The 232,544-nt window shown below is 45.1% G+C and overlaps 1 protein-coding gene across 1 annotated transcript; it reads left to right on the top strand.

Annotated features, from left to right (window-relative positions):
* The first annotated feature begins 2,029 nt into the window (after window positions 1-2,029).
* LOC141052980 (uncharacterized) lies at window positions 2,030-179,766 on the top strand. The gene is given in 25 exon segments (XM_073550308.1): window positions 2,030-2,056; window positions 20,728-20,877; window positions 21,007-21,186; window positions 21,270-21,393; window positions 21,477-21,574; window positions 21,770-21,860; window positions 27,861-28,603; window positions 62,142-62,375; window positions 62,917-62,988; window positions 68,740-68,889; window positions 69,019-69,198; window positions 69,281-69,404; window positions 69,488-69,585; window positions 69,778-69,868; window positions 74,526-75,266; window positions 124,508-125,032; window positions 136,147-136,202; window positions 136,284-136,355; window positions 136,525-136,720; window positions 148,478-148,569; window positions 149,127-149,303; window positions 149,387-149,510; window positions 149,594-149,691; window positions 152,363-152,453; window positions 178,346-179,766. Coding segments are annotated over 25 exon segments (5,694 nt in total). The 3' UTR covers window positions 179,506-179,766.
* The last annotated feature ends 52,778 nt before the right edge of the window (window positions 179,767-232,544 follow it).

The raw sequence follows: 232,544 nt of genomic DNA, 5'->3' as shown, positions 1-232,544 counted from the left end.
ACGCACGGCTCCGCTCCGTACACCTCGTACACGCACGGCTCCGCTCCGTACACCTCGTACACGCACGGCTCCGCTCCGTACACCTCGTACACACACGGCTCCGCTCCGTACACCTCGTACACACACGGCTCCGCTCCGTACACCTCGTACACACACGGCTCCGCTCCGTACACCTCGTACACACACGGCTCCGCTCCGTACACCTCGTACACACGCGGCTCCGCTCCGTACACCTCGTACACACGCGGCTCCGCTCCGTACACCAGAGTCTCTGGGTCCCAAACGGACACCCAGCTTCAGAGGGACTATAAGTGAACTACACAGCTCAGTAGAAAGGAGGCCACACCCTATTTGTACTGAATACAAAAATGCTGAAGAAAAAACAAAAAAACTGAACTGGAGTAGACTTGAATGACATGCATGATGTAAAAGCATGTTCACACTGGCCATAAGAGCAAGCAAAACCAAAGGAAAAACAATGTATGTATATACCCTAATGAAAATCAATAAGTAAAAAAGCAAGTGCATTAAATAACATAGGGTACTTGGTAAACACTATTTTGATCAAAAAAGTATAAAGCTGTCCCACCACGCTTCGTACACCTCGTACACACGCGGCTCCGCTCCGTACACCTCGTACACACGCGGCTCCGCTCCGTACACCTCGTACACACGCGGCTCCGCTCCGTACACCTCGTACACACGCGGCTCCGCTCCGTACACCTCGTACACACGCGGCTCCGCTCCGTACACCTCGTACACACGCGGCTCCACTCTGTACACCTGTACATGCGCCGTACACCTCGTACACACACGGCTCCGCTCCGTACACCTCGTACACACGCGGCTCCGCTCCGTACACCTCGTACACACGCGGCTCCGCTCCGTACACCTCGTACACACGCGGCTCCGCTCCGTACACCTCGTACACACGCGGCTCCGCTCCGTACACCTCGTACACACACGGCTCCGCTCCGTACACCTCGTACACAGACGGCTCCGCTCCGTACACCTCGTACACACGCGGCTCTGCTCCGTACACCTCGTACACACGCGGCTCCGCTCCGTACACCTCGTACACACGCGGCTCCGCTCCGTACACCTGTACACGCTCCGTACACCTCGTACACACACGGCTCCGCTCCGTACACCTGTACACGCTCCGTACACCTCGTACACACACGGCTCCGCTCCGTACACCTCGTACACACATGGCTCCGCTCCGTACACCTCGTACACACACGGCTCCGCTCCGTACACCTCGTACACACGCGGCTCCGCTCCGTACACCTCGTACACACGCGGCTCCGCTCCGTACACCTCGTACACACGCGGCTCCGCTCCGTACACCTCGTACACACGCGGCTCCGCTCCGTACACCTCGTACACACGCGGCTCCGCTCCGTACACCTCGTACACACGCGGCTCCGCTCCGTACACCTGGACACGCTCCGTACACCTCGTACACACACGGCTCCGCTCCGTACACCTGTACACGCTCCGTACACCTCGTACACACACGGCTCCGCTCCGTACACCTCGTACACACACGGCTCCGCTCCGTACACCTCGTACACACACGGCTCCGCTCCGTACACCTCGTACACACACGGCTCCGCTCCGTACACCTCGTACACACACGGCTCCGCTCCGTACACCTCGTACACACACGGCTCCGCTCCGTACACCTCGTACACACACGGCTCCGCTCCGTACACCTCGTACACACACGGCTCCGCTCCGTACACCTCGTACACACACGGCTCCGCTCCGTACACCTCGTACACACGCGGCTCCGCTCCGTACACCTCGTACACACGCGGCTCCGCTCCATACACCTCGTACACACACCTCTGCTACATCCCCCCTGTAATCCCTTCCTGACCCCACACAGAAACTTCCCCTCATCCAGCACCATGACAACCAGCACAGCAGAGTCCTGCATACACTGAGGCCCCTGATCATGTGACCCTGACTCCTCCCCTCCTGTGACCTCATCCCAGGTCCTGTGCGCACAGAGCAGCCATATATGTGGTGTGCGGCTCTGCAGGTGGAGGTAGGTGCTGGAGATTCCCCATTACTGGGCACAGGGGGCAGTAACCCCTTCAGTGCTGACACTACTGGGCCCTCTGCCTCCCTTATCTCTGGTGCTGGGACCTTTCTCTTTCCTCCCAGGTCTCTGGATTTTGTCGCCATTTTCGGCTCCATATAATGTAACTGATCGGCTTCTATTCATATATTTTTGAGGAACGGAAAAAGGTGGCAATGACATTATTTAAGCATTTTTCATGTACAATGACAGATACCCTGAGCACGCATAAGCACTACGAATACTGGCTGGTGACTAGCTCATACAGCCTTTATCTATCCCCCACTCCCTCAGCATGACCGGACCAGCATTATAAATAAGCCCCTGTACTTTGTGTGTCCCTCACCTCATTGTAGAGTGTAAGCTCTTACGAGCAGGGGCGTCATTATTTTCGCTTTAACTATTGGATTACCTTTACCTTTGTTACTTGTTGTACATCAGACCTGGGCAAAGTACGGCTTGCGGGCCACATCCGCCCCTCTGGCTGCCTCAGCCTGGCCCGCGGACCGAGACAGCCGTGGGACTGGAAATCAGAGCTCTACGGGCCGCACGATGCCCGCCTGGCCACTCGCTGTTTCCATGTGTGCCGCGGCTCTGGGCGGCGCTGCTGACTCCTTTGGTGGAGAGGTCTCCGGCCACTCCTCCACCAATCAGCGTGTGAAACAGCCGGTGTGATGAAATGACGTCATCGTGTCAGCTCTTTACTCCGGAGAGTCAGCGCTCCGGTGGCAGGGAGAGAAGCAGAGTGTCGGGGAACCGGACGAGGGGAGTATGTGGTGTTTTTTTTTTTTTATTTCCTTATGTGTATGGGCTATTTGAGTGGGCATGGGGAGGCTATGGGGGTGACAACATGGTGCTGCACATGGGGAGGTGACATGTTGCAGGACATGGGGGTGACATGCTGCACATGTTGCATATGGGGGCGACATTCTGCACATGGGGAGGCTATGGGGGCAACATGCAGTGTATATAGGGAGGCTGTGTGGGGCTCATGCTGCATATGAGGAGGCTGTGTGGGGCTCATGCAGTATATAGGGGGGAGGCTGTGTGGGGCTCATGCCACATATGGAGGAGGCTGTGTGGGGCTCATGCAGTGTATAGGGGGAGGCTGTGTGGGGCTCATGCTGCATATGAGGAGGCTGTGTGGGGCTCATGCAATGTGATATAGGGGGCTGTATGGGGTTCATGCCATATATGGGGGAGGCTGTATGGGGCTCATGCAGTGTATAGGGAGGCTGTGTGGTTCTCATGCAGTATAAAGAGAGGCTGTGTGGGGCTCATGCAGTGTATATAGGGAGGCTGTGTGGGGCTCATGCAGTGTATATAGGGAGGCTGTGTGGGGCTCATGCAGTGTATATGGGGAGGCTGTGTGGGGCTCATGCAGTGTACATAGAGATGCTGTGTGGGGCTCATGCAGTATATAGGGAGGCTGTGTGGGACTCATGCAGTGTATATGGGGAGGCTGTGTGGGACTCATGCAGTGTATATAGGGAGGCTGTGTGTGGCTCATGCAGTGTATATAGGGAGGCTGTGTGGGGCTCATGCAGTATAAAGAGAGGCTGTGTGGGGTTCATGCAGTATATAGGGAGGCTGTGTGGGGCTCATGCAGTATAAAGAGAGGCTGTGTGAGGCTCATGCAATATAAAGGGAGGCTGTGTGGAGCTCATGCAGTGTATATAGAGATGCTGTGTGGGGCTCATGCAGTGTATATGGGGAGGCTGTGTGGGGCTCATGCAGTGTATATAGAGATGCTGTGTGGGGCTCATGCAGTGTATATGGGGAGGCTGTGTGTGGCTCATGCAGTGTATATGGGAAGGCTGTGTGGGGCTCATGCAGTGTATATGGGAAGGCTGTGTGTGGCTCATGCAGTGTATATGGGGAGGCTGTGTGGAGCTCATGCAGTGTATATGGGGAGGCTGTGTGTGGCTCATGCAGTGTATATGGGAAGGCAGTGTGGGGCTCATGCAGTGTATATGGGAAGGCTGTGTGGGGCTCATGCAGTGTATATGGGGAGGCTGTGTGGAGCTCATGCAGTGTATATGGGGAGGCTGTGTGGGGTTCATGCAGTGTATATAGGGAGGCTGTGTGGGGCTCATGCAGTGCATATAGGGAGGCTGTGTGGGGCTCATGCAGTATAAAGAGAGGCTGTGTGGGGTTCATGCAGTATATAGGGAGGCTGTGTGGGGCTCATGCAGTGTATAGAGATGCTGTGTGGGGCTCATGCAGTGTATATACGGAGGCTGTGTGAGGCTCATGCAGTATAAAGAGAGGCTGTGTGAGGCTCATGCAATATAAAGGGAGGCTGTGTGGAGCTCATGCAGTGTATATGGGGAGGCTGTGTGGGGTTCATGCAGTATAAAGAGAGGCTGTGTGGGGTTCATGCAGTATATAGGGAGGCTGTGTGGGGCTCATGCAGTATATAGAGATGCTGTGTGGAGCTCATGCAGTGTATATAGGGAGGCTGTGTGAGGCTCATGCAGTATAAAGAGAGGCTGTGTGGGGTTCATGCAGTATATAGGGAGGCTGTGTGGGGCTCATGCAGTGTATATAGAGATGCTGTGTGGGGCTCATGCAGTGTATATAGAGATGCTGTGTGGGGCTCATGCAGTGTATAGGGAGGCTGTGTGGGGCTCATGCAGTGTATATGGGGAGGCTGTGTGGGGCTCATGCAGTGCAGTGTATATAGGGAGGCTGTGTGGGGCTCATACGATATACACAAGGGGCTGCGCTCGGGTTCAAACGATATAGGGGGATGTCAGCATACTTAATTCTGCTCAATATACAATTCTGATCCAATTAAAATTATCAGTAATATAATAAAATATTGATATTAATATTGAGCAGTATTAATTTTGGCTTATTGGATCTGCCCTCCACAACAGTCACGGACTTTCATGTGGCCCCTCGGGAAAATTAATTGCCCATCCCTGTTGTACATGAACCTCTGAATTGTAAAGCGTTGTGGAATATGTTATCGCTATATAAATAAAAAGTGATGTTTGAGTGCTCAGTACTCAAATCGAACAGTTCGGACACACGGACGGGCTTGACTCAAATATCGATTATAAAGGAAGTCGATGGAAAACTCAAGAATTTTTCCAGAGGAACCTAACAGGAGGGCTGAGGGGCAGGAAAATCACTGAAATGGAAGGGTAACAGCATACGCTGTGGACAATGTAAGAACTGCCAAAAATAAGAAGGGAGAGGGACTCTGATACACCTGGTATTAGACATAAAGGACCTTATACATTTTCTGTTCAAATTATTCAGTAGTGGGACTAATAAAGCCAATGCACTTAGTGCAAGGGTGTCCAAAAATTAGGAGGAACTGCAGTACACCTTGGAAGACATCAATTTTGAACGAGTGCCTCCTGATGTCCCTCTAAAAATGTGGAGAGAGTGAAGCATAATGGCCCTCTAGCAATTTGTCGAGAGTGACGCGTAATGGCTACCTAACAATTTGAAGTAAGGACTGCATGATAACCCAACATTTAAATTGGCTTTATGTTCCCCTTTTGTCATCAGGGTTCAGAAGTCTGGGCCAATGCAGCTCTTGTTCATTTTGATAAGAGTTTGCCTGTCAGCATTTTCAGTTGACAGTCGGATACACCTATCAGTTGTTATTCCCACTGCAGAAATAAAAACCCGCTCTGCCAAAACGTTAGCGGCAGGCCAGGCCAGCACCTCTAAAGCACAGAAAGACAGTTCATGCCACGTGTCCAGCTTGGATATCCAATAGTAGTATGGGACAGAGTAATCATAGAGGATGTGGGTACGGTCAGGTACTCTTTCACCATCTTCCAAAACTTTTTCCCCCTTGTGAGACTACCAAGCACAGCAGGGCCTGGATGCTGAAAAGGTCTGATGAACTTTGATAGTTGTCACGGCCTCTCACCTCTCGGCGCCCTCCACCCGGCGCGCTCCTGCTCTGCAGCGCGTCCCCGCGCCCGGCCTCCGGCTCCCGCGGCGTCGGGCACCCGCTCACAGCCTTACTCCTGGCACACAGCCCCCTGGGTAGCGTGACGCGCTGGCCCCGCCGCCAACATGCTTGGCCTTCCACGAGCCTACTTTAGACTGGCATAGCGGTAACGTCTTGCGCTGGGGGGAGTCGTGTCAGACTCGGTGTCTGCTGTCGGTGCACTCCATACGTACCCCTCGTTCTCCCCTTGTTCCCCATGGATTGCCATCAGTGTACCATGATTTTTTGGATATTTTTGATAAAGAGGCTGAGACTCTTCCTCCGCACTGTCCCTACGACTGCCCCATTGAGCTCGTCCCTGGTACCACTCCGCCTCGTGGAAGAATTTATCCTCTCTCCTCGGCAGAGACCCAAGCGATGTCTGAATACATCCAAGACAACTTGGCCAGAGGCTTCATTTGGAAATCTTCGTCCCCTGCAGGAGCAGGCTTCTTTTTTGTAAAGAGGAAAGATGGATCCCTGCGCCCGTGCATCGATTATCGTGGCTTGAATCAAATCACGGTGAAGAATAAGTATCCACTGCCTCTCATCTCCGAGCTTTTTGATCGTTTGAAGGGGGCACATGTGTTTACTAAAGTTGATCTACGAAGGGCCTATAATCTAGTTCGCATACGCTTCGGGGACGAGTGGAAGACTTCGTTTAACACGCGAGATGGACACTATGAGTATTTGGTTATGCCCTTTGGGCTCTGCAATGCACCTGCAGTATTTCAAGAACTCGTTAATGATGTTTTTCGAGATCTCCTCTACTCTTGTGTCGTAGTCTACCTAGACGACATCTTGGTCTTCTCCTCCAATCTGACCACACATCGTCGAGACGTTCGCCAAGTCCTCCAACGTCTCAGAGAGAACCACCTTTTTGCCAAGTTGGAGAAATGCCTCTTTGAGCAAACTTCATTGCCCTTTCTTGGTTACATCGTCTCGAGCTCGGGATTAGAGATGGTTCCTGAAAAAGTCTCGGCAGTTCTCAAGTGGCCTCGTCCTCTCAGAGTCAAGGCCATTCAACGGTTTTTGGGTTTTGCCAATTATTATAGGCAATTTGTCCCTCATTTTTCTTCCTTGACTAAACCCATCTCAGCTCTTGTCCGCAAAGGAGCCGATCCCATTCATTGGCCCTCTGATGCAGAGGCTGCCTTTGAGGCCCTGAAGCAAGAATTCGCTAAGTCTCCTGTACTCCATCGCCCGGACGCTGGTAGGCCATTCATCCTCGAAGTCGACGCATCTTCGGTAGGAGCAGTCCTTCTGCAAAAGTCCTCCTTGGGTCGCACTCTCACCTGCGGGTTCATTTCCAAAGCTTTTTCCGCTCCTGAACGTAATTATGCCGTGGGAGATAGACAACTCTTGGCCATAAAAATGGCTCTTGAAGAATGGCGCCATCTTCTCGAGAGGGCCCTCCATCCGTTCATCATTTTTACGGATCATAAAAATTTGGCCTACCTTCGGTCCGCCCAAAGGCTCAACCCACGGCAAGCCAGATGATCACTCTTTTTTGAAAGATTTGACTTCAAACTCCACTTCCGACCTGGGGAGAAGAACATCAAGGCGGTGGCCCTTTCACGGTCATTCCTGTCTGTCGACAAGGAGGAGGGTCCAATCCATCTCATCGACCCAGCCAAGATCCTTACCGTGGCCCCATTAAGCCTGGTCTCCCCACCATCTGGTAAGACCTTCGGAGTGGAGATAGATCAAAGGTTCTCCGCTGGAGCTGGATCGATTTTCCAAGATGGCCCACTTCAGCGCTCTGCCAGGTTTGCCTACCGCTCTCGAGCTGGCGAAGATCTTTCTGCGTCACGTTTTTCGCCTCCATGGCTTCCCTCAGCATATTGTCTCAGATCGAGGGGTTCAGTTTACCTCCCGTTTTTGGCGAGCTCTCTGCGGGTTGCTGAAGATAACCTTGGATTTCTCCTCAGCCTATCACCCCCATTCGAATGGCCAAGTCGAGCGAGTCAACCAAGCGCTAACATCTTATCTTCGGCATTTTTCCAATGCTCATCAAGACGACTGGGCCTCTCTTCTTCCTTGGGCGGAATTCGCCTACAACAATCATCCAAGTGAAGCTTCTACCAAATCTCCCTTTTTTGTGGTTTTTGGTCAACACCCCGGCATTCCTCTTCCCGCATCCCCTACCTCGGGTGTACCGGCAGCGGATTCCTTGTCTGTGGACTTCTCTCAGATTTGGAGGGAGACAAGGTAGCTCTTGGGAGGGCCAGCCTCAGAATGAAGCGGTATGCCGACAAGAGACGGCTGGACGCTCCTCCGTACCGCTCTGGGGATAAGGTTTGGTTAGCTTCCCGGCATATCATGTTGAAAATCCCCTCCTACAAGTTAGGTCCACGTTACATTGGTCCTTTTGAGGTCTTAAGTCGCATCAACGACGTGGCCTACAAGTTGAGATTACCCGCCTCACTAAAGATTCCCAACTATTTCCATGTATCTCTCCTTAAACCGGCAGTGTTTAATCACTTCCACTCTGCACCCTCCCAAACCTCCCAACCATGTAGCTCTGATAACACCTTTGAGGTACGGGATATTTTGGCTATGAAGACTGTTAGAGGAAAGAATCTGTTTTTGATTGATTGGAAGGGTTTTGGTCCCAAGGAGAGATCATGGGAGCCCCAGGAGAATATTGATGCTCCGCGCATCCAATGTTAGGAGGAGGGGCGTAAAGGGGGGGTACTGTCACAGCCTCTTACCTCTCGGCGTGCTCCACCCGGCGCGCTCCTGCTCTGCAGCGCGTCCCCGCGCCCGGCCTCCGGCTCCCGCGGCGTCGGGCACCTGCTCACAGCCTTACTCCTGGCGCACAGCCCCCTGGGTAGTGTGACGCACTGGCCCCGCCCCCAACATGGCGGCGCCCACCGCTACATATGCTTGGCGTCGGGACAGGTAAGACGCCTGATTATCAAATACGGTGACTCTGCCTCGTGCAGTGTTCGCTGTGTCCTCAGGCCCCTTTCCCTGTGAGTCTGTCTGCTCTGTGTTCACCTCCGTGTACCTCGCAGCTGTCCTCCCTGCGCAGCCTCTGTCCTTGTCCTCTGTGCTCTGGGTTCCTTGCCTCCCGTACTTTGTGAACTCCTCTGTCCGTTTCCACCTCCATCTAGTTCCTCTCCGCACCTCCCTGTTGTTTCCTTCCCTCTCGCCTTATACTTCTTTCTTGCCATCATAATTGATTCCGCAAAATTTTGGAGAACCTCACAGATGTCAGACATCCATTACTAGCTGTTTGCTTTTATGTGCAGAGGCAGACCAGAATACCAATGCACATGTTGTAGTTGTTATTCAGCTATTGCCTCCTGCGGCTCAAAAAGCATTGCAAACGTATGTAATGATGAGTTCCAGCACGTAGTCATGCCACACACCAGTCAGTGAACTGGCACTTGCAAGCGCTGTTGCAGCATTGCCAGACCAGCTGTAGCTGACTTGCAGAAATGGGTTCATATGCGGTGTAACTTCAGAAATAGCTCAGGCAAATCTGGATAGGTTTTCAGAGTCAGCTGAATCATTAAGTTGAGCACATGGGCCAGGCATTGTATGTGAAAGAGCTTGCCAAGCTTCAGAGCCACCACCAGGTTACTGCCATTATCATACACGACCTTGCTTGTTTGCAGGTTCAGTGGCAAGAGCCACAGATCTGTCTGGCCTGTTATACCTTTCAATGACTCTATGGTGGTATGCTGTTTGTCACCTAAACAAAAAATTATCAGCAGAGCCTGTTGCCACTTCATTGAGGCATTGCTGCAGTGCTTCTATCTTGCTATTTATATGGATGGCAATTCTGAGTAGGAGGAGGCGGGGGGTGGTCAAGAACTGATGTAGGAAGTGGAGGAATCCCTGATGGAACTATGGCTTGCAATCCTCGGTGTTATGAATGCGTCACCGAGGAGGAGAGCGCAATAGGCTATGCCACCAGAACACCAGAGAGGTTGGTCGCTCAGCGGATTGCAGACCCCTGATCTTAACAACACAACTAACAGTAGCCGAGGAGCATTCCTACGTTGCCCTAGATGCTTCGTCACAGCCGGAGGACTAACTAATCCTAAAGACAGGTGAAATCTAAACTGCCCTGGAGCAGATCCCCAAAGGAATAGACAGCCCCCAAACATACAGTGGGGCAAAAAAGTATTTAGTCAGTCAGCAATAGTGCAAGTTCCACCACTTAAAAAGATGAGAGGCGTCTGTAATTTACATCATAGGTAGACCTCAACTATGGGAGACAAACTGAGAAAAAAAAAATCCAGAAAATCACATTGTCTGGTTTTTTTTTTCATTTTATTTGCATATTATGGTGGAAAATAAGTATTTGGTCAGAAACAAAATTTCATCTCAATACTTTGTGATATATCCTTTGTTGGCAATGACAGAGGTCAAACGTTTTCTGTAAGTCTTCACAAGGTTACCACACACTGTTGTTGGTATGTTGGCCCATTCCTCCATGCAGATCTCCTCTAGAGCAGTGATGTTTTTGGCTTTTCGCTTGGCAACACGGACTTTCAACTCCCTCCAAAGGTTTTCTATAGGGTTGAGATCTGGAGACTGGCTAGGCCACTCCAGGACCTTGAAATGCTTCTTACGAAGCCACTCCTTCGTTGCCCTGGCGGTGTGCTTTGGATCATTGTCATGTTGAAAGACCCAGCCACGTTTCATCTTCAATGCCCTTGCTGATGGAAGGATGTTTGCACTCAAAATCTCACGATACATGGCCCCATTCATTCTTTCATGTACCCGGATCAGTCGTCCTGGCCCCTTTGCAGAGAAACAGCCCCAAAGCATGATGTTTCCACCACCATGCTTTACAGTAGGTATGGTGTTTGATGGATGCAACTCAGTATTCTTTTGCCTCCAAACACGACAAGTTGTGTTTCTACCAAACAGTTCCAGTTTGGTTTCATCAGACCATAGGACATTCTCCCAAAACTGCTCTGGATCATCCAAATGCTCTCTAGCAAACTTCAGACGGGCCCGGACATGTACAGGCTTAAGCAGTGGGACATGTCTGGCACTGCAGGATCTGAGTCCATGGTGGCGTAGTGTGTTACTTATGGTAGGCCTTGTTACATTGGTCCCAGCTCTCTGCAGTTCATTCACTAGGTCCCCCCGCGTGTTCTGGGATTTTTGCTCACCGTTCTTGTGATCATTCTGACCCCACGGGGTGGGATTTTGTGTGGAGCACCAGATCGAGGGAGATTATTAGTGGTCTTGTATGTCTTCCATTTTCTAATTATTGCTCCCACAGTTGATTTCTTCACTCCAAGCTGGTTGGCTATTGCAGATTCAGTCTTCCCAGCCTGGTGCAGGGCTACAATTTTGTTTCTGGTGTCCTTTGACAGCTCTTTGGTCTTCACCATAGTGGAGTTTGGAGTCACTGTTTGAGGGTGTGCACAGGTGTCTTTTTATACTGATAACAAGTTTAAACAGGTGCCATTACTACAGGTAATGAGTGGAGGAAAGAGGAGACTCTTAAAGAAGAAGTTACAGGTCTGTGAGAGCCAGAAATCTTGATTGCTTGTTTCTGACCAAATACTTATTTTCCACCATAATATGCAAATAAAATGAAAAAAAAAACAGACAATGTGATTTTCTGGATTTTTTTTTCTCAGTTTGTCTCCCATAGTTGAGGTCTACCTATGATGTAAATTACAGACGCCTCTCATCTTTTTAAGTGGTGGAACTTGCACTATTGCTGACTGACTAAATACTTTTTTGCCCCACTGTATATTGTCGGTGAGACAAGATGAAGCACAAACACAGACAGAAAATAGACTGAGCAAATGATGGGGCCCACACTGACTAGATAGGACAGGAAAGGCACTGTCTGCAATCACGCAAAAACCCTAACAATTCCAACACGACTGATGTACAAAAATACTGAGGTTTGCACTAACCCCACTATATCAGCACTCAGGTTTGAACTGGCAGCTAGCAACAGGCTAATACAGCAGGGGACTGAGCAAACAAACGCAAGATACAAAAATACAGGGCAGGAGCCAGCAAGCTGACCCCTGACAGCAAGGCAAAATCAGATGCAAAGGGTTTAGCAAATGACACTTAACTGAAAAATGCAGGATCAGGCAGGAGACAGAAATCCTCAATAAGCAAAGAAATTAGTATCACCGGCAGCCACTGAGAGAAGTGTGCTCGCTTATGTAGTCCCAGTCACTACCCCCACTCCTCCAATTATCTTCTGCAGCTATTGGGTTAACATCATGTTGACCAGCTCCACTACCAGCAGTATCCAACAGAGGGAGCCTTGCCTCAAAAGTCGGATTAAGAGAGTTCACAACAGTACCCCCCCTTGCACCACCAGGCCGATCAGGATGGGCCCGATGAAAAGCACAATCCAATCTCGGCATGAATATCGGAGGCAGAGACCCAAGAATTATCCTCCTGGCCATAACCTTTCCACTTGACCAAGTACTGGAGTCTCCGTCTAGCCAGACGAGAGTCAAATATTTTCTCTACCTCATACTCCAAATTACCCTCAACCAATACAGGGTCAGGGTCCGCCGCCACAGGAACTACTGGCTCCACAAACCTTTTCAACAATGATTTGTGAAAAACATTATGAATCTTGAACGTACCTGGAAGAGCCAAAGGGAAAGAAACAGGGTTAAGGATTTCCAAAATCTTATAAGGTCCAATGAACCTTGGCTTGAATTTTGGAGACGCAACCTTCATCGGAATATTTTTTGAGGACAACCAAACCATATCACCCACTTTGAACCGGGGACCAAAGGTCCTATGCCGGTTGGAAAACCGTTTGGCCTTTTCCTGAGAGTGGGACAACTTGTCCACTACTTGGTCCCAAATCTGCTGCATTCTGTCCACCACAGAATCCACACTTGGGCAAGCAGAAGCCTCCACCTGCCTCGAAGAAAATCGAGGATGAAAACCAAAATAACTGAAAAATGGAGACATCAAAGTGGCGGAACTAGCTCTATTGTTTAGAGCAAATTCGGCCAATGGCAGAAATGAGGCTCAGTCATCCTGATCAGCAGATATGAAACATCTCAAATTGGATTCCAAAGTCTGGTTTGTTCTCTGTTTGTCCATTGGTCTGAGGATGAAATGCAGTGGAGAAAGATAACTGAATTCCCAGTTTAGAACAAAAGGCCCTCCAATACCTGGAAACAAACTGGACTCCTCTTTCTGACACATTGTTCTCAGGAATCCCGTGCAAACGAACCACCTGTTGTAAAAACAGAGGCACCAACTCAGAAGAAGATGGCAACTTCGGGAGTGGTACAAGATGGACCATCTTGGAAAATCTATCACAAATCACGCAGATCACAGTCATTCTCTGAGAGACAGGGAGATCAGAAATCCATTGAAATATGGGTCCATGGCCTGCTGGGCACCAGCAGGGGCATCAACAAACCACTAGAACGAGAACAGGACTTGGACCTGGAACAAGTCCCACAGGACTGCACAAAATTCCTGACATCACGAGATAAGGCAGGCCACCATAAAGACCGACTCACCAAATCTCTGGTACCAAAAATACCCGGATGACCAGCCAGCGTGGAGCAATGAATTTCAGCCATCACTCTTTTTCTCCACTGGTCATTGACATACAATTTCCCCACAGGGCATCGTTCAGGTTTGTCCTCCTGAAATTCCTCCAGGGCAAGTCTCAAATCGAGTGAAATGGCAGAAAGAACCACATCCTCACCTAGAATGGTAGTAGGCTCAGTCACATCAAGAGAATCCGCAAAGAAACTCCTAGAAAGGGCGTCCGCCTTAACATTCTTAGTGCCAGGAAGGAAGGTGACCACAAAATTAAAACACATGAAAAACCAGGCCCACCTAGCTTGTCTAGGATTCAAACGCTTGGCTGATTCAAGATAAATCAAATTCTTGTGGTTGGTAAGGACCACAACTTGATGTCTAGCTCCCTCCAACCAATGTCTCCACTCTTCAAATGCCCACTTCATGGCCAACAACTCCCGATTCCCCACATCATAGTTATGTTCAGATGGAGAAAATTTTCGAGAAAAGAAGGCACAGGGATTCATCTTAGAGGTTACTGGATCCCTTTGAGACAAAACGGCTCCTGAACCAATCTCAGAAGCATCTACCTCCACCTGAAATGGGAGTGAAACATCAGGTTGCCGCAGAACCGGAGCAGAAGTGAATCTCCGCTTAAGCTCCTGAAATGCCGAGACTGCCTCTGGAGGCCAATTCACCACATCAGCGCCTTTTTGGTCAAAACCGTCAGTGGTTTAACAATACCAGAAAAATTACTTATAAATTTACGATAGAAATTAGAAAAACCCAAAAACTTCTGAACAGCCTTCATAGAAGTGGGCTGAACCCAATCATAGATGGCCTGTACCTTGGCCGGGTCCATTTCAATAGCCGACGGGGACAAAATGAATCCCAAAAACGAAATCCTCTGTACACCAAAGAGAGATTTCGATCCCTTAACATACAGAGTATTTTCTCTCAAGATCCGGAACACAGTCTGAACATGTTCCACATGAGAATCCCAATCACTGGAAAAAAATCAGAATATCATCCAGATAAATGATCAAAAACTTATCCACAAAGTCCCGGAAAATATCGTTCATAATAGACTGAAAGACGGAAGGGGCATTAGTGAGCCCAAAAGGCATCACCAAGTACTCAAAATGTCACTCCGGAGTATTAAGCCATCTTCCATTCATCCCTGTGCTTGATGCGAACAAGATTATACACCCCCCTAAGGTCAAGTTTGGTAAACCAACAAGCACTTTTGACCCTGGAAAATAAATCAGATATCAAGGGCAACGGGTACTGATATTTAACAGTGATCTTATTAAGGGACCGATAGTCAATACATGGCATTAATGAGCCATCTTTCTTGGCCACAAAAAAAACCCCAGCACCTAAAGGTGAAGAGGATGGTCTAATATGACCCTTCTCTAATGACTCCTTGATATAAGATTGCATAGCATCATGTTCAGGTACCGATAAGTTGAAAAGCCGACCTTTGGGAAATTTACACCCGGGCATCAACTCAATTGCACAATCATAACTCCTATGACGAGGCAAAGACGCAGACTTACTCTCACTAAATACATCAGAAAAATCATCGAAATAGTCAGGAACATCTTGAGACTGGGGAGAGGTGGAGAAAACAGGAGTGTCACCAAGAGCACATTGACAACCCCAACTCACCACAGACACAGATTTCCAATCCAACACAGGATTATGGGTCTGCAACCCCAGAAAACCTGGTACAATAATATCATGTAAATTGCGCAACACCAAAAATTTACAATTCTCTTGGTGGTCCGGGGCAACCCGCATAATCACCTGGGTCCAAAACTGGGGTTTATTCTCCGCCAAAGGGGTAGCATCAATACCCCTCAAAGGAATAGGGGTCCGCAGGGGTACCATAGGAAAACCACAACGCTTAGCGAAGTCAAAATCCATCAGATTCAAAGCTGCTCCTGAATACACAAATGCCTTAGTGGAAAATGTGGACAAGGAGCAGATCAAGGTAACAGCCAAAAGGAACTCAGGCTGCACACTGCTCATCGTAAATGAGTGCGCAAAACGTTTCTCTCGTTTAGGGCAGGCTGAAATAGCATGAGAAGCATCTCCACAAAAGAAGCATAACTTATTACGCCTTCTAAACTCATGACGTTGCGCGCTAGACAAAACCCTATCACATTGCATGAGTTCAGAGGTTTGTTCGAAAGGCGGCACCGCCTCTCGCGTAGTTTTACGTTCTCGTAAACGTCGATCAACTTGAATGGCCAACGACATAGTCGTCAAGACCAGAAGGGACAGGGAATCCCACCATAACATCCTTTACGGATTCTGCCAGACCTTTCCGAAAGAGAGCTGCTAGGGCATCATCATTCCATTTAGTAAGGACCGCCCACTTTCAGAATTTTTGACAATATAACTCAGCAGCATCTTGACCCTGTTTTAATGCCAATAAGGTGTTCTCAGCTTGATCAATAGCATTAGGCTCATCATACAATAACCCCAGGGCTTGAAAAAACGCATCTACATTAGCCAGAATAGGATCTCCAGGTGTCAGAGAAAAGGCCCAGTCCTGGGGATCGCCGCGCAGCAGGGAAATTACAATTTTAACCTGCTGCACCGAGCTCCCCGAGGAGTTAGGCTTCAACGCAAGAAAGAGTTTACAATTATTCTTAAAGTTCAGAAATTTAGACCGATCCCCAGAAAACACATCAGGAGTAGGGATCTTTGGTTCTACAACAGATGATTGGGCGAGATAAGCAGAAATTCTCCGCACTTCAGCAGCGAGCTGCTCCACACGATCGGACAATTGCTTAGTCTCCATTAAGGAAAAAATTCTCCTACGGCCCCAGAGAAAAAAGAGGAAAAATATCTAAAAAATTCTGACACTTTTTTTTTTTTTGCAATTCTTTCCTTCTTTTGAGTATCCTAGAATCTACAGTTTGGCCGGTGATTCTGTTATGAATGGGTCACCGAGGAGGAGAACACAATAGGCTATGCCACCAGAACACAAGAGAGATTGGTCGCTCAGCGGATTGCAGACCCCTGATCTTAACAACCCAACTAGCAGTAGCCGTGGAGCGTTCCTACGTTGCCCTAGACACTTCGTCACAGCCGGAGGACTAACTAAGCCTAAAGACAGAAAGGTGAAATCAAAAACTGCCCCGGAGCAGATCCCCAAAGGAATAGCCCCCAAACATACAGTTGTGGCCAAAAGTATTGACACCCCTGCAGTTCTGTTAGATAATACTCAGTTTCTTCCTGAAAATGATTGCAAACACAAATTCTTTGGTATTATTATCTTCATTTAATTTGTCTTAAATGACAAAACACAAAAGAGAATGAAGCAAAAAGCAAAACATTGATCATTTCACACAATACTCCAAAAATGGGCTAAACAAAAGTATTGGCACCCTCAGCCTAATACTTGGTTGCACAACCTTTAGCCAAAATAACTGCGACCAGCCGCTTCCGGTAACCATCAATGAGTTTCTTACAATGCTCTGCTGGAATTTTAGACCATTTTTCTTTGGCAAACTACTCCAGGTCCCTGATATTTGAAGGGTGCCTTCTCCAAACTGCCATTTTTAGATCTCTCCACAGGTGTTCTATGGGATTCAGGTCTGGACTCATTGCTGGCCACCTTAGAAGTCTCCAGTGCTTTATCTCAAACCATTTTCTAGTGCTTTTTGAAGTGTGTTTTGGGTCATTGTCCTGCTGGAAGACCCATGACCTCTGAGGGAGACCCAGCTTTCTCACACTGGGCCCTACATTATGCTGCAAAATATGTTGGTAGTCTTCTGACTTCTTAATGCCATCATGCACACGGTCAAGCAGTCCAGTGCCAGAGGCAGCAAAGCAACCCCAAAACCTCAGGGAACCTCCACCATGTTTGACTGTAGGGACCGTGTTCTTTTCTTTGAATGCCTTTTTTTTTTCTCCTGTAAACTCTTATGTTGATGCCTTTGCCCAAAAAGCTCTACTTTTGTCTCATCTGACCAGAGAACATTCTTCCAAAACGTTTTAGGCTTTTTCAGGTAAGTTTTGGCAAACTCCAGCCTGGCTTTTTTTTGTCTCGGGGTAAGAAGTGGGGTCTTCCTGGATCTCCTACCATACAGTCCCTTTTCATTCAGACGCCGACGGATAGTACGGGTTGACACTGTTGTACCCTCGGACTGCAGGGCAGCTTGAACTTGTTTGGATGTTAGTCGAGGTTCTTTATCCAACATCCGCACAATCTTGCGTTGAAATCTCTTGTCAATTTTTCTTTTCCGTCCACATCTAGGGAGGATAGCCACAGTGCCATGGGCTTTAAACTTCTTGATGACACTGCACATGGTAGACACAGGAACATTCAGGTCTTTGGAGATGGACTTGTAGCCTTGAGATTGCTCATGCTTCCTCACAATTTGGTTTCTCAAGTCCTCAGACAGTTCTTTGTTCTTCTTTCTTTTCTCCATGCTCAATGTGGTACACACAAGGACACAGGACAGAGGTTGAGTCAACTTTAATCCATGTCAACTGGCTGCAAGTGTGATTTAGTCATTGCCAACACCTGTTAGGTGCCACAGGTAAGTTACAGGTGCTGTTAATTACACAAATTAGAGAAGCATCACATGATTTTTCGAACAGTGCCAATACTTTTGTCCACCCTCTTTTTTATGTTTGGTTTGGAATTATATCCTATTTGGCTTTAGGACAATTCTTTTTGTGTTTTTTCATTTAAGACAAATTAAATGAAGATAATAATACCAAAGAATTTATGTTTGAAATCATTTTCAGGAAGAAACTGAGTATTATCTGACAGAATTTCAGGGGTGGCAATACTTTTGGCCACAACTGTATATTGTCGGTGAGACAAGATGAAGCACAAACACAGGCAGAAAATAGACTGAGCAAATGATGGGGACCACACTGACTAGACAGGACAGAAATGGCACTGTCTGCAGTCACGCAAAAACCCTGACAATTCCAACACGACTGATGTACAAAAATACTGGGGTTTGCACAAACCTCGCCCCCACTATATCAGCACTCAGGTGTGAACTGGCGGCTAGCAACAGACTAATACAGCAGGGGACTGAGCAAACAAACACAAGATACAAAAATACAGGGCAGGAGCCTGCAGCCCCTGGGGGAGCATGCTGACCCCTGACAGCAAGGCAAAATCAGATGCAAAGGGTTTAGCAAATGACACTTAGCTGAAAAATGCAGGATCAGGCAGGAGACAGAAATCCTCAATAAGCAAAGAAAGGAGTATCACCGGCAGCCACTGAGAGAAGTCTGCTCGCTTATGTAGTCCCAGTCACTACCCCCACTCCTCCAATTATCTTCTGCAGCTGTTGGGTTAACATCATGTTGACCAGCTCCACTACCAGCAGTATCCACCAGAGGGAGCCTTGCCTCAAAAGTCGGATTAAGAGAGTTCACAACACCTCGGCATCAGTAGCACATGTGCCGTCCTAGGGTTCGACTCGGTCCTGACCTCCACTACGTTCACCCAATGTGCCGCTAGGGAAATATAGCATCCCTTCCCTCAAGTGCTTGTATAAGTGTCGGACATTAAGTCGACTTTCCCAATAACTGCGTTGGTCAGGGCTCAAGTGATATTATGGGACATGTGTTGGGATGGCACACCAGGAAAAATAGGGGTGGTTGGGGACCAAGTACTGAGGGAATGCTGCCATTATGAGATTGTGAAAAGCCTTTGTGTCCACAAGCTTAAATGGCAACATTTTCATTGCAAGCAGTCTGGAAATGTGACCGTTCTTGCGTTCCAAGGCCTAGGAACAAGGAATTGGACATGGTTGCTGATGGTGCTGGCGAATGTGCAAGGACAGGTGCAGGGCAGGAGGCATCCTTGCCTGCGTCATAAACAGGGGAAAAGGCAGTGGTGTCATCCACAGACGCTGGTTGTGGACCCATGCGTTCAGCCCACCTAGTCGGGGGCTTTGATGACGTGCTTAAGTATGCTGGTATTGGTCACGCCACTGCTGATCTTGGTGCAACACAGGTTGCAAATGACCATTCATTTATCGTTCGCACCTTCTTTAAATAAGTGTCAAACTGGGGAACACCTAACGCTTGACATGGGAACTTGATGCCACCCCACTGCCTCTTCCTGCCTATTGTGGTACTGTGGATCCCTCCCCTTCTGTGCTCTGCATGGCACCTTCCCGTGTTGGGTCAGTGAAATTTCATGTCTTAGCTTACACTTCTACGGGTCCACTCACCCATGGACCCATGGAACCTCAGTTAAGACGCGAAATGGCAGTAGTCCGTTGTTTCTCCTCTCTCCTGATTTAACACTTGTTTTTACCTGCTCGCCTTGAAGAATGATGTCCATGTGTGTGGAATAAAGGACTTTTAATTCAAAGGATATGGGTGACTGCTGCATTTCTATTCCTTATTTTCATATAAATGTTATTTTTTCTGGCAGTAGTGCCTTCATGTACCATGATGCTGATAGTCTATGTAACTACGTAGATTATACAGTGACTGTTGACCACAGCAGCTAAGGGTACGTGCCCATAGTCAGGAACTGCTGCGGGTTTGACATTGCGTATTTGTGCAGCATCAAACTTGCAGTGGCCAGATGTTACAGCATAGTGGATGGGATTTCTAGAAATCCCATGTCCACTATGAGGCTCACCCGTGGACACTGACATGGGGCGCGTCTTTCAAGACCGCAGCATGTCAATTTCTCTTGTGGAGACGCTAGTCTCGGCAACAGAAATCTCACCAATAGAATGTATTGAATGTGGTAAGTCCGCATGGTTCAGTGGACACATGTGGATTTACCTGCGTGCAATAGACTGCAGCGCTTTGGACGCAGTGTCCAAAGCGTTGCTTATTCCGGATCATGGACACATAGCGCAAGGAGTTAAGGAGCCATATGCAATCAGTGTGATTTAACCTGATGATGTACAAACTACCTCCGCTCAGCAACATGATGCACAAAGAGATGTTCCCATCTTTCAGTAGCTGAGAATTGATAACTAGAATTGATAACTGGATCTGTTCCCCAGAATCAAGCAAACAGTCTGTACAAAGCGAGAATACAACATCTATATGTTACATTTTATTACTTTCATATTATTATATGTTCCCCTTAATATTTCCAGTAATTGCATTATTTTTCAGGATTCCTTATGATGTTACATATGGTATTCCTCTTCTCCCCATTCAGGTCCCTACAATATCAGATCCTCTCAGTGGAGATCTTCTATAGAATAGAAATTTTCTAATTGACCCATCAAGGATGGATAGGGACAGGGACAAGATGGCGGAGAGGATATTGCACATCACCCTAGAGATCCTTTTCCAGATTACTGGAGAGGTGAGAGATTCTGATGACGTCACATTACATCATTCTTATCTACAGGAAGAACAGATGGACAGAACTGGAGAGGTGAGGACTCTGGAAATGTCTGTAGTGAGATTTATTTATGTGTCTCTCCATAACCAGGATTACACAGTAGTGAAGAAGACGACTAGTGAGCTCTGTCAGGACCCTGTGTCTGAGGAATGGAGACAACTCCCAAGCCCAATCACAGGGCCTCCACCTCACCCCCTGATACATGAGTACATCAATGACCAGAAGATCCTAGAACTCACCTACAAGATGATTGAGCTGCTGACTGGAGAGGTGACACTGCTGGGAATGCTGGGACATTATACAGTAATGCTATGAAGGGATCTGGGGGATGACATTATCATTGTATGTGTCAGGTTTCTATAAGGTGTCAGGATGTCACTGTCTATTTCTCCATGGATGAGTGGGAGTATTTAGAAGAACACCAATATATGTACAAGGATGTCATGATGGAGGTTCCCCGGCCCCTCGCATCACCAGGTAATAGACAGGACTAAATACACACGGCCTATAATTATCTGTATGTAGAGAATGAATTCAGTCCCTGTATGTGTTTCCTCCAGTTATATCCAGTAAGATGACAACACCAGAGAGATGTCTCCATCCTCTTCTTCCACAGGACTTTAAACAAGAAAATCCCAATGTTCCTCAGGATCATCAGGTAGATGGAGAGAAGGTGTCATGAGATCTCCCCTATGATGTGTAGACGGCTGTGAAGGTCTTGTGCTCAGTCTTGTTTTATCCACCAGTATTATATGTTTTATACTTGTGTAATGAGAACGGTGGAGTTGGCAGGATTAGAGCTGATCATAGATGTGACTTCATCTGTCTGTGACTTTCACAATATTTATTTCAGGGTGAAGATCTGACCCATAATAATACTACAGAGACATATGTGATTGGTGATGAGTGGTGTAAAGAGGAGATTTCTACAGATAACTTCCCAGGTGAGTAATAACCATGAAATTACAGAGAAATCAGATTCATCTCATTTTCTTTGGTGAAATTTTACACTCTCTGTTTTTTTGTTGTATATTTTCCCTCCTTCAACGAAAATATAAATTAAATCTGGATATAATTATAGTTAATTACTATAATATAATTCTATATGGGTATTTATAATATTAAATGTAGACATGATATATTCCTATGAGAACAAGATCCACTGATACATACTAAGAATTGATCAAAATGGCCATATGCCTTTCTTAAGGACCAAATTCAGTATATAAGGGCACTCCAAAAATCATAAATCCTACAAAAACTCACGGAGTCATTGTCCAAAAAGTTATAATAAAAATATAACAAATTTTATTAAAGAATAAATTGCAAAATATTACACATATAGTAATGGACAGCTACAAAGGCACATAGAGGGGGGAGGGTATACTGACCAAAGCTGAATAAACTACACCTCAAGAAAGTTTTTTTGTTCACAGTATATTCAGTATATTCCTAGTCAAAGAAAGACTATACAGCAAAAGTAAGGATACACAGACAAGTGCTAGTTTCCAAATATCTCAGACCCAGGGCAAATAATACCATAGGAGATGCTCAGCTTACCCATGTTACTGCTTGCCAACGTTTGTCCGGTGCAGCCCCGACGCGCGTTTCGTGTTTCTTATGTAGAGATGAGTGAGCACTAAAATGACCCGGATGCTCGATACTTGAACCAAGCAATTTCTAATGCTCAGGTGCTTGTTTCAAGTAACAAGTATAATGGGAGTCAATGGGAAATCTGAGCATTTTTCCGGCAGACCCTACAAGGAAGTCTGGGGGCAGTGAAAATGTTGAAATGGATGTAAAAAGTGCTAAATAGAAGGAGAACACCATGGGGAAGACCCCTGGAAGGGTCTCTGACTCCCAAATCGCTGCTGAAAATAATGGTGCTTACTCCACTTTAATGACTGACAATAGAATATACAAAATCGATGAGAAATTGGAGTTTACAGGAGAGAAATTTTTAATATTTTACTGTGTAATGGCTTGTGTGTAAGACAAAATTTAAAATGGATTAAAAAATATTTTTTTATTAAATACTTGGAATTTTCAGTGTAATTTATGAAGGAAGCAAGAAGTGCCAAAAATTAGGGACTCGGAGATATCCTGTGTTATACTTAAAGGAGGGCCTCATACACATTCTGCTCAAATTGTAATGTAGTGGTACTCCTAGACTCATAAAGGTAAGTGAAAATCCAGCCAAAAATTACAGTCAGGTGTCATCCACACGCCCTTGAAGGCACCAACTGTAGTACTTCACTCAAATATTGTGAACAAAGTGTAGTTGTGTTACTCCTACACTCATAAAAGCCCTGAATACAGTGCGAAGCCTGCTAATATTTATGAGCAGGTTCATCCATACAGCCTTGAAGGCACCAACTGGAGTGCCTCTTAATTTTTTTTTTTTTTTTTTTTTTTTTTAAGAAAGTGTAATTTGGGTACATTTACACTCAAAAAAGCTTTGCACAAAGTTCAAAGCCAGGAAAAATGTATAAGTAGGGTCATCCATAGACCCTAGAAGGCAACAGCTGGCAGGCTTCATTCAAATATTGAACATTAAAAACAATTTATGTGCTCCTGTCATTTGGTGGTGTGGAAAAGAGAGGGGCTAATCCAGACTTTTTTCATTATTATCAGAGTGAGCACTTTCTGTTGACAGCCGAACACGCCAGTCTGTAATGATCCCCCAGGTGGCACTAAAAACCTGCTCAGACAAAACAATAGTGGCAGGACAGCACAACACCTCCAAAGCATAGAGGGACATCTTATGCCAGGTGTCCAACTTATGCCAGGTGACCCAATAGCTGAACGTTGCAGAGGAATTAGGGAGTACGCTGGTTTTGTTGGCCATGTATTGCTTGACCATCTTTAAAAACTTTTCCCTCCTTGTTAAAAATACCTGGTCATCAGGGCATGGACACTGGCAGGTTGTCATGAAATTGTCCCAGGCCTTTGACAGTGCAGCCCTGTATATAAAATGGAAAGAGGGGGGAAATCAAAACAAGAATATAATGCTGTTTGCAAGACAACCGTTAGAAGAGCTAAAGCCAGTGATGAAGCGATGCAGTGCGTCTTTCAAAGGAGACCAAAAGGAATAAAAAAAGGATTTTGGGGGTATGTTAAAAGCAAAAGAAAAGTCAAAGATGCTATAGGATTTTTACAAGATGAAAAGGGTGAAGTGGTTAAAAATCATGTTGAGAAGGCTAAACTTTTAAATTTCTATTTTGCACCTGTTTTCTCTATGAAAGCAATTGATCTTCACCGTGCTGTCTTAGGAATAACAGTGTGGGTGATCAATGAGTGGAACAGGATGCCAAGAAAAGTAGTGAGTTCTCATTCATTGGAAGTCTTCAAACAGAGGCTGGACAGATATCTGTCTGAGATGGTTTAGTGAATCCTGCATTGAGCAGGGGGTTGGACATGATGACCCTACCGCAAGGGTTGTCTGATGGGAATTTTTTCAATATATCTTCCACAATAGCCTTCCGGTATAGCACCATTTTTGAAGACCTCTCTGCCTCAGGAAATAGAGATGCAAGGTTCTCCTTGTAGTGTGGGTCAAGCAGGGTCAACAACCAGTACTCCTTTTTTTTTTTTTTGGCCAAGATGATTATAACATGAGGGTGAGGGGAAAGGCAGCTTTACATAAAGTCTGCCATATGTGCCAAGGTCCCTACAGCCAACACTTCCCTGTCTCTAACATAATGAATACTCTCCATCTCCTCCATCTCTTCCTCCTAATTCCCCTCTTCAGCCCATCCACGTAGGGGAGACGGGATGAAGGTTGTGTGTGTAACTAGCCTCTTTTGCGTTATCAGCCAGCTCCTGTTCCTCTTCCTCAGCCTCCACCTCCTCATTGTTACCCAATCTGCTCTGAGCAAAGGACTTCAGGCTGGGCTGGATGGTGTCGCCCTGTCTCATGTCTTCCTCCATCTCCACCTTGTCCTCCTGCAAAGCTTTATGTTGAATTGTCAGCAGCGACTGTTTAAGAAGACGCAGAAGCGTGATCATTGATCTGATGATGGTATCATCGCTGCTCACCATCTTTGTGGTGTCATCAAAGTCTTGGAGAACGACACTACTGTCAGACATCCATGCCCACTCTTCAGTTGTTATGTGTGGAGGCTGGCCAGAATATCGATGGGTATGTTGGAACTGGTAATCCACAACTGGCCTCTGCTGATTACAACTCCTTGCCAGCATGTGCAGTGTGGAGTTTCATAAGCTCTGCCAAATCTGGGTAGGTTTTTAGAGACCGTTGCACTAACAAGTTGAGCACATAGGCCAAGCATGGTATGTGTGTGAGCTTGCCAGGCTTCATAGCTGCCACCAGTTACGAACATGCCTGGTTGGTGGTTCAGCGGCAAAAGCCACAGATCTGTCTGATCTATTATTCTTTGCAATAACTGTGCTGGAGTGTGCGGTTTGTCTCCTAGGCAAATTATCTTCAGCAGAGCCTGTTGCCGTTTAGCTGAGGCAGTGCTGCAGAGCTTTCTTGTTATGTGGATGATGTGCTCTGAGATAGCACATTGAAGATTGAGGATGTGGAGGAACAGGAGGGGATGTAGGAACTGATGTAGAAGGTGGAGGAAACCCTGATAGATGTAGGGCCAGCAATCCTCGGCGTCCATATCACATCTGCTGTACCAAGGTGAGACTTGGATCAGGCCTACACGATGTTCACCCAGTGTGCTGTCAGGAAAAATAGTATCTCTGGCCAGAAGCGCTTGTCCATGTGTCTGTCGTTAAGTGGAAAATCCCAGTTGCTGCGTTGGTAATGGTAAGGACACGGGTTATGTTCCTGCACACATGCTGGTACACCACAAATGGAGAGATGGTGGCCGCTGGGGACTGGGTACAGAAGGACCAAATTTGTACATCTGTAGCAGGACAATTTTTGTCTTTTCTTTCAGACCAATGAAATTTCACACAAAACAGGTTCTACAGTATATATGACACAATCAATTTTTGGGATAAAAATGTTTTGTGAACTGACAAGGCCAAGCACTTTTTAAAAATTTTAACCCACCGTGTTTTTATACGAAGCACCTTAAAATGTATGAATGACTAATAGTGATGAGCGAGTATACTCGCTACTCGAGATTTCTCGAGCATGCTCAGGTGATCTCCGAGTATTTGAATGTGCTTGGACATTTAGTTTCTGTTGCCGTAGCGGCATGATTTGTGGCGGCTAGCCAGTCTTAATACATTTGGGGATTGCCTGTTTGTTAGGAAATCCCCACATGTATTCAGGCTGTCTAGCAGCTGAAAATCATGCAGCTATGGAGACAGAAACTAAATCTCCGACCACATCCAAATACTCGGAGATCACCCGAGCATGCTTGGGAAATCTTGAGTAATGAGTATACTCGCTCATCCCTAATGACTAATTGAATCCACAAATTTTTTTTGAACATATATATTTTGAAAGTGTAGTTTATGTACTCCTACACTCAAACAATTTTCAGAAAGTGCAAAGCCAGGAAAAAATAGCAGCGTAATACAGTAATCCTCTTCAGATGTCTGCTTCTTCTCCTTCCTCGGTAGGCTGGGGGAAATACCTTCACCTGCTTCCTAGAGCCTGATTCACTGGGCTGCAAGTGACCTTGATTCGGGTAATGAAGGAGCCCCCGACATGTAGAAATTGGGGACAGGTCCCTGTGTCACCTGCACCATCGCCTGCTTCCGCATAGGAGGTGGGGAACTCCAAGGACAGTACAGTCTCTAAGGGCTTGTAGCTCCCTTTCAAGCTGCCTTGAGGATCCTCTCCCAGGCCTGTTAATTTCTCAAGAAGGGTTCATCCTTCTCCCTTCCTTCTTGGATCACACCCACCGCATACAAGTGATGTTGACCCTCCAATTTGAGGAACGTCACCTTGGTTCCAGCCGTCAGCTCTTGCAGCCTTCAAGGCAAGTATTCCGTCTTTACGGCCCACTGGTTGAACGAGAAGTGATAACGGGTCCCAAACTCTTCAATGGACCCACATCTCTGCTGCCGGTCGTACATAATAGCCTACCCCCAGGTTACCGCGGCTATCGGGCCCGCTAGCACATCTCCAGCCCTGGTCTTGGATCTCCTCGTTTTCTCCAGCCAGCCTAGACACCACAGTCCGCATACCAGTTCCAGCGGCGAAAGCTGCGGCCTGGGTTCGGGCCTTGGTTCTAGGAAAGTGGTTGGATCCGGACCAGGCTTCTGCCACCTTCGCTGTCACTCCACTTCCTCTGGCTCCAATATTTCTCCTGTCATTCCCTCGGGAGTCTCACGTGATTCTGCCATTCTTGTCGCCCACTAACCACTTTACACTGTATGAATGACTAATTAAATATATAAAATAATTTTAACGCTTTCTGGAGTGTTATATTTCACAGATATTTACGTAATACTCTATGCATGGGTACGTGAATACAGAAAAATGTCCCAACTCTTTTTTTTTTTTTTTTTTAGAGTGTTATATACCACAGAAATGTACGACAGAGCACGTAATACTATATGGATCACAATATATTCAATTTTTTCACACACAAAAAATGGTCAACTACCAGCAATGGGTAACTCAGTAATGAGTAACCAATGATGTAGAACTTAGATTGTATGGTGACATAAAATAATTAACTCTGTGTTGAAGGAATGATGAAGCAGAGATGGGTTACACAACGATATGAGGTACGCATCACAGTATGAAAAATAACAAAACTTGGTTTTTAACAGAATCAGAGGCAGCATGGCATAGTTAGCTATCAATGTAGCTGTTCTTAAGTAATATTTAATATGTACATATTAATATAATTTGGTAGCGTAATGTTATGGTGCTGTGGTTCGTTCACTGAGGTCAACTGTAGAATTGTGATCTGTTTTGCATTTTCTATGGACATTTTATAGAGAAATGTTATAAAAATAAAAATGTTAAGGTTATTTTATTAAAAAATAATTGGTTTTATGCTTCGCAGATGACTGTAGCAGAACAGAAGGACATCTGATAGCTTCAATTTTTAATTCAGATGACCCTGATATCAAGCAAGATACATTTGATGAGTATGTCATTGTCCCAGCTGCAGCATCAGCCCTTCACTGCAAAGATCTATCAACTGATCCTTTTGAAAAGTACCTAACTTCTAATTCATCACAGAGTGTTAAGAAAAATAAAAGACGGAAAAAGGGCCGTAAAAATCAAAGTGCCATGGAAGTAAAGAGGCCATCTTCAAGTTCAGAACTGGGCAGGGGTTTTTCCCTCAAAACATATTTTGTTACACACAAAAAATATCACAGAGGGGAAAAGCTATTTTCATGTTCGGAGTGCGAGAAAACTTTCAACAGAAAATCTGTTCTTCTTAGACACGAGAGAGTTCACATAAGGAAGAAACCATTTTTATGTTTAGATTGTGGAAATTGTTTTAACCGGAAATCAAGTCTTGTTAGACATCAGAGAATTCACACAGGGGAGAAGCCATTTTTATGTCCAGAGTGTGGGAAATATTTTAGACAGAAATCATATCTTCTTGATCACGTGAGAACTCACACAGGGGAAAAGCCATTTTCATGTCCAGAGTGTGGAAAATGTTTTAACCGGAAATCAATTCTTGTTATACATCAGAGAAGTCACACTGGGGAGAAGCCATACTTATGTTCGAAATGTGGAAAATGTTTTAGCCAGAAATCAAATCTTGTTACACATCAAAAAACTCACCCAGGGTAGAAACATTATATATAGTGAAGAGCAAAAGGGTAATGATGTTTTGAACTTTTGACTTTCAGGCTCCATATCTCATTATCCACAAATGCTTTGAACTTGAGACTGCTGTCATTTGATAGGCAATCATCTTGGATATGTCATAATTAAATTTGACTTGCAACTATTTAGCATATGATTAGTTATGCAGATTCTTGTCATGTCACTACATTGTTACTGTTTTGCTACTAAAGATCGAAATTTTCATTTATATTATTGTGTTAGTATTTTGTTACTCCACCTTTTGGCTTTCAACACTGCCTGAATGTTTCTGGGTATGCTCTCGATCAGATTCAAACATGTGTTGACCGAAAATAGATCTCAGGTCTCTTCTACACGTTTCCAAAGTTGGTGCATGCTGGTCGACTCACTTGGATATGTGTGGAGTTTTTTCTTTAATTCTACCCATAAGTGTTTGATTGGGTTGAGGGTTACAGTGTTTTGAACGTTGGACTTTCAGGCTCCATATCTCACCATCCACTGTGGCTTTGAATGTGAGACTCCATTAATTTATAGACAATAATCTTGGCTATCTCATACATAAATTTGACTTACAACTATTTAGCGCATGACTAATTATGCAGATTCATGTCATGTCCCTGCATTGTTACCGTTTTGATTCTGAAAAGCAAAATTTTTATTATTTTGTCATATTTTCAATCCACCTTTGGATTTCACCACTGCCTGAATCCTTCTGGGCATGCTCTGAATCAGATTCACACATGACTCGATCGAAATCTGATCCCAGGTCTCTTCTACACATTCTAAAAATTGGTGCAAAATGGTCGACTCATTTGGGTATGTATACAGTTTTTTCTTAAACTCTACCCACAAGTGTTGGATTGCGTTTAGGTCTGGGGACAGTAGGGGACATTCCAGCACTTCTGCTTCATTGTCATTGAACCATTTCTTCTGGACGTACGCTTTGTGTTGTTGTCCTGTTGGAACACTGTGTCATCCTTTTCCTATCCATAGTACTTGTGTGTATGAAGTAACTCATCTTGTAGGATACTCACATATAGCTCAGCACCACCATCGATCCTGGTCAAGTATCCAATGTCTTTGGCTGTGAAACAACCTTATATCATCAGGCTTCCACCACGGATTTCAACATTTTCTTCAATTTCTCCATCCGGTAGACTTTTTCCCTGGTTTCTTTCAGACTCATTTGCACCTATCAGAGCCTAGTCTATTAGCTTCGTGTCATTGCTCCAAATCACTCGTTTCAAATCTTCTACTGTCCACTTTTCGTACTTGTTTGCAAACGTAAACTGACGCTTCTTATGACAATATTGAATTTGACGCTTCTTCACCTTTTTTCAGGCCATCATTCCCGACTTGTTTAATGTGCGTCACATGGGACTTACATCAACATCTGTGATCTCACTATTATGAAGCATATGAACCACCTGCACTACTGTGTTTCTCATGCCAGAACTGATAGGCCTTGGGATGAGCTGTCTTGTTAGCGCCAATATTTTGTCTGGATGTCCACCTTTTGGCTTCTGAATTGATGGACAGACTTTATTTTGTTTTCTTCCAACTGCCATGGCACTCACATGATGCAGTTTGGCAATTTTCTTGGCCATCAGACCACTATCAAATTTACGTATGAGATAGCCAAGATGATTGTCTATAAAAGGATTTTATTCTCACGATCAAAGCAGTAGTGGAAGGTGAGATATAGAGCCCGAAAGTCAAAAGTTCATTACGTTGTTACCATTTTGCTCTTCACTGTATGTTCAGACTGAGAAAAATATATTGTTCTCTTAAATCACATCTTGATAAACCACAGAGGAGTCACAGAGTGTAGAATGTAGAAGCCATTTTATGTATTGTTTGTGGAAAATTGTGAAGCCAGAATGGAATTCTAATTACACATAAAAAAAATCACATGGGAGACGTCCAGAGTGTAAGAAATGTTTTACTCACAAATCAGTACATGTTACTCATAAATCTTGAATGTCAAAGAAATCACACAGTGTAGTAGACTTTTTATTCTGTGAAAAATTGTACAAGGAAGCATACAACTACAGTCAAAGTTCTGTATATTTCCCTTGCTACAAGAATGAATTCCAAATCGAATTTCCCAGTAAAATCCAGTGGATTTGGCGAATTCAAATTTCATCAGATTTTCACATCTCTAATAGCTATGCTATAATTCAATGTTTAGCAAAGAAAGGAGAGGTTAGTGGATGATTTCTGCACTTGCTGATCATTGATGAGATGTATATCCCAGATTGTCAAATGGATAGTGATTTATTCTACGCGTTTCAAAGTACAAAAGACTTTTTCATCAGGAAAGACTATTGGCAAAGAATATTTTACAATAACATATTCATACTTTACTGTACATCTATACCTTGGAGAGATTTCTGGCAATTCCTCTCCTCAATCGGACATTTATGGTCCTCCACCCTGAATCAATTTAGTGACGGATTTAATTCCCTGGAATGTAAAATGTGACCAATCCACCAAGTGCAACTTTCTGACAACCAAGAGAAATTCTAATAGTGTTTTTTTTTTTTCCCCCTCTAATGCAGAGACTCTGTGAATTATTTGTAGACTGGTCAACACATTGTAATTAAAACATCTATGGACCAGATAAATCATTTGATCATTCTTGTGCGTTTTGTTTACTTCAACTAAACTTGGTGAAAAACCTGTGCCTATTGTTGCAGCCATTTCGGAAACAAATCTCACCTCACCCACATTAATTTTTGGAATGAAAAAACCCCTTTACTAGAGATGAGCGAACACTACAATGTTTGTTACTCGAACCGAGTAATTTCCAATGCTACTGTAGTTTCGAGTAATGAGTATAATAGGAGTCAATGGGAGATCCGAGCATTTTTCTGGCAGACCCTACAAGGAGGTCTGGGGGCAATGAAAATGATGAAATGGATAGGAAAAGTGCTGAATGGAAGAAGAACAGCATGGTGATTGACCCCTGGAAGTATCTCTGACTCCCAGATCGCTGCTGAGAACTTGGTTTTGCGACACTTTAACTCCACTTTAAGGACTGACAATAAAACATTCCAAATCGACAAGAAATTGCATTTTACAGGAAAAAATATTAAGAAATATTTTTTCCTGTATGACTTGTATTTAAGGCAAAATGTAAAAAAATATATAATTTAGATAAAGCAAAATTAAATTTTTTTATTAAAAAATAGGAAATTTCAGTGAAATTAATGAAGGAAGCAAGTGCTGCCAAAAATGATGGACTCAGGGGGATTCGGATACACCCAGTATTAGACCTCATGAAGGGCCTCATATACATTCTGTTCAAATTGTCATGCATTGGTACTCCTAGACTCATAAAGGCTATTCACTAAGTGCAAATCCTGCCAAAAATTACAAGCAGGGTCACCCATACACTCTTGATGGCATCAACTGTATTGCCTCATACAAATATTTTGAAAAAAGTGTACGTGTGGTACTCCTATACTCATAAAGGCTTTGCACAAAGTGAAAGCTATGATAAACTAGCATGTCTATTATGACCCTCCTGTGGTGCTAAAAAATCAGCTCAGACAAGACACTAGCGTTAGGGCAGCATAACACCTCCAAGGCATAGAAGGTCTGCTTATGCCAGGTGTCCAGCTATCAGACTCAATAGTTGAAGGTCAAAGAGAAATTAAGGAGTACGCTGGTTTGGTCGGCCAGGTATTGCTTGTTTCATATGTATGACTTTCTAGGGAAAAAAACTGGTTGTTATATAATTCTTTTTTGTCTGTGATAGTAGAATCGGTATGTTCTTTTCTCTTTCTGTTAATAATGATTGACATGCATAAATACCTCAATTAACTTGATTTATACAAAAATAACCAGTCGTGAGGGCATGGACACTGGGAGGGTGTCGTGATTTGCCAAGACCCTTGACAGTGCACCCCTTCCTCTGCTGTACCTAGTGTGTGTCTCCCTCACCTCTCCTTGCTTGGGCAATGAATGAGCTTGCCCCCTGCTGTTAGCATTGCCTGATGGGTATATTTTTCAACACATTTTCCACAATGGCCTTCTGTTATAGCACTATTTTAGATCTTTCTGCTTCAGGAAGAAGAGATGCAAAGTTTTCTTTGTGTCATGGGTCTACCACGGTGAACAACCAGTAGTTTTTTCTCTAATCCCCTCCACGACAGCACCACAGGAGGTTTCCTCCCAATCCTAATTAGGGGCATGAAACACGAGAAATTTAAATGGCCCTCCCCCTCCCTCCATCCTCAATGTTTTACCGGTCCCTATGGATGAAGAGGTTTTCCTGGAGTGCTGTGGGCGGCAAGCAGTCACTCTATACTCTTACCTGTCTAAACTGCATCATTCTGTTATGCCTTGGCAATGCTGGGTGGTGAGGTGCTGGGGGCCTCCCATAGTTTCCCAGCCCTGCACAACATAGTCTCCGGTGTGCTAGAGTGAGCATTGAAAGTGAGACACACAACCAGGCTTAGAGGCGCAACGTCATTTCCAGAAGAGAGGAGATCTCATCCTATTGGATGAAAAGTGCCACGGTATTTGTGACTGCGTTTCTAGTGATGGAGTGTGTGTCTTCCCTTAGAGTTGCATCTGCATATCCCAGCGCAAACCCTGGCCCATTGAGTATATCTGGTAAGGGTTTGGTGCAGGATCTGTCCTTATGGCATCCCACTTTTTCTTTTAGGAAGACAAGGATCCATGCCAAAGTTCAAAGAGCAAACAACAAATCACAAAAGTGCCATTGGTAATAAAAAGCTTCCATCTACCCACAAAAAAGCTCTATGCCAACCGTGCACATAGAAAATAAACAGAGATGAACAATCCCCTTTGATGGAATATGTTAGCGGAATGATGCATCAGGAGATCCAATCATCCTTAGCCACCTTCTCCCAAAACTATACAGGGGGGTCCCACAGTCCCACAGGGTCAAAAAGAGGAAATGTGCCTCGGAGGACAGTTCAGACTCACATGTGGAAATATCGGTGCCCAAGGAATGGTTAGAGAAAGGTGAAGTTACTTCGAATTATAGTGCTGAACAGTATAATCAATTTTTTTCCTTTTCTTTTGAAGACATAGAGGAGTTGTTACTTGCTGTTAGGCTGGAGTCACATTTAACACATAAAAAATCGTTCCGATTTTGATGGCCGAGAATCACACAAATGTTTCTTGAACCGTATGTAATCCGTTTGCAATGTGAGGATGTGATTTCCTCGCATCTAATTATCTGTGTGACATCCATATGGCATCCGTATGGTGTGATTTTCTCACAGCCTTGCAAAATGGACATTAAACTGATCCATGGCCTCAAATATTCGTCCAAACATATACAGTATATACACTGCTCAAGAAAATAGGCAACACTAAAATACCACAACCTAGATATCACTGAATGGAATATTACAGTTGCAAATCTGTATTCATTACATAGTGGAATGCGTTGAGAAAAATAAATCATAAAAATGATCAATGTTAATCCAAATTAATATCCCATGAAGGTCTGGATTTGGAATGATACTCAAAGTGGAATGTCACAGATTCAGCTTCAGTGGAAATGCCTCAAGACAAGGAAATTATGCTCAATTGTGTTTGTGGCCTCTCAATGTGCCTGTATGACCTCTCTACAATGCCTGGGCATGGTCCTGATGAGGCAGCAGATGTTCTCCTGAGGGATCTCTTCCAAGACCTGGACTATAGCATCCACCAACTCCTGGACAGTCTGTGGTGCAATGTGACATTGGTGGATGGAGCGAGACATGATCTCCCAGATGTGGTCAATCAGATTCAGGTCTGGGGAATGGGCAGGCCAGTCTATAGCTTCAATGCCTTCATCTTGCAGGAGGTTAGTGTTAGGCCTTGGGTTCCTGCAGCAGTTCAACAGGAATCCAGAGCCCCACATTCTGTGGTCTCCCATTGTCTTTTGACCGCAGATGAGATTGCTCAACAATCCCGGCTTCCCAGACGCTCTGCCCAGACCTGCTCTGTGGGACTGGCTATTGCTGCCACCTTTGGGTCAGCAATGACTGCCACCTTTGGGTCAGCAATGGCAATGCAGGCTGCTCAGCAGCAAATCGCTCCAGAGGCTAAGTCCTTCTGTCGCTCCACTAAGCATGCTCATGTGAGGATCTCCCATTGGAGATCGGGAGCCACATGTCCAGGTCCTTCTCCAGACCTGATTGGTCCATCTCAGGGATCTGGAAGCTTCCGGAAGGTCCTGGCTATAAAAGGTTCGCATGGCCACTCGGCTATGCGCTAGTATAGTCTCTAGTTGCTACTGTGTGAATGGTGATGGATGTGTGAATGGTGATGGATGCATGAACCTGCGAATGACTCATTAAGATCCCCTCCCTCTGATATTACGAGTGTGTGTAGGGACTTAACTATAGAGTCAGCGCCAGCCAGTGGCAAGCTACAAGCCACTACAGCATCCTCCAAAGTGCTAGCGTCCGACAGTGCGCCTGCTTCCAGGCATTGTCGACTAGCGGCAGTGTCTGTCGCCGCGCTGCAGTCTGCAGCTCCTCTTGGCGTCCGCAGTTGCGACATCGCACGCACAGTAGGTCTATATGGATGCAGACCCTCTGCCTAGGGCCCAGCTCCTGTGACCATATACCGTGCGTGCACTTCTCTGAGACCTGTGATGCTAACAGGCTCAGCCTTTTTGTGTTTTTCACTAAAGGCATCTCTGTGAGTAAACAGATCGCTCGGCTCACCTGGGTAACACCTTCTGCACGGTGGACCCCGGGCGGCGAACGCACTTTGTTATTTTATATTTAGTGCGTTCCGCCGTCCCTAACATTATACTAGCGCCAGGGTCTGGCTAATAATGGCGGACCAGCAGCAGCTATTGCAGTACATTCGCCAGCTGGAGGGAAGGTTGGCGACTCTCAAGAGTTCCGCCTCAGCTGCGAAGGTCACTGAGGCTGCTGCGCAGGCAGTCGCAGAGGCTGTCTCGCGTGTGTCCACGTCCACGCCTGCGCCGACAGTATCCCGCCTCCCGTTGCCCGATAAATTTTCTGGTGACAGCACCTCCTGTAGGGGTTTCATGAGTCAGTGCTCTATCCAGCTTGAGTTATTGGTCGCGCAATTCCCTACAGAGCGGGCTAAGGTGAGGTGTATCGTTTCCCTTCTGTCAGTCAGGGCGTTGGAGTGGGCCATGCCACTGTGGGAGCGTGGTGACCCTGTTGTTCGGACCGCTGCTCAGTTCCTAATATCTCTGAAGCGGGTCTTTTTGGGGCCACGAGTCACTCACGACACCTCTCTCCAGCTACTAGCATTAACAGGGATTCCTCTCGGTCAGCCAGCACGACGTCCGTTTCCGGACACTGGCTTCCGAGCTGGAATGGCCTGATAAATCCCTCATTCCTGTGTTCTGGAGAGGTTTGGCGGAGCATGTTAAGGATGCTCTATCAGGGAGGTTACCGTAAGTCTGGAGGAGCTGATTGCCATTTCCACCTGCATCGATCTCCGTTTTTCGGAGTGCGAGCTGGAGCGTGCTCAATCCAGGCGGAAGGTTAGTTTGGCTCCCAACCTCTTTGAACCTCTAGAACCACCCGAGCCAGAGAGATTACCTCCAGAGTCCATGGAGGTGTCCCACGCGTCCGGCACAAAGCTCCACACGCTGTTACCAGTGTCAACAGTCTGGTCACCTGGCTAACAGGTGTCCGCAGCAGTTGAAAAAACGATCGCGTCCACTGGTAATTGGAGGGGGTCTATTCGCTATAGAGACCTCTCCCAAACCAAGGGATAATAGATAGCGGTGCTTCCTCCTGGGAGGTACAGGTCACGGTGGACTCCGGGGCAGAAGGGAACTTTATGTCTTCGTCCTTCGCCCAACAGCACGCTATCCCGTTGGTACCACTTCCTCACCCAGTGCCCATCAGGATGGTCAACGTGGCGACCTTATCATTCCAGATTACCCACCAAAGAGCACCCCTTAGGCTCTCAATTTCACCGTCTCACCAGGAGACGCTTTCCCTGCTCATTATGCCAGAGGGCATCGATCAGGTGCTCTTCTGGGTTCCCTGGCTCCGTTGCCATTCCGCTCATAAAGAGTGGTCCTCTGGGAGAATACTGGAATGGAGCAAAGACTGTGTGGGAAGGTGCATGTGGGGAGGCATCCAAGTAGCCTCTGCAGAGGTGCCTGCGGATCTTTCCGCGCCCCAATGTTAGGAACAGCGGAACCCACTAAATAAAAATAAATAATAAAGTGCGTTCGCCGCTCGGGGTCCACCATGCAGTAGGTGATATAACCGCTGCTAAGTGGTGGCAGGAGCAATATGGCGGAAATGCGCACAGGGTTAAACTTCACCCAGGTGCGCAGAGCAATCTTAGTTAATTCAGAGATGCCAAATAAGCGCAAACACAAAAGACTGAGCCTGTTGAGGTCACAGTACTCAGTAAAAATGCACACACGGTATCGGGTCACAGGAGTAGCCCAAGACGGCGGCAATACGTCCGTCGACCTACAGTGTGCGGACACTGCCGCTAAACGACAAGGCTAAGATGCAAGCGCAATGTCGGACGCTAGCAGCTGTGGATGTTGCAGCAGAGGAGCGCTGGCGCTGATTCTAACTCAGTCCCTAACCACATACGTAATATAAGAGGGAAGGGGTTTTATAATGAGTCATTCACCAGAATCATACATCCATCCTCATACACACAGCAGCAAGTAAGTCTATACTAGCGCATGGCGGAACAGCCATGCGCGCCTTTTATAGCAGCCGGGACCTTCCGCAAGCTTCCAGATCTCTGAGATGGACCAATGAGATCTGGAGCGGGACCTGAGCACATGACTCCCGATCTCCAATGGGGGATCATCCCATGAGCATGCTCAGTAGGAGGACAGATGGACTTAGCCTCTGCAGAGATTTGCTGCAAGGCAATCTCTGCAATCTCCTCTGCAGAAGATAAACAACAGGAGACTGCAGAATTTGAGGGGCTGGATCCCTGCGGAGTAAATGCAGAAATCCAACGCCTAACACCCCTACTGGGAATCTGAAGACTGTGGCTCCGGTCGTCCTCGAGTCAGTGCCGCCAGGCAAGACCTTTGTCCCGCCTCACCTGTGGTCCAAGGTTCTCACATGGGCACACGCGTCCAGGATGGATGGTCACTTTGGCTACAAGCAGACCACAAAACTCCTGGCAAGCTCTTATTGGTGGCTGCACAGGGCTCGGGACACTAAAAAATACATTCAGGCATGTGCCTCTTGTGCTCGGAGCAGCTCCTCTAAACAGAGGCCGGCTGGGGTACTGTATCCCTTGCCGGTGGCAATGGAGGTTCACGACAGTCTGGGTCGCACCCCGCATGTCACTTTATCCTCTAAAGTGAGAGTGAAGATGCCCGCCGACACACTTTGGCGCCCTGCTCCAACTTCTGCTCCTGGCGACTTAGCCATCCCTGTTGCCTTCCACGTGTCCCTTCTCAAACCTGTTCACATGTCCCGGTTTTCCAAGTCATCTGCCGGGACATCAGACATGTCTTCAGATGAGCCTGAGGCCTATGCCTCTGTGGGACACAAGGTGGTATGTGGCAAAAAGCTTTATTTGGTGGATTGGAAGGCTCAGGAGGGAGGGGGCCCTAAGAGGGGTAATGTTAGGCCTCGGGTTCCTGCAGCAGTTCAACAGGAATCCAGAGCCTCACATTCTGCGGTCTCCCATTGTCTTTAGACCGCAGAGGAGATTGCTCAACAATCCCGGCCTCCCAGATGCGCTGCCCAGACCTGCTCTGTGGGACTAGCTATTGCTGCCACCTTTGGGTCAGCAATGGCAATGCAGGCTGCTCAGCAGCAAATCGCTCCAGAGGCTAAGTCCTTTTGTCGCTCCACTGAGCATGCTCACGAGACGATCTCCCATTGGAAATCGGGAGCCACATCTCCAGGTCCTTCTCCAGATCTGATTGGTCCATCTCAGGGATGTGGAAGCTTCCAGAAGGTCCTGGCCTTTAAAGGTTCGCATGGCCGCTTGGCCATGCGCTAGTATAGTCTCAGGTTGCTACTGTGTGAATGGTGATAGATGCATGAACCTCCGAATGACTCATTAAGATCCCCTCCCTCTGATATTGCGAGTGTGTATAGGTTCTTAGCTATAGCGTCAGCGCCAGCCAGTGGCAAGCTACAAGCCACTACAGCATCCTCCACAGTGCTAGCGTCCGACAGTGCGCCTGCTTCCGGGCATTGTCGACTAGCGGCAGTGTCTGTCGCCGCGCTGCAGTCTGCAGCTCCTCTTGGCGTCCGCAGTTGCGACATCGCATGCACAGTAGGTCTAGACAGATGCAGACCCTCTGCCTAGGGCCCAGCTCCTGTGACCATATACCATGCATGCACTTCTCTGAGACCTGTGATGCTAACAGGCTCAGCCTTTTTGTGTTTTTCACTTAAGGCATCTCAGTGAGTAAACAGAGATCGCTCAGTGCACCTGGGTGACGTTCAACCAGCATGCGTAATACCGCCATATTGTATGTCCACCATTAGCTAGCAGCAGTGTTAACACCTTCTGCACGGTGGATCCCGGGTGGCGAATGCACTTTACATTATTTTATATTTAGTGCGTTCCGCCATCCCTAACAGTTAGAAACCGACTCCATGAGGATGGTCTGAGGGCCCGACATCCACAGATGGGGGTTGTGCTCAGAGCTCAACACCGTGCAGGATGCTTGGCATTTGCCACAGAACACCAGGATTGATAAATTTGCCACTGGTGCCCTGTGCTCTTCACAGATGAAAGCAGGTTCACACTGAGGACATGTGACAGACGTGACAGATTCTGGAGTCGCCGTGGTGAGCGATCTGCTGCCTGCAGCAGCCTTCAGCATGACCGGTTTGGCAGTGGGTCAGTAATGGTGTGGAGTGGCATTTCTTTGGAGGGCCACACAGCCCTCCATGTGCGCGCCAGAGGTAGCAAGACTGCCATTAGGTACCGAGATGAGATCCTCAGACCCCTTGTGAGACCATATGCTGGTGCGGATGGCCCTGGGTTCCTCCTAATGCAGGACAATGCCAGACCTCCTGGCTGGAGTGTGTCAGCAGTTCCTGCAAGATGAATGCATGGAAGCTATGGACTGGCCCGCCCGTTCCCCAGACCTGAATCTGATTGAGCACGTCTGGGACATCATGTCTCCCTCTGTCCACCAACGTCACGCTGCACCACAGACTGTCCAGGAGTTGGCGGATGCTTTAGTCCAGGTCTGGGAAGAGATCCCTCAGGAGACTCTCCGCCGCCTCATCAGAATCATGCCCAGGCATTGTACAGTAGAGAGGTCATACAGGCATGTGGACGCCACACACAATACTGAGCATCTTTTCCTTGTCATGAGGCATTTCCACTGAGGTTGGATCAGGCTGTAATTTGATTTTCCACTTTGATTTTGAGTATCATTCCAAATCCAGACCTCCATGGGATATTCATTTTGATTTACATTGATAATTGTTATGTTTTACTGTTCTGAACACATTCCACTATGCAATTAATAAAAATTTACAACTGGAATATTTCATTCAGAGATATCTAGGATGTGGTATTTTAGTGTTCCCTTTATTTTTTGAGCAGTATATTTATATATATATATATATATATATCATATATAAATACACCTATTCTATGTGTATACTGTACATGTATTGAATCTTTTCTATTATAACATGTCAATGTGACTTTACTGTAAAGCCGCATATGAATTGCCGGCTTTTCAAAAGACACCGGTGCGTATTTCCCGCAAGTCACACTGATGGTCCGTGTGGTATCCGTTATTTTCTCACACCCATAGACTTGCATTGGCGAGTCTTGGCCGATATACGGTGCAAATTGCAGCATGCATATATAATATGACCGACAAAATAATGTATGATGGAAGCTGCCCCATAGATTAATAGTGGTCCGAGTGCTATGTGATTTTTTTTTTGTCTCATAGCATTCGTCCGTATTCCTCTCTAGTGTGACTCCGGCCTTAGGAATACAGTACAATGGGAGTAGAAGAGGAGAAAATGTCCCACACATCCAGGATGAGATATTTGAGGGTTTCAGATCAAGAAGGAAGATGGTGTTCCCTATTCATGACAATGCACAGAATTTAATTCTGGATGAATGGGAGTTCTCCAGAAAGACGACTGTCTGTCCCAGAAGATCCAAAGAACGCTTCCATTTGGATGAGGACATAGCCAAATACTGGACAGAAATTCATCCAGAAATCCAGAAAGTGGATATCCAGGTGGCCAGGGTAGCTAAGAAAACTATCTTACCCTTTGAAGATTTCTCCCAACTTAAGGATCTCCTAGACCTAGCCTGTTGAGGAAGTCTTGGTAGACATCTGTGGCCGCTTTCAGAACAAATGTCGCATCCATCTGCATTGATGAGATGGAGGATCATAACAGCTGTGGCACCACTAGAGAAGATCTACTGGGCTTGTTACCCGTCTTACATTAAGTAACAGGATTCCTAGCAGACACCTCTGCAGAGTCCGTCCAGATAGCAGCAAGGGCTTCGATTTTCTCAAACACCACAAGAATGGCTCTTTGGCTAAAAATATTTAGTGGGTACGTTCTATCCAAGTCAAAATTATGATCTACAGCTCTGGCAAAAATTAAGAGACCACCACATCAAAACCCTGTCATGGGCAGCCCATTCTCCAGACCTGAAACCCATTGAAAACCTCTGGAATATAATCAAGAGGAAGATGGATACTCTCAAGCGATCAAACAAAGAAGAACTTCTTAAATGTTTGTGCCAGAAGCAGTGTGAAAGACTGGTGGCAAGCATGCCAAGATGCATCAAAGCTGTTTTTAAAAATCATGGTTATTCCACAAAATATTGATTTCGGAACTCTTCCTGAGTTAAAACTTTAGTACTGTTGCTTCTAAATGATTATGAACTTGTTTTCTTTGCATTATTTGAGGTCTGAAAACACGGATTTGTTTTGTTTTTAATTTTGATCATTTCTTCTTTTCAGAAAAAAAAATAAAGAATGATTGCTTGGAAATTCAGAGATATGTTGTCAGAAATTTGTAGACTAAAAGAACAATTTACATTTTGCTCAAAAATATACCTATAAAGAGAAAAATCAGACAAACTGAACATTTGTAAGTGGTCTCTTAATTTTTGCCAGAGCTGTATACCCTACAGAGAGGAGTACGTGTTTGGTCCAGCTCTGGACAATCTATTAGTGAAAGAAGCAGATAAAAATAAATCTCTTCCCGAGCCTAAAACCTTCTAAAGAAGATCATTTCGTCCTCCACAAATACCAAAACTCTCAGTACAGAGGTAAAGGTAAAACAGGACATTGGAGCTACCGCACAGGAGGAAGGGGAAAGTGTATTTTTCAGAACCAACGTTCTGAAAGATAATGGTGCCAAACAGGTAGGGGGTAGAATTTCAAGGTTCTTCTCCCAGTGGTAGAAAACAACATTGGATTGAAAAATTCTGGACTCAGTTAGGATGGGAATAAAAATTGAGTTCTCTTCCTTTCCTCCACAGAGGCTGGAAGTAACATCTCTTCCATTGGTGAAATTACAAAAGATCTCAGGAACAGAAATCATCACAGTGACCAAGCAGATACATGTAAGATCCAAGATTTGTATCCTAAGGAACCAAAAGAGGGTATCCATAAGTTTTGCAATGTCGATCCTTTGGTCAGTAGCAGTATGCATTTAAACATTTCCATGGGCCCAGGGTCATACAAGGTTTCTCCAGAGTTCTATTCTTTCTCATTGGGACAAAACTCCATTCATACTCAGCACGAGAATCTCCCTTCCTCACTACATAAAAATATCTCTCAACTTGTGGCTCAACGAAGAAAATCTGGTAACTGGAATATCTCGGGGTCAACATGCTCTCTCCAGTGACAACAGATACCAGAAAAAAAAGTTGGGGAGCATTTACAGTACATCTCAGATAGTCTTCCAGGGAGTATGGTCGAAAGGAATGGATGGCCAGTCCTCAAATGTCAGGGAATTAATTTCCATGGAGGAAGTCAACAGAGCAGCAAGATCTGTACTTCAGGGGACTCATGTCAAAATTTATTCAGACAATTTGACCACAGTGGTCCATATATGTCATCAGAGCCACACAAAGTACACGAACCTGTGAGAAGTCTTGGCAATTATTTTCTGTTGGGCAGAATGTTATCTGTTGTCTTTGTCAGCCCTTCACCTACAAGTGATTCAACAATATCAAAGCAGGCTTTCTGAGCAGAACAGATTAGAGATGGGCGAACCCGAACAGTAAAGTTCAGCATCCCTACCGAACACCTACTGTTCCGGGACAGACACCGAACACGGGCTTCACCAGGAAGTCCGTGTTACTGTTTGGGTTCAGCTGAACGAACCCCATGTGTTTGTCATGCTGTAATCACAATCATCCCCGCCAGTCAGAGAGCCACGGTTCCCATGCTGTCAAAAGATAACGGGAGCGCTCAGCTGTGATCGGGGGTATAAACTTTACCTTCAGTCAATAGTGTCAGCTGATGGGACTACAACTCCCATCATCTGACACCTGCTACCGCTAATTACAGTGAGAGCAGGAGCGTCGGATGGGAGTTTTCAGTCACGGTGCTGGTGAGAATGTCACCAAGGTTATGGAGGTAACCTCTATGATGTCACCCCTGGTTACTGAGGCTGTGCTCGCAGCATCTCATTCACCAGTGGTTTTCAGCCAGGATGGTCTCATCTTGGCACCATCCAGGTTTGAAAACTGTTTATCCCCCAGACAAGGATTATGTCGTGGGACAGAACGATGGACAGGTATGGTATATTGTTGTTTTTTTATTTTAATTTTATTACAGGAGATCGATGGCTTCACTTGGATTAGGCGTTTAAATAAAAATGGAAAACTATGTTTAGTCTTATTTGAAATAAAGGTATTTTTTCTGGCTGTGTCTTTATTTACAACTATAGGATTAGTAATGGATAGGTTTCTTATAGGCGCCTCTCCATTACTAAGCTGTGGGCTTGATGTCACCTGACAATACAAAGGTGACATCAACCCCACAAATATGAACCTACACTTTTCCTTTTATCTTACCTGCCTCCCCAGGTCATGAGGTTGGTCCGGCTCCTCATTTCTTCCTGCAGGCAACATGGGATGCAGCCTCAACAGTTCTGGACCCGGCTCAGCTTCCTCCTTAAACTCCCCCTCTCCTTTAACTCGCCATTCCATTGGCGAGAGTTCTTGCAGTAGCTGTTGCCACTCCTCCATCTCTTGAATGATCTGTTGCCAAAAAAATTGGTCTTATTCATAACGATTGGGAGGTTTTCCAGCTGTCTCCCGTTCAGTGCAACGTAAATCAGGATGGGTGGTCAAGTCAGGTTGGGCAGCTGTGAACGGGGACGTGTCCGGGTTCAATGGAACAGCCATCTCGGGAGTTTCAGGTTCTCGCCCTTCCCTTGGACTAGTGGGTAGTGGGTATCCGGTTGTACTGTGCATTTGGTTATTGAACACCCAGACCAGCCCAGCTACATACTCGACCCAATGGAATTTCCTATCTTCCATCAACATTCTCAACATCTGAATCAGCGTTCGGTTGAAACGTTCGCAGGCCACATTTCCCTGCGAGTTGTAAGGTGTTGTCCTGGACTTCTCAATTCGATACAGACGGTGGAGCATCCCCATCACTCACCTTGAAAGCAAACAGCTTGGTCAGAATGGATCCTTTTGGGGCATCCATACACCTGGATGAAATCTCGACAGATGGCCTGCGCAGCTGACTCAGCCATCTGATCACGGGTCAGAGTCACCACAGCAAACTCAGTCATCACAAGACCATGTTATTATCCGAGATGAGTGGGACCCACGGTCAAGTAGTAGATTATTAGCAGCTCCAGGAGAGCACAGGTCACAATTGTCTGCGTAGGGGCTCTGTTATGAGTTCATTTTCTTCTTCACCTCTGATGTCTGATGAACTCCCTCTGCTGGTGAAAGGAGGTAGTGGAATTGATCTGGATGGGAAGAACCTGTCATCTGAACAGGTGGAGTGTGATTGAGCATCAGGAATTTCTGAGTGGATATAAGGCAGCCGACGCCCTGCAGGGTTGCTGGTGATCCTTTCTGCTCTGAGCTCTGGCATCCAGTTTAGTTCCTGTCTACTAAAAGCTAAGTTTTTGCTCTGCTATTTTTCCATGAGATTTTGTCTGTTTACTTAGTGTTTGTGTTCAGCCTGCCCTGGTTGGGACGGGCTGAACTCCATTTTTGTCTCTGATCAGTTGATCTCTTTGCTCTGTCTTCAGAATATACCTGAGTGCTGATATAGTGATTTTGAAGTCTAGTGACTTCAGGGCCTTTTCTATCAGACGTGTTGGACATTATTTTTGGCAGGGTTTTTTGCGTGATTGCAGCCAGCATCTTTTCTGTCCTTTCCTATCTAGTTAGTTGGGCCCCATCATTTGCTCAGCCTGTCTTTCTGTCTGTGTTTGTGTTTTCATCTGTTTTTCACCGACAATACATGTTGGGGGCTGTCTATTGCTTTGGTGTCTGCTCTGGGGCAGTTTAGATTTCCCCTTTATTTCTTTAGGCTTATTTAGCTCTCCGGCTGTGACGAGGGGTCTAGGGCACCGTAGGAACCCCCCACAGCTACTGTTAGTTGTGGTGAATAGGATCAGGGGTCTGCAATCCGCTAGCTACCAACCTCTCTGGTTTTCTGGACTTAGCTTGTGTTTTTGTTTTTTCCTCCTCCGTGACTCATTCATAACAGAATCACCAGCCATACCGCAGATTCTAGGGTACTCAATAATAGGAGAGAATTGTAAAAAAAAAAAAAAGTGTCAGAATTTTTTTGTGTATATTTTTTCCTCTATTTCTCTGAGGCCGTAGGGGGAATTTTTTCTCAATGGAGATTAAGCAATTGTCTGATCGTGTGGAGCAGCTCACTGCTGAAGTGTGGGGAATTTCCGCCTATCTTGCTCATTCACATACTGCTGAACCAAAGATCCCTACTCCTGATGTGTTTTTTGGGGATCGGTCTAAATTTTTGAATTTTAAGAATAATTGTAAATTATTTTTCGCCTTGAAGCCTAACTCATCGGGGAGCTCCGCACAGCAGGTTAAAATTATCATCTCTTTGCTGCGCGGCGATCCCCAGGATTGGGCGTTTTCTTTAAAACCTGATGATCCTATTCTAACTAATGTGAACGCATTCTTTCAAGCCTTGGAGTTGTTGTATGATGAACCTAATGCTATTGATCAGGCTGAAAAGGCCCTGTTGGCATTGAGCCAGGGTCAGGATTCTGCAGAGTTGTACTGTCAAAAATTCCGAAAGTGGGCGGTCCTTACTACCTGGAATGATGGTGCCTTGGCAGCTCTCTTTCGGAAGGGTTTGTCAGAAACTGTAAAGGATACTATGGTGGGATTTCCTGTTCCCTCTGGTCTTGACGATTCTATGTCATTAGCCATTCAGGTTGATCGGCGTTTGCATGAACGCAAAACTGCACGAGAGGTGTTGCCACCTGTTGAACAAATGTCTGAACCTATGCAATGTGATAGATTTTTGTCTAGGGTGCAACGTCAGGAGTTCAAAAGGCGTAATAAGCTGTGTTTTTTTTGTGGAGATGCCTCTCATATTATTTCTGTCTGCCCTAAACGAGAGAAACGTTTTGCACACACATTTGCTCTGGGTGGTGTTCAACCTAAGTTTCTTCTGGCAATTACTCTGATCTGCTCCCTGTCCACATTTTCTGCTAAGGCTTTTGTGGATTCGGGAGCAGCTCTGAACCTGATGGACTTGGATTTTGCTAAACGTTGTGGGTTTCCTATGACACCTCTGCGGACACCTATCGCTTTGAGGGGTATTGATGCTACTCCTTTGGTGAAGAATAAACCTCAGTTTTGGACCCAGGTGGTAATGCGGGTCGACCCAGACCATCAAGAAAATTGCAGATTTTTGGTGTTGCATAATTTGCATGATACCATTGTTCTGGGGTTTCCTTGGTTGCAAATCCATAATCCAGTTTTGGATTGGAAATCTTTGTCTGTGGTGAGTTGGGGTTGTCGGTGTGCCCTTAGTTACGCTCCTGTTTTCTCCACCTCTCCCCAGTCGCATGATGTTCCTGACTATTTGGCTGATTTTTATGATGTATTTAGTGAGAATGAGTCTGCATCTTTGCCTCCTCATAGGAGTTATGACTGTGCAATTGAGCTGAGCCCTGGGTGTAAATTTCCCAAGGGTCGACTTTTCAATTTATCTGTACCCGAGCACGAGGCTATGCGATCCTATATTAAGGAGTCTTTGGAGAAGGGTCATATTAGACCATCCTCTTCACCCTTAGGTGCTGGGTTTTTTTTCGTGGCCAAGAAAGATGGTTCATTAAGGCCTTGTATTGACTATCGTTCCCTCAACAAAATTACTGTTAAATATCAGTATCCGTTACCCCTGATTTCTGATCTATTCTCCAGAGTTAAAGGTGCTTGCTGGTTTACCAAGCTTGACCTCAGGGGGCGTATAATCTTATTCGCATTAAGCATGGGGATGAATGGAAGATGGCGTTTAATACTCCGGAGGGACATTTTGAGTACCTGGTGATGCCTTTTGGGCTCACTAATGCCCCTTCTGTGCTTCATGAATGATATTTTCCGAGACTTTGTAGATACATTTTTGATCATCTATCTGGATGATATTTTGATCTTTTCCAAGGATTGGGACTCTCATGTGGAACATGTTCGGACTGTGTTCCGGATTTTGAGGAAGAATTCCCTGTATGTCAAGGGATAGAAATGCCTTTTTGGGGTACACAGGATTTCAGTTTTGGGATTTATTTTGTCTCCGTCAACTATTGAAATGGACCCGGCCAAGGTACAGGCCATTTATGATTGGGTTCAGCCCACTTCTTTGAAGGCCCTCCAGAAGTTTTTGGGTTTTGCTAATTTTTATCGTAAATTTATAGCTAATTTTTCTGGTATTGCCAAACCATTGACTGATTTGACTAAGAAGGTTGCTGATGTGCTGAATTGGTCTCCGGAGGCTGTTTCTTCCTTTCAGGAGCTGAAGCAAAGGTTCACTTCTGCTCCGGTCTTGCGGCAACCTGATGTCTCACTCCCGTTTCAGGTAGAGGTGGACGCTTCTGAGATTGGTGCAGGAGCTGTTTTTTCCCAAAAAGATCCTGTAACATCTAAAATGAATCCCTGTGCTTTCTTTTCCTGAAAGTTCTCCCCATCCGAACGTAACTATGATGTGGGGAATCGGGAACTGTTAGCCATGAAATGGGCATTTGAGGAGTGGAGACATTGGTTGGAGGGAGCTAAACATCAAGTCGTGGTCCTTACTGACCACAAGAATTTGATTTACCTGGAGTCGGCCAAATGCTTGAATCCTAGACAGGCTAGGTGGGCCTTGTTTTTCATACGTTTTGATTTTGTGGTCTCTTTTCTTCCGGGCACTAAGAATGTCAAGGCAGACACCCTCTCTAGGAGTTTCTTTGCTGATTCTCCTATTGTGACCAAGCCTGCTACCATCTTAGGTGAGGGGGTAGTTCTTTCTGCCATCTCGCCCAATTTGAGACGTGCTCTGGAAGAGTTTCAGGAGGACAAACCTGAGTGTTGTCCCATTGGAAAATTGTATGTTCCTGACCAGTGGAGGAAAAGAGTAATGTCTGAAGTTCATTGCTCCGCATTGGCTGGTCATCCAGGTATTTTTGGTACTAGAGATTTGGTGAGTCGGTCTTTTTGGTGGCCCGCCTTGTCTCGTGATGTCAGGAATTTTGTGCAGTCCTGTGGGACTTGCTCCCGGTCTAAACCTTGTTCTCGCTCTAGTGGGTTGTTGATGCCTTTGCCAGTGCCCAGGAGGCCATGGACCCATATTTCAATGGATTTTATCTCTGATATGCCTGTCTCTCAGAGAATGACTGTTATTTGGGTGATTTGTGATAGATTCTCTAAGATGGTCCATCTTGTACGACTCCCTAAGTTGCCATCTTCCTCAGAGTTCGTGCCCTTGTTTTTGCAACAGGTGGTTCGCTTGCACGGGATTCCTGAGAACAATGTATCTGACAGAGGAGTTCAGTTTGTTTCTAGATTTTGGAGGACTTTCTGTTCCAAGCTGGGAATTCAGTTGTCCTTCTCCTCTGCGTTTCACCCTCAGACCAATGGGCAGACGGAGAGAACAAACCAGACTTTGGAGTCGTATTTGAGATGTTTTATTTCTGCTGATCAGGATGATTGGGTTTAATTTTTGCCCTTGGCCGAATTTGCTTTAAATAATAGAGCTAGTTCTCCCACTTTGATGTCACTTTTTTTTGTAACTTTGGGTTTTATCCTCGATTCTCTTCAGGGCAGGTGGAGTCTTCTGCCTGCCCAGGTGTTGACACGGTGGTGGAGAGAATGCACCAGATCTGGGACCAAGTGGTGGATAAGTTGTCTCTCTCCCAGGAAAAGGCCCAGCGGTTTTCCAACCGGCATAGGACCATTGGTCCCCGGTTTAAGGTGGGTGATATGGTTTGGTTGTCATCAAAGAATATCTCTATGAAGGTGGCTTCTCCAAAGTTTAAACCTAGATTTATTGAACCTTACAAGATTTTGGAGATTCTTAATCCAGTCTCGTTTCGATTGGCTCTTCCTGTTACATTCAAGATCCATAACGTGTTTCATAAGTCTCTGTTAAAGAGGTTTGTTGAGCCAGTAGTTCCTGTGGTGGCACCTCCTGACCCTGTGTTGATTGAAGGTAATGTGGAATATGAGGTTGAGAAGATACTGGACTCTCGTCTGGCTAGACGGAGACTCCAGTATTTGATTAAATGGAAGGGTTATGGCCAGGAGGATAATTCTTGGGTCTCTGCATCCGATATTCATGCCGAAAGATTGGTTCGTGCTTTTCATTGGGCCCATCCTGATCGCCCTGGTGGCATGGATGAGGGTTCGGTGACCCCTCCTCAAGGGGGAGGTACTGTTATGAGTTCATTTTCTCCTTCACCTCTGATGTCTGATGAACTCCCTCTGCTGGTGAAAGGAGGTAGTGAAATTGATCTGGATGGGAAGAACCTGTCATCTGAACAGGTGGAGTGTGATTGAACATCCGGAATTTCTGAGTGGATATAAGGCAGCCGACGCCCTGCAGGGTTGCTGATGATCCTTTCTGCTCTGAGCTCTGGCATCCAGTTTAGTTCCTGTATACTAAAAGCTAAGTTTTTGCTCTGCTATTTTTCCATGAGATTTTGTATGTTTACTTAAAATAATGGGATGCATTAAAAGAGGCATAGATGCTCAGGAGGAGAACATAATTTTACCTCTATATAAGTCACTAGTGCGACCACACTTAGAATACTGTGTACAGTTCTGGTCTCCGGTGTATAAGAAAGACATAGCTGAACTGGAGCGGGTGCAGAGAAGAGCGACCAAGGTTATTAGGGAACTGGGGGGTCTGCAATACCAAGACAGGTTATTACACTTGGGGTTATTTAGTTTGGAGAATCGAAGGCTTAGGGGTGATCTTATTACAATGTATAAATATATGCGGGGACAATACCAAGACCTTTCTAATGATCTTTTTACTCTTAGACCTGTGACGGGGACAAGGGGGCATCATCTACGTCTGGAGGAAAGAAGGTTTAAGCATACTCACAGATGCGGATTCTTTACTGTAAGAGCAGTGAGACTATGGAACTCTCTGCCATATGATGTTGTAATGAGTGATTCCCTACTAAAATTTAAGAGGGGACTGGATGCCTTTCTTGAAAAGTATAATATTACAGGGTATATACACTAGCTTCCTTAGTGTTGCGTCGATCCAGGGAGCTAGTCTGATTGCCGTATGTGGAGTCGGGAAGGAATTTTTTTCCCCAATGTGAAGCTTACTGTTTGCCACATGGGTTTTTTTTGCCTTCCTCTGGATCAACATGTTAGGGCAAGTTAGGAAAGGATATGGGTTGAACTAGATGGACTTAAAGTCTCCCTTCAACCTTAATTACTATGTTACTATGTTACTTAGTGTTTGTGTTCAGCCTGCCCTGGTTGGGATGGGCTGAACTCCATTTTTGACTCTGATCAGTTGATCTCTTTGCTGTCTTCAGAATATACCTGAGTGCTGATATAGTGATTTTGAAGTCTAGTGACTTCAGGGCCTTTTCTATCAGACATGTTGGACATTATTTTTGGCAGGGTTTTTTGCATGATTGCAGCCAGCATCTTTTCTGTCCTTTCCTATCTAGTTAGTTGGGCCCCATCATTTGCTCAGCCTGTCTTTCTGTCTGTGTTTGTGTTTTCATCTGTTTTTCACCAACAATACATGTTGGGGGCTGTCTATTGCTTTGGGGTCTGCTGGGGCAGCTTAGATTTCCCCTTTCTTTCTTTAGGCTTATTTAGCTCTCCGGCTGTGACGAGGGGTCATGGGCACCATAGGAACCCCCCACGGCTACTGTTAGTTGTGGTGAATAGGATCAGGGGTCTGCAATCCGCTAGCTACCAACCTCTCCGGTTTTCTGGACTTAGCTTGTGTTTTGTTTTTTTTTTTTCCTCCTCCGGTGACTCATTCATAACATGGCTCTCTGCTCAGGAGGTTTAGCCAATTCACAGCTTTGGCATTGTTGACAGGCCTCTACCACTGCGGCCTTCAGTCGGGGATGATAGACCAGCTTCTGCAACCACTGGAATGTCTTCCGAACCAAAGTGACCTCCTCTTACATGAGCTTCCGTGGTTACCTCACTGATCACCTTTTCGGGGAGTAAAAACTTGCCAGGTGACTCCCAATTCTCGTACCAACTGCACCTTCTGATACAAGCGTCTTCCAGTTGAAACCTTTCCCATTGTCGGAGAATCTGCAGCATTCCTGGGGACAAGGTGTCTCTATTGCTCTGGCTGAGGAGTTGTTTCAGGACCACCCATTGTCTCAGCTGAGCGAGTTCTCTGTCTTTCTGCTGAAGCTGCACCCAGTCGTTTTGAGGTCTTCCCAACACATTTTTTTCCCTATGCCTCTTCAACCTGTTCTGTCGTCGTAGTGTCCTGGCGAGGTTCTGGAACCACGGGATCTCTTCCGCCTCCAACTCTTCATCTCAGTCACTGCCAGGTCGCTCGTGGGTCACTCTGGACAGGGCATCGGCATGTGTATTCTGAGCTCCTTTTCGATATGCGATCTTGTATCTTGTATCAATATTTTGCTATACGAGCCACCCATCTTTGCTCCAGGGCTCCCAGTTTCGCATTTTCCAGGTGGGCTTGGGGATTGTTGTCCGTACATACCAAAACTTCAGGTCCCGACAGGTATTCGGCAAACTTCTCAGTCATCGCCCACACAAACGCCAGTAACTCCAACTTAAAGGAACTATAGTTGTCTGGGTTTCGTTCCGAGTCAGGGAGAGATCGGCTTGCGTAGGCAATTACTTTCCGTCCTGTACCTGTGACAGTACAGCCCCTAATCCCTGGAGACTTCCATCGGTGTGAAGGATGAAAGGTAGAGAGAAGACTGCATAGGCCAGTATGGGTGCTTCAGTTAGGGCCATCTTCAGGGCTCGAAAAGCTTCTTCCTGGCTATTCACCCACTGGATGGTCCGATTCTTTGCACCAGACTGCACTCCTTTCAATAACTCCAACAGTGGATTAACAATGCAAGTGAAATCCTTCACAAACCGTCGATAGTACCCAGTAAGTCCCAGAAAGGCCCGCACGTACTTCACTGTCTGCGAAGTAGGCCAGTTCTGTACTGCTGCTGCCTTCTCATGCACAGGACTCACTCCTTCAGTGGATACAATATGTCCAATGTATTCAATTGGCTTGCGGAAGAGGTGGCATTTCTGAGGTTTCACTTACATTCCGTGTTTCTGCAGCCGACCCAACACCTGCTCCAGCCGCTGGAGATGCTCCTCAAAAGTAGCTGCATAGACAATGATGTCCAGATAGATAAGGGTAACTTCAAAGTTCAAGTCTCCTAAACACCACTCCATGAGGCGCTGAAAGGTTCCAGGCGCATTGGTAAGACCGAAGGGCATCTGGTTGAATTTGAACAACCGATGCCCTTCGAAAAAAATACAAGTACAGCATTTTGTGGCAAGCGCCTATCATCACCAAACCAACGGACTCTGTGAGCGTCTTAACGGAAAATTAAAACAGATGCTCAAAATTTTGGTGGAGACTGAATTAAGAGACTGGGAACGGTACCTCCCTCATCTGTTGTTTGCGTACAGAGAGGTACCCCAGGCATCTACAGGATTCTCCCCCTTTGAACTGGTTTATGGGAGGAGGGTCAGGGGGCCACTTGATTTGATTAAGGACTGTTGGGAGGGCGACCCCAAAACTACGGGTGTCTCGGTGGTTGAATATGTACTGCGGCTCAGAGAAAGAATGCAAAACCTAAGCAACCTGGTCCATGAGAATGTGACCCAGGCCCAAATCAACCAGAAGGTCTGGTATGACCGTAATGCCAGACAGAGGGCCTACGTGAAGGGGCAGAAGGTTTGGGTGTTGGTCCCTATGTTACAAAATAAATTACAGGCCGCATGGGAGGGACCATACACTGTACACAAGCGGCTAAATGATGTTAATTATGTGGTGACCCTAGATGAGCATGCAAAGCATCAGAAAGTATTCCATGTAAATATGTTGATGGCTCATCATGACAGAGAGGCCTGTGTGTTACCTGTCTGTAGCCTGCCTGAAGAGGGGGAGGCTGATCTGTTACTAGATTTGGGGGCTGGGACTCAGTATATGGAGTCCCTGGAGTCAGCAGAGTTTAACCCTGCACTGTCCCACAGCCAGAGGTCTGAGCTGATGAGGCGGCTCAACCAGTTCACAATTCAACATAAGAAAGGAGCCGATCATGGCAATGCTGATGGCTTGTCTCGCCAAGGTGGGGTGGAACCAGATACGCACTCGGAAGTTGACCTGCACATTCATAAGGAGGGAGGTGTAGTGAAATATGTATATGTATGGATGTATGACCAGCAGTAAATTAACATCTGTCCTTAGACTGCAGCTCTCCACACAGGTCATGACCTATGTTATCCTGAGAAGGCAGTCTCCTGTCTCCAATCTCACCAGGGGGCTTTACTGAGGACCACAAAGTGGAAACATTTCACACTTTCCAGCTCTTTTGAAGAGAGATGCCAATTGAAGAATGACACTATCTATGAGAAAGGTTACACAAAGAGTTTCAGAGAAAAATAATGTATTCATTGGTAAAATAACCATGGTCCAGTCACAAACTAACAATCAGAATATTAACATGAGAGGCTGGTCTAGAAACCTGATCCCTGAGTAAATCTATAAATTAGGCCTACACACAAAGAAAAAGGGTTCACATGTGAGGGCATCATGGACAGCTGATATGCTCCATTTCATATTTCCCCCTCCCTCAGGGACAGAGAACCAAACTGAAAAGTTCGATATTTCTGTAAGTTATCTCCCTTTTATCAGTTTTTGCATATTTGTATGTCACTTTTTATTTTCATTTTTATATCCTTTTTATTGTAAGCACTGTACCTTTTATATAAAAGCTTAAAACTTTAATAAGTCTGAACCTTGTTGCTCTAAAGAATCCATAGCCTTAGAGTGTATGCACCTGGTGATTGGCACATAGTAGTAGTACTTCCGGGACTCATCGCCCATGTGTTCGGTGAGTGGTGGCAGCATGTATGAGACTGGTGTGTGGTCTGTGTCGGAATATGATTTATGCTCCCACTGCAGCATAGAACAGAGGTTGAATGCTGGTCTGAGTGAGAGGAGATAAATTAACCCTTGCAGGCACAATTCCAAGTCACGTGCTGAGAAGCGGGTACGTGACAAATTGGTGGCAGCAGTGGGATATACTAATATATCCTCCCTGGTAATTTGTGACAGATTTTATTAACATTTATGTGACACTTTTTATCTATATGTTACATAATGGCTGCACATCCAGTTGGAAGAATGTCTCCAGTGGGGTACCACAGGGCTCTGTCCTGGGCCCTGTATTGTTCAACATCTTTATCAACGATTTAGATTAAGGAATTGAGGGTAAACTGATTAAATTTGCTGATGACACAAAGCTAGGAGGGATAGCTAATACTAGAGAAGAGAGAGAGGATTCAAAAAGATATAAATAAACTGGAGCAGTGGGCAGCAACTAACAGAATTGTTTTTAACAGGGAAAAATGCAAAGAACTACATCTGGGCAATAAAAATGAAAAAAGCATATACAGAATGGGAGGAATAGGACTAAGCAACAGCACATGTGAAAAAGACTTGGGTATACTAATAGATCACAGACTGAATATGAGTCAACAGTGTGATGCAGCAGCAAAAAAGGCAAATGCTATTCTAGGATGTATTAACAGAAGCATACAGTCTAGATCACGTGAAGTCATTATTTCCCTCTACTCCTCTTTGGTCAGACCTCATCTGGAATATTGTGTCCAGTTTTGGGTACCACATTTTAAAAAAGACATCAACAAACTGGAGCAAGTTCAGAAAAGAGCGACCAGAATGGTGACCGGTTTGCAAACCCTGTCTTATGAGGAAAGGTTGCAGGATTTAGGAATGTTTAGTTTGCAAAAGAGAAGACTGAGAGGAGACTTAATAGCTGTCTACAAATATCTAAAGGGCTGTCACATTGTAGAAGGATCATCTTTATTCTCATTTGCACAAGGAAAGACTAGAAGCAATGGGATGAAACTGAATGGGAGGAGACACAGATTAGATATTAGAAAAAACTTTTTGACAGTTAGAGTGATCAATGAGTGGAACAGGCTGCCACGAGAAGTGGTGAGTTCTCATTCAATGGAAGTCTTCAAACAGAGGCTGGACAGACATCTGACTGGGATGATTTAGCGAATCCTGCTTTGAGCAGGAATTTGGACCAGATCGCCCAGGAGGTCCCTTCCAACTCTACGATTCTATGATTCTATAATTGTGACATGATCTATATGATATATCAGCGTGTGGAATATTGCCCAATCATTGTATGAGAAAAATGGGCCTGGGTATTGTGCTTACTGCTTTGAACTTGAGGCTACATTCACTTTATTGAAAAACATATTGACTATCTCATACATATACAGTTAGGTCCATATATATTTGGACAGAGACAGCATTTTTCTAATTTTGGTTCTAGCCATTACCACAATGAATTTTAAACAAAACAATTCAGATGCAGTTGAAGTTCAGACTTTCAGCTTTCCTTTGAGGGTATCCACATTAAAATTGGATGAAGGGTTTAGGAGTTTCAGCTCCTTATCATGTGCCACCCTGTTTTTAAAGGGACCAAAAGTAATTGGACAATTGACTCCAAGGCTATTTCATGGACAGGTGTGGGCAATCCCTTCATTATGTAATTCTCAATTAAGCAGATAAAAGGCCTGGAGTTGATTTGAGGTGTGGTGCTTGCATTTGGAAGGTTTTGCTGTGAAGGAAACATGCGGTCAAAGGAGCTCTCCATGCAGGTGAAACAAGCCATCCTTAAGCTGCAAAAACAGAAAAAACCCATCAGAGAAATTGCTACAACATTAGGAGTGGCACAATCTACAGTTTGGTACATCCTGAGAAAGAAAGCATTGGTGAACTCATCAATGCAAAAAGACCTGGGCGCCCACGGAAGACAACAGTGGTGGATGATCGCAGAATAGTCTCCATGGTGAAGAGAAACCCCTTCACAACAGCCAACCAAGTGAACAACACTCTCCAGGAGGTAGGTGTATCAATATCCAAATCTACCATAAAGAGAAGACTGCATGAAAGTAAATACAGAGGGTTCACTGCACGGTGCAAGCCACTCATAAGCATCAAGAATCAAAAGGCTAGACTGGACTTTGCTAAAAAAAAATCTAAAAAAGCCAGCACAGTTCTGGAAGAACATTCTTTGGACAGATGAAACCAAGATCAACCTCTACCAGAATGATGGAAAGAGAAAAGTATGGCGAAGGCATGGTAAAGCTCATGATCCAAAGCATACCACATCATCTGTAAAACACGGCGGAGGCCGTGTGATGGCTTGGGCATGCATGGCTGCCAGTGGCACTGGGTCACTAGTGTTTATTGATGATGTGACACAGGACAGAAGCAGCCGAATGAATTCTGAGGTATTCAGAGCCATACTGTGTGCTCAGATTCAGCCAAATGCAGCCAAACTGTTAGGCGTCGGATTTCTGCGTTTACTCCACAGGGATCCAGACCCTCACAGAGATCTGAAGGCTTGCAGAAGGTCCCAGCTGCTATAAAAGACGCGCATGGCTGTTCCGCCATGCGCTAGTATAGACTTACTTGCTGCTGTGTGTATGAGGACGGATGTATGGTTCTGGTGAATGACTCATTATAAAACCCCTTCCCTCTGATATTACGTATGTGGTCAGGGATTGAGTTAGAATCAGCGCCAGCGCTCCTCTGCTGCAACATCCACAGTTGCTAGCGTCCGACATTGCGCTTGCGCCATAGCTTTGTCGTTTAGCGGCAGTGTCCACGCCGCGCTGCAGTAGCAGCTCTCCTTAGCGTCCGCAGCTGCGATGCCGCACACACAGTAGGTCTAGACGGACGTATTGCCGCCATCTTGGGCTACTCCTGTGACCGGATACCATGTGTGTATTTATACTGAGTACTGTGACCTCAACAACCTCTGTCTTTTGTATTTATGTTTATTTGGCATCTCTGTGACTTAACAGAGATTGCTCCTCGCACCTGGGTGACGTTTAACCCTGTGTGCATTACCGCCATATTGCTCCTGCCACCACTTAGCAGCGGTTATATCACCTACTGCACGGTGGACCCCGAGCGGCGAACGCACTTTATTATTACCTTTATTTAGTGCGTTCCGCCGTTCCTAACACAAACTGATTGGTCGTCATTTCATACTACAGATGGACAATGACCCAAAACATAAAGCCAAAGCAACCCAGGAGTTTACTAAAGCAAAGAAGTGGAATATTCTTGAATGGCCAAGTCAGTCACCTGATCTCAACCCAATTGAGCATGCATTTCACTTGTTAAAGACTAAACTTCAGACAGAAAGGCCCACAAACAAACAGCAACTGAAAACCACCGCAGTGAAGGCCTGGCAGAGCATCAAAAAGGAGGAAACAGCGTCTGGTGATGTCCATGAGTTCAAGACTTCAGGGAGTCATTGCCAACAAAGGGTTTTCAACCAAGTTCTAGAAATGAACATTCTATTTACAATTATTTAATCTGTCCAATTACGTTTGGTCCCTTTATAAACAGAGTGGCACATGTTAAGGAGCTGAAACTCCTAAACCCTTCATCCAATTTTAATGTGGATACCCTCAAATGAAAGCTGAAAGTCTGAACTTCAACTGCATCTGAATTGTTTTGTTTAAAATTCATTGTGGTAATGTCTAGAACCAAAATTAGAAAAATGTTGTCTCTGTCCAAATATATATGGACCTAACTGTATTTGACTTGCAACTATTTAGCATATGATTAGTTATGCAGTTATTCTTGTCATGTCGCTGCATTGTTACTGTTTTGTTCCTGCTGGTGGAAAAATCTTTTTCATCGTCTATAAATTACAATCTTTTCGCACAGACCCAGTCAGTCAACATCAGAGACGCTCTCACAAATCACTTAACCATCTGCTCACTCTTTCTATCCTCCTTCTCCTAGTCGCAGGAGACATTGCTCCCAACCCTGGTCCCCCATGTTATAGAAAGTCAAACCCCCCGACTTCTACACTCAGAAACCCCTCTAATTTTATTAATATTCCCTGCATGCCATCTGTCTCTCTTAATTGTGCACTTTGGAATTCTCGCTCAGTGTGTAACAAACTCTCCTTCATCCATGACTTCTTCCTTTCTAATTCTCTTAACCTCCTGGCTCTTACTGAAACCTGGATCCAGCAGTCAGACACTACCGCTGCTGCTGCTCTTTCATTTGGGGGGCTACACTTCTCTCATACCCCAAGATCAGACAATAGAGCAGGTGGAGGCGTTGGTCTGCTCCTATCACCAAAATGTACCTTTCAGGTTATCCCTCAACTACCCTCACTAGTCTTCCCTTCTTTTGAGTTCCATGCCGTCAGACTTTACACCCCCTTCTCCATGCGAGTGGCGGTGGTATATCGTCCTCCCGGCCCCTCCCATCAGTTCCTGGATCATTTTGCCACTTGGCTTCCACATTTTCTCTCCTGTGACATCCCTACCCTCATCATGGGAGATTTCAACATCCCCATTGCTCTTCCCCTCTCACCATCTGCTACTCACCTTTTATCTCTAACCTCCTCATTTGGCCTTTCGCAGCTTACTAATTCTCCAACGCATGAAGACGGAAACTCCCTCGACTTGGTCTTCTCTCGGCTTTGTGCAGTGGATGATTTTGCAAACTCCCCTCTCCCGCTCTCTGACCACAATCTTCTTTCATTCTCTATCAAGAACTGCCAGGCTGCTCAGGTCACCCCCACTGTCCAGACTTATAGAAACATACAGGCCATTAACACCCAGAAACTTATGAAGAACTTGCAGTCTTCATTGGCCCCTATCTCCTCCCTCTCCTGCCCTGATTCTGCATTGAAGCATTACAATGAAACACTTCAAAGTGCCCTGGATGAAGTTGCACCCCCTATAAATAGAACACCACAACGCAGACGGCGACAACCCTGGCACACGGTGCAAGCACGTTTCCTGCAGCGGTGCTCCAGGTGCGCCGTACATCTGTGGAGAAAATCCAATCTACACGAAGATTTCATCCATTTTAGGTTTATGCTTAGAACATACAACACTGCCCTTCACCTCTCCAAACAAGCCTATTTCAACACCCTCATCACCTCACTGTCCAATAACCCGAAACGTCTCTTTGACACTTTTCATTCTCTACTCAATCCATGAGTACAGGCCCCAACCACAGAGCTCCAAGCTGATGATCTGGCCAATTACTTCAAAGAAAAAATTGACCAGATTCGACAGGAAATTATCTCCCCAATCACCTCATACCATGCACTGTCCTCCCTCCCCCACTGCATCTAGCTCACTCTCTGATTTTGAACCAGTCACAGAAGAAGTAAGCAGGCTCCTTGCATCTTCTCACCCAACCACTTGCACCAGTGACCCATTTCCGTCACATCTCCTCCAGTCCCTTTCCCCTGCTGTGACCCCTCACCTAACTAAAATATTTAACCTCTCTCGCTCTTCTGGTATTTTTCCCTCCTCATTTAAGCATGCCATCATACATCCACTACTTAAAAAACCATCCCTCGACCAAAACTGTGCCGCTAACTATAGACCTGACTCTAATCTTCCCTTCAGCTCTAAACTCCTGGAACACCTGGTCCATTCCCGTCTTATCCGCTATCTCTCAGAAAACTCTGTTCTCGACCCTCTCCAATCCGGTTTCCGCTCTTTACACTCCACTGAAACTGCCCTCACTAAAGTCTCTAATGCTCTGCTAACAGCTAAATCAAATGGTCATTACTCCATGCTAATTCTCTTGGATCTCTCTGCAGCATTCGACACTGTGGATCATCAGCTCCTCCTCACTATGCTCCGTTCCATTGGCCTCAAGGACACCGTTCTCTCATGGTTCTCCTCCTATCTCTCCTTTACTGTATCTTTTGCCAGTTCCTCCTCCTCTCACCTTCCCCTTACTGTTGGGGTCCCTCAAGGATCGGTTCTAGGCCCCCTCCTCTTCTCCTTGTACACTGCCCCTATTGGTCAAACAATCAGTAGATTTGGTTTCCAGTACCATCTCTATGCTGATGACACCCAATTATACGCTTCTTCTCCTGACATCACGCCAGCCTTTCTAGAAAACACCGGCAATTGTCTAAACGCTGTGTCTAATATCATGTCCTCACTATATCTGAAACTGAACCTGTCAAAGACTGAACTCCTTGTGTTTCCTCCCGCTACTAATGTACCTATACCCGACATTGCAATTTCTGTGTGTGGTTCCACTATTACTCCCCAGCAACAGGCCCGCTGTCTTGGGGTCATACTTGATACCGAGCTTTCTTTTGCCCCCAACATTTGATCACTGGCTCGCTCTTGTCATCAGTACCTCAAAAACATTTCTAGAATTCGACCTTTTCTTACTTTTGACTCTGCAAAAATTCTTACTGTTTCTCTTATTCATTCTCGTCTCAACTATTGTAACTTTCTTCTAATCGGTCTCCCTCTTACCAAACTCTCCCCTCTCCAATCTGTCTTGAATGCTGCAGCCAGGATCATATTCCTCACCAATCGTTACACCGATGCCTCTACCTTGTGCCAGTCATTACACTGGCTACCCATCCACTCCAGAATTCAGTATAAACTTATTACCATCACCCACAAAGCCCTCCATAGCTCAGCACCACCCTACATCTCCTCCCTTGTTTCAGTATACCACCCTACCCGCGCCCTCCGTTCTGCTGATGACCTGAGGTTAGCATCCTCAATAGTCAGAACCTCCCACTCCTGTCTCCAAGACTTTACACGTGCCACGCCAATTCTTTGGAATGCACTTCCCAGGTCAATACGATTAGTCCCCAGTCCCCACAATTTTAAGCGTGCCCTGAAAACGCATTTATTCAGACTGGCCTATCGCCTCAACACATTAACCTAATCTATCCCTGTGTGGCACAGCCAAAAGTTTTACCATAACCAGATTTCCCGCATCATGTTCCCACATGCTTTATGCATCCATTAGCCCTCTGTGTTTGTGCTGTTACACACTTAACATTATTGCTGGTCCATACAATCAGGGCAACTGTTACCACCCACCTTTCGTGTCTACCTCTTTCCTCATAGACTGTAAGCTTGCGAGCAGGGCCCTCTTTCCTCTTGGTATTTGTTATAATCTACTCTATGTGATTATTATTATGCTGTAATGTCTATTGTCTGTACAAATCCCCTCTGAAATGTAAAGTGCTGCGGAATATGTCGGCAATATAAAAATAAAATGTATTATTATTATATTCTGTAATAATTCAGTGTATTATTAGGTTGTTTCCTAAGCAAAAGGTCACTGGTTCGAATCAGCCGTGAAGAAGATTTCCCAAGAAAAGAGAAAACACATCATCCAGCTCATTGATAGCGGTCTCTTGGCCAAGAAAATTGCCAAACTACATCATGTTAGTGCCATGACAATTGGAAGAATATGAAATTAAGTCAGTCCATTCAATCAGAAGCCAAGAGGTGGACATCCAGACAAAATATCTGAGTCAGCAAGTTGGCTTATCACAAGGTCTATCAGTTCTGGCATAAGAAACTTGGCAGTGGAGGCAGCTCGTATGGTTCATAATAGTGAGTTCCCAGACGTCCATGCAAGCACCGTGAGATACACACTACAAAAGCCTGGAATAGTGGCCCGAAAAAAGGTGAAGGAGCCTCGACTTCAATTTCATCATAAGAAGTGTTGGCTCGAGTTTGCAAAAAGGTACAAAAAGTGGACATTTAAAGATTTGAAATGGGTGCTTTGGAGCTGTGACACGAAAGTCAGTAGAATAGGCTCTCATGGGTGCAAATGGGTGTGAAAGAATCAATGGAAAAAGGGGCTAACAGATTGAGAAATTGAAGGAACTGTCAGGTTCTGTGGAGGAAGCCTGACTATATGGGGTTGTTTCATAGCCAAAGGCGTTGGTTAATTGTTCAGGATCGATGGAGGTCTCAATGTTGAGGTCTATATGAGTATCGTACACTCGAGTACTATGGGTTTGAAAAGAACGACATAGTGTTCCATCAGGGCATCGACCAGAAGCATGACGACATAGTGTTCCATCAGGGCATCGACCAGAAGCATGACGACATAGTATTCCATCAGGGCATCGACCAGAAGCATGACGACATAGTGTTCCATCAGGACATCGACCAGAAGCATATGTCAAGGTTGGAAAAGCAATGGTTCGATGACACTGAAGTAGAGGTGCTGGATTGGCCCCCACAGTCTCCAGTCCTAAATGCAATCGAACACTTGTGGGTAGAGTTTAAGAAAAAACTCTACAGACCCAAGTGAGTCGACCAGTTTGCACCCACATTTGGAACGTGTAGAAGAGACCTGAGATAATTTTTGAATCTGATCAAGAGCATGCCCAGAAGGATTTAGGCAGTGGTGAAAGCCAAAGGTGGATTGAAAATATGACAAAATAATAAAAATGAGCAAAACAGTAACAAGAATCCGCATAATTAGTCTGTATAATTAATGTATGAGATCTCCAAGATGATAGTCTATAAAATAATGGATTCTCACATTGAAAGCAGAAGAGGATGGTGAGATATGAAGCCTGAAAATTAAAAGTTCAACACATTGTTACACTTAATCCTGGGATTTCCAAAATTCCACAACTTTTCCTCTGTGGTGTTGCAATTTCAATATTTCAGATTGTAGATGTTTAAGTACACCCGACCTGAATACAGTCACATTACACATACACAACTGCTCATCCAGCACCATGACAACCAGCACAGCAGAGTCCTGCATAGACTGAGGCCCCTGATCATGTGACCCCTGACTCCTCCCCTCCTGTGACCTCATCCCAGGTCCTGTGCGCACAGAGCAGCCATATATGTGGAGTGCGGCTCTGCAGGTGGAGGTAGGTGCTGGAGATTCCCCATTACTGGGCACAGGGGGCAGTAACCCCTTCAGTGCTGACACTACTGGGCCCTCTGCCTCCCTTATCTCTGGTGCTGGGACCTTTCTCTTTCCTCCCATTTCTCTGTATTTTGTCATCATTTTCGGCTCCATATAATGTAACTGATCGGCTTGAATTCCCACATGTTTTGGGAATGGAAAAATGACGATGATTACGTTATTATTTTGGCATTTTTCATGTACAATGACTGTGTAACCCTGGGGGATATTTGTTCTTAGTGATGATCGAGTACTAAAATGCTCAGTACTCGATTCCAGCAGACTGGACGCTTGGACGGACTCGATTGGAGTACCGAGTATAATGGAAGACAATGGGAAACGCAAGCATTTCTTCAGAAAACTCCAATAAGAGGGATGAAGGCAAGAAATTGCTGAAATGGATGCAAACAGCTCAATGGAATGGGAACAGCGTGGAGAAGACGTGTGTACACATCTCTGACTCCCAGGTCGCTGATGGGAACAATGTTGTCATAGTATTACGCCACTTTTACAGACTGACAAAACATATAAAACTGAAGATGAAATGGATTATACAGGGAAGAATGTTAGGAAACATTCTTTTGTGTATAAGGCAAAATTAAAAAGAAAAAAAGCACATCCTCCACCCCTTGATAGTCGGATCATTTCTCACCATATTTCCCCGTCGCCTATGACTACAGTAGATGACATAGTAGAGGGAGAATAAAACTACACCCACCGGTAGTCACCAGTAAATGTAATTTTAACATTTTGCTACCTTATCTGGGCACGTGGTGTGTGTGACATGGTCAGACGCATCCTGTTTAATTTATGAAGAAGGGACTTTGAAACTTGCAAAGCTTTTGCGGACAATGCAAGAACTGCCAAAAATTAGGAGGAAGAGGAACTCCGATACTCCCTGTATACCCTCTGTAGCACAGGCAACCATCTCCTGTTCCTCACCCTCCTCCTCATTATCACCCAATCCGCTCTGAGAAGATGAGGCTGGGCTGGGTAGCATCACCCTGTGTATGTTTATCCACCATCTCTACCTAGACCACATATAAATCTTCCTTTTTAATTGTGAGAAGCGAGCATTTGAGTAAACACAAAAACACAGAAGCAGCATGGTGGCTCAGTGGTTAGCACTGCAGCCTTGCAGCACTGGAATCCTGGGTTTGAATCCCACCAAGGACAACATCAGCAGGGAGTTTATATGTTCTCCCCGTATTTGCGTGTGTTTCCTCCGGGTACTCCGGTTTCCTTCCACATTTCAAAGACTTACTGATAGGGTATCTAGATTGTGAGCCCCATCGGGGACAGCGATGATAATGTGTGCAAACTGTAAAGCGCTGCGGAATATGTTAGCGCTATATGAAAATAAAGATTATTATTATTAATAAGCAGGATGGTTAGGCTGATTATGGCATCATTCCCGCTCACCATCTTAGTTAATAATAATAATCTTTATTTGAGTTCATTTCTCAAAGTTTTGGGGAACCTCACAGATGTCGGACATCCATATCCACTCATCGGTTGTTATGTGTGGCGACTGACCGGAGTACCGACGGTATGTTGTAGCTGATATGCAAATACTATCTCTGCTCACAAAGCCTTGCAAACATATGTAATGTGGAGTTTCAGCATGTGGTCACGTCGCTTACTAGTCGGTCAGCTAGCATTTGCAAGTGCTGCTGCAGCACCGCCAGATCAGCGGCAGCTTTACTGGGCGTACCTTTACAAGTAGCTCAGGCAAATCTGGGTAGGTTTTTAGAAACTGCTGAACCACTATGTTGAGCATTTGGGCCAGGTATGGTACATGTGCGAGCTTGCCAAGCTTCACAGCCGCCACCAGGTTACGGCCATTATCACACACAACCATTCCTTGTAGGTTCAGTGTCGACAGCCACAGATCTGTCTGGTCTGTTATACCTTTCAACAAGCATGCTGTTTGTCACCTAAACATATTAGTGTGAGCTGAGCCTGTTGGTGCTTCAATCGAGGCAGTGCTTCCAGCTTGCTACTGATATGGATGACAAATCTGAGATGGATTAGGAGGGGGTGCAGGAACTGGTGTAACTAGGGTCTGCAATCCTCAGTGTCAGTAGCACGTGTGCCGTCCCAGGGTGCAACTCTTTTCAGGACTCCACTAGGTTCATAGTTACACCCAGTGTGTCGTTAGGGAAATGTAGCATCCCTGGCCATAAGCACTTGCCGGTCATTAATTGGACCTTCTTAGCAACTGCATTGGTCAAGGCACGGGTGATGTTATAGGACACATGCTGGTGTAAGGCGGGGATGGCACACTGGTAAAAATAGTGGTGGCTGGGTACAAAGTACCGAGAGACGTCTGCCGCCATGAAGTTGCAGAAGGTCTCCGTGTCCAGTCCACAAGCCTTAATGGCAACATATGGAAATGAAAATGTGGCTGTTTAGTGTTTGAGTGTCTGGGTATTTACACTCTACATGGCACCGTCCCATGTTGGGTCAGTAACTTCATCGTTCATCACCCAATCTTCAACTCCATCTTCGTCTTCCTCCTGACTTGTTGATTTAACACAACATCACTTGTTGGCAACTGTGTCTCATCCTTTAGCTTTTGAGACACTAATTGCCATTCCCTACTGTCATCTTCTTTTGACCGTGGTTGCGCAAATATTTGGGCATCACTACCCATCAACTCCTCATGTTCCTCTTAAAACGTACAGGGCAAGAGGACAGAATCAATAAATGGAAATGTAAAGAGCTCCTCGGAGTGTCCGAGTGGGGGATCACTTGTCCCTTGGGACTCACCATGGTGGGAGTAAGGAGGCTCATGGTGAGAATTATGTCATCCAGACTCTTGGTTAGTGAGACTAGACCGTTTGGAAGACAGGGCATTGTTAGAAAACATATTGGAATCATTATCTGCTATCCAACCGACCACCTGTTCACACTGTTCTGGCTTCAGTAGTGGTGTCCTGCACCCTCCGACAGTGGGACAGGAAGCTAGGTCTCATGGATGATTTATTGTGCTCCTGCAGAAGGCACAGTCTCACCTGACCCATGGTAATGGCCTCTGCATGCACCATCAGCAGTACTTCTAATTCCTCGTCCCTTTCCACATACCTTTCACTTTTTAAATTAGGTGTATATGTCTGCAAACTTTCCGATATTAATGCAGAAAGAAGAAAATATTTATTCCTGACAAGGACTGTTATTTTAACGGTGCAGCAGCAGCCGTAAATAACTACTGCAATATCAATATTAAACTATGCCTAGGTGCCTCTAATCCTAAACTTTCCCTCCATTGGATGCAGGTAACAACGGTTTTACAACAGAAAGGCGAATACAGTGGGTATGGAAAGTATTCATACCCCTTTAAATTTTTCACTCTTTGTTTCATTGCAGCCATTTATCAAATTTTCTCATTAATGTACACTCTGCACCTCATCTTCACAGAAAAAAAAAGAAATGTAGAATTTTTTGCAAATTTATTAAAAAAGAAAAACTGAAATATCATATGGCCCCATAAGTATTCAGACCCTTTCCTCAGACACTCATATTTAAGTCACATGCTGTCCATTTCCTTGTGATCCTCCTTGAGATGGTTCTACTCCTTCATTGGAGTCCAGCTGTGTTTAATTAAACTGATAGGACTTGATTTGGAAAGGCATACACCTGTCTATATAAGACCTCACAGCTCACAGTGCATGTCAGACCAAATGAGAATCATGAGGTCAAAGGAACTGGCCAAGGACCTCAGAGAGAATTGTGGCAAGGCACACATCTGGTCAAGGTTACTAAGAGCACAGTGGCCTCCATAATTCTTAAATGGAAGAAGTTTGGGACCACCAGAAGTCTTCCTAGACCTGGCCGTCCAGCCAAACTGATCAATCGTGGGAGAAGAGCCTTGGTGAGAGAGGTAAAGAAGAACCCCAAGATCACTGTGGCTGAGCTCCACAGATGCAGTAGGGAGATGGGAGAAAGCTTTCACTGCAGCCCTCCACCAGTCGGGCATTTATGGCAGAGTGGCCCGATGGAAGCCTCTCCTCAGTGCAAGACATATGAAAGCCCGCATAGAGTTTGCTAAAAAAACACATGAAGGACTCCCAGACTATGAGAAATAAGATTCTCTGGTCTGATGAGATGAAGATAGACCTTTTTGGTGATAATTATAAGTGGTTTGTGTGGAGAACACCAGGCACTACTCATCACCTGCCCAATACAATCCCAACAGTGAAAGATGGTGGTGGCAGCATCATGCTATGGGAGTGTTTTTCAGCTGCAGGGACAGGATGGCTGGTTGCCATTAAAGGAAACATGAATGCGGCCAAGTACAGAGATATCCTGGATGAAAACCTCTTTCAGACTGCTCTGGACCTCAGACTTGGCCAAGGGTTCACCTTCCAACAAGGCAATGACCCTAAGCACACAGCTTAACTAACAAAGGAGTGGCTTCAGAACAACTCTGTGACCATTCTTGACTGGCCCAGCCAGAGTCCTGACCTAAACCCAATTGAGCATCTCTGAAGAGACCTGAAAATGGCTGTCCACCGACGTTCACCATCCAACCTGACGGAACTGGAGAGGATCTGCAAGGAAGAATGGCAGAGGATCCCCAAATCCAGGTGTGAAAAACTTGTTGCATCATTCCCAAGAAGACTCATGGCTGTACTAGCTCAAAAGGGTGCTTCTACACAATACAGAGCAAAGGGTCTGAATACTTATGACCATGTGATATTTCAGTTTTTCTTTTTTAATTTGCAAAAATTTTTACATTTCTGTTTTTTTTTTCCATCAAGATGGGGTGCAGAATGTACATTAATGAGAAAAAAATGAACTTTTTTGAATTTACCAAATGGCTGCAATGAAACAGAGTAAAAAATGTAAAGGAGTCTGAATACTTTCCGTACCCACTGTATGTAGCCGTGATAAGGACTGTTGTTTTAGTGCTGCAGGAACAGAATACAAGTGCTGCATTAGCAATATTATTAAACTATGACTTTATCTCTGCTCTAAACCATGCTCTCCCTCCAACACCTCTCCCTGCTTCTTGAACACAGTGTGCCAAGCTTCACGTCACCGAGTCTTAAATAAGACCACATGACTTGATGCTGCTGGCCAATCAAAGTAATGCCAGTATGCAACATGGCTACAGCATTACCATGTATGGTGGGCAAACCCTGCATGTTCATTGGCTGTCTAACAGGTGCCAAACTTCGAAGGCAGGGACTTGAGTATGGCGCTCGAGCACCCGCAATACTCAATCGAGCACCGAGCCTGCCCGAGCACCCCAATGCTCACTCATCACTATTTGTTATATGATTTTTCCACAATAAAAAAAAAACATTACACAAGAATATTTTTCTTGGAAAAGTACATAGCCTTTATGTATCCATTTCATATAAATGTTATTTTTTCTTGCAATAGTGCCTTCATGTAACATCATGCTGATGAGCTGTTTAACTGGGTAGATTAGACCGTCACTATTGACCACAGCATCCAAGGAGAACTGTTTCCATACGGCAAGGTTCATAGAGGGATTTTCCATCAATTCGGTAGCTGAGAAATGATAACTGGATCTGTTCCCCAGACTTGAGCAAACAGTCTGTACAAAGCGAGAATACAACATCTACATGTTACATTTGTTTAAATTCATATTATTATATGTTCCCCGTATTATCTCCAGTAATTGTATTATCACTTAGGATTCTTTATGATGTTACAACTGCCTCATCGTCTTCTCTTTCAGGTGCCTACAATATCAGATCCTCTTAGTAGAGATCTGCTATATAAGAGAATTTTCCTCATTGACCCATCAAGGATGGATAGGGACAGGGACAAGATGGCGGAGAGGATATTACACCTCACCCTAGAGATCCTCTTCCGGCTTACTGGAGAGGTGAGAGATTCTGATGACGTCACATTACATTATTCTTATCTATGGGAATAACAGATGGACAGAACTGGAGAGGTGAGGACTCTGGATATGTCTGTAGTGAGATTTATTAATGTGTCTCTCCATAACCAGGATTACACAGTAGTGAAGAAGACCTCTAGTGAGCGCTGTCAGGCCCCTGTGTCTGAGGAATGGGGAAAACCCCTGAGCCCCATCATGAGGCCTCCACCTCATCCCCTGATACATGAGAAAATCATTGACCAGAAGATCCTAGAACTCACCTACAAGATGATTGAGGTGCTGACTGGAGAGGTGACACTGCTGGGAATGCTGGGAGATTATACAGTAACACTATGAAGGGATCGGGGGATGACAGTATCATTGTATATGTCAGGTTCCTATAAGGTGTCAGGATGTCATCATCTTTTTCTCCATGGAGGAGTGGGAGTATTTAAAAGGACACAAAGATCTGTACAAGGACGTCATGATGGAGGTTCCCCAGCCCCTCACATCACCAGGTAATAGACAGAACTAAATAGACATGGCCTATAATTATCTGTATGTAGAGAATGAATTCAGTCCCTGTATGTGTTTCCTCCAGTTCTATGCAGCAAGAGGACAACACCAGAGAGATGTCCCCGTCCTCTTCTTCCACAGGACTGTAAACAAGAAGATCCCAATGTTCCTCAGGATCATCAGGTAGATGGAGAGAAGGTGACATGAGATCTCCCCTATGATGTGTAGACGGCTGTGAAGGTCTTGTGCTCAGTCTTGTTTTATCCACCAGTATTATATGTTTTATACTTGTGTAATGGTGGAGATGGCAGGATTAGAGCTGATCATAGATGTGACTTCTCCATCTGTCTGTGACTTTTACAATTTTTGTTTCAGGGTGACGATCTGACCCATATTAATACTACAGAGACATGTGTGAGGGGTGATGAGCGGTGTAAAGAGGAGATTCCTACAGATAACCGCCCAGGTGAGTAGTAAGCACTAAATGCAGACAGGTCACAGATTCTTCTCAGTCACCAGCTGTAATAATTGTGTGCTGATATTTTAGGCACTGTCATTTCTCAGGTATTAGTTGTATTTTTTCCCTCCTTCAACCAAAATATAAATTAAATTTGGATGTAATTACCATTGATATCACATGCTGGGTATTTATAATATTGATTATAGACATGCTATATTCCTATGTTAATATGTCTTATGTCTTCATCGTGTGCTGTCTCAATTTTGGAATTTAGGAAATTGAGGAAGGCTGGTTGTGGCCGAAACGTTTTTCTTGACTACTTTGACCACTTTAAATTACAAAAAACTTCATCATAAGTTGAGTGCCAAGTTCATTTTCTCTCTGTATATGGTGTGGGAACCTACTTGAGCACCTGCTCATTAGTAGTGCATACGGTGTTTTCTCTATACTGATCGATTTTGGAATTTAGACTTATTAGCGTTGTATCAAATTACTGTTTTTTAACAAAGTATAGATGTTAGAGACATGCACTGAATGGCCACCTTATTATAGACCCCCTTTCCCTGTGACAACGCTTGGGACCTTCTTTGGCCTTAGAATTTCATTAATGCGTTATGGCTCACATTTCAGTAGATGTGGAAATCCTTGTATAGAGAAATCGGACAATTTAGAGTGACTCATTTAATGAAGATACTGACATGCTCTGAACAGCCTGTCCTACTTCATCCTATATTTGCTCCATAGCATTAATATCAGAGGACTGAAATGAGAAGGATATACTTTGCCAAAGCTATTTCAACTACAGATGTGCAGGATTTAAAACGGAATTAAGGTAAAGTATTTTCTTCTACTTTTTGCCTTCAATGGACATATCATATAAAGAGAGTAATCATTGGAGAAGGACATCATGGTTGGACGAATAAAGGGAACAAAGCAAAGAGGAAAACCAGCAGCCCAATGGCTTGATACAATCATGACAATAGTGGAGAAGATCCTAGTGGACCTATCTAGGCTTGCACAAGATCGATCTTCCTACAGATCATTTATCCATCAAGTCGCCATGGCTCGAGATCGAACTAAAGGCTGTTAAATAAAATAAATTACATTTTCTTCTACTACATAATATATTCAAATTTAAAGAAAAAAATCTGATTTACAGATAAGATTGAACTAAAGGATTTTTGATGTACAAAATGATCTCTTTGGTTTAAAATTTCCATTCTTTAGTTCAATCTTCAGAAATACACTAGATATAAAATATTGCTCAACTTAGGTGGACATTCAACAGCCATGGACATCGCTCTGGTGGTGCAGTCTATGAGACTGTGGTTCTGTCTATATATATATATATAAACGCCTTATCGTGTCTGTCTGTAACCAAAATCGCAGGCCGCCGACTGGTCGCGGCCGCCAGGCCCCCGCCAGGCCGTAACCATTCAGCGACAGGCACAGGCCTTAATCTGTAAAAAAGAGAACTAAAATAAAAAAAAGTTATTCTCACCTTCCGACGGCCTCCTGTCTTCTTTCCACGCGCCCGGCCTCGCGTTCCCAGTAATGCTTTGCAGCTTAGACCGCTGATGATGTCACTCTCGCGAGAGCGAGAAAGAAGACCGACGTCATCAGCGGTCTAAGACGCAAAGCATTACTGGGAACGCGAGTCCGGGCGCGTGGAAAGAAGACAGGAGGCCGTGGGAAGGTGAGAATAACTTTTTTTTATTTTTTAATATTATTTTTTACAGGGCCGCTGCAGTGATTGGTCGGGACTACAGGGCCGTGTTGCTGATTGGTCGCGGACAGAGGGCCGCGACGCTGATTGGTCGCGGCTACACGGAAAGGGGGAGAGGGGACCATGCATACCAGGAAAGGGGGGTGAGGGAACCATGCATACCAGGATTGGGGGGTGAGGGGACCATGCTTACCAGGATTGGGGGGTGAGGGGACCATGCATACCAGGATTGGGGGTGAGGGGACCATGCATACCAGGATTGGGGGGTGAGAGGACCATGCATACCAGGACTGGGGGGTGAGGGGACCATGCATACCCCAAAAGGGGGGTAAGAGGACCATGCATACCAGGATTGGGGGGTGAGGGGACCATGCATATCAGGAAAAGGGGGTGAGGGGACCATGCATACCAGGAAAGGGGGGTGAGGATACCATGCCTACCAGGATTGGGGGGTGAGGGTACCATGCATACCAGGAAAGGGGGGTGACGGTGATCATACATACCAGGATTGGGGTGTGAGAGGACCATGCATACCAAGAAAGGGGGGTGAGGGGACCATGCATACCAGGATTATAGAGTGAGAGGACCATGCATACCAGGACTGGGGGGTGAGAGGACCATGCATTCCAGGATTGAGGGGTCAGTGGACCATGCATACCAGGATAGGGGGTTGAGGGGTAGCATGCATTTCAGGATTGGGGGTGAGAGAACCATACATATCAGGATTGGGGGTGAGAGAACCATACATATCAGGATTGGGGGGTGCATTATTGCATTATTATTAAATCTTCAAAAATAAACTGCATATATATTCTAGAATACCCGATGCGTTAGAATCGGGCCACCATCTAGTTGGATATAATCTAACTGAAAATTTCAACTTAATTTCTGTACTATTTCACTTTGGCTAAGACCATCTTTATCACAAGAGTATAATTGATACATGTTGAAGCCAGGATCTTTTGCTGACGTGGGCTTTCCTGGGGCTATCGTTCCGCTGGAGCAATGCCCAATCTTTAGTTGAATTCCTTGTTTTTATCCAGGGATTGAGGTCTTAGATTATCCCATCCTACTTTATTATGTCTGCTTGATTTAAGGTGTAGTCCTTCCATATCACAATAAAGAGAACACAATTCTGTCGTTAGGCCACTGCATCCTCTTTCACCAAAAACTGTCCGCTTAACTTTTGTCATCAAAACCCATCTATTGCAATGTTATCTGCTCTGGCTTGATATGAAACCTTAAATGATATTCCCAACACCCTTGGACTTAGAAGATGCTGACCCTTATTTCCCCAGATTTCTGAACTACATACCAAAGGACACCAGACAACTTAAAAAAATATTTGAAGAAAAATATTATCCATATCAGTGAGTTGCAGATGAAACACTGGTAAAACAGCAAAAGGAAGAGCAAATAGTAACTACAGGATCCATTGAAGTAAGTTGAAATTATGGACACAGGTAGAACAGAATTGAAATCCACAAGAAGGCATAGGAAATTCAGTAATGAGTAGAGGTGAGCGAATCTTTCAAGGTTCGATTTGGTTTGAATTCACCGAACATACCGACGTTCGACAAATGTATCTGAACCTCATTAGATTCAATTGGGGGCAAAACCAAACGCATAGTCAACACCTTAAGGGGTGACAAAAAAGTTCCCAAACAGCTAAAATTAGGGGCAGACACCATGAAAAGTGGCATCAATTGATCCACAGGAGTACCTGTTATAATAGCCCAGACGCAATCTGCCATGGGCCATGCATGAGGTATCAGGGCCTGGACCAGCATTTACGGCTTGGAATTGAAGTTTCAATAAGGACCTGATGGTTAAGGGAACGGGGTAAGCCTTCTTAGGTGGGAGACCTCATAGACCTCTTACCGCATGCAACACCTCCAATTTTTTTTTTTATTCCAGTCATACTCAGATGGGACAAACATCAGTTTCATACATTAATATTGGTAGAAAAATATAAGGAAAGTAACATAGGTAGTTGAATTTCCAGGGGGAAAAGCATCTGGCTAAATTTACTCTTGTACCAGGATCTAACAGAGTGGCAACCCAGTAGTCAGCACTATCTCTAACCCTATGAATATGGGCATCGTGTTGAAGATAGTGCAGCAAGAAGGCGCTCATGTCTCTGGCACTTCTATGAGGTCCACACCTAACCCGACCAAGCCTGTTCCCTCTTCCACCATGACCTCACTTTTTACCACTCATTTTGTAAGTAGCCTTCCCTACTTACATGAAGTGTGAATAGCGTAATGGCTTTTGAAATTTAGGAAAAACACATGAGATGCTTAGCACAAAATTTGGCCAAAACTTCATGTATTTCACATTGATGTGCCCTAATGCAATTGAGTGCAACCATTTTATCATTTTGATATGTAAGCTGTTTTTTGGTATGCACCTGTTCAGACTAACTAGTTCTTGATGTGCCGTCAGTTTTCTGTTATTTGGCACAAGGTAGAGGCATCAGTGTAATGATTGGTGAGGAATATGATCCTGGCTGCAGCATTCAGGATGGATCGGAGAGGGGAGAGTTTGGTAAGAGGGAGACCGATTATTAGAGAGATACAATAGTCCAGACGAGAATGAATAAGAGAAACAGTCAGAGTCTTTTGCAGAGTTGAAAGTAAGAAAAGGTAGAATTCTAGAAATGTTTTTGAGGTACAGATAACAAGAGTGAGCCAGTGATCGGATGTGGGGGACAAAGGAAAGCTCGGAATCAAGTATGACCCCAAGACAGTGGGCATGTTGCTGGGGAGTAATGGTGGAACTACATGTTATGGTCCTGTGTTCGTGTACTTAGGTGCACTGAGGTCTACTGCAGAATTGTGATTTTTTTTTTGTATTTTCTATGAACATTTTACATAGAAATGTTATAAAAATGTTAAGGTTTTGTTATTCAAAAATAATTGTTTTTATGCTTGGCAGATGACTGTAGCAGAACAGAGGGACATCTGACAGTTTCAATTTTTAAATCAGATGACCTTGATATCAAGCAAGATACATTTGATGAGTATGTCATTGTCTCAGCTGCACCATCAACCCTTCACAGCAAAGATCTATCATCTGATCCTTTTAAAAAGTACCTATCTTCTAATTCATCACAGACTATTAAGAAAAATAAAAGACACAAAAGGGGCCGTACAAATCAAAGTGCCGTGGAAGTAAAGAGGCCATCTTCAAGTTCAGAATTGGGCAGAAGTTTTTCCCACAAAACAAATTTTTTTACACATAAAAAAATTCACAAAGGAGAAAAGCCATTTTCATGTTCAGAGTGCAAGAAAAGTTTCAACACAAAATCATTTCTTCTTAGACATGAAAGAGTTCACATAAGGAAGAAACCATTTTTATGTTTAGATTGTGGAAATTCTTTTAACCGGAAATCAAGTCTTGTTAGACATCAGAGAATTCACACAGGGGAGAAGCCATTTTTATGTCCTGAGTGCGGGAAATATTTTAGGCACAAATCATATCTTCTTGATCACGTGAGAACTCACACAGGGGAAAAGCCATTTTCATGTCCAGAATGTGGAAAATGTTTTAACCGGAAATCAATTCTTGTTATACATCAGAGAAGTCACACTGGGGAGAAGCCATACTTGTGTTCGAAATGTGGAAAATGTTTTAGCCAGAAATCAAATCTTGTTACACATCAGAAAACTCACGCAGGTTAGAACCGTTATGTATAATATGGCTACAAGAAAAACACCAAAGGCTAGTATGGTATAACATAATGAAACATCATGTTAAAGATATCATATATAGTTGATATTTATATAAAAAATACCACTAGCCTGTATATCAGCACAATATAGAACACACTGTATGTCAGAACAAAAAACACCACAGGAAAAACACAATGATAAAGTCCAAGATTATAATATATATTTTGCAAAAGTTTATTGTACAAAAGCAGATCATAAAACAGATAACAGGGCTAAAAAGTGACAGGCAAAAGCCACATCAGCCAGGGCAGTGTAGACACCATTGGAATCCCAGTAAATAATCTTCCTCAGGGATGTGCCATACAGAGTGACATAAGTTATTTAACTTATGTCACTCTGTATGGCACGCCCCTTGAGGAAGGAGAACCTCCGAAACGTGCGTTGGGGTAGGCAGCAGACAGCGTGTATACCCGGTATGATTACAGCTTTCTCTCTGGTGGCACTTTGCATGTACACTCACTGGCCACTTTATTAGGTACACCTGTCCAACTGTGTGTTAAGACTTAATTTCTAATCAGCCAATCACATGGCGGCAACTCAGTGCATTTAGGCATGTAGACATGGTCAAGACAATCTCCTGCAGTTCAAACCGAGCATCAGTATGGGGAAGAAAGGTGATTTGAGTGCCTTTGAACGTGGCATGATTGTTGGTGTCAGAAGGGCTGGTCTGAGAATTTCAGAAACTGCTGATCTACTGGGATTTTCACGCACAACCATCTCTAGGGTTTACAGAGAATGGTCCGAAAAAGAAAAAAAAACCAGTGAGCGGCAGTTCTGTGGCCGGAAATGCCTTGTTGATGCCAGAGGTCAGAGGAGAATGGGCAGACTGGTTCGAGCTGATAGAAAGGCAACAGTGACTCAAATTGCCACCCGTTACAACCAAGGTAGGCAGAAGAGCATCTCTGAACGCACAGTGCGTCGAACTTTGAGGCAGATGGGCTACAGCAGCAGAAGACCACACTGGGTACCACTCCTCTCAGCTAAGAACAGGAAACTGAGGCTACAATTTGCACAAGCTCATCGAAATTGGACAGTAAAAGATTGGAAAAACGTTGCCTGGTCTGATGAGTCTCGATTTCTGCTGCGACATTCGGATGGTAGGGTCAGAATTTGGCATAAACAACATGAAAGCATGGATCCATCCTGCCTTGTATCAACGGTTCAGGCTGGTGGTGGTGGTGTCATGGTGTGGGGAATTTTTTCTTGGCACTCTTTGGGCCCCTTGGTACCAATTGAGCATCGTTGCAACGCCACAGCCTACCTGAGTATTGTTGCTGACCATGTCCATCCCTTTATGACCACAATGTACCCAACATCTGATGGCTACTTTCAGCAGGATAATGCGCCATGTCATAAAGCTCGAATCATCTCAGATTGGTTTCTTGAACATGACAATGAGTTCACTGTACTCAAATGGCCTCTTCAGTCACCAGATCTCAATCCAATAGAGCATCTTTGGGATGAGGTGGAACGGGAGATTCGCATCAGGGATGTGCAGCCGACAAATCTGCGCCAACTGTGTGATGCCATCATGTCAATATGGTGCAAAATCTCTGAGGAATGCTTCCAGCACCTTGTTGAATCTCTGCCACGAAGAATTGAGGCAGTTCTGAAGGCAAAAGGGGGTCCAACCCCTTACTAGCATGGTGTACCTAATAAAGTGGCCAGTGAGTGTATATTTAACATTTTGTATGCTTGCTCTATGTGGGGTATGTAATCAATGATTTGATGTAGTGATTTCACTTTACCATGCACTGGCATTCACCTCACATGAGCTTTTGCTCTTAAATGCCTATGTATCTATGTGACCTTTGATTATTTACTGGGATTCCCATGGTGTCTATACCGCCCTGGCTGATGAGATTTTTGCCTGTCACTTTTTATCCCTGTTATCTGTTTTAAGATCTGCTTTTGTACAATAAACTTTTGCAAAACATATATTAAAGTTTTGGACTTTATCACTGTGTTTTTCCTGTGGTGTTTTCTATTATGTATAGTGAAGAGCAAAAGGGTAACAATGTTTTGAACTTTTGACTTTCAGGCTCCATATCTCATTTTCCACTTCTGCTTTGAACTTGAGACTGCCGTCATTTGATAGGCAATCATCGTGGATATCTCATACATAAATTTGACTTGCAACTATTTAGCATATGATTAGTTATGCAGATTCTTGTCATGTCACTACATTGTTACTGTTTTACTCCTAAAGATCTGCATTTTAATTTTTTTGTTAGCATTTCATAAATCCACCTTTGGTTTTCAACACTACCTGAATCCTTTTGGGCATGCTCTCAATCAGATTAAAGCTTGTGTTGACCGAAAATTGATCTCGTGTCTCTTTTACACATTTCCAAAGTTGGTGCATACTGGTTGACTCACTTGGGTATGTATACAGTATTTTCTTCAATTCTACCCACAAGTGTTTGATTGCGTTTAGGTCTGCGGATTGTAGTGGCCAATCCAGCACCTCTACTTCATTGTCATTGAATCATTTCTTCGCCATATGGCAATGCATGCTTCATGTTGTCCTGTTGGAACACTATGTCGTCCTTTTCATACCCATAGTACTTGAGTAATAAAGGGGTATTCCTAAAGCACATATTCATTAAAGGGTAAGGGACTAAAGTCTAGTATCCACCCATAGAGTAAAAATATGGCATCAGGTGGTGGAGTATTCCAAAAGGCATGCATATAAGAGGAAAAAATGGAATAACCATAAACTTGTGTTAAAACAAGAATGTTTATTTGGAAAAAAATCATAGTTACATAGGTTGAAAAAGACCTAGGTCCATCAAGTTCAACCTTCCTCCACAAATTGTACATTTTGTCACCATTTTAACTATAATTCATTAAAAGATAAATAACAAGTAATACAATAATATATAAAAAAAATAAGAAGGATTTACACACAGAGATCTGCGGAGTCAGTCCAGCAAAATAAGCAATGTATAATATATACAAAACGTGTCCACCCCAGTCACCATGTAAAATGAAAGTCCAAGGAAGTCAGAATGAAGCAAAAAGTAGGTTCACAGTTTGTAATGCTGACCCATAGTGAGGGGAGGCGTATATATTATGCATAGCTTATTTTGCTGGACTGACTCAGCGGATCTCTGTGTATTAATCCTCCTTATTTTTTATTTATTGCTGTATTACATGTTATTTATCGTTTAGTGAATTTTTTTTCAAATATACATCCTTGTTTTAACATTATTTGTGGTTTACGGTTACTCCACTTTTTCATCTCTTATATCCATAGTACTTGAGTGTACGAAGTAACTCTTCTTGTAGGATACTCACATATAGTTCAGCATTGAGACCACCATCGATCCTGGTCAAGTATCCAATGCCTTCGGCTGTGAAACAACCCCATACCATCAGGCTTCCTCCACCAAACTCGAGATTTCGTTCAATTTCTCAAGCCGTTAGCCACTTTTTCCTTTATTTCTTTCAGACCTATTTGCACCCATCACAGCCTAGTCTATTGACTTCTGTGTCATCACTCCAAATCTCCCGTTTCAAATCTTTAAATGTCCCCTTTTTGTACTTGTTTGCAAATTCGAACTATCGCTTCTTATGACAATATTGAAGTTGAGGCTTGTTCACCTTTTTTTGTGTATTGTGAGTCACATGTTGCTTGCATTGACATCTGTGATCTCATTATTATGAAGCATATGAGCCACCTCCACTGCCATGTTTGTCGTTCCAGAACTGATAGACCTTGAGATGAGCTGTTTTGTCAACTTTGATATTTTTCCTGCATGTCCACCTTTGGGCTTGTGAATGGATGGACAGACTTCATTTCGTATTCTTCCGACTGTCATGGCACTCACATGATGCAGTTTGGCAATTTTCTTGGCCAAGGGATGGCTATCGATTAGCTGGATTATGCTGTTTCTGTTAGGCATTGGGTTCCTGTCGCTGCACAGCAGGAATCCCGAGCCTTGCATTCGGCAGTCTCCCATTCCTCTCTGGCCGCAGAGGAGGCTGCCCAGCAGACTCGTCGATCCAGGCGCTCTGCTCAGACCAGCTCTGTGGGTTTGGTTACTGCTGCCACCTCTGGTCCAGCTATAGCAACGCATGCTGGTCAGCATTGAGCTACTCCAGGGACTAGGTCTTCCTTTCGGTCCAGTGAGCATGCCCGTGGGACGATCTCTCGTTGGAGATCGGAGGTCACATGCTCAGGTCCTTTTCCAGCTCGGATTGGACCATCAGGAGGGTCAGGAAGGTCCCGGAAGGACGCTACTATAAAAGAGCCACATGGCCGCACGGCCATGCGCTAGTATAGACTCAAATTGTTATGGAGTGTATGATGATGGATGCATGTATCTGGTGACTGACTCATTATAACACCCCAACCCTTGGTTGTGTTTGTTGTTAGGGTTCAGCGGTTAGAATTAGCGCCTGTCAGTGGCTACTGTATATGCCACAGTGCAGTCCAGCCTTCTGCACACTAGCGTCCGATGGTGTCGCCCACTGCAGGGCACTATCGTACCATGGCAAGTGACAGCCACGCCTGTGCAACGCCTTGCGCAACCTGCGTTTATCTGGCCCAATCCGGGGAGATTAGTGGCGGCCGCCTGAGCGGCACTGTGCACACTTGCACATGTTATACTTAGCTGGCACCGCAGGTGCGGTGCCGAGCACTAGCATGTCTAGAGGGACTCTAACCCAGTGTCTCGGGCAGAGTCCTGTGACTATACGCTAGCGCTCACACTGCCGAGCTCTGTGAGTACAAACAGGCTATGGCATTTATTATTTGGCGGTTGTGCGGCTCTGTGAGGTAACAGAGTCCGCCTCTGTACACACTGGGTGAGGTTAACCTCATGTGTCCCTTTATTATACCGCCATATCACGTCCGCAATTACTGAGCAGCAGTTAACACCTCTGCATGGTGGACCCCAGGCTGCGAACGCACCTAAATACCATCTTTATTATTTGGTGCATTCCGCCAGCCCCTAACATTATACTAGCGCCAGGGTCTGGCTAGTAATGGCGGACGAACAGCGACTGCTGCAGTACATCGGCCAGCTGCAGGGCATGTTGGTGGCTCTCGAGCCTTCAGCCTCAGCTGCGGATGTTACTGCGGTCGCTGTTCAGGCAGCCACGGAGGCTGTCTTCCGTGTGACCACTGCCATCCCTGCCCCGACTTTGTCCCGCCTCCCACTGCCCGAGAAGTTCTCGGGCAATAGTGCTTCTTGTAGGGGTTTCGTGATCCAGTGCTCTATACAGCTGGAGCTGCTGGCAGCACGATTCCTGTTGTGAGTTCATTCTCTGGTTCAGTTCCAGTTGTGAGTTCTCCTTCCAGACTCCCTCTGGTGGTAATAGGAGGTAGAGAGGCTGATTTGATCGGTGGAGATCTGCCACCTGAGAATGAGGATGACGATTGGATCTCAGGAGTCTCAGATTGAATTTAAGACAGCCGACGCCCTATTCAGTTGCTGGTGATTCCTTCTGGCTTGTCAGCTCTTAGCTTTAGATGACTGGAACAGAGCTGAAAACCAAGTTTTTCTGCTAATGTTCACACTTGATTTTGTTGGTCTATTCAGTTTTTTGGTGTGGTCAGCCAGCCCCTGCTGGGGGCTGTGCTGAATTTCCACTCTTATTTATCAGTTTTTTGCCAATTGGCTTTTTGTCCCTTACTAGTTCGGTCTCTTTTTGCTCTGTCTCAGAATATTTCAGAGTGCTGATGAAGTCTAGTGACTTCAGGGTTAATTTTCCTATCAGAAGTGTTGGTCATGATTTTTGTAGAGTTTTTTGCAGGTTGCAGACAGTGTCTTTCTTTTCCTTTCCTGTCTAGTTAGTTTGGGCCCCATCATTTGCTCAGCCTATTTTCCTGCCTGTGTTTGTGCCTTCATCTTGTTTCACCATCAATACATGTGTGGGGGCTATCTATTCCTTTGGGGTCTGCTCTGGGGCAGTTAGTTTTCTCTTTTCTTGCTTTAGGCTTATTTAGTCCTCTGGCCGTGACGAGGCGTCTAGGAACATCATAGGCACGCTCCACAGCTACTGCTAGTTGTGTGGTAAGATCAGGGATCTGCAATCTGCATAGTTACCAACCTCTCTGGTTTTCTGTGACTTAGTTTGTTTTGCTTTTTTCTCCTCGGTGACCCATTCATAACAGATTCCCCTCCGAGTGGGCTAAGGTGGGATTTATTATTTCCCTCTTGTCGGGCAGGGCTTTGGAGTGGGCCACACCGCTGTGGGAGTGTGGTGATCATGTGGTGCAGAGTGCCTCGCAGTTCTTGGGCACTCTGAAGCAGGTCTTCCTGCAACCGTGAGTCACCCATGACACCACGCTCTGACTGCTGGCATTGTCACAGGGCTCGTCCATGGTCAGCCAATTTGCATTACATTACATTTGCATTACAATTACATTTCTGCTTTTGTTTCAGTCAAGCTGGGGTGCAGAGTGTACATTAATGAGAAAAAAATGGAACTTTTTTGAATTTACCAAATGGCTGCAATGAAACAAAGAGTGAAAATTTAAAGGGGTCTGAATACTTTCCGTATCCACTGTAAAAAGCTTCCATCTACCCACAAAAAAGCTCTATGCCAAAGATGCATGTAGAAAATCATCAGAGATGAACAACCCTCTTTGATGGAAGAGGTTAGATAAATGGTGGGTTATGAGATCCAATCATCCTTAGCCACCTTCTCCCAAACCTAGACAGGAGGTCCCACAGGGTCATAAAAGAGGAAATACGCCCCAAAGGACAGCTCAGACACACATGTGGAAATATAGATTCCCGAGGAATGGTTGGAGGAAGGTGAAGTTACTCTGAATTATAATGCTGAACAGGATGATAAAAGTTTTTTTTCTTTTATTCTGAAGACATGGAGGAGCTGTTACTTGCTGTTAGGAATACAATGGGAGTAGAAGAGGAGAAAACATCCCGTACAGTCCAGGATGAGATGTTTGGGAGTTAAAGATCAAGAAGGAAGATGGTGTTCCCCATCCATGACAATGTACTGTTCTGTCCCCACATGAGGCGAATGGAGGTGTAGTTGAGTGGGGCTGGGAGAGATTCCTACCTTCCGTTTCCTCAGTGCAGAGCAGACAGGACCATTGTTGCTGTTTTGCTGTTCATACGTCCGGAGAGATGATACACACCAGATATTGTGAAGTCCAGACTTGTTTATTGGAAATCTGGACATACAGCGTATGATTGGTAATGCAGTACTTCTCCAGAAATGCAGGTGTAACAACCCAGGTGGTACAGCAAGATGTGTGCAGCAGGTATGCAGCAAGATGATTCAGCAAATTTAGCAAATTGTGTGTGTGGTCAAAAAACTGATGCCTTCCACAGCCTGGTAAGCGTGTCTCTCCCAGGTGAAAAAGAAACTAGTAATGGCCACCGGCAGGAAGAGAAGGAGTCACTGACCTGGAAGTGGGAGGCATGTACTAGAATTAATTAGCTGCCGTCTGCTATACAGAAAAGGACAGCAGGTGGCAGCAGAGCAAATGCAAAACTGAATACAAAGAAAGGTAACATAACACATTTATATAAGCATACAATCATAACCTTAGATGGAACAGCACATGTACAGAATTTAATTTTGGATGAATGAGAGTTCCCAGAAAGCCGACTGAACATCCCAGGAGATCTGAAATTCTGTGTTATGGACTGAACAGAGTTGGATTAGTGATATTACAACCATTAGGTGCAGCACCAGCAGGTATCATAGTCAGGGAATCACCAGAGGTTGGTACACAGGGCAGCAGTGTAGTTGGGAGGATAAGCAGGGATCATAGGAAATAGCCAGAGGTCGGTACACGGTAGCAGTAGTACAATCATCGAGGATAAGCAGCAGGTGGAAAGAAGCTAGACTAAAAAGGCTGAGAGCTCAATAATCTCACAAAGAAGGAAGTGCAGTTCCAGGTTTAAGTAGTGTGTTCAATCAGGAGATCAAAGGGTTGAGCCAATCAGGAACTCGGGGTGGAGACAATCCTGAACAACACAGGTACTAGTAACTGATTTAGCAAGGAACTATCCATTGAGCTTAATAGCTCAGAGGGAAGAGCTGCTGCCTGGTGCACAAGAGCTGCTGGGTTTGAGTCTGGACATTCCACTTCCCTCTGAATGAGGACATATCCAAATTCTGGATGGAAATTTCTAAAGTGGATATGCATGTGGCCATGGTAGCTAAGAAGACTACCTTACCCTGCAGAATAAGGTAGTCCTCTGGAGAGTAGCAAGGGCTTCGGTTCTCTCAAACATCACAAGAATAGCTCTTTCGTTAGTGAGGACATTCTATCCAAGTCAAAATTATTCTCTATACCCTTCAGAGGAGAGTATGTGTTTGGTCCAGCTCTGGACGATCTATTAGAGAAAGAAGCATATAAAAAGAAATCTCTTTCCGAGACTAAAACCTTCTAAAGAAGACCATTCCATCCTCCACAGACGCAAAAACTCTCAGTACAGAGGGAAAGGTAAAACAGGACGTTTGAGCTACCCAAAATGGGGAAGAGGAAATGAAAAACAGGTAGGGGGCAGAATTTTAAGGTTCTTCTCCCAGTGGCAGTAGATAACATTGGATCAAAAAATTCTGGTCTCGGTCAGAATGGGAATAAAAATCGAGTGCTCTTCCTTGGTCCCACAGAGGCTGGAAGTAACATCTTTTTCATCTTTGAACTTACAAAAGATCCTTGAGTTAGAAGTCTATGCTAACGGGAGGAGTGATCTCACCTGTTCCGGAGACAAAACAGGGCAGGGGACATTATTTCCAATTGTTCCTTGTGTAAAAAGCAAACAAGTCCTACTGAGTCATTATAAAACTCAAAAAACTGAATCAGCACATTATATACAGAAGAATCAAAATTGAGTAAAATCTACAGTCCCATTAATCGGCAAGCACTTCCCCATGTCTACTATAGATCTTCGAGATGCATACTACCATGTGCCCACTCATCCAGATTATCCGAGATACCTAAGATTTGGGGTCATCCTAGATCAAGAAGTATGCCATTTTCAGTTCAGGGTCCTTCCCTTCAGGATTTTCTCAGCTCCCCGAACCTTCACAAAAATCATGGCAGAGGCGATAGCGTTTATCAGGAAGGAAAATATTTGCATTATCCCTTACCTGGATGAGTTCCTCATCATGGCTCCCTTGGTTCCCTGTCTCAGAGACCATCTCCAGTAAGCTCTCCACACTCTAACATCCTTAGGTTGGATCATACATCAGGAGAAATTGGATCTGACTCCTTTGACCAAGAAGGTGTTTTTGGGGATTCTCCTGAATTCTCAAGACCATATATCCTCACTTCTAATGACCAAGTGGATACATGTAAGATCCAAGATTCGTATCCTAACGACCCAAAAGAGGATATCCACAAGATTCGCAATGTCAGTCCGCCAGAATTTAATTCATTCTCGCTGGGACAAAACTTCAGACTTATTCAGCATGAGAATCTCTATCCCTCACTATATAAAAATATCTCTCGACTGGTGTTTCAACCAATAAAATCTGGCAAAGGGAATATCTTGGATTCAACATCCTCTCTCTCTTTATTGACATCAGATGCCAGTAAAAGACTTTGGGGAGCGATTACATCTCAAGGCAGTCTTCCAGAGTGTCTGGCAGAAAGGCTTCGAGCTGCCAGTCCTCAAATTTAGGAAAATTAAGAGCCGCAGAGGAAGCCCACAGAGCAGCGGGATCTGTACTTCAGGGAACTCATGTCAGAATTTATTCAGACAATATGACCTCAGGGAAACAAAAAGATAGAGGCGGATGCCTAGTATCGTTGTTTTCCTGGGGGTGGAGATAATTGTGAACTGGTTCCTATACTACAAAAAGGGGTGGCTATTGCATCTATATGCTCCAATCTTGTTGACGCTCAAGGGGACGCCAATGCTGTCTGTCCATTGGGTAAACTGCTCCTGTGAATCTCCGTCTGATACTTCTTAGTGAACATCATGATTCGGTATTGGCTGTACATCATGGTAATAAAGCCACCACAGATCTTCTTACTCAGCATTTTTAGTGGTCAAGGGTACATCAGGATGCTCGGGAGTATTTGACCACCTGCAGTGTCGCATTCTAAAACCTCTCATACTCATTCGTATAGGTTTCTCCAACCATTGGCGATCTCCAGTAGGACTTGGACTCATTTATTGGTCGATTTTATTAGTGATCTACCCATGTAGGCAGGTAATACTGTAATTTTGGTGGTGGATAGATTCAGTAAGATCTCCCATTTTATTGCGCTACCCGCTTTACCGAATGCCAAGTCCTTGGAGAAAATTTTCATCAGTGAAATAGTACAACTACATGGAATCCCTATAAATATTGTGTCTGACCGGGGGGGGTGCAGTTTATTTCCAAATTTTGGTGGACATTTTGCACTGGTTTGGGGATCCATCTGTCATTCTGTCCAGCATTTCAACCGCAGTCTAATGGGCAAACTGAATGGGTTATCCAGAATCTTGAGACTTATCTTAGGTGTTTTGTTTCTGAGAATCAGGAGGATTGGGTTACCTACCTGCCTCTAGAAGAATTTGCTGTAAATAATCGTTATGAGCCTACTGGTAAGTCCCTGTTTTTCGGGGCCTATGGGTTTCATCCTCAGTTTAGCTCATTTAAGAGTAATCATTCTTCTGGAGTACCTGAAGAAGTAGAATTTTCATCATATACGTCAATGTGGCAAGAGATTATTGATAACTTGAGGAAGATGGGCTTCAAATATAAGAGTGTGGCTGATCGGAAACTTTTGGTGGTCCTGACCTGTGTGTTGGTGACTTGGTGTGGTTGTCATCAAGGAACATAAAGTTGAAGGTTCCCTCTTGGAAACTGGGTCCCAGGTTCATTAGCCCTTATGAGATTGTGGTTGTCATCAATCCTGTAGCATTCTGCCTTGATTTGTGGCTCCCTTTTAAGAACCTTAATGTGTTTCGTCGATCTCTACTCAAAAAAATACATTGCATCCTCTGTACCATCACCGCTACTGCCAACTCCAGTCATTGTGAATGGTAATTTGGAATTTGGAATAGCCAAGATCACTGATTCTCACTTAGTTCATCAGTTGCTTCAGTATCTGGTACACTGTAAGGAATACCATCCTGAAGAGAGGATGTGGCTACCGGCCCCTGATCTCCATGCGGCCAGGCTGACATGGTCTTTTCACCTGGAACACCATGATAAACCCAGTTCTGAGGTTCCAGAGGTCCTTAGTAGAAGGGGGATACTGTCATGGGTTTACCGCAACAGAGAAAAGCCAGAAGACCACAGCGCCTGATTTCTCCTACTCCTGAACTGAATAGAAGCACTTTGCCTTCTTATTAAATGGTGTACATTTCTTTTGGCAATACAGGAGTTAATCTGCCACTTTTTTCCTATATAAACTAGGCCCTTGCCAACACTCATTGTCAGAGCAAGCTTATACTGCATGGCTGGAGGTTGTTGGTTAGGAGAAGGTGTTTGGTGGGTTTATCGGTAACTGTTGCTATGTTTTGAATGTGTTATAATTCCCTTCATCTCCTACTTTGGTTTAACCCCATCCTGCACTCCCTGCTACATTCCTCTGTTATATGTGTGAGTGTATTTGCATGTTTAGTATTTTTTTGTTACCCCTGTTCGTATTACATTGTTAGTCTGGTTGGTGTACTACAGTACATTACTACTCCATTCTTCCCTGGGTGGGGGAAGGGTACAGACTAATGGCGGATTCAGGAGCTAAAGCAAGGTACAGTACGTGGCCCCGGCATCTTCATGATCAGAAGTAATTCACGGAACAAGGCGAGCTAGAGCGCCCATAGTGTTGGGGACAGGGAAGGAGCAACAGAGTAGTAACAAGACCGCTGGAATAAAAAGTGCACAACTCACTAAGAGGAGTTTTTTTTTAAAGCTTGTTTCTGCTGTGCGTCAATGCTAGAAATATACTTCAGATTTCTTTTCAGCGGAGCTTAGAGACTTCTGCTAATCCCAGAAAACCATCTCCAAAACATTTTCCCTCCTCCACCAACAGTATAGTTGGAACTAGAGTTGAGCGAAACGGGTCGAAAAATTTCAAAAGTCGCTGACTTTTGGTAAAGTCGGGTTTCATGAAACGAAACTCGACCCTAGGGTGAGGTCGGCCACAAGCTCGGCGACTTTAGCGCCAAAGTCGCGTTTCAAAAGTTTGTTTTCCGCCCTTTTTCAGCCAATCAGGATCCACGGACACTGTGGGCAACGTGATGACATAGACAAGGGTCACCACCATCTTTGAGAAGGGCATGCAAGTGATTGGCTTGCTTTAGGGGGCGTCACAGGGGGTATAAAAGGGCGTGCACGCCGACCGCCATGTTACTCATGCTGATCTCAGAATAGGGAGAGCTGCTGCTGCTGCTGATTCTGTAGGGAGAGCGTTAGGCAGGGAAGAAGACACCAAAAACTGCTTCTGCTACTAGCGATTTTGCCTGTACAACACACCAGTCACTGTGTGTGCAGTGCAAGTGGAGGCTATATTTTGCTGGATCAGCTGTGTTGGTTGTTAGGCTGCCTTATAAGGCTTCCTGATAGCTGCATTGCTGTTTTCCCACTGCTCTGCAAACTGCTTTTTTAAAAGCAATCCAAATTTTTTTTTGTCCTGGTGAGGTACTGAGCATGCATTTTTCCACACCATACAGCGGTGTACGCTCCTCACACAGTACCGTGTAACGGCTGTTATCACGGCCACAGTGAAGCTATCTGTGTGTCACTCTGTAAGAATAAGTCGAGGACATGTTCCGTTCTTACAGACCTACACCTTCTAGTTTTGTCTGCTTTTCAAACAGTTAAGTATATTTGCTGTTTGATCACATTCAAAACTATAGAGAGACAGCGTGTGTCAGTCCGTATACTTAAAAAACACGGAGCTTGACAATTTTACGGACACCGGACAGCGGTGTACGTGCACGCTCCTCTCTCAGTACCGTGTAACGGCTGTTATCACGGCCACAGCGAAGCTATCTGTGTGTCACTCTGTAAGAATAAGTCGAGGACATGTTCCGTTCTTACAGACCTACACCTTCTAGTTTTGTCTGCTTTTCAAACAGTTAAGTATATTTGCTGTTTGATCACATTCAAAACTATAGAGAGACAGCGTGTGTCAGTCCGTATACTTAAAAAACACGGAGCTTGACAATTTTACGGACACCGGACAGCGGTGTACGTGCACGCTCCTCTCTCAGTACCGTGTAACGGCTGTTATCACGGCCACAGCGAAGCTATCTGTGTGTCACTCTGTAAGAATAAGTCGAGGACATGTTCCATTCTTACAGACCTACACCTTCTAGTTTTGTCTGCTTTTCAAACAGTTAAGTATATTTGCTGTTTGATCACATTCAAAACTATAGAGAGACAGCGTGTGTCAGTCCGTATACTTAAAAAACACGGAGCTTGACAATTTTACGGACACCGGACAGCGGTGTACGTGCACGCTCCTCTCTCAGTACTGTGTAACGGCTGTTATCACGGCCACAGCAAAGCTATCTGTGTGTCACTCTGTAAGAATAAGTCGAGGACATGTTCCGTTCTTACAGACCTACACCTTCTAGTTTTGTCTGCTTTTCAAACAGTTAAGTATATTTGCTGTTTGATCACATTCAAAACTATAGAGAGACAGCCTGTGTCAGTCCGTATACTTAAAAAACACGGAGCTTGACAATTTTACGGACACCAGACAGCGGTGTACGTGCACGCTCCTCTCTCAGTACCGTGTAATGGTTGTTATCACGGCCACAGTGAAGCTATCTGTGTGTCACTCTGTAAGGATAAGTCGAGGACATGCTCCGTTCTTACAGACCTACACTCTAGGGAGATTCCTATTCTGCCCAATTCTATATACACCTTGTAGTTTGTCATACACTAGCCAATTTCTGCCTGTGACATAGCGGTGTGATATTAACTGGGCCTCACACAATCAAACAGTGTCCACAAGTGTGTTCAGAAATTCTACATCTCCCCTGTCCTATAGTGACATTTTTCACACCAACGACATTGAGCCTGTGACATAGCGGTGTGATATTAACTGGGCCTCACACAACAGTGTCCACAAGTGTGTTCAGAAATTCTACATCTCCACTGTCTTATAGTGACATTTTTCACACCTGCGACATTGAGCCTGTGACATAGCGGTGTGATATTAACTGGGCCTCACACAATCCAACAGTGTCCACAAGTGTGTTCAGAAATTCTACATCTCCCCTGTCGTATAGTGACATTTTTCACACCTGCGACATTGAGCCTGTGACATAGCGGTGTGATATTATCTGGGCCTCACACAATCCAACAGTGTCCACAAGTGTGTTCAGAAATTCTACATCTCCCCTGTCCTATAGTGACATTTTTCACACCTACGACATTGAGCCTGTGACATAGCGGTGTGATATTAACTGGGCCTCACACAGCAGTGTCCACAAGTGTGTTCAGAAATTCTAAATCTCCCCTGTCCTATAGTGACATTTTTCACACCTGCGACATTGAGCCTGTGACATAGCGGTGTGATATTAACTGGGCCTCACACAACAGTGTCCACAAGTGTGTTCACCAGATTTCGGAATAAATTCTTGGACTTTAGTGCGCTGCCAGATAAAAGTCACTAATCCAGTTTAAGAGAAGGTTTAATCCATTTTATTTCCCAACGCGTTTCGAAATGTGTACCATTTCTTCCTCAGGGGATGACATATATGATCAAACAGAGCTGTCACAGATTATATACAGCAAGAATTCAAAAAACGGCGCCAAAGGATCACATGTCATCTGGTGCAAATGTCAGGGTTCAAAGTGTCACAGATAAGCTGATGCATTAGTTGATCTAAATTCATTAAAAACATATTATTTTTATTATCTCATAGATAAAAAAGGAAGAGAAGAAAAGAAAAGAAGGAAGAAGATAGAAAACGAAAAATGGAATAAATATAAAACAAGGGAAATATAGAAACGAACTCATGACATCTAGGAATAAAAATAGCATACTGGGTGTCTTGGACCACTATACCAAACCCAGGTCATACCTGACAAGAAAAAAGAAAGGAAGAAAAGGACTTAAAAATGATTAAAAAAGATGATTAAAAAAATATATATATATATATAAAAGAACTACTTAATTAAAATGTATAATTTATATGACAATAAAGGAAACTTTCTTTTTTTATTAAAAAATGTTTGTATGAATCACCATGAATATGGCCAATTAAAAAATGTGGCCAAAAAAAATCAATCAGTACGATCGATTATAAAGAATTCACACACCATTTTAAAAAAGGGAAGGTATTAATTCCATTCAAAATTCATCAGAGTGTTTGATGGGAAATACACAGAGACACCGACTACGGAGAGCTCAAACAGCGCCCAAATGAAGAGACCAGGATCGCTTCCACCGATGTCCCGACACAAAGGGAGGAAATAGGGGGAGACCGATCATCTATAATACAACAAAACTGACATCTTTTTCTTATACCACTATAATATAAAATAAAATTCTATAAAAGAGATGTGCACATTAAAAAAGTATAAAGAAAAAATAAATAATTCAGCTACATTACAGGGATAAAAAGTCGCATACAGAAAAGGGGTTAAACATACAGAATACAGCAGAAATCAATAAAAATGACATATGAGTACATAATTGGAAATTATTAAAAAAGAGAATTATTAAAATTATCCAATTTTAAAGAAAAACCTCTGTAATTTCGTTCAATCCATATGGCTTAAGTGTATTCAACCTGTAAATCCAAAAGACTTCTTTTATATTTAATTGCCCTATTCTATCGGGAATGTCAAAAGGAATATGTTCAATTGGACTGATTTTTAAACCACTCGGATCCTTATTATGTTTAATAGCGAAATGTCTAGAAAGACCATGTTGTAAGAAACCCTTCTTAATGTTATATCTATGTGAATTAACCCTTGAGTGTAAGGGTTGGGTTGTTCTTCCAACATACTGTTTTTTGCAACTACATTCGATTAAATATATAACAAATTCCGTGGTGCAGTTCAAATAATTTTTTATAGGAAAGATTTCATTGGTGGTAGATGATTTTACAGTTTTTTCTCTGTGTGTAATAATATTACAACAGAGACAATTTCTCTTTCCACATTTATAAATCCCTCTTAAAGGGGCATGAATTGGATTCGATGTCGATTCAGTTTTTAGTCGACTCGGGGCAACCAATCCCTTGATAGTTGGTGCCCTTCTAAAAGTTATTCCTGGATTGCTAGGTAAAAATTTCTGTAGAATAGGATCACTTAAAAGTATATACCAATTATTACATAGAATTTTGCGTATTCTTGTATGTTCAGCACAATGTTGGGTAATAAAATTTGTCAGAAATTTTTTATTATCAGGTTTAGCTATTTTTTGTTCATTAATGAGAGTGTCTTGTGACATATTGACACACCTATTATAGGCACTTTTGATTAAATTATTAGGGTATTTTTTATCCACAAACCTATTTTTTAATATATCAGCTTGGTCCTTAAAATCCTCAATGCTAGAACAGTTTTTTCTGATCCTCCTAAACTGATTCTCTGGAATATTCCTTAGCCATTTTCCAAAATGTCCGCTATTAAAAGGAATATAACTATTAATATCAACATTTTTAAAAAAGGTTTTAGTTAAAATGGTATTGTCCTTAATAAAAACGGTTATATCTAAAAAGTTGATACTATTCTGTTCATATACTGAGGAGAATGATAGACCCCAGTTATTATTATTAATATCATGGATGAAATTGTCAACGTGACTATCATATGTCATTTTTATTGATTTCTGCTGTATTCTGTATGTTTAACCCCTTTTCTGTATGCGACTTTTTATCCCTGTAATGTGGCTGAATTATTTATTTTTTCTTTATACTTTTTTAATGTGCACATCTCTTTTATATAATTTTATTTTATATTATAGTGGTATAAGAAAAAGATGTCAGTTTTGTTTTATTATATTATAGATGATCGGTCTCCCCCTATTTCCTTCTTTATTTCCTCACTTTCTGTCGGTGGAAGCGATCCTGGTCTCTTCATTTGGGCGCTGTTTGAGCTCTCCGTAGTCGGTGTCTCTGTGTATTTCCCATCAAACACTCTGATGATTTTTGAATGGAATTAATACCTTCCCTTTTTTAAAATGGTGTGTGAATTCTTTATAATCGATCGTACTGATTGATTTTTTCGGCCACATTTTTTAATTGGCCATATTCATGGTGATTCATACAAACATTTTTTAATAAAAAAAGAAAGTTTCCTTTATTGTCATATAAATTATACATTTTAATTAAGTAGTTCTTTTATATATATATATTTTTTTAATCATCTTTTTTAATCATTTTTAAGTCCTTTTCTTCCTTTCTTTTTTCTTGTCAGGTATGACCTGGGTTTGGTATAGTGGTCCAAGACACCCAGTATGCTATTTTTATTCCTAGATGTCATGAGTTCGTTTCTATATTTCCCTTGTTTTATATTTATTCCATTTTTCGTTTTCTATCTTCTTCCTTCTTTTCTTTTCTTCTCTTCCTTTTTTATCTATGAGATAATAAAAATAATATGTTTTTAATGAATTTAGATCAACTAATGCATCATCTTATCTGTGACACTTTGAACCCTGACATTTGCACCAGATGACATGTGATCCTTTGGCGCCGTTTTTTGAATTCTTGCTGTATATAATCTGTGACAGCTCTGTTTGATCATATACGTCATCCCCTGAGGAAGAAATGGTACACATTTCGAAACGCGTTGGGAAATAAAATGGATTAAACCTTCTCTTAAACTGGATTAGTGACTTTTATCTGGCAGCGCACTAAAGTCCAAGAATTTATTCCGAAATCTGGTGTTTCAAGTGGTCACAGAGCTGACCTTTGGACATGCAGCAAGCAGATTACTGATTCCGCATGCCTGAATCTCTCCTAAAAAGGGTGAGTAAATTCTAATCTATTTCTCCAGAAATAACCCAGATAAGACCCTATTGCGCTTTTTTGTTCCTTTAGTTTTGAATACACAAGTGTGTTCAGAAATTCTACATCTCCCCTGTCCTATAGTGACATTTTTCACACCTGCGACATTGAGCCTGTGACATAGCGGTGTGATATTAACTGGGCCTCACACAATCCAACAGTGTCCACAAGTGTGTTCAGAAATTCTACATCTCCCCTGTCCTATAGTGACATTTTTCACACCTGCGACATTGAGCCTGTGACATAGCGGTGTGATATTAACTGGGCTTCACACAACAGTGTCCACAAGAGTGTTCAGAAATTCTACATCTCCCCTGTCGTATAGTGACATTTTTCACACCTGCGACATTGAGCCTGTGACATAGCGGTGTGATATTAACTGGGCCTCACACAACAGTGTCCACAAGTGTGTTCAGAAATTCTACATCTCCCCTGTCCTATAGTAACATTTTTCACTCCTGTGACATTGAGCCTGTGACATAGCGGTGTGATATTAACTGGGCCTCACACAACAGTGTCCACAAGTGTGTTCAGAAATTCTACATCTCCCCTGTCGTATAGTGACATTTTTCACACCTGCGACATTGAGCCTGTGACATAGCAGTGTGATATTAACTGGGCCTCACACAATCCAACAGTGTCCACAAGTGTGTTCAGAAATTCTACATCTCCCCTGTCCTATAGTGACATTTTTCACACCTGCGACATTGAGCCTGTGACATAGCGGTGTGATATTAACTGGGCTTCACACAATCCAACAGTGTCCACAAGTGTGTTCAGAAATTCTACATCTCCCCTGTCCTATATACACCTTGTACCTTGTTTTACATTACATAATAGTTTGTGGGATTTTGTGTACATTTTTACCAAAAATGAGGAAGGCTGGTGGAAGAGGTCGTGGAATTGGGCGGGGGTTGCCAGCTGGTAATGATGGTGTTGGTGGTGGATCTGATGGTACTGGCAAAAGCAAAATAGGACCGAATGCAGGAGGTGTTGAGCCCGCATCATCGTCTGGCTCCACAAGGCCTCGAAGGCTTAGTTTTCTAGGAGTTGGCAAACCGCTTTTAAAGCCAGAGCATCAGGAAAAAGTTTTGGCTTACATCGCTGACTCAGCCTCCAGCTCTATCGCCTCCTCTTCTGAAGTTGTAAAAAATAAAAGCACTGAGTCGTCATTGGAGGGTCATGTTCATGAACCACACCTTTCCTTGTGTCCTTCACCCCAACCAAGATTGAAGGATGACGCAGGCCATACAACTGATTACTCCATGGAGCTGTTTTCACATACCATGCCTGGGTTATCAAGTGAAATGGTGAATTACCCAGGCCAAGATGAATCTGACATGGAGTGCACTAATGCACAGCCACTGATATATGATTCTGCTGGTACATTCAGTCAGAGCACTACCTTGTCGTCGCAGTGTAATGGGCCAGATTCTGACCCTGATGAGACTCAGGTGCCCCTTCCCGCATACTATACCACCATACACGGTGACACAGAGGAAGGTGCACATGACATTGAAGAGGAGGTGATGGATGACCCAGTTGTTGACCCAGATTGGCATCCATTGGGGGAAGAGGGTGCTGCTTCCAATAGCTCAGATGAGGAGGAGGAGCATCCACAGCAGACATCGACATCGCAACAGCTGTTATCTGGCAGGCCCGGAGCACTCCAAAGACAGGTTCCAAAAATCAAAAGAGTTGCTGGACAGCTTGTCCACACGGTCAAAATAGCACAGCGTGCTAGGCTGCAAAATGTCTTCCAAAGTAGGAAGAGTGCAGTGTGGCACTTTTTTGAACAAAATCCTCATGATCAGGCCAAGGTTATCTGTAAGAAGTGCGCAAAGACCTTTAGCCGAGGGAAAAATCTGAAAAATTTGAATACCAGTTGCATGCTTAGACATTTAACCAGCATGCGCTTGCAAGCGTGGACACAACACCAAACCTCAAGTACCACATGTGCAACTGATCACAAAGAAGGTAGTCAGCAACGCTACATTGTTTCCCCCACTGTAAGCCCACTGGTTAGCACAGCAGCAAATGTTGAGGTGTCGTTGCAAGGCCAAAGCAGTCAGGGAATCCCACTGTTATATCAACGAAAGACTGAATCTAGGCCATCAGAAAGAACACCAACTCCATCACCATCATCAACCCTCTCTCAGTCCGCCCTGTCCACCGCTAGTTCCACCATATGCAGCTCTCAAGTCCACTTCACCCTCCCAGAGACTATGAGTAGGTCAAGAAAGTACTCAGTCTCTCATCCGCGTACACTGGGTTTGAACGCCCACATTGCCAAACTAATCTCGAGATGATGCCCTATCGGTTGGTGGAAAGCACAGCTTTCCGCGAACTCATGGCCTATGCAGTACCACGCTATGACCTACCCAGTCGCCACTTCTTCTCTCGCAAAGCCATCCCAGCCCTCCACCATCATGTGAAAGACCGCATTGTCCATGCACTCAAGCAGTCAGTGAGTGGAAAGGTGCACCTCACAACAGATGCATGGTCCAGTCGGCATGGCCAGGGCCGTTACGTGTCCATCACTGCGCACTGGGTTAATGTGGTGGATGCAGGGTCCACAGGGGACAGCGGTGGTGGGACAGTGCTGCCTAGCCCACGGTATAGGAAACAGTTGGCTGTAGGCGTTTGACCCTCCTCCTCCTCCTCCTCCAGAAGCGAAAGCTTGTCCACAGAGCGCAGTCGTACGAGCACTCCATCTGCAGCTGCCACTGTTGCACACGAGGTGTCCCCCTATCGAGCAGCTAGTGGAAAGCGTCAGCAGGCTGTGATGCAGATGATGTGTTTGGGCGACAGACACACCGCGGAGGTGCTGGCCGAGTACTTTCAGCGACAAACTGAGTCATGGCTGGGCAGTATACATCTTGAGGCAGGCAAGGTAGTTAGTGATAACGGCCGTAATTTTGTGGCAGCCATAGCCTTTTCAAAACTCAGCCACATACCTTGCTTGGCTCACACCTTGAACCTGGTGGTGCAGTGCTTCCTCAACAATTATCCGGAGTTAACAGCCCTGCTCCAGAAGGTGCGAAGACTGTGCGCGCACATCCGCCGGTCGCCTGTACACTCCATTCGTATGCAGAAGCTGCAGCGGTTGCTCAACCTTCCCAACCACCGCCTCATTATCGACATTGCAACAAGGTGGAACTCCACCCTGCACATGGTTGAGCGGCTGTGCGAACAGAGGCAGGCCATAATGCATTTGTGGGAGGATACACAGCCAGGCACTTTGAGAGCAGACATGGAGTTGACAGGTGTGCAGTGGTCGAAGCTGAAAGACCTCTGTAAAGTCCTTCAGTGTGTTGAGGAATGCACACGGCTGGTAAGCGCAGACGACGCAATCCTAAGCATGAGCATCCCACTTATGCGTCTGCTCATGCAAACTTTGACGCACCTTAAGGAGCAGGCGTCTGCTGCCAATGTTGACGAGGAGGAAGAGGAGGAGGGAATCCTTGATGACATTCAGCCATTGTCTGCTCAGGGACCTCTCCTGGACGAGGTGGAGGAAGAAGAGGAGGAGGAGGATGATGATGGGGATGATTACTTAGGGGAGGAGGATGCATCTCGTGGGGCACGTGAAAATGTTGTCGTGGCAAGGTCTGGTACAGGGTTTGTGCGTGACTGGAGGGATGTGGATTTGCCAGAAAGTGCTCCTCCAACCAGCACTCGCAGTGCATCATTGACACCGGGAACATTGGCCCACATGTCAGATTATGCCTTGCAGATCCTAAAAAGGGACCCCCGCATTGCCAAAATGATGAACGATGACGACTACTGGTTGGCCAGCATCCTGGATCCACGCTATAAAGGCAAATTACAAAACATCATGCCACACGAGAACCTTGACCTAATATTGGCTAATAAACAAGCAACTCTGGTAAACAGGTTGGTTGAGGCATTCCCAGCACACAGCAACGGTGATGGTTCTCACACGAGCCATACGGGCCGGGGACAGCTTGGCAGAGGTGTTCGTGGTGCACAGAGCAGAAGTGGCGTTGGAGACAGGGGTTTCATGACAATGTTGTGGACTGATTTTTCAAGTACCGCTCACACAACTGGTAATACGGCATCGATGGAAAGTGACAGGAGACAGCAGTTGTCAACTATGGTTACAAACTACTTTTCCTCCCATATCGATGTTCTGCCGCACAGGTCATTCCCCTTTGACTATTGGGACGCTAAACTGGACACCTGGCCTGAATTGGCACAATATGCCTTACAGGAGCTCGCTTGCCCAGCTGCAAGTGTGCTATCGGAAAGAGTCTTCAGTGCAGCTAGATCAATCCTGACAGAAAAAAGGACCCGTCTGTCAACCCAAAATGTGGATGATCTAACCTTCATTAAAATGAACCATGCATGGGTTTCCAAGGATTTTGTCCCACCTTCCCCTGATGACACATAGGGTGACAGAAAAATGGCTTGCTTTGGTCCTCCTCTTCCTGGGACTTGAACAATTTCGCCTTTTGCATCAGCTGAATGTCCAACATCAACATATGCCACTTTCTAAAACTCCCTAACTGTGCTGCCTCCCCCCCATGGCTGGGGTCACCACCTAGCGCACGAAACCGTGCGAGTGCCGTTGCCCTGGACAGGTGGGTAGGCCGACTCTTGGGCGCGGGCACTGGCACAGGGTCCCTCATAGTGCAATCAAGTGTCTCTGACGGTGGTGGTGCACACCCACCGTCAGACACACCGCCGTACTATGAGGGGCCCAGTGCCAGTACCGACGCCCACGAGTGGGCCCCCCTTGCTTGGGCAGGGCCCCAGCATTTGCAATCTTTACCTCTCCCTGCTCCTCCGCTGTGTAGTCTGGGCCGTCAAATCCATACTGGGCCTGACACCGTCTGAGCCTGCCTCCTGATCTATAGACATATATTTTGAATGTGTACGCTATCCATACATGTTATCCGGGGATACGGTACCCTTTCTCACCTTTGTGCAATCACGTGTAATCCATACTGGGCCTGACACCGTCTGAGCCTGCCTCCTGATCTATAGACATATATTTTGAATGTGTACACTATGCTATCCATACATGTTATCCGGGGATACGGTACCCCTTCTCACCTTTGTGCAATCACGTGTAATCCATACTGGGCCTGACACCGTCTGAGCCTGCCTCCTGATGTATAGACATATATTTTGAATGTGTACACTATGCTATCCATACATGTTATCCGGGGATACGGTACCCTTTCACACCTTTGTGCAATCACGTGTAATCCATACTGGGCCTGAGAACGGCTGGCGAGCTGTTAAGCAAGCTACAGCACCTGTGGTTTGTACACGTAAGTTTTTCATTTTTTCAGGAATGACGGTTAGGCTATGTGCACTCGTATCGGAACTCTCGCGGAAATTACCGGAATTCCATTCCACGGGAATATCGCATTTTAAATTCCCGCGATTTTCCCGCGGAAAAACTAGCATTTTGCAAGCGTAATTAGCTTGCAAAATGCTACCGTTTTCCAAGCGATCTGTAGCATCGCTTGGAGAACTGATTGACAGGTTGGTCACACTCGTTACACATAGTGTTTGACGAGTGTGACCAACTTTTTACTACTGAGGCTGCCTATGCGGCATCAGTAGTAAAAGATAGAATGTAAAAAAAATAAAAAATAGTGTTATTCTCACCTTCCGACGTCCCGCGCATCCGTTCCCAGTAATCCTTTGCGAAAATGCCCGCGATGACGTCCGTTCTCGCGGGATCGCGATGTCTCGCGGTAATTCGCGATGACGTCGCCCGAATGACCGCGAGAACGGACACCATCGCGGGCATTTTCGCAAAGGCTTACTGGGACCGGGAGCGTGGAGAGAGGCGGGAAGGCTGCGCGGGACGTCAGAAGGTAAGAATAACAATATTTTATATTTTAAATTCTATTTTTTACAGGGATATGGTACCCAAAGCCCGGAGGACAGTCTCCTCTCCTCCGGACCGTGGGTACCATCGGCAAATGTTCTGCTTACTTTTCGCACGGTGTGCACAGCCACATGCGGGAAGTAAGCGGAACAATGCATTCCTATGGGTGCGGGATCACCGCAATTCAGCAAATTAATGAGCATGCTGCGTTTTTTACTCCGAAGCGATTCCGCCGCGGTAAAAACCGCAGCATTAGCACAGCATTGCGGAATCCCATAGGAATGCATGGGATGCTTATTTTTCGCGTTTTCACGGCAAAATCGCGCAGTTAAAACCGCCGCGGAAACGCGAAAAAAACGCCACGTGTGAACTCAGCCTTAGGCCTAATTCCGGAACTGCGGTTGACCTGCACTTACTGGGAAATCATCGTTCGCGGGTAATAATTGTAATCCCAGATCCCCATCACTAACGGTCTTCAGCGGGTTATCTGCACCTGTAAGCGACAAACGCTGGCCTTTTCAGTGTAGCGCACATGCAGCCACGGACATGTAAGGGCATGACACACCAGTTATTGGCCAATCTCACGTGCCAGAGCCTCGCGTGTCCCTCTAGTAAGCCGGACTCGGACCGCGGGGCATGACGGAGTCTCGTTCGTTAACGGAATTAAGCTTGTGCAATGTGTGCATCTTTTTTGCGGCTGGATGGTTGAGGTTGCCCATGATGAGTCAAATTATGCCGTAGGCTCCACTCCTGGTGGTGCCCTTCTGGACATTCGTTTAAGGTTCAGCTTTGCAACCATAATGCCCACGTAAAACAAACACTTTGCCTTCATGAACGCTGTTTGGAGGGTCGTGACTCGTGGGAATAACGCCGCCCAATCAGTTAACCTACTAGAGCAGGGATCCCCAACCGCCGGTCCGCGGCCCAGCACCGGGCCGCTGCAGTGCCCTTGCCGGTCCGCGGACACAAGGGGAGCCAGGGGCGGTCAGTGGCCTAGCGGGGGCTGGGGCGGCGCGCAGCAGTTCTAGCGGCAGCCAGGGAGCGATCCAAGCAGCTCCGCTGCCTGCAAGAGGTAATAGCAGGAGCGGAGCTGCAAGGACCCGTCCACTGCGTCCAGCTTCCTGCCCGCCGCCCGCGCTTCCTGTCTCTGACTGACACAGAGAGGAGCGCGGCCGCTGTGTCAGAGCGAGGTAGCGCGGGCGGCGGGCAGGTGAGAGGAGAGAGGTGGTGTCTGTGTGTATGCATAATGTGTGTGTGTGTGTTGTGTATGTCTGTCTGTGTGTGTGTGTATGTATGTGTGTGTTGGTCTGTGTTTGTGTAGCCTGGCCCTGGAGGAGATGGGGACATGAGGAGAAGGCCATGAGGGGAGTGATGGAGAGACGGCAGTGATGGGGAGAGGGGAGTGATGGGGTGAAGGCAATGATGGAGAGATGGCAGTGATGGGGTGAAGGCAATGATGGGGAGAGGGGAGTGATGGGGTGAAGGCAATGATGGGGAGAAGGGAGTGATGGGGTGAAGGCAATGATGGGGAGAGGGGAGTGATGGGGTGAAGGCAATGATGGGGAGAAGGGAGTGATGGGGTGAAGGCAATGATGGAGAGATGGCAGTGATGGGGTGAAGGCAATGATGGGGAGAAGGGAGTGATGGGGTGAAGGCAATGATGGGGAGAAGGGGGTGAAGGCAATGATGGAGAGATGGCAGTGATGGGGTGAAGGCAATGATGGGGAGAAGGGAGTGATGGGGTGAAGGCAATGATGGGGAGAAGGGAGTGATGGGGTGAAGGCAATGATGGGGAGAAGGGAGTGATGGGGTGAAGGCAATGATGGAGAGATGGCAGTGATGGGGTGAAGGCAATGATGGGGAGAAGGGAGTGATGGGGTGAAGGAAATGATGGGGAGAAGGGAGTGATGGGGTGAAGGCAATGATGGGGAGAAGGGAGTGATGGGGTGAAGGCAATGATGGAGAGATGGCAGTGATGGGGTGAAGGCAATGATGGGGAGAGGGGAGTGATGGGGTGAAGGCAATGATGGGGAGAAGGGAGTGATGGGGTGAAGGCAATGATGGGGAGAGGGGAGTGATGGGGTGAAGGCAATGATGGGGAGAAGGGAGTGATGGGGTGAAGGCAATGATGGAGAGATGGCAGTGATGGGGTGAAGGCAATGATGGGGAGAAGGGAGTGATGGGGTGAAGGCAATGATGGGGAGAAGGGGGTGAAGGCAATGATGGAGAGATGGCAGTGATGGGGTGAAGGCAATGATGGGGAGAAGGGAGTGATGGGGTGAAGGCAATGATGGGGAGAAGGGAGTGATGGGGTGAAGGCAATGATGGAGAGATGGCAGTGATGGGGTGAAGGCAATGATGGGGAGAAGGGAGTGATGGGGTGAAGGCAATGATGGGGAGAAGGGAGTGATGGGGTGAAGGCAATGATGGGGAGAAGGGAGTGATGGGGTGAAGGCAATGATGGAGAGATGGCAGTGATGGGGTGAAGGCAATGATGGGGAGAAGGGAGTGATGGGGTCAAGGCAATGATGGGGAGAAGGGAGTGATGGGGTGAAGGCAATGATGGGGAGAAGGGAGTGATGGGGTGAAGGCAATGATGGGGAGAAGGGAGTGATGGGGTGAAGGCAATGATGGGGAGAAGGGAGTGATGGGGTCAAGGCAATGATGGGGAGAAGGGAGTGATGGGGTGAAGGCAATGATGGGGAGAAGGGAGTGATGGGGTGAAGGCAATGATGGGGAGAAGGGGGTGATGGAGCACTTATTCAAAACCTATGGTGAGTTGAGTCACATTATAAATGTTATTTAATTATAAGTATGCACTGCTACACTACAACCGTGTCCATAGCCCCGCCCCCTTATGACCAAAGCCCCGCCCCTGCCACACCTCCATCCCCGCCCTGCCGGGACATGGAAGAATGGTCTTGCTTGAAACCGGTCCCTGGTGCAAAAAAGGTTGGGGACCACTGTACTAGAGAGATCCTTCGTTGCTCCCAAGCATGACATCACACTCCCTAGGAGGAAGGTAATGCCACTGTGGCGACCGTACTCCTGGGGGCGACACAAGTGCCCTGATGCCCAGCCACTGCTCGATGATTCTGCTGGTACATTGACCCAGACCACTACATTCCCCTCGCACGCTACCCGGCCTGAATCTGACCCTGATGAAACTCAGGTTACCCTTCCCATATACAGTTCCATCTTACACGGTGACAAAGAGGAAGCTGCAGATGAAAGTGCAGGTTCGGCCCACCCGCCATCAGACACACCACCGTACTATCAGGGGCCCTGTGCCAGTGCCGTCGCCAACGAGTGGGCCCCCCCCTGCTTGCTCAGGATCACAGCACTTGCAAGGTTGAAATACTGTGCAGTGAGATGGAAGATGGGGACGACGAGGAGTCCAGACAAGTACAGGGATTCCCTAGCGAGGAGACTTATTTGATTGTTTTCAATGTTGGGACAGCAATTTTTGGGGAGCACTATACTCTGGAGAATGATAGATGGGGCCCACCATACACTGGAACATTCCAAAGGTGGACATCAGACACTGGAGCAGCATTTACAGGGCCCATTATACACTAGAGCATTAGAAATGGGGCCCATTATGTTTGGAGCTTTATTTGGGCCCATAAGACAGTGGAGCTTCATCCATGGGGACCAACATATACTGTAGCATTATGTGGAGCTCATCATATACTGTTTCAAACATTATATGGGACCAATGATTCTGTATGGAGAAATAGATGGACCTTGTCATGAGATGTAAAAAGTGAGGTATTTTTCATTGTACTATACCGCTATTTCTCTGCCGTATCGGAGCATGATGAGTTGTGGTATGTGTTAAAGGGGCGCTCTTTCGCCCAGGGCACACGAAAACCTGGAGCCAGCCCTCCCCCCCACAACTTTAGCCAAATAACCCCCATTTTTCAGTGCGTAACTTGTATTATGAAGTAAATTAAGGTTGACCAGCTTAAGTAAGAAGAATTGATGCTTTTGGCATTCAAATGGGCACTGTAGGTGTGTTTCCTGTCCTCCTCTCACTGCCGACTTTTATTCCCCATTGACTTACATTGAGTTTGGTGTTTCAGTCGGACCCCCGACTTTTCCCTATAATCGGACGATTTTGCTCGACCCGACTTTTGGAAAAGTCGGGTTTCACGAAACGAAACTCGACCCTAAAAAAGCAAAAGTCGCTCAACTCTAGTTGGAACTATAGGGTGAGGTAGATAACATTCGGAAGTTTCCATACCCAGATTCATGGCTATGGAAACATGTCATGAGGCTCCAGTTTTTCTGCAGGAGCTAATACCAGAGGTGGTTTGTGAGTGTTGGCGACTTTTTTCTACTCTGTGACTTTTAAGTGGTCTGCGACATTGTGTCTAAGTTTGATGAGGTTCCGAAACATTTCTACTGTTCAGTATTACCACTCACATTTAATGGTGGAATCATTAGAAGGGAAGACATTTCGCAGACCGACCCGCTACACCGGTCTCGCCGGCACTTTTCCCGACAAAATTTCAGAATTTCAAAAGCACGATTGTGAAATCAATTTAAAAAGATGATTATCTATTATCGTTAAAGTGCTGATGCATGCAAAAACCAATGTAAAAAAAAAAAGGAATCAAGATAAATCACAAATGAGTCACAAAAAATAATCAATCATGCAGCAGTAATGGTTCCAATGGTGTCACAATACGTTATTATAATTTTGGCCACTAGATGGCGCCAACAAACTATCATGATCATGCATACAGTGAGGCCCCTGATCATGTGACCCCTGACTCCTCCCCTCCTGTGACCTCATCCCAGGTCCTGTGCGCACAGAGCAGCCATATATGTGGAGTGCGGCTCTGCAGGTGGAGGTAGGTGCTGGAGATTCCCCATTACTGGGCTGCACAGGGGGCAGTAACCCCTCCATTCCCGGAGATAGCGCCCCCTGCAGGTGGAGGTAGGTGCTGGAGATTCCCCATCACTGGGTGCCATTAACCCCTTCAGCATTTATTTACAGCTTCCTCTTGTTCCTAATCCGTTGCATTTGGCCCGGGATGAGTTATATTTTGGGCACTGATCACCTATATGTATTTGTGATTGATTAGTAGTGACATATACTCATTTTGCCCTTTTATGCATTTTTAACAGTCGCCGTTTACTTTATGTAAAAATTGTGTCGTATCTTGTCTGTGGGTTATTAGGATTCCGCTGATCCCAGATAAGCTTGCGTGAGTTAACACCATATACCAGTGATGTGGTACTAGCAGGTACGCAGGATGCAGTGACGAGTCGCGAGTCGGTTTGGTGCCTTTATAATAACATTTATAGGCCTAAAGGGGACTTTCCTCAGTCTCAGCCTGTTCAACCAAAGGGGGTAACAAGGGTTGCCCTCGCAGGGACTCAATACAGTTCACACAAACAGAGGAGACGGCTACGTCCGGCGAGAGCCGGTCACTATAGGGCCGCGGTATGGCCGACTACGGGTCCTTAACTATAAAGTCAACTTAGCCGTCCTGACGTCCCTCGGCGTTCTGGACGGTGGTTTTTCGGCGGAGCAGCCGCTGGGCCCAGCTGCTAAAGAGTTGACGTAGTCTTCGAGCGTTCCGCTGCTCCTGTGGCGCTGGGGCACCTCCGGCCCCAGAGGAGTCCTTGGACGAGTAGGGCGCAGCCCCTGGATGGGGGGCAAGCGGCAGCGATGCGGGGTGGCGGTTGACAGACCACCTGTGCAGCTAGCCGCTGCGACGGGGACTCCGCGGCGAGCAGAGGCTCGGCCCTTGCCGCAGACCGGAGCGAGACAGTGGTGGCCGCCGACGGCACTGGACTTGCCGTGGCCACTGGTGAGAGCAGGGCGGCTGCGGGTGGCGGGGAACAGGCCGCAGACGCGGGCCGGAGCGGGACTGCAACGGCTGCGGGCGACCGCGGGCTGTGGTGAGGCGGCAGCGGCCGTGTGCTGAGCTGGGGCGACTGGCCGTGGGCTGGAGCGGGGCAGCAAGTCTCGGACGGTCGTCTTGGCGCCGCCCCTCTGAAGTCCTCAGTGAGCGTCTTCACTGGCACTGGTAAGTCGCTCTAGCTCTCAGTCGCTTCCACGGTTTCCTGCTGCCTCTGTCCCAGTCTGCTGAGTCATCGAGACTGGCACTCCCCGCCCCTTTTATACGGGCCCCTCCCCTAGCCCATCGGTCTATCTCAACGATCCGTCCCCGAACTCTGTCCCCCGGGAATAGTTTCCCCCGGAACCTAGATGACGGCTCCCTTAGTTCCGGCCCGGACACTCGACGGGGGCCGTTCCTCCCACAGAACCTTTTAGAGATCGAGTGCCCAAACTGCGACCCAAAACCCAGTCATTTATCGCAAAGTGCCAACACAACACGGCTATATAACCGGAATACTGAGGTTTTCCATTAGAAAGGACAACTCATGCGGAGAGCAGCCATAGACAGGAGCAGCGGTATCAGGCTGCAGATAGAAAGGAATATGCTTCCTATCCTGGTATATGCACTCTCATCCTGGTGTATGCACCCTCATCCTGGTACACTACCGTTCAAAGGTTTGGGGTCACCCAGACAATTTTGTGTTTTCCATGAAAACTCATACTTTTATTAATCAGATGAGTTGCCAAATGAATTTAAAATCTAGTCCAGACATTGACAAGGTTTGAAAAAAAGATTTTTATTTGAAATAATAATTTTCTCCTTCAAACTTTGCTTTCGACCTAGAATACTCCCTTTGCATCAATTACAACATTGCAGACCTTTGGCATTCTAGCAGTTAATTTGCTGAGGTAATCTGGAGAAATTTCACCCCATGATTCCAGAAGCCCCTCCCACAAGTTGCTTTGGCTTGATGGGCACTTTTTGCGTACCATGCGGTCAAGCTGCTCCTACAACAGCTCAATGGGGTTGAGATCTGGTGACTGCTCTGACCACTCCATTACAGATAGAATACCAGCTGCCTGCTTCTTCCCTAAATAGTTCTTGCATAATTTGGAGGTGTGCTTTGGGTCATTGTCCTGTTGTAGGATGAAATTGGCTCCAATCAAGAGCTGTCCACAGGGTATGGCATGGCGTTGCAAAATGGAGTGATAGCCTTCCTTATTACCTTGTACAAATCTCCCACTTTCTCCGTTTATTAGCCAGTCTCAGATATGGCTTTTTCTTTGCCTGTCTGCCCTGAAGGCCAGCATCCCGGAGTCGCCTCTTCACTGTAGACGTTGACACTGGCGTTTTGCATGTATATTTAATGAAGCTGCCAGTTGAGGACCTGTGAGGCATCGATTTCACAAACTACAGACTCTAATGTACTTGTCTTGTTGCTCAGTTGTGCAGTGGGGCCTTGCACTTCTCTTTCTACATTGGTTAGAGCTTGTTTGTGCTCTCCTCCGTTGTAGGAAATCGTCAGTTTCTTGGCAATTTCTCGCATGGAATAGCCTTCAGTTCTAAGAACAAGAATAGACTGTCGAGTTTCACATGAAAGTTCTTTTTTTCTGTCCATTTTGAGAGTTTAATGGAACCAACAAATGTAATGCTCCAGATTCTCAACTAGCTCAAAGAAAGGTCAGGTTTATAGCTTCTCTAATCAGCCAAACTGTTTCCAGCTGTGCTAACATACTTGCACAAGGGTTTTCAAGGGTATTCTAGCCATCCATTAGCCTTCTTACACAGTTAGCAAACACAAAGTACCATAAGAACACTGGAGTGATGGTTGTTGGAAATGGGCCTCTACACATCTATGAAGATATTGCATTACAAACCAGACGTTTGCAGCTAGAACAGTCATTTACCACATTATCAATGTATAGAGTGTATTTCTGACTCATTTAATGTTAGCTTCATTTGAAAAACTGTGCTTTTCTTTCAAAAATAAGGAAATTTCTAAGTGACCTTAAACTTTTGAACGGTAGTGTATATGCACCCACATCCATGTTTTTGCCCGTCCTTGTATATGCTCCTACATTCTTGTATATGCTCCTCCAATACATGTATATGCTCGTTATCCTGGTATATATGCCACCAATCCATTTATATGCCCTTCTTCCTGATATATGCCTTTTACCCTGGTATATGCTACCCGCATCTTGGTATATTTTCCCTCATCCTTGTATATGCTCCCTCAATCCATTTATATGCTCCCCCATCCTTATATATGCCCTTCATCCTGGTAATTATGCCCCATCCTTGTAAGTGGTATAAAGGACCGGGCACACACTTTTAAATGCAGTGAATAATAATAATCTTTATTTATATAGCGCCAACATATTCCGCAGCGCTTTACAGTTTAACAGTTTCAAAACACAAGTCATAAGTAACAACGTTAACAATACAATAATTAAAGCAAAATAAGACGACCCTGCTCGTGAGAGCTTACAATCTACAATGAGGTGGGGGAGATACAGAGTACAGGTGTGTATTTACAATGATGTATTTACAAGGAAGGTCCAGCCATCTTGAGGGAGTGAGGGATGGATGGAGATAGCCCATTCACTACACATGCATACTTACACATAGAATGACTTTGATTAGTGAACGTGATAGGCCGCTCTGAACAAATGCGCTTTGAGGGAACTCCTAAGACTGTGCAAATTGTGGATAGTCCTAATTTCTTGGGGTAGAGCATTCCAGAGGATTGGCGCTGCACGGGAGAAGTCTTGGAATCGGGAGTGGGAGGTGCGGATTAGTGCAGAGGTTAGTTGAAAGTCGTTTACACAGCGCAGCGGTCGGTTATGCCGATAGAAATGAGGGAGGATATGTAGGGGTGTGTCGCACTGTTGGAGAGCTTTGTGGGTGAGAACAAGTACTTTCAATTGGATCCTATAATGAATGGGCAGCCAGTGTAACGATTGGCAAAGAGCGGACACATCTGAGTACCGATTAGCCAGATGGATGACCCTGGCAGCTGCATTAAGTATGGACTGGAGAGGGGAAAGTCGAGTAACGGGGAGGCAAATTAATAGAGCGTTGCAGTAGTCCAGGCCGGAGTGGATCAATGTGAGGGTTTTTGTTGTTTCCATGGTGAGAAAAGTGCAGATTCTGGAAATGTTCTTTAGGTGTAAGCGGCAAGAGCGGGCAAAAGATTGTATATGGGATGTTAAGGAGAGATTGGTGTCAAACATAATACCCAGACAGCGCGCCTGCTGCCGGGTTGTTATTGTGGTGCCAACCACGGAGAGGGAAATGTCAGATTTGGGGAGGTTAGTAGACGGCTGGAGCAGAAGTTCAGTTTTTGAGAGGTTAAGTTTCAGATAGAGCGCGAACATGATGTTGGAGACTGCGGACAGACAGTCACTGGCATTCTGTAGTACCATGGGGTTAAGGTCAGGGGATGACGTGTATAGTTGTGTGTTATCAGCATAAAGATGGCACTGAAAGCCAAATCTGCTGATGGTCTGACCAATTGGGACCATGTAGAGAAAGAAGAGAAGGGGGCCAAGGACTGAGCCCTGAGGTACCCCGATAGCGAGAGGAAGAGGAGATGACGTGGAGCCAGCAAACAAAACACTGAAGAAGCGGTCAGAAAGATAGGAAGAAAACCAGGAGAGTGCGGTGTCCTTAATGCCTAGTGACTGGAGCCTACAGAGCTGAAGACAGTGGTCAACAGTGTCGAAAACTGCAGATAGGTGAAGAAGAATGAGCAGAGAGTGGTCACCGTTACATTTTGCTGTCAGAAGGTCATTGGTCACTTTGATGAGCGCAGTTTCAGTCGAATGTAGGGGTCGGAAGCCAGACTGTGAAGGGTCTAGGAGTGAGTGAGTGGAGAGGTAACGGGTAAGGCGGGAGTAGACTAGGTGCTCCAAAAGTTTAGAGATGAAGGGGAGATTGGAGACTGGTCTGTAGTTGTTTGTGCAGGATGGGTCGAGAGCGGGTTTCTTTAGTAATGGAGTAACGATAGAGTGTTTGAAGGAGGATGGGAAAGTGCCCAAGGAGAGGGAGAGATTAATGATTGTAGTTAGGTGAGTTGTGACGACTGGAGAGAGAGACTGGAAGAGATGTGAGGGAATGGGGTTTGTAGTGCATGTAGTCGGACAAGAAGAAGAGAGGAGTCTGGAGACTTCTTCTGTGAAGGGATCAAATGTGGAAAGTGAGCCAGAGGAAATGCAGGAAGGGATGGGAGTCACAACACTTGGTGGTTGGGAGCGGATTTCCTGATGGATATTATCTATTTTCTCTATAAAGTGGGAGGCCAGGTCATCCGCACAAATGTCTGTGATAGGGGCTTGTGCTTTTGGCCTGAGGAGGGAGTGAAAGGTGTCAAAAGATGGAGGACTCTGTGACAAGCAGTGGATACTGCATCCCTAGGCTAGATATGCCCCCTCACATTCTCTTTGATCCACCATATGAGGAAACCGTCGTGCCTCCACCATACCCATTCCATTGCCTACCACTCTTTGTGCCCATTGTAAATATCAAGGCTAATCTCTTTAGCACACTGATGAGGGTCTTGACAGACCGAAACGTTTGTGATGTGACTACTGAATGTATTGCACATTAAAATTCTTCACTGCATGTAAGAGAGTGTACCTGGTCTTCTATACCATATTCCACGGTTTGGGAACCTACTAGCGGCACCTCCGCCACTGGCTGTGCTAGCATTTTCCCTTTTGTTTCCCATCCTTGTAAATGTCACCACATTATTGTATATGTCCCCCTTCCTACTGGCACCAGAGTTCAACACATAGTAAAAAAAAACCACAATAAACATTACAACTCCCCTTCCTTCCTTCCTCTCCTAGCAGCTGATTTCAGCGTTCAAGCTTCGGGAGGTGCATGGCGTCACTGCCATCCGCCCAGTTGCATGTACGCTGATGTCCGATGCCGACCTGTGTTTGGCCAGCAGCATGTATTGAGGCACACAGACCCGGGAAGTTTGTGCGCTGCAATGCAATACACTTCAGCTAGATGTATGTCAGAGGATGCAGATCCAGCTGAAGTAAGGACTGGTGTCGCGAGGCTCCTCACCCGACAGCCTCGGTCCAATGAAGCGGAACGGCAATGGCGCGCGTGCCACAGGTTCCCACCCGTTGCCATATACTATGCATGCATTCAAACTTTTATGGAATTTTATATTTTTTTTGTGGTTTGTTTATATAATTTTTTTTTTTAGTGGTCATTGTTTCGTCTGGCACGTCACAAACTTGGTGTTTGAACCGCCTTCTTTGGTCTGACCAGCCTGTCAATGTCACTGTCAATGTTGTCCCAAAGGATTTTGTCCTCGTTGATCTCCAATCAGTTCCCACTCAGCGTGCTTATCTCCTCTTCACTACAATCTATCGGACCCCCAACTTGTCCGTCTCTTATACTCCATGGTCTATTACCGGACCACTTAATTAACGCCTTCCCGTCACAGTTAATTTTCATTTTTGTGACTTAATTTTTTCTTCCCTTCTTCTAAGGCAGAGGTACCCAACCTGTAGCTTGAGAGCCATGTGTGGCTCATAGCTGTCTGCCAGCTTGGGGCATTAACAGGTGTAGCAATTAAACAACTATTAAGTGGAGATATCTAGATGGTGACTTTTGTGTATAGCCCTTCAAATAAGAGCAGATCTGAATGGGGGGTAAGATAAGAAATTGAATAATATGTTTCCTTTTTGGGGATACCGGCCTTCTGGGTTTTGTTTTGTTGGTTCCCGGCTATAGTGGAATCTCCATGCATTGGCGTGGAATATTGAATATATATAGAATCTCCCTCTTTACTGTCGTAGCTATATATTCACTCCATAAATGATTTCTGAGCAAGTTTATCGTAACCTCGGTTACATCTAAATAAGGTCCTCAGTACATGACTTTGGCAGGGCAGTTGCATTTATAATATTGAAGTGATCTATGATTTTGATTATTTTCTGGAATGATTAATAAGTCAAATAACTACTTTGTGAGAGCGGGTACCTTTGACAGAATTTGATGAGGTAGCTTCATATCGACGCCTGTTCACTTTGTTGAAGATTATGATGCGATCTATGTGTGTCTAGCTCTGCTCAAAATATGATTGTATTATAGTTATCACATTGTAATCAGTATGGGATTATAGGTCATATGTTGATTACATGTGATGAGGCAGTTATATATCGACGCCTGTTCACATTGATGAAGGGTAGGATGCGATTTTCATACTGAGTAAAAACGCTAATGTAATATGGGTAACATATCTGATGAGACTGTCAGGCATGAGATTGTGGGTCTAATATTGTGATGTGGACATGTATGCCCTGTCTGGAGTGTCTACTGTGTACATGGGGATATTACTCAGAACTGACAATATGTCTGAGGTGCACTGATTGGTGGTTGCCGTGGGACGTTCTGTCTAAGGACATGCGATTGGTGAGTCAGCAGCGACGCTGTATGTACGTCAGGTGCGGTGGTTAGTCTAAGCCCTGACGATTGGAGAGAGCTGGGGAGCCCTCTGTGTGGGGACACTTGATTGGTCATCATGACGCTGCATGAGAGATCCGATAGCTGATTGGAGCAACAGTAAATGGGTGGCGCTCAGAGATGTCATGGGATGTGAGTGGGCGGAGCTTAGGCTCTGCGCGGCAGGTTTAAAGAGTGGAACAGTTTTGAATATCGGTAAGCTATTTGCACCTTTATGGGACACAAATTATCGCAGCATCAGGCCTCCTGATGAGCTTTAGAAGGCGAAATGCGTTGAGGCATTAACTACTGGATGGCAGGTGGTGAAAAACGCAGATAAGTACCGCTTTTGCAGCTCTGCGTTCCCCATACCTTTAACAATGGGATACTGTTGATGGCCTTATTTTTGGCCATGGCTTATCATTGAGTCAATGTAATACGTGCCTCTCTTGGTTATAAATCTTTTGTATACAAGATTTAGGCATTATCTGAATTGTTTCATCCCATTGTTTTGCCTTACGGCTGTCTGCTTGTTTGTGGGATATAAAAATGACCACCTAATGCCATGTGTGTTCTAAATTTATTTTTAACCTCTTATCTTGGGACACAGGGTCCTCTATAGAGCAGGTTTGATCTCTGTTTAGAAGTAGGGGTTCCCTTATTATCGGGTAGAAGGGACCACTAGTGGCTGTAGGGTTTATTAGGGCCCCCAGGGATAGCCATCGTGAGCGGGGGCGCCACAACGTTCCCCCTAGGGTGCCAACCTCCGCAGCCAGGCAGGGTACAGCTCAGTAACGAATTAGGGACCCTAAGGTGTCACCTTAGTATGGGCTCTGTTTGAACACTTTTGTTTTATTTTTATTTTTCATTTTCTGTCACATTTTTTCTGGTGTATACCACACTTGTGGTTTTTAATTAATAAAGTATCATTTTAGGGAATAAAATATATGAGTTTAGGTAAGATAAGAAACCCTGATGCTCAGCATACTGCCTTGGTGTGATTTGAGTGGAAAAGCTTTGGCGGTCATTATACCGGTAACAGAGGGGGCTCTGGGTATCACTAATGTGAGTGGGGCAGCAGCTGGATTTGGCTCACGACCCTTTCTCAGAGCTGAATGTGGCTCATGACCTGACCCGCTTTCATAGCTGAATGTGGCTCTCAAGGTCAGAAAGGTTGGGGACCTCTTTTCTAAGGGCTCAATCAAAGGTCAATGATTTTTCATCTGCGCAAAAAATGGTCTGAGTTTCAAAAGTACATAAGAAAAAAATGTAGATGTTTCTCGTATCAAACAGGATGTGAAGTGGATGGCATCAAAGTTCTGTCCAATTTTTTCAGATAGATTATAATATATAATGAAAAACAGGGACAGAACTCGTACAACAAAAGGTCTGAATGATCCCTAAAACTCCATATGCAGTGAAATCGTGAAAAACAAGCCCACAATTCTGCCGTTGCTGTTGTGGAGTTTTATTTTTACAGCGTTCATTGTGTGATAAAAACAATCAGTCTGCATTATTCTTCAGGTTAGTTTATAAGTAGTGATGAGCGAGTATACTCGTTGCTCGGGTTTTTCAGAGCATGCTCGGGTGTCCTATTTTGGCATGCTCTGAGATTTAGTTTTCGTCATCTCCATCTCAAATCATGCAGCTGACATGACAAAAACTAAATCTCCGAGCACGCCAAAATACTCGGAGGACACCCGAGCATGCTCTGAAAAACCCGAGCAACAAGTATACTCACTCATCACTAATGGTTATGACAAAAAGGACAACACAAGCGGCACCATACAATCAGTATTTCTGTATAGAAGGACTCACTCCAGGCTTACAATTATGTTTTATTGCATGTACCAGGAATTGTCCACCCTGGAAACTGCAAGTGGGGTACCCTTAGTACTGATAAGAGATGTCAGAATTCTGAACCATATCTTAAAAGGTACCCACAATTATACAGACAAACAGTCTGGGAAATAAAGTGTAGAGTGCCTGACAAAGTGCTTACCCACGTGGGACACAGATGAAGTACGTGCTACTTCCGTAGCCCCAACGCACGTTTTGCGCTATGGGCTTCTTTGGGGGCTTGTGTAAAAAATTGTATAGTTGTATTATTTGGTTTGTTTCACTATTTTCTGAGACCCATGACTATTTTTTCATCAATTAAAGAGGTTGTCCACTACTTTATCAATGATGTCCTATCCCTAGGATAGGTCTTCAATGTCTGATCGGTTGGGTCCTGCACCACTGACGATCATCTGTTCTTGGTGTTGTCGGCCGCCGGCCAGAAGTGCTCAATTGCAGAGCTGCTCTGTGTTCTAATGGTGGCTGCAGCTGGGTATAGCAAAAGGGTAGGTCATCAATGAAAAAGTAGTGGACAACCTCTTTAAGTTCAAAAAGAAAGCACAGAATGACAAATGTGCAGAAATACCCTGCAGTAACAAATATGACAGTAGTCAGGAAGTGCTGGTAAAAAGATGGCAACAAATATAGGGTATTTAGTCGATACTTTTTTTGCAAAAAAGTGTATACCAAGCTACTCCACCTCGTCAAGGTAACCCTTAATGGAGCAGTCCCTATCTAATGAATTTAAAACCTGAACATATGAACAGCGTCTAAATGATCAGGATTAAGACAGGCGCTTCCTAGTATGGGCACGTGGTGTAAGACAGCTCTTTATGTGCATGTCACACGAGAGGGGTGGGGTCTCTCAAACCATGCATAAGCAAGGAAAAAAAGGGATTAAAAACACATGTGTCATTCTGTGTTGTTTTTTTTTGGGTTTCAGTCAGTGGGTGGTGTGAACACTGTCCGACCGACTTGTTCACATTTGTGCATGTCACATGTGTTTTTAAGCTCTTTAAGCTGTCTAAGGACTTCTTTTAGTTGCTTCTTTTCATGTTTTTTTATGATATTTTCCGGGGACATACAGTACGATGCTTTTGTCACTCTTTATTGTGTTTGGAGCTCTGGCAACTATAAAACTGCAATTCTTGTGTTTCGATTTCTCTTTACGTCATCTACTGTAGGGGTTGATTTTATATTTTGATTGACTGGAACTTTATGGATTTAGTGATATCAATTATGTTTATTTTTGGAAATATTTTTAGTTCTGTATTTTTATTAGGGAAAAAGGGGGATAATTCAAATTTGTCTGGAAAAAAATAAACAAATATTATTTTACCTAATCATTTAAGTCCCTGTAGGGGTACTTGAACCTTCAACTGTCTGATTACTTGTGCTATTTACTGCAATACCACAATATTGTGGTATTGATTAAAAATCACAGGCTGAGCTTCCCAGGAGTACCATCATGGCAGGCCATGGGCAACCCTTTGGATTGCACTCCTTACCTCAATCTCTGGCCTTGGAATTTATCAGCAGCCATCAGAGCCCACATCATACATGAAAACCCATACTACTGCAGCCAATGTTGATAATGGATTAACCTTCACTATTTACTTTCCAACAAGTCTGTACTTAATAAAAAATATTCTAGACTATATGGAGCAATCTTAAATCCCATATTACCTCTAGTTGTATTGTAATTGTATTATTACATGGGATTCTCTATTAAGTTACATCAGTGTCATCTTCTTCCCATTCAGGTCTATAAAATATTGGATGCTCTCAGTGGAGATCTTCTGCATAAGAGAACCCATCAAGGATGGATAGGGACAGAGACAAGATGGCAGAGAGGCTATTGCACCTCACCCTAGAGATCCTCTTCCAGCTTACTGGAGAGGTGAGAGATTCTGATGACGTCACATTACATCATTCTTATCTATGGGAATAACAGATGGACAGAATTGGAGAGGTGAGGACTCTGGAAATGTCTGTAGTGAGATTTATTAATGTGTCTCTCCATAACCAGGATTACATAGTAGTGAAGAAGACCTCTAGTGAGCGCTGTCAGGCCCCTGTGTCTGAGGGATGGGGAAGACCCCTGAACCCAATCATTGGGCCTCCACCTCACCCCCTGATACATGAGGACATCAATGACCAGAAGATCCTAGAACTCATCTACAAGATGATTGAGCTGCTGACTGGAGAGGTGACACTGCTGGGAATGCTGGGACATTATACAGTAATGCTATGAAGGTATCGGGGGATGACTGTATCAATGTTTGTGTCAGGTTCCTGTAAGGTGTCAGGATGTCACCGTCTATTTCTCCATGGAGGAGTGGGAGTATTTAGAAGGACACAAAGATCTGTACAAGGACATCATGATGGAGGTTCCCCAGCCCCTCACATCACCAGGTAATAGACAGGACTAAATACACACGGCCTGTAATTATCTGTATGTGAAGAATGAATTCAGTCCCTGTATGTGTTTCCTCCAGTTCTATCCAGTAAGAGGACAACACCAGAGAGATGTCCCCGTCCTCTTCTTCCACAGGACTGTAAACAAGAAGATTCCGATGCTCCTCAGGATCATCAGGTAGATGGAGAGAAGGTGTCATGAGATCTCCCCTATGATGTGTAGATGGCTGTGAAGGTCTTGTGCTCAGTCTTGTTTTATCCACCAGTATTATATGTGTTATACTTGTGTAATGAGAATGGTGGAGATGGCAGGATTAGAGCTGATCATGTGACTTCATCTGTCTGTGACTCTTACAATATTTGCTTCAGGGTGAAGATCTCGCGGATGAAGAGTGGTGTAAAGTGGAGATTCCTACATATGGCTACCCAGGTGAGTAGTAACCACTAAATACAGAGAAGTCACAGATTCTTATCAGTCACTGGATATAATTGTTTTGTTCTGATTCTTTATTCTCTGTGATCTCTCAGTTTTTATTCAGTATATTTTCCATCCTTCACACAAAAAATTATGATAAATGTGGATGTAATTATAATACTGTTATAGATGATAGCACATGCTCTACCTTATCAATATGGTATATGGACATGATATATTCCTATGTGAATGAGTTTTTTTTTTGACCATCTGTTTGAATCTTTATTTCCTTTTGGACTTGTATCATGTTACTGTGTGTTAACGGACCAGGTAATAGACAAGACTAAATACACACGGCCTATAATTATCTGTATATAAAGAATGAATTCAGTCCCTTTATGTGTTTCCTCCAGATCTATCCAGTAAGAGGACAACACCAGAGAGATGTCCCCGTCCTCTTCTTCCTCAGAACTGTAAACAAGAAAATCCCGATGTTCCTCAGGATCATCAGGTAGATGGAGAGAAGGTGTCATGAGATCTCCCCTATGATGTGTAGATGGCTGTGAAGGTCTTGTGCTCAGTCATGTTTTATCCACCAGTATTATATGTTTTATACTTGTGTAATGAGAATGGTGGAGATGGCAGGATTAGAGCTGATCATAGATGTGATGTAAGATATCAAGCAGTAATTTGCGTAAGAGGTACATTAGGAAGTCCTGACTCTGCAGCTTCTGCTGCGTACTCGATAGCACCGACAACGGCGGGCGCTGTGCCTCCTCCTGGAGGTCGCTGTAGACGTTGGTCCGTCTTCTGGTGACAGTGGTCGGTCTCCGGCACCTTCCACTGCCCCTTGTCCATATGTTAACGTGGCTAATTAAAGGCACGGGCCACAGTCCTGTTTGGGCCCAACGTGGCTCCTTAACTATTTCCACTAGTAACGTCCAGTCAAAAATGTCAGGGTAACTATCTACTGACCCAGTCGGCACAAGTGTCAAGTCTGGTATACGGTCTCTCTTGTGCATCATGTGTGCGGTACTCACGGTCACATAGGGCACAGCAGCCGGTTCTCTGGCAGTCACTGGACACACTGTACGTCCCACTCTACCTGGTCCCCGCTGTTGGCGATGGGCGACGGTGGACGCTGGTCTGCATGGCACTGCTCTGTGTGCATGGCTTTACACTCTCTGGCTCGACTTCACACTGCTCTGCACTCTCAGCACAGCGGTCACTGTCTCTCTCATCGGGTGCAGCACTGCCTGTCACTGCCCTGGTACGCTCTGGTGAGGGAGGGGGAAACCGTGCGTACTCCTCACCACTCTCCTGCGCGCTGCCCTCCGTTGGCCCTGGACCCCTCATTTTCACGTGCTTCCTCTTACTAGCCTTGCCCTCCTGCACGCCCCCCTGTCACTCCAGGAAGCATCGTCTCTCTCCTGCTTCCTCCCGGAGACAGGAGACGCAGCCTCTCAAGTTCTGTACCTGGCGTGCAGGTACCCGCTGTCCGGTCCACTTCCCCACAGTGATTTCTCCATGTGTCTGTGACTTTTACAATATTTGTTTCAGGATGAAGATCTGACCCATATTAATACTACAGAGACATATGTGAGGTGTGATGAGTGGTGTAAAGAGGAGATTCCTACAGACAACCAACCAGGTGAGTAGTAACCACTAAGGGCAGAGAAGTCATAGATTCTTATCAGACACTTTTCAGAAAGAAAAAAATAAAATAATCTTGTAGATGTGATAAATTTAATGGCTAAATAAAATAAAAGAAATTATGTTACAAGTTTTTGAGACTGCTTAGCTTCTTTCATCAGGCATAATAACAAAGTATCTGAATAATACATATATGCAGTGGAGAAAATAAGGATTTGATACACTGCCGATTTTGCAACTTTTCCCTCTTACGAAAAATGGAGAGATCTGTAATTTTTATCTTAGGTACACTTCAACTGGGAGAGACAGAATCTTAAAAAAATGCATTGTATGATTTTTACCTAATTAATTTGCATTTCATTGTATGAAATAGGTATTTGATTTAATAGAAAAATAGAACTTACCGTATTTTTCGGACTATAAGACGCAACTAGGTTTTAGAGGAGGAAATTAGGAAACAAAACTGAAGCAAAAAATGTGGTCAATTCTGTACTTAGTATCCCCATTCCTGGTAAATATGTTCCACTCATCCCAATCCTGATACACATGGCCACCTCATCCCTATGCTGGAATGCATGGCCCCCTTATCCCTATCCTGATATGCATGGCTTCTTCATCTCCATCCTGGGATGCATGCCTCCTCATCCCTATCCTGGTAGGAATGGTCCCCCTCGTCCTTATCCTGGCAGGAATGATCGCCGTCATCCCTATACTGGTATGATTAGCCCCATCCCGGTCCTGGTATGCATGGTCCCATCCTTATCCTGGTATGATTGGCCCCATCCCGGTCCTGGTATGATTGGTACCAGCCTTATCCTGGTATGATTGGCCCCATCCCGGTCCTGGTATGCATGTTCCCATCCTTATCCTGGTATGATTGGCCCCATCCCTTCCTGGTATGCATGGTCCCATCCTTATCCTGGTATCATTGGCCCCATCCCGTTCCTGATATGCACAGTTTCATCCTTATCCTAGTATGATTGGCCCTATCCTGTTCCTGATATGCATGGTCCCAGCCTTTTCCTGGTATGATTGGCCCCATCCTGTTCCTGATATGCATGGTCCCATCCTTATCCTGGTATGATTGGCCCCATCCCGTTCCTGATATACATGGCCCCATCCTTACTCTGATATGATTGGCCCCATCCCTGGTATGCAAGGTCCCATTCTTATCCTGTTATGCATGGTCCCATCCTTATCCTGGTATGATTGGCCCCATCCCAGTCCTGGTATGATTGGTACCATCCTTATCCTGGTATGATTGGCCCCATCCCAGTCCTGGTATGTTTGGTCCCATCCTTATCCTGGTATGATTGGCCCCATCCCATTCCTGATATGCATGATTCCATTCTTATCCTGGTATGATTGGCCCCATCCCGTTCCTGATATGCATGATTCCATTCTTATCCTGGTATGATTGGCCCCATCCCGTTCCTGATATGCATGGTCCCATCCTTATCCTGATATCATTGGCAGCATCCCGTTCCTGATATGCATGGTCCCATCCTTATCCAGGAATGATTGGCCCCATCCCGGTCCTGGTATGCATTGTCCCGTCCTCATCCTGGTATGATTGGCCCCATCCCAGTCCTGGTATACATGGTCCCGTCCTCATCCTGCTATGACTGGCCCCATCCCGGTCCTGGTATGCATTGTCCCGTCCTCATCCTGGTATGATTGGCTTACCTTCCTCCTCTCCCTCGCAGTGTCCTGCTCCGGTGCCAGCAGCTGCTTAATGCTTGTGAGCAGCGTATAGCAGGGACGTCTTGCGCTGCTCACAAGCAGAGCACAGCTGCCAGAATACTCACCGGGACTGTTCATCACAGAGAGCAATGAGTATTCATTCCTCTTCAGTAGCGCGCAGTGTCAGCACACACAAAGGAGATTTCTGAGAACCTCAAAGGAAGAGGTGTTGATGCTTCTTACAGAAAAACTAACAGATCTGTGAGAGCCAGAATTCTTGCTGGTTGGTAGGTGATCACATACTTAATTCATGCAATAAAATGCAATTTAATTATTTAAAAGTCATACAATGTGATTTTCTGTTTTTTTATTTTTAGATTCTGTCTCTCTCAGTTGAAGTGTATCTATGATAAAAAAAATTACTGACCTCTCCATTCTGTGTAGGTGGGAAAACTTGCAAAATCGGCAGTGTATCAAAAATGTATTTTCCAAATTGTTTGTGTATGTAAGTATAGATAGATACAGAAGTGTTAAAAATTCTGAAATGTTCAACTTTCAAACACAATTATATATACACACAGGTGTGCTTGAAGGTTTGTGAACCTATCAGAATTTTCAATACTAGTGCTTAAATATAGCCTAAAACTACTTCAGAATTTTACACGAGTTCTAAAAGTAGATAAACAGAACCAAATAAAACAAATGTGCTAAAAATATTAGACTTTATTTTTTAACCCTTTTCCAACATTGGGCGTATATTTATGCCAATGTCGGAAGCCCTCCCTTTGATGTGGGCTCCGGCGGTGAGCCTACATCTTTCCTGGGATATTTCAGCTGTTTTGAACAGCTGACAGGTGCTCGCAATAGCTGCGGGTGGAGTCGCGATCCACCCGCAGCTATTAACCAGTTAAATGCCACTGTCAAACTCTGACAGCGGCATTTAACAAGCGCTTCTGGCAATCATGACGGAAACACGCACACCAGTGACCCGCGTCACATAATCACAGGTCACCGGTGTGTTGGCATGACAACTGGAGGTCTCCTGGAGACCTCTATGGTTGTCAGTGCCGGATTGCTGTGAGCGCCACCCAGTGGTCGGTGTTCATAGCAAGTCAGCAATTCTACTACATAGAGGCGATCTCAACGCCTCTATGTAGCAGAGCTGATCGAGTTGTGGCAGCTTCTAGTCTCCTATGGAGGGTATTGAAGCATGCCAAAAGTTAAAAAAAAAAAAAAAAAGTGTTTAAAAATATATAATATATATATATATTCAATTCACCACCCTTTCGCCGTATTCAATAACAGCAAAACAGTGACTGCAGATCTGGGTGTAACAGGAGTACATTAGGTAACAGCAGAATAGTGACTGGAGATCTGGGTGTAACTGGAGTGCAATACATTAGGTAACAGCAGAACAGTGACTGCAGCTCTGGCTGTAACAGGAGTATAATACATTAGGTAAGAGCAGAACAGTGACTGCAGCTCTGGGTGTAACTGGTCTACAACACATTAGGTAAAAGCAGAACAGTGACTGCAGCTCAGGGATTAACTGGAGTACAATATATTAGGTAACAGCAGAACAGTGACAGCAGCTCTGGGTGTAACTGGAGTACAATACATTAGGTAACAGCAGAACAGTGACAGCAGCTCCGGGTGTAACAGGAGTATAATACACTAGATGGTGGCCCGATTCTATCGCATCGGGTATTCTAGAGTCTCTGTTAAAATAAAAAATAATTATATACTCACCTTCCGACGACCCCCGTTCTCTGTCCCTCCTCTCACCACGCTCCCAGCATCTTCCGGTACCAGTAATGCTTAGCGAGAAGGCCCGGAGATGACGTCACTCTCGCGAGAGCGCGACGTCATCAGCGGTGTTTCGTGCTAATCATTACTGGGACCGGAAGATGCCGGGAGCGTGGTGAGGAGAGAAAGAGTCCGGGGGCCGTCGGGAGGTGAGTATATCACTATTTTTTATTTTAACAGAGACTCTAGAATACCTGATGCGATAGAACCGGACCACCATCTAGTAAATAAATAAGTCCTGTGCTGATTGTTTCAACGACTGACATGAATTTGTATCGAGGACCAGTACTGCAGGGTATGAAGGAGGCAGGCAAAAAAGCAGAGGTATAGCCAGACCAGGGTTTGCAGCAAACAATTGGTTAAATATGCAATCTCAACAAAAATGTTATACCCTAAGGGTGTGAGCACACGCTGCGGATTCTGCTGCGGTTCCGCAGCGGTTTTGGTCCTGCGGATCCGCAGCAGTTTCTGCTGCGGTGTACAGTACCATAATATCCTATGGATATTAAAAACCGCAGTGCAGACGGTGCGGATTTTTCCGTGCGGTTTTCCTGCGGTTTCTAAACCGCAGAAAGAATTGACATGTCACTTCTTTCTGCGGATTCCGCTGCGGTTTGCCATATCCTCCATTGTGGAGATGAAAAACCGCAGGCCAATCCGCAGGTAAAACCGCAAGTCTTTTGACCTGCAGATTTACCTGCGGATTTTACAAAATCCGCGTGACCAAATCCGCACCGTGTGCACATACCCTTAACCTTTTTTTAATATTAGGGTAGTGTAGTGTGGATACATTAAAATAATCACCAATTGATTTCTTCCCCGGTTTTCAACACCTCTTCAGTCCGCTTCTAGCTCACAAGACTGAAATGTCAACTCAACAGATCACACAGGTTTAAGTTGTTGTACCAGTGTATGTCTATGGAACCTTATTGTGAGGCTTACAGCAAACAAAATGTACAGGTCTAAGCCATAATGTAAATGCAGGTAGATGATGAACAAGCAGAGGTTCACTGAAGAGCTGAGTAATGGAACGTGAGACAAATTCCAAAAGCATGCAAAAGTAGCACATAGTTGCTGCAATCGTCTTTCAAAGGCCTTGGGTGATGTCAGGAGTTGGCATCAAATTCGCCATGTTACTTGGAAAACTCGCCGTATCGTTTGCAGTACTACTTGGAAAACACGACGTGGCCTACAGCCAAGGCAACAGTAGACGATGGGAACTGGACTCGACAGAGAAGCCAAGACAGGTGAGTTACATATTAGTGACAGCTTTCTGTGCTTCCCACTGACCATTCTGTTTACCCCCTTATGATCTGGGAGTGGAATGTGATGGAATAATACTAGAAACATTCCTTTCCAGTCACATGCCACAGTGGTTACAGTGCTTTGTTGGTGCTTATGCCATTTTTTTTTCTTGACTGCAGTTATAATGCCATAAAGCACATATAGGATCTGATGCCCATCACTGACCTAACAATACTGTCATGCTCCACCAGACGGTACATGGAGAGACAGATGGTAAGGGAAGCACTGCCACTAGGGAAAGACGATGGGCAATCCATAAAACTTGCACTGTGCAACCTTGAGCTCCCTGACATCCCTTCACCCCGTGTGGCGATTGCATTCCTATGACCGTCTTGCCCAAAGCACGGCCCTGACTTGTGCACGGGGCAGCAGTGACGCTATGCTCTATGATAAAGACACAAAGGGAAACAGACAAAGGTAACGGAAAGCAGGAATCTCTCAACGCGCACCCAGACAATGGAATGGTATGGGAAAGAAAAAGAAATGGAGAGGCAAAACAAAAAGGGAGATAATGATAAGGAAAACACCAGACAAACTTCCAAACAGCAACCTCTGGACCCTACTTCTAAACGACTTCTCTAACCACGGCTCACCGCTCCAAACCAATTCCAAGATATAGCAAGCTGTCACTAGCAACTACTCGAGCTAATAGGTGAGTATCTGTCTATACCAGAGGAGAGTGGAGAAAATCAATCAGAACAGCTGAGATAACTCGGGAGTGTTTAATCCTTGCAACAACTGAACAAGGGAAAATCTGTACGGCTAACTGGAAAGTAAAGCAAATCCAAGCAGCGCAGGCATGCGTGTAGCCAAATGCTGCAATCTTCTGATCCCTGAAATAGGGGAGACCACTCTGTCACGGTACTCCCGTGATAGACAACACCAGATACAGCAGTTATGTGACACATCACCACAGTGCCAATTACACACAGACAAGAAAGAGAGCAACCTAAATGGAGTGCTGGAATGAAAGAGGATTCAACAGGCAAGTAATTCAGATTTTATTATTTTACCAACACACACTTTTCGTGACAACTTGTAAAAACTCTAAAGATTAGATCGGCTCTGCATTAATGGGTATCTGACTGGATTGAAAAACTAATAGAGACAGGCGGTGGCGACTAGGTGGTCTAATATTGGGCTCTACTGCTCCTTGCTCTGAGGTCTAGTTTTAGCTTGTGTACTGCATTTTTTTCTCACTGAAAAATTTAATTTTGCTATATAAGGCTAGTTTCACACTAGCGCTTTGGAGCGCAGCGACGGCCTGCGCACGGCCGCCGCTAAGCCCCGCCCCTGCCGCGCCTCCGCCGGTAGCTCCGCCTACCGGCGCATGACGCTGCATGCGTCCTGCATCCCCTATCTTTATCACTGGGGGCGCAGGCCGTGCGCAGTATGCGTTTGGCGGCGCATGCGCCTTTTTGACGGTGCGCTCCAAAGCGCTAGTGTGAAACTAGCCTTACTTGCAATTCCTATGGAGATTTTAAATAGAAGTGTTATAAAAATATAATTTAGAAGGTTATTGAATTCAGACATAATAATTGGTTTTATTCTTGGCAGATGACTGTACCAGGACATCAGAGGAATATCTCACATCTTCAGTTTTTCTATCAGATGACCTTGATATCACACAAGATACAACTGGAGTATATGCCAATGTTCAAGGTATACCATCATCCCTTCAGAGCAAAGATATATCATCTGATACTTTTAAACAGGTCCTTCCTTCTGCTTCATCACCGACTAGTAAGAAAAATAAAAGGCAGAAAAAGGGAGCTAAAAATCAAAATACTTTTGCAGGAAAGAAGATATTCTCATGTTCAGAATATGGAAGAAGTGTTTCCCTCAAAACTTCTTTTGCAAAACGTAAAAAAATTCACACAGAGGATAAAAGATTTTTATGTTCAGACTGTGGGAAAAGTTTTAGCCGGAAATCAGATCTTGATAGACATTGGAGAAGCCACACAGGAGAGAATCCATTTTCGTGTTTAAATTGTGGAAAATGTTTTAACCGGAAATCGAGTCTTGTTAGACATCAGAGAATTCACACAGGGGAGAAGCCATACGCATGTTTAGAGTGTGGAAAATATTTTAAGCAGAAATCACATCTTCTTAAACATGAGAGAGTTCACACAGGAGAGAGACCATTTGCATGTTCAGAATGTGGGAAATCATTTACAGAGAAATCACATCTTATTATACATCAGAGAATTCACACAGGGGAGAAGCCGTATTCATGTTCAGAATGTGGGAAGTATTTTGCAAATAAATCACATCTTACTATACATCAGAGACATCACACTGGGGAGAAGCCGTATTTATGTTTGGACTGTGGGAAATGTTTTAGCCATAGATCAAATCTTGTTGCTCATGAAAGACTTCACACAGTAGAAAAGCTGTATTCATGTTCAGAATGTGGACATTTTTTCCCAAAATCAGATCTTGTTAAACATCAGATGAGTCAAAGAGGATGCCATTTTATGTATCAAGTGTGACAGCCAAGTTAATAAAAATTTTGCTTCAATTGCACTTAAAAAAAAAAAAAAAAATCTCACATTGGATAAACATTGTCATGTCCAGAATGTTAGAAATGTTTTATTCACAAATCACTAGTAACATTCCCAGGGATAAATGAATTGCCAAGAAGACTCCATGACAAGCCACTCTCTTGAAGGAGAACCAGTACTTCCTCCTAGTCATAGCAAGGTCACATGTCAGACTCCAGAAAGGGAGAGCTCTTTCGGGCAGTAAATGATAATTAGGAAACGTATGAAGTTACTAATGAAGTTATTCAAAAAGCAAACATAGGCACAGAATGTTTCACAATAACCTAGCCATACTTTACGGTATATCAATATCTTAAACAAGTTGTCTTTTGCTTCGTCTGCTCAATCAGACTTTTATCGTCTCCTACCCTGAATCAATTTGAGGACCATTTTATTTCCCTGGAATTTAAATCGTGATCAATCCTCCAAGTGCACTTTTCTAAACTTTTTTAACAACCAAGAAACATAATTTTTTTTTCTCATGAAAAGTGGAATATCAGTGAATTTGTAGAATGTCAGCTCATTGTAATTAGTACTTGATCAAGCTTGCCCTTTTTGTGGCAAACACAGTGTGAATTGTTGGAGCAAATTTGACTCTGTAGTTCTGCTTTACTCTCTGCATTATCTGTGTAAAATGTATACTCTAAATAGTCACAATCACTATTTATCCATTATGGAGGGAATTAAGGCTTTTAGGTCAGTTTTTGGTTTTATTCCATAAAGTATGAATTTTGAACTGTATGAATTGTACTTACAGATTTAAGGCTCTTGGAGTATATTTTAAACAAACTGTGTGTGTGCGCAACCCATCTGTCCGCACCGAGGCAATCTTTTCAGATGGGCACCTACACTAAAGCCCCATTTAGAAGTCTGCTTTTTGTATCTAAAAAAGTGTACTGAATATGATTTCCAGTTTTGATCCATCTGTCAAATACAATAAGTGTGGCATCCATTTTTTCTCATATGTAAAAGCGAAAATCGAAATTTGCCAGCTTCTATCAACCAGAAAAAATGGACTGCACTTGAATGATAATGGACAACATTTATGACTTAAATGTGTAATTTTATTCCACAAGACAGGTCAAAAGCGGACATGGCTCCTTTTATTTTTTTGTGGGCAATATTTTAGACTTAAATTAAGAAATACGATTGAAGTGAATAATAGCTCACAGGACAACCCAAGAATGGCCACTGCATAGATTGTACTGAGCCATGTTCTTCTTAGTAGATTGTTTTATCTGGCTACTGGCAGAGCTGATATCAGCTGATTGATAGCTATGCCTAGTGATGGAAGACTATGCCAAGGTTAGGTCATCAAAATTATGGTACTGGAAAATCCCATTAAATATGAAACATTCATTTGATCCATCTGAAAAATATACATATTGCAAGCTCAAGTAATGGTGATTTCATTGCTGAGCTAAGCAGATGAAATTTGAATTTGGAAGTTCCCCTAATTTTGGTCAGGAAATTCGAATGGCATCAAATATTCAATGCGATTAAAATACACCAAATTATGATCGTCCTACTCCAGAGCATATCGTTGTTTGTGGAAAAGAATTTCTGGGATGGAACTCTCCTTGGCACTCACATATCCTACACATAACCCCCATCTGTGAACGTCGGGCAGTCAGACCATCCTTATGGAGTCAGTTTCTAACCGTTTGTGCAGACACATGCAGATTTGTCACCTGCTGAAGGTCATTTTGCAGGGCTCTGGCAGTACTCCTACTCTTCCTCCTTGGCTGAGGTAGCAGTCCTGCTGCTGGGTTATTGCCCTCCTACGGCCCCCTCCATGTCTCCTGGTGTACTGGCCTGTCTCCTGGTAGCGCCACCAGCCTCTGGACACTACGCTGACAGACACAGCAAACCTTCTCTGCAGCATGTCTCCTCCCCCATTCAGAGTGATGGGGCTGTGCGTGCTGTCTGCATGTGTGTGCAGGGGGCTGCAGTCTATGCGGGGAGGCCTTGGGTCTGTGGGGGGGCCGCAGATCTGTGCGGGGGGGCCGTGGATCCATGCGGGGGGCCACGGTCTGTGTGGGGGCCGTGGTCTGTGCGGGGGAGCCGTGGGGCTGTGCGGGGCTGTGTATGTACGTGTATGCAGGCATCGTCCGATGGGACTACAAGTCGCATCAGGCTATGCCTGCTACACTGACAGTGAGTGACACATTAGCCAATGATGGGACAGTAGTAGTCCCATCATCCGGCTAATGTGTTGAATGTAAAAAAAACCATACAGGACATACAACATACAGAACATGCAACATACAGGACATACAACATAGAACATACAACACAGAACATTTGACATACAGAACATACAACACAGAACATACAACATACAGAATATATAACATATAACATACTGAACAGAACATACAACGTACAAAACATACAACATATAACATTCAGAACATACATATAACATAGAACACATAACATCGAGTACATACCGCACACATCTAATTCCCCGAAGCCATCGATCTCCTGTAATAAAGATAAAATAATAAACCAATCTATACTCACCTCACCGCCATAGTCCAATTAATAACGAGTGTCCCACAACGATCTCCCGTGGAGAGCAGCTGCATCAGCTGATGTGACCGCTCTTCAGGGGCTCCTGCACTGAAATGACAAGAAGAGGATTAGCTGTGTATCCCTCCGCCGCTGTGAAAGAGTTCCGTAACCCTATCCCTAACTCTAGGCCTAGCCCTAATTCTCATGCAGCATTGCTGTAAAGTGAGAGCCTGAACTCAGGTAACCTCAGTGATGAACTGCAGGAGGATTATTATCAATCCTAAAAGTGCAGTAAAAGTGTTTCACTATTGTTCTCAGCAGCGATCTGGGAGCCAGAGATGCTTCCAGGTGTCTTCCCCATGCTGTTCTCATTCTACTCACCACTTTTACATATGTTTCAACATTTTCACTGCCCCACAGACTTCTTTGTATGGTCTGCTGGAAAGATGTTTGGATTTCCCATTGGCTCCCATTACACACGTTGCTCAAAACGAGCATATAAGCATCAGGAATTGCTCAGTTCCAGTAACGAGCATTTTAGTGCTCGCTCATCCCTAGATTTGATCAATTCCAGAGAGCAGGTGACCTTCGAGTATTTTGGCGTGCTCGGAGATTTAGTGTTTGTTGGCAGCTGCATGATTGGCGGCTGCTAGACAGCCTGAATACGTGTGGAATTCCTAACAAACAGGCAATCCCCACATGTATTCAGGCTGGCTATTAGCCGCAAATCATGCAACTGAGACGACGAACACTAAATCTCCGGGCACACCAAAATAATCAGAGATCACCCGAGCAACGAGTATACTCGCTCATCACCAATATGGACATAACTTAACTAAAGCAGGCGCAGAGAAGAGCAACCAAGGTTATTAAGGGAATGGGTGAACTGCAGTGTGAAAATATGTTAGCAAACTTGGGAATATTCAGCATGGAAAAAGGAAGCAATCTTAATGTAAATATACAGTGGGGAAGATAAGTATTTAATACACTGATGATTTTGCAAGTTTTCCCACCTACGAAGAATGGAGAGGTCTGTAATTTATATCATAGGTACACTTCACCTGTGAGAAACAGAATCTAAGAAAAACTAGAAAATCACATTGTATGATTTTAAAACAATTAAATTGCATCTTATTGCATGAAATAAGCATTTGATACAATAGAAAAACAGAACTTAATATTTGGCACAGAAACCTTTGTTTGCAATTACAGGGATCAGACGTTTCCTGTAGTTCTTGACGAAGTTTCCACACACTGCAGCAGGGATTTTGTCCCACTCCTCCATACAGATCTTCTCCAGATCTTTCAGGTTTTGGTCCTGTCACTGGGCAACATTGAGTTTCAGCTCCCTCAAATGATTTTTCTATTGGGTTCAGGTCTGGAGATTAGTTAGGCCACTCCAGGACCTTCAAATGCTTCTTACAGAGCCACTCGTTAGTGGCCCTGACTGTGTACTGTGGGACATTGTCATGCTGGAAGACCCAGCCACGACCCATCTTCAATGTTCTTACTGAGGGAAGGAGGTTGTTGGCCAAAATCTTGCGATACATGACCCCATCCATCTGCCCTTAAATATGGTGCAGTAGTCCTGTCCCCTTTATAGAAAACCACCCTCACTCTACACACGCGGCTCCGCTCCATGCACCCTGTAAATACACAGCTTTGCTTTGTACACCTCGTATACACACTGCTCCACACCGTACACCTCGTACACATGCGGCTCCGCTCCGTACACCTCGTACAGGTGCGGCTCCGCTCCATACACCTCGTACAGGTGCGGCTCCGCTCCATACACCTCGTACAGGTGCGGCTCCGCTCCATACACCTCGTACACACGCGGCTCTGCTCCGTACACCTCGTGCACACGCGGCTCCGCTCCGTACACCTCGTACACACGCGGCTCCTCTCTGTACACCTCGTACACACGCGGCTCCTCTCCGTACACCTCGTACACACGCGGCTCCGCTCCGTACACCTCGTACACACGCGGCTCCGCTCCGTACACCTCGTGCACACGCGGCTCCGCTCCGTACACCTCGTGCACACACGGCTCCGCTCCGTACACCTCGTGCACACACGGCTCCGCTCCGTACACCTCGTACACACACTGCTCCGCTCCGTACACCTCGTACACACGCGGCTCCGCTCCGTACACACACGGCTCCTCTCTGTACACCTCGTACACACGCGGCTCTGCTCCGTACACCTCGTACACACACGGCTCCGCTCCGTACACCTCGTGCACACACGGCTCCGCTCCGTACACCTCGTACACACGCGGCTCTGCTCCGTACACCTCGTGCACACACGGCTCCGCTCCGTACACCTCGTGCACACACGGCTCCGCTCCGTACACCTCGTACACACGCGGCTCCGCTCCGTACACCTCGTACACACGCGGCTCCGCTCCGTACACCTCGTACACACGCGGCTCCGCTCCGTACACCTCGTACACACGTGGCTCCGCTCCGTACACCTCGTACACACGCGGCTCCGCTCCGTACACCTCGTACACACACGGCTCCGCTCCGTACACACACGGCTCCTCTCTGTACACCTCGTACACAAGCGGCTCTGCTCCGTACACCTCGTGCACACACGGCTCCGCTCCGTACACCTCGTACACACACGGCTCTGCTCGTACACCTCGTACACACACGGCTCTGCTCCGTACACCTCGTACACACACGGCTCTGCTCCGTACACCTCGTACACACACGGCTCTGCTCCGTACACCTCGTACACACGGCTCTGCTCCGTACACCTCGTACACACACGGCTCTGCTCCGTACACCTCGTACACACACGGCTCTGCTCCGTACACCTCGTACACACACGGCTCTGCTCCGTACACACACGGCTCCTCTCTGTACACCTCGTACACACACGGCTCCGCTCCGCTCCGTACACCCCGTACACACGCGGCTCTGCTACACCCACCCTGTAAACCCCTCCTGACCCCACACAGAAACTTCCCCTCATCCAGCACCATGACAACCAGCACAGCAGAGTCCTGCACACACTGAGGCCCCTGATCATGTGACCCCTGACTCCTCCCCTCCTATGACCTCATCCCAGGTCCTGTGCGCACAGAGCAGCCATATATGTGGAGTGCGGCTCTGCAGGTGGAGGTAGGTGCTGGAGATTCCCCATCACGGGGCAGTAACCCCTCCATTACTGGGCACAGGGGGCAGTAACCCCTCCATTACTGGGCACAGGGGGCAGTAACCCCTCCATTACTGGGCACAGGGGGCGGTAACCCCTCCATTACTGGGCACAGGGGGCAGTAACCCCTCCATTATTGAGTGGGGACATTAACCCCTTGTGTGAGATAAGTTGTATTTTGGGTACGTTGCTTATTGTATGACCCATTTTCACAAGACTGTAATGGAAATATATAGTATCTCTGCCTTCTTTGTAGCTTTGGTGTAAGCCCTTTAGCGTGCTACATAAGTTCGTGTTACCTCTCCTCTATACAGTCATGGCCAAAAGTTTAGAGAATGACACAAATATTATATTTTCACATGATCTGCTGGCCTCTGGTTTTTATGTGTGTTTGTCAGATGTTTTTATCACATACAGAAATATAATTGCAATCATATTATGAGTAACAAAAGGTTATATTGACAGAATGAGTTAATGCAGCAAGTCAATATTTGCAGTGTTGACCCTTCTTCTTCAGGACCTCAGCAATTCTCCCTGGCATGCTCGCAATCAACTTCTGGATCAAATCCTGACTGATAGCAGTCCATTCTTGCAAAATCAATGCTTTTATTTTGTCTGAATTTGAAGGTTTTTGTTTGTCCACCCGTCTCTTGATGATTGACCACAAGTTCTCAATGGGATTAAGATCTGGGGAGTTTCCAGGTCATGGTCCCAAAATCTCTATGTTTTGTTCCCTGAGCCATTTAGTTATCACCTTTGCTTTATGGCAAGGTGCTCCATCATGTTGAAAAAGGCATTGTTGATCGCCAAACTGCTCTTGGACGGTTGGGAGAAGTTGCTCTTGGAGGACATTCTGGTACCATTCTTTATTCATGGCTGTGTTTTTAGGCAAGACTGAGAGAGAGCCCAATCCCTTGGCTGAGAAGCAACCCCACACATGAATGGTTTCAGGATGCTTGACAGTTGGCATGAGACAAGACTGGTGGTAGCGCTCACCTGGTCTTCTCCGAATAAGACGTTTTCCAGATGTCCCAAACAATCGAAAAGGGGATTCATCAGAGAAAATGACTTTACCCCAGTCCTCAGCAGTCCACTCCCTGTACCTCTTGCAGAATATCAGTCTGTCCATGATGTTTTTCCTGGAGAGAAGTGGCTTCTTTGCTGCCCTCCTTGAGACCAGGCCTTGCTCCAAGAGTCTCCGCCTCACAGTGCGTGCAGATGCATTCGCACCTGCCTGCTGCCATTCCTGAGCAAGCTCTGCACTGCTGGTAGCCCGCAGCTGAAACACTTTTAAGAGACGGTCCTGGCGCTTGCTGGTCTTTCTTGGGCGCCCTGGAGCCTTTTTGGCAACAAGGGAACCTCTCTCCTTGAAGTTCTTGATGATGCGATAGATTGTTGACTGAGGTGCAATCTTTCTAGCTGCAATACTCTTCCCTGTTAGGCCATTTTTGTGCAGTGCAATGATGACTGCACATATTTCTTTAGCGATAACCATGGTTAACAGAAGAGAAACAATGATGCCAAGCACCAGCCTCCTTTTAAAGTGTCCAGTGGTGTCATTCTTACTTAATCATGACAGATTGATCTCCAGCCCTGTCCTCATCAACACCCACACCTGTGTTAATGGAGCAATCACTGAAACAATGTTAGCTGGTCCTTTTAAGGCAGGGCTGCAATGATGTTGAAATGTGTTTTGGGGGATAAAGTTCATTTTCTAGGCAAATATTGACTTTGCAAGTAATTGCTGTTAAGCTGATCACTCTTTATAACATTCTGGAGTATATGCAAATTGCCATTAGAAAAAATGAAGCAGTAGACTTTGTAAAAATTAATATTTGTGTCATTCTCAAAACTTTTGGCCATGACTGTAGATGGGTACAAATACTCTTTTGCCAAATATGTCATTCTTTTACCTCACTATTCTTTCTTATACATTGCTGTGACTCCTTCTATTCGTACACGCTGTAACCGCTTTATAGAATGAATATCACGTTTTGTGAAAAATGTAGCTTTGAAAAAAAAAAAAAGCATTCATTCAATGTGAATCCATTTCTTGTCAAAGTTTTAGGAATTTTCTTAACTGAGAATTCAAACAAAATTCAGTTTGCTAGAATGGCTGCTGAGTCGGCCGGACGAGAGGCAAGTGACCTCGCGTACGGCAATGAAGGCATCACCGTTAGGCCTTGCAGCTGTTACATCACATGGTATATCGCAGCCAATCAGGAGACTATTCTAACCTTTATAAAAGCAGAGACAAGGAATGCAGCAGGCGTTTTGTGGTGAATCTGGATAGTGAGAGGACGGCACCGCTTTGCCCTAGAGATAAGGAGCCGTGTCATAAAACGCTAAAAAACTGTGCAGATAGTGTGAAGAGACTAATAAAGATAGAACCTGTGGGCGTGCTGCTCATTTCAGCAGCGTCAATCCATCTCTGAAGCCGAGTGTATGATTTCCGGCTTCAAAGGTGCACTGACCGGAAGCCATCTTCATGCAAATTATGTTATTACCGCCACAGAGTCGTAATAACGTGGAACGAGGGCTGACAAGTCCCATCGACTAGTCAAAGCCCTCATTAGCATAGGAAGCGAGGACGTTATAAAGGCTTTTCTAAAGCATTTATTTAGCTGAATTTTGTTGCATAGTTCTGGTTAGGCAGGGAGTTTAATCATACATAGGTGCATGCCACTGGGTTGGAGGGCATGGGGAACCTGAAAAGAAGCATACTCAGGACTACAGAACCGGAGAAGGGCTCGAGTATTCTGGCTACAAGTAAGCTGAGCAGCAGTACTCAATGTCAAGCAGCAGCCGCAAGAGCAAACAAGAATTTAGGGTCACAGGATTTTATTTCTATAGGTTAACATATTATTACTAGTGATGAGCGAGAGTATACTCGTTGCTCCGGTGTCCGCCGAGTATTTTGGCGTGCTCGGAGATTTAGATTTCGTTGTCTCAGCTGCATGATTTGTGGCTGCTAGACAGCCTGAATACATGTGGGAATTCCCTAACAAACAGGCATTCCACACATGTATTCTGCCTGGTAGCAGCCACAAATCATGCAGCCGAGACGACGAAAACTAAATCTCCGAGCACCCCAAAATACTCGGAGGACACTGGAGCAACGAGTATACTCGCTCATCACTACTTATTATCCCTCAATAAATCACTCGTGAGGCCACATCTAGGATATGGGACTCAGTTTTTGGCTTCACAATTTAAAAAGGATATTCAGAAGTTAGAATGATTTCAAAGGGGGGCAACTAGATTATTACAAGGGATGGAAGGCCTCATATGATGGAGCGTTTGGAAAAGTTGGTCTTGTTTAGCTTAGAAAAAAGGCGCCTCCGAGGGGATCTCATTTATATGTATAAATATACTGTATGTGTGGTCAGTACAAGGGACTGGCACACGACTTATTCCTTCTAAAGACCATACTGAGTACCAGGGGGCACTCATTATGGGCGGAAGAAAGGCAATTCCGGCAGCTAAATAGGAAAGGGTTCTTTACAGTTCGAGCAGTCAGACGGTGGAATGCCCGACCACAAGAGGTAGTAATGGCAGACACTAGAACAGCTTTTAGAAAAGGGCTGGATGATTCCTCGCTACACATAACATTGTGGGTTATAGAAAATTGAGTGACAAAAAAAGTATAATTGGTGGAGAAAGTTATGAATTTAAAGGTTCACAACTAGCTCAGCAAGTTCAATACGGAGCATTAGTGTGGTCTCACGCTCTCCTAAGATGCCACTGAAACGCCCGAAAAAAATGTATTGTTTAAATAATAATGTTTTTATGCAATAAAGTGCAAAAATCTATTTGTCGAATACTTTTATCGGCTGTTTCAGTTTGTCAGAGAGCAAGGAAAGCAGATCAGGTCTGTAAGGCAAGTCGAGGGTGGAACTGCAGCTTGGGCGATTTGTATGGTTTTAGCGCTGTTTTGTTAGTTTAATTTGATGTACACTATGTAAACGCCACTTCAATACTGCGGCACATGCGGCTAATATTTTGGGGCATATATCTAATGTTTCTTGGCTGCCCCTCTTTTGGAAGATAGGCATTGTGTTAAAAATAAAATACACAAAAGTAAAAGGCGGGCAGAAGAGCTGGAGGACAGTACTCAAACTTCTAGCTGTGTCTGTGGTGGTAGTACAATTGGCACCAGTAGCTGTAGTCATACGTCATCTGGCATTCATGGTGGCGGTAGGGGCAGGGGACATATAGATGTGAGAATCGGGAGGTGGGGATACGGAGAGGTCAAGAAGCTCAGTGCGTTTTCCACACTGAAACAACTGTGTGGTGGGTCATAGATGATGATTGTGGGTCGTAGATGATGATGATTATTGTGTGGTGGACTGGACCTAGGAGCCAGAGTCAGGCGACAACAGGTTAATGCTAGGAGAGGAGGAGAGTGTTGATTTCAGCAGTGAAAAGCAGAGCTGTCCTACATGCAAAATTTCAAAATCGTCCCATGACAGATCTGCTTCTAACATGGTCAGCTTTGGAGCAGGTGAAGTCGCAGTATTTGTTGTTAATGCTTGAAAGCGCCTGAACGTTGTGGACATGGTGGTGATTATGTGCGGTCCTCTCAGTTGTGGGAGTTATTTTCTACATTACTGGAGGACAACTTTATTGCAGGTATGCAAATTTTGCAGCCCCAAATTAAGCCATAGACATCCTGGCAAAATTCTACAAGGAACTACAGCTCTTCATCAACACATGAAGCAGCGTGCATAGGAAAGTGAACCTGATAACAATTTGGACAAGACAATCCTGCTTCACCTTGACATTGCCATCTTTCTAGTTGCCAAATTGTATCCTCAAGTACTACCTGGTCATTGCCATCGTTAACATCATCCCGACCAACTGCTTGTCGTACGCTGGTTTCACATTAGCGTTTTTGCACGCAGTGCATCGTGCGCGATCAGTCGCATGCGCCACGCACCCCTATGCTTAACATGGCGGGCACATGGTCTAGCGCTTGCACGTGTTCATCAGCATTTTGCGATCGCGTGCGCACAGAATGCGCCAAAATAACACATTACTATCTATGGGAGTGCAGGCGTGCGCTTGATCATGCGCACTCCAGCGCTTTTGAGCGCATGCGATTTTTGAGTAAACAATGTCTAGACACTGGTTTAAACCACCTCCTACTCAAACCAACATTGTTTGGGGGGATGTGTAGATAAAAGAAGGTGTTTGCACTGGCATAACAATACTCTACAGACAGCCTGCAAGAGACCAGACAGCCTGCAACAGACCAGAGCCATTTCTTCATTTTGAGCAAAGCTGCAACTTCAAGAATGTGAGTATTCTAACACCTAATGTCTGCCTGCCCTTTCAAATGTATTATGTACTAATGTCTTTTATGTTTTTTTATTGCAGCATGTCTTCTGGGGATGAATATCGGCCGTCTCGTGGTGAACTGGCCCAAGCGGAGTGTGATGTGAGTATCTTCCTGCCCTACAAGTATCTGATTCATCATGTACATATGTTTAAAATTAATTTTTGTTCTTTTTCAGACATCATCGGACACATTTTCAGAGTCTGAAGTGCGGGAGCAGCCAAGCCAAGTGCCGGCGGGGAGACGGGCTGTAAGTATAGACTGACTGTGAATGTCCATTTTTTTTTCTTTTTTTTTATTTCCCCTAGCTTTTTTTCTGTCCTGTTTTTCATCTTTAATCTTTCTTCTTTTCTGTATGTTTTTCTATCTTTTTCATTTACAAATATTTCCAAGAATCTAATTTTTTTTTTTCTTTCTAGGTTCCACAATGGGATGAAGACATCTTTCTGGACAATGACGCCCTGATTCACCCGGTCCAGGAGTGTGTCCCGTTGTGGGACAGCCGTGATCCACAGCGCGCTAACACGTTGGTGATCTGGCAGCTCCGGAATGAGGTGGCCGCAGCGCTGATGGATGGCTGGGACAACGCTTGTACCAGGGTCTGCAAGGATTTTCGTAAGTATTTCAATGCTCTGTGATGCCGCAGTAACTCTTGGCCATGATCACACAGGTGTGTGTCACGCTTGATATATTCTAGCGTGATACACAATTGTGTTATCATGGCCAACAGTGAGTGCATTGTCTATTGTATTGCTGTGTGATGCCGCTTTGACTCTTGGCTGTGCTCACACAGGTGTGTGTGATGATAGAGATTTTGCCATCAGTGCATTGTATAATTTTTTTTCTTTCTTTTTCCCACAGTGAACAAAGTCAGAACCCGTTGGCGCTCGATGAAGGACTGCTTCAACAGGGATGTTCGTGATGAGGGCCAGGTTCGCAGTGGTTCAGCGGCAAGGACCAGAACAAAATACCGATATCATCAGGAGTTTGCGTTCCTAAGACCGGTCTTTGCCACCAGGGCGTAAATATTTTGGTGTATTATGTTGTTTTTTAATCTGTGCTTTTCTATTCCACAGCAGTTGGTGCTTGTAAATGCATGATACTAATGTTTTTTTTGCTTTTCACAGCACCCTGCAACCTGTCCCTTCATCAAGCTGCCTCAGACCCGTCCCAGCCATTCGACAGCCAGGAAGCATCTTGCAGGTCAGCAACACAGACACTTGGAGACCAGGAAGCTGGTCTTTCAGGTCTACCCCTGTCCCAGGTCTCTGCCACTGGTTTTGGTTTTGTGGTTCCTTCGCTTGAGCTCGGCCTTTCAGAATGGCCTCAAGGCGCTTGCAGACAAGGTGGAAAGCGGTTTTGCCCTCATAGAATGCGATTTTAAACACATGGACCACCGCTTCCACTCTGTCGACAGTCGCCTTGACCGTGTGGAAGCCGACCTCGACAGACCAGCGCACCATTTTTTCAGCAAAATTGAACGGGCAATGGCGGAACACCTTAGTCCAGATCTCCAGCTGACTGTAATGCAGGCCTGCAACAATGCTTTCTTGCAGGCTATGCAGCAGAGTCAGTTCAGGCAGCAGTCAGTGGTGGCATTTCCACCTGTGCCACCACTGACTCGCTTCACGTCTCTACCGACTTCTGCTGCATACCACTGCACGGCCACCTGCATTCCAAGCCAAACCGGACACCACTACACCACCCCAAGAGTGCTGCTGGATACTCCACCGCCACCACCATGGCAAGCGCTGCTCCTGTCTGGACCACCACCGCCACCACCACGTCTGCTTGGAGCACCGACACCAGCACCACTCCTCCAGCTTGGCACACCGGAGCAGAAAACTCTCCTCCTGCTTGGAGCACCTCCTCCGAAACAACTCCTCCTGCTTGGAGCACCGCCACCTCTCCTCCTCCTAGGAGAACCGCCACCTCTCCTCCTCCTAGGAGAACCGCCACCTCTCCTCCTCCTAGGAGAACCGCCACCGCTCATCCTCCTAGGAGAACCGCCACCGCTCCTCCTGATAGGAGAACCGCCACCGCTCCTCCTGATAGGAGCACTTCCACCGCTCCTCATGATAGGAGATCTGCCACCGCTTATCCTCCTAGGAGAACCGCCACCACTCCTCCTGATAGGAGCACCGCCACCACTCTGCCTGCTGTGAGCACCACCACCACTCCCCCTGATAGGAGCACCGCCACTGCTCCTCCTGATATGAGCACCACCACTGCCACCGATACTCCTGCTTTGAGCACCACCACCACCACTGCTCCTCCTGCCTGGACCAGCACTGCCACCGCTACCACCAAGCATCAGCTGCAGAGGAGTGACCTGAATTCTCTATTTGCAGAAGCCAGGCCCATGTCCACCAGCTCCAGGGAGTCAGCCAGGACAAGGAGGTCAACAAGTAGCAGGCGCTCCAGACAGGACCCACAAGGCAACAGGAGACAAAAAAAGAGAAGGTCTCTTACCCTCCCTCCCCATCACCTCCCAGTGTGTCTCAACCTGCCTCCAGTTCCATCCCTGAGCTCCATTCTGCCACTACTTTTGTCGCCCCTTCCCCCCTTTAAGCCATTGCTCATCTCTCCACAGTCTAAAATTGCCTGCATCTTCCCCAAAAAGTTGGTCCAAATAAAATGTCTTTTTTTATTTTTAAAATAAATGTGAATTTATGGTTTACCATAATAATGTTTGATTAATGTGTCTTTCGCCAGCTGCACACACTGCGCCGTACTCACACTGCGCCATACAATATGTGTTTTTGCCACCACATAGCTCCATTACCTGACACGTTTCTTGTGTCATTCATGGAGATATGTGTAGTCAAAAACACCACTATATGACTTGTATTTTCACCACCACTCTCTTCAGTCTGCTAATATTGCACAGACTGAATAGAGGATGGCGTTGAGTGTAAGGCATATCTATTGTTACCTTGCCATGTATCACAAAGAGTGAATTTATGATGGTGTGTTTTGACCATCATCATGTCACTCTTTGTGACACAAGGCCAGGGGATTCTAGATATACCTTGTAATTAACCACATCATCTATTCAGTCTGTGGCGAATAGACTGCAGAGATGATGGAGAAAATACACGTCATATGAACAAATACCCTGGCATCGTATCATAACTATTTATCACATCTGGGCAGGTGAATACACATATGAGTTAACCTGCAGTGTCGCTACAGTCTGCATTATCTATTGCACACAGACTGTAGCGATGCTGTAGTTTAACTCATATGTGTATTTTTCAAGGATTTTTCTCCTGTGAAATGGGACACCTAGAGAACGCATGCGCATAAAAAACGCAAATGCATACAAACGCTGCGTTTTTTCGTCATCATGCGCACGCTGATGCGTCAAAAATCACTGTGCTCACGAGCGTTTTTTAATGCGTTTCAAGTGCGCACGAAACGCTGTGCAAAAAGGCGCTAATGTGAAACTAGCCTTATACTTTCTTCTTTTCCTCCATTACATCATTATTATTATCCATAAGTGTAGCTACAAAACAACTATCTGTCTAGTCATCCAGTTGTATGGAAACTGAACTTCTGCCCTACCAAATATACCACAGTTGCTATAATACAACTTAGATTTAGTGACTTTTGGAAAATGATGGTCTGTACGCAGTCTTGATAGCGTATACTTAGCCAATAAACACCATTATTTCTTGAAATAGGTGCCTTAGTCTTGTGCTATCACGAGCTGCAGTATATGACTTGCATGACAAAGCATGCCCTTCAGGATTTGTAGAAAATCTGTAGCAGACTAAAGGTTATATTATGCAGGATATGAACTAGAGTTTTACTTACTTTGAAACTCACTTTTGGTAGCTGAAGAGAGATGTGTGTTTCCTACTGAGTGAATTCATGAAGGCTTCTAAGTTTGTCAGTATGGACAATTGTGTCATCAACAATGTCCTCCTCCTCATGTTTATACTAGAAAAAAGGAAGCAACAAGGCATGAAAGGAAAGCAGCAACTTCTACATATCTATTGCTACCCTGGGACTGTTAGGGACTCTCAGAGACAATGTCACCTGCAGCATGAGTTGAAGGAGGAGAAAGAAAACAAACATCAGTGGATTAATATGGATGGAAATATTGAGTTATACCAGTAAGAGTCAGGAGGCCATGCTGGCTATGATGAACAACTCTCACATCAGTGAGCAAGATAAATTTCTAGTGTTCTGAAAGGCATATTATTATCATAATGCAATGAGATGATTTTTGCACCACAATACTTTGACTATGGAATACTTCTTGCTATAAGATTGAAATGGGATTTTTTTGTCCAGCTTCCGAAAATTAGTCAAATTTGGCAAATTACCAGGATAAGATTTTTTGATGGCTAAAATAAACCAAACCATTGCTTCATCAGTTTCTGAACACCAAACCAGATACTGCTCCCCAAGACAAAGAATAATTTGTTTACCACAACATGGTAAAGACCTTGCCCTCTTTACTATACGCCACAAGTGTATAAATGCCAACCCGGCAGGCACCTGGTCACAAAAGGCCATTATTTTTGTAACTTTTTAATTTAAAAAAGCATTATAATTTGAATATGCAGTGTATTAAACAGACTGCTGGTTGCCCACATTTATCATCCATTTACACATATATTTTGATGTCACTATAACATTAGGCTGTGCGTTCTTTAAAGGGCTTGAAAGGGGTTGGATATAGTCTCAAGAGACCTCAAAGTGTTATATTCATCTTTTAAGGGCAATTGAAAGGCTTCTAGCAGTTTTGATTGAGGCTATGTGCGTACATTGCGTATTTGCTTGCAGAAATTTCTGCAAGAGTTCTGCATCTCTCGGCAGAAAAACACAGTGGAAAATCCACGCTTTTTTTGCATTTTTTTAATGCGTTTTCGTTGCGTGTTTTTCATGCATTTTTACATGTGTTTTTATAAGCTAAATAAAGATATAATTTTAAAAAAGTGATGTAATTTCCTTGTTCAACCTCTCGTTTTTCACATTCCATTGAAGACCATAATGTCATTATATACCATGTTCAAATATATATACAGTATATACAGTACAGACCAAAAGTTTGGACACACCTTCTCATTCACAGAGTTTTCTTTATTTTCATGACTATGAAAATTGTAGATTCACTCTGAAGGCATCAAGACTGTGAATTAACACATGTGGAATTATATAATTAACAAAAAAGTGTGAAACAACTGAAAATATGTCTTATATTCTAGGTTCTTCAAAGTAGCCACCTTTTGCTTTGATTACTGCTTTGCACACTCTTGGCATTCTTTTGATGAGCTTCAAGAGGTAGTCACCGGAAATGGTCTTCCAACAGTCTTGAAAGAGTTCCCAGAGATGCTTAGCACTTGTTGGCCTTTTTGCCTTCTCTCTGCGGTCCAGCTCACCCCAAACCATCTCGATCGGGTTCAGGTCTGGTGACTTGGAGGCCAGGACATCTGGCGTAGTACCCCATCACTCTCCTTCTTGGTCAAATAGCCCTTACCCAGCTTGGAGGTGTGTTTGGGGTCATTGTCCTGTTGAAAAATAAATGATGGTCCAACTAAACGCAAACCGGATGGAATAGCATGCTGCTGCAAGATGCTGTGGTAGCTATGCTGGTTCAGTATGCCTTCAATTTTGAATAAATCCCCAACAGTGTCACCAGCAAAGCACCCCTACACCATCACACCTCCTCCTCCATGCTTCACGGTGGGAACCAGGCATGTAGAGTCCATCCGTTCACCTTTTCTGCGTTGCACAAAGACACGGTGGTTGGAACCAAAGATCTCAAATTTAGACTCATCAGACCAAAGCACTGATTTCCACTGGTCTAATGTCCATTCCTTGTGTTCTTTAGCCCAAACAAGTCTCTTCTGCTTGTTGCCTATCCTTACCAGTGGTTTTCTAGCAGCTATTTTACCATGATGGCCTGCTGCGCAAAGTCTCCTCTTAACAGTTGTTTACATAACAAATTAGTCAAAAAATAATAGCCACCTTAATTCAATATATTATATCTCAATTTCTGCCACAAATTTGTGCAGAATAATCAAAGGCAAATAGGCAAATAAATTGATCCATAAAACCAATCATTTATTAATAAAAAGTTATAAGGGAACTTGGTTGAATTGTTACCTACTTATAGCATTGTGCAGTTTATATTGTTAAACTAAGGATTTGTTCCTTTTGCTGCCTGAACCATTAGGTTTTTTCCTTTATTATTTAGATTGAAGTAAGATATATATATATATATATAGAGAGAGAGAGAGAGAGAGAGAGAGTAAAATGAGTTAATTAATAAGCAGTGAATATTCTATTAAGGATACTTTATAGATTATTTTGCATAAGCCTAATTTCTGTGAGCACCTATTACAACACATGTACTTGGTTTTTTGCGAAATTACCTTGTAAAAAACTTATTATGAAATTTATTAATAAATGATTGGTTTTATGGATCAATTTATTTGCCTATTTGCCTTTGTTTATTCTGCACAAATTTGTGGCAGAAATTGAGATATAATCTTAACAGTTGTTGTAGAGCTGTGTCTGCTGTTAGAACTCTGTGTGGCATTGATCTGGTCTCTAATCTGAGCTGCTGTTAACCTGCAATGTCTGAGGCTGGTGACTCGGATGAACTTATCCTCCGCAGCAGAGGTGACTCTTGGTCTTCCTTTCCTGGGGCGGTCCTCATGTGCGCCTATTTCTTTGTAGCACTTGATGGTTTTTGCCACTGCACTTGGGGACACTTTCAAAGTTTTCCCAATTTTTCAGACTGACTGACCTTCATTTCTTAAAGTAATGATGGCCACTTGTTTTTCTTTACTTAGCTGCTTTTTTCTTGCCATAATACAAATTGTAACAGTCTATTCAGTAGGACTATCAGCTGTGTATCTGTAACGAATGGAAGCGGAGGCAGAAATGGTGAAGTTCACATTCGTTTTTTATTTTTAAAGTGGAACCTCGGGACCACGGTGCGGGGGGGCTCTGAAGGGGGCGTGACTAGTGAGCCCTGGGTACCTGTAGTAAAGCCCCGCAGACAGGACCAGAATGGAATACCCGGAGGACACAGGTGCTACCTCCAGTTAGACCCCGGACACGTGGCAGCTGTCCCAGCGGGACCAAAAGGGATAACAGAAGTAACAGCAGAGTCTGTAATGAGACAGGTCCTGGATCCGGGGAATTGGTAGTAGCTGGTTCCAGTGACCTTGACACAGTCCTCGGACTCGGATGGCTGTTGGCGGAACGGGATGGCTTTCGCCCAGATTGGTTGCAGATATAACCAGGATGATCAGGATACTGATACTCTGTGGAGACATATAGCATTAAAGAATGCACAGAGACTGCAGATGCATTGCAGACAGGTTAGCAAGAGAACCGGATGTAGCAATGATTGATACTCGTTGCTCCGGCGCTCTCCCTATGGAGCAGAGGCCAGAAATAGCAGCCATTGCGCTGCCATTGGATAATTGCTCTTTTTGAAAAATGCATGCTGTCCCTTTAAGAAGGCAGGAGAGCATGCGAGCGGGCCCTAATAGCTTTAGTTACAGATCTGCCAACAGGACGCCAGGAGGTGGAGGCAGGGGAGCGACCTGAATGCTGAGCAGCAGCATGAGACACAGAGGAAGCAGGCTGCTGCATAAGGACAGCGTGCGAGGCACGAGGTGAGTGTCCACGACGGGGGGCAGCGGCTGACCTGGACGCAGCACCAGTACGGGGATCAGGTGTAACAGTGGCAGACCTGGGCGCCGCGCCAGGATGGACTGGGTGTAACAGTATCTTCTTCAACTAACTAACTTCTTCAAGCCTTATTAGAATCTTTTAAGAAGAAGAGGAGCCTGGATGTTCTCTCTAGGCTCCAAAGATCAAGGACCAAAACCCTTCCAGTCCACCAGGTAGGAGATCTTACCCCTTACTTTTTTCACGGCCAGGATATGTTTTACCTCAAAAACATCATCCTCCGAGACCGGGTCAGGAGTGGTACCCAGATCCTTAAAGAAGGGGCTCAAAACTACTGGTTTGAGGAGAGAAACATGAAAGGAGTTAGGCACACATAGGGAAGTAGGCAACTTCAGCTTGTAAGAGAATGGATTGATTTGTCTCAAGATCTCAAATGGTCCGATGAACCCGGGACCCAATTTGTAGGATGGCACACTCTGCACATTTCTGTGGTAGATTGGCAAACTCGCGAAGTGGTAAATTGGAGTGAATATTGTCAAGGACACTGCTTGGGCACCCGGCTGGAAAGGATGGATACCCAGTCTGTGCCTAAATACCTGTCTGAATTCGGGGATGTGTTCTCAGAGCAGGGGTGCCAAGAACTTCCTCTCCAATGTCTTTATCACTGCACTGTTAATCTTGTTCCTGGGGCCAAGCTGCCTAAAAGCAGACTAGATAATATCTCTGGTCCAGTGAGGCAAGCCATGAAGGACTATATCGCAGAGAGTCTGGCAAAGGGTCATATCAGACCATCTTCATCCCTCATTGCTGTGGGGTTTTGATTTGTAAAGAAGAAAGATGGGAGGTTATGTCCCTGCCTAGATTTCCGCAAGCTCAATCTGATCCAGAATCCATATCCACCCCCTCTCATCCCGGACCTATTTAATCAGATTGTAGGAGCAAAATACTTTTCAAAACTGACTCCAATTGGGGCATATAGACACATTTGCATTAAAGCGGGGGGATGAGTGGAAAACAGCTTTCAATACGCCTGAGGGACACTATGAGAACCTTGTGATGCCATTTGGGTTGGCGATCGGGATTGGGATCGTCCTGAGGATTTGAAGGCTTTACCAAGGGTTTTGGGTTTCACCAACTACTATCGTAAGTTCTTCAAAAACTTTTTCGGTAGTAGCCAATCCTCTGACAGATATGACCAGGAAGAGGACAGACTTTTCCAAGTGGTTCAGTCTGGCTAGGGTGGTATTCGATACCTTTAAGGAGTGTTGCATCTGCGACAATCGTCATACAGCCTGACGTCTCTCAGCCTTTAACCGCAGTTAACGCATTTGAGGTGGGGGTGTGGGCTATATTGTCATAGGGTGCATCTCCTGGTAAATGACGCCCATGTGCATATATTTCAAAGAAACGGTCATCTGCAGAGATAAATTATGACATCGGTCAATTATATCACTAACGAGCCCGTGTCAGCGGGCAATACTGTAATTTTGGTGTGGACAGATTCAGTAAAATGTCTAATTTTATTGTGCTACCCGCTTTACTTAATGCCAAGACCTTAATGCTAAGGCGCAAATTTTCATCATAGAAATTGTAAAGTTACATGGGATCCCTACCGTTTTGCACCCGTTTTGGGATCCATCTGTCGTTCTCTTCAGCATTTCACCCACAGTCTAAAGGGCAAACTGAACGGGTTAACCAGAATGTTGAGCCTTATCTTATGTGTTTTGTGTCTGACAATCAGGAGGATTGGGTTACTTAAGGTACTGTCACACTTAGCGATGTACCAGCGATCCCGACCAGCGATATGTCGCGGTCAGGATCGCTGGTGCATCGCTAAGTGGTCGCTAGTGAGCTGCCACACAGGCAGATCTCACCAGCGACATAGCAGCGGTCGGGGGTCGCTACTTACGTGTCAGACGAGGCGATGAAGACCTCCTCCCGCCCGCGTCCACGCGTCGCTCGTCGCCACAGCAGGAAGCTGACGACGAGAAACAGGACGTTCTCGCGCGATCAGCGATAACCAGCGGGGGAGCGGTCGGAGGTAAGTATCAGATATAGCTTTATCGCTAGCAATATCGCTATAACGTCACAAAAACCAGTGACGTTATAGCGATATTGCTAGCGATATCGCTTAGTGTGACAGGCCCTTTACTTACCTGTTGCTGAATTCGCAGTAATCATTGTCATGAGTCTACTGATAAGTCCCCATTCTACGTGGCGTAAGGGTTTGATCCTCAGTTTAGCTCATTTAATAGGAATCGTTCCTCTGGAATACCTGATACCATCCACAATTACTTTTGGGTGTTATTGATAATTTGAGGAATATGGGGTCCAAATATAATAGTGTGGATGATCGGAGACATTTGGTGGGTACAGACCTGTGTGTTGGTGACATGGTGTGGTAATCCTCAAAGAATATCAAGTTGAAGGTTACCTCCTGGAAACTGGGTCCCAGATTCATTCGTCCTTATAAGATCATAGCCGGCATCAATCCTGCAGCATTACACACCTAGCTTTGCCGCCTCCCTTTAATATTATTATTATTATTTATTTATATAGCACCATTGATTCCATGGTGGTGTACATGAGAAGAAGTTAGGTTGCAGGGGGGCATTGCAGGCTGTAAGCTTTCCTGAAGAGCTTTCCTGAAGAGGTGGGTTTTCAGGTTCCGTCTGAAGGATCTGAATGTGGTTGATAGTCGGACGTGTTGGGGCAAAGAATTCCAGAAGATGGGGATATTCGGGAGAAGTCTTGGAGGCGGTTGGGTGAGGAGCATATAAGTGTGGAGGAGAGAAGGAGGTCTGGGGAGGACCGGAGATTACGTGAGGGAAGATATCGGGAGATTAGTTCAGAGACATATGGAGGAGACAGGTTATAGATTGCCTTGTAGGTCAGTATTAGTAATTTGAGCTGGATACGCTGAGGGAATGGGAGCCAGTGAAGAGATTTGCAGAGGGGAGGAGTAGTGAGGAGAGAGATGAATTAGTCAGGCAGCAGAGTTAAGGATGGACTGTAGAGGTGCGAGGGTGTTAGCAGGGAGGCCACAGAAAAGGATGTTGAAGTAGTCATGGCGGGAGATGATCAGGGCATGCACAAGCATCTTAGTAGATTGAGGGTTGAGGAAAGAATGGATTCTGGAAATATTTTTGAGCTGGAGGCGACAGGAGGTAGAAAGAGCTTGGATGTGTGGTTTGAAGGACAGGGCAGAGTCAAGGGTTACTCCAAGGCAGCTGATTTCTGGTACGGGGGAAAGCATGATGTCGTTAATTGTGATAGATAGGTCAGGTAAGGAAGATCTGTGAGATGAGAGAAAGATGATGAGTTCAGATTTGTTCACATTGAGTTTGAGGAAGCAAGAGGAGAAGAAGGAGAATATGGCTGATAGACACTCCGGGATTCTGGACAGCAGAGAGGTGACGTCTGGGTCAGAGAGGTAGATCTGAATGTCATCAGCATAGAGGTGGTACTGGAATCCATGGGACTTTTTGAGTTGCCCCAGGCCAAGTGTATAGATTGAGAAGAGTAGGGGTCCTAGGGCAGAGCCTTGGGGCTCTCCAACAGAGAGAGGGTGGGATGAGGAGGTAGTGTGGGAGATGCTCAATGTGCGGTTGGAAAGGTATGAGGAGATCCAAGATAGGGTCGAGGTCTTTGATGCCAAAGGAGGAGAGGATCTGTAGCAGGAGGTAGTGGTCAGCTGTGTTGAAAGCAGAGGACAGGTCTAGAAGGAGGAGTATACAGTATTGTCCGTTAGCTTTCGCTGTAAGTAGGTCGTTAGTAATTTTGGTCAGGGCTGTCTCAGGGGAGTGATGGGGCGGAAACCAGATTGTAGATTGGGCATTGGTCTGGTATAAAAAGGGGTTGTGGTGGTTGAACAATGAAGACTTGCCTTGTTTGGTCGATCTTATTTTTGAAGTGTGTGGGAAAGTCCTCAGCAGAGATGAGGGAGGTTGGAGGGGGCAGTGGTGGGTGGAGGAGGGAGTTAAAAGTTTTGAATAACTGTTTGGGGTTGTAGAGTAGGGAAGATACGAGGGTTGAAGATCCATAATGTGTGTAATCGATCTCTTCTCAAAAAATAAGTGGCCTTCTCTGTACCATCACCTCTACCGCCATCTACAGTCATTGTGGATGGAAACTTAGAATTTAAGATAGTAAAGATCGTTGATTCTCTCCTAGTTCATCGGTCACTTCAGTATCTGGTACACTGGAAGGGATACGGTCCTGAAGAGAGGATGTGGGTACCAGTATCTGACATCCACTCATCCAGGCTGATATGGTCTTTTCACGTGGCACACCCTGATAAACCCGGTTCTGAGGTACTGTCACGGGTTTACCGCGACAGAGAGGAGCCAGAAGACCGCAGCATCTGATTTCTTCTACTCCTGCACTGAATAGAAGCACTTCACCTTTTTATTAAATGGTGTAAATTTTTTGGGGCAGTACAGGGGTTAATCTGCTCTGTTGAGAGCTCTTGGAGCTAAGGGTACTGTCTAACACATCGTCAGAGGTAAATTATGTTGCATGGCTAGGAGGATAGGTGTTGGTGGATTTATCTGTGACAGCTGCTTGGCTTTTTGAGTGTGATAATTCCCTTTCTTCTCCTACTTTGCTTTAACTCCACCCTTCATTCCTTGGTACATACCTCTGTTATATGTGAGTGTATATTTGTATGTTTCGTATTTTACGTTTCCCCTGTTTGTATTACCTTGTTAGTCTGGTTGGTGTTTTACGGTTCACTACTACTTTCCTCTCCCCTGGGTGGGGAAAGGGTACAGACTGAGGGTGAATTCAGGAGCGAAGGCAAGGTACGTGACCCCAGCATCTTCACCTTCAGAAGTAAACTGTGGAACAGGGCATGCTAGGGCACCCCCTAAAGTTAGGAACAGGGAAGGAGCCCCTGGTCCCAGGACACCCAATAATAGAATCGTCACATCCGCTCTGTCGTGCATCATTTTTGGGCATATGCACCTACTGGAGGTGGACACTCAGGCATAGCACAAAGCTTCCTTAATGTCTCCAGTACATGTATATTTTTCATGGGATTCTTTATGATTTTACATTGGCTTGTCTTCTCCCAATTCAGGTCTTTACAATATTGGATCCTTTCAGTGGAGATCTTCTATATTAGAATATTTTTTTGATTGATTCATCAAGGATGGATAGTGACTGGGACAAGATGGCGGAGAGAATATTACACCTCACCCTAGAGATCCTCTTCCAGCTTACTGGAGAGGTGAGAGATTATGATGACGTCACATTACTTCAGTCTTATTTATGGGAATAACAAATGGACAGAACTGGAGAGGTGAGGACTGTGGAAATGTCTGGTGTTTGATTTATTCATGTGTCTGTCCATAAACAGGATTACATAGTAGTGAAGACCTCTAGTGAGCGCTATCAGAGCCCTATGTCTGAGGGATGGGGAAGACCCCTGAGCCCAATCACGGGGCCTCCACCTCACACCCTGATACATGAGGACATCAATGTCCAGAAGATTCTAGAACTTGCCTACAAGATGATTGAGCTGCTGACTGATGAGGTGACACTGCTGGGAATGCTGGGACACTATACAGTAACACTATAAAGGGATCAGAGTGATGACGGTATAAATATATTTGTCAGGTTCCTATAAGGTGTCAGGATGTTGCTGTCTATTTCTCCATGGAGGAGTGGGAGTATTTAGAAAGGCACAGAGATCTGTACAAGGACGTCGTGATGGAGGTTCCCCAGCCCTTCGCATCACCAGGTAATAAACAGCACTAAATACACACAACTCATAATTATCTGTATATAAAGAATTAATTCAGTCCCTGTATGTGTTTCCTCCAGTTCTATCCAGTAAGAGGACAACACCAGAGAGATGTCCCCATCCTCTTCTTCCACAAGACTGTAAACAAGAAGATCCCGATGTTCCTCAGGATCATCAGGTAGATGGAGAGAAGATGTCAAGAAATTTCCCTTATGATGTGCATACATATTAGTCCATATAAACCTTATCACAGAAGGTCACACTCCGTAACTGAATAAGCCAGACAAACAAACCAGATACAATCCAGAGTGTATATATCAAAATTAGAATAGACAATAATTTATTTGTAAGTCATAACAAGAACAATACTCAATAAGAATTAAAAAAACAAATGCCTAGTGTCAACAAAGGAGATGCAGCCGTGAAACCTTAATGATTGACATTATCTCATATAAAAAAAAAAAAAATATATAGCTTCACCGTGTCCTATATTATGATTCAGTTCGTCTTGCAATGTAGTGGGTCTCCAGCCAATAGTCGTGACTTGCGACTTATCATAAGAAAGAAATTTTGGCGAGTCCCAAAAATAGATAAAATCCTCAAATTTATTTCAAATATTTTAAAAGATCATATAGGTTGGAGATCTCAACGCGTTTCTGGCAAGAGCCCTTATTCACTGAGATACAGATTCCTTATGATACATGGTATAAAAACAAATGGTAACCAACCATTGATCAATGAACACACGTTAGCAATCAATCACATTTTGAGAATAATTTGCATAATCAGCAAGCTAGATCCCCCCCCCAAAAAAAAACCTCCATAATCAAACCACCGGAATTTAATGTAGATAGATGTTTTTATACCATGTATCATAAGGAATCTATATTTCAGTGAATAAGGGATTTTGCCAGAAACGCGTTGAGATGTATCCCCAACCTATATGATCTTTTAAAATATTTGAAATAAATTTGAGGATTTTACCTATTTTTGGGACTCGCCAAAATTTCTTTCTTATTATCTCATATAGTAGTATACTCAGGATAATCATATGCATAGTTAGTTTTAGTTTTCCTTGTACATGAATACAATTTGTGAGGTATCTTTTACCCCCCATTTTTTATCCATTGGTTCACCACTCAAATGCCAATAGGCTGTCATCTTAGCTGAGGCTATCTTTATGCAGTATTGCACTTTAGTCTTGGTTTAGGTACTTGTGTGGGCATTATTTTATTCTCTGACCATCCCTACACCAATGTTCCTCTGGGTGTCCTTCACATGCACTGTGTTAATTCTCTATGCACTGTAACATTTTATTAAATTCATTGTAATATTTTGATTCTCTTTGCACTGTAGCACTTTATTAAATGTATTGTAATGTTTTATTCATCTGTTTTGATGATTCATCAATTTCACATCTTTTATTCCCATTTACTAAGTAACGTACATCACTCTTCATCGCTAACTGTCCACCGTCAATGCATTTTGAAGTGGAGGTGCACTTTCCTTTTATGCACTGCTATGCAGTCATGGCAATTATTCATTTACTTTTTCTTTTATCTGTGTATTTTTCTGCTGTTCATATTTCATGTGTTAGATTACCAATAATAACCCTTATATATCTTTAAAAAAATAACAATATGTAAGGATTTTATACACCTTTTATTCTATTCCCTTACCTATGGATTAATAGTAATTATGAAAACATTATATACAGTAGGTTAGTAGTCCACATAGCATCCCTTTAGTCATTTCTTCACAGCGCTGGTGACCTGGCTGTGCACAAGTGCTAATTGAGTCACACGCTTGACGATCCTGCCTCAGGTAACAGATGGTGACGTTGACTTCCGCTCGGCTACGGCCTGGTGGAATGCATGCATTCCATCACAGCCGGAAGCAGCAAGTCCATTGCTTTACAGTGACACCAGCTGCTGTATACTGATAAGGTTCTAATTTGATCATCAGGATCTGTCGATGGGCACATTTAATGTTTTGGTAGCGTTCCATTGGTACTTGGGCTATTTAAATACTCCTGAATCTCTCCACCTAAGCACACACCAGGAAGAAAAATAGGCGAAACGCGCGTTGGGGTAGAAGATGCGGCGGCCACTTAGCACTTTGGTTTTCTTACCAGGTAAAAGCATATGCAGTAATCATGTTAATTTATACATGGTATGTGTTTAGATTTTGGGTTTTATTGCTACTCCAAAGCCTTTTAGACAAATAGTCCCTAATACATGCACTAAGGCACTTTATTGTAGTAGAAAAGGTACTTACTTTATTGTACTATTACCTCTTATTTTTGACCCACATATACATGCAGACATTGCTATCCAGAACCTGGTGTCATTAGGCATATTCCCTACTTCTTCAGTGTAAGGCACTGAGCTTAACATTTAAAAAAAAGTATTTTCCTTATTGCAATTTGTGTTTGGATAGTCTCCACAGGACGAGTAGAGTAGCTTTTTTATGCATATGATTATCCTGAGTATACTACTATATGAGATAATGTCAATCATTATGGTTTCTTTGCTGCATCTCCTTAGTTGACAAGAAGCATCTTTTTTTTAATTCTTATTGAGTATTGTTGTTATGACTTACAAATAAATTATTGTCTATTCTAATTATGATATGTACACTCCATTTTTATCCAGATTGTATCTCGTTTGTTTGTCTTGCTCATCTAAGATGTGTAGATGACTGTGAAGGTCTTGTGCTCGGTCTTGTTTTATCCACCAGTATTATATGTTTTATACTTGTGTAATGAGAACGGTGGAGATGGCAGGATTAGAGCTGATCATAGATGTGACTTCTCCATCTGTCTGTGACTTTTACAACATCTGTTTCAGGGTGAAGATCTGACCCATATTAATACTATAGAAACATTTGTGATTGGTGATGAGTGGTGTAAAGAGGAGATTAATACAGATGCCTTCCAAGGTGAGTAGTAACCACTAAATGCAGAGAAGTCATAGATTCACTGGGTTTTACAATTTTATGTTTAATTTTTTATACTCTGTACTCTCATATTTAGTTGTATATTCTACACTTATTAAACATGGATAAAAATGGCTAACTTTTAGCATAATATATGTTCTGTATTTATAATATGAAGTATGGAAATGATATATGTCTAGGTGAATGAGACTTATGTCTTCATCATCTGCTACACCAATTTGGGACAGAGCAGCCAGTTCTACCTCATCCCAAAGATGTTTTATAGGATTAAATTCTGAAGACTGAGAATGTCTGGAAGCAAGAAAAAATCATGGTCATGTTGCTGAAGCCAATCCATGACTATACTACCCTAAAAGAGGGCATTGTTTTTTTGCCACAGAGTAAGCAGGGATGAACTTGGCTGGTTAAAATGCCTAGCTAAGCGCTACTGTCAATGGGTCTGTCCACAGGTAACAGAGGACCCAGGTTGTGCCAAGAAACATTCCTAACATGCTTGGGCTGGTCACACTTGACAGGAAGAATTAATCACAGTCCTGCCCAGCACTTCTGTGACCTCACATATGGCAGCTCTCTCAGGAGCTTCACTATTGAGGCTTCCTTTCCTCCACACAACACAGACAGAGAAAAAAACTGGCTGGACATTTAACTCCCTCCAGCCACACTCTGGAGGTGGAGATATGGTGGGTAGGTGTCCCGCCCATCTCTGACCTACCCACCATGAAAGCCAAGCCCATATAGCAACTTGATTGCTCTAAGCACATATCATGCTGGAGAAACACTTACGGCTTTCGCATCACGCAGCTAAGCAACCTTTGCGATGTAGGTAGGGTAACCGACTGGGGGGAGATCCACTGCTTACAGCGAACAGACTCGAGACGGAGACAGAATTGTGTCCAACAGGTCTTCTTTATTGGCTGTCCTCACGACAACCGTAAGAATACACCGCAGCAACTTCACATTTCTCCGTACACAGGCCCGGGTACCTGCACCTTCTCTGTCGTAGTGGCGTCCCTCGCGGCTCTTCCGCTGTGGCTGCCCTAGGCCTATCTACCGCCAGCGTTTCACCAGTCCGAGTATGTCATCCGTTTGGTACCCCTGTGGTACCTCTTGTCGGGGCCACCCCCCTTGACCTTCTGTTCTCCTCAGTCCCTTCTAGAAGCTCTCCTCTGTTGTCCATCTTCTCTTTCTCCTCTCCTCTTGAGCTCCTCTCCCTGGACCCCTCTGGAACCCTCTCTCTTCTTTTTATCCCCTCTCTCACCCTGGGGATTTCCCTCTCAAGTTCCTGTAACCACGCCCCCCATGACTGCAATTTCCTAAGCCATAAGCTGCTGTTTAGCCCTGTTCTAACAGCTCTCTCCTGCCATGTTGTGGTCAAACCCTGGTATTACACTTATTCTCCACTTTTCCCAGCTGTTTCCCTTCTACTAATACAAACGTCGATCTAAAGTGTACTAAGCACCTCTTCTCCCTACAGACAAGTTTGTACGTCAGGTCTCCTTCCTCACACTCCCCCTTCCTTTGTCTATTGTCGTCCTCGACAATCTCGTTCCCTACCTTTGTCGTTCTGAAGCTTTTCCTCCGTCTGTTGTCGGACCATTTGTTGAGCCAAACCCACCATACGCGGGGGCCGAACCAAACCGGGACCACCATGCTCCGAGCAGCCTACAGCTGCCCGCCGGCGCGCATGCCACATGACAACTTCTTTCTGGTTGGGCTAGGTCCACCCGGACTACTCTACGGGTGCGTACCTCCCACTGCTCTCCCCTTCTGTCACCCTCCTATTCGGAACGCCATGACCGAGGCCCTAACCTACCAGGTCATCGTCAGCGTCCTCCTATCCTTCTGGGGTGTACGTGGTACCGGGGACCTGACTTAGGCACCACTGTCTGGTTCAATTTCTTGTCTCTCTGTCCCGTCAATTTTAAATAGTCATGGTCGGCGTCTTCGTCACACCTCGTACCCGGGACCTGTTGAACATTTTCATACATTTTTTTAAACAGGTAACATTCTAAACCTACTATATTTACTATGCATAGTTTCAACTATACTATTTGCAATAGGTACAACAATTGCCTCTTTTCTTGCAACATTCTACCTTAATTATCAACCTAATATGCTATATTTAAACTATTTACTAGTTCTGTTACCCACCTAACAGACTACCTTTAATATCTATATATAACACGTACATCATTCCCTTCATCATATCTACATCCATCATTACTATGCAACACTCCAAACATTATCAAAACATTTTTCGTTAACAACGGTGCGCCCTCTTCCTTTGTGGGAAGTACTCCCATACATCCCTGCTATATCAAGAGGTGGGGGTCTCTTTCCCCAAAGGGACGCGGAACAGTCCCTATGCTGCGCAACAGCGCACAGCAGTCCCAGTAGTCCATTTCTTAAAGGATACTCCCGGCCATCTCCTGACGGCCGATGTTCTGCCAATAACAAGGAACTCCACAGCCGGGAAGCTCCAGGGATGTCTTGAACTGTCCTGGGCCCCCAGTGTTCTTATAGCCCAGGACCTAGGAATTTATCTCCCTCCTGAGAGATGCATCAAAAGGGAAAGAAGGGGCCGAAGATAGTTCGATGGCGCGCATTCCGCTCCATTTTTCTACTTGGGGACCAGGCCCTGGCACGGACCGAAGGGAACTCCGCCGCCACAGCATCGTTGAATAGCAGAAAAGTCTCAGGGGCAGAGCAGGCCTCAGTCGCCCAGGGATTGGCACCTTCTTCACAGGGCCCAGTGACCCCTGGGAATGCCCAGCGCGGAAGCTCAGTGACAGGGGCCCTGAGTCCCATGTCCCCACTGGGGGACAGCGCAGGGGCCCAGCAGTCCACCACCGGTGTGGGCGTGGACGCGCTCATCTCTGTCGACGTGGTGGCTTCACTCCATCCAGCCCCCAGCTCCTGCAGTTCCAACCGCAGGTGAGGGACCGGGGTCGTTGACCCGTGAGAAGCGGAGGAGCTGGGGCCTGCTAGTGTGGACGGCAGACGGCTCCGCAGAGGTGGCAGAGCCCAGCGACCTGGCCGAAGCCGCGATCTCGAGTGGGTCCGGAGCGGCCGCGGACCTTGATGGGCAGGCCGCGGTATGGAGTGCGGCAGAGGCGGCCACGGGTATCGGTGAGCAGGCCATAACCGAAGTCAAGGAAGGGGCGAAGGCAGTCACAAGTACTGGTGAATAGACCGCAGCTGGAACTGTGAGCGAGGCAGGGTAGGCCGCGGCTGGCGCCGTGAGTGGACCAGAGGCGGCCGCAGAGGTCGAAGGGTCGGCCGCGGGGCCTGGCAGCCCGGCCGCCGCGACGTTCCGGAACGGGGTCGAAGTGGCGGCAGGTCTCGATGGATAGACCGCTGCTGGAAGATGGAGCACTGCAGGAGTGGCCATGAGTCGGTTCTGCGCCGGCGACGCGGGAAGTAGCGCAGCTGAGCGGGGTAGCTTGGGATCGTTGGCCGAGGCATCGGTTGGCCAGGTGGGGGCCGCGGTGTCATCCGGGGTCGCTGGAGAGCGGGAGGCCAAGCGGGGAGGCCGAGGGCCGGTGTCGGGGCCGGTCTCGTGCTCGGGACATGGGGGAGGGACCTGCCTGCGGCTTTCTTCAGGCTGTTCCTCCGTTCTCCCAGAGGGTGGTCCGGAGTGTAGCTGGCCTCCGCTGCTCCTCCGCAGCTCCCGTCGTCTGGCGTCCGCCGCTGCTCTTCATCCCGCCCTTCGGCAGGACCAGCCTCCAGGCCAGATAGTTCCGCAGGGACGGCCGGCAACAGTTCCTCCAGTTGCTGCCCCGGGTAATCCACTTTAGCGCCAACCCCCTCCTGCTCGCAGGTCACCAGCGTTGGAGGGGCAGAGTCTTTTTCGGGTTTTCCTCTGATGGCTCCAAACACAGTCCCAATTTGTATTCCACTCGAGCACCATCTTGCAAAGTTTTTTTTTCTTTTCGGATCCGCCTGAAGAAAGCCAGCAATCCACAGTCCAGTTTTTGTAATGCACAAGGAAAAAGCAACTTGGGTCCTTTGGATCTTCTGACGCAGGCTTACCGCTGAAGTTGGAGTATTGGCGGCGGGTATCCTACTGACTACTCCAAATGTAGGTAGGGTAACCGACTGGGGGGAGATCCACTGCTTACCGCGAACAGACTCGAGACGGAGACAGAATTGTGTCCAACAGGTGTTCTTTATTGGCTGTTCTCACGACAATCGTAGCAATACACCGCAGCAACTTCACAGTTCTCTGTACACAGGCCCGGGTACCTGCACCTTCTCTGTCGTAGTGACGTCCCTTGCGGCTCTTCCGCTGTGGCTGCCTTAGGCCTATCTACCGCCAGCGTTTCACCAGTCCGAGTACGTCGTCCGTTTGGTACCCCCGGGGCCTTGTCTGTCCTGCGGTACTTCTTGTCGGGCCACCCACCTTGACCTGCCTCCTCTCCTCTTGAGCTCCTCTCCCTGGACTCGAACCCTCTGGAATCCTCTCTCTCCTTTGTATCCCCTTTCTCACCCTGGGGATTCTCCTCTCTAGTTCCTGTAACCACGCCCCCCATGACTCTGCAATTTCCTAAGCCCTAAGCTGCTGTTTAGCCCTGTTCTCACAGCTCTCTCCTGCCATCTTGTGGTCAAACCCTGGTATTACACTTATTCTCCACTTTTCCCAGCTGTTCCCCTTCTACTAATACAAACGTCCATCTAAAGTGTACCAACCACCTCTTCTCCCTACAGACAAGTTTGTACGTCAGGTCACCTTCCTCACAGCGACACATATCTCCCCTTATGTATGGCAACAGTGACCCTGTCACAGAGGTTATCAAATTACACCCAAAAAACACAATATTCTTTGAAGGAATAGGTTGTGAAGAATACTGGTCAAAAGGGACTTGGCTGGTTAAAATGCCTAGCTAAGCGCTACTGTCAATGGGTCTGTCCACAGGTAACAGAGGACCCAGGTTGTGCCAAGAAACATTCCTAACATGCTTGGGCTGGTCACACTTGACAGGAAGAATTAATCACAGTCCTGCCCAGCACTTCTGTGACCTCACATATGGCAGCTCTCTCAGGAGCTTCACTATTGAGGCTTCCTTTCCTCCACACAACACAGACAGAGAAAAAAACTGGCTGGACATTTAACTCCCTCCAGCCACACTCTGGAGGTGGAGATATGGTGGGTAGGTGTCCCGCCCATCTCTGACCTACCCACCATGAAAGCCAAGCCCATATAGCAACTTGATTGCTCTAAGCACATATCATGCTGGAGAAACACTTACGGCTTTCGCATCACGCAGCTAAGCAACCTTTGCGATGTAGGTAGGGTAACCGACTGGGGGGAGATCCACTGCTTACCGCGAACAGACTCGAGACGGAGACAGAATTGTGTCCAACAGGTCTTCTTTATTGGCTGTCCTCACGACAACCGTAAGAATACACCGCAGCAACTTCACATTTCTCCGTACACAGGCCCGGGTACCTGCACCTTCTCTGTCGTAGTGGCGTCCCTCGCGGCTCTTCCGCTGTGGCTGCCCTAGGCCTATCTACCGCCAGCGTTTCACCAGTCCGAGTATGTCATCCGTTTGGTACCCCTGTGGTACCTCTTGTCGGGGCCACCCCCCTTGACCGTCTGTTCTCCTCAGTCCCTTCTAGAAGCTCTCCTCTGTTGTCCATCTTTTCTTTCTCCTCTCCTCTTGAGCTCCTCTCCCTGGACCCCTCTGGAACCCTCTCTCTTCTTTTTATCCCCTCTCTCACCCTGGGGATTTCCCTCTCAAGTTCCTGTAACCACGCCCCCCATGACTGCAATTTCCTAAGCCATAAGCTGCTGTTTAGCCCTGTTCTAACAGCTCTCTCCTGCCATGTTGTGGTCAAACCCTGGTATTACACTTATTCTCCACTTTTCCCAGCTGTTTCCCTTCTACTAATACAAACGTCGATCTAAAGTGTACCAAGCACCTCTTCTCCCTACAGACAAGTTTGTACGTCAGGTCTCCTTCCTCACACTCCCCCTTCCTTTGTCTATTGTCGTCCTCGACAATCTCGTTCCCTACCTTTGTCGTTCTGAAGCTTTTCCTCCGTCTGTTGTCGGACCATTTGTTGAGCCAAACCCACCATACGCGGGGGCCGAACCAAACCGGGACCACCATGCTCCGAGCAGCCTACAGCTGCCCGCCGGCGCGCATGCCACACGACAACTTCTTTCTGGTTGGGCTAGGTCCACCCGGACTACTCTACGGGTGCGTACCTCCCACTGCTCTCCCCTTCTGTCACCCTCCTATTCGGAACGCCATGACCGAGGCCCTAACCTACCAGGTCATCGTCAGCGTCCTCCTATCCTTCTGGGGTGTACGTGGTACCGGGGACCTGACTTAGGCACCACTGTCTGGTTCAATTTCTTGTCTCTCTGTCCCGTCAATTTTAAATAGTCATGGTCGGCGTCTTCGTCACACCTCGTACCCGGGACCTGTTGAACATTTTCATACATTTTTTTAAACAGGTAACATTCTAAACCTACTATATTTACTATGCATAGTTTCAACTATACTATTTGCAATAGGTACAACAATTGCCTCTTTTCTTGCAACATTCTACCTTAATTATCAACCTAATATGCTATATTTAAACTATTTACTAGTTCTGTTACCCACCTAACAGACTACCTTTAATATCTATATATAACACGTACATCATTCCCTTCATCATATCTACATCCAGCATTACTATGCAACACTCCAAACATTATCAAAACATTTTTCGTTAACAACGGTGCGCCCTCTTCCTTTGTGGGAAGTACTCCCATACATCCCTGCTATATCAAGAGGTGGGGGTCTCTTTCCCCAAAGGGACGCGGAACAGTCCCTATGCTGCGCAACAGCGCACAGCAGTCCCAGTAGTCCATTTCTTAAAGGATACTCCCGGCCATCTCCTGACGGCCGATGTTCTGCCAATAACAAGGAACTCCACAGCCGTGAAGCTCCAGGGATGTCTTGAACTGTCCTGGGCCCCCAGCGTTCTTATAGCCCAGGACCTAGGAATCTATCTCCCTCCTGAGAGATGCATCAAAAGGGAAAGAAGGGGCCGAAGATAGTTCCATGGCGCGCATTCCGCTCCATTTTTCTACTTGGGGACCAGGCCCTGGCACGGACCGAAGGGAACTCCGCCGCCACAGCATCGTTGAATAGCAGAAAAGTCTCAGGGGCAGAGCAGGCCTCAGTCGCCCAGGGATTGGCACCTTCTTCACAGGGCCCAGTGACCCCTGGGAATGCCCAGCGCGGAAGCTCAGTGACAGGGGCCCTGAGTCCCATGTCCCCACTGGGGGACAGCGCAGGGGCCCAGCAGTCCACCACCGGTGTGGGCGTGGACGCGCTCATCTCTGTCGACGTGGTGGCTTCACTCCATCCAGCCCCCAGCTCCTGCAGTTCCAACCGCAGGTGAGGGACCGGGGTCGTTGACCCGTGAGAAGCGGAGGAGCTGGGGCCTGCTAGTGTGGACGGCAGACGGCTCCGCAGAGGTGGCAGAGCCCAGCGACCTGGCCGAAGCCGCGATCTCGAGTGGGTCCGGAGCGGCCGCGGACCTTGATGGGCAGGCCGCAGCCGCGGTATGGAGTGCGGCAGAGGCGGCCACGGGTATCGGTGAGCAGGCCATAACCGAAGTCAAGGAAGGGGCGAAGGCAGTCACAAGTACTGGTGAATAGACCGCAGCTGGAACTGTGAGCGAGGCAGGGTAGGCCGCGGCTGGCGCCGTGAGTGGACCAGAGGCGGCCGCAGAGGTCGAAGGGTCGGCCGCGGGGCCTGGCAGCCCGGCCGCCGCGACGTTCCGGAACGGGGTCGAAGTGGCGGCAGGTCTCGATGGATAGACCGCTGCTGGAAGATGGAGCACTGCAGGAGTGGCCATGAGTCGGTTCTGCGCCGGCGACGCGGGAAGTAGCGCAGCTGAGCGGGGTAGCTTGGAATCGTTGGCCGAGGCATCGGTTGGCCAGGTGGGGGCCGCGGTGTCATCCGGGGTCGCTGGAGAGCGGGAGGCCAAGCGGGGAGACCGAGGGCCGGTGTCGGGGCCGGTCTCGTGCTCGGGACATGGGGGAGGGACCTGCCTGCGGCTTTCTTCAGGCTGTTCCTCCGTTCTCCCAGAGGGTGGTCCGGAGTGTAGCTGGCCTCCGCTGCTCCTCCGCAGCTCCCGTCGTCTGGCGTCCGCCGCTGCTCTTCATCCCGCCCTTCGGCAGGACCAGCCTCCAGGCCAGATAGTTCCGCAGGGACGGCCGGCAACAGTTCCTCCAGTTGCTGCCCCGGGTAATCCACTTTAGCGCCAACCCCCTCCTGCTTGCAGGTCACCAGCGTTGGAGGGGCACAGAGTCTTTTTCGGGTTTTCCTCTGATGGCTCCAAACACAGTCCCAATTTGTATTCCACTCGAGCACCATCTTGCAAAGTTTTTTTTTTCTTTTCGGATCCGCCTGAAGAAAGCCAGCAATCCACAGTCCAGTTTTTGTAATGCACAAGGAAAAAGCAACTTGGGTCCTTTGGATCTTCTGACGCAGGCTTACCGCTGAAGTTGGAGTATTGGCGGCGGGTATCCTACTGACTACTCCAAATGTAGGTAGGGTAACCGACTGGGGGGAGATCCACTGCTTACCGCGAACAGACTCGAGACGGAGACAGAATTGTGTCCAACAGGTGTTCTTTATTGGCTGTTCTCACGACAATCGTAGCAATACACCGCAGCAACTTCACAGTTCTCTGTACACAGGCCCGGGTACCTGCACCTTCTCTGTCGTAGTGACGTCCCTTGCGGCTCTTCCGCTGTGGCTGCCTTAGGCCTATCTACCGCCAGCGTTTCACCAGTCCGAGTACGTCGTCCGTTTGGTACCCCCGGGGCCTTGTCTGTCCTGCGGTACTTCTTGTCGGGCCACCCACCTTGACCTGCCTCCTCTCCTCTTGAGCTCCTCTCCCTGGACTGGAACCCTCTGGAATCCTCTCTCTCCTTTGTATCCCCTTTCTCACCCTGGGGATTCTCCTCTCTAGTTCCTGTAACCACGCCCCCCATGACTCTGCAATTTCCTAAGCCCTAAGCTGCTGTTTAGCCCTGTTCTCACAGCTCTCTCCTGCCATCTTGTGGTCAAACCCTGGTATTACACTTATTCTCCACTTTTCCCAGCTGTTCCCCTTCTACTAATACAAACGTCCATCTAAAGTGTACCAACCACCTCTTCTCCCTACAGACAAGTTTGTACGTCAGGTCACCTTCCTCACAGCGACACATATCTCCCCTTATGTATGGCAACAGTGACCCTGTCACAGAGGTTATCAAATTACACCCAAAAAACACAATATTCTTTGAAGGAATAGGTTGTGAAGAATACTGGTCAAAAGGGACTAAGAGAAAAGACTGAAGTGCCAGATTGTTGCAACAGCTGTGTTAGGCTGGCGGAAACCAAATAATAAAATGATAATGAGGTGCGTTCGCAGCCTGGGGTCCACCGTGCACAGGTGGAATACTGCTGCTAAGTAATGGAGACTATACAGCAAATAATAAATGAACACACGCTGGTTAGCGTCACCCGGCGTGTACAGGCGCAAATTCGGTTAATTCATAGAACTGCGGTGCCGCACCGTGTAGATGCCGAAGCCTCTTAAATTCACAGAGCTCGGCTGGGTGAGAGCTAGTATACAGACACAGGACTCCGCCCCAAGGACACGGTGTTAGAGTCCCTCTAGTCCACTAGCGCTCGGCGCCGCTGCAGCGGAGCCAGCAAGAAACCAAAGGAGAGATAACACACCAGTGTGCACTGCACCGCTCTGGCGGACGCCACTAACAACCCAGAGTGGGGAGGAAAGCGCTAGAGTTGCTACCACTGCTACCTGGCGTGGTACGACAGTGCCCTGAGTGCAGAGGCACAGTCGGACGCTAGTGTGTGCAGAGTCTCAGGAGCACAGTGGCGTGAGCACAGCCACTGACAGGCGCTGACTCTAACCACAAGACCCTAACAGCAGGCACAACAAAGGGTAGGGGTTTCAAATCAGTCAGTCACCAGATACATGCATCCATCATCATACACACCTTAAAGGGAAGGTGCCGTGTTTTTTCATAATTTAATGTAAAAAAGAAAATAGTATAAAAAGATATTGTCCCCTAAGCTTGACTCAGTGGTGTGTATGGTTTTTTTTTTTCTGTAGTAATGCAGCCACTGGGGGCTGCCATCTTACCTCTCTGGCTGCTGAACGACACTTTCCATGCTCATTTACGGCAGTCCCTGGGCATAAGAGACAATAGGTGTGGCCAGGCGCCATCTTATTAGAGCCCAGTGCTTTTCTTTTAGCTTCATTTACACTCTATTGCAATCCCTGGATGCTGTACTGTTCCAGCATAACAGGGCTTAGATGTTCACTCTGCACATACCAGCTGCAGGAGAGGAACCAGGACGAGCTCCTGGACACCAAGCTGCTCTTTCCAAAACACGGCCAGCTGCTGCCCCTGCTCTTGCAAAACATAGGAGGAGCTGCTCCCTGCTGTTTCAAAACACTTGGCAATCTGCTGGACATCTAATACTCTCCTGTGTGATACTAACTGCTGAGCCCTGTATCTAATCCTCTCCTGTGTGATACTGTGTGCTGAGCCGTGTATCTAATCCTCTCCTGTGTGATACTGCCTGCTGAGCTGTGTATCTAATCCTCTCCTGTGTGATACTGTGTGCTGAGCCGTGTATCTAATCCTCTCCTGTGTGATACTGACTGCTGAGCTATGTATCTAATCCTATCCTGTGTGATACTGTCTGCTGAGCCGTGTATCTAATCCTCTCTTGTGTGATACTGTCTGCTGAGCAGTGTATCTAATCCTATCCTGTGTGATACTGTCTGCTGAGCCGTGTATCTAATCCTATCCTGTGTGATTGTGTGATACTGTCTGCTGAGCCATGTGTCTAATCCTCTCCTGTGTGATACTGTCTGCTGAGCCGTGTATCTAATCCTATCCTGTGTGATACTGTCTGCTGAGCCGTGTGTCTAATCTTCTCCTGTGTGATACTGCGTGCTGAGCCGTGTATCTAATCCTCTCCTGTGTGATACTGACTGCTGAGCTATGTATCTAATCCTATCCTGTGTGATACTGTCTGCTGAGCCGTGTATGTAATCCTCTCTTGTGTGATACTGTCTGCTGAGCAGTGTATCTAATCCTATCCTGTGTGATAATGTCTGCTGAGCCGTGTATCTAATCCTATCCTGTGTGATACTGTCTGCTGAGCCATGTCTAATCCTCTCCTGTGTGATACTGTCTGCTGAGCCGTGTATCTAATCCTATCCTGTGTGATACTGTCTGCTGAGCCATGTGTATAATCTTCTCCTGTGTGATACTGTGTGCTGAGCCGTGTATCTAATCCTCTCCTGTGTGATACTGACTGCTGAGCTATGTATCTAATCCTATCCTGTGTGATACTGTCTGCTGAGCCGTGTATCTAATCCTCTCGTGTGATACTGTCTGCTGAGCCGTGTGTCTAATCCTCTCCTGTGTGATACTGACTGCTGAGCCGTGTATCTAATCCTATCCTGTGTGATACTGACTGCTGAGCCGTGTATCTAATCATATCCCGTGTGATACTGCTCTACTGAAATACTCTGTGCTGCTGTCACACTGCTCCTCCACCATATATCTCCCTCTGTGCCCCCATAGACCAGCACACTGCTCTCCTGAAATACTCTGTACTGCTGTCACCCTGCTCCTCCACCATATATCTCCCTTTGTGCCCCCCATAGACCAGCACACTGCTCTCCTGAAATATTCTGTGCTGCTGTCACCCTGCTCCTTCCACCATATATCTCCCTCTGTGACCTCCCCCACAGACCAGCACACTGCTCTCCTGAAATACTCTGTGCTGCTGTCACCCAGCTCCTCCACCATATATCTCCCTCTGTGCCCCCCATAGACCAGTACACTGCTCTCCTGAAATACTCTGTGCTGCTGACACCCTGCTCCTCCGCCATATATCTCCCTCTGTGACCTCCCCCATAGACCAGCACACTGCTCTCCTGAAATACTCTGTGCTGCTGTCACCCTACTCCCAGAATCCTTGCTGCCTGCCATCCTCGGTGACCGAAGACCCCATTCCTCTCCTCAGATCCCGTCCTGGCGATGTGTGAAAGCGAGGCGACAGGGGCCTGATATATGGAGGAAGGAGCAGGGTGACAGCAGCACAGAGTATTTCAGGAGAGCAGTGTGCTGGTCTATGGGGGCGCCCTGTTCGGTGCCAGGGATTGTACATAGAGCACTGTGTTTTATACACATGGATGGACCGTCTGCTTGTCTGCTCCACAGAAATCCAGGAAACATTTCTGCTGATTGATGGCCTGTTTTGATCCAGACTTTGCATGCAAAGACAGTCAGTAACTTTGCAGGCCCCATCAAAAATGGCTGTTCACTGTGTTCCTAGATGTCATCCTCTCTTTTCCCTTAGCAAACACCCAGAAGGGGAGGAGAGGAGTGACACCACACCCATGTCAGCAGATTTCGCCCATAATTACTGCAGGGCAGTAATGTGAGCTAGTTGTACACTAGGTTTTTGTGCCAAATTTCAGTAGCTGCTCCCCCTAGTGTTAACAAGTGGAAATGCCAAACTTTTTAAAATTATTTTTCATATTTTACAAAATTAAAAACATGATAATATTGGCTGGCACCTTCCCTTTAAGCATAAGAGTCTATACTAGCGCATGGCCGAGCGGCCATGCGACTCTTTTATAGCGGTGTCCTTCCGGGACCTTCCCAGTAGTGGACCAATCGTAGCAGGAACGGGACCCTGCGCATGTGAACTCCGACCTCCAATGAGAGGTCGTCCCACGGGCATGCTCAGTAAGCAAAATACAGGACTTAGTCCCTGGAGCGTCTGCTTGTTGCTGATTCAAACATGGAGTTATAGCAGAGCCTGACGGAGCAAATCAGAAGCCTAGCATTAGCCTGGGCAAGCTGCCTGGACCGACGGCTCTGCTGAGCAGGAATCTCTGTGGCTGCAGATATATGGGAGACGCAGATGACATGGCTTGAGATTCCCCCTGTGCAGTAGGGGAAACTCGACGCCTAACAAGCTGTGCATCATTTTAAGGTGTTTTACGACAACTTTTTTTTTTAAACCAGTTATTTTTATTTAGGTTTCAAAAGATTTTAAACAATAAACAGTGGATATCAATATACATGTAACAATTCACATATGTTTTACGACAACTTAATCGGGCCCATAGTGTTCAGAGTGAATTTCGGTCTAATTCCAAAAAATGGCGAGGGTTTTATACAGACGGGAATTTTTGTAAACTATTTCTGCTAAAAGAAGGGCACTCTAATGGCAAGGAATTAAATAGGCAAGTATTGTTTGATTCGTTATTATATCACATTCTTAACCTAAACCCACTTTTTTTAAAAACTTGGAAATACTCTTTAAAGGAAAAAAAATTGTTCTAATCCAGTCTCAGATCATGTTCATACGTTAAAAAAAAGAAAAAACACCAAAGTAAAAGCAAAATGAGCATATACCCTGTAATACATAAGTAGTAGTGAAGAGCGAGCACTAAAATGCTCGGCTACACGTGGCTCGGGTCGAGCAATTTGGAATGCTTGGGTGCTCGACCCGAGCAACGAGCCCAATGTAAGTCTATGGGAAGCGCGAGCATTTTTCCGGCGCACCCCCCTCCCCCCCCCCCCCCCCCCCGGCGGTCTGCAGAGGGACAAGAAATTGCGGAAATCAATAGGAACAGTTCAAATGACATGGGAACAGCATGTGGAAGACCCCTGGAAGCATTTCTGACTCACAGGTTACTGCTGTGAACAATGTTGTCAGAGTCTTATGCCACTTTTACAGACTCACAATAAGACATACAAAAAAGAAACCAAAATGGATTTTCCTGGGAAATATGTTAAGGAACATCCTTTCCAGGGTAATGACTTGTATATAAGGCAAAATAAATAACCAAAAACAAAAATGCTCCTCCACACCTTGGGCTATGTTCACACGTAGCGTTTTTGATGCGTTTTTGAACTTTAGCATTGCTTTCAACCAAGACAAACGCATTCATTGGGAAATGTCATTGTAACATTTTAGAACCTTATCTGACCATGTGGTGTGTGACACATCATCAGACACATCCTGTTTCATTTATGAAGGAGGGACTCTGAAAGTCACAAAGCCTATTTTTACAGGGCCATCAGGTGGCAGCCAGCAGTGAGCCCTCACTATTCTTAGAGAGCTATCAGCCAGCTATGGTTTGTTGTTCCCATTATTAATTAGGGTGTCATTGCCGCTCACCATCTTGGTGGACTCCTCAAAGTTTTGGAGGATGGTACATATGTCTGACATCCATGTCCACTCCTGAGGTCTTATGTGTGGAGTCTAAAATGAATACCGACGGCCTTGTTGATGCTAGTAGTCAACAACTGCCCTCTTCTGCTCACAAATCCTTCCCAACATCTGCAGTGTACAGTTCCAATGCATGGGGACATCACACACAAGTCGGTGAGCCGGAAGCTGCAAACGCTGCTGAAGCACGGCAAGGGTGGCGGAAGGTGTAGCTGACTTTCTAAAATGGGCACACATGTGGCGTACTTTGACAAGCAGATCTGGAAGCTCCGGGTAGATTTTGAGAAACCACTGAACCACGAGTATAAGCACATGGGCCAGGCATGGTATGTGTGTGAGCTCGCCTCAGAGTCGCCACCAGGTTCCGACCATTGTCACACACGACCATGTCTGGCTGTAGGTTCAACGGTGTCAGCCACAGATCTGCCTGCTCTTTCAGAGCTGTCTGCAACTCTACAGCAGTGTGCAGTTTGTCACCTAAGCATATTTGCTTCAGCATAGCCTGTTGCTGTAAGCATATTAGCTTCAGCATAGCCTGTTTCCGTTTGGCTGAGGCAGTGCATCTGGCTTGTGACTGATATGCTCATTTTGGAGATGTAGGCTGAAGAGGAGGATGAAGTGCAGGAGCTGTAGACTGTGGGGGCAACCCTGATTGACCTAGGACCCGCAATCTTCGGCGTCAGGAAGACGTGTCCATCCCAAGGTCCGACTGGTTCCTGGCTTCCTCTATGTTAACCCAGTGTGCCGTCAGTGAGATGTACCGTCCCTGCCCACAAGCACTTGTCCACGTGTCAGTGGTTAGGTGGACTTTCCCAGTATCTGCATTGTTGAGGGCATGGCTAATGTTGTTTTGGAACACGTGCTTGTGAAATGTGGGGACGGCAAACCGGGAGAAATAGTGGCGGCTGGGGACCAAGTACCGAGGGATGGCCGCTGTCATCAGCTTGCGGAAAGCTTCCATCTCCACGAGCCTAAAAGACAACATTTCGAGCGCAAGCAGTCGCAAATTTGTGAATTTAGTAATGTGGCCTGTGGGGCGTTGGCAGCGTATTTGCACTTGCATTCCAAGGACTGAGGTATGGACAACTGAATGCTGCGCTGGGACAAGGACGTGGATGTGCTTGATGGTGCTAGTTGAGTGTATGCAACAACAGGTGCAGTGCAGGAGACATCTTTGCATGCACTATGGACAAGAGATTGGCTTGCACGTACAACAGCGGAAGAAGCAGTGGTGTCACCCGCAGACACTGTTCCTGGACCCTGGGGTTCAGACCACAAAGTCAGGTGCTTTGTTGCCATGTGCCTGATCATGCTGGTGGTGGTCTGGCTGGTAGTTTTGATACCCCTGCTGATGCTGGCCTGGCAGGTGGTGCAAATGGCCTTTTTGGGGTTTTCGTCAGAGTCTTTAAAAAACAACCAGACTCAGGAAGACCTAACAGTTGGACTGGCAACTTCCGTCGTGTTGTTGTCAGAACGGTTGCCCACCTTCCGCTTGCGGCCATCACACTGCTTATTCCTGCCTGTTGGGGTGCTACGCCTCCTCCTGTGTGCTGCTGTCCTCGCTCTGCATGTCCTCCTGCCAGGTTGGGTCAATTACTATATCATCCACCACCTTGTTTTCCACTTCCGCTCACTCGTCCTCCTCATGACTTTCTGGCAATTGTGTCTCATCATCATCCATCTCTTGTCACACTTTCCCACCGTCACCTTCGTGTGGCCGTGGCTGCTCAAATATTTGGGCATCTCTACATGCGATCTCCTTTTGCCCTGCTTCAAGTGGACCGGGCGAGAGGCCCGAATCTATAAATGGAAAAGTGAACAGCTCTTCGGAGTGTCCAAGTGTGGGATCAGTTGTCTCCGGGCACTCGGCATGGTGGGAGGAAAGAGGATCAGGGTGAGGAATATGCAGTCCAGACTCACGGATACTGAGACTTGACCGTGTGGAAGATACAGTCATATGTAAAAGTTTGGGCACCCCCTATTAATGTTAACCTTTTTTCTTTATAACAGTTTTGGTTTTTGCAACAGCTATTTCAGTTTCATATATCTAATAACTGATGGACTCAGTTATATTTCTGGATTCAAATGAGGTTTATTGTACTAACAGAAAATGTGCAATCTGCATTTAAACAAAATTTGACCGGTGCAAAAGTATGGGCACCCTTATCATTTTCTTGATTTGAACACTCCTAACTACTTTTTAAAGGATGGAATCTCCAGCGCTGGACTTCAGTTAAAAATACATCATTTATTGTAAATTCTTAAAATCGAACAGAAAAAAGTGTAGATAAGGACATACAGGCAGATGGGGTCTCTGGTGGTCTCCAACCAACGCGTTTCGACCTAGAGGGTCTTACTCATGGTTCACACTAGACCAATACTGACGACTACAAATAGTACAAAAACTAGTAAATCACAGGTGTTGGACAAAAGAATTAATGAAAATAGGGAGTATCCCTACCAGTTAACTCTTGCAAACACTCAGCCTAATGTGGAGCTGAAACAAAAACTAGTCGGAAAAACAGGAAAAAAAAAAAAAAAAAAAAACTAATAAAAAGATATCATAAGAATATAATAACAATCACAAAAATTATCAGAATAACCAGAATAGAATAGGACTAAGTAGAATGTAAATATACAGAAGAAAATATCAATCTAATTGCAATATTAAATCAAGTCGTTTGTTCAGACCTAATGGTACTCTTGTATTTAATTTAAAAATCCAAAAGGATTCACGATTTAATAATTTTCTCCTGAAATCACCTCCCCTAGTAGATCTATAGACTTTCTCTATTGCTATAATTTTGAGACTATCAGTTTTACCTCCATGAACAGTTTTACAATGATAAGAAACTGCTGAGATATTATAATTACTACTAGTAGCTTCTGACAAGTGTTTCCTAATTCTCTTTTTAAGAGGTCCTATTGTGCAGCCTACATATTGTAGGTTACAAAAAACGCATTCAATAACATATATTACTCCTTCTGAATTACAATTGATGTGAGACTGAATAGGGTATGATATGCCAGTAACACTAGAAGTGAATCTGCTGGTTTTAACCACATAGTTGCAGACTTTACAGGGATGATGTCCACATTTGGAAAAGCCTTTATATGACAACCAAGTATTATTTTTAGTTCTCCTATTACTGATATAAAGACTGGGGGATAAGATATCGCTCAAAGCAGGAGCTTTCCTGGCTACGTATCGTATCTGGGTATTGTCCAGAATTTGACCAAGTTTATTATCATTGTGTAAAATAGGTAAATATTTTTTGACAATGTCCTTTATCTTATTGAATTGTGGACTGTACATGGTAGAAAAACTAACTATAGGACGGTCATGATTATTACAGGGGGCCCGTGTGCGATTCTTTTTCTTGTTAGCAGTAACTCCAGTGTGTACAAGGCTCAAAGGAGATTCATTCAGCAGGGTGTGTCTATCGATCCTGCTGACAATATTATCAGCTTTCCTTAGCATCCAATTAGCATATCCTCTGTCCTTAAGTCTAGAGAGGGTTTTGTTTGATTCTTTAGCAAATATTATAGGTGAACTACAATTTCTTTTTAACCTAATTAATTCTCCCACTGGAATGTTTTTAACCACGTGCTTGGGGTGACAAGAATAAGCTTGTAAAATTGAATTTGTATCTGTGGGTTTTCTGAAAGGAAAAACGCAGACCTTTTGGCTGTCAGGATTCACAGACAAAGTCACATCCAGATAACTGATAGAAAAATCCGACACTGTAAATGTAAATGAAAGATTAAAATCATTCATATTAATATAGCTAATGAAATCACTAATCCCTGAGATGTCTCCCTTCCAAATCAAAATCAGGTCATCTATAAAGCGGCCATATAGTTGTATATTTTGTGAAAAGGGATTATTGTTACATAAGATATATTTCTCTTCCCAAACAGCTACTGTAATATTAGCTAAAGCTGGGGAACATTTACCCCCCATACTTACTCCTTGTTTTTGTAAGAAAAAAATTCCATCAAATGAAAAATAATTATGTGAGAGAAGAAAGGAAACTGCATCCACAATGAAGGATTGAATTTCTATCACATATGTGCTATATTTGTCCAAAAAGAATATGAGACTAGAAATAATCACATTGTGTGGTATGGACGGGTATAAACCCACCACATCACAAGTAATCCATGAATATTCTGGTGACCAATGATAATCATCCAAGGCAGAGATTAACATTTTGGTGTCTCTGATATATCCTGGAAGATCAATGACCAAAGGTTGTAGGTAATGATCAACCCACTCTGCCAATTTCTCTGAAAAAGACCCTATCCCCGAAATTATAGTTCTAAAGGGGGGGGGGAACAAATCCTTGTGGATTTTAGGAAACGCATGATAAATGGGAATCACAGGGTTCTTGATATTAACATAATCATAAATTTTCTGTGTTATGGCCCCTGTGACTAAACCATCGTTTAATAATTTTGACAAATCACACTGAAATTTAGACGTGGGATCACTAGAAATCTTGGAATAGGTAGCAGAATCATTCAAAATGCGCAGATTTTCTGAATAATACAGACCAGCATTAAGCACGACTACTCCACCCCCTTTATCTGCCTGTCTCACCAGAATGTCAGCATTATCTTTTAACTCTTTCATAGCTGCTCTCTCTTGTGCTGTTAAATTGTCATATGTCATTTCTGTTATTTTATCAAGCTCCACTAAATCTATTAGTTCTTGGAATATATCTAGAATAGCAGGTCTGGACTGAACTGGATAAAACCCTGGATTGGGCATTTTAAAGAGATCATTTAAAGTCCTATTTTTTGGTAAGGAATGTGATTGTAAGTCTCTAAGAGTGGAATAGCCTATAAGATCTTTAAAGGAAAAATTTCCATAGGGAAAAATTAACTCAGGAATATTTGTAGATCCAGACAGTGACAAGGTCTCTGAAGAGGTGGACTGGTAGTCAAAATGACATTTCAAAGTTAAATTTCTGGCAAACTTATTCACATCTAGAAGAGTCTGATAAATATCAAATTTGTTGACTGGACTAAATCCCAAGCCTTTGCTCAAGAGAGTCATATGAGCTTCTGATAGGATATAGCTTGAAAGATTTATTACAGGGCATGTTGATATCTCCTCCGGTTTCTGAAGTGGTAGTTTCTTTTTATGTTTCCTCCCCGCTCTTCTCCGTCGTTTTTTGATCTCCTTACGATAATTCCATCACTACGGATATCCTCAGAATGATTAGTGTTGAAGGAAGCATCTAAGAACTCTTCTGACGTATTCAGATTAGAACTGGAAGACACTGTTGAATCATGAGACCTGGTGAAGCTGACCCTGCGATCTCTATGGTGAAAGCCTGAAAAACCATGCTGATATCGTTTTTTACCTTCTTGAAAAGGACGGCTTTTCTTCCAGGAATAGACCTGGTTCAATTCAAAGTCGCGTTTGTCTCTTATGAATTTACTGCGTTTTATATCTGCAATATATTCTTCCAGTTTGGAAAGATTTTTTTCCATTCTTGAATTAAATTTATCAAAGTCTTTCACATTATTGTGTTTGTTCAGAGAAGTCTGCATCTTAGTGATCTCTTCTTTAACACAAGTCATCTCCAGTTCCTCATATTTAATAATCAACTCCATTAATTTGAAAGAACTTTGTGTAAGAATCTGCTCCCACTCTAATCTGAAGGTGTCTGAGTAGATGAAGGTAGGTCTTTTATTCAGTCTCAATCCCCTAGGGATAAGTTTTTTCGTCAGATAAGATTTTAGAGAGGTCATGTCCCACCATAATCTGGTTTCCTTATTTTTCCGATTTTCCAGTTTATTAAAAAGGTTTTCTAAAGACTCTACCTGAGAGACCCCACTGCTCACATTAGTAACATCATCTGTAGAGTCAAAAATGGCTGCAAAGATATGCTGCCTATTTCTGTCCAAATCCATGTCCATAGAATTAGTGTTTACAAGCGTCCACAACAATTATAGAGTAAGGGAGCAGGACTAGATCATAAATATAATTATAGAAGGATAGGGAAAATGAAGGGAGGTCAGCTCACCAGTCTCGGTTGCGATCCATAATCCTCCTGCGCACGGAGTCACCTTGATCAGGGGTGTTGACTGAAGCAAAATAAAGGATGGAATCTCCAGCGCTGGACTTCAGTTAAAAATACATCATTTATTGTAAATTCTTAAAATCGAACAGAAAAAAGTGTAGATAAGGACATACAGGCAGATGGGGTCTCTGGTGGTCTCCAACCAACGCGTTTCGACCTAGAGGGTCTTACTCATGGTTCACACTAGACCAATACTGACGACTACATATACAAATACAGCGCATGCATAACGCCTTTTTGTATGACCAAACAACTCAATCTTTGTTTCATCAGTCCACAGGACCTTCTTCCAAAATGTAACTGGCTTGTCCAAATGTGCTTTTGCATACCTCAGGCGACTGTGTTTGTGGCGTGCTTGCAGAAATGGCTTCTTTCGCATCACTCTCCCACACAGCTTCTCCTTGTGCAAAGTGCGCTGTATTGTTGACCGATGCACAGTGACACCATCTGCAGCAAGATGATGCTGCAGGTCTTTGGAGGTGGTCTGTGGATTGTCCTTGACTGTTCTCACCATTCTTCTTCTCTGCCTTTCTGATATTTTTCTTGGCCTGCCACTTCTGGGCTTAACAAGAACTGTACCTGTGTTCTTCCATTTCCTTACTATGCTCCTCACAGTGGAAACTGACAGGTTAAATCTCTGAGACAACTTTTTGTATCCTTCCCCTGAAAAGCTATGTTGAATAATATTTGTTTTCAGATCATTTGAGAGTTGTTTTGAGGAGCCCATGATGCCACTCTTCATAGGATAATTAAATAGGAGAACTACTTGCAAGTGGCCACCTCAAATACCTTTTCTCATGATTTGATACACCTGGCTATGAAGTTCAAAGCTCAATGAGGTTACAAAACCAATTTAGTGCTTCAGGAAGTCAGTAAAAAGTAGTTAGGAGTGTTCAAATCAAGAAAATGATAAGGGTGCCCATACTTTTGCACCGGTCAAATTTTGTTTAAATGCAGATTGCACATTTTCTGTTAGTACAATAAACCTCATTTGAATCCAGAAATATAACTGAGTCCATCAGTTATTAGATATATGAAACTGAAATACCTGTTGCAAAAACCAAAATTGTTCTAAAGAAAAAAGGTTAACATTAATAGGGGTGCCCAAACTTTTACATATGACTGTAGGATGGTGGTGGTGCTTGCAAAGTGACTGGAAGCATTATCCGCTATCCAACCAACAATCTTTGACATTGCTCTGGGTTCAGTGGTGGTGTGCTGCTGTGGTTCCCTAATAATTGGGACAGGAAGATCGGGTGACAAGATGATGTGGGTGTTTGTTGTGGCGCAATTTCAGCTTGCCCACGGCCTCAGCCTCTGCATGCACCATCACCATCACATCCAGTTCCATGTCTCTTGCCACGTGCCTTGCCCAATATTTTCCATGTTCACTACAAATGGCTGAATTTGGAGCGAACTTATATGTGATCCGTGTGATGGAGAAACCCCAGTTTAAAATATCTGGCCTGTAGGAAACTTTTTCAGCAAACTGGTGTCAATAACTTGGGTAACACACTGCAAAAAAATGTAAATGGAGGCCTGAAATGGCACAATTTTGAGCACACTGATATGTGATCCGTGTGGTGGACAAATCCCAGTTTAAAATATCTGGCCTGTAGGTAACTTTTTTCAACAAACTGGTGTCAATAACTTGGTAGGACACTGCAAAAAAATGTAAATGGAGGCCTGAAATGGCACAATTTTGAGCGCACTGATATGTGATCTGTGTGATGGACAAACCCCAGTTTAAAACATCTGGCCATGTAGGTATCTATTTTTTTCAGCAAACTGGTGTCAATAACTTGGGTAAGACACTGCAAAAAATGTAAGTGGAGGCCTGAAATGGCACAATTTTGAGCACACTGATATGTGATCCATGTGACGGACAAACCCCAGTTTAAAATAGCTGGATTGTTTGCGCTGTAATATGGAAAGGATCTGGCTGTATTCTGCAGTGCCAACAAGCATATGGAACAGAAAAACTGTGTCCTCTGGATTGCTTTTAAAGCAAATAATCAGGATTAAGATAAAAAAAAAATCATTCCTAGCCCCTGATACCTGAGTGTTGTGAGTTCATTTTCCCCTTCATTACTGAGGCCCGAGGAACTCCCTCTTCTGGTAAAGAAAGGTAGTGAGCCTGATTGTCAAACACCTGAGGCTGATGATTGTGACTGGCTGAGTGGAGTTATGGACTGGATATAATGCTGCCGACGCCCTTCTGCCCTGCGGGTGATTTCTCTGTGAGATCCTTGGAGACCAGTCTGAATTCCTGCTCCTCCAAAGCTGTTTGCTGCTCGGCCTTTTGCTTTTGTGCTTTGACTTTGTTTTTGCTTTGTTATTCTGGATTTCTGCCATTCCCTGCTGGGGTGTGCTGAATTCATTTAGCTCTGTCTTCTGAAAATACCTGAGTGCTGATTCAGTTGTTGAAGCCTAGCTGCTTCAGGGCCTTTTTCATATCAGCTGGTTGGCTTATGTCTTTGATAGGGTTTTGGCAGATTGCAGACAGCAGCCTTCCTGTCCTTTCCTATCTAGGTAGTTTTGGGGCCCCGTCTTTGCTCAGTCTGTCTTTCTGTCTGTGTTAGTATTTTCATCTTGCTTCACCGTCATTATATGTTGGGGGCTGCCTATTGCTTTGGGGTCTGCTCTGGGGCAGTTTAGATTTCCCCTTTCTTTCTTTAGGCCTATGTATTTCTCCGGCTGTGATCGAGGGGTCTAGGGCATCGTAGGAACCCCCCACGGCTACTGCTAGTTGTGTTGATAGGTTCAGGGGTCTGCAATCTGATAGTTGCCAACTTCTCTGGTTTTCTGGACTTAGCTTGTATTTCTGCTTTTGCCTCCTACGGTGACTCATTAATAACACCTGAGGCTATCTCTAGAAATATCTGTAATAAGCAGCAGCAACAGCAGACAAAACTGGAATGGACCCTCTTTCTATATGCACTGAATTCTGCCACATACACTGCCTGCCTGCCTAGCACTGATATCTATGCAGCTTTATCAGTCCTCTGAAGAACTGTTAGTTGAGACAGATATGTGTATTATATATGATATACCCACACTAAGTACGAAGCAAACAAATCTCCCTGGCTCAGCAGCAACTCTCCCTACACTGCCTCATTCCGGAGCAGAATGGGATGAGCATGGCGGCGCCAGGTCTGAGATAGACATGGCTGCAGCATTACAGTGTGTGACAGACAATCCCTGCATGTTCATTGGCTCTGTAAAGATTGCCAAACATGCAGGGCGGGGACCCAAGCTCTTGCCGCGCAACCATGGAAATACTTGGCAAGCTCTGAGTATCTCCAGCTGTGAGATGCTCGGGTGAGCACCGAGTAGTGGCAAGCATGCTCGCTCATCACTAGTAAGAAGTAATGGTACAGATAAATCACATAGTGTACATAGTTAACACTATTTTGACCAAAAGGCATAAAAGCCATCCCACTGGGACAAAGTGTACCCAATCGGGACAGTACTATCCTGTCTCTAGTATTAAAATCTTACCTTGTGGTAACCACCTCAATGTGAATAAAGGCAGAGCAGGACCCAGTCCAGACTGTTCAGGCCCCCATCAGAAAGGGGGAAATGCCCATGATTGTACAAAGTACTAGAAACTGCTGCAAAACCAAAGAAATGAGCCAGAGCATAAACTGTTTTACGTGCGATGTGTAAGAGCATTCTCACACTGAGCCCATTTCACAGACAAAACCCAAGAAATAATGCAAATTGAGAATATACCCTATAGTTAGTAAATATAAATAACATAGGGTACTTAGTTATTTTGATAAAAAAAAACATAAAAGCCATCCCACTGCGACAAGGTGTACCCCAATCGGGATGGTCCTATACTGTTTTTAGTATTAAAACCTTACCTTATGTCAGCCGACCTCAATGTAAATAAATTCAGAGCAGAAAAGGGACCTAACTGTTCAGACACACGTCAATAGGGTGGACATAGTTCTTTTTTCACGCTCTTTTTTGGAATAGAAACAGTAAAAGCAAAATTAATGAGATTTCTAAAACCTCAATCACGTGATATTTTTTTGCCTCATCTATTTTGACCTGAGGTACACTTTTTTAAAGAATTCAGCATGTCATTTCTTTTAGCATTTTTACTTCTGTTTATTCTCTATTGAAACTAAAATGGCGTTGCACAAAAAAAAACTAATAAACAAATATCAAAAACCTGTAAGAAAAAATGCACTGAATTTTTGCTGCAAATTTATGGTCATAGTCTGGGTTTTTCGTGCGGTAATATAATTATGTGTGCACAGAATATAATGTTTCTTTGCAGCACATCTGTTTGCATGGGACGAAGCATTGCCAAGAACGATGATTTTTTTAGACACCTTGAAAATAGTTTCACGAACAAGAGTTTAGCATGACATTTGTTCGCGATAATCAGCAAGTGTAAATTTACTCTTCCTCCAAAGTATTTGCTTCTTCAAACATGTCCATTCTGCTCCTCCATTCTGCACTGAAGGGCATGTAGCTGTGAAAGATTGTATGAGACAGACATCACATATTAGCAAAGACTAACACATTCTTTTTATGATTTGACTGTGCTTTTATAAATAGTGGTGACATGATCACTGAACCATGAACTTGTGCCGTCGCAAAACTACAAGAGATTAGCTTGGTGGCCTAACAAGATCTACTAGTCCTTATTCTGAGGTCTTCTTTCTGAATGTAATCTGTTTTGCCTCCACTGTCTTAGGCAAGGAACATACTGCATTAAGCAGTAGTTTGATGTTTTCCATCCTGTCTTCTGTCTGAATCCTTGGAAATCGGGATTCAGACATACTATTTGACAGAGCCATTCATTACAGAGAGACAAACTGAGTTCAAATTGTCTCTGTTTATGCTTTTTAATAGCCATTTCTATCCACAGGGCTGAAGAAACCAAGAATTTAAGCCATCTGACCGACGGCTCAAAGAAGTGTTTATTTAGCCTAAGCTAATGAATTATTTAATTGTGATATACTGTATGATGTATCTCTAGTCACTACTCACAGACTAGCCATGAGGCAGAGTGGTCAAGTAGTCCAAGGTCAAAAGCCAGGAAGAGAAAAGGTATAGTCAGGTAACGTTCCGTGGTCAGAATACCAGGAAGGTTGCAGATCAGAGCAGAAGGGGTTAAACAGATGGATGGTCAGAACGAGGTCCAAGGTCAGGCAAAGAAAGATCTAGAAATAGAATGCAAGACACAGAGAGACAAACCACACAGTAGCTGAATGTACGTCTGATAGATGTCTAGAAGTAACACCCCAGTTAAGATGTCTGGAAATTCTCTTGGATAATGAAACGTGGAGACAGCCAGAGCCTTCCAGTATCAGCCCACCCCTGTACCAGTTTGGACCGCTGACCTGTCAGTAACTGCATCCCAGACACACTGAGGGGTGGAACCGTGACATATGACTTGCAATTTATATCGACATTCTATATGAAAATGTTAAAAAATAATTTATTTTTATTTTATTCTTGACAGATGATTGTACCTGGAGATCAGAGGGACAACTGACATCTTCAATATTGAAATCAGATGACTTTGGTGTCAATCAAAATACATTCAAAGACCATGTCATGATCCCAGATATAACCTCAGCTCCTCACACCAAAGATATATCATCTCAGCCTTTGCCTTTTAAACAAATCCTATTTTCTGATTCATTACAGATTGTAAAGGAAATCAGTTTTAAATATCAAACCGCTCACACATGTGACAAGCGATTTTCATGTTTAGATTGTGGAAAATGTTTTTACCAGAAATCAGATCTTGTTAGACATCATAAAAGTCACTCAGGAGAGAAACCATTTTCATGTTCAGAATGTAAGAAATGTTTTAAACACAAATCACATCTTTCTGTACACAAGAGAACTCACACAGGGGAGAAGCTATTTTCATGTTCAGAGTGTAAGAAATATTTTAACAAGAAATCAGATCTTGTTAGACATCAGAAAAGTCACACAGGTGACAAACCATTTTCATGTTTAGATTGTAGAAAATGTTTTTACCAGAAATCAGATCTTGTTAGACATCAGAGAAGTCACACAGGAGAGAAACCATTTTCATGTACAGAATGTGGGAAAGATTTTAAACAGAAATCACATCTTTCTATACACAAGAGAACTCACACAGGGGAGAAGCCATATTTATGTTCAGAATGTGGGAAATGTTTTGCAGATAAATCAAATCTTGTTGCACATCAGAGAAGTCACACAGGGGAGAAGCCATTTCCATGTTTGGAATGTGGCAAATGTTTTAATCAGAAATCAGTTCTTCTTATGCATCAGAGAAGACATACAGAGGAGAAGCCATTTTCATGTTCAGAGTGTGGAAAATATTTTAAGCAGAAATCGATTCTTGTTAAACACATGAGAACTCACACAGGGGAAAAGCCATTTTCATGTGCAGAATGTGAGAAGTCTTTTACAAATAAATCAAATCTTGCTACACATCAGAGAACTCACACAGGAGAGAAGCCATTTTCATGTGCAACATGTGGGAAATGCTTTATTCAGAAATCAAATCTTGTGATGCATCAGAAAAGCCACACAGGGGAGAAGCCATATTCATGTTCAGAATGTGAGAAATGTTATAGGGCTAAAATAGATCTCATTATGCATCAGAGAAGTCACACAAGCTAGTCATTTTTATGTCCAGGAAAATGTTTTACTCTGACAACCGATCTAATTCACATCAACTACTATTTTTATCCCCTTGGCGACATCCTCTGTACATGTACAAAAGATGTGCACACTATGTCTATTGAACAGGCTCAGATGCTGGGCATACCTCAAGCATTTAGGATGCTGACTGCGTTATCCAACCCTCACATAACTGAGCTAGCACTGATTGCAGCAGTTTAAGGCTGGGGTCAGACTTGCGAGAAACTCGCACGAGTCTCGCACGTCACTACCCAGCACTGCTGCCGGCACTCGGATTGGAGCGTTCAGCTGCATGTATTTCTATGCAGCCGAACACTCCGATCTGAGTGCCGGCGGCAGTGTCGGGTATTGACGTGCGAGACTCGTGCGAGTTTCTCGCAAGTCTGACCCCGGCCTAAGCCTGATTTTATAATGTAAACCATGATTATATACAGGGGAGAAATGTATAACATAAAAATTATATTTTGTTGATTGTTCAAAAAAATTACGGGCAAAAGCCATATTCATGTTCTGAATGTAAACAATATTTTTTCTCAGAAAAGAATCATTTGCGTAATCTTTGTTTTTCTGGAAAATAGTACAAGAAAACAATTACCAGATAATGTCACCAAAGTAGTAAAAAAATGTACTCAACTGCTAATAGACAGCTATCCAAGCAAATAAACACTACTCAAATCTATAACACACGCATTGTATATTTTATTTGTTTGCTTCTTCATGTTACCAACCTTATATTTTGGATGTCAGTATATTGCCTTAGAACCTATGAAGTTAAGGAAGAGTTTGTAGGCATTTTGGGTATGAATAGTGTTAGTTACATTGTGAATCTTAGACTTTGTGGAATTTTTAAGGGGAACATATTCACTTCACCACGTTCCAAATTATTATTCAAATTGGATTTAAGTGTCATAAAGATGTAATTTTTGTTTTTTAACCCCCGAGCTTTTTTCGGTTTTGCGTTTTTGTTTTTTACTCCCCTCCTTCCCAGAGCCATAACGTTTTTATTTTTCTGTCAATATGGCCATCTGAGGGCTTATTTTTTGTGGGACTAGTTATACTTTTGAACAACACCATTGGTTTTACCATGTCATGTACTAGAAGACTGGGAAAAAAAATTCCAAGTGCGGTGAAATTGCAAATAAAAGTGCAATCCCACACTTGTTTTTTGTTTGGCTTTTTTACTAGGTTCACTAAATGCTAAAACTGACCTGCTATTATGATTCTCCAGGTCATTACGAGTTCACAGACACCAAACATGCCTAGGTTCTTTTTTATCTAAGTGGTAAAAAAATTCCAACCTTTGCTAGAAATAATAAAAAAAGCATCATATTCCGCTACCCATAGCGTCTCCATTTTTTGGGATTTGGGGCTTGGGGAGGGCTTATTTTTTGCGCGCCGGGCTGACTTTTTAATGATACCTTTTTGGTGCAGATACGATCTTTTGATCGCCCATTATTGCATTTTAATGCAAAAACGTTATTCTGGCATTTTGACTTTTTTTTATCACTACGCCATACAGATATCAGGTTTATCCTTTTTTTATTTAATTGATCGGGCGATTCTGAATGCGGTGATACCAAATACGTGTATGTTTTATTTTATTTTTATTGTTTTTAATTTGAATTAGGTGAAAGGGGGGTGATTTGAACTTTGATTTTTTTCTATTTTTATAGTTTTAAAAAGCAATTTTCTTTAACTTTTGGCATGCTTCAATAGTGTCCATGGGAGGCTAGAAGCTGTCATAGCCCGATCGGCTCTGCTACATACAGGCGATGATCAGATCTCTATGTAGTAGAATTGCTGACTTGCTATGAGCGCCGACCACTAGGTGGCGCTTGCAGCAATCCGGCACTGACAATCATAGAGGTCTCCAAGAGACCTCCGGTTGTCATGCCGACACACCGGAGACTCGCGATCACGTGACACGGGTCACCGCGTGTGTATTTCCGGCCCGATGGCCGGACGCGCTTGTTAAATACCCCTGTCAGAGTTTGACAGCGGTATTTGACTGGTTAATAGCCGCAGGTGGATCGCGATTCCACCTGTGGCTATTGCGGGCACATGTCAGCTGTTCAAAACAGCTGCCAAGTCCCGGGAAAGATGTGGGCTCACTGCCAGAGCCCACATCAAAGGGAAGGAGTCTGACATCGGTGTAAATATACGCCCGATGTCGGAAAGGTGCTAAAATAAACTCATGGATGATTTGTGTCTTTGGGTTAATGAAATCAATCTCAAACGCGATCTGTCACATGACAGTTATGTCCCCCCTGGGACATTGTAACATCATATGGCAGAGAGTTCCATAGTCTCATTGCTCTTATAGTAAAGAATCCGCATCTGTGAGTATGCTTAAACCTTCTTTCCTCCAGACGTAGAGGATGCCCCCTTGTTCCCGTCACAGGTCTAAGAGTAAAAAGATCACTAGAAAGGTCTCTGTATTGTCCCCGCATAGATTTATACATTGTAATAAGATCACCGCTAAGCCTTCGATTCTCCAAACTAAATAACCCCAAGTGTAATAATAACCTGTCTTGGTATTGCAGACCCCCTAGTTCCCTAATAACCTTGGTCGCTCTTCTCTGCACCCGCTTCAGTTCAGCTATGTCTTTCTTATACACCGGAGTCCAGAACTGTACACCGTATTCTAAGTGTGGTCGCACTAGTGACTTATATAGAGGTAAAATTATGTTCTTTTCATGGGCATCTGTGCATCTTTTAATGCATCCCATTATTTTATTTGCCTTTGCAGCAGCTGCCTGACACTGGCCACTAAATGTGAGTTTGTCATACACCCATACAACCAGGTCTTTTTCAGTGACAGTTTTGCCCAGTGTTTTACAATTAAGCACATAATTATACATCTTATTCGTTCTACCCAAGTGCATGACCTTACAGTTATCCCCATTAAAGCTCATTTGTCATTTATCAGCCCAAGCTTCTAGTTTACATAAATCCTCCTGTAATATAAAATTGTCCTCCTCTGTATTGATTGCCCTGCAGAGTTTAGTGTCATCTGCAAATATTGAAATTCTACTCTCTATGTCCCCTACAAGGTCATTAATAAATATGTTAAAAAGAATAAAGTTAAAAAAAGTGTAAAAATAATTTATAAAAAAAATCACTAAATAAATTAAAAAAAAAAATATTCCCTAATAAATTCATTTTTTGGAAATAAAAAAAAACCAAAACCATAAAAGTACACATATTTAGTATCGCCGCGTCCGTAACGACCGGCCCTATAAAATTGTCCCATTAGTTAACCCCTTTAGCGAACCCTTTAAAAAATAAGAAACAAAGCAAAAAATAATGCTTTATTATCATACTGCCAAACAAAAAGTGCAATAACGCGCGATCAAAAAGACGGATATAAATAACCATGGTACCGCTGAAAACGTCATCTTGTCCCACAAAAAAATGAGCCACCATACAGCGTCATCAACGAAAAAATAAAAAAGTTATAGCTCGCAGAATAAAGCGATGCAAAAATAATTATTTTTTATATAAAATTGTTTTTATTGCATAAAAGCGCCAAAACATAAAAAAGATATAAATGAGGTATCGCTGTAATTGTACTGACCCAAAGAAAAAAAACGCTTTATCAATTTTACCGCACGTGGAACGGTGTATACGCCCCCCAAAAGAAATTCTTGAAATGCTGGTTTTTGTTCATTTTGCGTCCTAAAAATCGGAATAAAAAGCAATCAAAAAATGTCACGTGCCCGAATATGATACCAATAAAAACGTCAACTCGTCCCGCAAAAAATAAGACATCACATGACTCTGTGGGTCAAAATACGGAAATATTATAGCTCTCAAAATGTGGTGATGCAAAAACTTTTTACAATAAAAGCTTCTTTTAGCGTGCGACAGCTGCCAAACATAAAAACCTGCCATAAATAGTAAATCAAACCCCCTTTATCACCCCTTAGTTAGGGAAAAATAATAAAATTAAAAAAAATGTATTTATTTCCATTTTCCCATTAGGGCTAGTGCTATGGTTAGAGTTAGGGCTGAGATTACGGTTAGGGGTGTGTTGGGGTTAGGGTTGGAGTCTGATCTCAATTCCAACCAATTCTGCATTTAAAAATTCAAACGGTGCTCCTTCCCTTCCAAGCTCTGCCATGCGCTCAAACAGTGTTTTACCCCCACATATGGGGTATCAGCCTACTCAGGACAAATTGCAAAACAACTTTTGGGGTCTAATTTCTCCTGTTACCCTTAGGAAAATAAAAAATTGGGGGCAAAAACATCATTTTTGTGGAAAAAAAATGATTTTTTTATTTTCACGCCCGGGCGGCATAAACTTCTGTGAAGCACTTGGGAGTTCAAATTGCTAACCACACATCTAGATAAGTTCTGTGGGGGGTCTAGCTTCCAAAATGGGGTCACTTGTGGGGAATTTCAACAGTTTAGGCACATCAGGGGCTCTCCAAACGCGACATGACACCCGCAGACCATTCCATCAAAGTCTGCATTCCAAAACGTCACTACTTCCCTTCTGAGCCCCGATGTGTGCCCATACGGTAGTTTTCTCCCACATATGGGGTATCAGCATACTCAGGACAAATTGGACAACAAATTTTGGGGTCCAATTTCTCCTGTTACCCTTGGAAAAATAAAAATTGAGGGTGAAAAGATCATTTTTGTGGAAAAAATATGATTTTTTAATTGTACGGCGGTACGTTATAAACTTCTGTGAAGCCCTTGGAGGTTCAAAGTGCTCACCACACATCTAGATAAATTCCTTGGGGGGTCTAGCTTCCAAAATGGTGTCATTTGTGGGGGGTTTCTACTGTTTTGGCACATCAGGGACTTTCCAAACGCGACATGGTGTACGATCTCAATTCCAGCCAAAAAAGTCAAATGGCGCTGCTTCCCTTCCAAGCTCTGCCATGCGCCCAAATAGTCATTTACACCCACATATGGGGTATCAGCGTACTCAGGACAAATTGCACAATAACTTTTAGGGTCCTGTTACCCTTGGGAAAATAAAAATTGGGGGTGAAAAGAACATTTTTGTGGAAAAAATATGATTTTTTAATTGTACCGCTGTACGTTATAAACTTCTGTGAAGCCCTTGTGGGTTCAAAGTTCTCACCACATATCTAGATAAGTTCCTTGGGGGGTCTAGTTTCCAAAATGGGGTCACTTGTGGGGGGTTTCCACTGTTTAGGCACATCAGGGGCTCTCCAAACGAGACATGGCATCCGATCTGAATTCAAGCCAATTTTGCATTGAAAAAGTCAAACGGCGCTCCTTCCCTTCTGAGCTCTGCCATGCGCTGAAACAGTGGTTCCCCCCCACATATCAGGTATCAGCGTACTCAGGACAAATTGCACAATAACTTTTGCAGTCCAATTTCTCCTGTTACCCTTGGTAAAATAAAAAAAATTGGACCTGAAGTAATTTTTTTGTGAAAATAAGTTAAATGTTCATTTTTTTTAAACATTCAAAAAATTCCTGTGAAGCATCTGAAGGGTTAATAAACTTCTTGAATGTGGTTTTGAGCACCTTGAGGGGTGCAGTTTTTAGAATGGTGTCACTTTTGGGTATTTTCTATCATATAGACCCCTCAAAGTGACTCCAAATGTGATGTGGTCCGTAAAAATAAAATGGTGTTGTAAAAATGAGAAATCACTGGTCAACTTTTAACCCTTATAACTTCCTAACAAAAAAAAATTTTGGTTCCCAAATTGTGCTGATGTAAAGTAAACATGTGGGAAATGTTACTTATTAAGTTTTTTGGGTGCCATATCTCTGTGATTTAAGGGCATAAGGATTCAAAGTTGGAAAATTGCAAAATTTTCAAAATTTTCGCCAAATTTCCATTTTTTTCACAAATAAACGCAAGTTATTTGAATGAAATTTTACCACTAACATGAAGTACAATATGTCACGAGAAAACAATGTCAGAATCACTGGGATCCATGGAAGCGTTCTAGAGTTATTACCTCATAAAGGGACAGTGGTCAGAATTGTAAAAACTGACCCGGTCATGAACGTGCAAACCACCCTTGGGGGTGAAGGGGTTAAACCAACAGGACCAGGAGACAGCACTGTGCTGTTTTGTGCCACCCCTTGGTCCTGCTTGTTTTATTTCTGCAGTGCGATCGCGTACACAAGCAAGGTGGCCTGGGCAGGTCCCTGTGCAGAAGTTTTAGGCCTCCCGACACTGTATTGTACTTTAGAGTTGTACAAGTGCAGGCTCGGCCATCCCAATATTTCAGACACATACTGCATGATGTGAGGGTGGACATCACCTGCGACTGCGATCCGGCCGGCTGAGAGGAGCTTCTGGAACTTCTGCGATGAGGTCAGCAGAGTAATATCCGATGTCTGTGCACATAGGATGTATTATTGATATGATATGCTGTGTGCACAGACATCGGATGTTATATACAGGAAAATATGTGACTGGTGTAATATCAGATGTCTGTAGCCACAGTATACAGTGGCATAGCTACCAGGGTGGAGAGTGGACGGTTACCCTTCGCCCCAAGCTCAGAGGGACCCACCCAGAGCTACACTGCCCTTAATTAATCAGCATGTCTAATGCGCATATACAGTGAAAGCGATAAAGAGAAAATATGCCAGCTCACCAGTAATCACTGCAGATCCTCGGAACTCCGTATAGACAGATGTAGCAGAAAAGAAAAATTAGTTCCAGCTGCGAGATGCAATGTTAAAATTTTTCTTCTTTATTTCATCCATTTAAAATGCAAAATCTCTCCAAAATGCCATAGCCACGGACAAGGCCTTGTAAGAAAAATATACAGTGAAACCCTGTGGTAGATCTCACGACACTATCGCTCTCTTCTGTAGACCGAAGATCTCTATGCCTCAGGTCTACAGAATGACCGAGATGCCGACGCATGCTGAGGACATCAGAGTCCTGACGCGTTGCCATCATCTTGCTGCACCAGGACTCTGATGTGAGTGAGTAGCGTGAGTATGAGTGTGCCCGAGTGTGAGCGTGCATGTATATAGTGTGAGTGTGTATGTGCGTGAGTGTGAGCATGAGCATGGTGAGTGTGTGAGCATGAATGTGTGAGCGTGATGAACGTGAGTGTGAGGATGAGCTTGCATGTGTGTTAGCGTGCGTGTGAGTAATGAGAGTGAGTGTGATGAGAGTGATGAGCATGAGTGTGAGCGTGCGTTCGTGTGAGCATGCATGTGTATTTTACTGTGTTTGAGTGTAAATGTGAGAGTGAGCATGCGTTGAGTGTGAGCATGTATGTGTATTCCCCAGCTTATGATACAGCGAGCAGCACCAAGTAACAGAATACTTGCTGCCTGCCATCTTTGGTCAGTCTACTTGTCAGTATCACTTTGCAGTCACCAACAAAATGGCTCCGCACTGTGATCCTAAGTCTCATCCTCTCTTATCCTTTAGCAAGCACCCAGAAGGGGAGGAGAGGAGACATTACACACATGAACAGATCACACCCACATTTACTGCAGTGCAGTAATGTTGAGCTAGTTGTACACTAGGTTTTTGTGTCAAATTTCAGTAGCTGCTCCCCCTAGTTTTTAAAAGTGGAAATACTAAACCTTATAAAATGATTTTTCATATTTTACTAAATTATAAACAAATAATATTTTTTAACACAATTTAAACATTAATTCTTTACATTTTTCCAATTGCTGAAAAAAAATTTTTGGGATGGCACCTTCCCTATAAGAAGGACATTACACATTATTATTAAGTGGCCACAGGTGTCAAGCAGCATTGAAAGGAAAATAATAATTACTTGCCAGTAATTAGATTTTCCTGAAGCGCCTGAGTAGGATCCACCCCGATTACTGGACAGGAGGCCAAGACCACAAAATATAAGGCAACTCCCACTTCATCCTTCAATGTGGTTTCCAGGAAGTTAAGTAGGAGTCACCCAAGTTATATTTATTCTTGTTATTAACTATATATTCACTTAAGTCCATTCTCCAGTGAGAGAAGAGAAGATTGAGAACTGTAAGGAGAAGAAGCAAGCCAGGCTTGCCTCATCCATAGATTTAGGTATTCATCCTAGATTTAGGTATTCAGAGTTAAATCACTTAGTTTCCAGACCATTTTGAGACTAGCAGCCTTTTAGATGTGCTTATGATTGTTTTATCCAGCTTTTAGCAGCCATGTCCATCTTGCACCTCCAACCAAGAAAGTGAACTGAACTATCTTAGCAGTCCATCTTACGACATCAGACCCGAAGGATCAACTGGACTTATACTGGTTTTGTTCAGCTTAGCCATGCCTAAGCTACAAATCCCACTGGAAGAATAACCTGAAACCAACTTAGATGCCAACTAGTCCAAATTATGACTCCCTCTGAAGATTTACTGGACATACAATGATTTTGTTTGACTTCTCTCAACCATGGCCAATTCTAACAAGAAGGATAACTGGGATCTAGATGTTAAATGCAATCCAGTTCAATATCCTATCCAAGTACGATAGATTGATTTGAAATCTTCTGGACTCACCAGATACTAACAGGACTGTATGTTAAGGACCCTCCTTGTTGTTTAGTAGAATCACCACAGACCAACGGCGTCATCCGGAAGCCTTCCTCACCAATATCAGTAGTATTGCTAGTAGAGGGTAGTGAAGCTTTGAGACAGTGGTGAAAACAGTCTTAAAAGCCCCAGGTCAGCTGGCTAACCAGACAAAACCACGGCCTCCAAAGTTGTACATACTACTGAAAGTCATACTCCACCGAAGGACCCATCAAGTCACACTGAGGCAGAGACAGCAGAATAAAATGCCAGACCTAAGGTGACAGGTTATTCCACAACTGTGAAGAGGCCTGAAAACCTTCAGGCAGGCCAAACATGAGACATGAGGTGGTATGTCCACCATGAGACATAAGAGCAGACTTAAAGTGGCAGGCAAAACACCAGGTATGAGGTGTCATGGCACCATGACACCTGAGGTCATAGCCCAGGAAACCAGCCCCACACAACAAGAGGCCCAACACACAAGACCTGAGGTCAGACAAGGGTCGGCAAGCTCAACCTACAAGACCTAAGGGTAGACATGAGTCGGCAGGTCCTATACACAAGATATAAGGCCAAACATTAGGCAGTAGGTTCAATACATAAACCATGAAGCCTGACCTGAGGAGGCAGTCTCAATTTCACAAACCATGAGTCGAGACCAGAGGCAGTAGGCTCAATACACAAATCTCAAAGTCAGACCTGATGCAGCAGGCTCATCCACAAGCTAAGAAGTCAGACCTGAGGCAGCAGGCTCAATCCACAAGCTAAGAAGTCAGACCTGAGGCAGCAGGCTCAATACACAAGCCATGAAGATAGACTTGAGGCAGTAGCTTCAACTCACAAGCCATGAAGATAGACTTCAGGCAGCAGCTTGAACTCACAAGCCATGAAGCCATACATAAGGCCGCAGGTTCAACACAAGCCATGAAGCCAGACATGAGACAGCAAGTTCAACACAAGCCATGAAGCTAGACGTGAAGCACCAGGATCAATACACAAGCCATAAAGCCAGACATGAGTAAGCAGGTTCAATACACAAGCCATGAAGCCAGACATTAGGCAGCAGGTTCAATACACAAGCTATGAACCATATGTAACAGGGTGGTAGTCGTGGGCGAGTTTACAAAGTCACAGTCAGTGAGCACCCCGCCACCTTGCACATGAAAAGACAGGTGAAGTCCCAGTCCTGCGGCACAGTAAGTTACCTTCAGCACACATTCATTTCAGTTGCAGGGGATGAGGTCTCAGGAAACACCACAAGCAAGAATTCTGTTCTCACGGCAAAACTTTACTGAACACGGTGCAAATAAAACAATGCTTCCTGAACGTTCCCTGTAACTTCAGTAGGCTGCACGACACCAGTTCCTGTCCTGATCCTGAACCCTGCTTTTCTCCTGGGGTCGATCCCACAGAGCCAATGTCCGTCGACGCTGCTCATCAAGCTACGCCAGCTTTTATCCCCCCCGACCGGGGAATCCTCTGTCCTTGCTATGGTGCATGTCCTGCCCTGGGGAAGTCTGCCCAAAAGCAGGAAGTCCTTTCCCTAAGTTCAGAGGCTTTGCACCATCCCTCTTTTAACTCCTCCCAACGGTTTAACTCATTCTGTCCCTAAACTAAATATATACAAGTATATGCATATTTAGGACACAACATATGACAATGACATAACTAAATGACATAACGATGTAAAACATTAGTGAACCATCAGGGTGCCACATGTGACACATATGCATGGTGTATAGGAGAGAGGAGGCACATGAGGGTCCCCACCACCTCCTTACACATACATGAGGCAGCAGGTTCAATACACAAGTCATGAAGCCAGACCTGAGATGTCAGGTTCACCGAGACGTGAAAATCACTAGACTTTAGGACTATTGAAACACAACGTCCTAGGCCAGACATCAAACATACAGTAGGTAGGTCCTAAAGCATTAAGTGTATATCTTGCCAGACTGATGTTAGGATTTCATGGCCCAGCTAGGCCCCTGTTCTCCCTGCTATTGTTACTAAAGTTGTAGAACACACCATGGTGTTTCATGATTCACAGCTTCTCAGTGTACTCAAGGCATGAAGAGAAATGTATATAATTTTTAAATACTTTACAGAAAATACCAAAAAAATGAACATTGGAGCTTTCTAAAAAAATAGCATTTGTCTTTACAAACTCACAATATGTACTATTTTGTGGATTTAGCATTCCTGTGAATCACTAACCTAATATTAGAACTGTTTTGTCAGGAACACCGCACTGCACTTGCTCACTGAGCCAGTGCGCCTGTCCTGAGTAAAGCGAACTGTGCTCAAAGATACCTGTGGAGCGGGCAGCAGGATCTGAAGCACGTGACTGCTAGGGGCGTGGCCTAAACTCCACAGAGCTAGGAGCTGCAAGATAACTCCTAGCAGGGTAACTGCGAGACAAAGTTACCAAGGGGCATAGACAAGGAGGATAGTCAGGACGTAGCCAATGAGTCATACACAGAGATAGCTGCAAGGTACAAGAGGGTCGAGCAGAGAGTAGTCAGATCACAGGCAATGAGTCATACATAGAGTTGAGCGAAACGGGTCGAAAAATTTCAATAGTCGCCGACTTTTGGCAAAGTCGGGTTTCATGAAACGAAACCCGACCCTAGGATGAGGTCGGCCACGAGGTTGGCGACTTACGCGCCAAAGTCGCGTTTCAAAAGTTTGTTTTGCGCTCTTTTTCAGCCAATCAGGATCCACGGACACTGTGGGCAACGTGATGACATAGGCACGGGTCACCACCATCTTTCAGAAGGGCATGCAAGTGATTGGCTTGCTTTGGGGGGCGTCACAGGGGGTATAAAAGGGCGTGCACGCCGACCGCCATGTTACTCATGCTGATCTCAGAATAGGGAGAGCTGCTGCTGCTGCTGATTTTGTAGGGAGAGCGTTAGGCAGGGAAGAAGACACCAAAAACTGCTTCTGCTGCTAGCGATTGTGCCTGTACAACACACTAGTCACTGTGTGTGCAGTGCAAGGGGAGGCTATATTGTGGTGTATCAGTGGTGTTGGTTGTTGGGCTGCCTTCTAAGGCTTCCTGACAGCTGCATTGCTGTTTACCCACTGCTCCGCAAACTGCTTTTTTAAAAGCAATCCCAATTTTTTTTTTTGTCCTGCTGAGAAGAAAAAAAACTGCTTCTGCTGCTAGCGATTTTGCCTGTACAACACATCAGTCACTGTGTGTGCAGTGCAAGGGGAGGCTATATAGTGGTGTATCAGTGGTGTTGGTTGTTGGGCTGCCTTCTAAGGCTTCCTGACATTCCTGCATTGCTGTTTACCCACTGCTCCGCAAACTGCTTTTTTAAAAGCAATCACAATTTTTTTTTTTTGTCCTGCTGAGGTACTGAGCGTGCATTTTTTCACACCATACAGCGGTGTACGCTCCTCACACAGTACCGTGTAACGGCTGTTATCACAGCCACAGTGAAGCTATCAGTGTGTCACTCTGTGAGAATAAAACGAGGACATGTTCCGTTCTTACAGACCTGCACTCTAGGGAGATTCCTATTCTGCCCAATTCTACATACACCTTGTAGTTTGTGATACACTAGCCAATTTCTGCCTGTGACATAGCGCTGTGATATTCAGTGGGCCTCACACAATCCATAAGTGTCCAGTGTCCACAAGTGTCTGCTGAAATTCAAAATCTCCCTTATCCTCTAGTCACTTTTGTCACAGCTGTGCCATCGAGCCTGTGACATAGCGCTCAGATATCAGTGGGCCTCACACAATCCAAAAGTGTCCAGTGTCCACAAGTGTCTGCTGAAATTCAAAATCTCCCTTATCCTCTAGTCACTTTTGTCACAGCTGTGCCATCGAGCCTGTGACATAGCGCTCAGATATCAGTGGGCCTCACACAGTCCAAAAGTGTCCAGTGTCCACAAGTGTCTGCTGAAATTCAAAATCTCCCTTATCCTCTAGTCACTTTGGTCACAGCTGTGCCATCGAGCCTGTGACATAGCGCTCAGATATCAGTGGGCCTCACACAGTCCAAAAGTGTCCAGTGTCCACAAGTGTCTGCTGAAATTCAAAATCTCCCTTATCCTCTCGTCACTTTTGTCACAGCTGTGCCATCGAGCCTGTCACATAGCGCTCAGATATTCATTGGGCCTCACACAATCCAAAAGTGTCCAGTGTCCACAAGTGTCTGCTGAAATTCAAAATCTCCCTTATCCTCTAGTCACTTTGGTCACAGCTGTGCCATCGAACCTGTGACATAGCGCTCAGATATCAGTGGGCCTCACACAATCCAAAAGTGTCCAGTGTCCACAAGTGTCTGCTGAAATTCAAAATCTCACTTATCCTCTAGTCACTTTGGATACAGCTGCGCCATCGAGCCTGTCACATAGCGCTCAGATATCAGTGGGCCTCACACAATCCAAAAGTGTCCAGTGTCCACAAGTGTCTGCAGAAATTCAAAATCTCCCTTATCCTCTCGTCACTTTTGTCACAGCTGTGCCATCGAGCCTGCCACATAGCGCTCAGATATTCATTGGGCCTCACACAATCCAAAAGTGTCCAGTGTCCACAAGTGTCTGCTGAAATTCAAAATCTCCCTTATCCTCTCGTCACTTTTGTCACAGCTGTGCCATCGAGCCTGTCACATAGCGCTCAGATATTCATTGGGCCTCACACAATCCAAAAGTGTCCAGTGTCCACAAGTGTCTGCTGAAATTCAAAATCTCACTTATCCTCTAGTCACTTTTGTCACAGCTGTGCCATCGAGCCTGTGACATAGCGCTCAGATATCAGTGGGCCTCACACAATCCAAAAGTGTCCAGTGTCCACAAGTGTCTGCAGAAATTCAAAATCTCCATTATCCTCTCGTCACTTTTGTCACAGCTGTGCCATCGAGCGTGTCACATAGCGCTCAGATATTCATTGGGCCTCACACAATCCAAAAGTGTCCAGTGTCCACAAGTGTCTGCTGAAATTCAAAATCTCACTTATCCTCTAGTCACTTTTGTCACAGCTGTGCCATCGAGCCTGTGACATAGCGCTCAGATATCAGTGGGCCTCACACAATCCAAAAGTGTCCAGTGTCCACAAGTGTCTGCAGAAATTCAAAATCTCCCTTATCCTCTCGTCACTTTTGTCACATCTGTGCCATCGAGCCTGTCACATAGCGCTCAGATATTCATTGGGCCTCACACAATCCAAAAGTGTCCAGTGTCCACAAGTGTCTGCTGAAATTCAAAATCTCACTTATCCTCTAGTCACTTTTGTCACAGCTGTGCCATCGAGCCTGTGACATAGCGCTCAGACATCAGTGGGCCTCACACAATCCAAAAGTGTCCAGTGTCCACAAGTGTCTGCAGAAATTCAAAATCTCCCTTATCCTCTCGTCACTTTTGTCACAGCTGTGCAATCGAGCCTGTCACATAGCGCTCAGATATTCATTGGGCCTCACACAATCCAAAAGTGTCCAGTGTCCACAAGTGTCTGCTGAAATTCAAAATCTCACTTATCCTCTAGTCACTTTTGTCACAGCTGTGCCATCGAGCCTGTGACATAGCACTCAGATATCAGTGGGCCTCACACAATCCAAAAGTGTCCAGTGTCCACAAGTGTGTGCAGAAATTCAAAATCTCCCTTATCCTCTAGTCACTTTGGTCCCAGCTGTGCCATCGAGCCTGTGACAGAGCGCTCAGATATTCAGTGGGCCTCACACAATCCAAAAGTGTCCAGTGTCCACAAGTGTCTGCAGAAATTCAAAATCTCCCTTATCCTCTCGTCACTTTTGTCACAGCTGTGCCATCGAGCCTGTCACATAGCGCTCAGATATTCATTGGGCCTCACACAATCCAAAAGTGTCCAGTGTCCACAAGTGTCTGCAGAAATTCAAAATCTCCCTTATCCTCTCGTCACTTTTGTCACAGCTGTGCCATCGAGCCTGTCACATAGCGCTCAGATATTCATTGGGCCTCACACAATCCAAAAGTGTCCAGTGTCCACAAGTGTCTGCTGAAATTCAAAATCTCACTTATCCTCTAGTCACTTTTGTCACAGCTGTGCCATCGAGCCTGTGACAGAGCGCTCAGATATTCAGTGGGCCTCACACAATCCAAAAGTGTCCAGTGTCCACAAGTGTCTGCAGAAATTCAAAATCTCCCCTGTCCTATAGACACCTTGTACCTTGTTTTACATTACTATATAGTTTGTTGGATTTTGTCTACATTTCTACCAAAAATGAGGAAGGCTGGTGGAAGAGGCCGTGGAATTGGGCGGGGGTTGGCAGCTGGTAATGATGGTGTTGGTGGTGGATCTGATGGTAGTGGCAAGAGCAAAATAGGACCAAATGCAGGAGGTGTTGAGCCTGCGTCATCGTCTGGCTACATAAGGCCTCGAACGCTTAGTTTTCTAGGAGTTGGCAAACCGCTTTTAAAGCCAGAGCATCAGGAAAAAGTTTTGTCTTACATTGCTGACTCAGCCTCCAGCTCTATCGCCTCCTCTTCTTCAGTTGTAAAAAGTAAAAGCACTGAGTCGTCATTGGAGGCTCATGTTCATGAACCACACCTTTCCTTGTGTCCTTCACCCCAACCAAGATTGAAGGATGACGCAGGCCATACTACTGATTACTCCATGGAGCTGTTTTCACATACCATGCCTGGATTATCAAGTGAAATGGTGAATTACCCAGGCCAAGATGAATCTGACATGGAGTGCACTGATGCACAGCCGCTGATGGATGATTCTGCTGGTACATTCACTCAGAGCACTACATTGTCCTCGCAGTGTACAGAGCCAGATTCTGACCCTGATGAGACTCAGGTGCCCCTTCCCGCACACTATACCACCATACACGGTGACACAGAGGAAGGTGCACATGACATAGAAGAGGAGGTGATGGATGACCCAGTTGTTGACCCAGATTGGCATCCATTGGGGGAAGAGGGTGCTGCTTCCAATAGCTCAGATGAGGAGCAACCACAGCAGACATCGACATCGCAACAGCTGTTATCTGGCACGCCCGGAGCACTCCAAAGACAGGTTCCAAACATCAAAAGAGTTGCTGGACAGCTTGTCCAGAGGGTCAAAAGATCACAGAGTGCTAGGCCGCAAAATGTCTGCCAAAGTAGGAAGAGTGCAGTGTGGCACTTTTTTGAACAAAATCCTCATGATCAGGCCAAGGTTATCTGTAAGAAGTGCGCAAAGACCTTTAGCCGAGGGAAAAATCTGAAAAATTTGAATACCAGTTGCATGCTTAGACATTTAACCAGCATGCACTTGCAAGCGTGGACACAACACCAAACCTCAAGTGCCACATGTGCAACTGATCACAACGAAGGTAGTCAGCAACGCTACATTGTTTCCCCCACTGTAAGCCCACCGGTTAGCACAGCAGCAAATGTTGAGGTGTCGTTGCAAGGCCACAGCAGTCAGGGAATCCCACTGTTATGTCAACGAAAGACTGATTCTAGGCCATCAGAAAGAATACCAACTCCATCACCATCATCAACCCTCTCTCAGTCCGCCCTGTCCACCGCTACTTCCACCATATGCAGCTCTCAAGTCCAGCTCACCCTCCCAGACACTATGAGTAGGTCAAGAAAGTACTCAGTCTCTCATCCGCGTACACTGGGTTTGAACGCCCACATTGCCAAACTAATCTCGTTTGAGATGATGCCCTTTCGGTTGGTGGAAAGCGCAGCTTTCCGCGAACTCATGGCCTATGCAGTACCACGCTATGACCTACCCAGTCGCCACTTCTTCTCTCGCAAAGCCATCCCAGCCCTCCACCATCATGTGAAAGACCGCATTGTCCATGCACTCAAGCAGTCAGTGAGCGGAAAGGTGCACCTCACAACTGATGAATGGTCCAGTCGGCATGGCCAGGGCCGTTACGTGTCCATCACTGCGCACTGGGTTAATGTGGTGGATGCAGGGTCCACAGGGGACAGCGGTGGTGGGACAGTGCTGCCTAGCCCACGGTATAGGAAACAGTTGGCTGTAGGCGTTCGACCCTCCTCCTCCTCCTCCAGAAGCGAAAGCTCGTCCACAGAGCGCAGTCGTACGAGCACTCCATCTGCAGCTGCCACTGTTGCACACGAGGTGTCCCCCTATCGAGCAGCTAGTGGAAAGCGTCAGCAGGCAGTGTTGCAGATGATGTGTTTGGGCGACAGACACACCGCCGAGGTGCTGGCCGAGTACTTGAAGCGACAAACTGAGTCATGGCTGGGCAGTGTACATCTTCAGGCAGGCAAGGTAGTTAGTGATAACGGGCGTAATTTTGTGCCAGCCATAGCCCTTTCAAAACTCAGCCACAAACCTTGCTTGGCTCACACATTGAACCTGGTGGTGCAGTGCTTCCTCAAAAATTATCCAGAGTTAACAGCCCTGCTCCAGAAGGTGCGAAGACTGTGCGCGCACATCCGCTGGTCGCCTGTACACTCCGTTCGTACGCAGAAGCTGCAGCGATTGCTCCTCCTTCCCAACCACCGCCTCATTATCGACATTGCAACAAGGTGGAACTCCACCCTGCACATGGTGGAGCGGCTGTGCGAGCAGAGGCAGGCCATAATGCATTTGTGGGAGGATACACGGCCAGGCACTTTGAGAGCAGACATGGAGTTGACCGGTGTACAGTGGTCAAAGCTGAAAGACCTCTGTAAAGTCCTTCAGTGTTTTGAGGAATGCACACGGCTGGTAAGCGCAGACGACGCCATCCTAAGCATGAGCATCCCACTTATGCGTCTGCTCATGCAAACTTTGACACACCTTAAGGAGTAGGCTTCGCAGGCAAGGTAGTTAGTGATAACGGGCGTAATTTTGTGGCAGCCATAGCCCTTTCAAAACTCAGCCACAAACCTTGCTTGGCTCACACATTGAACCTGGTGGTGCAGTGCTTCCTCAAAAATTATCCGGAGTTAACAGCCCTGCTCCAGAAGGTGCGAAGACTGTGCGCGCACATCCGCTGGTCGCCTGTACACTCCGTTCGTATGCAGAAGCTGCAGCGATTGCTCCTCCTTCCCAACCACCGCCTCATTATCGACATTGCAACAAGGTGGAACTCCACCCTGCACATGGTGGAGCGGCTGTGCGAGCAGAGGCAGGCCATAATGCATTTGTGGGAGGATACACGGCCAGGCACTTTGAGAGCAGACATGGAGTTGACCGGTGTGCAGTGGTCGAAGCTGAAAGACCTCTGTAAAGTCCTTCAGTGTTTTGAGAAATGCACACGGCTGGTAAGCGCAGACGACGCCATCCTAAGCATGAGCATCCCACTTATGCGTCTGCTCATGCAAACTTTGACGCACCTTAAGGAGCAGGCTTCTGCAGCCAATGTTGATGAGGAGGAAGAGGAGGAGGGAATCCTTGATGACATTCAGCCATTGTCTGCTCAGGGACCTCTCCTGGACGAGGTGGAGGAAGAAGAGGAGGAGGATGATGGGGATGATTACTTAGGGGAGGAGGATGCATCTCGTGGGGCAAGTGAAAATGTTGGCGTGGCAAGGTCTGGTACAGGGTTTGTGCGTGACTGGAGGGATGTGGATTTGCCAGAAAGTGCTCCTCCAACCAGCACTCGCAGTGTATCATTGACACCGGGAACATTGGCCCACATGTCAGATTATGCCTTGCAGATCCTAAAAAGGGACCCCCGCATTGCCAAAATGATGAACGATGACGACTACTGGTTGGCCAGCATCCTGGATCCACGCTATAAAGGCAAATTACAAAACATCATGCCACAGGAGAACCTTGACCTAATATTGGCTAATAAACAAGCAACTCTGGTAAATCGGTTGCTTGAAGCATTCCCAGCACACAGCAGCGGTGATGGTTCTCACACGAGCCGTACGGGCCAGGGGCAGCTTGGCAGAGGTGTTCGTGGTGCACACAGCAGAAGTGGCGTTGGAGACAGGGGTTTCATGACAATGTTGTGGACTGATTTTTCAAGTACCGCTCACACAACTGGTAATACTGCATCGATGGAAAGTGACAGGAGACAGCAGTTGTCAACTATGGTTACAAACTACTTTTCCTCCCATATCGATGTTCTCCCACACAGGTCATTCCCCTTTGACTATTGGGCCGCTAAACTGGACACCTGGCCTGAATTGGCACAATATGCCTTACAGGAGCTCGCTTGCCCAGCTGCAAGTGTGCTATCGGAAAGAGTCTTCAGTGCAGCTGGATCAATCCTGACAGAAAAAAGGACCCGTCTGTCAACCCAAAATGTGGATGATCTAACCTTCATTAAAATGAACCACGCATGGGTTTCCAAGGATTTTGTCCCACCTTCCCCTGATGACACATAGGGTGACAGAAAAATGGCTTGCTTTGGTCCACCTCTTCCTGGGACTTGACCTATTTCACCTTTTGCATCAGCTGAATGTCCAACATCAACATATGCCACTTTCTAAAACTCCCTAACTGTGCTGCCTCCCCCCCCATGGCCGGGGTCACCACCTAGCGCACGACACCGTGCGAGTGCCGTTGCCCTGGACAGGTGGGTAGGCCGACTCTTGGGCGTGGGCACTGGCACAGGGTTCTTCATAGTGCAATCAAGTGTCTCTGACGGTGGTGGTGCACACCCGCCGTCAGACACACCTCCGTACTATGAGGGGCCCAGTGCCAGTACCGACGCCCACGAGTGGGCCCCCCTTGCTTGGGCAGGGCCCCAGCATTTGCAATCTTTACCTCTCCCTGCTCCTCCGCTGTGTAGTCTGGGCCGTCAAATCCATACTGTGCCTGACACCGTCTGAGCCTGCCTCCTGATGTATAGACATATATTTTGAATGTGTACGCTATCCATACATGTTATCTGGGGATACGGTACCCTTTCTAACCTTTGTGCAATCACGTGCAATCCATACTGGGCCTAACACCGTCTGAGCCTGCCTCCTGATGTATAGACATATATTTTGAATGTGTACGCTATCCATACATGTTATCCGGGGATACGGTACCCTTTCTAACCTTTGTGCAATCACGTGCAATCCATACTGGGCCTAACACCGTCTGAGCCTGCCTCCTGATGTATAGACATATATTTTGAATGTGTACGCTATCCATACATGTTATCCGGGGATACGGTACCCTTTCTAACCTTTGTGCAATCACGTGCAATCCATACTGGGCCTAACACCGTCTGAACCTGCCTCCTGATGTATAGACATATATTTTGAATGTGTACGCTATCCATACATGTTATCTGGGGATACGGTACCCTTTCTAACCTTTGTGCAATCACGTGCAATCCATACTGGGCCTAACACCGTCTGAGCCTGCCTCCTCATGTATAGACATATATTTTGAATGTGTACGCTATCCATACATGTTATCCGGGGATACGGTACCCTTTCTAACCTTTGTGCAATCACGTGCAATCCATACTGGGCCTAACACCGTCTGAGCCTGCCTCCTGATGTATAGACATATATTTTGGATGTGTACGCTATCCATACATGTTATCTGGGGATACGGTACCCTTTCTAACCTTTGTGCAATCACGTGCAATCCATACTGGGCCTAACACCGTCTGAGCCTGCCTCCTGATGTATAGACATATATTTTGAATGTGTACACTATCCATACATGTTATCTGGGGATACGGTACCCTTTCTAACCTTTGTGCAATCACGTGCAATCCATACTGGGCCTAACACCGTCTGAGCCTGCCTCCTGATGTATAGACATATATTTTGAATGTGTACGCTATCCATACATGTTATCCGGGGATACGGTACCCTTTCTATCCTTTGTGCAATCACGTGCAATCCATACTGGGCCTAACACCGTCTGAGCCTGCCTCCTGATGTATAGACATATATTTTGAATGTGTACGCTATCCATTCATGTAATCTGGGGATACGGTACCCTTTCTCACCTTTGTGCAATCACGTGTAATCCATACTGGGCGTGAGAACGGCTGGCGAGCTGTTAAGCAAGCTACAGCACCTGTGGTTTGCACACGTAAGTTTTTCATTTTTTCAGGAATGACGGTTAGGCCTAATTCCGGAACTGCGGTTGACCTGCACTTACTGGGAAATCATTGTTCGCGGGTAATAATTGTAATCAGTGATCCCCATCACTAACGTTGTTCAGCGGGTTATCTGCACCTGTAAGCGACAAACGCTGGCCTTTTCAGTGTAGCGCACATGCAGCCACGGACATGTAAGGGCATGACACACCAGTTATTGGCCAATCTCATGTGCCAGAGCCTCACGTGTCCCTCTAGTAAGCCGGACTCGGACCGCGGGGCATGACGGAGTCTCGTTCGTTAACGGAATTAAGCTTGCAATGTGTGCATCTGTTCTGTAGCTGGCATGGTTGAGGTTTCCCAGGTGGAGTCGAATTTAACCGTAGGCTCCACTCCTGGTGGTGCCCTTCTGGACATTCCTTTAAGGTTCAGCTTTGCAACCATACTGCCCACGTAAAACAAACACTTTGCCTTCATGAACGCTGTTTGGAGGGTCATGACTCGTGGGAATAACGCCGCCCAATCAGTTAACCTGCTGGAAAGATCGTTCGTTGCTCCCAAGCATGACATCACACTCCCTAGGAAGAAGGTAATGCCACTGTGGCGACCGTACTCCTGGGGGCGACACAAGTGTACTGATGCCCAGCCACTGCTCGATGAATCTGCTGGTACATTGACCCAGACCACTACCTTCCCCTCGCATGCTACACGACCTGAATCTGACCCTGATGAAACTCAGGTTACCCTTCCCATATACAGTTCCATCTTACACGGTGACAAAGAGGAAGCTGCAGATGAAAGTGCAGGTTCGGCCCACCCGCCATCAGACACACCACCGTACTATCAGGGGCCCTGTGCCAGTGCCGTCGCCAACGAGTGGGCCCCCCCTGCTTGCTCAGGATCACAGCACTTGCAAAGTTGAAATACTGTGCAGTGAGATGGAAGATGGGGACGACGAGGAGTCCAGACAAGTACAGGGATTCCCTAGCGAGGAGACTTATTTGATTGTTTTCAATGTTGGGACAGCAATTTTTGGGGAGCACTATACTCTGGAGAATGATAGATGGGGCCCACCATACACTGGAACATTCCAAAGGTGGACATCAGACACTGGAGCAGCATTTACAGGGCCCATTATACACTAGAGCATTAGAAATGGGGCCCATTATGTTTGGAGCATTATTTGGGCCCATAAGACAGTGGAGCTTCATCCATGGGGACCAACATATACTGTAGCATTATGTGGAGCTCATCATATACTGTTTCAAACATTATATGGGACCAATGATTCTGTATGGAGAAATAGATGGGCCTCGTCATGAGATGTAAAAAGTGAAGTATTTTACATTATCGGAGCATGATGAGTTGTGGTATGTGTTAAAGGGGCGCTCTTTCGCCCAGGGCACATGAAAACCTGCAGCCAGCCCTCCCCCCCACAACTTTAGCCAAATAACCCCCATTTTTCAGTGCGTAACTTGTATTATGAAGTTAATTAAGGTTGACAAGCTTAAGTAAGAAGAATTGATGCTTTTGGCATTCAAATGGGCACTGTAGGTGTGTTTCCTGTCCTCCTCTCACTGCCGACTTTTATTCCCCATTGACTTACATTGGGTTTCGTGTTTCGGGACGACCCCGACTTTTCCCTATAATCGGACGATCTTGCTCGACCCGACTTTTGGAAAAGTCGGGTTTCACGAAACGAAAATCGACCCTAAAAAACCAAAAGTCGCTCAACTCTAGTCATACACAGGGAGGGTAGTGAAGTATAGAATCAACAGGCAAACTCACAACGGGGAACAGAACCGGGTCAAAACCATATAAACAAGCTATACCAACAAACAGGCACAGGCACACAGAGGTCAGCACACTCGGCCAATGGCAAAAGTATAACTGACAGGGATTGGAGCTTCCCCGGGGTTTAAGAACCTCTCCCAGAACCAACAAGAGGCCACAATAATTAACCCCAGGTGTGCAGGTCAAAACCTGCACCTTGCTCCAGACATTAACCTCTCATGTGCAGCTCAAAACCCTGCACTGGGATCATGACAGTACCCCCCTCTCAACGGGGGGCCTCTGGACCCCCAGGCTTCCCCGGGTACTTGGCATGGAAAGCCCGAACCAGGCGATCTGCATGTACAGAGCGAGCAGGGACCCATGAGCGCTCCTCTGGTCCATATCCCTTCCAGTGGACCAGGTACTGCAAAGAGCGGCGCACCCGCCGAGAGTCCACAATATGTCCTACCTCATACTCCAACTGACCCTCCACCAGCACAGGAGGAACAACAGGCTCGGAGTCCTCTTTGACAGACCCTATGGATTTCAACAGAGATTTATGGAACACATTGGATATTTTTAAGGAGGCGGAGAGATGCAACCTATATGCCACTGGGTTGACTATCTCCATAATCTCGTACGGACCAATGAACTTTGGTCCCAATTTAGCTGATGGTACGTTTAAGTTGATGTTACGTGTGGAAAGCCAAACCTTCTCTTCCACCTGAAACCTGTCTCCCGAGGCTCTCTTTTTGTCAGCAAAATATTTGTACCTCCCCTGGGCCCGAGAGATATTACGCTGGACTTCAGCCCAGAGGTTTTTTAACCATTGAACGGACCCCTCTACCCCTGGACAACCGGAATCCACCCGTGAAAACTCCCCAAAATGCGGATTGAACCCATAGTTAATCAGGAATGGGGACATGTTGGTGGACTGACTTACCCGGTTGTTAAAAGCGAATTCTGCCAGTGGTAACGCATCACACCAATCCTCGTGTCTGGCGGAGGTCAGACACCTGAGAATTTGTTCCAGGGATTGATTGGTGCGTTCTGTCTGACCATTACTCTCCGGGTGATATGCAGACGAGAAGGAGAGTGAGATGCCCAATTTCATACAGAACGCCCTCCAAAATTTGGCCACAAACTGCACACCTCTGTCAGACACAACATTCAGGGGTACCCCATGCAATCAGACCACATGCTGCACAAATAACCTTGACAATGTTTCTGCTGAGGGTAATGCTGCCAAGGGATTGAAATGGGCCTGTTTAGAAAACCTATCCACCACCACCCAGCTCACGGTATTGCCCCTGGAAGGTGGAAGGCCAGTAACAAAATCCATGGAAAGATGAGTCCATGGCCTCTCAGGAACCGGTAACGGTATGAGTTCCCCAGCCGGCCGATTATGCGAGCTTTTGGAACGGGCACACACACCACAAGCAGAAACAAAATTCTTGACATTGGACCTTAGTGAAGGCCACCAAAAACCCCTGGCTACTGCCTCTCTAGTGGCCGTGATACCTGGATGAGCACTCAACCTAGACTCATGAAACTCCTGCAGAAGTCTAGGAACAAACAATTTATCCCCTGGCCTGGTTGCTGGAGCTAGGGCCTGAGCCCTTAAAATATCTTGTTCCAACTCAGATGACACCCCCGCCACTACCACCCCAGGGGGAAGAATGGAGGATGGCATGCTCGGGGGGAGACACCGGGTCAAAACTTCTGGACAGGGCATCCTCTTTAACATTTTTGGACCCCGGTCGAAAAGTAATGGAGAATTGAAATCGTGAAAAAAAAAGTGACCAATGGGCTTGTCTAGGAGTAAGCCTCTTAGCAGATTCAAGGTATGCCAATTTTTTGTGATCCGTGACAACCGTGATAGGGTGAGCCACCCCTTCCAAAAAGTGCCTCCATTCCTCAAACACCAGCTTGACCGCAAGAAGTTCTCTACTACCTACGTCATAGTTTCTCTCGGCTGAAGAGAACTTCTTGGAGAAGAAGGCACAGGGTTTGAGATTGGTAAGGGTGGCTGGACCCTGGGACAGCACAGCCCCCACCCCCACTTCAGAAGCATCCACCTCCACAATGAATGGTTTGGACGGGTCTGGTTGTACCAACATCGGGGCGGACATAAAACATTTCTTAATAGCTGAGAAGGACTCCTTAGCGAGTACAGACCAATTTTTTACATCAGCGCCCTTCTGGGTAAGATCCGTGAGTGGTTTAACCACTTGTGAGAAACCTTTAATGAATCTCCGATAATAGTTCGCAAATCCTAAGAAGCGCTGGAGCTAGAGTTGAGCGACTTTTGGTTTTTTAGGGTCGCGTTTCGTTTCGTGAAACCCGACTTTTCCAAAAGTCGGGTCGAGCAAGATTGTCCGATTATAGGGAAAAGTCGGGGTCGTCCCGAAACACGGGGAATAAAAGTCGGCAGTGAGAGGAGGACAGGAAACACACCTACAGTGCCCATTTGAATGCCAAAAGCATCAATTCTTCTTACTTAAGCTTGTCAACCTTAATTAACTTCATAATACAAGTTACGCACTGAAAAATGGGGGTTATTTGGCTAAAATTGTGGGGGGGGGGAGGGCTGGCTGCAGGTTTTCATGTGCCCTGGGCGAAAGAGCGCCCCTTTAACACATACCACAACTCATCACGCTCCGATACGGCACAGAAATAGCGGTATAGTACAATGAAAAATACCTCACTTTTTACATCTCATGACGAGGCCCATCTATTTCTCCATACAAAATCATTGGTCCCATATAATGTTTGAAACAGTATATGATGAGCTCCACATAATGCTACAGTATATGTTGGTCCCCATGGATGAAGCTCCACTGTCTTATGGGCCCAAATAATGCTCCAAACATAATGGGCCCCATTTCTACTGCTCTAGTGTATAATGGGCCCTGTAAATGCTGCTCCAGTGTCTGATGTCCACCTTTGGAATGTTCCAGTGTATGGTGGGCCCCATCTATCATTCTCCAGAGTATAGTGCTCCCCAAAAATTGCTGTCCCAACATAGAAAACAATCAAATAAGTCTCCTCGCTAGGGAATCCCTGTACTTGTCTGGACAGGTGCTGTAGCTTGCTTAACAGCTCGCCAGCCGTTCTCACGCCCAGTATGGATTGCACGTGATTGCACAAAGGTTAGAAAGGGTACCGTATCCCTGGATAACATGTATGGATAGCGTACACATTCAAAATATATGTCTATACAGCATGAGGCAGGCTCAGACGGTGTTAGGCCCAGTATGGATTGCACGTCATTGCACAAAGGTTAGAAGGGGTACCGTATCCCCGGATAACATGTATGGATAGCGTACACATTCAAAATATATGTCTATACAGCATGAGGCAGGCTCAGACGGTGTTAGGCCCAGTATGGATTGCACGTCATTGCACAAAGGTTAGAAGGGGTACCGTATCCCTGGATAACATGTATGGATAGCGTACACATTCAAAATATATGTCTATACAGCATGAGGCAGGCTCAGACGGTGTTAGGCCCAGTATGGATTGCACGTCATTGCACAAAGGTTAGAAGGGGTACCGTATCCCCGGATAACATGTATGGATAGCGTACACATTCAAAATATATGTCTATACAGCATGAGGCAGGCTCAGACGGTGTTAGGCCCAGTATGGATTGCACGTCATTGCACAAAGGTTAGAAGGGGTACCGTATCCCCGGATAACATGTATGGATAGCGTACACATTCAAAATATATGTCTCAGGAGGCAGGCTCAGACGGTGTCAGGCACAGTATGGATTTGACGGCCCAGATTACACAGCGGAGGAGCAGGGAGAGGTAAAGATTGCAAATGCTGGGGCCCTGGCCAAGCAAGGGGGGCCCACTCGTGGGCGTCGGTACTGGCACTGGGCCCCTCATAGTACAGCGGTGTGTCTGACGGCGGGTGTGCACCACCACCGTCAGAGACACTTGATTGCACTATGAGGGACCCTGTGCCAGTGCCCGCGCCCAAGAGTCGGCCTACCCACCTGTCCAGGGCAACGGCACTCGCACGGTGTCGTGCGCTAGGTGGTGACCCCGGCCATGGGGGGGGAGGCAGCACAGTTAGGGAGTTTTAGAAAGTGGCATATGTTGATGTTGGACATTCAACTGATGCAAAAGGCGAAATAGGTGAAGTACCAGGAAGAGGTGGACCAAAGCAAGCCATTTTTCTGTCACCCTATGTGTCATCAGGGGAAGGTGGGACAAAATCCTTGGAAACCCATGCGTGGTTCATTTTAATGAAGGTTAGATCATCCACATTTTGGGTTGACAGACGGGTCCTTTTTTCTGTCAGGATTGATCCAGCTGCACTGAAGACTCTTTCCGATAGCACACTTGCAGCTGGGCAAGCGAGCTCCTGTAAAGCATATTGGGCCAATTCAGGCCAGGTGTCCAGTTTAGCGGCCCAATAGTCAAAGGGGAATGACCTGTGTGGGAGAACATCGATATGGGAGGAAAAGTAGTTTGTAACCATAGTTGACAACTGCTGTCTCCTGTCACTTTCCATCGATGCAGTATTACCAGTTGTGTGAGCGGTATTTGAAAAATCAGTCCACAACATTGTCATGAAACCCCTGTCTCCAACGCCACTTCTGCTGTGTGCACCACGAACACCTCTGCCAAGCTGCCCCCGGCCCGTACGGCTCGTGTGAGAACCATCACCGCTGCTGTGTGCTGGGAATGCCTCAAGCAACCGATTTACCAGAGTTGCTTGTTTATTAGCCAATATTAGGTCAAGGTTCTCCTGTGGCATGATGTTTTGTAATTTTCTCTTTATAGCGTGGATCCAGGATGCTGGCCAACCAGTAGTCGTCATCGTTCATCATTTTGGCAATGCGGGGGTCCCTTTTTAGGATCCGCAAGGCATAATCTGACATGTGGGCCAATGTTCCCGGTGTCAATGATGCACTGCGAGTGCTGGGTGGAGGAGCACTTTCTGGCAAATCCACATCCCTCCAGTCACGCACAAACCCTGTACCAGACCTTGCCACGCCAACATTTTCACTTGCCCCACGAGATGCATCCTCCTCCCCTAAGTAATCATCCCCATCATCCTCCTCCTCCTCTTCTTCCTCCACCTCGTCCAGGAGAGGTCCCTGAGCAGACAATGGCTGAATGTCATCAAGGATTCCCTCCTTCTCTTCCTCCTCATCAACATTGGCTGCAGATGCCTGCTCCTTAAGGTGCGTCAAAGTTTGCATGAGCAGACGCATAAGTGGGATGCTCATGCTTAGGATGGCGTCGTCTGCGCTTACCAGCCGTGTGCATTCCTCAAAACACTGAAGGACTTTACAAAGGTCTTTCAGCTTCGACCACTGCACGCCTGTCAACTCCATGTCTGCTCTCAAAGTGCCTGGCCGTGTATCCTCCCACAAATGCATTATGGCCTGCCTCTGCTCGCACAGCCGCTCCACCATGTGCAGGGTGGAATTCCACCTTGTTGCAATGTCGATAATGAGGCGGTGGTTGGGAAGGAGGAGCAATCGCTGCAGCTTCTGCATACGAACGGAGTGTACAGGCGACCGGCGGATGTGCGCGCACAGTCTTCGCACCTTCTGGAGCAGGGCTGTTAACTCCGGATAATTTTTGAGGAAGCACTGCACCACCAGGTTCAATGTGTGAGCCAAGCAAGGTATGTGGCTGAGTTTTGAAAGGGCTATGGCTGCCACAAAATTACGGCCGTTATCACTAACTACCTTGCCTGCCTCAAGATGTACACTGCCCAGCCATGACTCAGTTTGTCGCTTCAAGTACTCGGCCAGCACCTCGGCGGTGTGTCTGTCGCCCAAACACATCATCTGCAACACAGCCTGCTGACGCTTTCCACTAGCTGCTCGATAGGGGGACACATCGTGTGCAACAGTGGCAGCTGCAGATGGAGTGCTCGTACGACTGCGCTCTGTGGACGAGCTTTCGCTTCTGGAGGAGGAGGAGGAGGGTCGAACGCCTACAGCCAACTGTTTCCTATACCGTGGGCTAGGCAGCACTGTCCCACCACCGCTGTCCCCTGTGGACCCTGCATCCACCACATTAACCCAGTGCGCAGTGATGGACACGTAACGGCCCTGGCCATGCCGACTGGACCATGCATCAGTTGTGAGGTGCACCTTTCCGCTCACTGACTGCTTGAGTGCATGGACAATGCGGCCTTTCACATGATGGTGGAGGGCTGGGATGGCTTTGCGAGAGAAGAAGTGGCGACTGGGTAGGTCATAGCGTGGTACTGCATAGGCCATGAGTTCGCGGAAAGCTGTGCTTTCCACCAACCGAAAGGGCGTCATCTCAAACGAGATTAGTTTGGCAATGTGGGCGTTCAAACCCAGTGTATGCGGATGAGAGACTGAGTACTTTCTTAACCTACTCATAGTGTCTGGGAGGGTGAGCTGGACTTGAGAGCTGCATATGGTGGAAGTAGCGGTGGACAGGGCGGACTGAGAGAGGGTTGATGATGGTGATGGAGTTGGTGTTCTTTCTGATGGCCTAGAATCAGTCTTTCGTTGATATAACAGTGGGATTCCCTGACTGCTGTGGCCTTGCAACGACACCTCAACATTTGCTGCTGTGCTAACCGGTGGGCTTACAGTGGGGGAAACAATGTAGCGTTGCTGACTACCTTCATTGTGATCAGTTGCACATGTGGCACTTGAGGTTTGGTGTTGTGTCCACGCTTGCAAGTGCATGCTGGTTAAATGTCTAAGCATGCAACTGGTATTCAAATTTTTCAGATTTTTCCCTCGGCTAAAGGTCTTTGCGCACTTCTTACAGATAACCTTGGCCTGATCATGAGGATTTTGTTCAAAAAAGTGCCACACTGCACTCTTCCTACTTTGGCAGACATTTTGCGGCCTAGCACGCTGTGATCTTTTGACCCTCTGGACAAGCTGTCCAGCAACTCTTTTGATGTTTGGAACCTGTCTTTGGAGTTCTCCGGGCCTGCCAGATAACAGCTGTTGTGATGTCGATGTCTGCTGTGGATGCTCCTCATCTGAGCTATTGGAAGCAGCACCCTCTTCCCCCAATGGATGCCAATCTGGGTCAACAACTGGGTCATCCATCACCTCCTCTTCTATGTCATGTGCACCTTTCTCTGTGTCACCGTGTATGGTGGTATAGTGTGCGGGAAGGGGCACCTGAGTCTCATCAGGGTCAAAATCTGGCTCTGTACACTGCGAGGACAATGTAGTGCTCTGAGTGAATGTACCAGCAGAATCATCCATCAGCGGCTGTGCATCAGTGCACTCCATGTCAGATTCATCTTGGCCTGGGTAATTCACCATTTGACTTGATAATCCAGGCATGGTATGTGAAAACAGCTCCATGGAGTAATCAGTAGTATGGCCTGCGTCATCCTTCAATCTTGGTTGGGGTGAAGGACACAAGGAAAGGTGTGGTTCATGAACATGAGCCTCCAATGACGACTCAGTGCTTTTACTTTTTACAACTGAAGAAGAGGAGGCGATAGAGCTGGAGGCTGAGTCAGCAATGTAAGACAAAACTTTTTCCTGATGCTCTGCCTTTAAAAGCGGTTTGCCAACTCCTAGAAAACTAAGCGTTCGAGGCCTTATGTAGCCAGACGATGACGCAGGGTCAGCACCTCCTGCATTCGGTCCTATTTTGCTCTTGCCACTACCATCAGATCCACCACCAACACCATCATTACCAGCTGCCAACCCCCGCCCAATTCCACGGCCTCTTCCACCAGCCTTCCTCATTTTTGGTAGAAATGTAGACAAAATCCAACAAACTACACTCACTGGCCACTTTATTAGGTACACCTGTCCAACTGTGTGTTAAGACTTAATTTCTAATCAGCCAATCACATGGCGGCAACTCAGTGCATTTAGGCATGTAGACATGGTCAAGACAATCTCCTGCAGTTCAAACCGAGCATCAGTATGGGGAAGAAAGGTGATTTGAGTGCCTTTGAACGTGGCATGATTGTTGGTGCCAGAAGGGCTGGTCTGAGTATTTCAGAAACTGCTGATCTACTGGGATTTTCACGCACAACCATCTCTAGGGTTTACAGAGAATGGTCCGAAAAAGAAAAAAAATCCAGTGAGCGGCAGTTCTGTGGCCAGAAATGCCTTGTTGATGCCAGAGGTCAGAGGAGAATGGGCAGACTGGTTCGAGCTGATAGAAAGGCAACAGTGACTCAAATTGCCACCCGTTACAACCAAGGTAGGCAGAAGAGCATCTCTGAACGCACAGTGCGTCGAACTTTGAGGCAGATGGGCTACAGCAGCAGAAGACCACACCGGGTACCACTCCTCTCAGCTAAGAACAGGAAACTGAGGCTACAATTTGCACAAGCTCATCGAAATTGGACAGTAGGAGATTGGAAAAACATTGCCTGGTCTGATGAGTCTCGATTTCTGCTGCGACATTCGGATGGTAGGGTCAGAATTTGGCGTAAACAACATGAAAGCATGGATCCATCCAGCCTTGTATCAACGGTTCAGGCTGGTGGTGGTGGTGTCATGGTGTGGGGAATTTTTTCTTGGCACTCTTTGGGCCCCTTGGTACCAATTGAGCATCGTTGCAACGCCACAGCCTACCTGAGTATTGTTGCTGACCATGTCCATCCCTTTATGACCACAATGTACCCAACATCTGATGGCTACTTTCAGCAGGATAATGCGCCATGTCATAAAGCTCGAATCATCTCAGATTGGTTTCTTGAACATGACAATGAGTTCACTGTACTCAAATGGCCTCCTCAGTCACCAGATCTCAATCCAATAGAGCATCTTTGGGATGTGGTGGAACGGGAGATTCGCATCAGGGATGTGCAGCCGACAAATCTGCGCCAACTGTGTGATGCCATCATGTCAATATGGTCCAAAATCTCTGAGGAATGCTTCCAGCACCTTGTTGAATCTCTGCCACGAAGAATTGAGGCAGTTCTGAAGGCAAAAGGGGGTCCAACCCGTTACTAGCATGGTGTACCTAATAAAGTGGCCAGTGAGTGTATATAGTAATGTAAAACAAGGTAAAAGGTGTCTATAGGACAGGGGAGATTTAGAATTTCTGCACACACTTGTGGACAGTGGACACTTTTGGATTGTGTGAGGCCCACTGATATCTGAGCGCTATGTGACAGGCTCGATGGCACAGCTGCCTGTGACCAAAGTGACGAGAGGATAATGGAGATTTTGAATCTCTGCGTACACTTTTGGACACTGGACACTTGTGGATTGTGTGAGGCCCACTGATATCTGAGCGCTATGTGACAGGCTCGATGGCACAGCTGCCTGTGACCAAAGTGACGAGAGGATAATGGAGATTTTGAATCTCTGCGTACACTTTTGGACACTGGACACTTGTGGATTGTGTGAGGCCCACTGATATCTGAGCGCTATGTGACAGGCTCGATGGCACAGCTGCCTGTGACCAAAGTGACGAGAGGATAATGGAGATTTTGAATCTCTGCGTACACTTTTGGACACTGGACACTTGTGGATTGTGTGAGGCCCACTGATATCTGAGCGCTATGTGACAGGCTCGATGGCACAGCTGCCTGTGACCAAAGTGACGAGAGGATAATGGAGATTTTGAATCTCTGCGTACACTTTTGGACACTGGACACTTGTGGATTGTGTGAGGCCCACTGATATCTGAGCGCTATGTGACAGGCTCGATGGCACAGCTGCCTGTGACCAAAGTGACGAGAGGATAATGGAGATTTTGAATCTCTGCGTACACTTTTGGACACTGGACACTTGTGGATTGTGTGAGGCCCACTGATATCTGAGCGCTATGTGACAGGCTCGATGGCACAGCTGCCTGTGACCAAAGTGACGAGAGGATAATGGAGATTTTGAATCTTTGCGTACACTTTTGGACACTGGACACTTGTGGATTGTGTGAGGCCCACTGATATCTGAGCGCTATGTGACAGGCTCGATGGCACAGCTGCCTGTGACCAAAGTGACGAGAGGATAATGGAGATTTTGAATCTCTGCGTACACTTTTGGACACTTGTGGATTGTGTGAGGCCCACTGATATCTGAGCGCTATGTGACACGCTCGATGGCACAGCTGTGACCAAAGTGACTAGAGGATAAGGGAGATTGGATTGCTTTTAAAAAAGCAGTTTGCGGAGCAGTGGGTAAACAGCAATGCCAGCGTGTCAGGAAGCCTTAGAAGGCAGCCCAACAACCAACACCACTGATACACCACAATATAGCCTCCCCTTGCACTGCACACACAGTGACTTGTGTGTTGTGCAGGCCAAATCGCTAGCAGCAGAAGCAGTTCTTTTGTCTTCTTCCCTGCCTAACGCTCTCCCTACAGAATCAGCAGCAACCTCTCCCTATACTAAGATCGGCAGAAGTAAGATGGCGGTCGGCGTGCACGCCCTTTTATACCCCCTGTGACGCCCACCAAAGCAAGCCAATCACTTGCATGCCCTTCTGAAAGATGGTGGTGACCCGTGCCTAGGTCATCACGTTGCCCACAGTGTCCGTGGATCCTGATTGGCTGAAAAAGAGCGCAAAACAAACTTTTGAAACGCGACTTTGGTGCGTAAGTCGCCGACCTCGTGGCCGACCTCATCCTAGGGTCGGGTTTCGTTTCATGAAACCCGACTTTGCCAAAAGTCGGCGACTTTTGAATTTTTTCGACCCGTTTCGCTCAACTCTAGCTGGAGCCCCTTGAGATCTCGAGGCTGAACCCAGTCAGCGATCACCAGCACCTTCTTAGGATCCATACGAAACCCATCACAGGACACAATCAACCCCATAAAAGACAGTTCCTGTACAAAAAACGAACATTTTTCCAATTTAGCGAACAATTGGTTCTCCCTGAGTCTCTGGAGAACTGTCTGTAGATGTTGCAAGTGAGATTGGCTGTCCGGGGAATACACCAAAATGTCATCCAAATAAATAATAACAAAACGGCCTATCAGGTCAGAAAACACCACATTGATGAAATTCTGGAAAATAGTGGGCGCATTAGTTAACCCAAACGGCGTTACCAGGTTTTCAAAGAGTCCTTCTGATGTGAGGAACGCAGTTTTCCACTCGTCCCCTTCCCAAACCCTTATCAGATTGTAGGCCCCCCGGAGATCTAACTTGGAGAACCATAGGGCCCCAGCTAACTGGTTATATAAATCTGGGATGAGGGGAAGCGGGTAAGTGTTCCTAACCATTATCTTGTTCAGTTCCCGAAAGTCGAGGCACGGCCACAAACCACCATCTTTCTTCTTCACAAAGAAGAATCCTGCTGCCACAGGTGACACAGAAGGCCTGATATGCCCTTTGCGGAGACTCTCAGCTATACACTCCTTCATGGCTTGGTGCTCAGGCCCGGACAAATTGAGCAATCGAGCCTTAGGTAACTTGGCTCTGGGTACTAAATCAATGGCACAATCGTAGGGTCTATGTGGTGGCAGCGCCTCAGCCTCACTTTCGGAAAAAATGTCTTTGAAATCCTTCAAGTACTCCGGAATACCTTCCAGACCGACAGACGACACAGGTACGGATTTAACAGCGTTAACAAGATGTCCCAGGTTACAAAATTTATCTTTACATCCCCATTGAGTGATCTCCAGTGTCTCCCAATCAATGGTAGGATTATGGCGTTGAAGCCAAGGCATCCCCAGTACCAGTCCTGCAGGCAAGTTATCTAGCACAAGACAACTTAGTTTTTCCACATGAGTGGAACCCACTTTTAGAGAAAAAAGTTGAGACCTGCAACAGATACCGTCCTGGGTAAGAGGGGACGAGTCAATTGCCACAAGTTTAACAGGATCCTGAAGCCTGACTGTCCCTATCTTATTAAGAGTCATAACTCGGGTATCAATCAGGTTCACGGCAAAACCACAGTCGACAAAAGCAGTAGTTTGAACCGGACCATTACCAAGTTCAGTTCCACCTGCAGCACCATTTTTTCATGTGAGGAAAATTGTACCTGAAGGTCTGGGTAGCCTCCTCGACTATTACCCAGACCTAGTTGTTTCCCGCCATCTTGGAGGATGATGGACAGGAGGGGCAGTCCTTCTTCCAGTGTCCAGATTCCCCACAATAGAAGCACAGCTGCTTCTCCCGGCGGCGTCTTCTTTCCTTTTCCTCACAGGTGACAGCGCTCACCTCCATAGCCACAGAAAGAGTCCGGGTCTCATCTCCACTGAATAATGGTGTTTCTCGTTGCATAACGCCTCTAGCCCGCAGTCTGCGATCCATGCGAACCGCTTGGGTCATTGCATCCTCCAGGGAGTCAGGTGGAGGATGGAGTGCCAGGGCATCCTTCAGACGTTCACACAGGCCTCTACGGAACAGCCCCCGAAGGACGGCATCACTCCAAGAAATCTCGGCTGCCCAACGTCTGAATTCAGTACAGAACCACTCGGCCGAGTGCTCCCCCTGACAGACACTCATAACCTTGCCCTCAGCCAAACGCACTCTATCAGGCTCGCCATAAATAAGCCCTAAGGCTTCAAAAAACGCATCCACAGACATTCTCTCAGGGGCAGAAGAGGAAAGCGAAAATGCCCAGGCTTGTGGGGACCCCTAAGCAGGGACATAGCCACACCCACCCTCTGTTTCTCATCCCCAGAGGAGCGGGGTCTCAAAGAGAAAAAGAGCTTACAGCCCTCCTTAAATGCTCTGAATTCATCTTTGTTACCTGTAAACATATCTGGCAATTTAACTGGGGATTCGGGTGGGACTAAAATTATATCTCTATTCCCCACCTGCTGAAAGCCTGCGGAAAGCCCCCCTGAACTGAGTCCTCCACCCGCCGTTGGGACTGGGCCAGAGCTTGGTGTTCCAAACTTAGCTTCTGCAGCGACTGAGTCAAGCATTTCACTTGCTCAGATAAAGCATGCATTGGGTCCATGCTGCAGAAGTGAGGAGAGAAAAAAAGTTCACGGTCAGTTATAATGTCAGGAACACCGCACTGCACTTGCTCACTGAGCCAGTGCACGTGTCCTGAGTAAAACGATCTGTGCTCAAAGATACCTGTGGAGCGGGCAGCAGCCAAGTAGGTGCGTACTTCAGAGCAGCAGGATCTGAAGCACGTGACTGCTGGGGGCGTGGCCTAAACTCCAGAGAGCTAGAAGCTGCAAGATAACTCCTAGCAGGGTAACTGTGAGACAAAGTTACCAAGGGGCATAGACAAGGAGGATAGTCAGGACGGAGCCAATGAGTCATACACAAAGATAGCTGCAAGGTACAAGAGGGGCGAGCAGAGAGTAGTCAGATCACAGGCAATGAGTCATACACAGGGAGGGTAACGAAGTACAGAATTGTCAGGCAAACTCACAACGGGGAACAGAACCGGGTCAGAACCATATAAACAAGCTATAACAACAAACAGGCACAGGCACACAGAGGTCACCACTATTGTTGAGCATTCCGATACTGCAAATGTCGGGTATCGGCCGATATTCGCTGTATCGGAATTCCGATACCGAGTACCGATATTTTTTCAATATCGGATATCGGAATCGGAAGTTCCCATAATGCAAAGAGCCACTGCTGTGGCTCTGATTGGCTGCCGAAATGACGTCATCATGATGCGCGGTCTGTGCGCATCATGATGTGCCGTCAGTTCGGGCCTTCTGGGGGGTCTGTACCGGCCTGCCCGGGTGTCTGTGCCGGCCTGCCTGGGGGTCTGTACCGGCCTGCCCGGGGGGTCTGTGCCGACTGCCCGGGGGTCTGTACCGGCCTGCCGGGGGGTCTGTACCGGCCTGCCGGGGGGCTGTGCCGGCCTGCCGGTGGTCTGTGCCGACTGTCCGGGGGTCTGTGCAGGCTGCGGGGGTCTGTGCAGGCATCGTCCGAATGCCTGCTACCATGACGGTGATTGACACATTAGCCAATGATGGGACAGTAGTAGTCCCATCATCTGGCCTATGTGTTGAATGTAAAAAAAAATACATACTACATACATACTACATGCTACATACATACTACATACATGCTACATACATACTACATGCATGCAACATACATACATACTACATATATACCATATGCATGCAACATGCATACTATATATATACCACATATATACTACATGCATACTACATATATACTACATGCATGCAACATACATATATACTACATGCAACATGCATACTACATATATACTACATGCATGCAACATACATACATACTACATATATACCACATGCATGCAACATGCAAACTACATATATACCACATATATACTACATGCATACTACATATATACCACATGCATGCAACATACATATATACAACATATATACTACATGCAACATACATAATACATATATATACTACATGCATGCAACATACATATATATACTACATGCATGCAACATGCATACTACATATATACTACATGCATGCAACATACATATATACTACATGCAACATGCATACTACATATATGCTACATGCATGCAACATACATACTACATATATACCACATATATACTACATGCATGCAACATACATATATACTACATATATACTACATGCAACATACATACTACATATATACTACATGCATGCAACATACATACTACATATATACCACATGTATGCAACATGCATACTACATATATACCACATATATACTACATGCATGCAGCATACATATATATACTACATATATACTACATGCAACATACATACTACATATATACTACATGCATGCAACATACATACTACATATATACCACATGCATGCAACATGCATACTACATATATACCACATATATACTACATGCATGCAACATACATACAACATATATACTACATGCATGCAACATGCATACTAAATATATACTACATGCATGCAACATACATATATACAACATGCAACATGCATACTTCATATATACTACATGCATGCAACATACATACTACATATACCACATGCATGCAACATGCAAGCTACATATATACCACATATATACTACATGCATATTTCATATATACCACATGCATGCAACATACATATATATTACATGCAACATACATACTACATATATACTACATGCATGCATGCAGCATACATACATACAACATATATACTACATGCATGCAACATGCATACTATATATACAACATATATACTACATGCATGCAACATACATACTACATATATACCACATGCATGCAACATGCAAACTACATATATACCACATATATACTACATGCATACTACATATATACCACGTGCATGCAACATACATATATACAACATATATACTACATGCAACATGCATACTACATATATACTACATGCATGCAGCATACATATATATACTACATATATACTACATGCAACATACATACTACATATATACTACATGCATGCAACATACATACTACATATATACCACATGCATGCAACATGCATACTACATATATACCACATATATACTACATGCATGCAACATACATACAACATATATACTACATGCATGCAACATGCATACTAAATATATACTACATGCATGCAACATACATATATACAACATGCAACATGCATACTTCATATATACTACATGCATGCAACATACATACTACATATACCACATGCATGCAACATGCAAGCTACATATATACCACATATATACTACATGCATATTTCATATATACCACATGCATGCAACATACATATATATTACATGCAACATACATACTACATATATACTACATGCATGCATGCAGCATACATACATACAACATATATACTACATGCATGCAACATGCATACTATATATACAACATATATACTACATGCATGCAACATACATACTACATATATACCACATGCATGCAACATGCAAACTACATATATACCACATATATACTACATGCATACTACATATATACCACGTGCATGCAACATACATATATACAACATATATACTACATGCAACATGCATACTACATATATACTACATGCATGCAACATACATATATACTACATGAAACATACATACTACATATATACTACATGCATGCAACATACATACTACATACATACTACATGCATACTACATATATACCACATGCATGCAACATACATACTACATATATACCACATATATACTACATGCATACTACATATATACCACATGCATGCAACATACATATATACAACATATATACTACATGCAACATACATACTACATATATACTACATGCATGCAACATACATATATACTACATGCAACATACATACTACATATATACTACATGCATGCAACATACATATATACTACATGCAACATACATACAACATATATACTACATGCATGCAACATGCATACTACATATACAACATATATACTACATGCATGCAACATACATATATACTACATGCAACATGCATGCTACATGCATGCAACATACATACTACATATATACCACATGCATGCAACATGCAAACTACATATATACCACATATATACTACATGCATACTACATATATACCACGTGCATGCAACATACATATATACAACATATATACTACATGCATACTACATATATACTACATGCATGCAACATACATATATACTACATGCAACATACATACTACATATATACCACATGCATGCAACATACATACTACATACATACTACATGCATACTACATATATACCACATGCATGCAACATACATACTACATATATACCACATGCATGCAACATGCAAACTACATATATACCACATATATACTACATGCATACTACATATATACCACATGCATGCAACATACATGTATACAACATATATACTACATGCAACTTACGTACTACATATATACTACATGCATGCAACATACATATATACTACATGCAACATACATACTACATATATACTAGATGCATGCAACATACATACTACATATATACCACATATATACTACATGCATACTACATATATACCACATGCATGCAACATACATATATACAACATATATACTACATGCAACATACAAACTACATATATACTACATGCATGCAACATACATATATACTACATGCAACATACATACTACATATATACTACATGCATGCAACATACATATATACTACATGCAACATACATACAACATATATACTACATGCATGCAACATACATACTACATATATACCACATATATACTACATGCATACTACATATATACCACATGCATGCAACATACATATATACAACATATATACTACATGCAACTTACGTACTACATATATACTACATGCATGCAACATACATATATACTACATGCAACATACATACTACATATATACCACATGCATGCAACATGCAAACTACATATATACCACATATATACTACATGCATACTACATATATACCACATGCATGCAACATACATATATACAACATATATACTACATGCAACATACATACTACATATATACTACATGCATGCAACATGCATACTACATATATACTACATGCATGCAACATACATATATACTACATGCAACATACATACAACATATATACTACATGCATGCAACATGCATAATCCATATATACTACATGCAACATACATATATACTACATGCAACATGCATGCTACATGCATGCAACATACATACTACATATATACCACATGCATGCAACATGCAAACTACATATATACCACATATATACTACATGCAACATGCATACTACATATATGCTACATGCATGCAACATACATATATACTACATGCAACATACATACATATATACTACATGCATGCAACATACATACTACATACATACTACATGCATACCACCCATCACCAACCTCAGCGGTGAGGATCTGGCCACTTATTTCCTAGAAAAAATCAACCACATACATCAGGATATCTCAGCCCTATCTCCTCAGTGCCTGGATCCCCTTCCCTGCCGCACCTCAAGCTCACTAGACATCTTTGAGCCTGTTTCAGAAGAAGAAGTTTCCAAGCTCCTCGCTTCTGCTCGGCCTACAACCTGCAACAGTGACCATATTCCTTCACAGCTCCTGCAGTCTCTCTCACCAGTTGTCACCACTCACCTGACTAAAATATTTAACCTCTCTCTTTCTTCAGGTATATTTCCCTCCTCATTTAAACATGCCATCATAACCCCTTTACTTAAAAAGCCATCCCTGGACCAGAACTGCACTGCTAACTACAGACCTGTCTCTAACCTTCCCTTCATCTCTAAACTCCTGGAACGCCTGGTCCACTCCCGTCTAATCCGCTATCTCTCGGATAACTCTCTTCTCGACCCCTTACAATCTGGTTTCCGCTCTTTACACTCTACTGAAACTGCCCTCACTAAAGTCTCTAATGATTTAATAACAGCTAAATCGAAAGGTCATTGCTCCCTGCTGATTCTCCTGGATCTCTCTGCCGCATTTGACACTGTGGATCACCAGCTCCTCCTCACTATGCTCCGCTCTATAGGCCTCAAGGACACAGCCCTCTCCTGGTTCTCCTCCTACCTCTCTGACCGCTCCTTCACTGTATCTTTTTCCGGCTCCTCTTCCTCTTCTCGTCCCCTTACTATCGGGGTCCCGCAGGGCTCAGTCCTAGGCCCCCTCCTCTTCTCTTTATACACTGCCCCTATTGGACAAACAATCAGCAGATTTGGGTTCCAGTATCATCTCTATGCTGATGACACCCAATTATACACTTCTTCCCCTGACATCACCCCTACCCTAATTCAAAATACCAAGGATTGTCTGTCTGCTGTCTCTAGCATCATGTCCTCCCTCTATCTGAAACTAAATCTCTCTAAAACTGAACTTCTTGTGTTTCTCCCCTCTACTAACCTCACTCTACCTAACATCGAAATAACCCTGGAGGGTTCAACCATAACTCCCAAGCAGCATGCCCGCTGTCTTGGGGTCATATTTGACACTGAACTTTCCTTTACTCCGTACATCCGATCACTCAGTCGCTCTTGTCACCTGCATCTTAAAAACATCTCCAGAATCCGACCTTTTCTCACCTTTGAAACTGCTAAGACTCTTACTGTCGCTCTTATTCATTCTCGTCTGGACTACTGCAACTCTCTTCTGATCGGTCTCCCTCTTACCAAACTTTCTCCTCTCCAATCCATCTTGAATGCGGCAGCCAGGGTCATATTTCTGTCCAGCCGCTTCACTGATGCCTCCATCTTGTGCCAGTCATTACACTGGCTACCTATTCGCTACAGGGTCCAGTATAAACTCCTCTCTCTCACCCACAAAGCTCTCCACTGTTCTGCACCGCCTTATATCTCCTCTCTCATCTCTGTCTATCGCCCTACACGTGCCCTCCGTTCTACAAATGACCTAAGACTAACATCCCCCGTAATCCGAACCTCGCACCTCCGTCTCCAAGACTTCTCTCGTGCTGCTCCAGCTCTCTGGAATGCACTTCCCCAGACGATCAGACTGATTCCTAGCCCTGACCTATTCAAGCGCGCTTTGAAAACCCATCTCTTCAAACAAGCCTACCACATCAACTACTCAGCAAGCTAACTTTGCCCTGTTCCCTCCTTCCAAATATTATTCTGAATCTGCACCCTACTATTCATCTGTCTCCACACCCTTCATGCACATGATAACTGCACTTGATACTTGTCTATTGCACTTAAACACACGGGCTGATGACCGGATCATGCAGCTTTATATGAAAATCCCTATTTATTATAATTGCCAGACCTGAATTAACAAGCATTTCTCACCTACTGTGTCCCCCCATTTCCTTGTAGATTGTAAGCTTGCGAGCAGGGACCTCACTCCTAATGTCACTGTTTGAATTGTCTTAACTTGTATTGAATTTATTGTCTGTACATGTCCCCGCTTAATCGTAAAGTGCTGCGGAATATGTTGGCGCTATATAAATAAAAATTATTATTATTATTATTATTATACCACATGCATGCAACATACATACTACATATATACCACATGCATGCAACATGCAAACTACATATATACCACATATATACTACATGCATACTACATATATACCACATGCATGCAACATACATATATACAACATATATACTACATGCAACATACATACTACATATATACTGCATGCATGCAACATGCATACTACATATACAACATATATACTACATGCATGCAACATACATATATACTACATGCAACATACATACTACATATATACCACATGCATGCAACATGCAAACTACATATATACCACATATATACTACATGCATACTACATATATACCACGTGCATGCAACATACATATATACAACATATATACTACATGCAACATGCATACTACATATATACTACATGCATGCAACATACATATATACTACATGAAACATACATACTACATACAAACTACATGCATACTACATATATACCACATGCATGCAACATACATACTACATATATACCACATGCATGCAACATGCAAACTACATATACAGTGGGGAAAAAAGTATTTAGTCAGTCAGCAATAGTGCAAGTTCCACCACTTAAAAAGATGAGAGGCGTCTGTAATTTACATCATAGGTAGACCTCAACTATGGGAGACAAACTGAGAAAAAAAAATCCAGAAAATCACATTGTCTGTTTTTTTTTCCTTTTATTTGCATATTATGGTGGAAAATAAGTGGTCAGAAACAAAATTTCATCTCAATACTTTGTGATATATCCTTTGTTGGCAATGACAGAGGTCAAAGGTTTTCTGTAAGTCTTCACAAGGTTGCCACACCCTGTTGTTGGTATGTTGGCCCATTCCTCCATGCAGATCTCCTCTAGAGCAGTGATGTTTTTGGCTTTTCGCTTGGCAACACGGACTTTCAACTCCCTCCAAAGGTTTTCTATAGGGTTGAGATCTGGAGACTGGCTAGGCCACTCCAGGACCTTGAAATGCTTCTTACGAAGCCACTCCTTTGTTGCCCTGGCGTGTGCTTTGGATCATTGTCATGTTGAAAGACGCAGCCACGTTTCATCATCAATGCCCTTGCTGATGGAAGGAGGTTTGCACTCAAAATCTCACGATACATGGCCCCATTTATTCTTTCATGTACCCGGATCAGTCGTCCTGGCCCCTTTGCAGAGAAACAGCCCCAAAGCATGATGTTTCCACCACCATGCTTTACAGTAGGTATGGTGTTTGATGGATGCAACTCAGTATTCTTTTTCCTCCAAACACGACAAGTTGTGTGTCTACCAAACAGTTCCAGTTTGGTTTCATCAGACCATAGGACATTCTCCCAAAACTCCTCTGGATCATCCAAATGCTCTCTAGCAAACTTCAGACGGGCCCGGACATGTACAGGCTTAAGCAGTGGGACACGTCTGGCACTGCAGGATCTGAGTCCATGGTGGCGTAGTGTGTTACTTATGGTAGGCCTTGTTACATTGGTCCCAGCTCTCTGCAGTTCATTCACTAGGTCCCCCCGCGTGGTTCTAGGATTTTTGCTCACCGTTCTTGTGATCATTCTGACCCCACGGGGTGGGATTTTGCGTGGAGCACCAGATCGAGGGAGATTATCAGTGGTCTTGTATGTCTTCCATTTTCTAATTATTGCTCCCACAGTTGATTTCTTCACTCCAAGCTGGTTGGCTATTGCAGATTCAGTCTTCCCAGCCTGGTGCAGGGCTACAATTTTGTTTCTGGTGTCCTTTGACAGCTCTTTGGTCTTCACCATAGTGGAGTTTGGAGTCAGACTGTTTGAGGGTGTGCACAGGTGTCTTTTTATACTGATAACAAGTTTAAACAGGTGCCATTACTACAGGTAATGAGTGGAGGAAAGAGGAGACTCTTAAAGAAGAAGTTACAGGTCTGTGAGAGCCAGAAATCTTGATTGCTTGTTTCTGACCAAATACTTATTTTCCACCATAATATGCAAATAAAATGAAAAAAAAACAGACAATGTGATTTTCTGGATTTTTTTTTCTCAGTTTGTCTCCCATAGATGAGGTCTACCTATGATGTAAATTACAGACGCCTCTCATCTTTTTAAGTGGTGGAACTTGCACTATTGCTGACTGACTAAATACTTTTTTGCCCCACTGTATACCACATGCATACTACATATATACCACATGCATGCAACATACATATATACAACATATATACTACATGCAACATACATACTACATATATACCACATGCATGCAACATACGTATATAATACATGCAACATACATACTACATATATACTACATGCATGCAACATACATATATACTACATGCAACATACATACAACATATATACTACATGCATGCAACATGCATACTACATATACAACATACACTCACTGGCCACTTTATTAGGTACACCTGTCCAACTGTGTGTTAAGACTTAATTTCTAATCAGCCAATCACATGGCGGCAACTCAGTGCATTTAGGCATGTAGACATGGTCAAGACAATCTCCTGCAGTTCAAACCGAGCATCAGTATGGGGAAGAAAGGTGATTTGAGTGCCTTTGAACGTGGCATGATTGTTGGTGCCAGAAGGGCTGGTCTGAGTATTTCAGAAACTGCTGATCTACTGGGATTTTCACGCACAACCATCTCTAGGGTTTACAGAGAATGGTCCGAAAAAGAAAAAAAATCCAGTGAGCGGCAGTTCTGTGGCCAGAAATGCCTTGTTGATGCCAGAGGTCAGAGGAGAATGGGCAGACTGGTTCGAGCTGATAGAAAGGCAACAGTGACTCAAATTGCCACCCGTTACAACCAAGGTAGGCAGAAGAGCATCTCTGAACGCACAGTGCGTCGAACTTTGAGGCAGATGGGCTACAGCAGCAGAAGACCACACTGGGTACCACTCCTCTCAGCTAAGAACAGGAAACTGAGGCTACAATTTGCACAAGCTCATCGAAATTGGACAGTAGAAGATTGGAAAAACGTTGCCTGGTCTGATGAGTCTCGATTTCTGCTGCGACATTCGGATGGTAGGGTCAGAATTTGGCGTAAACAACATGAAAGCATGGATCCATCCTGCCTTGTATCAACGGTTCAGGCTGGTGGTGGTGGTGTCATGGTGTGGGGAATTTTTTCTGGGCACTCTTTGGGCCCCTTGGTACCAATTGAGCATCGTTGCAACGCCACAGCCTACCTGAGTATTGTTGCTGACCATGTCCATCCCTTTATGACCACAATGTACCCAACATCTGATGGCTACTTTCAGCAGGATAATGCGCCATGTCATAAAGCTCGAATCATCTCAGATTGGTTTCTTGAACATGACAATGAGTTTACTGTACTCAAATGGCCTCCTCAGTCACCAGATCTCAATCCAATAGAGCATCTTTGGGATGTGGTGGAACGGGAGATTCGCATCAGGGATGTGCAGCCGACAAATCTGCGCCAACTGTGTGATGCCATCATGTCAATATGGTCCAAAATCTCTGAGGAATGCTTCCAGCACCTTGTTGAATCTCTGCCACAAAGAATTGAGGCAGTTCTGAGGGCAAAAGGGGGTCCAACCCGTTACTAGCATGGTGTACCTAATAAAGTGGCCAGTGAGTGTATATGCTACATGCATGCAACATACATATATACTACATGCAACATGCAGGCAAAATACATACTACATATATACCACATGCATGCAACACGCAAACTACATATATACCACATATATACTACATGCATACTACATATATACCACGTGCATGCAACATACATATATACTACATGCAACATACATATATACAATATATATACTACATGCAACATGCATACTACATATATACTACATGCATGCAACATACATATATACTACATGCAACATACATACTACATATATACTACATGCATGCAACATACATACTACATGCATACTACATATATACCACATGCATGCAACATACATACTACATATATACCACATGCATGCAACATGCAAACTACATATATACCACATATATACTTCATGCAACATACATACTACATATATACTACATGCATGCAACATACATACTACATACATACTACATATACAGTTGTGGCCAAAAGTATTGACACCCCTGCAATTCTGTCAGATAATACTCAGTTTCTTCCTGAAAATGATTGCAAACACAAATTCTTTGGTATTATTATCTTCATTTAATTTGTCTTAAATGAAAAAACACAAAAAGAATTGTCCTAAAGCCAAATTGGGTATAATTCCACACCAAACATAAAAAAGAGGGTGGACAAAAGTATTGGCACTGTTTGAAAAATCATGTGATACTTCTCTAATTTGTGTAACTAACAGCACCTGTAACTTACCTGTGGCACCTAACAGGTGTTGGCAATAACTAAATCACACTGGCAGCCAGTTGACATGGATTAAAGTTGACTCAACCTCTGTCCTGTGTCCTTGTGTGTACCACATTGAGCATGGAGAAAAGAAAGAAGACCAAAGAACTGTCTGAGGACTTGAGAAACCAAATTGTGAGGAAGCATGAGCAATCTCAAGGCTACAAGTCCATCTCCAAAGACCTGAATGTTCCTGTGTCTACCGTGCGCAGTGTCAACAAGAAGTTTAAAGCCCATGGCACTGTGGCTAACCTCCCTAGATGTGGACGGAAAAGAAAAATTGACAAGAGATTTTAACGCAAGATTGTGCGGATGTTGGATAAAGAACCTCGACTAAATCCAAACAAGTTCAAGCTGCCCTGCAGTCCGAGGGTACAACAGTGTCAACCCCTACTATCGTCGGCGTCTGAATGAAAAGGGACTGTATGGTAGGAGACCCAGGAAGACCCAACTTCTTACCCCGAGACATAAAAAAGCCAGGCTGGAGTTTGCCAAAACTTACCTGAAAAATCCTAAAACGTTTTGGAAGAATGTTCTCTGGTCAGATGAGACAAAAGTAGAGCTTTTTGGGCAAAGGCATCAACATGGAGTTTACAGGAGAAAAAAAGAGGCATTCAAAGAAAAAAACACGGTGCCTACAATCAAACATGGAAAAGGTTCCCTGATGTTTTGGGGTTGCTTTGCTGCCTCTGGCACTGGACTGCTTGACCGTGTGCATGGCATTATGAAGTCTGAAGACTACCAACAAACTTTGCAGCATAATGTAGGGCCCAGTGTGAGAAAGCTGGGTCTCTCTCAGAGGTCATGGGTCTTCCAGCAGGACAAAGACCCAAAACACACTTCAAAAAGCACTAGAAAATGGTTTGAGAGAAAGCACAGGAGACTTCTAAGGTGGCCAGCACTGAGTCCAGACCTGAATCCCATAGAACACCTGTGGAGAGATCTAAAAATGGCAGTTTGGAGAAGGCACCCTTCAAATATCAGGGACCTGGAGCAGTTTGCTAAAGAAGAATGGTCTAAAATTCCAGCAGAGCATTGTAAGAAACTCATTGATGGCTACCGGAAGCGGTTGGTCGCAGTTATTTTGGCTAAAGGTTGTGCAACCAAATATTAGGCTGAGGGTGCCAATACTTTTGTCTGGCCCATTTTTGGAGTTTTGTGTGAAATGATCAATGTTTTGCTTTTTGCTTCATTCTCTTTTGTGTTTTTTCATTTAAGACAAATTAAATGAAGATAATAATAACAAAGAATTTGTGTTTGCAATCATTTTCAGGAAAAAACTGAGTATTATCTGACAAAATTGCAGGGGTGTCAATACTTTTGGCCACAAGTGTATACGACATGCATGCAACATACATACATACAACATATATACTACATGCATGCAATATGCATACTACATATATACAACATATATACTACATGCATGCAACATACATATATACTACATGCAACATGCATATTACATATATACTACATGCATGCAGCATACATACTACATATATACCACATGCATGCAGCATGCAAACTACATATATACCACATATATACTACAAGCATAATACATATATACCACATGCATGCAACATACATACTACATATATACTACATGCATGCAACATACATATATACAACATATATACCACATGCATGCAACATGCATACTACATATATACCACATATATACTACATGCATACTACATATATACCACATGCATGCAACATACATATATACAACATATATACTACATGCAACATACATACTACATATATACTACATGCATGCAACATACATATATACTTCATGCAACATACATACTACATATTTACTACATGCATGCATGCAACATACATACTACATACATACTACATGCATACTACATATATACCACATGCATGCAACATACATATATACAACATATATACCACATGCATGCAACATGCATACTACATATATACCACATATATACTACATGCATGCAACATACATATATAATACATATATACTACATGCAACATACATACTACATACATACTACATATATACCACATGCATGCAACATGCATACTACATATATACTACATATACTACATGCATGCAACATACATATATACTACATGCATGCAACATACATACTACATATATATAGACATACAGTACATATAACATAGAGTACATACTCACCACACTTGCCACTTTGTTCCCCGAAGCCATTGTCATCCTTGGAATAAATATTAAAATAACAAACCACCAATATACTCACCCCTGATCCGCAGAAGTCCACGAGTGTCCCACGATGATCTTGCGTGGAGAACAGCAGCATCAGCTGATGCTACCGTTCTCTACGGGCTCCAGGAATCCAGTGTCGGGAGGTAGGTATCCTTCCGCCCTGTATTCCTCTGCCACTGTAAAAAAAAGTCCCTAGTCTCACTTTATGGCAAAAGCTGCATGGGAAATTTCTCACACAGCAATGCCATAAAATGAGACTAGGGACTTTTTTTTTTTACCATCATTTGTATCATCATTAAATATTGCTTATTGTACTCCTTCTTTCTGCTCCTCTTTATCAATACCTAATTGTGTGGCCAGAAAACAATAATACATGTCTAGTCATCCAGTTGGCCAAGTTGTTGGTGGTGTTGTCTGCCGTACCACTTACAGGGAACCTGTCACTAGAAAAAAATGCTATTAACCTGCAGATATGGTATTTATCTGCAGGTTAATGGCGTTATTAAGCTGCCTAGTGCCTGCACGTAGCTGAACCCTGAGGAGGAAGTGAACGCTTTTCCCCCGGCAGTGTTCCAGTTTCAGTCATGGGGTGGTAGGTGACCCCCCGCAAAATGGAATTCAGACTTATGCGCCGATGGGCCATAGACTGTAATGGTGACAACACATCGAACGTGCGCTCTGTTGTGCATCATTTTCGGGAGGGTACGCCTACTGGTAGTGGACACTCAGACGTAGTAGAGTCATGGTCATTTATGAGCAGAAGGACTTACTACAGTACTTAACTGCAGTTAGACGTGGCAAGTTGAGTAGAGGTGTACCACTTTTAAGTCACGTCTGAATTAAGTGCCTCTAATCAAGACTTGTGTAAGCGCCGGTTCTTTTTTAATTTGCAAAAAATTTCTACATTTCTGTTGGGTTTTTTTTACAGTCAAGGTGGCGAGCAGAGTGTACATTAATGAAAACAAATTAACTTTTTTGAATTTACCAAATGGCTTCAATGAAACAAAGAGTGAAGGATGTATAGGGGTCTGAATTCCTTTCCGTACCCACTGTATGTTTATTTTGTTTTTGTGTGATATTGCATGTATACCCACATATGCTTCAGCATATTTCAGCTTTTTAAGTTAATATACCTTCCCCTTGTTGGGTATCCATAGCCGGGCCCCACTCCTGCTAGGCCCTTATTCCCACTGAATTCATTTTTGACACATGGTAACATTTTAATACTAGTGGTTAGGACCGTCCCAACTGGGAACACCTTGGCGCAGGTGGGATGGCTTTTGCGCTTTTTTTAATCAAGAATAGTGTTTAGTTTACTAAGTAACTCCACTAATGCTTTTTACTTATTTACAGCAGGGTAAATGTTTGTTTTTCCTCCTGTCTTAGGTTTTGTCCATTTCTCAATCAAAGTCAACTGTCAGCCAAATCAGTGATGACAAAGTTTATGATGATTTTGTGGTTGATAAAACCTGAGAGCCAGACAGGTGATGCACAGTGCAGGTGATGTGTAGTTAAAAGATCATTTGAGGCAAACGCTGCTTGTTTTACCATAAGCTCTGGAGCAGACAATACCATAAGTCCTGTTTATAGAAGAGGCTCAACAGTGCCTGAAAGTGGTAGTGGTGGGGGCAATTCCTATTTACAGAAATCTCGAGTGCAGATAAATGGAAAAAACGTGGATATCACCCGCGCTGCTGTAACTATAGCGATCCAGGCAAATAGATGATGACTGATGGTTATTTATTTCTCATTCTCAACGCGTTTTGAAGTCAGGGCGACTTCTTCCTCAGGAGATGTACATGATGGATGATATTTTTATGTGATGCTGTACCAACCTGATGCACATTAGCAAACAGAATCCCAGAATCATCTGAACAGGCAGCTTCAGTCATAACTGCTATGTGTCCTTTCAATGTCATATCCTATGAGCCCCGATTCAATGAACTTCTCACTCAGATTGGTCTACTGGCCAGATCTGGTCATACTGTCATGTCCAGCGTCCAGTGTACTGTTAGAGAGCGGATTCAGTGCAGCCAGAGGCTTTATCACACCAAAGTGGACAAGGTTATCTGCTTGCAAGCATAGGAAACCTTACATTTTCCAAGATGAATCAAGGAATGGATCAGTGAAATCTTTCACTCACCTGTGAGTGATGCCAATAAATAAATGGTCTATACCACCTGCAAGCCTGTCTGTTGTCTGCCTTCTACACAATTCTGCTGCTACTCCCTGTCCACCATATATACTGTTGTTGCTGCCCTACACTGCAAGACTTCTCCTTGCCTGTTCTATTCTATTTTTCAACTGTGCGGCTTCTGTAGCCCTCACTGCGCAGCCACAAATCTCCTGGCTGATCAGCATGTTTTTATAGCTAACATGGACTACTGCTGGTAAGCATACTTTCTTGAGAGTACATAAACATGAAACACTTTAAAAAATACAGTTATTTTTTGCATGTCTTGCTACATTGCTTCTTTACTTTTAAAATAGCTAACCTGTTCCCCACCTAAAGGGATAATTTTTGGACAGCTTATGAAAAACCCATCACTTCTTTATTTAGGAAAAAAAGCAGTTGATACTGGCCAAACTGGCATAATTTTGCATTACCCCGTATGAAAAATATAAAGCTTCTTCCATTGGCACCACCTGTGTAAAAAAAAACACCAGAAGTGCAAGGATCCTTTAATGGTCAATGTGTGACTGGACACACCGCCTCCAGCAGGGCGAATTTATATGACACACGCGACCCTGGATACACCGCCTCCAGTAGGGCGAATTTAAATAATAAGACGTGCAGCCGGATACACCACCTCCAGCAGGCGAATTTCAGAAATACACGTGAAACTGGATACACCGCCTCCAGCAGGGCGGATTTAAATAATAAGGGGAAACACCAGGGAAACAATTACAATGGTGGGCCCTGCGATTGGGAACGGGGACATGGAGACCTCCTGCACTCCCCTGAGTCAGTGTCTCTACACTCCTAACGATCCCTAGGGCGGTTCCGCACCGGGCGCCGACCAGGATACCTTTAAACCCTAGCTCGCCCTGCACCTACCCCTTTCTAGTGAAATGGCCGGTGCAGAGACTAATCCCACCACTGCACTGAAACACACATAAAGGAAAGGCACAAACAGGGAAACGCCACTTAGCTTTGCTCTGTTGCTCTTGCTCCCAGCAACAGAGTGCACCACCAGAATGCAGCTTTCCTCCTGAATAGCTGCCACCAAGCTGTCAGAGCTGCAAGGAAATCCCCTCTGACTCCTTCCACACCAGGACTCTGACTGTGCTGCAAGGAACTCTCTCTAGCTCCTATCTCCACCAAGGATGGTTGGAAATGAACACTATCACCAACACCAGTGAGAGCACATGACACACCTTTATAGTTAAGCCAGAGGAATTACACCTATAGTGATTCCCGTATAATAATGCTAACCACCACAGGAGGCAAACTAGAACAAAAGACACCACTGTGTAATAATCCTAATAGCCACCGGGGGCAAAACCAAACTTAAGTACACAGCTTAAGGAAAAAAAAAAGGTTACATGTGCTTTTAACTGTCTTATCCAATCGGGATCATGACAGATCCACCCTCAAGCACGGAATTGTGACTGTTTTTACAATTTTAGCCTAAAAAGTCTGATACTGCAGTGTGTTGTTAAATAGGCTTTCGGTTGCCACCAGTTTCCCAGATCCTGATAGATTGAGGTCATTTGGAAATTAAGAATGTTGTGTTTGAATTAAAAAGCCCAAAAGTTATTCAGTACAGTCATAGGATACCTCACAGTGTTATACACATACTTTCCAAGCAATTAAGAGGTTTTTCAGGAATTTTTCTGGAAAATTTGGAGAAGCTAACAAATTTCAAACAATCTTCCCCTCTTCCCTCAGAATATAGCTGTCACGACACAGGTGTTATGTGACCCCGGACCGGGGGCCCTTCCCTGACCCTACCACTAGGGTTCGCCCTATTTCCCAGGATACTTCTGAAGGTGAAGATGCCGGGGCCTCCACCCTTGCCTTATCTCTTGAGTTCGCCCTCCATCTGTTCTCTTTCCCCACACAGGGAAGAGGGGCACTATTGTGCACTGCAGTACACCAACTGGACAAACAAGGCTACACAAACAAGGGTTAACAGAAAACTTCAGGAACACAAAATATTCACTCCCATATAACAGAGGAATGCACCAGGGAGTGGAGGATGGGGAATAAACAAAAGTAGAGATTGGAAGGGAATTACCACACATACAAACCATGCAACACTCACAGAAACCTCCTCCAACACTCCTCATATGAACACCTCTTCCCCCTGAAGCCATGCAGCAAAT

The sequence above is a fragment of the Dendrobates tinctorius genome, unplaced genomic scaffold, assembly GCF_039654945.1.
Source record: "Dendrobates tinctorius isolate UK_male_01 unplaced genomic scaffold, ASM3965494v1 ptg000164l, whole genome shotgun sequence".
In the NCBI taxonomy this organism is placed as follows: Eukaryota; Metazoa; Chordata; class Amphibia; order Anura; family Dendrobatidae; genus Dendrobates; species Dendrobates tinctorius.
This window is presented reverse-complemented; position numbering and strand designations above follow the sequence as displayed.